Source organism: Ornithorhynchus anatinus, chromosome 8 (genome assembly GCF_004115215.2).
Source record: "Ornithorhynchus anatinus isolate Pmale09 chromosome 8, mOrnAna1.pri.v4, whole genome shotgun sequence".
Classification (NCBI taxonomy): domain Eukaryota; kingdom Metazoa; phylum Chordata; class Mammalia; order Monotremata; family Ornithorhynchidae; genus Ornithorhynchus; species Ornithorhynchus anatinus.
Window position 1 is genome coordinate 70,025,449 of NC_041735.1, and position 277,756 is coordinate 70,303,204.

The following is a 277,756-nucleotide window of genomic DNA, read 5'->3' on the forward strand; positions in this document are numbered from 1 at the left end:
CCTGATTCTCCTCCAGTGACCCAACAAGGATCATCCAACACCCCCGACTCTCCCCTCTCCCCCACTGACCCGGCATGGTCCATCCAACACCCAGTTCTCCCCTCTCCATCCCTGACTCTCCCCCAGTAACCCAGCACGCTCCATCTGACACCCCTGCCTCTCCCCTCTGCATCCGTGACTCTCCCCCAGCGACCCAGCAAGGACCATCTCTCCTTGATTTTGTCTTTCTAGTGATCCAAAGCAGGCGCTCACCCACGTACCTACCCAATCCCCTCTGGCCTTGCAGAGAGTCTTACTTGTCCCATCTAAGCAGAGGTTCAAGATTCTGGGCCCAAGGCGGGAGTTGGAAGAGTCCATTGGCCCAACCCTCTGTCCTTCCCGGGGCAGAAGCCCACCCACCGACAGCCCGCCTGTCCTCCCTCCTTCTGTCCCGTCTCTCGGACACCATCAAGGTCACGCTCCCCGATTGTTCTTCGTCTCCTCCCTCCCCCACAGCTAATCGAAATCCTGCCTGCATCTTTCCCACGCCGCTTCCTACGACGGGCCCCTCCGGGGAGACGGGGCCAAGGCCCCCATTCTGCAAAGGGAACGTCCTGTTCGCCGCCGCTGACTCCCCAGCAGCCCACCGGGCCGCACCGGGGCCGCGTCCTTCCCACCGGCCCCCCGAGGGGGAATTCTGGGACGGAGAGTGTGGGAACGGTGGTGGGAGAGCCCTCCCAGCCTCCCCTGGGTCAGTCTCCCCGGGTGTGTGGAGAAGCCGCATTAGGCTAAGCGCTTCAGATGGAGGAAATCCCTGGGGTGAAGAGGCAGAGCTACCTAGGAGGAAGTCGGGGGTCACAGACTCCGGGGCACAGCTCAGAGTGACCCTTGACCCTCAGTCCAGTCGGTGGAGAGTGGATTTCCAAGCTTGCCCTTGCTCCCCTCGGATCAGCCCCCGGGAACACTGAGTCTTTTTCAACGTTCGGTCTAGGATTGACATTCCAGAGAGGGGGGGGGGAGGGTGGGCAGGCAGGAAGACGGGTTCTACTCATCCAGGCCAGCGGGCCCCTGAGGAAACTGGAAGGTCACGGATTCCTGAGTCCCTTTCCCAGCTGCGTTATCAACCTCAGTCAATCAATCAATCAGTCACGGGAATCCACTGAGCCACTACTCTGTGTGTGTCGGAACTGGAGTTAAAAATAATAATAATAATAAACAATTATGGTACTTGTTAAGCGCTTACTATTTGCCAAGCACTGTTCTAAGTGCTGGGGTAGATACAAGTTAATCGGGTTGGACACAATCCCCGTCCCACATGGGGCTCAAACTCTCAATTCTAATTCTTCAGATGAGGTAACTGAGGTATAGAGAAGCCAAGTGACTTGCCCGAGGTCACCCAGCAGATAGGTGGCCGAGGCGGAATTAGAACCCAGGAACTTCTGACTCCCAGGCCCGTGTTCTATCCACTTCGACACGCTGTGGAGTTCATCTTCACACCCTTCCAGTATTCCCACACACAACCAAACATCCAAACACCCACATATTTACACACACCCACACACCACACACTTAAACACATCCACAGACACACGGCACCATCCTCATCTTCCACAGGCGCAGACACAAACACACACACGCGCACACACACACATACAAACACATAGACACATCCGTTCTCTTCCTCCACCACTCAGGGGCAGCAGTACGAGCCCTGGAGGAGGAAGAAAAAGAGAAGGAGGAGGAGGAGGTGAAAGAAGAGGAAAAGGAGAAGGAAGAAGGGGAGAAAAAGGAGGCCGGAGAGGGGGAGAAAAAGGAAGAGGGGGAGAAAGAGGAGGAGGAGGAGGAAGAGGGCCCCTAGCATTCTGCGGACAGTGGCCGGGAGAGATTGGGCCCTGGGTCACTGGCTGGTGACACCCTCTCTGGAATGGTTTCCCAGCTTCCCGTTTTGCCCACTGCAGTGTCTCTGGGAGGGAGCGGCTGGCTTCCGCTCTTTCGTGGGAGGAATCCAATGACCTCACCAGCACGATGACATATTGAATTATGGATTAGTGACACGCTGAAGGAGGGAGATGCTCTTTGCTTCCAAAATTTTCCTTGTCCCCTCCTTCCTTCCAGGGCCCAAGGCTGAGCCGTCAAAAACGGAGCAGATCCCATACGCTGGTCAGGCCAGCTCCAGCCATATACTCTGGTCTGGCTGGCTACAGCAGCAAACCCCGCTGTGGCCTAGCTGGCTATGGCCATATGCGCTGGCCCAGGTGGATATGGCCGGGCTGGTTATGGGCACATACACTGACCTCCTGGCTAGCTACAGCTGCACCTGAGTGCAGCTCGTTACGGCCCAGCCGGCTATAGTCTCACCTGCCGGTCTGGCCGTTTATGGCCATATAGACTGGCCCAGCTGGCTATAACCCAGCTGGCTGCGGCCACATAGACTGGCCTGGATGGTTATGGCCACATACGCTGGCCCGGCCGGTTATGGCCACACGCACTGGTCTGGCTGGTTATGGCCAAATATGCTGGCCCAGTTGGCTATGGCCCGGTTGTCTATGGCTGCACCCGCTGGACCATTCATTCATTCATTTATTCAATCCTATTTATTGAGTGCTTAGTGTGTGCACGGCACTGTACTAAGCACTTGGGAGAGTACAGTACAACAATAAACAGTCACGTTCCGTGCCCACAACAGACTTGCAGTCTAAAGGAGGGAAGACAGACATCGACAAATAAATAAAATGACAGATGTGTGTTGGGAGGTTGGGAGGGGGGAAGAGCAAAGGGAGCAAGTCAGGGTGACGCAGAAGGGAGTGGGAGATGAGGAAAAGTGGGCCAGATCACTAGAGTTCATTTACACTGGCCCAGCCGGTTATGGCCCGGCTGGCTAGCGTCACTTACATCTACCTGGCTATTTATGGCCACATACACACATACACTGGGACTCGACTCTCAGCTCTCGGCACTCGGCTCTCTTCCGGGTCGCTGATGGAGCTGGAGACCCTCTGGTATGCTTCCTTCCCAACTCTCTTCCCCCCCACTTCCCTGCCCTGACACTCGTGATCGCCCCCAAAGAAGAAAGCGGTGTGGCCCAGTGGAAAGAGCACGGGCCTGGGAGTCAGAGAACCTGGGTTTTAATCCCAGTTTCACCACTTGTCTGTTGCGGGACCCAGGGCAAGTCGATTAACTTCTTGGTGCTCAAATTACCTCATCTGTAAAATGGGGAGTAAGAGCGTGAGCCCCAGTGGCTTGAATTACCCCAGTGCATAGTACAGTGGCTGGCACATAGTAAACACTTAACAAATACCATTTAGAAAGAAGAAAAAAAACTGGGACCAGTTGGCTATGGCCCAGCCGGCTATGGGCATATTCATTGGTCCAGCTGGTTATAGCCCAGCTGGCTACGGCCGCACCTGCTGACCTGTCTGGGTGTAGCTCTGGACGCTGGCTCGGCTGGCTAGGGGCTGACTGGATACAGCCACACACGGCCAGGCTGGCTACCTCTGCATTCACTGATCCGGCTGACTACAACCCGGCTGCCCCACATGAAGGGGTAGGGAGTTCTAGGCCAGAGGCAAGACTCATTCATTCATTCAGTCATATTTATTGAGGGCTTACTGTGTGAAGAGCACTGCACTAAGGGCTAGGGTGAGTACTAAATAACAATAAACAGACACATTCCCTCCCCGCAGTGAGCTCACGGTGTAGTGGGGGAGAGATATGGCTGAGGACTTCGCGGTGAGATAGATGGGATAGAGGGATGGTGAGCAGGTTATTGATAATAATAATAGTAATAATAATGTTGGTATTTGTTAAGCGCTTACTATGTGCAGAGCACTGTTCTAAGCCTGGGGTAGACACAAGGGAATCAGGTTGTCCCACGTGGGGCTCACAGTCTTCATCCCCATTTTACAGATGAGGTAACCGAGGCACAGAGAAGTTAAGTGACTCGCCCACAGTCACACAGCTGACAAGCGGCAGAGCCGGGATTCGAACTCATGATCTCTGACTCCAAAGCCCATGTTCTTTCCACTGAGCCACGCTGCTTCTCACAAGGTTGACACCGGAGAAGCGCAGTTGTGGACTGGGTCGTAGTAGATAACCAGGGAGGTAAGTTAGGAGGGAGCAAGGTGATTGAAGGCTTTAAAGCCAACGGTGAGGAATTTCTGATTGGTGTGGAGATGGATGGACAACCACTGGAGGTGAGGAGTGCAGAGACATGGACTGTATGGTTTTTCTGCAAAAAAAAAGTGTGGAGAGACATATGGACTGGAGTGGGGAGAGACAGGAGGCAGGGAAGTCAGCAAGGAGGCTAATGCAGAAACCCAAGTGGAATAGGATAAGTGCTTGGATCGGCATCGTAGCTCTTTGGTTGGAAAGGAAAGAGCAGACTTAGTGATGTTGTGAAGGTTGAAGTGACAGGATTTGGTGACAGATTCAGTATGTGGTCTGTGAGAGAGCTGAGTCGAAGATAATGACAAGGTTGCAGATTTGTGAGATAGGGAGGACGGTGGTTCTGTCTACGAGATGGGAAAGTCAAGGGGAGGATAGGGTTTAGGTGAGAAAATGAGGCGTTCTCTTCTGGACATATTTAGTTTGAGATGATGGCAGGACATCCAAGTAGAGAAGGCAGTAGGAAATGCAAGACTGCAGAGAATGAGAGAGATCGGAACTGGAGAGGTAGATTTGGAAATCATCCACAAAGAGATGGTAGTTGAAGCCATGGGAGTGAATGAGTTCTCCAAGGGAGTGGGTGTAGATGGAGAATAGAAAGAGACTTATAACTGAGCCCCGAGGGGCTCCCACAGTTAGGAGGTGGGAGGCAGAGGAAGAGCCCGTGAAAGAGACTGAGAATGAGTGAACAGAGAGATAGAAGGAGAACCAGCAGAGGACAGTGTCAGTGAATCAGTCTACTATGTGCAGAACACTGTACTGAGTGCTTGGGAGAGCACAACAGAGTTAGTAGACATAATCCGTGCTCTCAAGGAGTTTACATTTATTGAGTGCGAAGCACTTTACTGAGCACTTGGGAGAGTACCACAGAGTTAGTAGACATGAGACCTGCTCTCACAAGGAGCTTCAGTCTACTATGTGCAGAACACTATACTGAATGCTTGGTAGGGTACAATAGGATTAGTAGGCCTAAAGAAATATTCTTTCTGAGTCGTCTCCCTCGTCTGTGTCTCGTCACCAATGTGTCTACTACGTCCCTCACTAATAATAATAATAATAATGTTGGTATTTGTTAAGCGCTTACTATGTGCAGAGCACTGTTCTAAGCGCTGGGGGAGATACAGGATAATCTGATTGTCCCACGTGAGGCTCACAGTCTTCATCCCCATTTTACAGATGAGGTGACTGAGGCACAGAGAAGTGAAGTGACTTGTCCACAGTCACACAGCTGACAACTGGCAGAGCCGGGAGTCAAACTCATGATCTCTGACTCCAAAGCCCAGGCTCTTTCCACTGAGCCACGCTGCTTCTACTAGCTCTCCCCCAGTAGACTATGAGCTCTCTGCAGGCATGAATCATGTCTGTTACTCCTATATAATAATGTTGGTATTTGTTAAGCGCTTACTATGTGCAGAGCACTGTTCTAAGCGCTGGGGTAGCTACAAGGGTAATCAGGTTGTCCCACGTGAGGCTCACAGTTAATCCCCATTTTACAGATGAGGTAACTGAGGCCCAGAGAAGTGAAGTGACTTGCCCAGAGTCACACAGCCGACAAGCGGCAGAGCCGGGAGTCGAACCCATGACCTCTGACTCCGAAGCCCAGGCTCTTTCCACTGAGCCACGCTGCTACTCCTATATGTCTCCAAGCACCAAAATACCATTCTAGGACTGTGTCCAATCCGTCTTGTTTATATCCACCGAGAACTTGTAAAGTACTTAGCAACTACAGCAATTAGTTTACGAGCTAATCAGGTTGGCCCCTCTCAGGGTCTCACCTGGAGAGTTTCCAGTCCTCTACCAGTCTCGACTATGGGAGGGAGGGTCAAGCAGAGGCTTACCCATTCCATCCCTAGTTTGGCCAGTGGCTAGAGAGTGGAAGGCCATCTGGTACAAGTCAAAACCCACCCGGGCTTGGGCAGCAGTGGTATGGGAGAGAGTCGAGGGTGGAGACTCAGGTTTACGGCGCAGGAGGAAATGGTAACCCCCTCCTGTATTTTACCAAGAAAACTGTATGAATACACTACCGAAACCATTGCAGATGGAGGTGGGGTGTTCTGGGAGACATACGTCCATGACGTCACTATGGGTTGAAGAAGCAGCATGGTTCAGTGGAAAGAGCCCGGGTTTGGGAGTCGGAGGTCATGGGTTCGAATCCAAGCTCTGCCATTTGTCAGCTGTGTGGCTGTGGGCAAGTCACTTAACTTCTCTGTGCCTCAGTTACCTCATCTGTAAAATGGGGATTAACTGTGAGCCTCACGTGGGACAACCTGATTACCCTCTATCTACCCCAGTGCTTAGAACAGTGCTCTGCACATAGTAAGCGCTTAACAAATCCCAACATTATTATTATGATTATTATTATTGAAGATGACAGCATAAGACAAGACAATCAGGTTGGACACAGTTCACTCACCACATGAGGTTCACAGTCTTAAACCCCATTTTACAGATAAGGGTACTGAAGCTCAGAGAAGTGAAGTGACTTGCCCAAAGTCACTTAGCAGGCAAGCGGCGGATCCAGGATTAGAATCCGGGTCCTTCTGACTTCCAGGCCCATGCTGCTTCCCTGGGTTGTTGCTTTATTTGGTTTCCACGGCGATGGGGAAATGGATGTCAGTCTTACTTCCCCAGGCAACCACCAACCCCCTTCTGCCTCCATGGTTTGTGTTCTGGAAACCAACACCAGCACCGAGAAGGTGCTGCAGAAAACAGAAATGGGAGCTTCACGCACATGCCCTGTCCTCCGTCAGCTCCTGAGCACGAGGATGTCAGCCCCTGAGCAGCGCCATCCCCGCAATACTCGCCTCAGCCCCCGGCCTGTCCCACTTCGGGACTGCACCTCGTCGCTCCAGCCCTCTTCCGGGACACCCCTCTTCCCGGACAGGGATGGAGGAAGCAGGTGAGTTGAGGGAAGAGGAGGAGGATGAGGCGGGAAGGAGGGAGATAGAGAGCAGGACACCGATGATGACGTGCGACTTCTGTAGAGGGAAACGTTCACTGTCAGTTCAGGGACTAGGATTTGAATTTCTTAAATGCCTGAATCGTTGGATGGGGTGAGAGAGTGATTGATGGGGAGAGAGAGAGAGGAAGAGAGAGCACATATGGATGCTTAGCATGTGTGCAGCTACATGCTTGGGCGTATGTTTCCGTGAGTATATGCGTGGGTGCACATGTCTGTGTGTGTGCCTGGGTAGTGTGTGCCTGGGTACAGGCACATGTCACTGAGCAGAACTGGGAGGGTAAATCACCCGTGCCATCAGGGTGAGAGAGGCTGGGCTACCACAGCCATCAGCACCCCCAGAAGGAACAATAGCAGCAGCGGGGAAACTCTCGAGGGGATGTGAGTAGAGGCTCCCTCAGTGACTCTGGGGCTTTCAGAGGGTGTGCAGAAAGAGGACAGCCAGGAGGAGAAGAAAGAAGAAGGGAAAGGGGAGAAGAAGGAGGATACTAATAATAGTAATAATAACAATAATAATCGTGGTAATAATAATAACGTTGGTATTAAGCGCTTACTATGTGCAGAGCACTGTTCTAAGCGCTGGGGGAGATACAGGATAATCAGGTTGTCCCACGTGAGGCTCACAGTTAATCCCCATTTTACAGATGAGGTAACTGAGGCCCAGAGAAGTGAAGTGACTTGCCCACGGTCACACAGCTGACAAGTGGCAGAGCCGGGAGTCGAACCCATGACCTCTGACTCCGAAGCCCAAGCTCTTTCCTATCTGCCAAGCAGTGCTCTAAGCACTGGAGTAGATAAAAGATAATCCAAGTTGATGCAGTCCCTGTCCCTCATGGGGCTCACAGTCCAAGGGAGAGAGGAAGAAGAGGAAGAGGAGGAAGAGAGAGGGGGAAGAGACAGAAGAGAATGAGAAAGAAAAGGAGGAGAAGAGGAGGAAGAGGAAGAGGAGGAGGAGGGTCGGTTATCCAGGGACCATGTTGGAAGAGGGTTGGAGCTGCACATGGAGATAATAATGATGGCATTTAATAATACTAATAATACTAATAATAATAATGTTGGTATTTGTTAAGCGCTTACTATGTGCAGAGCACTGTTCTAAGTTCTGGAGGAGATAGAGGGTAATCAGGTTGTCCCACATGAGGCTCACAGTCTTAATCCCCATTTTACAGATGAGGTAACCGAGGCACAGAGAAGTTAAGTGACTCGCCCACAGTCACACAGCTGACAAGTGGCAGAGCCGGGAGTCAAAACCATGACCTCTGACTCCCAAGCCCGGGCTCTTTCCACTGAGCCACGTTGCTCCTCTAATGTTGGTATTTATTAAGCGCTTACTATGTGCCAAGCACTGTTCTAAGCTCCGGGGGGATACAAGGTGATGAGGTTGTCCCACGTGGGGCTCACAGTCTTAATCCCCATTTTACAGATGAGGTCACTGAGGCACAGAGAAGTTAAGCGCCTTGCCCAAAGGCACACAGCCGACAAACGGCGGAGCTGGGATTAGAACCCATGACCTTTGACTCCTAAGCCGGTGCTCTTTCCACTGAGCCACGCTGGTGCTACACGCACACACACACATACCCATGTGCATGCATGTGACCCACAAGGCTGAGCAAACCAAGCTGCACTATCCCCCTCACCGTGATTTATCGCCCTCCTTCCCCAAATGCCAGATAGCAATGGCAAGCACCGGCCCAGCCCTTCCGGGTGGGCCAGGAGGGGAGCGGCCAGCAGGCAGAGTCTGAACCCTAGGCAGGCGGGCCGGGGTCCAGGGACCCTCCAGACTGGCGATGAGAAGCCTGGGACCAGCTGGTCGGCCTCGTGGGGGGTCACCCCGCCCGGCCAGCGGGACAGGGAGTGCGGGCCTCCGGCCGGGCTCATCGCCACCCCGAAAGGGCCACCGGCAGAGATCACGTGATGGCCGACCCCAGCTGGAGGGAAACCCTGACAGCGAGCGGCCTCGGGCGACGGAGACGGGGTGAGGGGGGTGAGGGGCGGCCGGGTGGGCCCTGCAACCTCACACAGCTACTCCCCCGACTACTCCCGACATCTGGGCAGAGGCCCACGGAGCCCGCCGGCCTCGTGAATCTTTTCCCTAGATAAGAGGGGCGCGTCTGAGAATGGGAACCCATCAACCCTGCAGCCTTGGTTCCCGGAGGAAGGAAACAGGACGCGTGCTCGCGGCCTGGGGTGAGGAAGGGCGTGGGGGCGGCCCGGGGCGAAGAGGGGCAGGGAAGGAAGGGAGCAGTGAGGCCGGGGGGGGCAGGTCCTCTAGGGCAAGTCCCTAGATTGAGACTAGGTCCTCTGCCCATCATTCAATTATTCAGTGCCTCCTATGAGCAGAGCGCTGTACCATATACGCGCAGTGTGCAGAAGCAGGGTGGCTTAATGGACAGAGCACGGGCCTGGGAGTCAGAAGGACCTGGGTTCTAACCCCGGCTCCGCCGCACGTCTGCTGTGTGATCTTGGGTAAGTCACTTCACTTCTCTGTCCCTCAGTTTCCTCATCTGTTAAATGGGGATAAGAGCGTGAGCCCCACGTGGGAAAGGCACCGGGTCCAACCTGATGAACTCGTATCTACCGCAGCGCTTAGAACAGTTCTCGGCATATAGTAAGCACTTGACAAGTGTGATCATTATTACTGATCATTATTATTATGCAGAGAGAGCACTGAACTCTCCTCTGCAGCAGAAAGGATACCTACCTACTGTCGCCTACTGGGTGCCGAGCACTGTCGTGGTGCCCACTGTTCCTAGAGTAGGGGTGGCTACTGGGTGACCTCCCGTCCGGCCAGTCCCGGCCGGGGCCGGCGGTGGGCTCAGACGGGGGTGCTGGGATGCGTGCAGGGTGAACTTTTGTAAAAAATGGTCTCCCCACCCCTGCCCCTCTGGCTTCCAAACCCTCGGCTCTGGGGTTGCCAGTCCGAGCTCCGGGGGGCACACCCAGCAGCAGGGGGACGACTGTTGTGCTTCTGCCGCTGCCCCGGCCAGTGGTTTCAACCACCCATTGGCCAGCCCTCTTTATTGCTGTTTGTCTTCTTAGGTCAGGCCCCCGTCATTTATTAATCCTCAAGGCTTATTTGTTCTGTTATCGCTCTTGAGAAACCTCCCCTTTGAAGTCCTCCTCCATGCCGCCTCCACTTCTGCCGCCCCTGCTGTTGCTGCTGTTGCTCACTCACTCAATAGTATTTATTGAGCGCTTACTATAATAATGGTGGTATTTGTTAGGCGCTTACTAGGGGCAAAGCACTGTTCTAAGCGCTGGGGGGATACAAGGTCATCAGGTTGTCCCACATGGGGCTCACAGTTTTAATCCCCATTTGACAGATGAGGGAACTGAGGCACAGAGAAGTGAAGTGATCTGCCCAAAGTCACACAGCTGGCAAGCGGCAGAGCCGGGATTCGAACCTATGGCCTCTGACTCCCAAGCCCGGGCTCTTTACACTGAGCCACGCTGCTTCTCTACTACGTGCAGAGCACTGTACTAAGCGTTTGGAATGTACAATTCAGCGACAGATAGAGACAGTCCCTGCCCAATGGCGGGCTCACAGTCTAATCGGGAGAGACAGATGGCAGAGCAGAACAGAACGAAACAAAAAACAAGACAACGTTATCACGATAAATAGAATCAAGGGGATGGACGCCGTTGCTGTGAGATGGGGTCCCCGTGCCAGCCTCCTCGGTGGCTGGGGTGTCTGCCTGATTGACAGGTGCCCCCCGCTTGTGGGCCCCGGCGGGGAGGCAGCAGTGGAGGTTGAGAGGGGTCAAGGGGAGATTACCACTCCATCGGGAGTCGGGGTCTCGGGGGCCCGGAGGCGTGTAACGACCCCCGGGGCGGAATTGCCTAAATCGGCACCGAATTCCTCGACCACCGTCCCGCAACTTTAGCCCTGGCCAAACGGGGATTTTCCAGCAAAATCTCACCCCCCACAAGACCCGTGGGCCACGTGCGGATATGGCCTCAACCCAGGGAGGGAGTTAGAGGCTAAGGTCCGTTTGTCTGGTTGGAGCCCGGAGACCTTCTGCGTCTAGTTGGCACCAGCTGGCAGTTGGGGCTGGGGAGGAGGGGGTGTCACGCCGGGCAGTGGGGGTTGCCGGCTGGCAGAGAGCTCAGACGATTAGACTGTAAGCCCGTCAAAGGGCAGGAACTGTCTCTGTCTGTTACCGATTTGTCCATTCCAAGCACTTAGTACAGTGCTCTGCACATAATAAGCGCTCAATAAATACTATTGAATGAATGAACCTGAAAGTCAGAGGTTCTCCACTGGAGGCACGAGGCAAGTTTTGGAGCAATGTGCCCTAGTGGAAAGAGCACAGTCTGGGAGTCAGGGGACCTAGGTTCAATTTCCCACTCCACCACTTGGATGACCTTGGACAAATCATTTAACTTCTCTGCACTCATAGGTGAACATCACCATCAGTGGCGTGTTCTTCGAACTTGAAGGACGAGTGTGTGCGTGTGCGTGTGTGTGTGTGTGTGTGTTACTCTAGCCCTCTGTCATATTATGGTATTTGTTAATATTTGTCAATAATAATAATGTTGGTATTTGTTAAGCGCTTACTATGTGCAGAGCACTGTTCTAAGTGCTGGGGTAGACACAGGGGAATCAGGTTGTCCCACGTGGGGCTCACAGTCTTAATCCCCATTTTACAGATGAGGGAACTGAGGCACAGAGAAGTGAAGTGACTCGCCCACAGTCACCCAGCTGACAAGTGGCAGATCCGGAATTCGAACCCATGACCTCTGACTCCAAAGCCCGGGCTCTTTTCACTGAGCCACGCTGTTTCTCTGTCAAGCACTGTTCTAAGCACTGGAGTAGATACAAGATAGGTCAGACACAGTCCCTGTCCCATATGGGGCCCACAGTCTAAATAGGAGGGAGAACGAGGATTTAATCCTCATTTCACAGATGAGGAAACTGAAGCTAAGAGAAGTTAAATGACTTGCCCAAGGTCACACGGCAGGCAAGTGACAGAGCTGGAATTAGAACCCAGGTCCCGTGACTCCCCAGGCCTGGGGTCTTTCCACTAGACCACCCTGCTTCTCTAGGTATGTGACATGGTCTACCTAATCCTGGTCGTATACCGTGTTCTAGCCCTCCGCTGTATTCTGGACATGTGTCACATTTTAGACTTGCCCCGTAGCCTAGATATGTGGTCCTGTGTATTCTGGCCCTGTGTGCCATTCTCGATAACTGCTGTTATTCTGGACACGTGCCATATTCCAGGCCCCGAAAGGTCGGGTGGGGCGGGTGTGGGAGGAGAGGAAGTAGCACCTGTTGTTTAGCACCTAACGGTGAAGGCAGGTGTAAAGGCCTCGCTATCACCTCTCCTTTATGGCATCAATCTCCTGCCAGCCGGCCTGGCCCGGCCCGGCCCGGCCCGGCCTGGCAGCCGGCGGCCGGTGGCTTTTGATCTGGGTCCTTGGGCGGCCCCCAGCACGGCGGGGTGTAAACAGATTTAGACTTTGAGCACAGCCGTGACTGCCGCCTGAGCCCGGGCTTTATGGGACTCAAATCCTCGAAGGCAGAAGCCGGTTGTCTCCAGCGTGGCTCTGTGGCCTCCCGGGGCCGGAGCCGGCCTGCCCGACCCGACACCTGGTTCCCTCGAGGGGAAGCGGGGGGACGGACGGACAATCGGACCACTCACTGTCTCGGCCAGGTACGCTCGGCCCGGCCCCGGCAGCTGGGAGCGCGAGGCCGGTGGGAGGCAGGCAGCCAAGGAGGTGGATGCTGGCTGGGCCACAGTTTGACTTGCCCAGTCGACCTGTGGAAGGTACTTGGCAAACGAACTCCTGAGTGTGAAGCACTGTACTACGGCCCCTGTATTCATTCATTCATTTAATCGTATCTATTGAGCACTTACTGCGTGCAGAGCACCATACTAGACACTTGGGAGAGTACAACAGAACAATAAACAGACACATTCTCTGCCCACAATTAGTTTACAGTCTAGAGGGAGGAGACAGACAAAAATAAATAAATAAATTACGGATATGGACATAAGTGCTTTGGGGTCGGGAGGGGGGATGAATAAGGGAGCAAGTCAAGGCTATGCAGAAGGGAGTGGGAGAAGAGGAAAGGCGGGCTAAGTTAGGGAAGACCTCTTGGAGGAGATGGGCCTTCAATAAGACTTTGAAGTGGGAGAGAGTCACTGCCTGCTGGCTTTGAGGAAGGAAGGTGTTCCAGGCCAGAGGGAGGATGTGGGCGAATGGTGGAAGCTTCTTGTGGGCAAGGATCGTGGCTACCAACTCTGTTGTACTGGATGTTCCCAAGGGCTCAGTACCGGGCTCTGCACAAATAATCTGTCAGCTGTGTGACTGTGGGCAAGTCACCCAACTTCTCTGTGCCTCAGTTACCTCATCTGATAAATGGGGATTAAGACTGTGAGCCCCACGTGGGACAACCTGATTCCCCTGTGTCTATCCCAGCGCTTAGAACAGTGCTCTGCACATAGTAAGCGCTTAACAAATACCAACATTATTATTATTATAATCTCTCAATAAATAGCATCGACTGATCGATAAGCATTTGGGAAAGGAGTAGGTGTAGAGCATTCAGAGTGCCTTTTTGGTGTGCTGCACTATGCTAGATGCTGGGGAAGTATAGAATAAAAAAGTGACAGGTTCCTGGCCCACAAGGGGAGAACAACAGAAGGAAGAAACACAGTCCTGCCCGTGGGGAGATGAAAAACAGACAGACAGATAAGGGCTGGTCTGGCTATAACAACAATTCCACAGATTGCTCTAGACTGAGGGTTAGTTCCTCTGAACGACGGGGAGTCAATGTCTGTTCTCCTTCCTTCTTAGACTGTGAACCCCATGTGGACGGGGACCGTGTCCGACCTGACGATCTTGAACCTACCCCAGCGCTTGGAATAGCGCTTGCCGCATAGTAAGCGCTTAACAAATACCGTCGTTATTATTATTATTATTATTGGGCACAGGCCCCGGCATCTGAGCCTGGGCCATCGATTGCATACAGACCTCGGGCTGCTGGACCTGAAACTGAGGGTAGATGGGCACGGTGCGGTCAGCATGGTTGGCACAGTTGGCACAGTCGGCACGGTCAGCACGGTCGGCACACTTGGCATGGCCAGTGCAGTCAGTTCAATTGGCACAGTCGGCATAATCATTGTGTTCAGCACAGTTGGCACAGTCAGTGCAGTCGGCGCAGTTGGCACAGTTGGCACGGTCAGTGCAGTCGGCACAGTCGGCACAGTTGGCATGGTCATTGCGGCTGGCACAGTCGGCACAGTTGGCACGGTCAGTGCAGTCGGTACGGTCAGTGCCGTCAACTTGAGCAGCACAGTTGGCACGGTCGGTACAGTCGGCGCGGTCAGTGCCGTCAGCATGGGCAGCACAGTTGGCATGGTCAGTGCAATTGGCACAGTTAGCAAAGTTAGTGTGGTCAGCACGGTTGGAACAGAGGATCCTGGTTGACCATTCTAGCCACACACGTGGTACCATTTTGAAATCAGAAGAGCGGTGAGGTGTCTGCAAGCCATCTACCTTGGGGAAGACACACCCTATACCCCTAGAGGGGATCAGCTTTCTCCAGTCCCAGCATCCCTTCCAGCCTCATTCGGTTCAGGGAGCAGGGGACTGCTGGTCGGGAGCTGTTCTAGGGGCAGAATGTGGACCAGAGATGGATCTGACCCTCTCCCCCAGCTCCACACACACTCATACACCCACACTCCCTCTCCACGCTGCGCTAAATGGAAAATAAATGCCATGATTGCACTCAAAACTCAAGAGGAATTGTTGAAGGAAGCTCACCTGCAGGCCTGAGATGTTCTGAGACCATGGGCTCCTCCAATCCCGATGACCAGGGTGGTAGCGTGTTTCTCTTCATGGTTTAGGGACTTCCCTAAGCTGTTAACCTAGGAAGGGCGGATTGGTCCTTCAATGGAATGAAGACATTTCCCCTTGACCGAGGCCCTTCCCTATCACACAGATACCTCTCAACTCCCCAAGGGCTAGTGCAAAACATCCGTGTTCGGTAAATTGCCAAAGAAATTGCCAAATTTGCTCAGACCCCAATATGGGGAAATCCCCAGAGCCCAAGTGAGAGTGAACGCAGGCGGGAAAACATTTCCTAATCTTTCCGCAGGGAAGCTGGCTTAGTGGAGAGAGCCCGGGCCCGGGAGTCTGAAGGACCTGGGTTGTAATCCCGTCTCTGCAACTTGTCTGCTGTGTGACCATGGATATGTCACTTCACTTCTCTGTGCCTCCGTTCCCTCATCTGTAAAATGGGCCCCATGTGGGCCAGGGACTGTGTCCAACCCGATTTGTTTATATCAAGAAAATCAAAGGCAGCTGAGAGGTTGCGGAGGCTTAGGATGAAGTAGAGGCCATCGGATTTGGCAAGAAGGAGATCACTGGTGACCTTTGAGAGGGGACTTTCTGTGGAGTGAAGGGGACAGAGGGTAAAAATAATAATAATGTTGGTATTTGTTAAGCGCTTACTATGTGCAAAGCACTGTTCTAAGCACTGGGGTAGATACAGGGAAATCAGGTTGTCCCACGTGAGGCTCACAGTCTTAATCCCCATTTTACAGATGAGGTAACTGAGGCACAGAGAAGTGAAGTGACTTGCCCAGAGTCACACAGCTAAGTCGGAGTCAGGATTCGAACCCATGACCTACAACTCCCAAGCCTGTGCTCTTTCCACTGAGCCACGCTGCTTCTCTGAGGGTAGTTTGGAGAGGGTCAAGGAGAGAAATGGAGAAAAGAAACTGGAGACAGCAGGTGTAGACAACCCGCTCAAGGAGTTTTGGAGAGGAACGGTAGAAGGGAGATGGGGCAATAACTGAAGGGAGCCGAGAGGCCAAGGGAGGATAGGGGAGCCATGGGCATGTTTGAAAGCAGTAGGGAAGAAGCCATTGGAGAGTGAACAGTTGATGATGGCTGTCAGAGAGGGAAGAAGGGAGGGGAAAAGTGTTTTGATAAGGTGATAAGGAATGGGGTCAGATGCACAGGTGGAGGGGATGGTTTAGAGAAAAGACAGGAGATCTCCTCTAGAGATACTGCTGGGAAAGATAGGAGAGTTGAAGAAGAGGCAGGAGTCGGGGGTAGGGACTGGGGAAGGGCAGGGGCGATTTTATGGAGCTCACACCTGATAGTGTCAGTTTTCTTAATAAAGTAGGTGGCTGACTCACTGGGGGCAAGAGATGAGGGAGGTGGGGGGACAGGGGGTTTGAGGAGGGAGTTAAATGAATGGAATAACTGGTAAGGGCAATGGGCATGTGTGTCAATAAGGGTGGAGAAATAGTTTTGCCGGGTAGAGGAGAGGGCGGAATTAAATCACACAAGGATACACTTAAAAGTGGACCGAGTCGGCCTGATATCTAGATTTCTGCCAGCAGCGCTCTGTGGCTCGTGCACAAGAGTGAAGGAGGTGGACTGTACAGATGATCCAGGACTGTGGGTTAGTGATACGAGATTGACAAAGGGATAGGGGAGTGAATGCATTGAGTTCAGTAGAGAGAGTGGTGTTGAGAGCATCAATTTGGTCATCAAGGGAAGGCAGTTGTGGTACTGAGGCTAAGTGGGGCGTGATGAGTTGAGAAAATTGGATGGGGTCAAAAAATCAGAGGTCTCTGTGGGGGAAGAGTACAGATTGATGGGGAGGAAGTGTGTGGGAGAGAAGGCAGGTGAGGAGGTTGTGGTCAGATAAAGGGATTTCAGAGTTGGTGAGGGTAGAGATTGTGCAGTGGCTAGAGATGATGAGATCTAATGTATGTCCAAGTTGGTGAGTGGGTGAGGTGGGGTGGAGCAGGAGATCAGTGGAGTTGAGGAGTGATAGAAGGCGGGTAGCGGAAGGGTCGTCAGGAACATCTATGTGGATATTGAAGGATCAGTGTAGTCATGGAGAAAGAGAGAAGGAATATGAGAAAGGGATCAAAATGGTTAGAGAAGTTGGAAGTGGGACCTAGGGGGGCAGTAGGTGACAGTTTCTAGAATAATAATAATAATAGTAATAATGATAATATTTGTTAAGCGCTTACTATGTGCCAAGCACTGTTCTAAGCACAGGGGTAGATACAAGGTTATCAGGTTGTCCCACAAGAGGCTCACAGTCTTAATCCCCATTTTAATAATAATAATGATATTTATTAAGCGCTTACTATGTGCAAAGCACTATCCTAAGCGCTGAGGGGGATACAAGGTGATCAGGTTGTCCCATGTGGGGCTCACAGACTTAATCCCCATTTTACAGATGAGGTAACTGAGGCATAGAGAAGTGAAGTGACTTGCCCAAAGTCACACAGCTGACAAGTGGCAGAGCCGGGATTAGAATCCACGACCGACCTCTGACTCCCAAAACCATGGAGTGTGTGGTAGAGGCAGATGATATGGGCTTCAGAGGAAGAAAAAGAAAGAGTTGGGGGAGTTGGAATAGTGTGAAAGTGGCACTGGGATGTGAGAAGGAAGTCAACACCATCTCCTTTCCCATTGAGTCTAGGGGAATGGGCAAAGATGAGTCCCCCTTTGGAGAGAGCAGCTGGGGAGACCATGACATCTGGGGAAAGCCAGGTTTCAATGATGATGAGGAAGAGTAGCGATTGGGTCAGGAACAGGACAAAAATGAAGGGACGCTTCCCCGTGATGGAGCGGGGGTTCCACTGGCCACACTTGGTTGGGGCTGTTGGAGCCGTTCAGTGGGACGGTGCCAGGGATGGGGAGGGGTTGTAGGGGCATGAAGGGCTGGGTGGAGACAGGAATGCAGGGATGGGGCAGGGAGTGGGGGTGGAGACAGCACTAGAAGTGGGAAGGGGTGGGGAAGGTGTGATGGGAGGGGAGGACTGGAATGGGCTGGCTGGACAGGGGGATTGAAGGGTCACCATGGTGGGGTGGATGAAGTTTAAGCTTTGTAGTTGAGGTAAAAAACAGCAATAGCTACTTAATCTGGTGATATGCTGAGGAGGTGGTTGAATCATCTTTGGGTCCTTGAGGGTTAAGAGGCCAGTGTTTAGGAGAACCCTGAAGAGATGGTTGAATTTCCTTCAGCCCTTGGGAGTGAAGAGACCAGTGATTAGGAGAAAACAGGGGCTGGGATGGTGTGAAGCCAAGCAGCTCTTGATATGTAAAAATGTATAAATCTGGGCCTTTGTCACCTTTCATTCATTCAATAGTATTTACTGAGCGCTTACTATGTGCAGAGCACTGTACTAAGCGCTTGGGATGAACAAGTCGGCAACAGATAGAGACGGTCCCTGCCGTTTGACGGGCTTACGGTCTAATCGGGGGAGATGGACAGACAAGAATGATGGCAATAAATAGAGTCAAGGGGAAGAACATCTCGTAAAAACAATGGCGACTAAATAGAATCGAGGCGATATACAATTCATTAACAAAATAAATAGGGTAATGGAAATATATACAGTTGAGCGGACGAGTACAGTGCTGTGGGGATGGGAAGGGAGAGGTGGAGGAGCAGAGGGAAAAGGGGAAAAAGAGGGGGTTAGGCAGCCACACCCAATCTGTGTTTTCCCCTGAGGAAACAGGCCCGACTGCAAGGAAAAGGGGGAAGATGAAGAAATGGCTGCTTCTTGGCCACAGCAGATTGGGAACAAAATGTCAGAGTCTTGGTGGGCTGGCAGATGGGAGGCAGTGATTCCGATGGTTGATGACCTGGTCAGGCTAAGGTGGCTCAGTGGAAAGATCTTGGTGTCCTCTGGCAGTTCTCTGTCCGGGGGGTGGCCGATGGTTCATTCATTCAATAGTATTTATTAAGTGCTTACTATGTGCGGGGCACTGTACTAAGCGTTTGGAATGTACAGTTCGGCAACAGAAAACAGATGGTCCACTCTGAGTATAGCTATCAGCACATGGGATTACTATTATTCTTCTTCTTTTGTGCTGTCCAGTCATTTCCAATTCATAGCAACTCCATGGATATATAGGAGAAGCAGTGTGTCTTAGTGGAAGGAGGCCGGGTTTGGAATTCAGAGGTCGTGGGTTCTATCCCGGCTCTGCAATGATCAGCTGTGTGACTTTGGGCAAGTCACTTAAATTCTCTATGTCTCAGGTCCCTCATCTGTAGAAGGGAGATTAAGACTGTGAGCCCCACCTGGGGCAACCTGATTACTTTGTATCTACCCCAGTGCTTGGCACATAGTAAGCGCTTAACATACCATCATCATTATTATTATTATACTTTCTCCTGAACATCCTGTCCACTGCCATGATCCGCAACCTTTCTAATGGTTCTTCTGTTATGGTTGTTATGGTCTATCCATCTAGCTGCTGGTCTGCCTCTTCCTCATTTTCCCTGGACTATTCCTAGCATTAGTGTCTTCTCCAGAGAATTAGTCCTCCTGATTATGTGTCCAAAATATGCTAATTTAAGTCGAGTCATTTGGTCTTTCAAAGACCACTTTGATTAATTTGTTCCAAAATCCATTTGTTTGTTTTTCGGGCAGTGAATTAGTCCTCCTGATTATGTGTCCAAAATATGCTAATTTAAGTCGAGTCATTTGGTCTTTCAAAGACCACTTTGGTTTAATTTGTTCCAAAATCCATTTGTTTGTTTTTCGGGCAGTCCATGGTATCTGCATAAGCCTTCTCCAACACCACATTGCAAAAGAATCGATGTTCTTTCTATCCTGTTTTTTCACCCTCCAACTTTCAGATCCATAAATTCTCATCGGAAACACCATAGAGCTGATAATGTGTATTTTTCTGGCAATTGTTACATCAACACATTTCATGCCTTTTTCCAGGCTCTTCATAGCAAGTCTTCCTAACATTAATCTTCAGTGTATTTCTTGACTACTAGTTCCTTTGTTTTTGATTATGGATCCCAGGAGAGAAAAACGGTCAACTATTTCAATCTCTCCGACCACTGAAGCGCTCAATAAATGTCAATTGAATGACTGCATGCAGAGTTCTTTACTCTGTGCTTGGGAGAGTACTGTGGGCAAGTCACTTAACTTCTCTGTGCCTTAGTTACCTCATCTGTAAAATGGGGATTAACTGTGAGCCTCACGTGGGACAACCCGATCACCCTGTATCTACCCCAGCGTTTAGAACAGTGCTCTGCACATAGTAAGCGCTAAACAGATACCAACAGTATTATTATTATTACAATAGAGTTAATAGTCACGATCCCTACCCTTAAGAAGCTTACCTTCTACTGAGCGCAGAGCACTGTACCGACTGCTTCGGAAAGAACAATGGAGCTAGAAGACATGATCTCTGACCTTAAGGCTCTTACGGTCTGGTGGGGGAGACAGGCACTGAAATAAACTACAGGTGAGGGAAAAGATGAGACTTGAAAGTGCCAAGGGGGCCTTGTGTAAAGCTTGTGGTGGCTGGGGAGGATATGATCTGATAGGGAAAATAAATCAGGGAAAACTTCGCGGAGGAGGCATCATCCGGTTCCTTTTTGCATGCTGTGCCCTGCAGAATGGCCATGGGGCTGTCCCAGAAGGAATTTATTGCATGTTTGTGGGTAGCCGTGGCCACATTCACCCTGCTCAGAAGACAGGTGGGAAAGTCACTAGTGGGCTGGAGTCCACCCTCGCAGCTCGAGAGGCATTTTGCAAATTTTGCTAACAAGTAATTTTCTTTCTGTGTTTCTTCAAACTTGCATAGTGTTCTGTGGTTTCAGGTGGCCGGGGAGAAAGTCAGCGAGGATTTAGCTCGTGGGTTTGAGTTTACTGTCAGAAGAATGGAAAGAGCAGAGCTTTCGCTTTCTGTTTATGGCTGTGGCTCTGGGTGCAGAAAAGAGCCCCCGATTGGGAATGAGGGTGATGGGATGGATTGGCTGCAGTTCCACGCCATAGGGGATGCAGTGGAGGGGCCGGGGCCACCAGGAATGAGTCTCTGGACCCCTGGTATAAGGGGCCTTACTAGGCTACAGTGGGGGTAGCGGGACCAGTAAGAATGCTCTGGGCTTGGGGGGTAAGGGAACCTACTGATGATGATGATGGTATTTGTTAAGCGCTTACTAGAGAAGCTTACTTAGAGAAGCAGCGTGGCTCAGTGGAAAGAGCACGGGCTTTGGAGTCAGGGCTCATGAGTTCGAATCCCAGCTCTGCCACTTGGCTGTGTGACTGTGGGCAAGTCACTTAACTTCTCTGTGCCTCAGTTCCCTCATCTGTAAAATGGGGATTAAGACTGTGAGCCCCATGTGGGACAACCTGATTCCCCTATGTCTACCCCAGCGCTTAGAACAGTGCTCGGCACACAGTAAGTGCTTAACAAATACCAACATTATTATTATTACTATGTGCCAAGCACTGAACTAAACGCTGGGGTAGATACAAGGTAATCGGGTTGTCCCATGTGGGGCTCACGGTCTTAATCCCCATTTTACAGATGAGGTAACTGAGGCACAAAGAAGTTATTTGCCCAAAATCACACAGCTGACAAGTGGCGGAGCCGGAATTAGAACCCATGACCTCTGACTCCCAAGCTCGTGCTCTTTCTACTAAGCCACACTGCTTCTCACTAAGCCCACTGCTACTGGGCTGCGGTGGGGGCACCAGGGCCAGCAGGAATGAGTCTCTGGGCCTGAAGTGTTGGGGCCTAACAGGCTGCATTGGGGGTACTACGGCCAGTAAGAATGAGTCTCTGGGCCTGCGGAATAAGAGGATCTACTGGGCTGCAGTGGGGACACCAGGGCCAGCAAGAACAAGTTTCTGGGCCCACAGCATGGGGGAAACCTTCTAGCCCGCAGCCCATATAGCTCGCACATAGCCGGGGCACATAGCCTCGGGCACACGGCCCCAGGCCCACAGCCCCAGGCCCACAGCTCTGGCACATGGCTCTGGATACACAGCTCCAAGCACACAATCAATCAATCAATCCAGCATCAAGCAATTATATTTTCTGAGTGCTTCCTGGGTGCAGAGCACAGTACTAAGCGTATGAGAGAGTACAATATAAGAGTTGGTACAACATTCCCTGAGTTTACAGTCTAGAGGAGGAGACAGATGTGAATTGAAATAAATGAATTACGGGTATGGACGTAAGGGTTGTAGAGCTGAGGGAGGGGTGAATAAAGGGTCTAGTGCAAGGGCGATGCCGAAGGGAGTGGCAGAAGAGGAAATGAGGGCTTGGCCGGGGAAGACCTCTTGGAGAAGAAGGGCTTTTAACAAGATTTTGAAGGTGGGGAGAGTGATCATCTTTCACATATGAAAGGGGAGGGCGTTCCAGGTCAGAGGTGGGACATGGGCGAGGGGTTGGTGGTGAGATAGATGAGCATACGGTCCCGGGCACATATCCCTGGGCACCCAGTAGACAACCCATGACCTTCTCCTTGCCAAATCCAACAGCCTCTACTCCATCCTCAACCCTTCAGCTGCCTTCAACAGTGGTCAACACCATGGACCACCCACTTCTCCTGGACACACTGTCTAACCTTGACTTCACTGGCACTGTCCTCTCCTGGTTCTCCTCCTACTTCTCTGGCCACTCATTCTCAGTCTCTTTCCCAGACTCCTTCTCTACCTCCCTCCCTCCAACAGTGGGGCTTCCTCAAGACTCAGTTCTGGATCCCCTTTCAATTCTCCATCTACACCCACTCCCTTGGAGGACTCATTCACTCCAAGGGTTTCAACTTCCATCTCTAGGCAGATGTTTCCCAAATCTATTTCCAAATTAAATCTACCAACCCTTATCTTTCTCTTTCCATGCAGTCTCCTGCCTTCAGGACATTTCTATTTGGGTGCCCTGCTAACACCTCAAACTAAATATGGCCAAAAGAGAAATCCTCATCTTCCCCGCCAAAATCCTGTCTTCCCATCTACCCCATCCTTGTAAACACCACTATCTTCCCTAACTCTCAAGCTCACAGCGCTTAGAACAGTCCTTTGCACATAGTGTTTAACGAATGTCATGATTATTATTATTACCTTGGCATTATTCTCAACTCATTTCTCTCATTCAACCCACATATTCAGACTGTCACTAAATCCTGTTGGTTCTACCTTTACCTTCACACCATCGATCAATAAATCAGTCATATTTACTGAGTGCTTACTGTGTGCAGAGCTCTATATACTCAGCCCTTAGGACAATATAGTATAATAGAGTGGGTAGACACGTTCCCGCCCACACTGAGTTTACAATCCAGGGGGGAGCCGTCACTAAAATCCATTCATCCATTCAATAGTATTTATTGAGCGCTTACTATGTGCAGAGCACTGTACTAAGCACTTGGAATGGACAAATCGGTAACAGATAGAGACAGTCCCTGCCCTCTGACGGGCTTACAGTCTAATCGGGGGAGACGGGCAGACAAGAACAATAGCAATAAATAGAAATCCATCCTTTACTCTCCATCTAAAGTGTAACCACGTGATTCCCCCCCTAGATTATTGCATGTCTCCTGCCTGACCTCTCTGCCTCCTGTTTCTCCCCACTCCAGTCCCAACTTCATCCTGCTGCCTAGATCACTTTTCTTAAAGTTCAGTCCACATCTCTCCCCTCCTATCTTATCTTTTGATTTCCTATTATAAACCAGTCCTCACACTTCATTCCTCCACCACCAGGTTACTCACTGTACCTTGATCTCTATCTGGCCGCCCAAGTGTTCCCTCTGGCTTGGAATTCCCTGCCCCTTCATATTTGACAGACCACCACTCTCCCCACCTTCAAAGCCTTATTCAAATTACTTCTCCTCCAAGAGGCCTTCCACAGTTAATCTCTCTTTTCCCTACTTCTCCCGTTTTGGCATTTGGCTCTGTTCCCTTTAAACACCCCACCCCCAACCCCACAGGACTCCTGTACATATCCACGGTTGATTGATTTATTTTAATATTTGTCTCCCTCTTTATACTGTAAGCTCCTTGTGAACAGGTAATGTATCTAACAACTTTAATAATAATGTTGGTATTTATTAAGCGCTTACTATGTGCCGAGCACTGTTCTAAGCGCTGGAGTGTATCACAGTCTCCCAAATGCTTAGTAAAATAATGTTGGTATTTGTTAAGCGCTTACTATGTGCCGAGCACTGTTCTAAGCGCTGGGGTAGACATAGGGGAATCAGGTTGTCCCACGTGGGGCTCACAGTCTTAATCCCCATTTTACAGATGAGGGAACTGAGGCACAGAGAAGTTAAGTGACTTGCCCACAGTCACACAGCCGACAAGTGGCAGAGCTGGGATTCGAACTCATGAGCCCTGACTCCAAAGCCCTTGCTCTTTCCACTGAGCCACGCTGCTTCTCTCTGCACACAGTAAAGCGCTCAATAAATTCCATTGATCGATTGAACGAGAGAGCGTGAGTGAATAAGGAAGCAGCACTTAACTTGGCCATGCCTCGGTTAGCTCATAAGAAAAATGAAGATTACGACCGTGAGCCCCACGTAGAACATGGACCGTGTCTTGTTTCTACACTAGAGCTTAATACAGTGCCTGGCACTAGTAAGCACTTTAAAAATGCCATTAAAAATTAAATTTAAAAAAGTGCATAGATGATGCAGAAAGGAGTCAGGGAAAAAAGGGCTTAATTGGGGAAGACCTCTTGTAGGAGATGTGACCTTGATAAGGCTCTGAAAGTGGAGAGAGTGGTGGTCTGGTAGATATGGAAGGGAAATAGGAGAAGCTCAGTGAAAAGAGCCCAGGTTTGGGAGTCAGGAGTCATGGGTTTTAATCCGGATCCACCACTTGTCAGCTGTGTGACCATGGGCAAGTCACTTAACTTCTCTGGGCCTCAGTTACCTCATCTGTCAAATGGGGATGAAGACTGTGGAGCCCCACATGGGACAATCTGATCACCTTGTATCACCCCAGCGCTTAGAACAGTGCTTGGCACATAGTAAGTGCTTAAATGCCATTTAAAAAAAAGTATTTAATAGGTGCCCATTGTGTGCAAAGCACTGAACTAAGCACTGGGAAGAAATGCCAGGGGAGAATTTAGATCCGGTCTGGAGTACAAGCAGAAAACCTTCCCCGAATAACTCCCAACGTCCCAGGATGTACCTGTCCAACAGCTCTAGCACATTTGTATCTATTCACAGTCTATCCTCAGCACTTCAGTTTATAAGGATATTCCATGGTACATTCAATTATTTTTGGTTTGTTCTGATATTTCATCCTAGCCTATGCATTCAACTCCCTACCTGATATCTGTCCTTCCTGATAGCAGTAGTAATAGTATAGTGCCAGTAGTAATATTTATTGAGCGTCCACTTGGTGCAGCATGCTGCTGCTTGAGAAGGAAACAATACATTAGGGAAAGAGCGTGGCTAGCGGGAAGAGCACAGGGCTAGGGAGTCAGAGGACCTGGGTTCTGATTTTGGTTCCGCCACTTTCCTGCTGTGTGTCCTTGGACAAGTCACTTAACTTCTCCGGGCCTCATTTCCTCATCAGTAAAATGAGATTTCAGTACCTGCTCTCCCTCCCACTTAGTGTCTTATGGGACAGGGATGGTGTCCAATCTGATTATAATAATAATAATAATGTTGGTATTTGTTAAGCGCTTACTATGTGCAGAGCACTGTTCTAAGCGCTGGGGTAGGTACAGGGTAATCAGGTTGTCCCACTTAAGGCTCACAGTTAATCCCCATTTTACAGACGAGGTAACTGAGTCACAGAGAAGTGAAGTCACTCGCCCACAGTCACACAGCTGACAAGTGGCAGAGCCGGGAGTCGAACCCATGACCCCTGACTCCGAAGCCAGGCTCTTTCCACTGAGCCATGCTGCTTCCCCCAAGCATTATCCTATATCCCCCAGGATTATCCTGTAGCTTCCCCAGCAGATGGCACATAGTAAGAACTTAACAAATACCATTACTATGATAATTAAAGAAGTGACATGTCCCCAACCCACAAGAAATTTGGGGAATCACGTCTCCTCCTAGAGGCCTTCCCCAAGGAATTTATACTCGCCCCAGTTTATCGTCTACGCAACTGCCGCTTCAGCACTTCTGCACGCCCGGAGTTCTTACAAACTTTGCCCATGACACTTCTGTACATGTCTATCCCACACCCCCTATTACTCAAGCACTAACTTGTGTATGCACTCCCTTTTATTATTGATAATAAAAAAAAAATAATAATGTTGGTATTTGTTAAGCGCTTACTATATGCCGAGCACTGTTCTAAGCGCTGGGGTAGATACAGGGTAATCAGGTTGTCCCAGGTGAGGCTCACAGTCTTAATCCCCATTTTATAGATGAGGTAACTGAGGCACAGAGAAGTGAAGTGACTTGCCCACAGTCACCCAGCTGAACCCATGACCTCATTGAGAAGCAGTGTGGCTTAGTGGAAAGAGCCTGGGCTTGGGAGACAGAGGTCGTGGACTCTAAACCCGGCTCTGCCACTTGTCAGCTGTGTGACTTTGGGCAAGTCACTTAACTTCTCTGTGCCTCAGTTCCCTCATCTATAAAATGAGAATTAAGACTGTGAGCCCCACATGGGACAACTTGCTAACCTTGTATCTCCCCCAGCGCTTAGAATGGTGCTCAGCCAGCACACATGGGAAGCAGCGTGGCTTAGTGGAAAGAGCCCGGGCTTGGGAGTCAGAGGTCATGAGTTCAAATCCCAGCTCTGCCACTTGTCAGCTGTGTGTCTGTGGGCAAGTCACTTCACTTCTCTGTGCCTCGGTTACCTCATCTGTAAAATGGGGATGAAGACTGTGAGCCTCACATGGGACAATCTGATTCCCCTGTATCTGCCCCAGCGCTTAGAACAGTGCTCTGCACGTAGTAAGCACTTAAATACCAACATTATTATTATTATTAGTAAGTGTTTAACAAATACTCTCATTATTATTATTATTCTTCCTCCCGGCTGTAAATTTTTTGAGTGATCGCCTTGTTCACTGAAATGTAGGCTCCCTGAGGGCAGGGACCAAGACTGTAAGCTAGTCCTCTAGACTAGAAGCTCATTGTGGGCAGGGAATGTGTCTGTTATGTTGTTATATTGTACTCTCCCAAATGCTTAAAACAGCGTTCTGCACACAGTAAGTGCTCAGTTAACACGATCGACTGGCTGACCGACTGCGCATCCCCTTCAACTCTCTGGAGCATTTAGCATCATGCTGTACAGACAGTAGGTCCTCAAAGGTATTTACTACCACTAGCTCAGGGAGGCAGCAGGACCGTCAATCTGAGGAGCAGGAAGGGCAAAATCAGTGAGGAATGGTTTCTCCTCACAATTCCCAGTGTGCCTTGGGAGGACGATAGCCAACGCGCGATTTTCCTCTCCGAGCCTCTCGTTGCTCCAACGCCGTTCCCCAAGCGGCAGCGGAGCATGAGACCAGGCACGTGTGCAGGAAGGGAACAGTCCGTGGACAGTCCGGATGCAGGCGGGCTTGGCTGGGGCCCGTCTTCTCTCTTGGCTCCGTTGGAGGGAAAGAAGCAGCACATGTCACGTCAAGGAGAAACAGGATTGCCCAGCCGTCTTTCCGGGACCACCACTTCCTGTCGGAGACAATGGAAGGTTTATATTTACAACACATAAAATTAGCAGTTTGGAAAAGTGGGGATGCCTCATTAGAAAGTTAATGATTTAAACAGAATCACGCCCCCATCACTCTTTAAATCACAGTACTCTGAAAAGGATACAGTTCCCCAAGCAATCACAATACTTAACCTCCATGCTGAGAACGCATGCTATTATTTTGGGGGGGGGGGCGAGGGGGTTCAAAAACTCCCAGTGCCCCATATCTGCTTAGTTTAAGAATCTTTTCGATGCGCAGTCTCAAACGAGGTTATGATTAGTGAAAAAAAAATGTTTTCCGTCGGTATTGCTCAAAACACGTTTTAAATGTTTTCAGGAGCTGTCTGTGGGCATAAAACGCACACTTCGCATTGCCTTTTGGAAGTTCTCACAGCCACTTGGCAAGTCTATTTCTCCGCCTTCAGTAAATCTTCTTCTGCATTTTCCATTAGTGAGGCATGAAATTTGTGACGGAAAGGTCGTGTTTTTAAACGATAGAAACCCAGTTACAAAAGGGAAGCAGGCTGACATTTTAAAAGCACCACATATTTTGTTATGACAATCGGACTGTTATCCCAAAGGATGTTATCCATAAACAAAAACATTCTGTTTACTAATAATGCCCAGTGCCTTCTCTAGAACTCTCCCGCACTCGAGCTAACATGGCTCGGTTTGAAACGGACTCGTATCCTCGGCGTTCAACCAAGCACATGATTAAGGCAAAACCAGCATAAAAGATAAGCCGAAGTGAGTGGAACGTAGACCATACAAAATCTCTGATCCCCTCAAGGTCTGCATTAAAATATGTGACAGCTGTTTAAATTTCCCCAGCATGGGCTGTAACAGCCACTCTGAAATCCCAGCTTTGGCCCTTGACTAAATCAGAGATAATACAGAAAGCAACTCTGTGCAATGGGAACCTTTCTTTGGACAAAACTTAGAACTTTTCTCAACTCCTTTGTGGCAATGCAAAACTGAACTGTGCCAAGTTAAATTACTCCAACGGCTACACTTTATGCTGGTCTTTAAGACTTCTAGAACCAGAGGGACTCTTGGGCCTTATCCCCATGCCAAGCTCTTAGCAGTAAGAAATCACCAAATAGCATATGCCATTCTCTGGTTCAGGTTTCAGGGTGTAATTAGATCGAACTGGCAATCAGACGATTTAATGTTCAAAATTTTCTTTTCTAAAAGCATGAATCCAAACTGAAGACGGCGCCCGAGCCGGGAAATCTGTTCAAAACTTGTTTTGGTTTCAAAGATTTCAAATGGTAAAAGATTTCCAGTCGCTCAACTATTTACCACCCCATGTGACCATATTTTTGATCTAGTTCTGGAGCGTTTTTTTTGATCTTTTAATTCTATTGTACTCCTCCGAGTGCTTAGTACAGTATTCTCAGAGCAGTAGGCGCCCAATAAATGAAATCCATTGCTTTTTGGATCCGGGTCAGGGGAGGCGGCAATACTGAGGTGAAACCCGGATTCCCGGCTGTGGGCGAGGCCTGCTGGTGCTGGGAAAGGGTGGGGGGAGGGAGTTTTTCTGGTATTTCTTAAGCGCTTGCTATGCGGCAGGCACTGTACTAAGCGCTGGGGTATGTACAAGCTAATCTGGTTGGACACAGTCCCTGTCCCACATAGGGTCATAATCCCCATTTTACGGATGAGGTCACGGAGGCACAGGGAAGTGAAATTCATTCAATCGTATTTATTGAGCGCTTACTGTGTGCAAAGCACTGTACTAAGCCTTGCCCAACGTCACCCAGCAGACAAGGGGCAGAGTCGGGATTAAAACCCAGGTCCTTCTGACTCCCGGGCCCGGTGTCTATCCGCTAGGCCATTATGAGGGCAGGGGGGTGGGAGGGCCAGCAAGGAAAGGGACCCTCCTGCCTGGCCCAAAGTTTGCTGTGTTTGCACTTTGGCCCTGAACCCGAGCCATTTCCAGGGGTAACCAGGGCCTCCTCCTCCTCTTCTTCCTCCTCTTCCTCCTCCTTCCATGCCCCATCACCTTCTCCCCACAAACCCACCTGATGCCCGACTCCCTCTCCTCTGCCCCAGGGCACGGGGGGGGGGGGCGGGGGTGAAGGGGTGAAGGGGCTGTGAATCCCCAGCCCCAGTCAGTCTGGAGTTTGGAGACTCTAGACTCTTAGCTCCTTATGGGCAAGGAAAGGGTCTGCAAATTCTGTTGTAGTGTACTCTCCCAAGCGCTCAGTACAATGCTTTGCACACAGTAGGTGCTCAATAAATGACTGACTGACTGAATGATTAGTAAGCTCTCAATAAATACCACTGACTGGAGCTTCCTCCTCCATGCAGGGAGCTTCCCTTCTGGCAGTCCCCTGCCCCCCCAGTCCTTACTGCCTCTGCTGGCCCACTGTCCCCCCTAACTGGGATCTGGGGTGGAGGACATTGGAGGACAATGTCCCCCCAATCAATCAGGATGAAATTTAATAAATAAATTTAGAAATCTGAAAAATTTTAAACTTCATAAATCAAATGCTTCTGATCTCTCTGTCACACCCACAGAGGTTTCCCTGCCCCCCATCCTTTCCAGCAGGGCTCATCCGCAACCGGGACGTCTCCAAATTCTCCACCAGGGATGGGGAGACGTTTCAGGCGACAGTACTCTGCACACAGTAAGTGCTCAATGAATACGATTGAATGAATACACTGGGCCCCAGTAACCCGGCACCTCGCCGACTTCCGGATCCTATGAGTTGTACAGCATGTGCTTCCAGGGCCTTTCTAGAGGCCCCTGGCTGGATGCAGAGAGGAAGGAAAACAGCGGAGTGTGTGTGCCTGTGTCTGTGTGTACACGAATTCCTATGGCCACACGCATTTTTGTGTACTGTTTGCATATTTGCAATAATGTCCCTGCATGGGCGTCCACAAGGGAGCCTGGGACAACGTGTGTTTCCAATCAAAGTGTGCACAGATGTGCTTGCAATAGTCCTGCCACCAACAATGCGCCTGCAACCCAGTCTGGCCGAGCCTCCTCGAGGGTGTCTGCAACAGTGTGCGTACCTGCAATGTGTGAACGCTTTATTCTGCGCTCCTCTGCAATGTGTGTACGTGTGCCTCCGGGACTGGGCCCCAGCAAGTGTGTAGAGGTTTGTGTGCAAGGACGTGTGCGAGGATGTGTGCGAGGGGGTTGAATGCCCGCAGCCCAGTGGGTGCCAGGGTGTGCAAGAGGATATATCCCTTTCCAGGGGTGCACCCCTCTTGGGGGGGGCCAAGCCGGGGCCGACCCTAGCGGAATCCGGCTGCCCTGGGCCGAGGCACAAGAAGGATTTCATTGAGTGTGAAGACAGAGAGCAGAGACAGAAAGCAGAAGGAGGCGACGGCAGCCTTTGTAGTCGCGGAGGAATGCGGAAATGTTGAAGCACTATGGCAAACTTTTTTGAAACGGGGTCAACTCACATTCAGCCAGCGTGGGAAAGCACAACCAGCAAAAAAAAAAAAAAAAAGTAGGGGAGAGGGGAGAAAAAAAATCCTCTTCGACAGAGGCACCGCCGAGAGGGTGGAGAGAGAGAAGGAGCTGGGGATAAAGAGAGGAAGAGGGAGGGGGAGAGGGGTGGGCTGGGGAGGGGGCGGGGAGAGGAGGGGGAGGGGGCTGCTTGCAGAAGTGCACCCGGGACTTTCAGGCCAGCTTCTCCTGGGGGAGGGGGGAACTCCCAAGTCGTTTTTTGTGTGTGTGTGCGTGTTTTTTTTTTTACCCCGGAGATTTGCAGGAGCCCTGCTAAGAAAGCTCAATCCGGATGCAGAGGGAGGAGGAGGAGGAGATGGAGGAGAGGGGGAGGGGAAGCCAGACCCAGGAGAGCCCCCCTCCCCGGGCAGCTACCTGTGTGGCCCCCTTTGCAACCCAGACTCGCAGTGGGCAACGCCGCCGACAGATTTATCACGTTTCCAATGGTTTGGGCCTCACCATTTAAGGGAAAGTTTGGAAGGGCTTTTTTTTTCTTTTTTATGAGAGGGTTTTAAAGGCCCCCAGGCCTTCCCTCCTCCACGAAGCCCGCCCGGATGCTTGGTCTGAGTTGATCGATTAGGTAGATTGGGTGCCGGGCTTGTTTTTTTTGGGGGGGGGCTAAGAGGGAGGGTGTGTATTAATGATCACGTGGGGGAAGGCGGTCCCCTCCTGGGCCCCATCAGGAGGGTGGGCGTCCAAACAGTCTCCTGCCTGCACGGTGAGGGGGTCCCCCGAACGACCCCCGATGGTGACCCCGGAGGAAGGCCGTGTCGGTTGAAACTTCCAAGTCCGGCCTGGGGGAAGGGGAGACGATGAGCTCCCTTTAGCCCCCCCCAAATCCGTTACCTCTGCACCCCTGCCCCAGGCCTAATCCTGTCACCCTCCTACCCTCACCCCTGCCATCCCAGGACTGACCCTGACCCTCACTCCTGCCCCTCCCGACCCTGACACCCCCCGACCCTCTGACCCCCCAGGTCTGACCATGACACCTCCTGACCTTCACCCCTGCTCCCCCATGCCTGACCCTGGCACCCCGACCCTCTGTCCCCCAAAGTCTGACCCTGACACCCCCTAACCTCTGCCCCCCAGGCCTGATACTGACATCCTACATCCTCTGACCCTCTGTCCCCCCAAAGCCCGACCCTGGCACCCCCTGACCCTCGAGGTCTGACCCTGACATCCCCTAACCTTCACAACTGCCTCAAGTCTGACCCTGACACCCCCTGACCCTGTGTCCCCCGGGGCCCTGACCCTGACACCCTCTGACCCTCTGACTCGGGCCTGATCCAGGCTACCCTCCTCTTCTCCCTGTCTCTACCTGCCACCCCCTTCCCCAAATGCCCCCTCAGCCCATCCCCCCGACCTCGCCTTCTTCCCCCAGGGCAGCGGAGGACTGCCCCCACCCCACCCCCTGTCTGCTCCCCGGCTTTCCCTGGGGTGGACACTGGGGTGGGGGGTCCATCGCTGCTGGTTTTGGGGGTTTGGAGGGTGGGATCTGAGTCCTCTTATCTCGTCCGGAGTGGGGGCAGCGATGGACCCCCCCACCCCAGTGTCCACCCCAGGGAAAGCCGGGGAGCAGACAGGGGGTGGGGTGGGGGCAGTCCTCCGCTGCCCCCACTCCGGACGAGATAAGACGACTCAGATCCCACCCTCTGAACCCCCAAAACCAGCTGGGCTTCACTTCTCTATTACCCGGGGTCCAGCCGTAGCCCCCCCGCACCCCGACCCCAGCCCCATCCCTGGGAACCCCAGCGAACTACATATCCCGGGGCGAGCAGAAGGCCCCCCTAATTCTGAACCTAAAGCCCCAGGGGCTGAGGGGCTGTGGAAGCCTGGACTGTGAGCCCGGTGCCTCTCTTACTGAATTGTCCTTTCCAAGCGCTTAATACGGTGCTCTGCACACAGTTAGCACTCAATAAATGCGATTAAATTGAATGAATGGGTGGGCCCAGGAGGGCCAGGGCGGGAACCGTCATGCCGGCAGTGAGGGGTGGGGGAAAACTATGTATATATTTGTATACATCTATAATTTATTTCTATTAATGTCTGTCTTCCCCTCTGGACTGTGAGCAGGGAATGTCTGATGTCATATTGTCCTCTCCCAAGCACTTTGTCCAGTGTTTTGCACACAGTAACCGTTCAATAAATACGATCACCATTAATAACTCCGGGGTTCCACGAGGTGGGGGGGGGGGGGGCCGGCAGGGAGGTGTGAAGTCTCTGGTTTGGGGTGAGGAGACGCAGGATTATAGGGGGAAGGGCAGGATTATAGGAGGAGGGTCAGAATGAGCCCCTTGTTGGGTAGGGATGGAGGGATGGTCTCTATCTGCTGCCGAATTGTACTTTTCAAGCGCTCAGTCCGGTGCTCTGCCCGCAGTAAGCGCTCAATAAATACAATGGAATGACTGATTATAGGGGGAGGGTCAGGATTACTCTCTCTGCTCTACCCCCTCCCCCTTCCCTTGTATAGTTGTATATATTATTTATTACTCTATTCATTTTATTAAATAATAATTTAACAATAATCATATACAATAATAATGTTTTGTTTTGTTGTCTGTCTCCCCGTTTTAGACTGTGAGCCAGTTGTTGGGCAGGGATGGTCTCTTTCTTTTGCTCAATTGTCCATTCCAAGTGCTTGGTACAGCGCTCTGCACACAGTAAGTGCTCAATAAATACGAGTGAATGAATGATGTGTATCTATCTGTAATTCTATTCATCTGGGTGGTATTGATGCCTGACTACTTGTTTTGTTGTCTGTCTCCCCCTTTTAGATTGGGAGCCCGTTGTTGGGCAGGGATGGTCTCTGTTGCCAAGTTGTATATTCCAAGCGCTTAGTCCGGTGCTCTGCATGCAGGAAGCACTTAATAAATTCATTCAATAGTATTTATTGAGCAGTTACTATGTGCAGAGCACTGGACTAAGCGCTTGGAATGTACAAATCGGCAACAGATAGAGACAGCCCCTGCCCAATGATGGGTTTACAGTCTAATCGGGGGAGACAGACAAAAACAGTGGCAATAAATAGAATCAAGGGGATGAACATCTCATTAAAACAACAGCAATAAATAGAATCAAGGGGATGTACATCTCATTAACAGAATAAATAGGGTAATAAAAATATATACAGTTGAGCGGTGGAGCACACTGCTGAGGGGAGAGGGAGAGGGGGGAGGAGCAGGGGGAAAGAGGACTTAGCTGAGGGGAGGTGAAGGGGGTTAGAGAGGGAGCAGAGGGAGCAGAGGGAAAAGGGAAGCTCAGTCTGGGAAGGCCTCTTGGAGGAGGTGAGCTCTAATAAATACAACAGAATGACTGATTATAGGGGGACGGTCAGGATTACTCTCTCTGCTCTACCCCCTTCCCCTCCCCACAGCCCTTATAGATATCTGTATATATTATTACTCCATTTTATTAACGGTGTCTATATCTATGATTCTATTTACCTATTTTTGATGCTATTGATGCCTCTCTCCTTGTTCTGTTCTGCTGTCTGTCTCCCCCTTCTAGACTGCGAGCCCGTCGTTGGGCAGGGATGGTCTCCTTTGCCGAGTTGTCCCTTCCAAGAGCTTCGTCCAGTGCTCTGCACCCAGGAAGCGCTCAATAAATATGATGGAATGACTGATTATAGGAGGAAGGTCAGGATTGGGCAGAGATGGTCTCTAACGGTTGTCAAATTGCACATTCCAAGTGCTTCTTCCAGTGCTCTACACCCAGGAAACGCTCAATAAATACGACGGAATGACTGATTTTAGGAGGAGGGTCAGGATTGGGCAGGGATCGTCTCTGTTGCCGAATTGGACATTCCAAGCGCTTAGTCCAATGTTCTGCACCTAGTCAGCGCTCAATCAATACGAAGGAATGACTGATTAGAGGGCGAGGGTCAGGATTCGAGGGGGAGAGTCAGGACTCCTCTCTCAGCTCTACCCCCTTCCCCTCCCCACAGCCCTTGTGTATATTTGTATATATTATTTTTCTATTCATTTAAAACAACAATTTAATAATAATGATATTAAATAATAATATTAAATAATAACACTAATAATGTTTTGTCTTGTTGTCTGTCTCCTCCTTCTAGACGGTCTCTATCCGTTGCCGAATTGCACGTTCCAAGCCCTCCGTCCAGCGCTCTGCACCCCGTCGGCGCTCAATCCATACGATGGAATGAAATACTGAATGCACAGTCTCAAGCCCTCCGTCCAGTGCTCTGCACCCAGTTGGCCCTCAATCAATACGATGGAATGAAATAGAGAAGCAGCGTGGCTCAGTGGAAAGAGCCCGGGCTTGGGAGTCAGAGGTCATGGGTTTGAATCCCGGCTCGGCCACTTGTCAGCTGGGTGACTGTGGGCAAGTCGCTTCACTTCTCTGGGCCTCAGTTACCTCATCTGTCAAATGGGGATTAACTGTGAGCCTCACGTGGAACAACCTGATTACCCTGTATCTACCCCAGCGCTCAGAACAGTGCTCTGCACATAGTAAGCGCTTAACAAATACCAACCTTAAATACTATCGAATGTGCCATCCCAAGCCCTCTATCTAGCGCTCTGCACCCAGGAAGCCCTCAATCCATATGATGGAATGAAATACGACTGAATGCACCATCCTAAACCCTCCGTCCAGCGTTCTGCACCCAGGCGGCCCTCAATCCATATGATGGAATGGAATACTATTGAATGCACCATCCCAAGCCCTCCGTCCAACGCTCTGCACCCAGGAGGCCCTCAATCCATACACTGGAATGAAATACTGAATGCACCGCCCTAAGCCCTCCGTCCAGCGCTCTGCACCCAGGAGGCCCTCAATCCATGACGGAATGGAATGAAATACTATTGAATGCACCGTCCTAAACTCTCCGTCTAGCGCTCTGCACCCAGGAGGCCCTCAATCCATATGACGGAATGGAATACTATTGAATGCACCATCCCAAACCCTCCGTCCTACGCTCTGCACCCAGGAGGCCCTCAATCCATACGACGGAATGAAATATGACCGAATGCACCGTCCTAAGCCCTCCGTCCAGCGTTGTGCACCCAGGAGGTCCTCTTATCCATACGATGGAATGAAATACTATTGAATGCACCGCCCTAAGCCCTCCGTCCAGCGCTCTGCACCCAGGAGGCCCTCAATCCATACGACGGAATGAAATATGACCGAATGCACCGTCCTAAGCCCTCCGTCCAGCGCTCTGCACCCAGGAGGCCCTCTAACCCATACGATGGAATGAAATACTATTGAATGCACCGTCCTAAACTCTCCGTCTAGCGCTCTGCACCCAGGAGGCCCTCAATCCATACGACGGAATGGAATACTATTGAATGCACCATCCCAAACCCTCCGTCCAGCACTCTGCACCCAGGCGACCCTCAATCCATATGATGGAATGGAATACTATTGAATGCACCATCCCAAACCCTCCGTCCTACGCTCTGCACCCAGGAGGCCCTCAATCCATACGACGGAATGAAATACGACCGAATGCACCGTCCTAAACCCTCCGTCCAGCGCTCTGCACCCAGGCGGCCCTCAAGCCATACGATGGAATGCAATACTATTGAATGCACCGTCCTCGGCCCTCCGCCCATACGACGGAATGAAATACGACCGAACGCCCGGTCCCGAGCTCCCCCGCCCAGCGCCGCGCACCGCGGAGGCGCTCCCCGCAGCCGGCGGAGCGAATGAGCGAGGAGCGGGGGGGAGGGCCGAGAGGTGTGTGCGGGGCGGGGGGCGGGGCCTGGAGGGGGAGGAGGCGGGGGAGGTCCCCCAGCTCCTCGGGCTGCAGCGGCGCGGGCGGCAGTCGCGCCGGGGCTCCGGAGGAGGAGCGGGAGGAGCGGGAGCGGCGGGAGCAGCGGCAGCAGCAGCCGGGCCCGGCCATGGAGCAGGACGGGGCGGGCGCGGGGGCGCGGGCGGAGCAGCAGTACGAGTGCGTGGCGGAGATCGGCGAGGGCGCCTACGGCAAGGTCTTCAAGGCCCGCGACCTGAAGAACGGCGGCCGCTTCGTGGCGCTGAAGCGCGTGCGGGTGCAGACGGGCGAGGAGGGCATGCCGCTCTCCACCATCCGCGAGGTGGCGGTGTTGCGACACCTGGAGACCTTCGAGCACCCCAACGTCGTCAGGTGACCGCTCGGCCGCCCCGCCGACCCGGAGCCGGAGCCCGCTAAGGAGCCGGACTCTCCGCGGGGACGGGCGGGACGCGCCGCCAGGGGGCGCCGCCGGGAGGGTCGCTCATGCTGGGTTCACGCTGGGGCCCGGTTCATGCTGGTGGTGGGTTCATTCATTCATTCATTCCGTAGTATTTATGGAGCGCTTACTGTGTGCGGAGCACTGGGCCGAGCGCTTGGGATGAACAAGTCGGCAACAGAGAGAGACGGTCCCTGCCGTTTGACGGGCGCGCGGTCTAATCGGGGGAGATGGACAGACAAGAACAATGGCAATTGGGGCAATTGGGGCAATTGGGGCAGCGCTTACTACGTGCAGAGCACTGTTCTGAGCGCTGGGGAGATACAGGGTCATCAGGTGGTAATGCTGGGATTGGCTCAGCGCTTACTACGTGCAGAGCACTGTTCTGAGCGCTGGGGAGATACAGGGTCATCAGGTGGTAATGCTGGGATTGGCTCAGCGCTTACTACGTGCCGAGCACTGTTCTGAGCGCTGGGGGAGACACAGGGGAATCAGGTTGTCCCACCTGGGGCTCACAGTCCCCATTTTCCAGATGAGGGAACTGAGACCCAGAGAAGTGACTTGCCCCCAGTCACCCGGCTGACGAGGGGCAGAGCTGGGATTCGAACCCATGACCTCTGACTCCAAAGCCCGGGCTCCTTCCACTGAGCCACGCCTGGTTAGTGGGCGCGGGGCCTTAAGCTCAACGCTGGGGTGAGCTCGGCGGGGACGGGCCCTGCCCCCCGCCCCGGGCTGTGAGTCGGGAAGGGGGGTCCGGTGTAGGAGCCTGGGGGGTCATGGGGTGAGGGGAGGGATGTGCGATGCAGGGGGGATTGAGGGATCCAGGGGGGATTGCAGAATCTAGGGAGGGATGTGGGATCCAGGGGGGATTGAGGGATCCAGGGGGGACTGCAAGATCTAGGGAGGGCTGTGGGATCCAGGGGTGGTTGCGGAATCCAGGGGGGATTGCAAGATCTAGGGAGGGCTGTGGGATCCGGGGGTGAATGCGGGATCCAGGGGGGATTGAAGGATCCAGGGGGGACTGCAAGATCAAGGGAGGGCTGTGGGATCCAGGGGGAACTGCGGGGTCCAGGGAGGGCTATAGGATCCAGGGGCGACTGTGGGATCCAAGGGTGACTGCAGGGTCCGGGGGTGATTGAAGGATCCAGGGGGGACTGCAAGATCCAGGGAGGGCTGTGGAATCCAGGAAGGCCTGTGGGATCCAGGGGGGACTGAAGGATCTGGGGGGCAACTGCAGGAATCAGGGGGCCATTTTTTTTTGCAGGCCGATGGTCCTCAGAGTCCCCAAGGCCTCTGGTGGTAGCCCCACTGACCAGTAGGCCGGCCCACAGACAGGCCACCTGGTGGACCCACGGCCTCGCTACCGAGCTACTGAATGACCAGCAGATGGACAGAGTGGCGGGACCGTCCGCTTTCAGGAGGATAATAATGTCGCTATTTGTTAAGCGCTTACTAGGTGCAGAGCACTGTTCTAAGCGCTGGGGTAGATACGGGGTAATCAGGTGGTCCCACGTGGGGCTCACAGTCTTCATCCCCATTTTACAGATGAGGTAACTGAAGCACAGAGAAGTGAAGTGACTTGCCCACAGTCACACAGCTGTCCTGACCGCCCCCGCTCTCCCCGGACAGTGACCGACGAGTGTGCCAGAGGGCCGGGGCCCGACCCCCGGCAACTTGACTGACTGACTGCCGGGCAGACTGACAGGCCTGGATCCCAGAGGGGCTTGGCCCAACCTCTTCCCCCTCCCCATCGCTCCCCCTTGGGTCCTGCCCCCTTGGTGCGCTGGTAGAACTGGGGGCTGCCCCCAGGGACCCCCGCCATCGACTGCCACTCCAACTTCTGAGACCCTAAAGGGTGGTTTGAGGGGGGTCCCCTCCTCCCCAACTCAGGCTGGCACTGCCCACCACAAAGGGTTTCCCACCGGCCCCCCCGTGACAACACAGAATGCAGTCCCCCCATCCGGATCAGTGCATGGTGGAGGCCCAGTGGGCCGTAGGTCTCTGTGGCCTGTTCGGGGATTCCCCCGCCCCCCTCTTTTACACTTTTAGAGGAGGAGAGCAGCTGGGGGTGAGAGACATTTAAAATGATCATCGAGAGGTCTCCCAACTCCCACCCGCTCCCGTCTTCCCCAGACATTTTTGCCAGCCCCCCAAATATCCGTGCACCACATCTGTGCCCGCGAGTTCAAGCGGGAAGGTGGCGGTGCCCCAGGATGGGAGGGTCGGGGGAGTCAGGTCAGGCAGGGTCATCACGTTCCATCGCTGACCGGCCAGCGGCCGCCCTCCCCGACCGTTCTCGGTGGCCTCTCTCTAGGGTGAGAGATCAACCTGGGATTTAGAATTTCTGCAGGGGTGTGTGTGTGTGTGTGTGTGTGTGTGGGTGGGTGGGAGGGAGAGGGGAGGAATCAGGTCTTCTCTGGCGACCAGTTGCCTTTCAGTGTGTGGTTTAGATTAACGGTGATCCCGGAAATACTGGAATTTCCCCATTTTTATGAGCAGTATGTGTGGGTACTTATATTGTGCGCCGTCATCGTTTTCTACAAAGATCCGTGGTTCAGGCGAGCAACGGGCACAGAAAGTTTGGGAAACTGTGAGGTGGCATTTCCTTCTCCGGTCTGTCGGGTTCTGCAAACTGCTCGCTGATTGTCCGCTCTGTGCCTTTGGAAAGAGCGGCTCTCTGTGCCTACCCTTCTCGAGAGGAGTTGATCCAGGGCTCCGGAACTCTTTAATGAGCTCATCTGAATATTTTTTGGGGAGTTCAAACCATCTGACATTGACCCTCACAATGGAGTCTCAAATATCTCCAAAGTCTCATCCCCAGAAGGGCAAGTTGAAATTTGTCATCCAACACCCCAACCACGGTGATTTACACAGTGGTTTGTTTCCACAGCAGAACAAAGGACCTGCATGTCCAGGCTAGAGAGAGGAAAAAAAGACCCCGGTAAAAATAAATATTAATAAAGGTGTAAATAAAACAAGTGGAAAAAAAGAGCTTAAGATAAAACCTGTTACCTCTCCCGAACAAGCAATAGAAAGGTAGGCCTTTTGGCAGGGCTGAAGGAGGGAGGATTGAATTTGGAGGAGATAGGGTTGGGAGGAACTAGGAATGCAAGTTTGCTGTAATTTATTCTAATGTCTTTCTCCTGGTGGGAGCTCAAGAGTCAATGTTCCGAAAAGCGCTTTGCACCTAGTAAGCACTTAAGTACCACAGTCAATATTATTATCATTATTATTACTATTGTTTGAGCGGGACTTTTTTTTTCCTTCCTCCAAAATCCTCCATTGCGTGCTCTTCACCAATCCTTGCTTTGAACTTCATTGTGGAAGTGAATGCTTACTCTGTGCAAAGAAGTGGGTAAATACAAGATAATCGGGTTAGACACAGTCCCTGTCTCATGTGGGAGGAACTAGTATTGAATCCCCATTTTACATGTAAGGCCCAGGGAAGGTTGTTGGGTTTTTTTCATGGTATTTGTTAAGCACTTACTCTGTGCCAGGCACTGTATTAAGCACTGGGCAGATACAAGCCGGTCAGGTTGGACACAGTTTGTGTCCCACAAGGGCATCGCAGTCTTAATCCTCATTTTAAAATGAGGTAACTGAGGCACGGAGCAGTTAAGTGACTTGCCCAGGATCACTCAGCAGGCAACTGGCAGAACGGGGATTAGAACCCTGGTCCTCCGACTCCCAGGCCCGGGCTCTATCCACTACGCCACCCTGCTTCTCAACCTGCCCAAGTCCCCACTACGCCACCCTGCTTCTCAACCTGCCCAAGTCCCCCAGCAGGCACGTGGCTGAGCCAGGATTGGATCCCAGGTTCACTGCTTCCTAGAACTGGACACATTCCACGAGGCCGCACTGCTCGTCGTGATAGCTCGTCTTGGCGATCCTCTTTGGTCCAAGTTATCTCTCTTCAAGAAGAACATAAGCAGGATCAATCCCCAGGTGACTCCGGTCCAGGGCCCACCCATCGAGCTCACCCAGAGTAGCTTTCATGAGGAATTGAAATTAGGAATGCCCACTCTAAACTAACTGTAAGGTCCTTGTGGGCCAGGGAACATGCCTAACCAACTCGGTTATCTCGTACTCTTCCAAGCGCTTAGTACAATGCTCTGCACACAGTAAGTGCTCGATAAATACCACTGATCGATTGAATTGAAAAGATACGAGCTGCAGTGGACAGCCTATCTGCCTAAACCACCAGACCAGGTTACCTTCTGTATGGGGAAATTCCACCAAGGCCAGAAACACCTAGGTGGATCAATCAATCATATTTCTTGAGCGCTTACTCTGTGTAGAGCAATGTAGTAAGCGCTTGGAAAAGTACCCCAGAACAGAGTTGGTAGACACGGTCATTACTTCATTACCCCACATCGCAAGACATTGGTTATTCATTCGTTCGGTCGTATTTATTGAGCACTTACTGTGTGCCGAGCACTGTACTAAGAGCTTGGGAGAGAACAATACAACGGTAAAGAGACACATTCACTGCCCACACTGAACCCACAGTTTCTCCTGGATAGGTACGTCTGGGCCTCTAGCAGTGTTAGAAATACCTCTGCTTTGGTGCACTTTTGGTCGGGCGGTCCTCTGCCGGAGCGATAAAGGTCGGAGGCTCCTATTCCTGGCACTGTCAGCCCTAGGTGTGGTGGTGCCAGCGTGCCCGTCTTGCTTAGGGTGTGATGGACGTTTGAGGGCCAAACCCCACGGGCCGAACCTTCCAAGTGTGAGTTCTGAACTTTGGAGCCCCTAGGACTTCAAAGAAGCAGGCCTGTTTGAAACTGGTCATTCAGTTGTTTGACTAATCACTAATAATGATTACACTGTATAATCATTCGATTGATCATGCGATTGACTGATTCATTCAACCAATTAGTCCATCGATGAATGGTATTTATTGATCACTTACCGTGTACAGAGCCCCCTGCAAGGTGTTTGGGAGAGTATAGAGTACAACAGAGTTGGTAGACACATTCCCTGCCCATCGTGAGCTTTCAGTCTAGAGGGGGAGACAGACATATCAATAAATAATTTACACTATATAATTTGTAGATCTATATTTTACTTTATATTATATTTATATTTATAAGTGCTGTGGGGCTGATGCCCTTCAACTTCTGGAAACCCATCGGAGCCAGCACGGGCTGGGTTCTGTCGCCTGAAGAGGCCAACTGGGGCAGGAGTGCCCCCCTGGGTGGGTGGCATTTTGCTCTGTCGTGACACGAGATCAGAGGATTATTTTACAGGCTTATCAGGAGGTCCTAAAATTCCCTTCTGACCTCATAAGAAATCTTTAGCGGGCCCCCAGGTCATGAGTAATTGGTCCAAATTATAGGCTCTGCCTCTACTCAGGAGTAGGTCAGCCTTTCAGTGTGTTATGGGGTAATTTAAGAGAAGCGACCCGGCCCAGAGGAAGGAGCATGGGCCTGGAAGACAGAGGACCTGGGTTCTAATTCTGACTCTGTCTGCCGCCTGGCCTTGGGCAAGTCACTTCGCTTCTCTGGACCCTAGTTTCCCTATTAGGAAAATGGGATTGAAATTCCTGTTCTCCCTCCTCCTTAGGACTGTGAGCCCCACGTGGGACAGCCTAAGTACCTGTATCTACCCCAGTGCTTAGAGCACTGCTCGGCCCATGGTCAGCGCTTAACAAGTACCATCATTATTATTATTATTATTATGATTGTTATTACTTAGACCAGGAGCCCCATGTGGGACAGGGATCCGACCTGATGAACTTCCATCTGCCCCAGCGCTTAATACGGCGCTCAGTACCTACACCACAATTGATTAATGAATGTACCTCACTCTGCAGCATTCAAATTTTAACATTTGCCATTTCAGCCCTGCAGGCAGATTTTAGGGAAGGGGACAGGGGAAGAGAGGCAAAAAGCCTTTTAGTGCAAAAAGTCGAGTTGGCCCGCAAAACTTTCACCAGCGGCGCCCGGCGGTGATGATCTTCCTAATATCAGTGAAGATCATCATTTGGCTAAGTACTCTAGAGCGGATCATATTTTCCACTCTTTCCTCATCATCTGACTTCTTGTAGCCTCTGGACCAACGCTAATCTCCGTGACTGCAGTAAATTCATCTTGACTTTGCATTCTGTGAACTTAATGCAGTGGTTTTGTTTTTTTTAACACCACCTAGATCAGCCTGAACTCGTCTGCTCTGCACCAGTGTCTGGTAGGAGGAAGGGAACGGCTAATAAAGTCAGAACAGAGAAACAACACCTGCAGGCATGTGACAGAATTTAATAGTCAAGGCTCCCTTTAAGTCACAACGGCTCCCTCCCCTTCCCTTCTCTTTCCCCCTCCCCCAGGCTAATGTTTTCTCTCCTGCTTCTTTAGTGAGGCAAGCCTGATCTAGAGGAAAGAGCATGGAGTCAGAAGACCTGGGTTCTAATCCCGGCTCTGCCATTGGCTTGCCGTTGGAAATAGGGTGTGTCACTTCTCTTTTCCTCAGTTTCTTCATCTATAAAATAGGGATTCAATACCCGTTCTCCCTTCTGTTTAGATGGTGAGCCCCATGTGGGGTCTGATTATTTTGTCTCTACCCCAGTGCTTAGTACAGTACCTGGCACGTAGAATGTGCTGAATAAATACCACCTGTATTGTGGTTGTTATGAAACAGTGGGGGAAGACTAAAGAAGCATAATCAATCAAAGGAATTTTTTTGAACACCTACACTGTGTATGGAGTGCACCGTACTAGGGATTCAGCTATCAAGATGGGTGTGGGGATCATTGACTTGGATGAAGTAGGTCAAGCGGTGGGAGTAGATGAGCTCCTCGAGGGAGCGAGGGTAGATTGAGGACCGAGGAGAGATCCTTGAAGAACCCACGCAGTCAGGGGTCGGGAGGCAGAAGAGGAGCCATCGAAAGAGGCTGAGAAGGAGCCTGAGAAGGAATTTGGCGAACCAGGAGAGGATCAGAGGAGGCTGAGAAGGAGTTAGGCGAACCAGGAGAGGACATGGTCAGCGAAGCCCAGTTTGGAGAACGTTTCCAGAAGAAGGGGATGTCAAAAGAGAGCTGAGAGGTCAAGGAGGATGAGGTTGGAGTAGGGGCCATTAGGTTTGGCCAGAAGGAGGTCACTGGCGACCTGGGAGAGCATCTCGTTGGAGCAAAGGGAGCAAAAACCAGATTGTAATAGGCTGAGAAGAGATTTGGAGGAGAGGAATTGGAGGCAGGGGATGATTAGACCCTATCAGGGTTCTCATTATCATCATCACCGTCATTTATTGAGCGCTTAACTACGTGCAATGCTCTGTACTAAGCCCTTGGGAGATTACACCACAACAGAGTTGGTAGACTAGTTCCCCGCGCACATCGAGCTTACGTTCTAGCCGGGGAGACGGACATTAACATCAATGAATAATTTGTAATATGGACATTAAAGAAAGGTTCTATACTGGAATGGAAGCAGGGAGATGAGACAATACGTGGATGGAGCCATGGGGTCCAGAGAAGAGATTTTTAAGACAGGGAAAATGTACTGCCTAAAAGCAGTCTGAGCAGGAGTCCAAATCCCCTTTCTGCTGCCCGAGTCGGAACCTAAATTTTGGGAAACCCTTCTTTCTCCCGAAACAAGAGAAACCAGAAAAAAACCAAGCACTACAAGTTCCAACAGCAGTTTTCTTCCTTGGCTCCTGTTTAAGCATTCCTTTTTTGTACCGCCTCATTGATGCTATTTTTTCTGTGAATTACCCTAGAGAATCCAGGACCCAGGATAAGGTTGATCTTCATGAAAACTGATTGCATGAATGGGAAGGGCACACCTTCTGTAGAGCCAAAAATGAAGCCATTGAAAACTTTTTATACATGTTGATAAGGCGTAAGATAGGGCGTTGACTTTTTATTGTCAATATTCTCGGTAAGTGCATTTATTCAAATTCAGCTACTAATTCCCGAAACTGCAACTTGATTTCTTTTAGTGAATTCATTCGTGATATTTAAGGTGACTAAATAGTGGATAAATATGACTATTCAATTCCTTTCTGAAAAATTACGAGAAAAGTCCTCACTGATTATTTCAGAGAGGGACTTTCCCCATGCTCTTTCAAAAAGTTGTCAGCACCCTGTCACCTACTGATAGGAAAAAGGGTAAAACCGTGCATCCCTCTGAGAAGTCAGTCATCACTGAGGATGAAAAAACTGGCCCTAGGTTATTTCATTCATTCATTCAATCAGTCGTATTTATTGAGAGCTTACTGTGTGCAGAGCACTGTACTAGGCACTTGGAAAGTACAGTTCAGCAACAAAGAGAGACAATCCGTGCCCACAACGGACTCACAGTCTAGGAGGGGGGAGACAGGCTTCAAAACAAGTAAACAGGCATCAATAGCATCAATAGCATCAATATCAATAAATAGGATTATAAATATATACACAACAGTTGATTTTCTGAGCCACAATTGTTGAACACTCTCCTGGATTAAAAACTTCTGAGAGAGTTTGACGGCTTTTGCCCGGTGACCCCACAGTGCATGGACCAGGCTTAGGGTCAACCCAGGCCATAGTTTTTGTGCTTGATTGGAAACTGAAGCTGTGCTAGAGCATTCATTCAATTATTCAATCGTATTTATTGATTGCTTATTGTGTGCAAAGCACTGTAGTAAGCCTTGGGAGTATACAGTATACCAGTAAACCTAGACATTCCCTGCCCACAATGGGCTTAGTATGTTTGGGTGTTTCAGGCATTAATTTAATGAATAAATTACAGGTAAGAAATATTAGAGCATTTTTCTTCCCATTTCCTTGAGATTTTCTCTTGAATTTTCCAATTTTCATGGCTAACTAGCAAATAAATCTATGTTCCAAGCAGCAAAATGGAAAATGTTGACTGTTGGATAGGGCAGTCACATCCTTGGCAATTTAGTTCTAGTATCAGAAGCAGAGAATTACGGGAATTTCTCTGAAGACCTAAGGAGAAAGTGTTCTTTAAGTGGGAAGCTCTCTGTGAACAGGAAAATCTAAGAATGCCCCATTAAGTGAAAAATAGGTGTTAGGACTAAAATATGGTGCTTTTAAAATCATTAGATTACGTTTTCTATTCCCAGGGTCCTATGGGGTGGTGATTCTGTTTGCTGCTATAGGCTTGAATTTGGGAGTACTATGCAGTGTTTTCCATGCCAAACTGAAATTAATATAGTCTATTGTGAAGGAGTGTGTGCTGTCCTGGTTTGGGGGAAAATGAAACTTTTGTAGGCAAAAGACAGAGTTTGCCAGACTAGATGACAAAACGTAGGAGACGCCTTTGTATGAAATCTCTCAAAATGGATTTGTAAAATTATTTTTACAGGGCTCCCATTGAATTCGTCTCAATATTGGCTTCTTCCTATTCTCTTAATGATTTTTGTTTTGCTTTGCTTTTTACCACAAGGCGTACATTGCACTTGTGAACAGTTGGTTAAAAGAGAGAAGGTGTAGAATTCTAGTGCTGGAGATTTTGTATCTCCAGCCTGCTAGACTGTAAGCTTGTTGCGGGCAGGGAATATCACTTTGTTGTTGTACTGTACTTTCCCAAGTGTTTAGTGCAGTCCTCTGGACACAGTAAGCGCTCATAAATACAGTGGAATGAATGAATGTATCATTTTTGTATCACGTGGGGCAACCACAGAGAGTTTCCCCAAATTAGATGCCCACGTTTTGGATCACCCTGCTGTCACCCCTAATCCTGCCATCTTACTTCAGTGAGAAGACACCCAGTGAAGGCCAGGCTTATTCCTTTTAATGCTAGGCTCAGCAAATATTGCACAATGACCACCATCATCCCCATTCACAAAGAAACCCACAAGAACGGGGAACTGAATCCTAACTTGCTGCTTCTCCAGTTCCCGCCACACTTCCTAGTGTCCCCCTCAGGCTGCAGGAAGCAGCAAGGACCCAAGCTGTGCTTCACCCACTTAGCAGTAATAGTAATAGTCTATATTAAGCTTTTACTTTGTACAGAGCACTGTACTAAGCACTGGGAAAGAAATACATGGTAAAGACATACTCCCTGACCTCCAACGGGCTTCCAGTCTGTGAAGGACCTGTTCAGAAGGAGCTGGCAGGGTTGGTAAAGCGAAGAAGAAGTGAATAACTGGTATGCTTTTATTGCGTCTACCGATTATGTTCTATTGAGAGGCAGCGTGGCTTAATGGTTAGAGCACGGGCCTGGGAGTCAGAATGATCTAGGTTCTCATGTCGACTCCGCCACACGTCAACTTTGTGACTTGGGGCAAGTCACTTAAATTCTCTGGTCCTCAGATCCCTTGTCTGTAAAATGGGGATTAAGAGTGTGAGCCCCATGTCGGTCAGGGTCGGTGTCCAACCTGATTAACTTATATCTACCCCGTGCTTAAAGCAATGCTGGGCACACAGTAAGTGCTGAACAAGTACCACTATTATTCTTATTGTACTCTCCCAAAAGCTTAGCACAGTGCTCTGCACCCAGTAAGCGTTCAATAAGTACATACCATTGATTGACTGGTCATCTATTCTATCCAGTTTTCGGCCCCCCCCCCAGCATTCCTGGAGAGCAGGGGGCCTTGGCACCGGGTCCTGGACCGCCCACCCTCGTAGAACATTTGCTCCCAGCCACTCCTGGGGCCCGAAACCTGCCCTCAAGTTCTCCATGGGGCCAGGAGCAAGGGCAGCAGTCAATCAATAAATCAGTGATATTGAGGGCCTTCTTACCATGAGCAGAATGTACTTGGGAAAGTATGGTAGAGTTAAGTAAGGACGATTCCTGCCTTCAAGGTTCTTACGATCATCTAGCAGGGGAGGCTGATGCCAAAATAAATTCCAAGTTGAGGAAGCAGAGAAGTGTGAGGATCTGTACATAACTGCTGTAGGGGGTGGGGCGGGGGAATCAAAGTGCTTAGGGGGTGTGACTCAAGTGCATTGGTCACACAGTGAGGGGGAAATAGTGAGAAGATGAACGATTAGTTGGGAAGGCTTCCCGGAGGAGACAGGATTGGTTGAAGGTGGGGGGAAGGATGGTCCGTCGGGTATGAAGTGGGAGGGAGTTGCAAGCAGGAGAAAGGGTGTGGACGAGGGGTCGAAGGTGAGAGACAAGAGCAAGCGGGGTACAGTGAGTAGGTCGGCGCTAGAGGAGCAAAGTGTATGAGTGGGGTTGGAGTGGGGAGAGTGAGTTTCTGTTGGATGCAGAGCTGGATGGGCAATCGCTGGAAGTTTTGGAGAAGTGGGGAGACGTGCAAAACATTTTTTTCGAAAGTGATCCACGCAGCAGAATGAAATATAACTGAAGTGGGGAGAAACTGCAGGCAGGTAGGTCAGCCAGGAGGTCGATACGGTAGTCGAGGCGGGGTAAAATGTTATTATATCCGTAATTTAGTTATATTAATGTCTGTCTCCCCCTCTAATAATAACAATGGTACTTATTAAGCACTTACTATGTGCCAAGCCTTGTTCCAAGCACTGGGGTAGGTCCGAGTTGATCAGGTTGGACACAGTCCCTGTCCCACATTGGGTTCATACTCTTAATCCCCATTTTACAGATGAGATAACTGAGGCCCAGAGAAGTGAAGTGACTTGCCCAAGCAGCAGACATGGGTCAGAGCCAGGACTAGACCTCTGACTTCCAGGCCTGTGCTATATCCACCAAGCTACGCTGCTTCTAGACTGTAAGCTCATTGTGAGTAGGGAGTGTGTCTGTTTACTGTTGTACTCTCCCAAGTGCTTAGTACAGTGCTCCATACACAGTAAGCACTCAATAAATACGTTTGAGTGAATGAATGATTTGTGACGATGGATCATGAGGCGAAATACAGTGTCCAGGAGCCTGCCTGACAGGGGAGATTTTAGGGTGTATTAATTATGGTGATTGGGTTTGCCTTCTTTATGGTTTTTAGCCTGCGGTTTATAGATTTTAAAACCAAACCCTGGGAATTCTCTTTCACCTGAATCCCTCTTGCTCAGCTCCGTGTTCCAAGCTTAGGGACACCAAATCCATAGAAAGGAGAAGGAAACATGCTGCGGTTTTGGTAGTTAGTCAGTCAGTCGGTTGTCTTTATTGAGCTCTTACTCTGTGCGGAGCACCACGCTAAGCGGTTAGGAGAGTATAATATGACAACATAACAGACACATTCCCTGCCCACAGTGGTGTATTGCCAGCCACCGGCCTAAAGGGTCACCGGTCCATGTAGCCAATCCATAGCCAGTCTTTTATAGGATGCGATTTCAAAAATGGAAGAGAAAGTTCTTGCATTGATTGAGCTGGGCTCAGTACACCTACCCAAGACCACAGAATCCAGTGGAGTCAGAGCATCTGAGCGTGTGCACGTATTTGATGGTGGGCAGGAGGCGGGGAGGGGCACGTGGAGCAGAGGGAGCATGGGAGGGGACAAAGGTCAAGAAGGCTATTTGGGTCCATTGCATGGCCTCACCAGAGTCTGGGCAAATTGAGCCAAGGGCAAAAAGCAGTGGGGCAAAAAGGCAAAGGGGGCTGCTGAAGATGCAGAGGAGGTGCCGTCCGATAGGCAGAAATGAGAGAAAACCAAGCCCACAGTCTTCATAGGCTAGTGAGACTTCAGCTGTTTTATTTATTTTTAATTATTATTGTTATTATTATTAGTTAATTTTTAGTTTAATCTTTACATCCCAAAAGCTTTGGTTCTTCCAAACCTCGAAGGGTAAGAAGGTTGAAGACAGTGGGATCGTGGGCTGGAGGCTTCATAAATCAAAGCGTGGGGATAGTAGTAATAGGCAATACTTATTGAGCACCCACTTGGTTCAGTTCCCTGTATTAGATGCTTGGGAAATACACTATCAAAAAGTGACCCTGTTTCCTGCCCACAAGAAGCTCACACTCTAAAGAGGGAGGCAAACACAAACTACTGTGCTTGGCACATAGTAAACGTTTAACAAATACCGTGATGATAATGATGATTATTATTACTATTGACAACTCGCATGGTCAAAAATAAAGTGGACATATATACATTCGTTCATTCATTCAGTCGTATTTATTGAGTGTTTACTGAGTGCAGACGCTGTACTAAGCGCTTGGAATGTACAATTCGGCAACAGATAGAGACAGTCCCTGCCCAACAACAGGCTCACAGTCTAAAAGGGGGAGACAGCAAAACAAGTAGACAGGCATCAATACCATCAAAATAGATAAATAGAATACAGATAAATATACATCATTAATAAAATAGAGTAATAAACAATATATACAAATATACACAAGCGCTGTGGGGAAGGGAAGGGGGTAGAGCAGAGGGAGGGAGTAGGGGGAATGGGGAGGGAAGGAGGGACGGAGGGAAAGGGAAGGCTCAATCTGGGAAGACCTCATAGAGGAGGTGAGCTCTCAGTAGGGCTTTGAAGAGGGGAAGAGAGTTTGGGGGATGTGAGGAGGGAGGGCATTCCAGTCAGTGGTGGGACGTGGCCCAGGGGTCGACGGTGGGTTGGGCGAGAACAAGGCCCAGTGAGGAGGTTAGCGGCAGAGGAGCAGAGTGAAAGGGGTGGGCTGTAGAAGGAGAGAAGGGGTGATTGGGTACATGACAAGGGTGCAAACCCAATAAACTAGAACCGCTGAGCTTCTTAAGCTTCAGGCTTACTCTGATCAGATTCCATCAGTTTAAAGGGCTTTACTGCCCACCCATGGACCACTTTTTCTGATTGGTTTCCACAGGCAGGATCTGATGGGTGGGCCAGCCTCCTTTTGAGGTACTCCCTGCTCCCGATTTGCTCCTGCAGGATGGCATCTCAATCAATCATTGTCATTTATTGAGCGCTCACTGTTTGCAGAGCTTCGTAATAAGTCCTCAGGAGAGTACTGTAGTACAAAGTCGGTAGACGTGTTCCCTGCCAACAACGAGCTCCTCAAATCCGACAGACATTGACTCTCCCTCCCTTCAAAGCCTTATTGAAGGCACTCCTCCTCCAAGAGGCTTTCCCTGACTAAGCCCCCCTTTCCACTTCTCCCACTCCCTTCTGTGTCACTTGACTTGCTCCCTTTATTCATTCCCCTCTTCCAGCCCCACAGCACTTTGTTCATATCTGCAGTTTATTCATTTATTTATTTATATTAATGTTTTTCTCCCCCTCTAGACTGTAAAGTCATTGTGGGCAGGGAATATGTCTGTTGTTATATTGTGCTCTCCCAAGTACTTAGTATACTGCTGTGCGCACAGTAAGCTCTTGATGAATACGATTGAATGAATGAATGAATGAATGAGCTCACAGTCTAGAATTCCTGAAGAGCTCTGCTCTTCGTCTGCCTCTCAGTCAGCTAGTGTTTATTGGTTACCTGAGGAGTGTGTACCTCATAATCCTAGAGGAAAGGGATTCCACAAGTGAGGAATGAGGGGGTGATTGGAGATTCCTCCAAAGTTATGTAAAGTAAAGGGGGTGTGTTGGGGGAGGGGCATGATCTCTTATCTCTTCCACCAGACCGTAACATCCTTGAGGGCAGAAATCATTTTTCTGTACTCCCCCATGCACTCAGTACAGTGCTCTGCACTTAGTAAGAGCCCAGTAATACCACTGATTGGTTACCAGGGGTCTCTCCAGAAACACCATCTTTGGTGGTCTTCTGATGACTTTAGTGGGCTGTGGGATTGGTGGGCTTTTTTATGGTAATTGTTAATAATATAATTATTGTGGTACTTGCTAAGCGCTTACTATGTGCCAAGCACTGAACTAAGCTCTGGGGTGGATACAGGCAAATCCAGCTGGATGTAGTGCATGTCCCATATGGGGCTCACAGGCTTAAACCCCATTTCATAGATGAGGTCTCACACAGAGAAGGTAAGTGACACGTCCAAGGCATCGCAGCAGATAAGTGGTGGAGCTGGGATTAGAGCCTAGGTCCTTTGTCTCCCGGCTCCACCATCTGTCTGCTATGAGACCTTGGGCAATTCACTTCAGTGGGCCTCAGTTATTTCATCTGTAAAATGGAGACTGAGACTGAGGTCAACATGGGAAAGGGACTGCATCCAACTCGATTGGCTCTCATCCACCCCAGTGCTTAGTACAGTGCCTGGCACATAGTAAACAGCGCTTAGAGTAGTTCTCTGCACATAGTAAGCGCTTAACAAATACCAACATTATTATTATTAAACGCTTTATCAATACCATCATTATCATTATTATTATTATGCCCAGGCCCGTGCTCTATCCATCAGGCCACACTGCTTCTCAATGCAGGTTCCAGTGATGCCCCACACCAGCAACAGCTGTATCAACTGTAACAGCTCAAACCCAGTGGCTCCCCCCGCCTCTCCCAAGAGCTAGCTGCCCGACCTTGGCTGCAGGCTACAGAGCCAAAGAAGAACATGTGCGAGGCTTTGGGAAATGAAGAGAAGGCCGGACTCCCTTCCCTTAGGCCCTTGTGGGCTGGGGATGTGGGGTCAAGCTTCGGCCCAGTTGGCTCTCTGGAGATTCTTCAAGGGGCGGACACGGCGGGGCTACGCTGCGGGGGAGATCCTAACATATCATTTTGTCATTCACTGTTTAAGTAACTGAAAGAGGAAGTGAACTCAGGGCCCTTCGGGAAGGAAAACAAAACATCCACGTACAGTATAAATATCCATTGTCATTTGCAACAAACAACAATTGACAATTTTGTCTTCCGTTTTCAGGTGCACTTTAACTTCTGCAAATGAGCTCAGAGGGCTTTAGGCTGAGGTCACGAAGAAGATCTGTCCACAGAAGTGAAACAGTTCTATTTTAAGGGGCAGTAGCCTCCAGCGAATTCTGTTTCCTCTCTTGCTTCCTTTCACTGGCGTGCTCATGTTATAACTTAGTGTATCACAGTTCTCCTTGTGCTCAGCAGCTCTTTTCCTCCAAGACTTACGAAATGTATAAATAGTTTTAAGACCACATCTTTCCATCCCTATGCTCGGCAGTTTGATGATGATGGAGGCTCCCAGCCAGAAACGAGGAGTGAGCCCCGGCCCCAAGATATCATTCATTCATTCATTCATTCAATTGCATTTAGAGAGCGCTTACTGTGTGCGGAGCACTGTACTAAGCGCTAGAATCAACGTGGCCCAGAGCACGGGCCTGAGAGTCAAAAGTACCTGGGTTCTAGTCCAGTCTCCGCCACTTTCCTGCTTTGTGACCTTGAGTAAGTCACTTTGCTTCTCTGAGCCTCGGTTACCTCATCTGTAAAATGGGGATGAAGTCTGTGATCCCCATATGGGACAGGGACTGTGTCCAACCTGATGAGTTTGTTTCTATCCCAGTGCTTAATAATGATGGTATTTGTTAAGCGCTTTCTATGTGCAAAGCACTGTTCTAAATGCTGGGGGGCTAGTTAAGTGACTTGCCCACAGTCAGCTGTGTGACTGTGGGCAAGTCACTTAACTTCTCTGTGCCTCAGTTACCTCATCTGCAAAATGGGGATTAAGACTGTGAGCCCCACGTGGGACAACCTGATTCCCCTGTGTCTACCCCAGCGCTTAGAACAGTGCTCTGCACATAGTAAGCGCTTAACAAATACCAACATTATTATTATTATTACAAGGTGATCAGGTTGTCCCATGTGGGGCTCCCAGTCTTAACCCCCATTTTACAGATGAGGTAACTGAGGCCCAAAGAAGTGAAGTGACTTGCCCAAAGTCACCCAGCTGACAAGTGGCGGAGCCGGGATTCGAACCCATGACTTCTGACTCCCAAGCCTGGGCTCTTGCCACTGAGCCACGCTGCTTCTCTAGAAGCTGCTTCCCTAGAAGCACTTCTCCACGCTGCTTAGAACAGCGCTTGACAAGTAACAACAAATACCGCAATATTGTTATTATTACCATATAACAGTGAAGAGGGATTTCCCCTGCCCACAGTGAGCTTACAGTCCAGAAGTCAAGACCGAGGCCCTGCACGGAGAAATTGATGGTAGCGCCAGGGTTGAATGCAGTGCTCCTCCTCCTCCCTTGTCCCTGTCCCCCCAACCCTGCAGGAGTGCAGAACGCCACCAGTGAGGAGACAGGGGCACAGCCCATTGCTCAGTGCATTTGCGGTCTTCTCCCGTATTAGCCAGCTCCAGGTAGAGCTGGGATGAGAGCTCAAGTTTCCCGATGTTTTATTTATTGATTTTTTGGGGGTATTTGTTAAGCACTTATTATGTGCCAGGTACTGAATGAAGTGCTGGGTAGAGACAAGCTAATCGGGTTGGATGCAGTCGCCGCCCCACATGGGGCTCACAGTCTTTATCCCCGTTTTACAGATTCATTCATTCATTCAGTCGTATTTATTGAACGCTTACTGTGTGCAGAGCACTGTACTAATTGCTTGGAAAGTACATTTTGGCAACAGATAGAGGCAATCCCTACCCAACAACGGGCTCACAGTCTAGAAGGGGGAGACAGACAACATAACAAAACAAGTAGACAGGCATCAGTAGCATCAAAATAGAGAAATAAAATCATAGCTATATACACATCATTAATAAAATAGAATAATAATTATGTACAAATATACACAAGTGCTGTGGGGAGGGGAAGGGAGTAGAGCAGAGGGTGGGAGTAGGGGTGATGGGGAGGGGAGGAGGAGCAGAGGAAAAAGGGGGGGAGGGAACTGAGGCCCAGAGAAGTGAAGTGACTTGCCCAAGGTCACACAGCAGACAGGTGGCAGAGCTGGGATTAGAACCCAGGTCCTCCTGACTCCCAAGCTCATGCTCTAGCAACTAGACTATGCTGCTTCTCCCGATTCCCAGAGTTGCACTCTGTCCACTGGATTCATAGCAGGGCTGTGATTAAACACATAGTATTTACTTGAATGCTGTTGAGGGGAAGGAGGTTGGTGATGATGATGATGTTGTTGAAGGGAGCTCTGTATAGGTAGGACAGAACAAAAGCTGGGGAAACCCTTCCCAATTTGGGAGAGACCAAGGTTGGGAATAATAATAATAATAGTACTGGGATTTATTAAGTATTTACTATGTGCCCCGCTCTGTACAGGGGTAGATACGAGATAATCCACTCCGACCCAATGCTGGTCTCACAAGAAGATCACAGTCTAAGTAGGAGGGAGAAAAGTTATTGAATTCCTATTTTATAGGTGAGGGAACTGAAGCAGAGAGAAGCAGCGTGGTCTAGTGTATAGAGCACGGGCCTGGGAGTCAGAAGGACCTGGATTCTAATTCTGGCTCTGCTACTTGTCTGCTGGGTGACCTTGGGTGAGTCACTTCACTTCTCTGGACCTCAGTTACCTCATCTGTAAAATGAGGATTGGTGGTGATCTCCACGTCCAACATAATTAACCTTTATGTACTCCAGTGCTTAGTACAGTGCCTGGCACAGAGTAAGCGCTTAACAGATACCATTTAAAAAACTGTGATGAATATGGATTAGAACCCAGGACCTCTGACTCTTAGACCTGTGCTCTTTCCACTGAGCCACATTGCTTCTAATGGAAAAGTCCATTAGACTGTCCATTTTTTGTAGGGCTGGGACCGTAGCGGTGCTCTGCAATCAGCCAGTCATTAGTTTTCTTGAACACTTACTGTGTGCAGAGCGCGTACTAAGCATTTGGGAGAGTACAATAGAGTCCAAAGTCATGATTCCCACCCTCGAGGAGCTGGCAGTCTAGCAAACAAAGTAGATGCTCAGTCGATGTTACTGTTGATGATGATGATGATGATGTTGATGAATCCCGTCAACAAGTTTAATGAGGGCACTGATGAGGGAATAAATCAGTGAGAGGTTAGAACATGTTCCTGGAAGCTTAGAGAAACCGACCAGGTGATTTGGAGTCGGAGCTTGACACGAGGTGAAGAACCGTGGGGCTGGAAAGTCCCTTGAGGCCTGTTGGGGCCTCTTCTCCTCTCGGCCTGGCCAAGAATGTAGGCTCCACAGTCTTCCTTGTTTGTCGGCTCAATGATTTAATCACCTTTCCATCCAGTAAGCGCTTCCTCAGGTCTCTTAGGAACTAGCTGTTTGCTGTGCAAGCCCTCTTCGCCATGCTCTGTTCTCTAGAGAGCTCACTGTTGTACCGTATGGGTGAAGGCGGGGATCTCATAAAATCCCGGCTCCTCCACGTGTCTGCTGGGTGACTTTGAAGTCACTTCACTTCTCTGGGCTTCAGTTACCTCATCTGAAAAATGGGGACTGAGATTGTGAGCCCCATGTGGGACGAGGCCTGTGTCCAACCCGATTTGCTTGTATCCACACCAGCGCTTAGTACGGTGTTTGGCACATAGTAAACACTTAACAAATACCACTGTTATTATTCAATTTTAAAGCCGTGATTCTCCATTTCCTTGCTTCTCTCCTATTATTTTCCAGCTCACCTGTTTCGCTCCTCTAATGTCATCCTACTCACTATACCTCAAACTCGTCTCTCTCATCAACAAGCTCTTGCTCCCGCTCTCCCTCCTGTCTGGGACTCTTTCCTCCTTCACATCCTGTGGAGTGTTGCTCTCACCATCCTCAAAGCCTTTCTTAATAAAATAAAATAAAGCCCATCTTCTCCAGGAGGCTTCCCCTGATTCATCTCTCATCTCATAAGAAGCTTCATGGTGTAGTGAATAGAACATGGGCCTGGGAGTCAGTAGGCCATGAGTTCTAATCCTGGCTCTGCCACATGTCTGCTGTGTGACCTTGGGGAAGTCCACTTCTCTGGGCCTCAGTTCCCTCATCTGTTAAATGGAGATTGAGACTGTGAACCCCACGTGGGACTGGGACTCTGTCCAACCCAATTGTATCCATCCCAGCGTTTAGTACAGTGCCTGGCATATAGTAAACACTTAACAAATGCCATTATTATTATCATCATCATCTCTTTCCCCGTGCTTTGGTCCCCCCAAATTCACTCTTCACCTCTTAATTGCCCTTGGATACTTCTTAACCTTATTTCACTTATTCTCATACCTTTAAACTCTATTTCTTCCTTCTACCTATAATTTACCTTAGTGTCCGTCTCCCATGCCAGATTGTAAATGAGGAATCGTGTCTACTAATTTTATTTTTTGTACTCTTCCAAGCTCTCAGTACAGTATCCAGCTCTCTACACAGTAGGTGCCCAACGTACATCATTGATTGTATGGAGCTGTGCACACATTTACGTTATCCTGTGCTGTATATTCAAAGATTTCTCTTAGTATAGTGCTCTGCATGCAGTAGTTGCTCAGTAAACACCAAAAGTCAGTCAGTGGTATTTGTTCAGTGCTTATTGTGTGCAGAGCACTGTACTAAGCACTTAGGAATGTATAACAGAGTTGGGGGACCCGTTGCCTGTGCACTACAAGCTTCCAGTCTAGGCAGTGATCTTACGTTCGACTGATTGCTGTCACTGCTGAATTAGGCACCTGGGAAGTACAGCATAACAAAGTGACATCTCTTTCCTTGCCCACAGGGTGGCTGGGTTGGTGCCAGGGATGGGTTTGTTTCCCAAAATACTAATTTAGAGAAGCAGCGTGGCTCAGTGGAAAGAGCACGGGCTTGGGAGTCAGAGGTCATGAGTTCGAATTCTGGCTCTGCCACTTGTCAGCTGTGTGACTGTGGGCAAGTCACTTCACTTCCTCTGTGCCTCAGTTACCTCCTCTGTAAAATGGGGATTAACTGTGAGCCTCACGTGGAACAACCTGATTACCCTGTATCTACCCCAGCACTTAGAACAGTGCTCGGCACATAGTAAGCGCTTAACAAATACCAACATTATTATTTTTAAAACAACTCTCGAGATTATTAAGAACTTTTAGTTTTCCTCTTTCTCCGTTGCTGTCCCGGTTTCATCCTGTCTCTCCTTCCAAACCCTATCGAAAAGCCACCTCCTCCTCAAGCCATCCCCCACTTTTCTGACAGCCAGCCGCATCCAGACTGACGCCCCCGTCCTGCCAGGAACCAGGCCCTGTGGCATTAGGAGCGGCCTGAGATTAGATGGACGGGATTGTGGACGGCCGACATGGCCGACATGGCGGGTCAGTGGGCTTATTTCTGCCTCCGTCACTCCTTGGAGGCTGCTGACGGGAGCGGGGAGGAAGGGAGGGAAGGAAGGAGGGAGAGAGAGACAGAGCTGTGGAGGTAGTTTCAGCTGCCCTCCATTGGGTAGGCTCTGGAGCCAAACAGCAGAGCCCGCTGGGCATAACGATGTAATTTCAGGGGAAAAATTAACCATTTACCCAATTATATCGGTGGTATTTGTTAAGCGCTTACTATGTGCCAAGCACTGAGGGAGTTTCAAGGTAATCAAGTCAGACACAGACCCTCTCCTAGTGTTGCTCACAGTCTAAGGGGGAGGGAGAACTGGCATTGGATCCCCATTGGATGTGGAAACTGAGACCCAATTGGATTCCCATGTTACTGATGAGGAAACTGAGATCCAGTTAAGCGTCTCATCTAAGGTCACTCAGCAGGCAGGTGGTGGAGCTGGGTTTAGAACCCAGGCACTGTGGCTCGCAGGCCCAGGCCCTTTCCACTAGACCACCCTGCTTCTCTCCAGCTCACTTTAACCTTTTTGAACCTTATCATTCCAAACTGTGACAAAAAGGATCAGCAGCAAATCCCCCAGTGTGTCCTGGGTATTGAATCAGACGCTAAGGTTATTTGTTTTTGTTGGGCTTTTTATTTAATTGTATTTATGTGCTTACTGTGTACCGCACACTACTAAGCGCCAGGTTAGATGCAAGCTAATCAGGTTGGATTCAGTCCATGTCCCACAGGGAGCTCACAGTCTTAATCCCCATTTTGCAGATGAGGTACCTGTCGCCCAGAAAAATGAAATGATTTGCCCAAGATCGCACAACAGACAAGTGGCGGAGCTGGGATTAAAACCCAGGTCCCCTGACCCCTGGGGCAGAGCATGTACTAAGTGCTTGGGAAAGTGCAGTTCAACAGATTTAACAGACATGTTCCCTGCCCACTTGTGCGCTACTTCCTGGTCAGGTTCTCCATCAGCCATTGTGAATTCTTTCATTAGTGATTTTATTTATTTGCTTGGCTATTATGTATATCTATTTTCTCCCCCTCAGTTAGGGTATTTCCTTCAGCTTACCCCCAGGTTCTGTCCTATTAGATCTGGAATTCTTTGAGGGGAGAGACTGAATGTTTTCTCTCTTTATGTTTCCCAAGCACCTAGTGCTCAACTGTGTACACTGTGTGTGCTCTTGCTTAGTGCCTTTTTTTGTTTGTTTTTTAGGGTATTCAGTGAGTTCTTACTATGTGCCAGGAACTTTAGTAAGCATTGGGCTCAAGTTAATCAGGTTGGACACCGTCCATGTACCACATAGAGCTCACAGTCTTACTCCCCATTTTACAGATGAGATAACTGATGCCCAGAGAATGAAGTGACTTGCCCAGGGTCACACATAGCAGACAAGTGGTGGATCTGGCATTAGAACCCAGGTATTCTGACTCCTAGGTCCATGCTCTACCCATTAGGCCACACTGTGTCTCTGCTATGTGGATATAATGTGGCATTTTGGACTTTCTTAAAAAGAAAAATATTTCTGGTCTCAAATTCTTGACACACACCTGCTGGTGCTACTCTCTGAAGAAGATGTTAACCCAAGGACTGGTGTAGGACTTGAGTGCAGTCATAAATTATGACAGACTTGGTTTAGGAGTTTGTGAAGAATTTAGCGTGTGGTTTCCAATTCTGTAGTTAAAGGACCTTATAAAGGCGCCAGAGAGGGAGAAGTGAAAGACGGAGATCTTTGTGGACTTAGTTGGCTTGTTCTAGGTCAACTAGAGTGGTAGAGCAAAAACAGTGCAATTCTTTTCATACTGATATATTGCACCAGTTCTCCCATTTGCAGAAGCTGTACAGATAGCTGAATGTGGCCAGAAGTTTGGTGGGTTTTTTTCTGTTCATCCCCTCCTCTGAGCTCTATTGTGCTGGCCTTGAAAGGAGGCATTTTACCATTGGTATTGGAAATGCTTTTATTTCAAGAAACTGTAGGTCTCACATGTAATAAGAGCCAAGACACTGTATTTTGCTGTTTTATATTATATTTAATAAGTGCCTATAGGCACAAGATTATCACTTTGGACACAGTCCTTGTCCCATATGGGACTCAGATTTTTGGTTTTTTAAAGGTGTTTGTTCAGCGCTTACTGTGTGCTACGCACTGTACTGAGTGCTGAGGTAGATACAAGCTAATCATGTTGGACACAGCCTTTGTCCAAGTCCCACTTAGGGCTCACAGTCTTAATCCCCATTTTACAGATGAGGTCACTGAGGCACAGAGAAGTGAAGAGACTTGCCCTTGGTCACACAGCAGACAAGTGTTGGAGCCAGGGTTGGAACCCAGAACCTCTGACTCCCAGGCCCTTGCTCTTCCCATTAAGCCAAACTGCTTCGCTATCTTAGGCCCGTTTTCCAGGTGAGGTAACAAGCCTGGACAAGTTTTGTGACATAGCAGGCCAGAGACCGAGCTGACCTCTAGTCTCAAGTTCTTTCCAGTGGGTGTCATTTGTCTTCCTTTAAATAAATGAAGTAAAACTAAAAAATAAAAAACAAGCTCACTGGGAACTCATTCTTTTTAGGAATTTCCCATGTCTGATCATTTAAAAGAACAAGTTCTACATGCAAATGAATCATTGCAAATTTAATTGAAACTCGCTGTGCACTCGAGATTACTTAGTGTGGTGGGTTGGAAGTGTTTTGACAGAGACAGGAAGTGAAAAAGAGCAAAGTCTGTGATTTTTTTCTCATTTTCTGTCAAGTTCAAGCCCGCTTTTTAACATGTAGGAGGGAGGCTTTGGTAGCAAAGGTAAATGATTCAAGGTGTCTTTTGCCTTTGAGCACCTTTTAAGGGTAATTTCCTCCTGAAAGTGAATTGTTATTGGATGTTTTGCCCATTGTTCAGTGTGTTAAGTCGGTCCATTTCTCTCTCTCTGTCTCTCTCTCTCTCTCTCTTTCTCTCTTTTTCTCTCTCCTCTCTGGAGCAGCCAGCCCTCTACTGGAAGGACACAATCCAATCGCTCTTTTTCTTCACATTTGATGTGGCGGTTTGCATACAGCTGCAGAGTAGACAGTTACCTTTGAAAGGAACATTTGGCTGCTTTAATTTGATTAGAGAAAACCGCCTCAATCATTTCTAGACTAAAGAACGTTTTCATTTTAACTTGGCAGTGGTGCTGGGCATGTGTGGCCTGCAGTGGGGAGACGGGGCGGCCAGCCGCAGATATGCACCAAAGCACGCGTCCAGTTGAAGTCCTTTTCCCACCCCCAAATTTCCCGACTGATTTTTCATGCATTTTGATTCTCCCCACCACGCAGATATGTAAAAATTGAGTTCTAATTTCCTGGCTTTTGGGGAAATCCTACCCATCAGAAGATGGCGTTGGGGGAGGGGGATGGTGCGGGGAAGTCTGGGTTTGGGAGCAAAGGAGAAACCTTTGGGAAGCAGCAAGGCCTAATGGCTAAAGTCTGGGCCTGGGAGTCAGAGGACCTAATCCTGGCTCTTCCATTTGTCTGCTGGGTGAACTTGGGCAAGTCACCTCACTTCTCTGCGCCTCAGGTTCTCAATTGCAAAATGAAGATTCAGTACGTTGTCTTGCTTTCATTCATTCATTCATTCATTCATTCATTCATTCAATCATATTTATTGAGCGCTTACTGTGTGCAGAGCACTGTACTTAGTGCTTAGAAAGTACAATTCAGCAATAAAGACAATCCCTACCCACACCAGGCTTGCAGTCTAGAGGGGGGAGAGACAGACGTCAAAACAACTAAGCAGGCATCAGTATAAATAAATAGAATTATAGATATGTAAATATATACGCAAGTGCTGTGGCTGTGGGGAGAGGAGCTAGATAAAAGGGAGAGAGTTGGGACCATGCAGAGGAGAGGGGGAGCTGAGGAAAAGGGGGACTTAGTCTGGGAAGGCCTTTTGGAGGAGATGAGCCTTCAGTAGGGCTTTAAAGGAGGGAAGTGTGATTGTTTGACAGATTTGAGGAGGGAGAGTGTTCCAGGCCAGAGGTAGGGGGGGTCAATGGTGGGACAGGTGAGAACAAGGCAAAGTGAGAAGGTTAGCACTAGAGTAGCGGAATGTGCAGGTTGGGATGTAGATGGAGAGAAGGGAGGTGAGGTAAGAGGGGTCAAGGTGATGGAAAGCTTTGAAGCCAATAGTGAGGAGTTTTTGCTTGATACGGAGGTTTGTAGGCAACCACCAGAGATTTTGAGGAGTGGGGTGGCATGCCCAAAAAGTTTCTGTGGAAAGATAATCGGGCAACAGAATGAACTATGGACTGAAGTGGGGAGAGACAGGAGGTTGGGAAGTCAGAAAGGAGGCTGATGCAGTCAGGATAGGATGAGAGATTATACTAACGGTAGCGGTTTGGATGGAGTGGAAAGGGTGGATCTTGGCGATGTTGTGAAGGTGAAACCGACAGGCTTTGGTGATGGATTGGATATATGGGGTGAATGAGGAAGCGGAGTCAAGGATGACCCCAACCTTGCAGGCTTGTGAGACGGAAAGGATGGTAGTGCCGTCCAGTGATGGGAAAGTCAGGGAGAGGACAGGGACAGTGATGGGAGGGAAGATAAGGAGCTCTGTCTTGGACATGTAGTGTTTGAGGTGGCAAGAGAACATCCAAGTAGAAATGCCCTGAAGGCAGGAGGAGATGTGAGCCTGGAGGGAGGGAGAGAGAACAGGGAGGAGATAAAGATTTGGATGTCATCTGCATAGAGTTGATAGTTGAAGCCCTGGGAGCGAATGAGTTCACCAAGGGAGTGAGTGTAGATGGAGAATAGAAGGGGACCAAGAACTGATCCTTGAGGGACCCCTACAGTTAGGGGATGAGAGGGGGAGGAGGAGCCCATGAAGGAAACTGATTGTGAATAGCAAGAAAAGGAAGAGGAGAACCAGGAGAGGATGGAATCAGTGAAACTAAGGTTGGATAACATGTTGAGGAGAAGGGGATCGTCCACATTGTCAAAGGCAGCTGAAATGTCGAGGAAGATTAGGATGGAGTAGGAGCCATTAGATTTGGCAAGAAGGAGGTCAGTGGTGACCTTTGAGAGGGTGGTTTCAGTAGAGTGGAGTGGGCGGAAGCCACATTGGGTCCAGGAGAGAGTTGGAGGAGAGGAATTTGAGGCAGCAAGTATAGAGGGCTCACTCCAGGAGTTTGGAAAGGAAGGGTAGGAGGGAGATGGAGGGAGGGTAACTGGAGGGGGCTGTGGGGTCAAGAGAGGGTGTTTTTAGGATGGGGGAGATGTGGGCATGTTTAAAGGCAGAGGGAAAGAAGCCATACCCTGTGAGCCCCCTTTGGGGCAGGAACTGCATCTGATAGGGTTCACTTATATCTGCCCCAGTGCTTAGAACAGTGCTTGACACATAGTAAGTGCTTAATTAGTATCCTTTAAAAGCAGAAATGCATCTTGTGCTTTGAGGGATATATTTATCCTTAAGTTCACCCAGTGGCTGTTTAAGTCCCTCAAAACCAAGCTATCTAGCACATCAAAATATAGGGGAGGTGAAAATTGCTAACAATGCAGAAGCTTTTATACAATTTAATATATCTGGTAGTCTGTAACCTCCTTGAGGGCTGGGATCATGTGTACTAAATGTTATGTACTCTCCAAAGCAGTTCTCTGCCCAAAGTAAGCACTTGGTAAATACCACTGATCGACTGATTGATTATCTGAAGGGTTTGTCTGTGCCAAGTAGTCACATCTCCCAGTGAATTGTGGGCAGGGAATGTGCCTACCAGCTCTGTTATAGTATGCTCTCCCAAGCGCTTGTTACAGTGCTCTGCACACAGTAAGCGGCTCAGTAAATATGATCGATGGATTGGTTGCAGATACTAAAATTGGAATACCAGCGGTTTCCCCTATGTCTACCCCAGCGCTTAGAACAGTGCTCTGCACATAGTAAGCGCTTAACAAATACCAACATTATTATCCACGACGATTGATCGACTCCCGGGAGGAGGTGGTGGTGACGGCAGGGATGTTCTCTTTCTCCTTCTGCCACCTGGCCTAGAAGCCCCCCTTTCATTCTCCCTGAGCTGGGAAAGGCTGCACTGGCCTAGACTTCCGGGATGGATCAGCTTGGATTAGGAAGTGTTTCCCAGCAACGTGTCGGTTTCAGAGGAAATGCTGAGGTGGTTCTGATGCTCACCTGCTCATTGCGCTTCATTTTCCTCTCTCCCTCTGCCCCCACCCTCTTACTCACATCCTCCCCATGACTCCAGTTCCCTCATCTTCATATCTATCAATCAGAACCCTGGTCTCCCCAGATCTTTGAAGCCCTACTGATATCATGGTTCCTCCACGAAGCCTTTCCTGATTCAGCTCTCAACCCTTGCCCCCAATATCCACCCCAAGTCTTTTTATTGTCTAATAATAATAATAATGATGATGGTATTTGTTAAGTGCTTACTCTGTGCCAAGCACTGTACTAAGCGCTGGGGTGGATACAAGCAAATCCAGTTGGACACAGTCCCTGACCCATGTGGGCTCACAGTCTCAATCCCCATTTTACAGATGAGGGAGATGAGGCACAGAGAAGTAAAGTGACTTGCCCGAAATCACAGAGCAGACAAGTGGCTGAGCTGGGATTAGAACCCTTGACCTTTCAAATCCAGGCCCATGCTCTCTCCACTGTGCCATGCTGCTACTTTTCTGCTTCCTCCTATCTGTGATTTACATTAGTGTCAGTCTCCCCGGCTACATTGTAAACTCCTTGAGGGCAGGGGTCATGAAGTCTAATTCTTTTGTCCTTATACCCATACAGTTCTTTGCACAGAGTTCATCCTCAGTAAATACTTCGGATTGACTGACTGCCCCGAGTGTTGGGGGAGGAATTGATAGTTCAAACAAGTGGCCCTGAGGCAGAAATGAACGTAGAGGTTTCAGTCTGCTTAGAAGTTCAGTGTGCTGCTCACTGAGGGACTTGAGGAATCAGTCAAACAGTCAGTCAATGGTAATTATTGAATATTTACTGCTTGAGAAGCATTGTGGCTTAGTGGAAAGAGCTTGGGCTTGGGAGTCAGAGGATGTGGGCTCTAATCCCAGCTCTGCCACTTGTCTGCTGTGTGACCTTGAGCAATCCACTTAACTTCTTTGTGCCTCAGTTACCTCATCTGGAAAATGGGGATTAAGACTGTGAGCCCCACTTGGGACAACCTGATTACCTACCTTGTATCTACCCCAGCTCTTAGAACAGTGTTTGGCAAATGGTAAGCACTTAACAAATACCATAATTATTATTATTATCACTGTACTGAGTGCTAGGGAGAGTACAATATAACAGAGTTATAAATATAAGAGAATTACTTCCCCTAAATTCCTAATCGCAGAAATTGCCTGTGAAGATCAAAGAGGGGGAAATCATGTCTCTTCTTCCTTTCTCTGTCTCCCTCTCTCTCCCTCTCTTTCTCCTTCCCCTCTTCTTTCTTCCTCTTTGTCTCCCTTTGTCTCCCTCTTTACTCCCTTCTTCCTTCCTCTCTCTTTTTCTCAATCCCCCCCCACTACTTTTATCAGATAAATGGCTCTTCCAGTGTACCCAAACCATACTTTCCAACCATAGATTGTTTTGTATAAAGAGCAATATACAGGTGGTTCTTTAAAGACTATTTGTAAAACTGGTTTTCCAAGGGAAGCGTGGAAAGGCTGTGTTGAGATAGAAAGTAGGCACTATATTTTCTGTTGGTTAGAAAGCTTTGCTTTAGGGTGACTGGGCTGGGGGCAGGTTCCATATAATTAAAACTCTATCTGATGGTCTGGCTAGCAAATCCAGAAGGACCTCTTTGACCATAAGCTTGCTGTGGGCAGGGAATCTGTCATTTCTGCTTTATTCTCCCAAGTGCTTAGTACAGTGCCCTGCACATAGTAAGTGTTCAATAAATAGCATTGATGATGATCCTGAACGGCTTAAGCATCAGGAAGTGCCAGTGGACGTAGGCTAGTATGGGCATCATCATCTCCCCGTTCTCAGAATTTCCTGGGCTAGACCTAATCAGCTCCTCCTTTATCCCTCCCCATACATGGTGTGGGGGTACATAGTGGGACCAAGCTGCCCACCTAGGGATGCCGCCCCCCTGCCCCCGGCCCCTCAGGCAGTGATTTTCTGGTGCCCATTTGTCCTGCGTTAAGAACTTGAACAGTACATCAGTTCATGGGCTGGATACCACAGAGACTCCATAAAAATAATAATAATAATGTACTGAGTGCCAAGCACCGTACTAAGTGCTGGGGAAGGTACAAGATCATCAGGATGGACACAGTCACCATCCCACATGGGATTCACAGCCTAAGAAGGAAGGAGAATAGGGATTTCATTCCCATTTTACAGATGAGAAAACTGAGGCCCAGAGAAATGAAGTCATTTGCCCGGGACTTCAGAGGTGACTTTTCCTGACCCAGTCACTGTCCATCTAGACTGTAATTGTGGGCAGGGAATGTGTGTTATATTGTTCTATTGTACTCTCCCAAGCGCTTAGTACAGTGCTCTGCACACAGTAAACGCTCAATTAATACAATTGACTGACTGACTTAATTCAACCCTTCTCCCCATCTTCTTACCTCCTGGTAAAACCATCCCAGAGGCCTAAATAACTGTACAAAAGTCTTAACAATAATTTGTGGCATTTATTAAGCACTTACTGTGCTCCAAGTACAGTATTAAACATTAGGGTAGGTAAAATACAATCAGATCAGATACCATCTCTGTCTCCCACAGTGTTTTGGGGAGGGAGAAGTATCAGTTATTTTACAGATGAGAAAACCGAGCCCCAGAGAAGTTGAGTGACTTTTCCAAGGTCACACAACAGACAAATGGCAGAACTGGGGTGGGGACCCATGTCTCTGACTTCTGGCCAGTAGTTTCCCTGACCGGAATCTTCCCAGGCGATTTAAGGGTCTTTCCACATCAGCTGCGATGGAAATCAGCACAGTTGACCTCCTCAGTCCCTTCCTCACATCGAGCCCCCACCTCAGGCTCCCACTCCACAGAGGTGAGTGGATGAGGACCCCCCACAGTGGGACAAATGGCCGACCTCATGGCCGGGCTCGAGACTGGCCTCGCAGTCTCGCTCAGTCTGGCTCTTTGGAGGCACCTGTGAGGGTGGCTGTTGGTACAGAATTGGGCTGGAAAGACCCCAAATGGCGGCTTTCTCACTTAAGCGACTCGTTGAAGCCTACCCCCTTCCCAGTCCTCAGCACCTCCCCCATCCCTCCTCCGAAAAATCCCCACCTCTTTTGCGCCTCCGAGCTCTAAAGAAAAGTAGGCACCTCTGGCCTCATCCTTTCAGTAATTGTTTATGGGCTTGAAGATTATCAATGAGTCATCCTGGCCTTCCCTTCCCTAATAATAGTAGTAATAATGATGATGGTACTTATTTAAGCACTTACTTTGTGCCAAGCTCTAGGGTAATAATAAGAATAATTGAGATATTTGGTAAACACTTATCATGTGCAAAGCTCTGTGATAGGTGCCGGGAAAGATAGACTTCACTTCTCTGTGCCTTAGTTACCTCATCTGTAAAATGGGGGTTCACCATTTGGTACAGGGACTGCATCCAACCTGATTCACTTGTGTTCATTCCACTGCTTAGTATGGTGCCTGACACATAGGAATCGCTTAACAAAAAACCACAATTATTATTGAAGCAGCATGGTTTAGTGGCTAGATTACGGGGCTGGGAGTCAGAAGGTCATGGGTTCTAATCCTGGCTCTGCCACTATCTTCTTTGTGACCTGGGGCAAGTCACATAACTTCTCTGTGCCTCAGTTACCTCATTTGTAAATGGGGATTGAGCCTGTGAGCCCCATGTGGGAGAGGGACTGTGCCCAACCCAATTTGCTTGTATCTACCCCAGTACTTAGTATAGTGCCCGGCACAAGGTAAGCGTTTAACAGCTACCATAATTATTATTATTATACAGAATGATCAGGTCGGACTCAATCCTTGTCCCCTTGGGGTTCTCAATGTAAGGGGGAGGGAGAACATTTTACAAATGAAGAAACTGAGGCACTGAGAAGTTCAGTGACTTCCCCAAGGTTGCACAACAGGCAAGTGGTAGAACCAAGATTAGAACCTTGACTCCCTGGTCCAGAACTCTTTCCACTAGGTCTCATTGCTTTTCTGGGAATTATCCCTATTTTACAGATGAAGAAACCGAGGCCCAGACTGGTGATTTGCTCAGTGTCACATAGCAGGCCAGGGCCAGAGTTGGGTCAGTAATAATAATAACAATTGTAGTATTTGTTAAGCGCTTACTATGTGCCCAGCATGGTACTGAGTTCTGGAGAAGATACAAAATAGTCAGGTTCCACCTGAGGCCTAGAGTCTAAGAAGAAGGGAGAACAGATATTGAATCCCCATTTTACAGTTGAGGTAACCAAGGCACCGAGAAGTCAAGTGACTTGCCCAATTCACACAGCAGGTAAGTGATAGAGCTGAGATTAGACCCCAAGTCCTCTGACTCCCAGGCCCAGGCTCCTTCCACTAGGCCACACTGCTTCTTAACTTGTCAAAAACCATATCTCCTGCTTCCCTATCCCAAGCTCTTTCCATTGGACCACACTACCTTCCTGCACTGAAGGATTCCAATTATTTTAACATTTCCTCCCAGATTCTAAAAACGACCTTTGGTTACAGAGATTTTCATCAGTCTTTGCCCACCCCTCCTCTCTCTAGCCATGTTGCCCAATAACAATGAGTCACCTAAAGACTAACAAGACAAAGGGGGTGAGTTTTATTTTCCATGTTTAGTAAAATTCTGACTTTCAGGTGTTCATCTATATTTCTTTTATCACTTGGGTTATTTTCCTCCGCTCTGCTTTGAAGTTTTCCAAACCCATAGTTCTTTCTCCCCAGGGATCTGAGGCTTATACATTTTGGGACTCCTCTTTTGGGCCTTCCTAATGGCTTCCTCCAGAAGGTTAGAGACATATGTCAGTGTGTTCTGTTCCCTTGCATTCCTGTCCTCAATTTCCGTCAGCTGTGAGGAGTAATTAGCGGTATGTTGTAAACTCTCCTCTAATTCATAATTTGTTACAGAGCAAAATGAAACTCGAGTTACCGAGAGACCCTTCCAGATAGAGTCTTTATCTTTAATTTGTCAACCATCTTAAGCTCTGGAAAGACATGCAGGGATGAGGTATAGACAAAGTCCCTGGTCCCCAAGGGACTGGCAGACTACGAATAAAGAGGGGAGCGAACACTAATGCTGCTAAGGAAATGTAGAATCTTTTCATTTAAAAAAAATTGTGTAGTATATACTGTAATTATATAGTATTGTATACTGTAATTGTATAGTATTGTACAGTAGTATATAGTATATAAATATACATGTATATATATTTTATATTTATAGTACAGCATCTTCTCTGTGCCAAACACTGTATTAAGTGCTAGGATATATTATTAATTATTATATCTGTTAAGCACTTACTATGTGTCAAGCACTTTTCTAAGTGCTGGGGTAGATACAAGTTGAGCAGACTGGACATGGGGCTTAGAGTCTAAGTAGGGAGAACAGGTATTGAATCGTCATTTTATAGTCGAGGAAACTAAAGTTAAGTAACTTGACTAAGGTCACCCAGCTGACAAGGGACAGAGTTGGGATTAGAACCCAGGTCCTCTGACTACCAGGCCCACGCCCTTTCCACTAGGCCATGCTGCTTCAAGCTAATCATATAATAATAGTAATGCTCATATTGGTTAAGTGGTTATTATGTGTCAAGCACTGTTCTAAGTTTTGGGGTAAATACAAGGTAATCAAGTTGGACGTAGTCCGTGTCTCACATGGGGCTCACAGTCTGAATCCCCATTTTTCAGATGAGGTAATTGAGGCCCAGAGAAGGAAGTGACTTGCCTGAGGTCACCCAGCAGATGCATGGTGGAGCCGGGATTAGAACCCAGAATTCCTGTGCTTTTTCCAGTAGGCCATGCTGCTTCTCTAAAAACTCTGCCATCAGTTTGGCATGGTGCAGATCCGGGTTCTTACCGAAGCTTCCTGTGGGCAGAAAACATCTCATGTATTCTGTTGGACTTTCCCAAGCGCTCAGCCAGGGCAGGGCAGCCAGTAGGTGCTCAGTAAATACCATTAAGACTGGAGGGTCCTGTAGCTCCTGCTGCTGTTCCATTATTGCTTTTAGGTGGAGCGATAGTAGTTGTTCTGTGCCTATACTGTGCAAAGCACCATACTAAGTGCTGGGAAAAACCACACAGATGACAATTATTTATTACTCTATTTTATTAATGATGTATATATATCTGTGATTCTATTTATCTGTTTTGATGGTACTGATGCCTGACTACTTGTTTTGTTTTGCTGTCTGTCTCCCTCTTTTAGACTGTGAGCCCGTTGTTGGGCAGGGATTGTCTCTATCAGTTGCCGAATTGTACATTCCAAGCACTTAGTACAGTGCTCTGCACACAGTAAGCGCTCAATAAATATGAATGAATGAGACCTAGAGACTTACCCCCGGCTCGCAGATTTAGTGGCTGGTGATAGGCACCCTAAGAAAGACAAAACAAAACAATAAAAACACAAAAGCGATATGGGTGACGAGGGCAATCGAGGCCAAAGCAGCAGGGTTCTGGCTCCTTTGGCTCAGGCCAGCAGCCCCAGCCTTCCCAGTGATCTCAAGGTTGACCCATCAGTCAATCAGTGGTGCTTATTGTGTTTTGAGCACTTGGAAGGTACAATACTGTCCTTGCCCACTTGGAGCTTATAGTCTACAGGGAGAAACGGACAGAAGCTGCATGGCGTAGTGGATAGAGCACGGGCCTGGGAGTCAGAAGGTCATGGGTTCTAATTCTGCCTCTGCCACTTGTCTGCTGTGTGACCTTGGGCAAGTTACTTCACTTCTCTGGGCCTCAGTTACCTCATCTGTAAAATGGGGATTGAGACTGGGAGCCTCACATGGGACAGGGCCAGCGTCCAACCCATTTAGCTTGTATCTACTCCAGCACTTACTCGAGGAAGTGCTGGCACATAGTAAGTGCTTAACAAATACCATTTTTATTATTATTACATTAACTTATATTAGCAATTAGGGAAATAATAAAATAAAAGTTTAATTACATAAGTATTATGGGGTTGGTGAGAGTATCAAAAAGCTTAAGGGGTACATGGTCAGTAGACTAAGCTCGTGGGCAGGGAACTTTCTTCCAACTCTATTCTATTGTAATCTTCCAAGCACTTAGTACAGTGCTCTGTGCATAAGAAGCACTCAATAAGTACCACTGATGATAGCCAAGTGCATAGTCCCCAAAGAAGGGAGGGCGGAAAGGGGAATTAGAGAGCTTAATCTGGGAAGATCTTTTGGAGGAGATGTGTTTTTAGGAGGATTTTGCAGGTGGGGAGAATGGTGGACTGTCAGATATGAAGGGGGAGGGAGTTCCAGGCCAGAGGAGGACGAGGGGAAAGTGTTGGTGGCGGGATAGAAGAGACCAAGGTACAGTGAGTAGGTTGGTATTAGAGGAGCAGAATGTGTGGGCTGACTTGTAGTAGGAGATCAGCAAGGTAAGGCAGAAGGGAAAGAGCTTTGAGTAGGTTGGTATTAGAGGAGCAGAATGTGTGGGCTGGGTTGTAGAATGAGATCAGCGAGGTAAGGTAGAAGGGAAAGAGCTTTAAAGCAGATGGTAAGGAGTTTCCGTTCGATGCAGGCGGCAGGCACTGGCTGTGGCAGCGGACCCTGGGGCTGACGGGCCTGAGCCATGTGGCAGTAGGTCCCAGCTGTGGAGGCGAGCCTCAGCAGAGGCAGGTCCCAAGGGAGGCAGGCCCCACTTATGGTCGTCCCTGGTCAGAGCGGGCCCCAGTGGTGGCAGGGCTCAGCTGTGATGGTCATGGTGGCAGGCACTGACCGTGGTGGTAGGCCCTGGTAGTGGCCGGGCCCTGCTGTGGCAGCAGGTCCCGGTTATGATGGCAGGCGCCACTGGCAGCAAGCCCCAGCTGGGATAGCGGGACCCAGTGGCGGCAGGCTCAGTTGTGGTAACTGACCCGGGTAGCAACAGGCCCGGGTCGTGGCCATGATCGGGGCTCCGGCATGGGCTTAGATTGGAGGAGACCCACCATCGGCCTTCTCTCAGAGGGGAACGAAACATTCACTGTGTACAGATTTTTGACAGGAGAATGTTTTTTCTCCAACCTAAATATTTTACTTGGAACCTATCGCTTCTCCATCTAGAAATGGGAAACTAGGGAAGGTCTGGGAAAGGGCAAAAATCACCAAGTGATATCTTGAGCTGGTGGATCAGTGGTCAGGATTTGAGAGGGAGAGAGAGACTTTCTCTCTCTGTTTGTTTATTATTAAGTACTTACATGTACCAGATCCTCTGCTAAGCTGTGGGGTGGAATTCAATACAATCAGATCAGACATAGTCCCTGTCCCACTTGGGGCTGGGTTCCAGTAGAAGTAGGTGGGAAAACAGGTATTGGATCCTCATTTTGGCAGAGGAGGAAACTGAGCCCCAGAGAAGTTAAATGACTTGTCCAAGGTCACCCAGCAGGTAGTTCCACTAGGCCCTGCTGCTTCTCTCCCTCAAAGGCCCCTAAAGGACAGGGGAAGGAGGGTGCAGGGGATGGGAGGGGAGGCTAAGTAGGATCCATCGAGGACAGGCTCAATTGTGAGGAGGTAGAGCAGACTCTGGGCAGTGCCCCATGGCTGTGTTCTTCATTGCCTTTTCTTCCCAGGATGCTTTGGCCCACGTCTCCTGCCATTTTACCATCCAAGACCGCCTCTCCTGTTGGGGCCACCTGCCATTTGAGAAGCCTCTCATCTCCCCTTGGCAGCATTTTGTCATTCTCAGGACATCAGTAAAATGAAACCAAATGGGTTTGTGCCCTAAGGTCAAGAGGCCCGGATCTCCCACCCCAGGGTTCGTTGCGGCCCTGGCCTTATAGCGAGGGGTTGGGCACCCGGGGAGGTGGAGGGCTGGCTCGTTCCTGCAAGGGCCTTGGTTGGACTCCAACTGGCTAAAACGATCAATTAGTGGTATTTATTGAGCGCTTACTGTGTGCAGAGCACTGTATTAATCACTTAGGGTACAATACAACATGTTCCCCACCTACAAAGAACTTACAGTCAATCCAGTCAGAGTGTTCCAGCACTTTCAGAAACAGGTTCTCAGGCCAGACATCCCGGACACTTTAAGAAGTCCTGGGCCCAGACCCTGAGTGAACCTGGTCTTCAGGACTGTCCTAAGCAATCCAGGCCCCCGGATCGCCCCATTAATAGCCACAATGCTATCTGTTGAGTGCCTGTCGAGTGCCATGCACTGTGCCAAACACTTGGGAAAATACAGAAGTAGCCCAGGAGTAGCTTCCTGCCCACAAGGAGCTTCTGCCCTAGAAGACCTGCTGTGCGCCCCAAGGGCTCTGGCTTGTGGGGATTCATTGTGTCCGTTATGTTATACTCTCCCAAGTGCTTAGTACAGTGCTTTGCACATAGTAAGCACTCAGTAAATACGATTGAATTGAATTCAGCATCTCACTGCCGTTTCACATCTACCGAGAAAAGTTGCAGTCGTCATTCTTCAAGCGAATGCGTTTTTTGAAGTATAAAGAGTGCTCAGAACCTCCAGATAGTCACCTAATCTAGGAACAGGAAATTCCTTATTGCCTGGGCCCCGTTCCATTCCCTTTTTGCAGGTTCCCATTTTGCAGCTGTTCTAAAGTGGCCCGGTCCCAGCACTAGATGGATTTATTGTGAGAAGCTCCTGGCCTGGTGGATAGAGCATGGGCCCGGGAGTCAGAAGGTCATGGGTGCTAATCCCAGCTCCGGAGCTTGTCTGCTGTGTGACCTTGGGCAAATCACTTTACTTCTCTGGGCCTCAGTTACCTCATCTGTAAAATGGGGATTAAGACATCATATCAGAGAAAGATCCTGCCATTCTTTGGAGGGGAACCATGGTGGAGGCTGCCAGAGACTGGGTGAGAGAGGTAGAGCCCCTAGAAATGTACTTGTGAGGAGGAGAGGAGAGGCAGGGGGAGAGAAGACAGAACCCCTGGGTTCTTTCATTTGGGAATAAGGAAGTTATAAACATAGAGGGCTTCTTCCCCCAGGCCCTCTGCTGTGCACATAGAGGGCTTCTTCCCCCAGGCCCTCTGCTGTGCCTGCCAACGACCCCCACTTATTCTCTTCATGAAATAAAGACGTGGGCTGTTTGTGATTTTCTTCTGGTTGCCTTCACAGGGAGGTGAGGTTGGAGTTCTCTCTCTTCCCTTTAGACTTTGTTTGAAATGTGTAGATTGTGTTTATTCAGTCATATTTATTGAGCTCGTACGTTTGCAGAACACTGTACTGAGCTTGGGAGAGTACAGGATAACTATTTTTATTCTGCTTCAGTGTCTCTGGCCTGCCTAAAAATGGTGGTGAAATAAAAACAGAGTTGATGGTATGAAGGAAACTGGGAGTCAGGTGCTGAGGACAGACCTACATGGTGCACTGCCCTCAAGAAGGGAGTAGAAAGAGAGACGAGACAAGAGACGACAGTGCCAGGCGCTGCGAACATAAAGTACAACAAGGGACAACCTATCTGCGTGCCCAATGTGACCAGGATGGGATCCTGCTTTGGCCTTTTTAGTAACAATAATAATAATTGTGGTATTAAGCACTTACTATGTGCCAGGCACTGTACTAAGCGCTGGGGTGGATACAAAGCTTCCCCCCTTCACCTCCCCTCAGCTAAGCCCCTTTTCCCTCTGCTCCTCCCCCTCTCCCTTCCCCTCCCCTCAGCACTGTGCTCATTTGTATATATTTTTATTACCCTATTTATTTTAATGAGATATCCTTCCCCTTGATTCTATTTATCGTGATTATGTTGTCTTGTTTTTGTCCATCTGTCTCCCCCGATTAGACTGTAAGCCCGTCATTGGGCAGGGATTGTCTCTATCTGTTGCCGAATTGTACATTCCAAGCACTTAATACAGTGCTCTGCACATAGTAAACGCTTAATAAATACTGTTGAATGAATGACCGAATGAACAAAGCAAATCAGGTTGGACACAGTCCCTGTCTAATGCAGTCTTGATCCCCATAGTACAGATGAGGTAAGCCATACATTTAGCCATACACACAGGTGACCTGCCCCATCAGCAGCGGTGTCTTCTTTGCACACAAAGGGCGATAAGTTTTGGTGGCTGAGTCATTGTTACTCTACAATGTGATGGTGTTTCAGATGTTATTACTAGCAATGTGCTGGTTGGGGATTAACCTTTACCTTGGATGAGGGATGGCGCAAATGCCTAGGGTATTTCCTCAGACCTCATGCCGCCTTTTTTAAATTTTTTTAAAAAGTATTGTTAAGCACATAGGATGTATAATAATAATAATGGTATTTGCTAAGCACTTACTATGTGCCGATCACTGTTCTAACCGCTGGGGTAGATACAAGGTCGTCAGGTTGTCCCACGTGGGGCTCAAAGTCTTAATCCCCATTTTACGGATGAGGTAACTGAGGCCCAGAGAAGTTAAGTGGCTTGCCCAAGGTCACATGGCAGACAAGTGGCAGAGTCGGGGTTAGAACCCACATTCTCTGACTCCCAAGCCCGGGCTCTTGCCACTGAGCCACGTTGCTTCTGTATGTTTCAAGCACCATTCTCTAATTTCTGGGATAGGTACAAGTCAATCAGGTCAGACACAGTCCCTGTCCCTTCTGGGGCTCACAGACTAAGTAGAAGGGAGAACAGTCATTGAATCCCCATTTTACAGTTGAGGAAACCGAGACACAGAGAAGTGAAGTGACTTACCCAAGGTCGGACAGCAGGCAGATGACAGAGCTGGGATTAGAACTCAGGTCCTCAGACCCCAGGCCCATGCTGTTCCCACCAGGTCACACCGCTTCCCTTTCTCTTGAGCCTTGTGGAATGGTGGGGAGTGAGAGGGAGGGTGTTGGCTGGGGGGTGGGAGAGGAATACACCTTAGCTCCTCTTCTAATGCAGATTTCTGATCATCTTTGATCTGGGCACTCAGGGTGTGGGCATTGTTGGCGGGGGGAAGGGGTTTCCCCATGCAGATGTGAAACCTCTGGTGTACTCATTCTTGCTGGGCGTGGAAGCCCCATACGCTCCCGGGGCCAAGTTGGGTGTCGTCTGAAACTGACATCTGGCCAGTCGCGCGGTCGTCCAGATGAACAGAGAGCGGCAGGTGCAGTCGAGCATTCGTACCCATAGTTCCATTTACCTCTTGGTCCCGAAGAGGAGGCCGCTCCGGAGTTCAGCAAGTGAGGTAAACGCATCCGCGTCAGTCGGGATGTGCACCCAGTCCCATCCAGCTGCGCTCTGCTGGGTCATGGAGCTCCGGTGTTCTGTCCTGCTCATGGCGGGCGCCCCTGACCCCGTGGGACAGCACGTCATTGACCATCCCAGCTGCCTGGCATGTGCGCGGAACTGCCCCCCTCGCGTCCCTGACGTGTCTGATGCTGGCGACGCCTGGCCCAGTTGGCATTTTTGCCTCTTGGCCTTGAAGCTCTGTGGGAGCCTTGGCTTGAGAAGAGCTGCTCCTTCCCGATCCGTCTGCTGCACCGCCTCCCGTCGCTTCGCTGTCCAAGGCTCCGCTGTCCGAGGCCACCCCCTCACAGTGCACTCGCAGCCCATCCTCCTCCAGCCCTTCTGCTTTTGGTCGTCTCTTGCTGGCTGCCCACTCAGCAGCTGCCGCGTCGCCCTTTCTTCTCCCTCACCCTAAGAGCAATAATTGTCAGATTTGTTGAGCGCTTAATATGTGCCAAGCATTCTGCCAAACGCCGAGGTAGATACTCTCCAGTCAGATCAGCCACAGACCCTGTTCCACTCAGGGATTCATAGCCTAAGGGGGAAGGAGAACAGGTATTTCATCCCCATTTTACAGATGAGGAAAATGAGGCCCATAAAAGTTAAAAATAATAATCATAATAACTGTGGTATTTGTTAAGCACTTACTACGTGCCAGGCAATGTTCTAAGCACTGAGGTGGATGCAAGCAAATTGGGTTGGACACAGCCCCTGTCCCATGTGGGGCTCACTATTTCAACCCCCATTTTGCAGATGAGGTAACTGAGGCACAGAGAAGTGAAGTGACTTGCCCAAAGTCACATAGCTGGCCGAGCCGGGATTAGAACCCATGACCTCTGACTCCTAAGCCCGTCCTCTTTCCACTGAGCCCCGCTGCTTCTGTCCGTTTGGCTTATCCATTCCGTGTGGTCCGATGATTTCTCCCCCTGTTTGGGCATCGCTACTAACCCTAGCGTTGAAATCTCCCATTGTAAGCATCTTGTTGGGCGCTGTGCTCCCGTAAGGAGTCTCCGTGAGTCTTGGCTGTAGTTTTCTGTGGGCCTGATGAGGGTGGTGGCAAAGTGCTGTGGTTTCTGGTGCAGAGATAACATCACCAGCTGGTCACTCGCAGCTTTACGGGACCAGGGGTTGCCAGGTGGCAGCCCCGACGCCTGATAATAACGATAACGGTATTTGCTAAGCACTCCCTATGCTGTGCTCCCTCTACTAGCCACTGCTGAAGCTAACAGGGCCCACCGTTCAGTGTCGTGGCAACACGGCCATAACCGGCCAGTTCACGCGTAGCAAACGCCCTCTGTCTCTCTGGATCTGGACTGTTCCCGTCGGCCCTGTGTGAGGTGATGAGTGTCCCTGTGTCCCCCTGAGAGGTCTCCAGTGTCCCTCAGCATCTCCCATATTGGGAGAAGAATAGCCTTTTGGGAGTAGAACTTCCAGGAGGGCGTTGAGGTTGAGTCATACTAAAACCAAGAATCATCACTCCAAATAAAAGTCACAGCCACACAAGGTGGATCTCTATGGGCAATAGCCCAACGGCGACTGCTAGTCAAGTGTTGGCCTTTTCAGGCCCACCTACGCCCATAAATTGCCAGCTCCCTCAGAAAATCACCCTGGTATCTGTTAAACTATGTGCCAAGCACTGTACTAAGCACTGGGGGAGATACAAGATAATCAGGTTGGACACTGGGGACTCCCAGTCTGGGAGTCCAATGGGGAGGGAATTCAGATACTGAATCCCCATTTTACAGTCGCAGAAACTGAGGTCCAGAGAAGGTGACATGCCCAAGGTCACCCAGACTGAACTCAAGGGATCTCTGATATCTTATGGTGAGCCATCCCAGGATGCTTTTGTTCCCTTTGGCTGTAATATATAGTGGTGTCACATTTAGCCCTCATTTCCTCTTCTCCCATTCCCTCTGCATCGCCCTAGTACTTGGATTTGCACCCTTTACTCACCCGCCCTCAGCCCCACAGCTCTTATGTATGTACCCATAAATAATAATAATAATAATGTTGGTATTTGTTAAGCGCTTAGGGGAATCAGGTTGTCCCACGTGGGGCTCACCGTCTTAATCCCCATTTTACAGATGAGGGAACTGAGGCACAGAGAAGTTAAGTGACTTGCCCACAGTCACACAGCCGACAAGTGGCAGAGCTGGGATTCGAACTCATGAGCCCTGACTCCAAAGCCCGTGCTCTTTCCACTGAGCCACGCTGCTTCTCCAATGTATTGTAGATGTTAATGTCAGTCTCCCCCGCTCAACTGTAAGCTTGTTGTGGTCAGGGAATGTGACTAACAACTCTGTTATGTCGTACTTGCCCAGGTGCTCAGTACAGGGCTCAGCAGATAGTAAGCACTCAGTAAATATGATTGATGGATTGATTGATTTAGTGGGCAGAATCAGAGAGAGACAGGAAGAGTATTGAGCTCAGCCAGGTGATGGACCTGAGAACGTATGGAATGAGAAATTATGAGAAGCATATGGTCTAGTGGAAAGAGCACGGGCTTGGGAGTCAGCAGGACCTGGGTTCTAATCCCGGCTCTGCCACATATCTGTTGCGTGATCTTGGGCAAGTCACTTAACTTCTCTGTGTGTCAGTTACCTCATCTGTAAAAATGGGGATTAAGACTGTGAGCCCTATGTGGGACAGGCACTGTGTCCAACCTGATTACCTCAGTGGTTAGTATAGTGTCTGGCACATAGTAAGCGCTTAACAAGACCTCTATTATTATTATTATTATTATTATTATTGTTAACTGGCTATGGTCACCTCACCTGGGACCATCTGCCTTTCATTCATTCAATAGTATTTATTGAGTGCTTACTATGTGCAGATCACTGTACTAAGCACTTGGAATGTACAATTCATCTCCCCATCAATCCTCTCCCGTCCCTTACTCTTTCATCGACTCATTTTTAGTCAGCACCGCCTTTCCTCTACCAGGGTTCCTTCCAGTCCTATGAGTCTGACATCCTCCTTAGGGAGAATTCTGTCTCTGGGCCCTACTACTTTCCGCTCTGCTGGTCCTTCAGTTTGGAGAAGTAAAATCTATGAATCAAAATTTGTATGTGGTATTTTCAGGAGCCAGGGTAGATTTTAATCAGAAGTTGAAGCGGGGGCAGCCAACCTTATCGTGAAAGCCGCAGTGCATTCTGTGATGGTTCCAGAATGGCTGGTGGGTGTCCATTGGTCCTGGGCTAAGGGCCTATTAAAAAAGCCACCCAGAGTCAAAAAAAGCCTTTCCAACTCTTGCTCTTGTATTCACAGCTCAATTTTTTATGTTGTACAAACAGGAATGGTGTGGGGCAGGCCCAAATGCTTCAAAGGCACTTGAAAAATTATTGAAGAGCATCTGGGCTACCGAGTGAGTTGGCTGATAAATTCCCAACTGGAGGCCAAGAGATATACAATTCACATTTCCCCCATCCATGCTGTCACTGGTAACCAGGTTGGGAATTTGGTTGGTGTTCTGCCCCTAGGGCCTGTTCAGTCAAATCTATTGCCTGACTGGGTGAGGAATGACGGACTTTTCATCAACCAATCAGTCAGTGGCATTTATTGAATGTGCTTACTATGTGCAGAGCACTGTGCTCAGCGCTTGAGAGAGTTCATTGGAATTAGAAGATACAAGCCCTGCCCTCCAGGAGTTTACCAACTGCTGCATGCAGAGCACTGTACTGAGTGCTCGGGAGAGTAAAATAAGAGTTTGTAGACCACGATCCCTATCCTCAAGGAGCGTACAGACAACAGTGTGTAGAGTGCTGTACTGAGCACTTGGGACAGTACAGTGGAATGAGTAGAAAGAATTATTAGTCCTCCCTAACTCCATCTTCCTTCTGTGTTGTCTATGCTTGGATCTATACTCTTAGGGCATTTGGCATTCACCCCATCCTCAGCTCTATAGCATTTATGTACATCTTTGTAAATTATTTATATTAATAAATTATATTATTAATAATAATGTTGGTATTTGTTAAGCACTTACTATGTGCAGAGCACTGTTCTAAGCGCTGGAGTAGATACAGGGTAATCAGGTTGTCCCACATGAGGCTCACAGTTAATCCCCATTTTACAGATGAGGTAACTGAGGCACAGAGAAGTGAAGTGACTTGCCCACAGTCACACAGCTGACAAGTGGCAGAGCCGGGATTCAAACCCATGACCTCTGACTCTGATGCCTGGGCTCTTTCCGCTGAGCCACGCTGCTTCTCTCCCCCTCTAGACTGTAAGCTCGTTGTGGGCAGGGAGTGTGTCTTCCAGCTCCGTTGAATTGTCCCCTCCCAAGGGCTTAGTAGAGTGCTCTGTACATAGTAAGTGCTCAATAAATAAGACATTGATTGACAGAGCACAATAGAGGTGAGACCTGTTCCCCACCCTCAAGGTGTACCAGTATAAATTAAAGAACTAGAGCAAAGACCCAGTCACACAGACCCCCAGGATGGATATTGGGAAAATATAGAATTATGGACCAAGAGAACATTTTGTGCTTACTCCATCAAGGATGAGCTTGATAAGCATTTCTAATTCCCCAGAACAGCTGTAGTCCAAAGGCAAATACACTTGTCTTTGAGTATTGATTGATCGATCAATCAATCATATTTATTGAGTGCTTATTGAACTCCTTGAAGGCAGAGATCATGTCTACTAACTATTGTATTCATTCAGTCGTGTTTATTGAGTGTTTACTGTGTGCAGACCACTGTACTAAGCACTTGGAGAGTACAATTCGGTAACAGAGACAATCCCTACCCAACAGTGGACTCACAGGCTAGAAGGGGGAGACAGACAACAAAACACAACTCTCCCAAGTACTTAATTCAGTGCTCTGCGCACAGTAAGTGACCAGTAAATACCACCAATTGACATGAATGCCGAGGGTGGATGAGGGAGAGGTTTTTAGTGGGTTCGAATCCCAGCCACTTGTCAGCTGTGTGACTGTGGGTGAGTCTCTTCACTTCTGTGCCTCAGTTCCCTCATCTGTAAAATGGGGATGAAGACTGTGAGCCTCATGTGGGACAACCTGATGACCTTGTATCCCCCAGCGCTTAGAACAGTGCTTTGCACATAGTAATCGCTTAGTAAATGCCAACATTGTTGTTATTATTTTAGAGGAGCGGGAGTCTATGCGGGTGACATTTTAATGTCTGTCATCCCCCCTAGACTGTAAACTCACTGTGCTCAGGGAATGTGTCTGTTTATTGTTATATTGTACTCTCCCAAGTGCTTAGTATAGTGCTCTACAAACAGTAAGTGCTCAATAAATACGATTGAATGAATGAATGGGTCTTTGAGGGGACAGGCTTCAAAATGCCAACAGGCTAGGAAACCACCATTTGAGAGTCTTTTCATCCCAGTTTGGTAATTCCTGTCCTGGAGGAGTCCTGGAGGAGTTCGGTTGTGTTGGGAGGGTGGGGTGGGCAGGGCTGGGGGGGGACGGGAGAAGGGGGTCAGCCCACCCTGCTATGGGGAGGCTGTCCCCCCCCCCCCGCACACACACAGGGGGACACCTTCAAATCTAAACATACTGCAAAGATGACTCTAAAAAAAACCTTATTGAACTTCCTGCAAAGGGTCAGACTTCAAACCTAAATAATGTCAATTTCCTTTTTGACAAATTCAGTAAGAGAGCAGAGCTTCTGTGTGCAAAGCAGTTTTGTAGAAGACTTTTGTGTGAACTGTAATCTCTGGAAAGTTTTAGTTCACCTAAGTTTTGGGTCACAATCTCCCTCCATAAATGGAGCCATCCCTTGTGTCAGCCTGGCCAAGAAACCCCCTGCAAATTTGTGGAGATCAGGCACAGGAAACAGGGGGTTAGAATCACTTTGGGAGGGCTGCCCACTTCATTCATGCTATCGGAGGAACCAGATACACCCAGGGGTGAGTTTCCAGCAGCCAGCGTAAGGGATGGATTGTTCGATATTTCCACCCCCACGGGCATCTGAGAAGCAGGAGGCCAAGCTACAAACTCCCTGTCCTGTGCTCGGAACGTGATAATCGTCCCTAAGGGGTCCTGGCGTTTGCTTTAGCGCATAGGTAAGGAATTATCTGATCTATTAGCTAGAGGATAGCGAGCTTCATTCTCATTAGGGTTTGTGGAGAAATCGGGCCCTAGGCAGCCCAGCCTTCGGCTTTTCAGTTGTCAGCCAGTGTGCATTTATGGGTATGAATTAAGTGATCCTAAAAATAAGCAGACAACACTAGGTGGACATTTTCTTTTCCCCGGGCAGCACTGTGGGCAGGGAACATGTCTCCTGATGCTGTTATAATGTACTCTCCCAAGCGCTCAGTACAGTGATCTGCATATAATAAGCACTCAAATCAATAAAGCATTTAGGAGAGTACTCCACAGCAGTTGGTGGACATGTTCCCTGCCCATGGGAGCTTGCGGTCTAGAGGGGAAAGAAAGGATTTTCATCAGTCCTTCGTATCGTGCATCCGAGCGTATCGTTCATCCGAGCTCGCCTCATTTGGTTCACTTGGCTCACCTCTTATTTTGGGTTGATGCGACAGCAGAGTTGCCAAAGTGGAGGAGAGATTTTTCCTTGGGGAAACCGGACATTTCTTTTCGTTTAGGGACATTTTGAAGGACCAAAATGTTAAGGATAAAAGCAGGCTAAAAGAAAATCATTTAAATCTTTTGCCATAAAGGAGTCCAAGTGGCTCTGTGAAATCCTTGGGAAATCTACTCGGGGCTTGGAAAGTAGGATGGCTTAATGGAAAGAGTCTGGGCCTAGAAGCCAGAGGACCAAGGTTCTAATGCCGGCTTTGCCACTTTCCTGCTGGGAGACCTTGGGAAGTTACTAAACGTCTCTGAGTCTCATTTTCATTTGTAAAATGGGGATTCAATCCCTGTTCTCCCTCCTACTTAGACTGAGAGCCCCATATGGGACAGGAACTGTGTCCTACTAGATTAACTTATGTGTACCTCAGCGCTTAGAACAGTGCTTGACACATAGGAAGCACTTAGCAAATATTATTACTATTATCATTATTATTCTTCCTAATCCAGATTTGTGATGCAGATGCAATGCCAGGTATCCTGAGCCACTCAGATGCCTTTCCCAGTATTCTTACTGAATCCCATTGCCCTGATCACCGTGGAATGCAGAAATGTAAACTAATTAGTGAGAGGTTTAGCATTATCTCCAGGAAATTTTTAACACCGATTTTTTTAAATCGGTGGCCAGGGCCAGGATCGAGTCTACCAACTCTATTTTATTTTCCCAAGCACCATAGTACAGTGTTCTGCGTACAGTATGTGTTCAGTAGATCCTACTGATCGAGTGATTGTGCATAGATTCTGGTGTGTAGCCTCACATTCCATGGGAAATTTTCACTGATGAATCGTGCAGAAAGAAACCATTATCTTGGGGTGGGGGGGTGGAGGGAAATGAGGGGAGCGATGGGGTGGGGGGAGGAAGCAAATCCCTATGCGAGGAGAAGCATTTGACTGGTCCATCAGCATTCTTTTTGGCCAAGTGCAAGTTAAAGAAGTGACCATTTCCTCAGTGTGCTGTTCCTTTTTTAGATTTAAAATGGTTTCCATCAGCAGCACTGCTGGTGTTCTTAACCCTGTGAAGAATGAGCTGGGACCCTCCAGGTCTGGACCACCCAGCTCTGAATGCAGAAAACCAACGTGGTCTAGAGGATACAGCCTGGACCGGGAATCAGATCACCTGGGTTCTAATCCTGGCTCTGCCACTTACTTGCTGAGTGACCTTGGGCAAGTCACTTCATTTTTGGGCTTCAGTAACCTCATCTGCAAAATGGGGATTAAGAGTGCAAGCTCCAAGTGGGACAGGGACTGTGTCCAATCCAATTTGCTTGATTCCACCCTGGTGCTTAGTGAAGTGGTTGGCACATAGTGAGTGCTTAACAAGTACCACAGTTAGTTAATTCATTAATTAATGCTTATCATACCTCTCCTTCCCAGTAAGCACTCAATAAATCCCACTGATTGATTTTGACAGATGAGGTAACTGAGGCACGGAGAAGTGAAGTGACCTACCCAAGGGAGTCCCAGGGAACAGCCCCCGTGCTCCAAGGGCCAATTCCCATCTCCTGTGGCCTAAACCTGTTCCGTGTTAGGGGGTCAGATACTTTGGGAGCGGCACCAGTTCTTGGATTCCCTATTGACAGTTCAGGGCCTGCTTGCCGGGACTGGGGGGTGGGCAGGGGAGGGCATTGCTGTAGTTCCGGACGCGGTTCCCCGGACCCTGTGACTGTCTCCATTTTTCCCACTGGGCCAGCCTTTCTGCCGTGGGGCAACTTGAGATGGGGGAGTAGTGGCGTCATGGCTTCTATTAGGTCCCAGAATCCTCAGCGCCCACAAAGGAGCATTTTTTGGAAAGGGCTTGCTTTATTCCGTTTTATCCCTGTAGGCTATATATTCTTTATGAACAGGGATCGCATCTCTCAGCTCTGTTTTATTGTACTTTCCCAAGTGCTTAGAAGAGTGCTCTGGACACGGTACGCACTGAATAAATACCACTGAACCATTGATGGATCTAATGTATTTGAGGGATGGCTGGAAGAAATAATAATAATAATGGTATTTAAGTGCTTGCTATGTGGCAAGCACTGTTCTAAGCACTGGGTAGATACAAGCTAATCAGGTTGGATACAGTCCCTGTCCCACATGAGGCTCACAGTCTTAATCTTCATTTTACAGATGAGGGAACTGAGGGCCAGAGGAAGTGAAATGACTTGCCCAAGGTCACGCAGCAGACTAGTGGCAAAGCCAGGATTAGAACCCAGGTCCTTCCGACTCCCACGGCCTAGTAGAAAGAGCATGGGTTTGGAAGTCAAAGGACATGGGTTCTAATCCAGGCTCCATCACGTGTCTGCTTTAAAATCTTGGGCAAGTCACTTAACTTCGCTAGACCTCATTTCCCTCATCTGTAAAATGGGGATTAAGATGGTGAGCCCCATGTGGGGCAACCTAATTACCTTGTATCTACCCCAGCGCTTGGAACAGTGCTTGGCACATAGTAAGCGCTTAACAAATACCATTATTATTATTATTATTCAAATGGGGATTAAGACTGTGACTGTGACTGAAAAGAGTTTCCTGCAGAAACGCTCTGAGCATGTCACTCCCCTTCTTAAAAACCTCCAGTGGTTGCCTATCAACCTCTGCGTGGAACAGAAACTTCTCACTCTAGGTTTCAAGGCTCTCCATCACCATGCCCCCTCCTACCTCTCCTCCCTTCTCTCTTTCCACTGCCCACCCTGCACACTCCGCTCCTCTGCCTCCCATCTCCTCACCATCCAGCGTTCTCGCCTATCCCACTGTCAACCCCTGGGCCATGCCCTCCCGCGGTTCTGGAATGCCCTCTCTCCTCACCTCCGCCAAACTCATTCTCTTCCCCTCTTCAAAATCCTACTTACAGCTCACCTCCTCCAAGAGGCCTTCCCTGACTGAGCTCCCCTTCTCCCTCTACTCCCTCTACCGCCCCCCTTCACCTCTCTGCAGCTAAACCCTCTTTTCCCCCATTTCCCTCTGCTCCTCCCCCCTCCCTTCCCATCCCCTCAGCACTGTACTCGTCTGCTCAACTGTATATATTTTCATTGCCCTATTTATTTTTTAATGAAATGTACATCGCCTTGATTCTATTTATTTGCTATTGTTTTAATGAGATGTTCATCTCCTTGATTCTGTTTATTGCTATTGTTCTTGTCTGTCCGTCTCCCCCGATTAGACTGTAAGCCCATCAAAGGCCAGGGACTGTCTCTATCTGTTACCTATTTGTACATTCCAAGCGCTTAGTACAGTGTTCTGCACATAGTAAGCGCTCACTAAATGCTATTGAATGAATGAATGAATGACCACCATGAGGGACAGGGACTGTGTCCAACCTGCTTACCTTGTATCTCCCCCAGCACTTAGAACAGTGCTTGGCACATAGTAAGCACTTAACGAATACCACATTGATAATAATAATAATTATTATTAGGCCATGCTGCTTTCTGCAGCCTGCAGAAATGCAACTGACGTACTCTACTCAGTTCTACCCACTTAATCTCACCTTCCTTTTCCTCTCAGGCTGTTTGACGTATGCACCGTCTCGCGCACAGACAGAGAAACCAAGCTAACACTAGTGTTTGAACACGTGGATCAAGATTTGACGACCTATTTGGACAAGGTGCCAGAGCCCGGAGTGCCCAATGAAACCATCAAGGTACGGACACACCATTTCCTTCCTGGCAGCACTCCATCAACAATCCTGCCGTCTCTCGACGGAAATGCAGAGAGCTGCCCCAGAGCTAGGCTTCTGCCCCAGTTCTTTCTATTCCTGGGCCTGGCCGTTCTCGGCTTACCGCGTGGGTCCTTCTCCCGGGGTGATATTGGAAATTGTGGGGGTTATGGACTTGAAGGTGGGTGTGGGATGGCCCCTCTGCCTAAAGAGCAGAAAACGACTCATTCAAGCCGGAGTTGGGTCATGAGAATGAAGGATCTATTTAGAACTTAGGTATTCCATCTGATTTTGCCCTCCATTGGAATTAGAAACATCCTTTTCTTAGAAAAATACTTACATTGCTAGTGTCCGCCCATTTTCATCTGAAGGAGCTTATGGCAGAGTCCCTTTCTTTGCCCTGAGGGTCCATGCCGAGAAAACTGGCTGTGAGCCTCTGTAAGGGAGGAGAGGGACAAAGTGTTCACCGTCTAGGCGCCCTCCCAAAGGTGAAGGTAGAACTCTGTGTGAAGGGACCTTGGATGAAGCATACTGAACTGGGCACTGGTCACTGGGTGCAGGGTGCAGAGTAACTTTGGATATCTGGGTGAAGACTTTTTCCGGAGAGCACTTATCCAAAGCCTGGGAGAGTGCCTCGGGTGGAGTGACTGACATTCCACTCTCTCACATAGTACAGTGCACTGCATTCAGTAAGTGCTGAATAAATAATAATACGATATTTGTTAAACATTTTCTATTTGCCAGTCACTGTACTAAGTGCTGGAGTGGATCCCAGCAAATAAGGTTGGGCACAGTTCATGTCCCATATGGGGCTCATAGTTTCAATCCCCATTTTACAGATGGTGTCACTGAGGCACAGAAAAGTGAAGTGACTTGCACAAGGTCACACGGCACACAGGCGGCAGAGCCAGGATTAGAATCTATTGATGACGACAATGATGATGATGATGGTGTCTGCTCCACGGGAGGGTGGGAGATGGGCCGGGGTGGCAGGGTGGTAATGATGGCCAGGCCACCTAGGCCTAAGGGCAGGTGCCAGGTTTCCTGACGGGGGGAAACATCAGTTTTTTCGCATCTCCTCTTTAGTGGAGAAATCGTAAAATCACAGACATTGGTACTTAGAGCCTTTGAAGTGCCATAATTGATAATTGGCAGCCTTTCTCTTCAGAGATTCATTTTTCCCTCCCAAGTCTGTCTGCAAGCAGCCTGGAAATCTGGATCTTATTACTCAAGGAAAATGGTGTCCAATCAGATTATCTGTAGCTATCCCAATGCTTAGCACAGTGCTTTGGCATGGGTAGGAAATGCTTAATAAATACCATCATTGTTCCTGCTCAAAACTCCCTCATAGCAGACTAGCTTTGAGCAAACTTGCTCTGAGTGGAAACTTACATAGTGCATTGAATTGTGGCATAGTAGCATCAATCAAACAATCTTATTTATTGAGCACTTACTGTATGCAGAGCACTGTAGTAAGCACTTGAAAGAGTACAGTATAGCAGAGTTGATAGACATGTTTCCTGCCCACAGCAAGCTTACGGTCTAGTAGTAGTGGCATTTATTGAGCACCCATTTGGTACTGTGGTGCCCTGTACTGAGCGGTTGAGAAGTACAGAATAACTGGTGAGACTGTGCGTGCCCTCAAGGAGCGTCCCCTCTAATAGGGGAGTTAAACATGAAATTATTTTCAGCACTGTCAAATAGGTCAAGTGAGCGGACGTATTTGCGTGCTCAATGTGACAGGATCCCGCATTGGCCTTTTCAGCCACAGACACTCTCAGAGGCAATCTTCTCCGTCAGTAGTGCCTCAGCTTGTAAAGGCTATAAGCTCTTTGTGGGCAGGGACCATCTGTCAACTCTGTTGTAGCATACTTTCACAAGCGCTCAGTACAGTGCTCTGGACTCAGTACACGCTGAGTAAATACCATTGAATGATTGATCTAATGCAACTGAAGGATGTCTAGAAGAAATAATAATAAAGACAGTACTTGTACTGTGGTACTTGATGCTAGGTGTCAAGCACTTTTCTTTGCACTAGAGTAGTTACAAGCAAAGTCCCTGGTCCCATGTGAGGCTCACAGTCTTAATCCTCATTTTGCAGATGAGGGAACTGAGGCCCAGAGAAGTGAAGTGATTTGCCCAAGGTCACTCAGCAGACAAGTAGCAGAGCCGGGATTAGAACCCAGGTCCTTCTGACTCCCAGGCCAGGGCTCTGTCCACTAGGCCATGCTGCTTCTCAAAATTGTGTCGCCTGACATGGGGCTTAAACCCACGACCCTGAGATTTAGAGTCTCACGCTGTAGTGATTGAGCTAACCGGACTGTATGCGTGAACATCAGTCACACAGGTGCTCAGAGGTGAACTTCACCATCATTGGTGTCTCCGCATGCAAGGGACAACTGTAATAATGAGCGTCGCCATCACACCTTCCCTCTAAAATCCACTGTTTCCACTGTTGTCCCCGGAATCTTGGGCTGGATTGCCCATTGGCATGACCCAATCATAATGTGTCTTATATTCTGGGAAAGTCAGTCAGTTAGTTGTATTTATTGAATGCTTTTTGTGTACACATTAGGGTGAGCACATTAGGGTGAGCACAATTTAACATTATTTATTATTGTATGTTCACGCATATTGTAAACAGACACATTTCTTGCCCACAACAAGCAATCTAAAGGATTTCTGTCATGGCTCCCCGTGACACTCCTCTGGGCTCAGTCTCCTTGTCAGTGGTGCTTCTAGGGAAGGTGTTCTACGAGAGGCAGCAACGTGTCCGAAAGGAAAGAGCCCGGGCCTGGGAGTTAGAGGACCTGGATTCTAATCCTGCTCCTGCCAATTGCTTGATGTGTGACCTCGGGCAAGTCACTTGCCCAAGTCACATCCCAGGTCACCTGGGAAGCAGCATGGCCTAGTGGCAAGAGCCTGGTCTTGGAAGTCAGAGGATGTGGGTTTTAATCCCGGCTCTGCCACTTGTCTGATGTGTGACCTGGGGTAAGTCATTTCAGTTCTCTGTGTGTCATTTGCCTCATCTGTAAAATGGAGATTAAGACTGTGAGCCACACATGGGACAGGGACTGTGTCCAACCTGATGAATTTGTATCTACCCCAGTGCTTAGAACAGTGCTCTGCACACAGTAAACGCTCAATAAATACAATTGAATGAATGAACAAATACCAGAATTATTATAATTCATTATTACCACTTAACTTCTCTGGGCCTCAGTTATCCCATCTTTAAAATGAGGATTAGATCCTCCTATCTCCAGTTTAGACTATGAGCCCCATTTGGGACAGGGACTGTGTCTAAACCTGATAAACTCGTATCTACCTAAGCGCTCAGAAAAGTCCCTGAGACATAGTGAGCACTTAACAAGTATCATTAAAAAAGAGGCTGGGGACGGGGAGCCGTGTCGGCTCATTGGCCACTGTTCATCAGAGCAGGGCCAGGTCATGCTGGGGACAGAGTAGGGGGCCCCAAGGAGAGTCACTCATGGTTTTCTGGCATCCCCCTGGCAGAACCCACAAGGAGGTGAATCACAATGCCATCATGAGCTCAGTGGGAGCGGCGAGGAGGGAGGAAGAGTGGGCAAATGTGGGCCCCCCCCTCCAGTGTGCTTGGGGGGACATCAGGTTGGATGACAAAGGCAGGGTGACCATCATGCGTTCCCGCCAAGCATTCTTTGGCGTCGCTGTCAGGATTTGGGCACTGGGGTGCATCGGCAGCGGTGCGGCTACTTTGGCATTCTTATATGTTTTTACCAAGTCGATTGCCACCCCATGTTCTTTGCAGTTTCCTGATTCAGGCATTGGTCCCCAGCCTGGAGGGGAGCAATTGTTGTTCTGTCAGCTGGAGTATTTGAATGGAGTCAGTCAGGGTTCAATTTCACCAGGAAGATGAAGTCTGTTTCACAGATCAACACCTGTTATTTTAATCCATTAATAGTACTGAGTACTTACTATGTGCAGTACACTGTACTAAGTACTTATTTGACTGTAAGCTACCTGCAGACCATAAGCTTGCTGTGGTCAAGGTATGTGTCTGTTCATTGATGTACTCTCCCAAGCGTTTAATACGGTGCTCTGCACATGGTAAGTGGTCAACAAATATGATCGACTGTCTGACTGACTACAGTGCTGCTTGGCAGGGTCCCTGCCCTCAAGGAACATACAGTGTAAACTAATTTAAACTAATTACATTAAACTAATTTACCCCTCCCCCTGCCCACAGCCCCAGCCAAATGTGGCCTGTGGAACTCCTGCTCCATCATAGGGGAGCTTCCTTTCATCCTCGACCTGTCCTTGACCTAGGCACTGCCCTTCCTCACCATCGCCGAAACCTGGCTCTCTCCAGACGACACTGTCTCCCATGCCGCTCACTCCTGATGGGGACACATCTTTTCCTGCTTCCCAAGGTTCACCGGGAAAGGGGGAGGAGTCAGCATTCTTATCGTGCCACCCCCTACCAAAATGCTGCTTCCGGACTATCCCACCCCAGGATCCCTTTCTTTCTCCTTCGTTGAAGCCCACACCATCCACCTCTCCCACCCTCTCCAATTACTGTTCGTTGTCATCCTCAGGCCCAATCTCCAACTTTCTGAACCATTTCGATCCCTTTCTCACTTTCCTTCTCTTTCTCCATCCCCACACCAATCCTTGGTGACTTGACATCGACGTGGATGTTCCCGTCGACCTTTTCCCTTTCCTCCTTCTCTCACTCCTCAATACACCCCCTCCCCTCTGGTCTGTTCTGATCTCCTCCCCCCACCAAGACCTCTGACCTCTCCACCCCATCCATTTCCCCAGGGCCATCCTACCCCACTGAGGTAGAATGCACAAACCCACACCCTCAACTCTGTCCTCTTCACTGCATTTAATTCCCTTGCTCCCCTGTCCTTCTGCCAATCTCATATCATCAACCCATAGTCCTAGATCACTTCCAGAGTATAAGCTTCCTCCTTTCCTCTGCTGGAGCTGCAAGAGCGCTCCTGGCAGAAATCCTGACACCAGGCCGGCCATGTCCAACTCAACCTCTCATCCTCACCTACTCTAATTCTGCCCTCTCCTCCTCCTGGCAACAGTACTTCTCCATCCTTATTGGCTCTCATGCGTCCCCGCCAGCTGTGTCGGGCCTTTAACTCCCCCATCAAGCTCCCTGTACCCGCATCTCCCCCATCTTCTGCCCCTAATGACCTGGCCACCTACTTTACCGATCAAATTAGAACCATAGGGTGTGTTCTCCCTAAAAATCTCCCTGTACTTCTCCACTCCCACCCTGTTCCTGCCCCCTTTTCCACTCTCTCACCCTTCCTAACAGTGCCTCAAGAGGAGATCCCAACTTCCCCGTCTCACATGCCTACAACCTTGGCATTATCCTTGACCCAGCTCTCAAGTCAACCCTTCTCCTTTCAAAATCAAGTCCCCTTCCCTTGCGCCTCCGACCCCCTCCCCCACACCTTATCAAAACAACTTGCCCCCTTCCTTTCTGTCCTGTTTGTGCTTCAAAGCTCATCCCACAGTCCCCATACCCACTCTCTGCCCCAAATCCTCATCCCTCTTTTTGCTCCTGCCCTCCAACCTAGTGGATAGAGCACGGGCCTGAGAGTCAGAAAGTCAGAAGGTTCTGGGTTCTAGTTCTAGCTCTGCCACTTGTCTGCTGTGTGACCTTGGACAAGTCATTTAACTTCCCTGTCCCTTGTTACCTCATCTGTAAAATGGGGATTAAGACTGTGAGCCCCATGTGGGACATGGACTGTGCCCAAGCTGATTACGATGTATTTACCCCTGCCCTTAGAATAGTGACTAGTGCATAGCATTTAACAAATACACAATTATTATTATTTTAAAATGAGCAGGCGCCCAGCCTGATCCTGGACCCCAAATAGTGTGATCTCAGCCAGAGGAGGAGTGTTTCTTCCCTCCCGCCCACCCTCCCCCCTTTTTTTTTCTGGACTGCTCTCTCTTCCAAGTCTACAGTCTCACGGGCGCCTTGGGGAAGCGGAGGCTGGACCAGAGCAGGATGACCGCCTGGGCTTTACACAGAGGAAATTGGAGGCGCTGAGGCGGCAAGGGCAGCCAGTAGGAAAACTGGGAACGGGACAAGGCTTTGTCTGTCTCATTCCCGCTCACGTAGCGTGGCAGCCTCGGGCCTGAAACCCTTCTTTCCCCAGGTCTCTCTGAGCGTCTGCTGGAGGAAGCCAGAGCTTTAAAGAAACCATTTTCTTTCGGATGGGGACATTTCCTTCAAATTGATCTCAGAACTATGCTTTTAGGTATTGCTGCTGTTTGGCTAATTTTAAATGAAAGGACAAAAGTGCACAATTGGGAGACCCCTCAGACAGGCCCCAGGATTACCTCTCCTCCTGCTGGAGCTTGTTGTGGGCAGGGAATGTGTCTGTCTCTTGTACTCTACTTTCCCAAGCACTTAGTACAGTGCTTTGCACGCAGTAAGTGCTCAATAAATATGATTGAATGAATGAAAGAAGGAAGACAGATGATGATGAAGACCTTATTCTCTAGTGCTTTCAGCTCTGCGGAAGCCACTGCTTCCGCATCTCTGCAGCCCAGGTGGGTGGAATCCCTTTCCCTCATTGACGTGATGGAAAGCGATGACGGGCTCTCGCCGAACTTCAGATAAAACCCTTCCTTGCCGGCCCATCCTCCAGCCACCGACTCCCTGGTGGACACCTGGGGGTGCTTTCCCCCTGGCCCGGGGTCAGAGCAGGTGATGCATCTCAACTCGGGGGGAGCCAGAGTGGGCGGCCGGGAACACGAAGCTTCTCGGAAAACGAGGCGGCAGGAGGGTGAACACGAGCTGCTGTGGCGGGCGCCATCTGCCACGGACACACACGCTCTGTTTATCGCACTGGGAACGCGGAGCAGATGTTGCCTAATTAAGGTGAAACCAAAAACAAGGCCGGAAAGTCCAAGAACAGATCCATCACCAGAGCGATCTCCTGGAGGGAAGAGAAAAGAAATCTGAAATAGTCACAGCCACCCCCTGGAACCAAAGATTTTTTAAAAATCATCGCTTTGGCCATGAGGTGAACGGAACGTGTCAGGGCAGCCCTGTAGATTTCACCGTAAAGCTCCTGGAAAAGGAAGTGAAACGTGCATCCCCTAGAAGAACGTGTTTGAAGACTAGTCAATGAGAGAGGCCTGTAATTTTATCCAGTTAGTTTTAACGAGGAGGTGAAATCCAGGTGGATGTTTCATCTCTGAGGGTTTCGAAAGCCTGGTTCCCTCCCTGTCATCCGGGCTCATAAAGATTGAACATGCGCGGGGCTCCTCAGCGAGCCCACATCAGGGGGATGTGAAAATACTGGTGGAAAATGTTCCCCGTGTAGAACACAGCCCGTATGCTTCTCTACCTGAGGAAGCCAAGCTTCCCCAACCCCTTCAAGTCGGGACCCCCTGGCAATTGTTAATCCCCAGAAGGGAAGCTGGTTAGCCTGCCCGGGGAAGGAGGAGGAGGTGTCCTAGGACAGAGGGAGGGGGAGATGTGATCTACGCCTACTTCTTTGGGCAGGAAGTAGGCTGAGGTAACCAGAATCAAATAGTTGGTCAATCAGGGATATTTACTGAGTGCTGGCTGGGTGCAGAGCATAGCAGTAAGCACTTGGGGGAGTAGAAATTTGTTCATTTTAGGTGGGAGAGGTGGGGCAGAAAGAGGAAAGGGGAATAGTGAGTAATGATAATAATAATAATAATGTATTTGTTAAGTGCTTACTATGTGCCAAGCACTGTTCTAAGAACTGGAGTAGATACAAGGCAATCAGGTTGGACACAACCCCCGTCTGTCCCATATAGGCTTACACTGTTAATCCCCATTTTACGGATGGATAACTGAGCCAGATAGAAGTGAAGTGATTTGCCTAAGGTGACGTAGCAGACAAGTGGTGGAGCAGAGATTAGAATCCAGGTCCTTCTGACTCCCAGGTCCTTGCTCTATCCAAAGGGTCATGCTGCTTCCCCAAGTTATTCATTCATTCAGTGATATTTATTGAGTGCTTACTGTGTGCAGAGCACTGTACTAAGCGCTTGGAAGAGTACCATATAACAGTAAACAGACACATTCCCTACCCACAATGAGTTTACAGTCGAGAGGGGGAGAAGACATTAAAATAAATAAATTACATATAAGGACATGAATGCTGTGGGGCTGGGAGCGGGGAGTAAGTAAGTAAGGGGAGGTTGCTGGGAGAGATAGAAGGATGGGGCTTGCCATAGCCAGAGGTAGTCTAAATGCCCAGGGCAGGGCTTTGCCCCCCAACCAGTGGCCAAGGGGGTTGCTCCAGAATTGGCTGGGAAGCGGTCATTCCACTGCAAAAAGGGGTGGTCCACCCCAGGGCCGCATCCAGGCCCATTTGATCAGCCCGTGGCTCCGGGGCCAGTTACTACTCACACAGGTTGGCCTCACTCTGTTCCATTTTCCAAAGAGGTGGTGTTCACTCGTTTCTCCCTCAGAGCCAGGGCTGGGTTCTTGGAAGAAGCTACTTTAGGCACTTATGCTATCCCGCCTCAACTTCTGCATCAGCCTTCTTCTTGACCTACCTACTTACTATTTCTCCCCACTCCAGATCTTCCCTTACTCTGCTGCATGGATTATTTTTCTGAAAAACCAATCAGTCCACATATTCCCGCTCCTCAAAAACCTCCAGTGAATGTCCAGCCATCTCTGCATCAAATAGAACTCCTTACTCCTTAAGGCTCTCAATCAGCTCTCCCCCTTCTACCTTGCTTCTGTGATATAACCCAACCCACACACTTCACTCCAACTTTCCGTACCTTGATCCCATTTACCTCGCCAATGACTCCTTGTCCACGACCTCCCTCTGGCCCAAAATCCCTTTCCGTGCCGTATATGCCAGACCCCCACTCTCCCCACCTTCCAAACCTTAATTAACATCACATCTCCAAGAGGTCTTCCCTGACTCTTCCCTCATTTGCCTACCAATGCTCTTATGTCTGTACCCTTTAAGCACTTAATAATTCACCCCACCCAGCCCCACAGCACTTACAAATCCTTATGCTCTGCCATTCCTGTATCTTGTAAGGAGAAGCAGCATGGCTTAATGGAAAGAGCACGGGGTTGGGAGCAGGTCGTGGATTCTAATCCCGGCTCCACCACTCGTGTGCTGGGTGACCTTGGGCAAGTCACAGCTTCTCTGTGCCTCACTTCCCTCACCTGTAAAATGGGGATGAAGACTGTAAGTCCCACGTGGGACAACTTGATGGCTTTGTATCGACCCCAGTGTTTAGAACAGTGCTTGGCACCTGGTAAGCGCTTAACAAATGCCATTATTCTTATTATTAATCATCTATTTTAATGTCTGTCTCCCCTTCTAAATTGTAAAGTCCTTGTGGACAAGGATCGTGTCTACCAACTATATTGCACTGGACTCTCCCAAGCATTAAGTAATAATACCATGCTTGGCAGTCATTAAGCGGCGTTAAATCAATCAGTAGTATTTATTGAGTGCTTACTATATGCAGAGCACTGTAATAAGTGTTTGGGAGAGTTCAGTACAACAGTTGGCGTTAATTGATTCCCCAACAGCGTTTTAGCCAAAATGCGTGTCAGAAACCTGCTTCATGGCAGAACCGAGTTATACAATTTAAAGTTAAGGTTCCTTACATCCAAAATAAACACAAATCAAATAATGAAGTTCATTTTTTTCAGCAACTTCAGGGTTTTACAATAATATAGAATTGTGACTATGGCATTTAGAAACCCTTACTATGTGCTAAACCCTGAGGTAGATACGTTATCAAGTTCCCTGCCCACACTGGGCTCACAAGCTGTCTTACCCCATTGTACGGATGAGGAAACTGAGGCCCAGGGAGGTTAAGTGACTTGCCCAGTGTCACACAGCAAGCCAGGGCCAGAGCTGGGACTTGAACTCAACCTAGTCTCCTGGCTCCCAATCCAGGGTTCTTTCCACTTGACCACGAGAAATCTTCTAATGGGAAATGTGCATTTATATTTGTTAAACTTGAAACAAAGAATCCCTTTAAAACCATTCTTTGCTGCTCCTATGTGAAGTTCTACTTGCTTCCAAGTGGAGAAGTTCATAAAAACATGACGAGGGCCAATGGATCAAATCCCGGGAGCTCTGGAGTGATTTCAGGCATTGGAGTCTTTTGTATTTTTTGTGAAGGCTTCATTCTGTCAGGCAGCACTCTGAAGTCGTGATTGAAGACAGTGAACTAATTTACAATTGACTGGGCTAATTCACAAATTTGCGAATTCCAGGCATTGTGAGGGCGTTCCATCGACCCAGCTCCTTTAGTTCTGAGGGAAGCAGAGAGGCCTAGTTGAAAGAGCTTGAGCCAAGGAGCCAGAGGACCCGGGTTCTAATCTTGGTCCTACCACTTGGCTGCTGTATGACCTCACCTGTAAAATAACAACAACAACAATAATAATAATAACTGTGGTATTTGTTAAGTGCTTACTATGGGCCAAATACTGTTCTAAGCACTGGGGTAGATACAAGATGGGTTAGGTCCCACATGGGCCCCACAGTCTAAGGAGGAGGGAGAACAGGTCTCGAATCCCCGTTTTGCAGATGAGGGAGCTGTGAGGGCCAGGGAACCGAAGTGACAAGGTCACAGAGCAGGCATGTGGCAGAGCCAGGATTAGAATCCAGGTCCTCTGACTCCTAGGCCTGTGCTGTTTTGACTAGGCCATGCTGCTTTAAATGGGCTCTACATCCCTGTTCTATCGCCCCCTTAGACTCTGAACCCCATGTTGGAGAGGGATCAAATCCAGTCTGCTTCAGAACACCAATAATGTGTGATATGAATAGCTTCAGCCTAAAGTAACTATAATGTAAATTTCGACACGTGACAGTGAGGGGCACCCCCAAAGCCGGGCTGTGAGCGGGCATGTTGCCCTCCAAGGGGTGACCTGAAGCGGTCGGCCCTGAGGGCCTGTGTCCTGCCTGATGGTCGGATTGACGGCAGAATTGACTTATCCAGAATCGATTAATCCGATCTGCAGTTGAGCCCCCAGTGTTCCCCAGATCCACAAATTTCCCGTGCCAATCAGGAGCAGGAAAGGGACAAAGGCAAGGGGTAAACATATCCCCCAGACCAAAATGGGAAGTGGCTGGTGAGGCACCCCGGATCCTGCAGGAAGAGCTGTTTAAGTCCTGGAGGGTTACCGACGTGTTACAGAAATGGTGAGAAGCTCCCGGTTCCACCACTTGTCTTCTGGATAGCCTTGGGCAAGTGGCTTTCCTCACCTATAAAATGGGGAGTCAGTATCTGTTCTTCTTTCTGCTTAGACTTTGAACCCCCGTGTCCAAGCTGAATATCTTGTATTGCCTTAGCTCTTAGTACAGTATCTAGCACAGAGCGCTTAATAAATACTATTTATTATTATTAATAGAAGGTCAGTTGCGTTGCTGCAAAATGAGGATGCAGTTGTTGCATTTTAAAATTATCTTTAGCCCCAGCAGATGAAAAGTCACCTAAATCATTACTGAAACACTGCAAGGAGCAGCAGGCCTCTTTCAGTCCGTGTCCCACTGAATCCATTCCCCGTCTCGGGGGCCTCTGCAGACTCCATGGCTATGGGCTTGCCCTTCTTTCCCACCTCCTCACCCCCGACTCAGAGATGAAATTCTGAGTCCCAGAGAGGGCGGAACACCAGCAGTCAAAGAAAACCAGAAAACGTCTCTCTCTCCCATAGGGGCCCAGGCAGACTGTGGCGGCAAGAGTGACAGGCTCACAGAGGAAACAAAGAACCCCCTTTCCTTGTCTCTCGCCCCTCTGACCCTCCCTTCCCTTAGTAAAGAAAAGATTTCTGATGGAAATGCTATTATGGTGGAAGAGGGAGAAGGAAACGTTTCTCCCTAGCCTTCTGGGCCCGGGAGGAGAAATTCAGAGACCAAGAGAATCTAAACTTTGCTCCCTAAGTTAAAATTTTGAAGGCTCTTCATCCGTCCAGGAGGTGAGGGGGGTGCTTGGACCCAGGGTATGTGGTGACACCGGGGTGCTTTGACACCAGCTTATCCTGCAGGAACCAAGTTGTAACCCCCTTTTTATGGATTTTTGAAGCTCTTATCATGTACCAAGCATTATACTAAGCACTGGGGTAGATACAAGTATATCAGGTTGGACCCCATCTGTGACCCACATGGGGCTCACAGTCTTAATCCCCAGTATACAGATAAAGTAACTGAAGCACAGAGAAGTACAGTGACTTGCCCAAAGTCACACAACAGACAAGTGGCGGAGCTGGGATTGGAACCCAGGTCCTTCTGACTCCCAGACCCATGCCCTATCCACTAGGCCACCCTGCTTCCTTGCTGTCAAGCACCGGGGATGATGTGGGAGGGGGCAGGCAGGTGTCGATATGGAGAGAATCATGCCCCTTTCGGTCCTTACATTCCAACAGGGATGAGCAGGGATTGGGAGGGTCCAAAAAAGAGCAACAAAAATGATGAATGGGTTGGCAAAAAACCAAGAAGAAAATGAGTAATGCAGTTGGAAGTCAGGCCTGTGCGGAAAGGCTAAGTGAGGCCGGGAGGACCGGAAGGCAGCGGGGCTCCCGGATGCTGGTCTTTCAGGGCCCGGAGGCTCATTCTAAGGAGTGTCCGCTGAGCCCGCTTCCGTCACCCCAGGGGACAGAGCAAGGAAATGGCTTGAAGGTCGAGAGGAAAACACATTGAGCAGCAGTTTGCCCACACTGGAGAGCCCAACCCCTCGACTGGTTCCCGGGTGAAGGCTCCTCCACACCCAGTATTGTCTGGGGGCAGAGGGGGCCGGACTAATGGAACCCCAGGGTCCGGCCAAGCTGCTGGCCAGCTTCGGGGGGTGGGGCACGCACGCACAGGCCACACAGGCCGCACAGGCCGTTTGGCCGGAGGCACACCCAGTTGGAGTGGGTGTGCCTGCAGGCGGAGGAGCCAGATAAGCGGCTGGCACCCTGCTCTCCAAGCTTCATTTATTTGCCTCCCCAGGCCTTTCTTGGAGCCAGCTCCCCTCCCACCCCCTAACCCCCTCTGCTCCTGTACTTCCCCTCCCAGATGGACAACCATCAGCTGTGCCCCAGATACATTCATTCAGTCGTATTTATTGAGCCGCTTACTGTGTCCAGAGCACTGTACTAAGCACTTGGAAAGTACAATTTGGCAACAAATAGAGACAATCCCTGCCCAACAACGGGCTCACAGTCTAGAGGTTCGCGAGCGCGGACCTTTTTGGTTCTCACATCAGCTTTAGATGAGTCTCATAAAGAGACTGTGGCAGCCCCATTGTACAATGAAACTGGACATGCCTGTAATTTTCCCACAGGGGGTCTTGAGGCCAGAGGCCCTCATTGCCAAACCTTTGTTGTTACCCTTCCTCTGCTGGAGGAAGGCTCCTCTCGTTGACAGTGGAAAACTGACTCGGCGGGGGGAGGGAGGGGTAAGCAGCCACAGAGCATTTGGCGTTTAGTGGACAGTCAGTGCCCTTGGAGTTGTCACCCCATCCCGGGAAGGGTGAGAGTGACAATCCCTGGAGACCGCTGCCTGGAAGCCTGCCTGGTCAGGGTTTCCCAACACCTGGCCAGACTGGCCTCGAGAAGGTTTGGAAAAAAAAAAAGGGAAAGGGAGATCTTTCCACTTGGCTCCAGTGATTTTGTGCAAAACACTCTTATTACACAGATGTTTCTCCATGTTCTAATTGAAAACTTCCTGTGGAAAACTCGAGAACATGTGGCCAAAGGACATGTGAAATGGGCTCCAGCCAGGTACCTGCCACCCATGGTCTTCAGAATAGTAATAATAGGGTATTTGATGATGATGGTATTTGTTAAGCGCTTACTATGTGTCAAGCACTGTTCTAAACGCTGGGGTAGATACAACATAATCAGGTTGTCCCACATGGAGCTCACAGTCTTAACCCTCATTTTTACAGATGAGTTAACTGAAGCACAGACAAGTTAAATGGCTTGCCCGAAGTCATACAGCAGACAAGTGGCGGAGCCGGAGTTAGAGCCCACGTCCTCTGACTCCCAAGCCCGTGCTCTTTCCACTAAGCCACACTTCTTCTTAAGTGCTTAATGTGATGAGCATTGGTGGAGACAACATAATCAGGATAAACACAGTCCCTGTCTCACATGGGGATCACGGTCAGAGGGGTCAGGGGAGACAGGTATTTTACTCCCATTTAACAGAGGAGGAAACTGAGGCACAGAGCAATTAAGTGACTTACTTAAGGTCACGCAGCAGGCAAATGGCCAGCTGGGTTGCCTGGACTCTACAGTGTTCTCTCAGTGGGTTGGGTATGGTCTTAGTAAGCAAGTGGGACTGGACCTAGGCTGGGGCAATCAGTCAATCAAGTGGTGCTTGTTGAATGCTTACTGTGTGCAGGGCACTGTATTAAGCACTTGGGAGTATTGTACAGTAGACTTGATAGACACGTTCCCAGCCCACAACGAGGTTACAGTCCAGAAGATGAGTTTACAGTTTTGAGGGAATTCTTTTGCTGCATTCTCTTTGTCAGGTTTGATCTTAACAAGAACAATGCTTTGGCTTCCTTAAGCCTCTGTCTTCCATAGCTCTCTGCGGCCTTCAATCAGTTCACTCGCCTCAGTGATAGCCTTTCCCTGGAGATTGATCAAAATGACTCTCTTTCAGTCGCAAACAAGCAGGAACACAGAAAGTAATGAACCCTCCAATTCTTGAGTTGTCAAGCTGTTGTAAAGTCCATAGTACTCAGGTCAGGCTTGCTGGGCTCCCCTGTCCAGAGATGTATATCTGAGAAACAGCGTGGGGTAATAAATAGACCACAGGCCTGGGAGTCAGAAGGTCATGGGTTATAATCCCAGGTCTGCCACTTGTCTGCTGGGTGGCCTTGGACAAGTGACTTCACTTATCTGTGCCTCAGTTACCTCATTTGTAAAATGGAGATTAAGACTGTGAGCCTTGTCTGAAACAGGGACTGTGTCCAACCCGATTTGCTTGTATCCACCCCAGTGCTTAGTACAGTGCCTGACATATAGTAGGTGCTTAATAAATGCCACAATTATTATTATTATTATTGAGATTGAGCTACAGGGCAGAGACTCATTGTATTTTAGGGCTGTGGTGGTGCCTTGGGGGCCGGTGGATAGAGGCTGTGGGTTCTGACTTCGATGGTCATTTTGGGAGCAGAGTTTGCCGGCTAGGTATTTGGGATTCTGGGTGGGATTTGGGCTTTTGGGGCGGGGCCAGAGCCCAGGAGAAGTTTTTAGCTCAGGAAGCCCCTGGCCATCGTCACTTCTATCCAGTATGATGATGCACTTGGTTTTTGTTTCTAATAATAATAATGTTGGTATTTGGTAAGCGCTTACTATGTGCAAGCGCTGGGGGAGTTACAGGGTAATCAGGTTGTCCCACGTGGGGCTCACATTTTTTAATCCCCATTTTACAGATGAGGGAACTGAGGCACAGAGAAGGGAAGTGACTTGTCCACAGTCACACAGCTGACAAGTGGCAGAGCTGGGATTCGAACCTATGACCTCTGACTCCCAAGCCCAGGCTCTTTCCACCGAGCCATGCTGCTTCTCTAGACTGTGAGCACGTTGTTGCGTAGGCATTGTTTCTATCTGATGCCAAATGGTACTTTCCAAGCACCTAGTACAGTTCTCTGCACACAGTAAGTGCTCAATAAATACAATTGAATGAATGAATGAATGAATGTTATTATTATTATTGCAGTAGTATTTATTAAGCATTTACTATGCGTCAAGCACTGTATTAGGTAATTGCTCAGTGAATGCCACTGATTGCGGGCCGGGTTGATTGGCTGGCTGCTTTGGCTTCCCAGCAATTCTTGGATCTGGGCTGTCATAAGATTTTTGCTCCATTGTTCCTATCAGATGTTTCTTCTGCCTCCTGCTTGAGGTCTTCCCTCAGCCATGGGAGAGACTTGAATATTATATTATGAATATTATGAATTATGAATATTACAGAGTGGTTTCTTCTCATTTTAGAATCAGCCCATGGGAAGTGTATTGGCTGAACATTGTTTGGACATGTAATAATAATAATAATAATAATGTTGGTATTTGTTAAGCGCTTACTATGTGCAGAGCATTGTTCTAAGCGCTGGGGTAGATACAGGGGAATCAGGTTGTCCCACGTGGGGCTCACAGTCCTAATCCCCATTTTACAGATGAGGTAACTGAGGCACAGAGAAGTGAAGTGACTTGTCCACAGTCACACAGCTGACAAGTGGCAGAGCTGGGATTCGAACTCATGACCTCTGACTTCAAAGCCCTTGCTCTTTCCACTGAGCCACGCTGCTTTTCATGTGCTTGCATACCCACACATGCTCTTGCCCACACACACTCATCCCTGCACTCTGTGTCTATCCTTGTACCTTATTCATTTAAATTCTGGTATTAGGATGACAGAGAAGGCACATGCCAGTCACAATAGGTTCCTGGTCCAGACAACCTGTTGCCCGGCAGTGCCATCAAGCGCACCTCCACTAGCCCTGAGGAGGAGCGGAGGTGGCTTAGCCCCTTCAAAGGTTGGGTGCCCAATTGAACCCATCCTTGTTGGCAAATTAGATTTCCCCCACCCCTGCCAAGTTTGGGGCTAGATAAATGATGGATCCATTGGAGAACAAAGTGTAGCTTGGGAATTTCCAGATGTTTTTGGTGTGGCTATGGCCTCCTTCCAAGCTCAGAGTGCCTGGGCCCTGTAAGGGAGACATAACTGAAAGAGTTGGGGCTACCTTTGCCTCTGAAAACATGGGGCCATGGGAAAATGAGGACAAGGTGGAGGAGGAGAGGGAGAGAGAGAGAAAAGTAGGAAGAGGAGCCTAAGTGGCTGAGCTCCGAGTGGTTATTAGATGGTGTCGTCTCCCCCTCCCCCCCACGACTACACTACTGGGCTCTCTTTCTCCTAGCCCCCTATCTTTCTCCACTGGACCCGTGTTTTATCACCTTGCCCCCCTGTTATCACCCCCTCCCTTGCCTGCCCCTCCCTGTAGGCCTCTCCTCTAGTGGAAACAAAAGAAAAGTTTGACTAGAGTTAAACGTCTTTAGAGCAAAGTCCTCTGTTGCACAGGTGGCATTGGTGCTAGGATTCCAACCGTATCATTTTAACACACTCTTACTCTTGAAAGCCTTTCCAGGTATGGATCATTTGGCTCCTTCCTTTCTCAACTGCAAGAGAATCCTACTTCTTCTGGTTTTTGAGAGGAGGAGGTGGTGGAAGGGAACCTTGAGGTGTCTGTTGCCTCTCTGAGGATGGGAGAGTTGGAGAACCGCTGGTCCGCTTGTATACGGTGGGCAGATTTTCCCCATGAGAGCCCTGCTTTTTCTTGACCAGTGGCCAGGCACCGGCCAGCTGGGGGAGGAATGAGGGCTAATTGTTGCCCAGAGTCCAGCCTGGAGGTGACAGCCAATGTCAGTTCATTGATTTACTGAGCACTTCCTCTACCGAGCACTATACTAAGCACTTGGGAGAGTACAACTGTGTGCAGTGCACTGTACCAACCAACGCCTGGGAGAAAACATAGAGTTAATAGACGTGATTCCTGTCCTCCAGTAGCTCACAGTCTGCTCGGTGCAGAACACTGTACTGAGTGCTCAGAAGAGTAGAGTGGAGGCGTTACACTTGCTCCCTGCCTTTGAGGAGCTTACAGTCTCCTGGGTGCAGAACATTATACTGAGTGCCCAGAAGAGTAGAGAAGAGGTGGTACACTTGATCCCTGCCTTCGAGGAGCTTACAGTCTGCTGGGTGCTGAGCATTGTACTAAGCACTTGGGAGAGTACGATAGAGTTAGTAGATATGGTCCCTGTCGTCAAGCAGCTTCCACTGGGGTCCACCACCATTAGGCCTCCGGCCCCTCCCCGTTGACCACCTCAACTTACTAGCTGGTGGTCCAGCTGAGGTAACTGCCAGGAAGAAGTTTGGGAAACTTCTCTTTTTGGAGGAAAGCAGGAAAGGAGGGAGCGGGAGCAGAGGGAGGGGCTGGCTGGAAGGGATGAAAGCCAACGAGAAGCAGCAACGGGGGAGCCCTGAGCAGAAGGGTTCGAGGGACAAGGTTGGTGGCCAGAGGGGCTGCATTGGCAGGATTGGGTTTCTGCCACCCTTCATGCAACTTTAAGGCCTAGTGGGAAGATCATGGGCCTGGTAGTCACAGGACCCCATTCCACTCAGGCTTCATCACTTGTCTGCTGCGTGACCTTAGGCAAGTCACTTCACTTCTCTGTGACTCAGCTTCCTCTTCTGGAAAATAAGAATTCAATAGTTATTCTCCCTCCTACATAGATAATCGTGAGCCCCATACGGAATGGGGACTGTGTCCGATGTGATTAACTTTAATATACCCCAGCGCTTAGTACAGTGCTTGGCATTAGTAAGCACTTATCAAACACCCCCACCATTATTTTTAATTATTATTAGTAGTATTAATAAATTTCAGCAATACCCAGCGTAAAAGTACAAACTACCTCTCCGCTCCCACTCAGCACTGCAATACTTATTCTCACTGTGGGCAGGGAATGTGTCTATTTATTGTTCTCTTGTACTCACCCAAATGCTTAGTACAGTGTTCTGCACCAAGAAAGCACTCAGGAAATACAAGTGAATGAATAAATGAACTGCCTCCGTTCCTGTACAAAACCTCTGCTAGCCACTCTTCATATAAAAGAGAAGTGTTTGGGGTCTTTGGAGATTAGTCTTCTAAATCCTCATCTCTTCTCCCGTTCCGTTCTGTGTCGCCCTTGCACTTGTATTTTCCCACTTCACTCACTCCACCTTCACCCCCACAACGCTTATATACATATCCATAATTTATTTATTCATATTAATGTCTGTCTCCCCCTCTAGACTGTAACATTGTTGTGGGCAGGGAACCCATCTGCCATCTCTCTTATGTTTTCTTCCAAGGGTTTAGTATAGTGCTGTGTGCACAGTAAGCACCCAATAAATCTGATTGATTGATTTCCCCTACTCCCTCTGTGTTGCCCTTGCAACTTGCATTTGTACCCTTTTAAGATAGCTATCCCACCCTCAGCCCTCCAGGACTTATGGACATATCTATAATTTATTTTGATACTTGTCTTCCTCTCTAGACTGTCAGTTCCTGGTGGGCAGGGAATGTGTCTACCAACTCTGTTGTATTGTACCCTCCCAAGCATTTAGTACAGTGCTCTGCACACAATGCTCAATAAATGATTGATTAATAATATAATAATTATGGCACTTGTAAAGCACTTACTATGTGCCAGGCACTGTTCTAAGCACTGGGGTGGATACAAGCAAATCGGGTTGGGCACAGGCCCTGTTCCACCTGGGGCTCACCATCTTAATCCCCATTTTACAGATGAGGTAACCGAGGCACAGAGAAGTAAAGTGACTTGCCCAAGGACACACAGCAGACAAGTGGTGGAGCTGGGATTAGATCCCAGGTCCTTCTGACCCCCAAGCCTGTGCTTTTATCCAGTAGGCCATGCTGCTTCTCTCGATTGATCGATCAGCTGAAAACTAACCAGAAGCCTCTCAGTTAATGCTGAATTTTCCATTCCACCCCTTGAGGAAGGTTCAGAGGGAGTAGATGAGAGGTGTCAGCTGCCTGGCACCATTTCAGCCTGGAGACGGACCCCAGAAGAGTGTACCACCTCTATGAAAAATATGGTCTTGGGCAGTGTGGGGACACACAGTCCTCTGTCACTGGGGAAAGGTTCATTTGGAAGAGGCCCCTGCCTGCTTCCCACATGGAGAAGGCCAGGAAAATGTCGGTTCCCACGTCAGGATCTCAGTGCTTCCACCACTCGAGCTTCAGGGCTCCTCGGGGTCACCCCACTCTTCGCAGTCACCCCCGCCACCACGTTCCCTGCCCTTATCCGCACAGCTCCCTCCAGGATCGCCAGGTTGGCGCTTTCACGGACAGTCCGTGTTCCTGCCGTCTCAGGTTTCAAAGTCAAACAAATTGAGCGTTCTTCCACTTTCAGAATATGCCGTTTTTTTAAAGGCACTCCAAACAAAGACACACATTATTTGCTAGTTAGAGAGCAGCTGCCAGAAGACAGAAAAGGAGGCATGGAGTCATGGGAGATCCTGTTCCAAGGTAACCCTTTGTGCGTCAGGAATATGGCCACAGAAAATGTATTTTATCCATTCTGGTGAGAGCCGATCGAGTTTTGTAGTAATGATGGCCGGGGGTTGAGGGGCGAGGGACCCCACTTCCCTTCATGGACGCGACAGCCTACGGCTTGGTCGCACCCAAGATCCAAGGAATCCTTCGGGTTGTTGTTGTAGTAGTGACAGTATTTAATGAGTGTGTACTGTGTGCAGAGCACTGTACAAAGCGCTGGGAAAGGATACGCAGGTGGAAATTAGTCACGGTCCCTGCCCCTCAAGGGACTGGCAATCTGATCTTGTTTACAGACCTTCGGGCTGGGAACCCCAAGCCTGCCTTCCATTTGGTGGATTTAAAGACGGACCAAAAGCTTGTAATAAGCAATGGCTGAATCTTCGAAGACTTTCTCTGCTATAGGAGGTCGGGTACCCAAAGGTGGAGTTTTAGCCTAAAAATCAACAAACTTCCCAGATAAAGATTCTACGCTTCCATCGGGAAGGCGGAACTCGACATTCAAATGAGAAGGGCTCGTTTTAGTCGACATTTATTTTGTTCCCCATTTTTTCATTTTTTCTTTCCGGATCTTTCTTGCATTAGTTATTTCATTATATGTGAGCTCTCTGGGTGGTCGGCAGAGTGGGAATCCTGTGCTCTGGAGAGATTTATCCTGTCTGTATGCATACCTCGTTCGGCAGCGTTCGTGCCCATAGACGTCACCATTAACGGGGTAATCTATCCGTGGGTGCAAGAGTGACAGAAAAAGCCAGTGCATTTTGTGCGCACACAGATCAGACTGTCCTTTCTTGTGCTGACGTGTGGGATGTTTGCAGCCCGGATCATCTTTCTATAAAACTGTTCAGTCCACATCTCCCCATTTCTCAAAAATCCCCAATGGCTGCCCATCCACCTCCACATCAAACAAAGCTCCTTACATCGGTTTTAAAGCACTCAATCATCTCACCCCCTCCTACCGTACCTCATTGACCTCCCTACTACAGCCCACCCACACACTTTGCTCCTCTAATACCAACCTAGTCACTGCACCTCAGTTTCATGTTGCCAGCATTCTCCCTGTCATCCAAAACTTCCTCCTCTTTCATATACACAGTCTTTAAGACTGTGAGCCCACCATTGGGCAGGGATTGTCTCTATCTGTTGCCGAATTATATGTTCCAAGCACTTAGTACAGTGCTCTGCACATAGTAAGTGCTCAGTAAATACTACTGAATGAATGTACGGCAGACTACCACTCTCACCACCTTCAACGCCTTACCAAAATCATGTCTCCTCCAAGAGGCCTTCCCTGACTAAGCCGTCTTTTTCCCATCCCTTTTCACCCTCCTTGCTGTGTCACCTATGTTCCTTTGTCTTATCCACTCCCATTTCCCTAAGCCCCACTGTACTTATGGATGTGTCACTGCCATTTCCCTTATCTCTAATTTATTTTAGGATGTGTCCCCCCGTCTCAACTTTTTTTCAAATGGTATTTGTTAAGCACTTAGTATGTGTCAAGCACTGTTCTAAGCGCTGGTTAGAAACAGTTAGGCACTGTTCTTTCAACTCCTTGTGGGTAGGGATCATGTCCACCAACTCTTTTATAGTCTACTCTCCCAAGTGCTTAGTACAGTGTTCTACCCATAGTCCGCACTCAATAAATGCAATTGATTACAGCACCCGATGTTGTTTTCACTTTGGCCTCCTGATCTCTTGTGCCTTACAAAGCTTCTACTCTCCCAGGATTGCTCCTTTATAGACCACAGTAGACCAGGCTGGTCTATCTGCAGAAAAAAAAAATATATGACTCCCAGTTTTTGTCTGAGTTGACATTGTTGTATAGTTTTGCTGTCTCCTTTAATTTTTTTAAAAATGGTATTTGTTAAGTGCTTACTATGTGCCAGGCATTCTACTAAGCTCTGAGGTAGATACAAGATAATCAGGTTGGACAGAATCCATGTCCCTCATGGGGCTCCCGGTCTTAATCCCCATTTTACAGATGAGGTAACTGAGGCACAGAGACGTGAAGTGTCTTGCCCGAGGTCATACGGCAGGCAAGTGGCAGAGCTGGGATTAGAACCCAGGTCCTTCTGACTCCCAGACCCGGGCTTTAGCCACGAGGCCATGTTTTCTACACTGAACTTCTTGGTTGCAGCTCAGCCTAGGGCAGATCCTGGGATACCTGAGGGTCTAATCTCCTGATAAGTCCCACCCAGCCAACCTCATCCTAGCAACACTGGTGCCCTGCCGGGAGTCTAGCCTCGATGCCAGAAGACTGGCTTTGTCCTAGAACGAACAGCGAACATCGCGATGTTTCTAACAGCAGCGATAAGAGGCGTAAATAGAGTCAACATTTTCCTAGTTCACCAGGCACCAATAATACAACGTAGACTTGCATACCGCTTTTATTGTTCACCACTTCACATCGGTGATCTCATTTTACCCTCACACCACTGCTGCGAGATAGGGAGACGCGGGAAAATCAAGCGAGGCATCTGTTTTATTGTCTCCTTGAAATGGGCCTTGATGTCATCTGAATTCTTAATCCGTGGCGCCCCGGGCCTGCTGTGCACCTGGCAGCAGTTTGCAAGCAGCTCTCTGGATTGATTCTGGATGGGCAGTGTCGGGGGGTGGAATCACCCAGGCCCCTCTTATATTATGTCCAACCCGATTAGCTCATATCTACCCCGGTGCTCGGAACAGTGCTGGACATAGAGTAAGCATGTAACAAATACTGTCAGTATTATATTGTATTCTCTCAAATGCTCAGTACAGGGCTCTGCACACAGTAAGCGCTCAGTAAATACCACTGATTGATCGACTGCCATGAAGAGAAGAAGACGACCATAGAACGGGCTTACTGAAATTGCCTTGCATAAATAAATGAGTGCCCATTTTCATTTCTCTTCATTTCATCCTGTAGTTTCTTTTCGAGGGCATTTCCACGCTCTTCGACAGAGAACCCTGTGTCCAATGATGCCATTCATTTTCAAATCCTAAATAGCTCATTTTCTATGTATGTCTACTTTTCTCTGTTGACGTGAGTTTCCTTTATATGTGTAAAGTAAATTTAATTCAGTGCCTTGAATCAGCGCGAGCTGTTCTGGTGAGTAGGAAGCATTTTGGCAGTACAAATTAGTATGCCTATGTCTGAATACCCTTGTTCTTCCCTATAATCAAAAGTTTGGCTAAGTGAACGAAACAGAGCGGAGAGGAAGGGAGCCCCCTTCCCTGCCCTCTCCTGCTTGGGGGACAGGCCCTGGGGCATGTGGTTAGCGGAGTCTGAGGGCCTTTCAACTCCCACAAGTAACTCAAACCACATCGAGTAACAAACACTGGCTTATCATGGCCAAGCGTAATGTTTTGGGCTTTATAATTAGACAGCGATGACATAGAACCAGCTGCTGATATTCCTTCCTATTTGTGGTTGTGGCGTGTTACAATTAAGCATCGTAATAGCAATTGGGAGTGTCCAGGAGTTTCCAATAAGTTCTGGGGGGGGGAGGGGGGCGGGGAGAGAGAGAGAAAGAGAGAGTGTGAAAGTCCCTCAAACAGTGATATTAAGCATTTTCTGTGTGCAGAACAGTGTACTGAATGTTTGGGAAAGTACAGTACAACTGTTAGGGTAGAACTGATCCCTGCCTATAATGAACTTCAAGTCTGCAGTTCTTCCCCTGTATTCCTCATAGCTAACTTTAAGATTCAGTGTACACATTCTTCCATTTGAAATGAACTTGAACCATTCCTGTTCTAACAAGTTCAACAATCAAAGCACATATTTCAGTGCAGGCTTTTCTTTTTTAAGGGAGGGAATTTGGACAGTACTCTCCCCTGTCCTCCATGACAGGAAATAAATTCTTTTTGTACAAAGCCAGGCTCAGTATTTTGGGGGAAATGGCTCAGAAGGAACAAGGGCTGGACTGTTTTTTAAGAAAAATGTCCCATCTGAGACTTCGGTGTCATCAGTGGTCCTGTTTTGTTTTTTTATGGTATTTATTAAGCCCTTACTATGTGCCAGGCACTGTACGAAGTGCTAGGGTAGATGTAAGCTAATAAGGTTGGACACAGTCCATGCACCACGTGGGGCTCACAGTCTTAATGCCCATTTTACAGGTGAGTGAACTAAGGGACAGAGAAGTGAAGTGACTTACCCAAGGTCACAAAGCAGACAAGTGGCAGGGCCAGGATAAGAACCCAGGTCCTTCTGACTCCCAGGCTCTCTATCCACTAGACCATACTGCTTCTCAGGAGGCCACACTGCATCTCTGGTGCAGCTGACTATAGGTTTATTCCTTGGTTGCCCTCCAGCCCAAAACGGCTTAGCCTTCCACAGCGAAAGAGGGTAAGACTTGTCTTGAGATAGCCGTGGGAAAGGGAACCAAGATGGTGGATGGATTTGACTGTTCAGCCCAGGCAGTTTTTACAGTCTACATTGATGGGCACCCTCTAGTTCTGAACCTGAAAGTGGGTCAGGCTCCTCGGAAGGAAATTCCCGCGGCTCTGGGAGGGTCAGAGCAAGAATTTCCCAGCAGCTCAGACAGAGCTCTCTGACCCCGCGCAGGGAGGGGGTGGGCAGTGGGCCAGCCCTAAGTGTTCTTGAACCTCACTGGGCACAGGGCCTCGGAGAAACCCTGACGGCGGGGAATCCCCACCCCAGTCTACGTCAGGGAAGGAAGGACGGTGAGGGCAACCCTGAGATGCGTCATTAAAGCCTTATGTCCCGGGGGCCGAAGGCTCGGGACAGGCTCCAGGGAGACCCGCTCACTTTTGTGCCACAGGGAGGGTCAGGAACGTGGCGGGAGTGAAACGGGTCGGGAAGTCGGCATCTTGCCTTCTCCTTTGCTGTGAAAAGCCAGAACAGAGAGGTCTCTTTTCTTCTGTCCCCTAACAAGGTACCCAGTGAAGCAGAAGGCCTGGCTATCCAGCCAGGAACTGGGTACCCCCCGGCTCCAGGCCCTACAACAGCATCAGGAGTGAGTTCATTTACAGAGAGAAGGCGGCAGTGTGGCCCGTGATGGGGGTGGGGGGCAGTGTGTGTGTGCTGGGGGGTTGCCTTCCTTTGTGGTCTTGTACCACATTTTTACGTTGATTGATGGTTATCTCCATAAGTAGTTTAGGTGAGGTTTCTCATAACTAGTATTTCATCATTTACCAGAGCAAGGAGACTCAGTTATTTAGCCTTTTGGGCTTTTTTTAAAATCGAATTTGTCAAGTGCTTACTTTGTGCCCAGCACTGTACTAAGCACCGGGGTCGATTTTATCCTCTAAAGCCTCTTGTGAAAGTTTTGAGCTTGGAAGTCCTCCCATCACCCAGTCTGATCCCCAAACACGGTTCCTTTAAGAGGTCTGGGAGTATTAGGAGGGCCCGGTGCCTTGTGCAATGCATTTTGGGCATGTATTTACTTTAGAGATTAGCTTCCTCCCTGAGCCACCTCTCTCATTTTAAATTTGTGATATTTCAAACATTGCCTGACAGCCTCTCAGGTGTTTGCCCGACCTGCATTGTCGTCGTGGGTTAGGGAATGTAAAAACCATGCTAACGTGTCTGCCAATTCTGTTATACTGTACTCTCTTGAGTGCTTAGTCCAGTGCTCTCCACAGAGTAAGTGCTCATTAAGTGCCATCAATGGAATGATTGAGTGATTTAACAAACAGATCTTTCAGAACGTTTCAGTTATGAGGCACCCCAAAAAGTCACTCCTGGAGCCCTTCCACAGCCAGGGGTGGGGGGGCTGGAAAACACAAATCCTCATTCCCCTCTTCTCTCCTCCTAGTCTTGCCAGTGTCCACGGCATGAAGGACCGGAGAGATGATAATAATAATAATGATAATGATATTAGTTGTGGTTTTTTCTAAGTGCTTACTATGTGCCAGATACTGAACAAAGCCCTGGAGTAGATACAGGCAAATCAGGTTGGACACAGTCCCTGTCCCACTTGGGTCTCACAGCCTTAATCCACATATTACAGAGGAGGTAACTGAGGCCAAGGGAAGTGAAGTGACTTGCCCAGGGTCACAGAGCAGATAAATGGCAGAGCCAGTATTAGAACCCAGATCTCTCTTACTCCCGGGCCCAGGCTCTATCCAGTAGGCCACGCTGCTTCTCTCCAATTCTCCAGAGGCACCCGTGGAGAAAAAGGGAGGGCTATTGCAGTTTCCAGTCTCCTTGGCATTGGAGAACAGGCCCCTAGCTGATTTCCTGGTCGCTGGAGCTCAAACTCATCTCGGCGGCTGGAGAGGTGATAGCTGTGTGCGATATTGGCTGGGCACGGTTCCTCTATGGGAAAACTGCCTCTTGTATCCCCCAGTCCGTGGGCCACTTGGCAGATTCGGGAGCAGCTCTAATCCTAGCCCCACCACTTGGTCTGCTATGTGACCTTCGGCAAGTCACTTGACTTCTCTGGGCCTCCGTTACCTCATCTGTAAAATGGGGATCGAGACCATGAGCCCCATGTGGGCCAGGGACTGTGTCCAACCCCATTTGCTTGTATCCACCCCAGCGCTTAGTACGGTGCCTGGCGAAGAGTAAGCGCTTAACAAATACCACTATTATTATTTTTATGATTGTTAATATCAATGTCCCGCAGAGGCCACCCCCTCAGTCCCCCCACACCCAACCTCTCACTGGTGGGCCCCGTTGGAGCTCTGAGGCAACAGCTACCAGATGAGGCCAAAGTGGGCTCAGGACTTGTTTCCGGAGGCACTGCTGGGTCCAGGGGCTCCCTCATGGGCTACTGAGAGTTGGGATGCAGCAGCCCAGGAAAACCGGGCAGGCTCGTGGCAGCCTCGCGGCACCCGCCCCCGCATATCACGGACCCTTCGGTCCGCCTGCACCCAGATCCCCCAGGTACTCCCCAGATTTTGGGATCTTGGAATGGAACAGTATGTGGAGGCAATTATGAGTATCCTCTCTCACCCCCAGGGCAGCGATATTTCTTCCTGTGGGCATGGTTGGCAGCCCACCTACGGAGAGCACGTAAAGAGGCAGTCACCACCAGCCAGCACCTGATTGAGCTGCTGATCTCTGCCTTTCTTGGCGTGCCTTTACCTCATCACTTTCCCCCATCACTTCTGTGCCCCTGCTCCCCAGTCTACCTGAGCACAGGTTTCACCTCCAGAGCATTCATTCATTCATTCAATTGTATTTACTGAGCACTTGCTGTGTGCAGAGCACCATATCAATGTTTGAAAAGTACAGTTCAGCAATAGGACAATCCCTACCCATACCGGTCTTACAGTGTAGAAGGCGGGAGACAGACATCCAAGCAAGTAAATGGGTTTTCACCGCCAGAACATGGAACATGGACTTTCTCCGCCAGCTTGGGATTTTCACCTCCAGATCACGGGCTTTTTCCACCAAAGTGCAGGTTTTCACTGCCAGAGCATGAGTTTTCACTACCAGAGCACAGGTTTTCACTACTAGAGTGTAGGTTTTCACTGCCAGAATATGAGTTTTCATCACTGGCGTGTGAGTTTTCACCAACAGAGCATGGGTTTTCACCACCAGAGTGTGGGTTTTCACAGTCATTGGGTTTTTACCATCAGAACACAGACTTTCTCCAGCAGAGCCTGAGTTTTCAGTGCTAGAGTTTTTTTCACCAGTGGAATGGGAGTTTTCACTGCCAAATTGCAGGATTTTACCAGAGAATGGGCTTTCTGTGCCAGAGCACAGGCTTTCACCACCGGAGCATAGGTTTTCACTGCCAAAGCACATGTTTTCACCACTAGAGCACAGGTTTTCACCACCAGAGCGTAGGTTTTCACTGCCAGAGCACAGGTTTTCACTGCTTGAGCTTGGGTTTTCTCCAACAAAACATGGGTTTTCTCCACCAGAGCACAGGTTTTTACCATGAGAGCATGGGTTTTCACTGCCAAAGCGTGGGTTTTCACCGCCAGAGCACAGGTTTTCACCTCCAGAGAGTGTGTTCGCTCTACGCATTCTGGAGTGAAGGAATGTTAATCTGAAAGCACGAGCCTTTTGGGTCAAGCGTGCCACTGTCAGAGAAAACAGTTGTGCAAATGTGAGAAGTAGTGTGGCCTAGTAGAAAGCAGTGGGCCTGGGAGCTAGAGGACGTGGGTTTTTAATCCCAACTCCGCCACATGTCTTATCTGTGATCCTGGGCAAGACACTTTACTTTGGGCCTCAGTTACCTCATCTGTAAAATGGGTATCAAGACTGTGAGCCCCATGTGGGACAGGGACTTGTCCGACCTGATTACCTTGTATCTCTTCCAGTACTTAGAACAGTGCTTGGCACATGGTAAGCGCTTATCAAATATGATTATTACTATTATTGCTATTATGTAGATGGGGTTTGCACCCAAGGTGGGTTTTCTGTTGCGGGCGCTGGGCAAAGCCCCCTCTCCAGAGTGCTAAGAAAACCGGGTGAGGATAGCTAGGCCATATTCCCCGTCAGCAGCTCCATTTCCACCATTTCCCCCATCCCTCCATACTTTCTCCTGGCCGGGTCACTCTTCTTGCAGAGCAAGGAGGTGCCAGGAGCACCCAGTAGGGCAGTCTTCCCTGCCTTCTCTGGCTCTTTTGAGCCTGGCAAGATCCCATGGGCCCAGGTGCCCAAGGCTGGTTTGCAGCCAACATGGCTACATTCAGGGAGAGAGGGCAATGTGTCCTTGATTGAACTCGGAAGACAGAGCTTGGTATCATCCATCACAGATAGTGGGGCATGGACTTAGCTTGATCTTGGCGGTGTGTGTTTGTGTGTGTGTATATGTATCTCTGTGGTTCTGTACCTTTTAAGCAGTTGATATTCACCCCACCCTCAGCCCCGCAGCACTTACTACGTGCCTGTAATTTATTTATATTGTCTGCCTCCCTGTGTAGACAGTAAGCTCCTTGTGGGCAGGGAGTGCATCTAACATCTCTCTTGTGTTGCACTCTCCCACACTTATTACAGTGCTCTACACCCAGTAAGCACTCAGAAAATACCACTGCTCAATTATATGTCCGTGGTGTGTGTATCTGTGTGGGTGGATGTAGACGTGTATATTTGTGAGCGGTGTGTACGGGTGTCTGTGTGTAAATAGGTAGGTAAGTGAGACTGACAGCAAGCCCTCTGCACAGGACAATGAAGTAGGGTTAGCTAAGGGCAGCTACGTCCTGGTGGTCCTGCAGAAAGGCACCTGCTGGAGGAGCCCCTCCAAAATGCATCCTTCAGGGTTGCACCCCTCAGACCTGATCCTGCATCAGACTGACCAGAGTTGATCAGTCAGTCAGCAGTGTTTATTGAGCTCCTGTACATGCAAGACACTGTACAAAGCAGAGGCGACAGAGGGCTTAGCAGCAGGGTTGGCTGGGCAAATGGGATGGAATCGATTCCAAGCCCCTGTTGCCGCGAGCTCGGAGACACTCGGTCTGGTCCTTCCTGGTCCGTGGGCCCCGCGGGCCCAGCTTTTCCCATCGGCGAGCGACCGGCCGGCTGGTTGGCGAGGGGAACGGTGGGCCCGGGCCCCCGGCCACGGTTCCCGGGAGGTCTTGGCTGGGTGGCCCAGAGGGCAGGCCGCAGCCAGGGTCAGCGAGCGGTTCAGAGGGACCGGCTCAGCGGGGTCCTCATTCATTCTGGCCAGTCACCTGCTGGTGGGCGGGTTTCAGTGGCGAGGAAATGACCGTTAAAAAAAAAAAGAGGTGCGGGCTGCGTCTGCCTTCCCCGGCCCCCCTCCAGACTTTCCTCGGGATTAAACAAGTGCAGGCAATTAGCCGCTCTCCTCCAACAGCTGCCGGGGAAGGGAAAGTGAGAGCTGGGCCCCAGCCCCAGCCCCAGTCCCAGCCCCACAGGGCCCATGGGCTCTTCCTGTTCCCGAGAAGCAGCAGCCATATTTTAACCCTACAGAGAACCCAGGCCAATTGAGGGGAGCCATTAGCCCACACTTTGTTGATCATTATCAACCTCTCTGCCTCAGGGGGACCATTTCAAGGCTGATGTGGCCAAAAGAGTTTTTCTTTTTCTGGGAGAAGGAGGCAGTGAGGCCTAGGGGAAAGGGATCGGGTATGGGAGCTGAGGACCTTGGTTTCTAGTCCCATCTCTGTTCCTGGACTATTGGGGTGACTTTGGGCAAGTCCCTTAACATCTCTGGGCCTCCTCAATTTCTTCACCTGGAAAATGGGGATGAGAGAGATCATGAGCCTCGTGAGGACTAGGATCTGTGGCTGACCTAACCAGTCTTGTTTCTGCCTCAGCGCTTAGTACATAGTAAATGCTTAGTAAATGTCTTAAATAAAATGAAACAGAGGCAGGCAGTCTAGGGGACCTTGAACTTTGGTGCTGGAGATCCAGACCGGGGAGAGAGAAGGCAGCAGGTACTGCTCAGAGGCCCACACCGGACCCTGGGGAACCCCGGCTCCGCCACAGATCTGCTGTGTGATTTTGGGCAAGTCAATGAACTTCTCTGGGCCTCAGTGACCTCATCAGTAAAATGGGGATTAAGAGAATGAGCCCCATGTGGGACAGGGACTGTGTCCAACCTGATTAACTTGTATCTACCTCAGTGCTTAGAACAGTGTTTGGGGCAGGAATGGGAACATATGTCCCTACTCCTCAAAAGACTCCAGTGATTGCCCATCCACCTCCGCATCAAACAAAAACGTCTCACCATTGGCTTTAAAGCACTCCACCATCTTGCCCCCTCCTATCTCACCTTGCTGATCTCCTACTACAACCCAGCCCACATACTTCACTGCCCTAATGCCAACCTTCTCACTCTGCCTTCCCCTCGTCTATCTCACTGCTGAACCCTCACCCACATGCTGCCTCTGGCCTGGAACGCCCTCCCTCCTCAATTCCGACAGACAACTACTCTTCCCACCCTTCAGAGCCTTATTGAGGGCACATCTTCTCCAGGAGGCTTTCCCTGATTAAGCCCCCTTGTCCTCTTCTCCCACTCCCTTCCACATCCCCTGACTTCCACTGTTCAGTCCTTCTCCCAGCCCCACTCCACTTATGTACACATCTCTAATTGATTTATTTATATTAATGTCTGTCTCTCCCCACTCTAGATTGTAAACCTGTTGTGGGCAGAGAATGTGAATATGCCTATTGTTGTATTGTACTCTCCCAAGCACTTAATATGGTGCTCTGCACACAGTAAGTGGTCAATATTTAGGATTGAATGAATGAATGAATGCTTGGCCCATAGTAAGCACTTAAAAAATATTATTATTATTGTTATTACTATTATTCAAAAGCATCCGGGTTGGGCCTTGCCAACTGAGAGCAGGTCTGTCAGCCTCCCTCCCGACAGGTGAACTCATCCCTATTGAGGCTTTAATCAAAGAGCTTGATTGGGGAAGCCAGACTCATTTTGGTGGGGAAAAGAGGTCCAAGGGGAGAACAGAAACACTGAAATAAGTATCGGTTTTCCAAAATGAGTATTGGTTTTCCAAATTCTCCTTTTGAAAAAAAAAGATTGAAATGATTAAACTGCCATAAGCCGAACAGAAATCCCAACAAATCTTTCTAAGTACACTGTGTGTTCTGGGACGATTAACTTCACGAGACTCCGCTTGCCATCACAGAAGAACCTTCTGAACTCCCATCTCCTCTAACAGGCCTTTCCTGATGAATTCCCAGTACTCAGGATTGTGTTCACCCAGTAGCCTACTAATCAAGCAATCAATAGATTATTGGGCATCTGTGAAAGACAGAGCACGGTCCTGAGGGCCCCCCCCCCCGCCTCTTTTTATGGTATTTGTAAAACGCTTGCTATGTGCCAGGCACTGTACTAAGCACTAGGATAAATACAAGCTGATCAGATTAGATGCAGTAGATGTCCAAGTCCCATTTGGGGTTCACAGTCTTAATCCCCATTTTACAGGTGTGGTGATTGAGGCACAGAGAAGTTAACTGATGTGCCCAAGGTCACACAAATGGCAGAGACAAGATTAGAACCCAGGCCCTCTGACTCCCAGGCCCGTGCTCTTTACACTGGAGCACGCTGCTTCCCTATCCACAGGGAGCTTACAGTTTCAGAGGGAAGCTGATCTAAAAATAATGTACAGAAGAGAGGGAGGAGTACTTCAGTCGTAGAAAATGTAAAACGCTGTGTACAAAAGTGCAACAGGAAATTATAAATGCAAAAGATGATGGCTGAAGCCTGGAATAGGACCTCAAGCCTGCACATATTTATCAATCAATCAATGGAATTTATTGAGCACTTACTTCAGCACTCAATATGTTGGGGGGGGGCATGCACAAGCATGCATGGGTATGTGCATGATGGGGAGGGGATCTAAATGAATTTTTTATTCTGGTTACTGTACATTTGTAAATAGTTTTATGTCTGTTTCCTCCATTAGACTGTGGGCTTCTTGTGAGCAGGAAACTTGTGTCTCTTGCTTCTGTTTTCTTTTCAATTGGTTTATTTATTGAGTGCTTAGTTTGTGCAGAGAATTGTACTAAGTGCTGGGGAGAGTACAATACAGCAGAGTTGGAAGACACATTCTCTGCCCCCAGAGCTTACAGTCTAGAGGGGGGAGGCAGATAATATTAATAAATAAATTATGGATATTATGTAAATGCTGTGGGGCTGAAAGAGGGGTGAATAAAGAGAGCAAGTCAGGGTGATGCAGAAGGGAATGGGAAAGGAGGGAGTGAGGGCTTCTTCAGGGAAGGCCTCTTGGAGAAGATGTGCCTTCAGTAAGGTGGGGAGAGTCACTGTCTGTCAGATATGTAGAGGGCAGGCATTCCAGGCCAGAGCAGCATGTGGGCAAGAGGTTGGTGGCCAGAAAGGAGAGATTGAGGCACAGTGAGAAGGTTGCTATTCCTAAGGGCTTTGCATTGTCCCAGTGGGTACTGAGTAAGTACCATCCATGACTCTGAGATGGTCTCCTACATGAAGTTCTTGCTGTTAAGATCATCTTTGGCAGAATGATTCATAAAGGACTTTTTAGGAACATCTATTTTTTCCCGGTATTGTGATTTGAACAGAGATCAAGTAAATATTTATGCCTTGCCTCCTTAGTACCCTTGCTGGTCTGTCTCTTTCTGACTCTTTCAATCTGAATGGGAAAGAACAGAGAATGTTCTCATCTAACCCCTCCCCCCCCCCCACTATTCCCTGCTGTCCTGCACAGTTAAATGAAACTTTGGTCAGCATAGGAAGTGAGGTCTAGTGGAAAGAGTCTGGGCCTGGATTCTTATGCCGGCACTACAAGTTGCCTGCTGGGTGATCTGGGGCGATTCACTTAACTTTTCTGGGCCTCAGTTTCCTCATCTCTAAAATGCAGAGACAATACCTGTTCTCCCTCCTATAAGACTGTGAGCCCCATCCATCAGGGACAGGGACCTTGACCGACATGATAATCTTATATCTTAGAGAAGCAGCGTGGCTCAATGGAAAGAGCAGGGGCTTGGGAGTCAGAGGTCGTGCGTTCTAATCCCGGCTCCGCCACTTGTCGGCTGTGTGACTTTGGGCAAGTCATTTAATTTCTCTGTGCCTCAGCTGCTTCATCTGTAAAATGGGGATTAAGACTGTGAGCCCTGGGACAACCTGATTACTCAGCACTTAGAACAGTGCTTGGCACATAGTAAGCACTTAACAAATACTATCATTATTATTATTATCTTATATCTACCCCAGTGTACTAAGCACCTAGTAAGTGCTTGGCAAATTATGATTGTTACTCAGAAACCCAGTTCTAGTCCCAGCTCTGCCACGGTCTGCTGTGTGACCTGCGGTAAGTCACTTAACCTTTCTGGGCCTCAGTATTCTTATCTTAAAAGGGGCATGAGATAGATCGTGAGTCATCTTTTTTTTTAAAAAAAAAAAAAAACTTGTTATGCACTTATGTGCAAGCACTGTACTAAGCACTGGGGTAGTTATAATAATAATAATAATAATGTTGGTATTTGTTAAGCGCTTACTATGTGCCGAGCACTGTTCTAAGCGCTGGGGTAGACATAGGGGAATCAGGTTGTCCCACATGGGGCTCACAGTCTTAATCCCCATTTTACAGATGAGGGAACTGAGGCACAGAGAAGTTAAGTGACTTGCCCACAGTCACACAGCCGACAAGTGGCAGAGCTGGGATTTGAACTCATGAGCCCTGACTCCAAAGCCCGTGCTCTTTCCACTGAGCCACGCATAAAATAATCAGGTTGGGGCTTACAGTCTAAGTTGGAGGGAGGAGGATTTAAACTTCATTTTCAAGTGAGTTAACTGAAGAATGGAGAAGTTACAGAGACCTCATAGGACAAGAACTGTGTCCTGTCTGATAATCCATATCTGCTGTTTACCACAGAGTTTAGCATATAATAGACACCAAATAGATACCATAATTAACAAAGAGCTGTCATCCTCTTGAGGGTCCGATGGAAGGTAAGGCCGGGCTATGGACGGGGCAGAGGCCAAAGTGCTGTACTGTGTGTTGCCTGGTAGAAGGAGCCTGGGCATGGGAGTCAGAGAACCTGGGTTCTAATTCTGGTTCCTCCACTTGTTTGCCATGGGGCTTTGGGTAAATCACTTCTCTTTGCCTCAGTTTTCTCTTCTGTAAAATGGGGATTCAATCCTACTCCCTTCCTACTTAGATCGAGCCCCATTTGGACGGGGACTGTGCCCAACATGAGTATCTTGTATCTACCCCAGTGCTTAGAACAGTGCTTTTTTATGGTATTTGTTAAGCGCTTACTCTGTGCCAGGCACTGGATTAAGCGCTTGGGTAGGTACAAGATCAACAGGTTGGACCCAGTTTCTGTCCCACATGAGGCTCACAATCTTAATCCCCATTTTACCGATGAAGTAACTGAGGCACAGAGAAGTTAAGTGACTTGTTTGAAGTCACCCAGCAGACAAGTGGTGGAGCTGGAATTAGATCCCAGGTCCTTCTGGACCTCAGGCGTGTGCTCTATCCACTAGGCAACACTTTGCACGCATTAAGTGCACCATTATTATTTTGATGGAAAAATTATCTTGAAAATATACGCATGCCCCCTAGAACAATGAAGACAGTCTCTAGACTGTAAGCTCATTGTGGATAGAGAATGTGTCTATTTATTGTTCTGTTGTACTCTCCCAAGCGCTTACTACACTGCCCTGCACACAGTAAGGGCTCAATAAATATGATTGAATGAATGAATGAAGAGCACTGATGAGTAAGGAAAACAGACCGTGAATATAACCCAGCATAATGCAATGTAATTTTTTAAAGCATGCAGTTTTTGAGTGTTCAAAGAGCAAAAATTGATGTCCAGTAAGTGTGTTTAAGAATGGTTGTATTCAGTCCCTAACATTTAGCTGTTTGGATTTAATTATTTGTTCAGTCAATCCATGGTATTTATTGAACACTTACTGTGTGCAAGGTGCTGTACTGAGTGCTTGCGGGTGTCCAGTGGTATTAAAAGACGTGGTCGCTCTTCCCAAGCAGCTTACATGGTGTAGTGGATAGAACACGGGCCTGGGAGTCAGAAGGTCATGGATTCTAGTCCTGGCTCCGCCACTTGTCTGCTCTGTGACTTTGGGCAAATCACTTCACTTTTCTGGGCCTCAGTTCCCTCATCTGTAAAATGGGCATTAAGACTGTGAGTCCTACACGGGACAGGGACCTCATCCAACCTGATAACCTTGTATCTACCCCAGTGCTTAGAACAGTACTTGGCACATTGTAAGCGCTTCGCAAATACTGTCTTTATTATTATGATCATTGATAATAGTGATAATATTTTTAAAAATTCTGTAAAGGGCCAGATCACCGGGAACAGCCATATCTGAGGGAACATCAATTCAGTCAATAACGATGGGGCCGTTAAGCGAAAAAAAGTTGTGCTGAACTTCAGAGGAAGTCACGAGGTCATTACTAACTCTTTTGGTATTTAGTATAATAACATCAATCATGATGGACTCCTTTGGTATTCATGAGCCTATAATATGTAATTCCATAAGAATTCTCTTGGTTTTGGCATTAATTGGTGGTGATTATCATAAAATGCCGTATTAAATTAGAAGCAATTCACTTTAAGTATGCCTCAGCTGAAGAATGCGAAAACCTTTTCCAGCTTTTATTCAAGAGTTCAATGGCCTCGCCTGCTCTGATGTTCTGGAAACTCCAGCATTTCAGTGTAACCTGATATAACAACTTGTTTCATGCCGTGCCCTAATGACTCACTGCATGTCCCCACACCCCGACTTGTCCACCAGTGGGCCCCGAGTTTCCCCACGATACACCCGGGCCCGGGAGTCAGTAACAATCGCGGTACTAATTAAGGGCTTACGGAGTGATCCATACACCAAACGAAGCTCTGGGGTGGATTCAGCGTAAGCTGGTCAGACAAGGTCCCTGTCCTACCTGGGGCTCACAGTCAGAGGAGGTATCATCCTCATTTCTACAGTTGGAGAAACTGAGGCACCAAGAAGTGACCTGCCAAAGGTCACACAGTCAGCCCGAGAGTCCCCACAGACCTTGGGGTAATTAGAGGGTTCCGTTTCTGAAAAGTCAGATGCCTTTGTGGGTGTGCAAGCGTGGGTGGAACTCGCACTTAGAGGGGGAGAAAATTTGGCTTGCAGTATACGATAACGAAACCTAAAAGTCCTTCGTGAACCCTTACTCCCTCCCTTCCCCTTGTTTTTTTAATGGTATTTCTTACGTGCTAACTATGTGCCAGGCACTGCTGTCCACTGGGGTAATTTCAAGCTAATCAGGTTGGACATAATCCATGTCCCACACGGGGCTCACAGTCGATCTCCATTTTACAGGTGAGTTAACCAAGGCACAGAGAACTGAAGTGACTTTCCCAAGGTCATACAGCTGACAGTGGCAGAGCTGCAATTAGAACACAGGTCTTTCTGACTCCCAGGCCTATGCTCTATCTACTAAGTCATGCTCATATTACCTTTGAAGCATCCATTAGCACTAAGTGTCCCCCCTTGAATAAGGCAGTGACTCGGGCTATGAGTCGGGGGCTCAGAGTAGCAATGCCTCGGGCTAACAATCAGGCAGCACTTCTAGGGTGGTGTTGGGGAGAGGCTGACACCTCTGACGCTGGCGATTCAATCCATTTGGTGGCCCCAGGGCCGCCTCTGTTGGACAGTCTCCCAAAGGATGAGTTGGCCTTCTCAAATCAGTTTTCCACTTCCTTGTGTAATGTGTCATTGCCGATCACGATGCTGCAGAGGTAGCAGAATTCTGTACCGGTGTCAAGCCTGTGGTGTCTACATAGACTTTTGGTAGTAAGGTGTTACCTTGTGATCCCAAGTGGGCAGAATGGAACGGGTTTACTGTTCACTAAAACTAGGCAGCCACCAATAAAAGGGTGGAAAATACGAAGCAGATGAAATAGAAAGTGGGAAAATGATCAAACCCAAAGAAGTAATTCCTGGGTTGTAATTTGGGTGTCGTTATTTATGCCTAAAGTCGCCTAGACTGGAATCTCATCTTTAGACTGTAAGAAAGCTCGTTGTGGGCAGAGAATGTGTCCATTTATTGTTATATTGTACTCTTGCAAGCACTTAGTACAGTGCTCTGCACACAGAAAGCACTCAATAAATGTGATTGAGGGAATATGCTACTCCAAAGTTTCTGGACACATTCTTAACCCACAAGGATGACATTTTTTAAAATCATCATTCTAAAAAATAATTTATCCTACTTTTCAAGTGTTCCTTTGCAAACCTGTAAATAGTGACCACATTTTATGCAGCTATTTTGTGTAGTAAGTTGCTCCTCTAATGAAAGAGATCTTAGAGAAATGTGAGAAATTAAATGAAACAAGAAAGATGTTGACAAAATAGGAGCACAGTCAGTTCTCTGCAGCTGGGTAGCCGCGGGGATCACGTTCTTGAAGAACCCTGCCTCCAGGGGTTCACTTACGGCACACAACCGGTTCCTGCAACCCGCTATGGGCTGGATCCACAGGAATGCATGTTATCACTAATACTGGGATCGCCTTCTATCTAGTGCCGGCCGAGATCACACGGGCTCCAGGAGAATCAGTCAATCGAATTTATTGAGGGCTTACTGTGTGCAGAGCACTGTACTAGGTGCCTGGGAGAGTGCATATAAGAGAGTTGATAGACACGCTCCCTGCCCTCGGTGATCTTACAGACTGGAAGAGGAGGCAAACATTAATATAAATAAATAAATTGCAGATGTATACTACATAAGCGTTATGAGGCTGAGAGAGGGGTGAGTAAAGGGTGCAAATCCAAGGCAAGGGAGATACAGAAGGGAGTGGAAGAAGAGGAAATGAGGGCCTAGTCAGGGAAGGCCTCCTGGAGGAGATTTGCCGAACCTCATGGAGAGTAACGTCTTCCAAGGTGGAATGTTAGTACCTGGCTGAATTGTAAATCGGCAATCTTAGTTGAAGCAGCGTGGCCTAGTGATTAGAGCACTGGCCTGGGAGTCGGAAGGACCTGGGTTCTAATCCTGGCTCCGTCACTTGTCTACTTTGTAACCTTAGGCAATTCACTTCACTTCTGTGCTTCAGTTCCCTCATCTGTAAAATGGGGATTAAGATTGTGAGCCCCATATGGGACAAGAACTGTGTCCAAGATGATGAGCTTGTATCTACCCCAGTTCCTGGCACAAAGTAAGCACTTAGCAAATACCCTCCCTCTCCACCCCCTGAAAAAAGGACAGGAGGTCAAGATATAGATTCAAACAGCTGCAGGAGCCTTCAGTGGCAAACAGTCTTCATACTTGCGCAGAATCTATCTTGACTTGTCTTCCCAAAACCCAGAGCTTTTTATGTAGGCTGTACTGTTCTGGTTTTGTCCTTGACTCTATCCTTTGAAGATGGGAGGAAAAAACTGACAACGGCCTTCTAGCTTTTGGAAGTCATTCCTCAGTGTACTTCCAAGTAATTCAGAGGCAACTGCTGAGATCCTTTGGTTTATTTAGTGCTTTGTAGGTCTTTGAAGCAGCTTGTTACTTTGGCAAAAAGTTGAAGGCCCTCTTCCTCTTCCTCCTCCTCCTTCTTCTCCTTTTCTTTTTCTCTCCACCAGATTTTTCATTTGCATCCAAAGTTCTTCTCTGCTGTGGAATGGTCTCACGTTTGGTTAACAGATAATCCACCTTCAATCTGAAAGACTTTGCCATGGTTTTCGTCAGCTATTGCCAAATCTTTCATTAAGTATCATTAAATCCTTTTCTTTGCATTTATGCCAGGCAAAATACATCTTTTGTATCCTGAGAGTGGGATTAAGCCAAAGCAGTGCTTGTAAAAACCAATTAGAGGACACTTGAAATGACTAGGGTGTTAGCCTCACTGCAATGGAGCGTTTGTTGGCTTCTGTGTTACCTTTCTAATTTTCCTGGGAGGCCCCCCCAAAGGATGACGGGGCTGTGGGCAGGAACCTCCCACTTCCATTCCAGGGCCAAGATGCTCCTCTCTCTCTTTCACAAGCGCCGGGGTTTGTTGATGGACCGACGTCCTCCTGTGCCGACCACATCCAACTTCAGGTCGGACTTGAAATCCTTGACATCTGTCAGTCAGTCAATCAGTGGTATTTATGCACCACTTACTATGTGTAGAGCACTGTGTTAAGCACTTGGGAGAGCACAATGCAACAGAATTAGCAGACATGTTCCCTGCCTGTACGAGTTTACAGTTTAGAGGGAGAGACAGACATTAATGTGAAGAAGTAATTTATAATATATTATTTAAAGGTATGTACATAAGTGCTGGGGGTTGGGGTGGAGTGAATTTGATCATGGGCTACTGTAGTCCTGAGAAAGGACGGTCTAGCAGTTCTTTAGGGTCTGTTTTTCAGACCCTTTTGGTCCAAGGCTGTGTGGTAGTTGCTATTTGCCCGTATGTGTGACGACTTAAATCGAGCGTGGGTTGGGGACAGTGTCTCGAACTCTGATCCCAGAGACCTGGGAGGCTATGGAAGATTAGTGGGATGGAGACCCTCTTTACTTTTTTTTTCCAAATTGATTTAGCATTTGTTTTATGCCAAGAGGAGTCTTGGTAGTGCAAAGGGTGTAGGAAAAACCACCAAAATTGGACATGGTTTTGCTGGTGTCAGATGATATGATAGCAAATTTGAGGAGATTGTAGATTTCAGATAGACGAGGTCAGGAAAGCAGTTATTTTCCAATTGCATTACTGTTTTTGTGAGTAAAATGCATTTTCTCACATTTGATTTATAGAAATCGATTCAGAATATTTAAACCCAAAAAAATTAAAAATAAATGGTGGTATTTGTTAAGCGCTTACTAGGTGCAAAGCACTGTTCTAAGCGCTGGGGGATAAAGGTAATCAGGTTGTCCCACGTGGGGTCACAGTTTTAATCCCCATTTTACAGATAAGGTAACTGAGGCACAGAGAAGTTAAGTGACTTGCACAGAGTCACACAACTGGCAAGTCACACAGCAGGGCAGTTTTCTTCAATTGTATTTTTCTGTGGTATTTGTTAAGCGCTAACTATATGTCGAACACTGTTCTAAGGGCTGGTGTAGGTACCAGTTAATTAGATCAGACACAGTCCCTGTCCCACATGAGGCTCACAGCATATTGCTATTGTTCTTGTCTGTCCGTCTGCCCCGATTAGACTGTAAGCCCGTCAAAGGGCAGGGACTGTATCTGTTACCGATTTGTACATTCCAAGTGCTTAGTACAGTGCTGTGCACATAGTAAGCGCTCAATAAATACTATTGAATGAATGAATGAATGAGAGTAGTTATTTAATCCCCAAGGTCACACAGCAAGCAGTTGGCAGAGCTGGCATTAGAACCCAGGTCCTCTGTCTCCCAGGCCCAGACTCTTCCCTCTAGTGTACCCTCCAAATGCATACACTATTACCCCAAATTGGTCACCAACAAGGTCGTCTATGTGGTTTGCTGGGGAGTGGAAATCTGACATGATAGTGGAAACAGGTAATAGGCCTCGGCGGATAATTGGAAAAAAAAAGTTCCCTAGGTATGAAACTCCCCGAGGATAGGAAAAGAGTTTAGCGGCTCTGACAGGAGGAGAGAGACTGTACCTTGCTAAGCACAGCACCTCAAAGACTTTGTTTGATATCTAATCGGGGTTCAGTAGCTTTCCAGGTGAATCGCCCAGGATGTAAATAGAGATAAAATCACCCCAGGCCACCTCCAGCCCACGAGAACGTTTTGTTTGGACATGCCTGCTAAGTTGCACCCCGGGGGTATTTTCACCGAGAAGATGAGCAGGGTTCTGTGTGCTGGAGAACTTTTGTGGAATTTGTATGTGTCGGTGCTGTTGCACCCTGAATCTCGTCAAGCTTAAGGAGGAACAGTTGCTACAGTGACTAAATATGATTGACTGGCTGATTGACTGAAAATATAACCTTCCTCATAGTCTGACCAAGTAGGTGGGAACCAAGAGCCTGAGTTCTCATCAGTCAATCTATCCATGGTATTTATTGAGGTCTTACAGATAGCAGAGCACTGTCCTAAGCGCTTGGGAGAATACAACATAACAGAGTTGGTAGGTACATTCCCTGCCCATCACCGACTGACAGTCTAGTCTAGAGTCCTAGGACTTGAAAGGAAGACCAATTCATCCTACAGCATAAGTGCTCTGCACATAGTAAGTGCTTAACAAATACCAACTTTTTTTTATAACAATCTCCCTGGTGCTAAGGCAATCAACCAAATGTATTTACTGCGCACTTACTGTGTGCAGAGCACTATACTAAGCACCCGGGAGAATACAGTATAACAGAGTAGGCTGCTTGGTTGTGTTATGGCCGGATTCTTTCACTCTGCAGTTTCCCCTACCTAATTTATTTAATTTATTTTAATGTCTCCTTCCCCACTAGACTGTAAACTCCATAAGGGCGATTATTGTGTCTACCAACTTTATCGTTCTTTCTCAACTGCTTAGTCCAGTGCTCTGCACGCAGTAGACTCTAAGTCCTCCAGGGCAGGGATCGTATCTTTGATCGTACTATCCCAGCTTCCTCACTGTGCCTCCTTCTTGCCTGTTTCACTGCCTACCCCTGGCCCACGTCCTATCTCTGGCCTGGAATTCCCTCCCTCCTCTATTCCGATAGACAGTTACTCTGCTCGCCTTCAAAGCCTTACCAAAGGTCCATCTCCTCCAAGAGGTATTCCCAGACTAAGCCCCACTTTTCCTCATCTCCCACTCCCTTCTGTGTTACCCTGACTTGCTCCCTTTGCTCTTCCCCCTTCTCCCCACCCCACAGCACTTATGAATATATCTGTAATTTTATTTATTTAAATTTGTTTATTTGTATTGATGTCTGTCTCCCTGCTTCTAGACTGTGAGCTCATTGTGGGCAGGGATTATCTCCCTTTATTTCTGTATTGTACTTTCCCAAGTGCTTAGTAAAAGTGATCTGCACACAGTAAGCGCTCAATAAATACAACTGAATGAATGAATGAATATTACAGACAGCCTGCAGTAGAGTGGAGCACAGGACTTGGCCAAAGAATCCTTAGTCCTTCTGACACCAAACACTTCCAGTGCTCATAAGAATATGTTTGGTCCCTTGTCTTCCCAACATCAGACCAGAAATAAGTCGAGTTGCTGGATTAGGTGTCCTGAAAGACTGAATTCTAGATGATGAGGAGAAATGGATTTTGAGAGCTGTTCCTGAACTTAAATTTTCCCTTCAACTTTGATTGTAAAGTCTACTTTCCCTTCATTAATAATACTTGTTGTATTTGTTAAACTCTTGCTGTGGTGCTGGGCACATAAGTACTAAGCACTGGAGAAGATACAGGATAATCAGGTTAGTCACAAGTAGGAGGGAGAATAGATATTGAAATCCTGTTTTACAGATTCATTCAATAGTATTTATTGAGTGCTTACTATGTGCAAAGCACTGTACTAAGCAATTGGAATGTACAATTCGGCAACAGATAGAGGCAATCCCTGCCTAGTAACGGGCTCACAGTCTAAATGGGGGAGACAGGCAGTAAAGCAGAACAGAACAACAAAACCAGACAACATCATCAAGATAAAAGGAATCATGGAGATATACACCTCATTAACAAAATAAATAGGGTAATATTCAATAGTATTTATTTATTGAGTGCTTACTATGTGCAGAGCACTGTACTAAGCGCTTGGGATGAACAAGTCGGCAACAGATAGAGACAGTCCCTGCCGTTTGACGGGCTTACAGTCTAAATAATATATACAAATAAGCACAGTGCTGAGGGGAGGGGAAGAGCAGAAGGCAGAGGGGAAGAGGAGGAGAGGAGGAGCAGAGGGAAAGGAGGGGCTCAGTCAGGGAAGGCCTCCTGGAGGAAGTGAGCTCTCAGTAGGGCTTTGAAGAGAGGAAGGGAGTTAGTTTGGCAGAGGAGGAGTTTGTTTGTGAGGAGGGAGGGCGTTCCAGGTCAGCAGTAGGACATGAGCCAGGGGTCGGCGGTGGGACAGGCAAGAACGAGGCCCAGTGAGGAAGTTGGCGGCAGAGGAGCGGAGTGTACGGGGTGGGCAGTAGAAAGAGAGAAGGGAGGTGAGGTAGGAGGGGGCAAGGTGATGGAGAGCTTTGAAGCCAAGAGTGAGGAGTTTTTGTTTCGAGCGAAGGTTGATAGGCAACCACTGGAGGTTTTTGAGTAAGGGAGTGACATGCCCGGAGCGTTTCTGTAGGAAGATGATCCGGGCAGCGGAATGAAGAAGAGACTGGAGTGGGGAGAGACAGGAGGAAGGGAGATCAGAGAGTCGGCTGACACATTAATCCAGTCGGGCTATTATGAGAGCTTTACAGATGAGGAAACAGAGCCCTAGAAGAGTGAAGTGACTTGCCTAAGGTCACACAGCTGGCAATCCAGGCAGAGCCAGGGTTAAAATCCAGGTCTCCTGACTCCTAGGCCTGAACTCTTACTATTAGGCCATGCTGTTACTCATGTTCTTGATCTAATGTGGAGAGGCAGTACTCTTTGTTTTGGTAGTTGAAAAGAACGAACAAAGCTCAGTGATCGTGAGTCAGCCAGCTACTTAATTACTACTAATAATAGTAGTAATAATAATAATAATAACAATACTTGTTAAGCCATTCCAAATGTAACACTCATCCCAAGTTCCAGGATCTGCAAAGAAAACGGTTTTGCCACGGCCAAGTTGGAAGACTGGTTTTTATTAACATTATGAAAATTACCCTTCTGCTTATTCACTGCAGTTTGCTTGATTAAAAGTAGACCTCTAGCCTCAAAATGTCATCTCTGGTCAGTAATGTGCTTTTTCTTTGTACAGAGTTCAGTAGTAATGGTGTTTACTGAGTGCAGTTTAGTGCGTTGTACTAAGCACCTGGGAGAGTATCAATCAATGAATAAATTGCATTTATTGAGCACTTCTTGTGTGCAGAACAGTGTACTAGTAATAATTATGGTAATGATTCTGTTTTTTAAGTGCTTACTATGTGCCAGCCACTGTACTTAGCAATGGGTTGGATACCAATTGGGTTGGACACAACCCTATTCCACATGGGACTCACAGTCTTAGTCCCCATTTTACAGGCAAGGTAACTGAGGCCCAGAGAAGTTAAATGACTTGCCCAAGGCCACACAGCAGACAAATGGAGGAGCTGAGATTAGAACCCAGGTTCTCTGACTCCCAGGCCCATGCTGTATCCATTAGGCCACACTCCTCAGAAAAATAATCTGGGCAGCTGAGCCAAGGAAAGACTGGAGTGGGGAGGTCACCTAGGAGGCAGATGTAGTTTTCAAGGTGGGAAAAGATGAGAGCTTGGTTGAGCGAGGTAGCAGTTTGGATGGAGAGGAAAGGACAGATTCTAGAGATGTTGTGAAGGTAAAACTGACAGGATTTGGTGACAGTTGCAATGTGTGGGTTGAATGAGAGAGAGGAGTTGAAGATAATGGCCAAGGTTGTGGGCTTGTGAGACAGGAAGGATGGTGGTGCTGTCTGTAGTGATGAGAAAGTCATGGGGAGGACAGGGTTTCGGTGGGAAGATAATGAGTTCTGTTCTGGAAACATTTAGTTTGAGGTTTCGGTGGGACATGAAAGCAAGAAGAAATGTGAAACTGCAAAGGAGAGAGGTCAGGGCTGGAAAGAGATTTGGGAATCATCTGTGTCCAGGTGATAGTTGCAGTTGCGGTAGCGAATGAGTTCTGTAAGGGAATGGGTATAAATGAAAAATTGAAGGGGACCCAGAACGGAGCCTTGAGGGACCTCCTACAGACAGGGTTGAATGCAGAGTAGGAGCCGGAAAAGAGACCAAGAAAAAAACAGGAACAAGACTTAATATGTTACCTGCCCTTAAGAACTTCATAATCCAGTTGGAGAGGGAGACCAACAATAGTACTGGTGGCAGGAGGAGTAAGGATCAGATAGGGACCGGGATGAATATGCCAGGATGAAATATCAGTATAAATAACTAAATTTCAGCTGAATGTGCATATACACATAAGTGCTGGAGTTGCGTATCAGTGTGTTGTGCCAGTCATGGCTATCGTGTTGTTCAGTATTAACCAGGGAAAGTTTCCCAGAAGTGTGTCGGTGGGAATTATCTTTTTATCTATTGCCCCATCCCTGCCGGTTTCTTTGGATCCTTTCAAAAGGCTTTCCAGAGCCGTTACCACCTTATTAGCCAGGTTTCACCTTTGCCCACTTTATTGGTCCTTTGTGGCTCTGCCAGGGCCCTGCTGTGCGACCTAGGGTAAGTCACTTGACCTCCCTGTGCCTCAGATTCCTTAGCTGTAAAATGAGAATAAAATACTGTTCTTCTCTTTGGGTTTATAAGCCCCCGTGTGAAACAAGGACTGTATCTGATCTGATTCTCATGCATCTATCCCAGCACTTATTGCAGTCCTTAAGTAAGCTCTTAATAAATGATGATGATGATGATGATGATAATGATATTTGTTAAGCATTTACTATGTGCCAGGCATTCTTCTATGCGCTGGGGTAGTTACAAGCTAATAAGGTTAGATACCGTCTATGTCCCACGTGGTGCTCACAGCATTAATCCCCATTTTACAGCTGAAGTAACTAAGACACAGAGAAGTGAAGTGACCCGCCCAAGGTCACAGAGCCAACAAGTGATGGAGTCAGAAGTAAAACCCATGTCCTTCTGACTCCCTGGCCCAAACTCTATCCACCAGGCCATGCTTCCTCTCACGCTGCCTCTTATTTGATAAACGCCATCATCAGTAATAGTATTACTGTCATTATTATTGCAGCCTCGTAAATAAGGATCCAAATTTACCAGGCTGCACCAACTGTATCCAGTGTGACATCTCCCCCGGAAGGTGACAGTAGGAGGGAAATTGATGCCGTCAACACTCCTTTCTGTTCCCCCAGCAGAAATTTTCATCCCTCGTCATTCACCTCCCCACCCCCCCAGTCCTTCCCAGGATCCGGGACGGCACCAAATCATCCCGGGTGGCAAGCTGATGCTTGGACACAGGCTAGGGCACCGGAGTGGTGGGAAGGCACTGTCCCAGAGTCGGGTTCTTCAGGTCCGGTCGGCAGCCGGCGGGGCCGGCGGCCGGCCTGCAGCGAGCGGCGGAGGGGAAGCAGAGTGACACTGGCTCCGGGGACCACCGTGGAACTCGGGGTGGTGTGGCCTGCTCCCAGAGATGGATCCCGCTCCCACTTGAGTGCCTTTGCCCTCCATCTGCCTGTCCGTCTGGCCGTCCGTCCGTCTAGCATTCGGTAACTCTCGATCGTTCTTTTAGGACATGATGTTTCAACTGCTCCGAGGGCTGGATTTCCTTCATTCACACCGAGTGGTGCACCGGGATCTGAAACCACAAAACATCCTCGTGACCAGCAGTGGGCAGATCAAACTGGCTGACTTTGGCCTCGCAAGAATCTACAGTTTCCAGATGGCTCTCACCTCAGTGGTAAGTCACCACCCCTCTCCCCTCCTCCTTCTCTGGACCAGGCAGGTGGCTGGGATGGGGCACAAAGGTCAATCCCATCTTCTTTCATTTTACTATCCTCTAGACTGGGAGCTTGCTGTGGGCAGGGATCATGTCTCCCAACTCTGTTGTATTGTACTCTCCCAAGTGCTTAGTACAGTGCTCTGCAAACAGTAAGTGCTCAGTAATACCATTGACGTTGATGATGATGATATTGGAGTGTGGAGGGTAGGGGCTGGTGGAGGGAAGCTTTCCATTTGGGACCAGGGGAAAATTCTGGAAAAATCCAGGAAGGTTTTGAGAGCAGTTCCTCAGATAAATTGACTGTGTCGCCCGGGGGTGAGAGCAAGGGTCCACTTGGTGGTGGGGTTCGGCATTTGCGGTCAGACAGGGAGCCGGTGGCAGAACTCCCTCCCCCTCCTTGGGGTCAACCCTGTCGTCTTCCTTGGCCGTTTCAGTCTCCCTCCAGACCGCTGGTAATACACAGAAGTGGGCCCTGACAAACGCAGAGTGCTCTAAACCTGAGAGCCAGCTGTCTCTTCCTGACCACAAACCCCACCCCCTGCCTGACTGGGCAGCAGACCTAAAGCAGCTGTGGCAGTGGCCGGATGGAGGAGTGCCCACCCGTGGGCATCGGCCATCTCGCCAGCCGAGTCGGGTGGGCACGGTTGCATTCCACACTTTCCCCGAGAAATCCCCCAGGAGGCCTGGAAGAGTGTGGAGAGGAGGGGAGAAGAGGAGGCGAGGTCCGACAGGGAGAAGAGCTGACCAATCCAGGGGATGTCCCTTGCACCACTGCGCTGGGGTGGCGGCTGGGGAGCCGTGTAAGTCCTCCCTGGGTGGCGGCCCGAAAGCGAGCCCAGGAGCCTTTGCAGGTGGTCCCCAGGGCCTGCTGCCGGCATTTAAGCATCGGCCCAGCGGGCGTGACTCTCCTCCCTCGGCACCCGCCCATCTGCAGCGTCGAAACTTCCTGAACCGGTTAAGGTCTGAGGGGAAGCGAGGGCCTCCCGGCACAGCCGAGGCCCTTGACCGCCTCCAGAAAGCACCATCGGGGGCTGGATGTGGACGTGACGTCCCGTGGGGCGGGGGGCGGCAGGAGGCAGGCGGCCCCCAGGCTCCCTGGGATGTGGCCTTGGCTGTCTGGTCTCTTTCCTGGCCCGGATCTCTGAGATAAGGGAGGTACAGTGAGCGGGCTAGGAGGGGATACTGTTCTGGGGTAATGTAACTTCAGAGAGGAGTGGATGATTTCTGCAGCTTTTTGTCTCGTTCTCGGGGTCACAGCATCCCCAAGGACTCACAGCTTTCCTTCCCAACCCCTCGTCACTGTCTCCTCGGGGGTGGGGGAGGAGTGGGGGGGGGTCACTTTGGGATGGTGGTGAGGGGCGACAGCTGTCTATGCGGGGGATCAATAGGCCCGCTCCAGCGTATGCAGGATCAGTTAACATTCCCGTCTTGTGAAATCCATAGGCTGTGTGAGGAAAATGTCCACAAATGATTTCACAGCTGGAGAAAGGCAAGCGAAATACCTGTTTTTTCACAGTTTCTTGTTTGTATTGCCTGGGTCGGAACTTTCAAGCGGTGACCTAATTTCCCAAAAATGAAGTTAACGCTAGCGAGCCCATACTATTGGAAGGAAATTAATAGTAACTTTGGGGAAAAATATGTCTGATCTAAATTGGACTGCAGTTCTGGAGTCTTTTGGTTTGGGGCTGTTTGAGCTAATTGTTTAGCTCCATTTTCTTCCACAACTGGGGAAGAAAAATGGAAAGGAAAAATTCTAAATTTTAGTCATGGGTTAATTTGTTTATTCACGGATCAGTCAGGGAAAGAGATTTCCTATTCTGAGCTCTTTCAGAAAAAATGGCTCTCATGTCCAATTATACCAAAACTTGGATTCTTTATTTTGTGGAATAGAAACGGAATCCAGAAGGAAAGCCCAGTTGATATTATATTTTGAAGACCTCCCTTGCCCTGAAGTGTAGGGTCTTCGTCTCTCGGTTAGAAGCCGGCCGATCCAACGGAGTGAAACCCTAGGAGCGATTTCCATTCCCAACATGCTTTGGGCACCATTTTCCAGGCCAGGGAATGGAATTAGACAATATAGCTTAGTGTCCAGGACCCAGCTTAAAGCTGACTCTCCTGAAACGTCTCATTGTGACTTTACAGGGAGCCTGATTTCAGCCGAATTTAAATCTCGCCGCCCCTTGACCCCAACTCTTGGTTGGGGTCATGGCTCCCCTTCCAAAACCCTCTTGTGGCAGGGAAATGCCCTAGGCCACCATCCTCCTGTACTGTAAGCCACTCCACTGGACTGAGGAGGAGAGTGAAGAGGTTCCACTACTTCCAAATTTTTGTGCTTAGAGGTTATTTAGGAATGCGACATTGTTGATATCAGACAGCTTGTTTAAAGACAGAAAATATTTTGTGCTCAGTCTGGGGTGTTTTCACTCAGGGGTATGGAGCCAAGCTATCAGTGATATTTATTGGGTGAAGAACAGTGTACTACATGCTTGGAAGAGGACAATCAAACTGTTCTCTCAGGACCACAGATTCATTCGGCAACTGCGACTGAAAGGTTGATGCAGCTCCATGGTTTGGCTTAGAGAGAGAGATAGAGAAATACCTACACACGCAACCTGGAAAAATGTCTTTCTAATCAAATTCTTTGGGAAAGAAATCTCCAGATAGCCAAGTTTTCCCTTGGCCCTGGCAACCTCCCACATAATGGAATATATATTTAAGGTCTTCTGAGCTAGGAATTCTCATAAGTGTTCCATCAGTGGTCCTTTTAGTTTGACCAAAAATGAATTTCCTGAATATGTGAGTAGGCATTTCAAGCACACGACAGTTTTATAAAATTGGAAATACAGACTGTTGAAGACCTTCTACATTAATTACTTTTTACTTAATAGGCTCCATACTACTCCTACTAATAATAATAAGGCAAACCTGCCTCTAGGTGGATAGAGACCATAACAACAATAATGGAAGATCCATTAGGAAGGTTGCAGATTATGGCAAAGGACAGAATGTTCTGGAGAAGGTATATCCATGGAGTCTCTATGAATTGGAAACAACTCGACGGCACTTAATAATAATAATAATAATGTATTTTTTAAGCACTAACTGTGCCAGATATATGTGTGTGTGTATATATATACATATACATGTATGTATACCATATTGATAAGCGCTGGGGTAGATCCAAAATAATCAGGTTGGATCCAATCCCTGTTCCTCATGGGGCTCACAGTCGAAGTGGGATACTGAATCCCCAGTTTACAGATGAGATACCTGAGGCAAAGAGAAGTGAAGTGACCTACCCAAAGTCATACAGTGGGGATTAGAACCCAGGTTCCGTGATTCCCAGTCCTGTTCTCTTTCTGTAGGCCACACTGATTACTTACCTCCAGGCTGTGCCTGTCCCAAGCACTGGTAATAGTCGTAATGGAAATAATAATTATATTGGACACTTATCATGTGTCAAGAACTATTCTAAACACTGGACTAGATACAAGTTAGGTTGGACACCATCCCTTACCCACATGAGGTTCATAGTCTAAGTAAAAAGGAGAGCAGGTATTGAACCCCCATTTTACAGTTGGGGAAACTGAGTCACAGAGAAGTGAACTCCCCTCAGTCACACCACAGGTAAATGGCAAAGCTAGATTGGAACCCAGTTCTTCAGACTCCCAGGCCTGTGGTCTTACCACTAGGCCACGCTCTTCCTCTCCTAGTACCCTTGAGTGGCACCAGCCTCTGCCCAGTTAGGGAAACAAGCACAGTAACTGGCTAAGGGGGGTGGTGGGGTGTGTGTGTATGTGCGCATATATGTATTCATGCATACACGTTACAGTAGGTGGTTGATGTGAGCTTTCCAGAACATCTTGTGGGTTCTGACTTTAAGCCCTGAGCAGAGAGCCACCCTGAATCTCCCCCATAATAATTGTAATATTAATTATGGTATTCGTTAAGTGCTTACTTTGTGCCAGTCACTGTACTAAGATCTGGGGTATATACAAGCAAATCGGGGTGGACACAGTCCCTGTCCCATGTCCCATTGTATAGATGTAGTAACTGAGTCACAGGGAAATGAAGTGACCTGCCCAAGGTCTCACAGCAGACAAGCGGCAGAGCCGGGATTAGAACCCATGGCCTTCTGACTCCCAGGCCCGTGAACTATCCACTATACTATCAAGCAAAGCAACATAGCGGTTGTTGTTGTCTTATGCTGTCGAGCCGTGTCCGACCCATAGCGACACCATAGATGCATCTCTCCCAGAACGCCCCACTTCCATCTGCATTCGTTGTGGTTGTGGATCCATAGTTTTCTTGGTGACAATACAGAAGTGGTTTACCATCGCCTCCTTCTGTGCAGTAAGAGAGTCTCTGCCCTCCACTCTCTCCCATGCCGCTGCTGCCCAGCACAGGTAAGTTTTGATTTGTGGCCGATGGCCTGCCTCTCACTAGCCACTGCCCAAGCTAGGAATGGAATGAGTAGACCTCTGCTTGACTCTCCCTCCTGTAAACGTGACTGGTAGAGGACTGGAAACTCTCCAGGTGCGAACCTGAGAGGAGCATAGCGGTAGCACCAGCTAATGGCACGGCAGAGCAGTCCGCTACATCAGAAGCTCCCTTTTAGGGCAGGGATCGGGTCTTCTTATTCTGTTATTCATTCATTCAATAGTATTTATTAAGCGCTTACTATGTGCAGAGCACTGTACTAAGCGCTTGGAATGTACAAATGGGTAACAGATACAGTCCCTGCCCTTTGACGGGCTTACAGTCTAAGCGGGGGAGACGGACAGACAAGAACAATAGCAATAAATAGAATCAAGGGGATGAACATCTCATTAAAACAATAGCAAATAAATAGAATCAAGGCGATGTACATTTCAGTCACAAAATAAATAGGGTAATGAAAATATATACAGTTGAGCAGAACGTATACAGTTGAGAAGCAGCGTGGCTCAGTGGAAAGAGCACGGGCTTGGGAGTCAGAGGTCATGAGTTCAAATCCCAGCTATGCCACTTGTCAGCTGTGTGACTGTGGGCGAGTCACTTCACTTCTCTGGGCCTCACTTACCTCATCTGTCAAATGGGGATTAACTGTGAGCCTCACTTGGGACAACCTGATGACCCTGTATCTCCCCCAGCGCTTACAACAGTGCTCTGCACACAGTAAGCAATTAACAAATACCAACATTATTATTATTATACGTTCCCAGGTGCTTAATAGAGTGCTCTGCGCACAGTAAGCACTCAGTAAATACCACTGATCGATTGATTTACAGGAGCAAAAGCAGGATTTCTAGCTCATTCATTCATTCATTCAATAGTATTTATTGAGCGCTTACTATGTGCAGAGCACTGTACTAAGCGCTTGGAATGTACAAATTGGTAACAGATAGAGACATCTGTGTATTTGTTTATGGCTGCGAGTCAGTCAGTCACTCAATCACTGAAGACCCCCACCCGCCCACCCCCGTAGCACTTAAGTGTTTTTCAATCGATTACTCCCCTTCCTCCTTGAGGACAGGGTTTGTGGCTCCTAATTCTGTGGTGCTCTCCCAAGCCCTTAGTATAGTGCTCAACACTCAGAAGGCGATAGTAAATACTATTGGGTGATTGCCCTCTGCCTTTGGCCATATGTTGTCCGTGATTCATTCATTCATTCAATAGTATTTATTGAGCGCTTACTATGTGCAGAGCACTGTACTAAGCGCTTGGGATGAGCAAGTCGGCAACAGATAGAGACGGTCCCTGCCGTTTGACGGGCTTACGGTCTAATCGGGGGAGACGGACAGACAAGAACAATGGCACTAAACAGCGTCAAGGGGAAGAACATCTCGTAAAAACAATGGCAACTAAATAGAATCGAGGCGATGTACAATTCATTAACAAAATAAATAGGGTAATGAAAATATATACAGTTGAGCGGACGAGTACAGTGCCGTGGGGATGGGGAGGGAGACGGGGAGGAGCAGAGGGAAAAGGGGAAAAAGAGGGTTTAGCTGCGTAGAGGTAAAGCGGGGGTGGCAGAGGGAGTAGAGGGAGAAGAGGAGCTCAGTCTGGGAAGGCCTCTTGGAGGAGGTGAGTTTTAAGTAGGGTTTTGAAGAGGGAAAGAGAATCAGTTTGGCGGAGGTGAGGAGGGAGGGCGTTCCGGGACCGCGGGAGGACGTGACCCGGGGGTCGACGGCGGGATAGTCGAGACCGAGGGATGGTGACGAGGTGGGCGGCGGAGGAGCGGAGCGTGCGGGGTGGGCGGTAGAAAGAGAGAAGGGAGGAGAGGTAGGAAGGGGCAAGGTGATGGAGAGCCTCGAAGCCTAGAGTGAGGAGTTTTTGTTTGGAGTGGAGGTTGATAGGCAACCACTGGAGTTGTTTAAGAAGGGGAGTGACACGCCCAGATCGTTTCTGCGGGAAGATGAGCCGGGCAGCGGAGTGAAGAACAGACCGGAGCGGGGCGAGAGAGGAGGAAGGGAGGTCAGAGAGAAGGCTGACACAGTAGTCTAGCTGGGATATAACGAGAGCCCGTAACAGTAAGGTAGCCATTTGGGTGGAGAGGAAAGGGCGGATCTTGGCGTTATTGTAGAGGTGAAACCGGCAGGTCTCGGTAACGGATAGGATGTGTGGGGTGAACGAGAGAGACGAATCAAGGATGACACCGAGATTGCGGGCCTGAGAGACGGGAAGGATGGTCGTGCCTTGTACATGTACAGTGCTCTGCACATAGTAAGCGCTCAATAAACACTATTGAATGAATGAATGTGGGTGGTATGATTAGTATATCGTATTTTATTTAAACCAAGCGCTGCAGATCTACAGCAGTCAAAGATAGTCCTGCCAGGAAAGGAGTCATTTTCCTCATCCCTCCATCATAATGATAATTATGGTATTTGTTAAGCGCTTACTTCTGTGCCAATCACTGTACTAAGCACTGCTGTATACATAAGCAAATCGGGTTGGACACAGTCCCCGTTTCACATGGGGCTCACAGTCTCAATCCCCATTCTACAGATGTGGTAACTGAGGCACAGAGAAGTAAAGTGACTTGCCCAAGGTCACACAGCAGACAAGCGGTGGAGCCGGGATTAGAACCCGTGGCCCAAGCGTCATTTGTTGCCTCCGCCCAAAGCAGCTGTGTGCGATAACATTTCACGTTGTAATCCAGTTTAGTCCCAGATATCGGAATACTTGTTCAGCCTAATGTATTTCACACGGCGTGGCTGGCTCCCATCTGACAGAGCAAAACGCGAAGCGGATTTATTTTCTACGTAAGCGGATTCTGGAGTGCGCCTTCCTCAGCCTGTGGCCAGAAGGCTCTCAACGTGGCTCATAATGACTTGTATTCAAAGCCTTCGAGACCAAAATTTTTGGAGGGTTACACAACACGTTCCACAGATCACTCCAAATGCGCGGAACGGGTAAGCCAAAACCATCCGAGGGGGACATTCCAGATGGGAAGCAGCATGGTGTAGTGGATAGAGCATGGACCTTGGGAGTCAGTGGGTCTTGGGTTCCAATCCCGGCTCCACCACTTGTTTGCTGTGTGACTTTAAGCAGGCCACTTCACTTCTCTGGGCCTCGGTTACCTCATCTGTAAAATGGGGGTTAAGACTGTGAGCCCTATGCGGGACGGAAACTCTGTCCAACCCAATTTGCTTTTATCCATCCTAGAGCCTAGTACGGTGCCTGGTACGTAGTAAGCGCTTAACAAATACCATAATTACTGTTATTATTATTGTGGCACCTATCGATTGGACCACTGAACTGAGAAACTTTCTGTGGGGGGCAGGTTCTCATTGTGCTGGCAGACGGGGATTCCTTCTGACATTTTAAGCACTTAGTACGGTGCTCCTCATCGTGTCAGGCATATGGGGAGTCCTTCTGGCATTTTAAGCACTTAGTACAGTTCTCTGCACACAGTAAGCACTCCATCCAATCTGCTGCCGCATTAAATCCAAACACTTATCCTATCCCATCTTGATTACTGCCTTAGTCCCCTCACGACCTCCCTGCCTCCTGTCTCTTCTCATTCGGTTGCCTCGATTATTTCTCTGCAAACGGATGGGTCCGTATTTCCCTACTCCTCAAGAACCTCCAGTGGTTGTCCATCCATCAGACAGAAACTTCTTACCATAGACTTTACAGCACTCAACCAGTTCTCCCCCTCTTACTTTATCTCACCGCTTTCCAACTGCAACCCATCCACGCACATTTCACTCCTCTAATGCCAACCCACTCGCTTTACCTCGATCTCATTCATCTCGCCACCGACCTCTTGCCCATGTCCTGCCTCCGGCCCGAAACGCCCTCTCTCTTCATATCCGGCCTGAAACGCCCTCTCTCTTCATATCCAACAGACGGTTACTCTCCGCACCTTCAAAGCTTTATTAAAATCACATTTCCTCCGAGAGGCCTTCCCCAACTAAGCCCTTATTTCCTCCTCTCCCACTCCCTTCTGCATCGCACTTGAACTAGGATTTGCTACTTTTATTCATCCCTCCCACAGCACCATAGCACTTATTTACATCTCTTATTTACATGAGAAACAGCATGGCTTAGTGGAGAAGAGCATGGGCTTGGGAGTCAGAGGACATGTGTTCTAATTCCGGCTCCACCACTTGTCTGCTGGGTGACTTTGGGCAAATCACTTAGCTTCTCTGTGCCTCAGTTACCTCGTCTGTAAAATGGGGATTAAGACTTTGAGCCCCAAATGGGACAACCTGATTACCCTGCATCTGCCTTAGCGCTTAGTATAGTGTCTGGCACATGGTAAGTGCTTAACAAGTACCATAATTATTATTATAATTATTATCTCCATCATTTAATTAACTTTTTATATTAATGTCTGTCTTCCCCTCTAGATTATAAACTCGTTGTGGGCAGGGAATGTGTCTACCAACTCTGTTACATTGTACTCTCCCTAGTGCTTAGTACAGTGCTCTGCACTCAGGAAGCACTCAATCAATATGATTGACCGACTGACTGACTGACTGCCAGTTAGTAGCGAGCACCAGCATATCCAACGAGCCCACCTGGGATAATAATTAGCCAAATATTCCCAGCCCTCCAGAGCCAGGCTTGCTGGAGAATGCCCCTGGCTCACGATGATGGCTGCCTTAATCAAGCAATGGCATTTATTGAGTGCTTACTCTGTGTAGAGCATCGTACTAAGCACTTGGGAGAGTATACTATACCAGTAAGCAGAGATGTTCCCTGCCCTCAAGTAGCTTACAATCTAGAGAGAGAGGCAGAGAATAAAATAAATAAATTATGGATATCTACCTAAATGCTGTAGATCTGAGGTTGAGGTGAATATTACATGCTTAAAGGGTACAGATTCAAGGATGACCCAGAATGGGGGAGTAGCCTGCACAGTCAAGTTGCGGCAGCAGCCCCTTGGGGTACCAAATGCGAGGTCCCCTTCTGCCCCCCAACTTCCATCCTCACCCCCACTTGGGTGTTGGATCTCTAGCCGACAGAAGCCACTCTCTGGGAGTCTCTCATGATCCCTCCCAATGCGTGCATTAACCAAACTCTCCTCTGCCGCTCCAAAGCCAGAAGCAGCATGGACTAATGAAAAGAGCACAGGCCTGGGAATCAGAAGACTTGGATTCTAATACCGGCTCTGCCCCTTGTGTCCTATCTTGTATCTACCCCAGTGCTTATTACAGCGCTTGATACATAGTAAGTGCTTAATGAATACTATTTTTAAAAAAACAACAACAAAAGAAACCATCTGCCCACTCATCCTCCCCAGAGGCTTTCATTTCCTTTTCAGTCAACTGTAAGCTCCCAGAGGGCAGGGACCAGGTCTCTTGCTTCTTTCATATCGTCAGTGGCATTTATTGAGCACTTACTATGTGCAGAGCACTGACTAAGCACTTGGGAGAGTACAATCCAACAGAGTTGGTAGAAGCATTGCCTGCCCACAACAAGTTTACAGTCTAGTGAGGAGACAGACATTAATATCAGTAATTTATAATATATGTTATAAATACGTACATAAATGCTGTTGGGTTCAGGGTAGAGCAAATATCAGATGCCCAAAAGTCACATGTCCAAGGACATAGACGATGCAGAAGGGAGAGGGAGTTGGGGAAGAGAAACCTTAATCAGGGAAATCCTCTTGGAGATGTGACCTTATTAAGGCTATGAAGAAAGGGAGAGTAATAATAATAATAACGATGGTGGCATTTTAAGTGCTTACTAGTTGCGAAGCACTTTTCTAAGTGCTGGGGGGACACAAGGTGATCAGGTTGTCCCACGTAGGGCGCATAGTCTTAATCCCCATTTTACAGATGAGGTAACTGAGGCACAGAGAAGTGAAGTGATTTGCCCAAAGTCACACAACTGACAAGTGGCAGAGCCGGGATTAGAACCCATGACCTCTGACTCTCAAGCCCGTGCTCTTTCCACTGAGCCACGCTGCTTCTCAGTAGTGGTCTGGCATATATGCAGGGGGAGAGAATTCTCCCAAGGTCATAATAAGGTGCTCAGTCACAGTAAGCTGCCAGGACAGTGCTCTGTCCAGAATTCCTCACTGCCTAATGTAAAATTGTGTTACCTCTCATTTGGTATCGTGGAGGGCTAGTCCTGTTTGTTACCTCCTGATGACCAGGTTTAATTCCCTCCCCAAATGCCCTGCTCCTCATCTAGGGATCCCTCCCTCCCTCCACGGAAACATCGCATTCCGAGTTGCTTCGTGAAACATTCCCCTCCATCCCAGGGGACTCCAGAGAGGAAATTGGGTAGGCTTCGTACAGTGCAAAAAGCGGCGTCATCATCATCAACAGCATTTCCCCAGGTCTCTCCAGGGTGCAGAGCCAGCCAGTCAGTCAGTCCACCATATTTAGTGAGCGCTTACTCTGTGCAGACCACTGTCTTGACCTCTGGGAGAGTGCAATACGACAATAAAGAGACATGCTCCCTGCCCACAGTGAGCCTACATTCTAGAGCCAGTGTGCTCTGCCCCGCTGGGCACAGAGCTTTGCTCCTGAAGCGGGGATGTCAGAGAAGCAGTCCTCGTCTTTGAGGAGGTGACGGTTCAGCGGAGAAGATGAGGGCATTGGATTGGCGTGGATCTACCCCGGCGCCTATGATGATACTTGGCGTAGAGTAAGTGCGAAACAATTACTGCACCGTGGCATAGAGTAAGCACGGAACAACTACCGTGCCCTCTGGGGATGGGTTAGGCCGTGGCATGTCTCTAACGTACCATATGAATCGGCGCCTTTCAGATGGATCGAGGCGAAGGCGAGCCGGGATAGAGGAGCGGTCTGGCCCGAGACCCTCCCATTCCTCCACAAGCCACTTGGCCGGGGTAGCGGGCGCCATGACGGAGCCACCGGTGTGGTCAGTCGGGGCTGGTCAGTGACCCCCGAGGAGAATGCCGAGTCTCCGTGGAACCAGCGAGTGATGGAGTGAGGCGAAGCCAGTGACCGACCCAACAGTGTCATCATTGACGAGAAAACGTGACTCGTTTGTGCTCGTCCCTGTCTCCCTGGGGGGAATATTTACAGTGGAAACCCGGCGAGAGCCGGATGGCTTCGGGAGCTCCCTGGACCACAGAGCGGCCCCCACAGAAGCCGCTCGGAGCTGCCAGTGCAAGCTAGATCAATCAAACCAGTGAAATTCAACCATTGGAATGGAAAAAGCCACGAGGCCCAGCCCGGGTCCTCCCCCCGTCCCCTTCCCACCCTTCCCGGGGGGCAGGTTTGGCAGGAAGGGTCCCGGGAGGCAGGAAGGTTCCCCAGCACTTAGTAACTCCGGGGTCTGCCACCCCCAGGTGGGTTATGTTAGCGTTGGCGGTTGCCAATGCCCGTTTCATAACAATGAGGCGTCTGTGTCGGTTTCGTTTTCGCTTTTGCCAGGGAGGGAAGTGGAGCCCAAGGCGGCAGGGCCCAGAACTGGGAACAGGGCACGTTTTCATTGGGATTCCCAGGGCCGGGCACCTCCTGGAAAATGCCAGACGTAGAGGCAGCCCAGCACCACAGATGGACATTTTCAGAAGTGAGAAAAGGCATCTCGACTTAGTCCGGTTCTGTGAACTGTGCTGGCAGGCTACACATAATAATGATGATGATGGTATCGATAATAATGATGATAAGGGTGATATTTGTTAAAAAAATCTTTCTGCATGCCAAGCACTGTACTGAGTGCTGGGGCAAATACGAGCCAATCAGGTCAGATATCATCCCAGTCTTCATTTTACAGGTGAGGAAATAGAGGCTCAAAAAAAGAAAGGAAAGAAGGGAGGGAAGGGAAAGAAGGGAAATGTCTTGTCCAAGGCCACACAGGAGACAAATCTGTGCCCCCCTCCCCCCCCACCCCCCCCACGCACACAGCAGGCAGGCAAGAAGCATCGCGGCCTGATGGATAGAGCAGGGGCCCGGGAGCCAGAAGAAGCTGCATTCTAATCCTGGCTTCACCCCTTGTCTGCTTGGGCAAATCACTTTTCTGTGCCTCAGTTTCCTCATCTGCAAAATGTGGATTAAGACTGTGAGCTTCACATGGGACGTGGACTGTGTTCAACTTGATTAACTTGTATCTACCCCACCCTGTGCCTGACACACAGTAAGTGCTTAACAAATTCCATAAGGAGAAAAAGTGGCAGGATCGAGATTAGAGCCCAGGGCCCCAAACTCTTTCACTCGGTCATGCCTCTTTATCATCATCAGTGATCAGTGGTATTTATTGAGTGTTGACTGGGTGCAGAGTACTGTACTAAACCCTTGGGAGAGTGTGGTACAACAGAGTTGGTGGTAATAATCATAATAATTATAGTATTGTTAAACACATTCCCGGTACACAACAAGTTTACAGTCTAGAGGGGGAGACAGACGTTAATATAAATAAATAATTTACACTATATAATTTATGGATAGGTACATAAGGGCTGTGGGGCCGAGGATGGGGCGAATATCAAATGTCCAAAGGTCACAGATCCAAGTGCATAGAGGACGCGGAGGGGAGATGGAGCCGGGGATTTTGATGGAGCGAGATAAGAAACAGCTTATTCCCTCCGTGCACGCGGATGTGTGCGTGTGTCTTTGCATGCGGACTTCACCGTGCTGCATGAATTATTGAAGTTAATCAAATGTGTGCCTGCCATGCTGTTGAAAGTAGTCATTCATTTAGCTCGCTTAATTCTAACCCTTGCATAAGCAGTTACCGTTGCAAATTAGTCCATAGGCTAAACAGCTTAACTTTAATCCCCCTGCCTAGAGGATGTTTTAGCCTGGGAGAAAACAGGATGTCCTTTCTGTCCGTGCAGCTGTTCGGGCAGCGTGTCTCCGCAGGCTATGTTTTGCAGGGCCCCGGGGGTCACGTGGCCGAACCCCGCCAGAGGGAGTCTCCCCTCCCCACCCCTCACACCCGGGAGAGAACTACCGGCCAGGGAGCGAGCAGGGAGACAGGACGATGCTAAGGTTGAGAGGGCTAGAGAGAGACGTTGTTTGGTGCTAGAAACAGAGGGATCCGGCGGGTACCGCCACCGGCATCGGCACTGACTGAGTGCCTGCGCTGTGCTGGGCGCTGTGCTGGACTCTGGGGAGCATCCACTGAAAGTAGAAGTTACAGTTCCTGCCTTGGAGGAGTTTCCACTCCGACGCTGCTGTGTGTTCCCATATTTATCATCATTCCAAGATATACCCCTGTAGGCAATAGGCCAGGTGCACCCCACTTTGGGGGGATTGGCTTTGGCTTTGGTGCTCTAGGTATTTGAGAAGCAATAATAATTGTGGTATTTGTTAAGCGCTTCCTTATGTGCCAAGTACTGTACTAAGCACTGGGATGGATACAAACAAATCAAATTGGACATATTCAGTAGTAATTAATTGAGTGCTTACTGTGTTCAGAGCACTGTACTAAGCGCTGAAGGGACAGTCCATGTCCTATATGGGGCTCACAGTCTTAATCCCCATTTTGCTGATGAGGTAACTGGGGCACAGAGAAGTCAGTCATATTTATTGAGCGCTTACTGTGTGCAGAGCACAAGTGAAGTGACTTGCCCAGCATCACACAGCAGACAAGTGGCAGGGTCAGTATTAGAACACAGGTCCTTCTGACTCCCAAGCATATGCTCTATCTACTAGGCACCACTGTGGTTCTGACTGACCCAGACAATTTCCTTGCCCTCAAGTAACTTGCAATCTGACGGGGCGAAAACAGTGCCCATCCTCCTGTGTGTTTTGCTGTGTGAACCTGGTGATTGTCCAGGAAGCATAGTGATGTCCAGAAAATTCGTTGTGGGCAGGGAACATGTCTGCTAACTCAGTTGTATTGTCATCTCCCAAGCACTTAGTACAGTGCTCTGCACATAGTAAATAAGTGCTCAGTAAATACCATTGATAGATACCAACTCTTTTGCGTTGCACCCTCCTGAGCACTTAGTACAGTGCTCGGTACAAAGTAAGCGTTCAGTAAATACCATCGATTCACTGAGGAAGAAGCAGGAGAAGGATGGGTGGCCCTCAGTGCTCCAAACTGTAATCCTTCATCCTACCAGTCAATCGTATTTATTTGTCAGGCAGTCGATTGTATTTATTGAGCACTTACGGCGTGTATTATGCTCTTGGGAGAGTACAATAGAAAATAAACAGACACATTCCCTACCCATAGTAAGGTTACAGTATAGAAGGGGAGACAGACTTGAATATAAATAAATGGCAGATACGTACTTAAGTGCTGTGGGGCCAGGAGGAATAAAAAAAGAGCAAGTCAGGGCGACGCAGAAGGGAGTTGAAGAAAAGGAAAAGAGGGCTTAGTCAGGGAAAGTCTCTTGGAGGAGATCGTATTTATTGAGCACTTCCTGTGTACAGAGCACTGCACTAAGTCCTTGAGATAGTACATTATAATTGAGTTGATAGACGTGTTCCCTGCCCACAACGAGCTTACTGTCTGGTGGGGGGACAGACATGAATATAAATAAATTATGGATATGAACATAAGTGTTGAGGGGCTGAGGGGTGAATAAAAGAGTCAAATCCAAATGCAAGGGTGATGCAAAAGTGAGTAGGAGTAGAGGAAATGAGGACTTAGATGGGGAAGACCGATTGCCAACCCATTGCTTGCCTTGTCTCTCTGACTCTTTTTGGGTAATTCCGTCTTCTGGTGGTGTATTGAGACTTACTCCGTAGACTTGATTTCCTTTGGCCTAACACTCCCCAATGCTGAGAGCTAACAGGTTGTCAGTTGAGCGGGTCTTGGGGGATTCAGAAGCGCTTAGTACAGTGCACTGCACCCAGTGGGGGCTCAGTACATAACATTGCCTCTAGACTGTAAGCTTGTAGGCAGGGAACAAGTCTACCAACTCCTTTATATTGTATTCTTCCAAGCTCTTAGTACAGTGCTCTGCACACAGTAAGCGCTTAATAAATACGATTGATTGATTACATTGAAGCTCAGAAAAAAATCAAAAATGAGTTTGCAAAATGCAACTGCTAGGATATGGGCAGTGTGATCTTGTGAACTAGGAGTTGGGAGACCTGGGTTCTCACCCCAGTGCTGCCATTTGCCTACGTGTCCTTGGGCAGGTCACTTCACATATCTATGCTTCAGTTTCCCCTTCTTCAAAAGGGAATCACCTTTCTCCTTCTGCCTTAGACTACACGCCCCAAGTGGGACAGGGACTATATCAGTTGTACCTCTCACAAATCTGTCCCAGCCCTTAGTGCAGTGCTTGGAACGTAGAGTGTAAGCTCGTTATGGGCAGGGAACGCAGCTGCTAATTCTGTTGTATTGTACTCTCCTGAGCACCTAGTACAGTGCTCTGCATATATTAGGTGCTCAGTAAATACCATTGATTGATAGTAAGCACTTGAAGTGCTTAGTACAGTGCTCTGCACAGAGTAAGTGCTTAGTACAGTGCTCTGCGCAGAGTAAGTGCTTAGTACAGTGCTCTGCGCAGAGTAAGCGCTCAATAAATACGATTGAATGAAATAGCGTGGTTACTGCTAATCATTACAGAAACTGGTAAAAAGGGGAAGGAGCAGGGTGCTTGCTCTGTGCTTCCTTTCTCAGTTGGCAGTGTTACCTGAGTTTTCAGTATTGCTGGAACCCTCAAGTCTTCATTTTCTTTTCCTCTGTCATTATCTACACTTAGAAATAGATCTTTTGTTGCTGTTTTTTGGTATTCATTAAATGCTTACTGTATGTCAAACACTGTTCTAAACGCTGAGATAAGTACAGTTTACTTAGGTCGGGCACAGTCCCTGTCCCACATTGGACTCACCGTCTCAGTAGGAGGGATATTTAATCCCTATTTTACAGCTGAGGAAATTGAGGCACAGAGCAGTTCAGTGGCTTGCCCAAGGTCACACGGCCAGCAGTTGATGATGATGAAGGCATTTTGTTAAGTGCTTACTATGTGCCAAGCACTATTGACAGAGCTGGGATTAGAACCCGGATCTTTTGCCTCCCAGACTTGTGCTTTTTCCCTTAGTCCATGCTGGTTCTATTATTCTTTCTCAGTCTGCCTCTTCTCACCCCTATTTTCTTGTTCAAATCCTGGCTCTGCCATTTGTCAGCTGTGTGACTTTGGGCAAGTCACTTAACTTCTCTGTGCCTCAGTTACCTCATCTGTAAAATGGGGATTAACTGTGAGCCTCATGTGGGACAACCTGATTACCCTGTATCTACCCCAGCGCTTAGAACAGTGCTGTGCACATAGTAAGCACTGAACAAATACCAACATTATTATTATTATTGTTATTCATTCATTCATTCATTCAATCGTATTTAGTGAGCGCTTACTATTTGCAGAGCACTGTACTAAGCACCTGGAATGTACAATTGTCCCTCTGCCGTTCCCTTTGTTCCTTTTTTTCAATAGTATTTGTAAAGCCCCTACTATGTGCCAGGCACCGAACTAGTCACTGGGGTAGATACAGGCTAATCAGGTTGGACACAATCCATGTCCAGGGGGCTGACAGCTTTAATCCCCATTTTCCAGATATGGTAACTGAGGCCCAGAGGAAGTAAAGTGACTTGCCCAAGGTCACACAAAAGACCAGTGGCAGAGATGGGATCAGAACTCAGGTCTTGCAACTCCCACTTTCCACTAGGCCACGCTGCTTCCTTCCGTGCATTTCTCCGTTAGCCTCCCTGGAGACCCCGTGGCTTCACCCGGAGTCCAAATGTCTACGAGTGGGTGTGTTTCAGGTGAATGTGACGTGAACCCTCCTGGCCCAGGGTGACAACGAAGACGATCGGGGCCTTACGTAACCCCGCGGGGGGTTCGGCGAGGTGGGGCCTGTGGTTGCTATCAGTTCTTGTGGGAAAATATGCTTCAGTGACTCACTGGCACCGGGCTTGGAATGTGGCATTTAGAAGTACCTTTTTACAGTGGGAAAGAATTCTGGCAAGGATAAACAGTCTGACCGTGTTAAATGGACCAAAGTCTGTACATAGCCTAATTCCAGAAAACTCATTTTTATTAGTCTGAAAAAAAAAAGCCAGTTTGAAATAAATGCAATGAGACTTTCCGAAAGAGCAAAAGAATCACCCTGCAGAAGATAAAAACCAAAAATTCCCAGTAAAACCAACCAAAGGCTCTATAGAAGTTCAATGAAAACTAGTTATGTGGTATAAAAGTCATTTCTGCTGGAGTTTATGAGAATGTCAAGACCATTTTTTGCCCTAGTGGGAGGAGCACAGGACTCGGAATCAGGACACCTGGGTTCTAATCCCAGCCTTGCCATTTGGCTGCTTTGGGACTCTGGGCAAGTCACGTCTCTGAGCTTCAGTTTCCTCATTCGTAAAATGGGGATTTGATTCCTGCTTTCCCTCCCCTTTAGACTGTAGGCTATCCCAGCCCTCAGCACAATGCTTGGCACAAAGTGAGTTCTTAAGAAGAAGCACATCTGCCGTCAGTATCATCATTATCATTATTAGTATTGTCGTTAAGATTATCGTTAAGACCTGGGCCACAAGGAGATTGAAGGAAGTTTAACCCAGACTTATTGGAGGGTGGAGATTTCTGATCATTGAGCTTCTAAAACTGGGTTTACTGGCCTGAATTTAGCTTCCACATTTAACTTGGCAAAATTCATCGTCGTGGCATTTCCTTCTATATGCGCTTGCTTGACTTCACTGTCTCAGTTTAAGACATATTCACTGTGCCCGCCCAGATAATTTATGGACCTATAAGACAAATATTTTCTAGCAAAGCCGTTGTTCTCCAATCTTGGTGCATTTGAGAATCTGGTGCTGCTCTGTTTTCAGCAGTAGCAGCCAGATCCCTCCGCCATTTGTCCCTGAGGGGAAAGTGGTTGGCAGGAGAGCAAGCAGCGTGGCCTAGTGGATAGAGCACGGGCCTGGGAGTCAGGAGGACCTGGGTTCTAATCTTCGCCCCACCACTTGTCTGCTGTGTGACTTGAGGCAAGTCAGTTCACTTCTCTGGGCCTCAGTTACCTCATCTGGCAAATGGGGATTAAGACTGTGAGCTCCATGTGGGATATGGATTGGGTCCAACTTGATTATCTGTATGTTTCCCGGTGCTTAGAACAGCGCCCGGTGCATAGTAAGAGCTTAACAAATACCATTAAAAAAAGAGGGAAGAAGGGGTGAATAAAAAAATGACGCTAGCTGCCAGAAGTATTTCTCCTTCCCCCCAGAGCTGTAATGAAAAATCAAACTTCAAGGAAGCTTCTCATGTAACTCTGCTACATTGTACTCTCCCAAGCACTTAGTACAGTCCTCTGCACAAATGAAGCTTTCCCAGGTGCTTCCAACAGTGCTCGACACTCAATCGATACCATTAGTACTAGCAGGGTGGGATTTTTGCATTTTTTTCCTTTTAAGCCTGCACACGTGATATGTTCTCTGCACCCAGTAAGCGCTTAATAAATATGATTGGATGAATAAATGAATGAATGTTCTGGTTCACCTTCTGGCCCCCTAGATAGATCAAGCGCAAAGATGGTGTCACCCACAGGGCTGAGAAATAGGAGGCTTCCCGATAAAATTCATGCATTGAATTTTGTCCTTTGGAGTTAGCCTCAGATTGATTGAGAAGCAGTGTGGCCTAATGGATAGAACAGGAGCCTGGGAGTCAGAGGACCTGGGTTCTAATCTCTTCTCTGCAAATTGTCTGCGACTTGGGCAAGTCACTTAACTTCTGTGTGCCTCAATTTCCTCATCTGTAAAACGGGGATTAAAAAAACTGTTGTATTTGTTAAGTACTTACTGTGTACTAGGCACTGTACTAAGCTCTGGAGTAGTTACAAGATAATTGAGTTGGACACAGTCCCTGTCCTACATGGGCTCACAGTCTTAATCGCCATTTTACAGATGAGGTAATTGAGGCACAGGGAAGTTAAGCGACCAGACCAGAGTCACACAGCAGACAAGTGGCAGAGCCAGGGTTAGAACCCAGGTCCTTCTGACTCCCAGACCATGCTGCTACTCAGATTAAGTCCAAGCACCATGTGGGACATGGGCTCTCTCCGTAGTGATTTAATAATAATAATAATAATAGTGGTATTTGTTAAGCACTTACTATGTGCAAAGCACTGTTCTAAGTGCTGGGGGGATAGAGGGTGATCAGATTGTCCCACGTAGGGCTCACAGTTTTAATCCCCATTTTACAGATGAGGTATCTGAGGCCCAGAGAAGTTAAGTGACTTGCCCAAAGTCACACAGCTGACAAGTGGCAGAGCCAAGAGTCGAACCCATGACCTCTGACTCCGAAGCCCAAGGCTCTTTCCACTGAGCCACGCTGATTTGCTTGTATCTACCCCAGCGCAAAGTACAGTGCCTGGCAAATAATAAGCACTTAAAAAATGCCATTATGCCATTAAGTGAAAAAAAATTGACATGTCAATGTTCGGGCTAAGAGGCCTTGAAGTGACACTTCAGTCAGTCAGTCAACCGTATTTATTGAGCACTTACTCTGTGCAGAGCACTGTACTAAACACTTGGGAACGTACAGTGTAACAGTATAACAGACACATTTCCTGCCCACAAGGAGTTTACAGTCTAGAGGGGAACTACATCCGGAAGGACTTGGAGTCATCTGTCCCTTGGCAGTCTATCTTTACCGAAGCGGGGAGGAATTGGGGCATCTCATAAAATGTTTGCCCTTTGGGGGTGTCCTGTGGTTGAAGGCTTGGGTGGGGTGTGCGGGGAGCGGTCGGTCATTCTTTCCCCTCCGGGCTAGAGCTTTCCTGGCTCTTCTCCAAGCATCCCCCAGAGCCTGGACGCTAAGAACCCGCTGTGGAATTTCCTCGCAGCTATTTGGGAACGGGTAGTTCGCCCGACAAGCCAGTGCCATTGGCCTGGTGTCTCGAGCCCTCTTCTGGCCAGTCTTGGCCTCCGGTGGTCCATGCCCTCTCCCCTCTGCTCTCCCCCCCCCCCGAAGACCCTGGAAATGAGAGCTCAGTACAGTGGTCTGCAGCGCAGGAAGTGTTCCAGGAATTCCACTGATGGAGGTGAGTCCTTGAATGCTGTCCATGAACAATCGCTCTAGGATATGCCTAAGCATGAGGGCTGCAGGAACAAAAAGATGAGTTGGAGCAAGACAGGCCTGTGACAGGTAAGTACAGGTTAAAACACGGTGCGTTTACTTATGGACCCGGCGGGTTTCGATCCGAAATCCCTATGGCACCAGGAAGGGAGGAGAACGCCTCTGTAATTGTGCGCCTGTGGGAAGGTTTTTCCGCTGCCTGGCCCATCTGCCCCTGAGCTTCCAGGTGTTCTTGCTTTTCTTTCTAGGAGACCCACCAACCCAACTTCTGTCCTGTAAGGGTTTCTTCAGTCTCTTATTGGTACTGAAAGCTCCCCCAGTGCTATTTTAATATGACTCTTAGCGAGCGCGTTATAAATCGTCCGAAACGGCTCACGCATCCTTTCCCCCTGCAGCGGCAATTTGACTTGCCATATTTATGTGCAGCATTTTGCTTCTGCTGTTCTCTCCTGAGTGCTTAGAACAGGCCTGCTTCACATTCATTAGGTATCCAGTCAGTCTCATCAGTGCACTGACCGGTAAGAGAACTGAAGCAGGGATGTGAAATTCAGCAGCTGCTCAAGACGTAGGAAGCACGAGCGAGCTTCCTTTCGAGGTCCTGCTCGCTGGGTCTGCCCTCCCACGATGGAACCTCTGCCCCCCTGACCCTTGGAGTCCAGTGGTCAAACGACCTTTCCCTTTGTGCCCAGAATTGACCGATCCTGCGGGTCACTCTCTCCTCGGGGCCGAAGGGGCTTATTTTTCAACACCCAGAAGAGCTTCGTTTCTTCCCTCTGTCAGAGTACCCTCTTGCGAATAAGTGACTCATTGCGCTAAGGATTAAGGATTAAAGTCGCAAATGGCGTGCATTCCTGTGGAAAACTTCCAGCTTAATGCAACTTTAAAAGCAAAAATTAGTTGAAAGAGATTCCTTAAGCTTCCAGAGCCCATCCCAGGTTTGGTCCTCCATTCATAACTTGAAGGACGTTTAAGCTACTAAAACTCAGTAAGGGCTGAAACATCCACTTGGGCCCTATGTGCGCATAAGCGTATAGGGGCCCGTGCATGTGTGTGTATGTATGTGTATGTCTAGAGTGGAAATTTATCACGGGCAGGAAACGTCTCTACCAGCTCTGTTACGTTGCACTCTCCCAAGTGCTTAGTCCAGTGCTGTGCACACAGAAAGCACCCAGTAAATATGACTGATTGATTCGTTTGCTCTCTGGTTTGGTGAGAGTGGATGTTTTATTCCTCTAGCAATTGAGAAGCAGTGTGGTCTATTGGGTAGAGCCTGGGCCTGAGAATCAGAAGGACTTGGGTTCTAATCCCAGCTCTGCCACTAGTGTGCTATGTGACCGTGGGCAAGTCACTTTACTTTTCTGGGCCTCAGTTACCTTGTCTGCGAAATGGGGATTAAGATTGTGAGTCCTGTATGGGGCGTGGACTGCATCCGACCTGATTAGCTTGTATCTAACCCCAGCGCTTAGTACAGTGCCTGGCACATAGTAAGCCCTTAACAAATACCATTGGAAAAAAAATAGCAACCCCCAATGTTCAGTTCTTCTCTTGTTGTCCACCTCATGTAGGTGCCGAATGCACCCCAGCGACCATTGTTTTTTTCGAAGGGTTTAAATGCTGGATGGCGCGGAGTTGCGGGGAGGCGAGGGGCAGCCTCACCCTCCTGGCGTTGGAAGTCGGAAGTTAAAATCACACTCTCCTGAGAATTGTGATACTAAGTGGTCTGAGATTGCACCCTCTCCTCTTCCCCTACCTGGGCACAGTCCAGTCTGCCGTCCACCCCCTGGGGGCTTTGGAGAGTTAGTTATTATTGTTTGTTTGTTAAGTAATTTGGAAACCAAGGTGAATATGGGCACATCCTTTGGAGGGACCACTCACCTATTTGGGGATCAGGCAACCTCTTCCTCATGACCTCCATTGCCAGTTCTCTTCCTATTGTGAGGGCTTAATTAGCCCTCAGGTTTTGGCAGTCGCCCCATAGAGCCTGGCTGGCATGGTACTTTGTGCTCATTTAGATAGAAAGAGTTTTTCATCTTATCATCGGGTACGTTCTCCCAAACTTGACCCCTGAAATGTCAGATGAGCTCACTGGCTCTCTCCCCTGCCCGGAGCCACCCTGAGGTCCCGAAAGGACATCTAGAAGTGCTCTAGATCTGCTCTAGAGTTGACTCGCCTCGGAGACCCCTACCACTATTTTCTAAGTTTTTTGCTCGCCAAGATCCAGAGAGAGGTGCAGTTTGACCTCCCCGTGCCTCAGTTTCCTCATCCGAATATGGACCCGATGCCTCCCTGCCTCCAAGACACCGAGAAGGGAGGTATGAGTTCTGGGGGAAATGAAAGTGTGGAGCTCTTTGGGGCTTGATGTTTGCTGCATCTACTCGCAGGCCCGATTCCTGACCCCCACAGCCCCCTTGGGCAAAACCCCATTCCTTGTCTGGCCCCAACCTTTCTCCTGCGCTTAACTGTCTTCTGCCAACAGATCGGTTGGCTTTTTGAAGTGCCTCCCCTAGTCGGAGAGGCAGCAGCAGTGGTGTTCGTTGAGCAACCACTGGGCGCGGTGCACTGCTCGAAGTGCTTAGCGAAGCCTGCGTCACCTGCTCTTCCCCCTTCCACATTTATGTACATATGTGTAATTTTATTTATTTGTATTGATGTCAGTCTCCCCCCGCTCTAGACTATAAGCTTATTGTGGGTAGGGGTATGTACACACAATACAGTAGAGGTGGCATAATTATAGTAATAAGCTAGACTATAAGCTTATTGTGGGTAGGGAATGTCACTGTTTATTATTGTATTGTACTCTCCCAAACACAGTACAGTGCTTTGCACACGGTAAGTACTCACTAAATATGATCGAATGAATGATAAATGAATACACGTTGCGACCCGCCCATTCATCGACATGGCTGGCCTGGTTTGCCAAAAGGATGGAAGCGCCAGTGTTCCCCTTAGCCAATCCGGAAGGGCAGGCCCGGGTCCTGGGATGGGATGCCCCAGACATCTGGCCCAAAGCAATTCCAGAGCCACCTCAGATGTGCCCGGATAATTGACGTTGGCCTTGCAGGCAGGCCCGTGCTGGCCCGTTCCACCACCCAGCCTCTCCAGGGGGCCTGCTCCTGCTGGTCCATTTTCCCCAACAGGAGGGGAATGTGCATACCCTGCTACATGGACACTAAGAGGTGACATGGCTTAGTGGATAGAGCCTGGGCTTGGGCGACAGAAGGACATGGGTTCTAATCCTGGGTCCGCCATATGTCTGCTCTGCAGCAGGTCACTTAACTTCTCTGGGCCTCGGATCCCTCATCTGTAAAATGAGGATTAAGAGTGTGAGCCACCTGCGGAACAGGAACTGTGTCCAGCGTGCCTAACTTGTCATAACAATTGTGGTATTTGTTAAACACTTAGTATATGCCAAGCACTGTACTAAGCGCTGGGGTGGATACAAGCAAGTTAACTCGAATTGGAACCCATGATCTTCTGACTCCAGGCCCGTGCCCTATTCACTTCACCATTCTGGTTACATCTACCCCAGGCCTAAGAACAGCGCTTGGCACATAGTAAGTGCTTAACTTCTGTAACATCACCTTTAGCCACAAGATGTTTAGTTAAAAGAGTTTTTTTTTAATTAAAAAAGAGAAGCTTCTTTAATTAAGTACTTTAAAGAAGTGGCGTGGCATCGTGGATAGAGCATGGGCCTGGGACTCAGAAGGTCATGGGTTCTAATGCCGGCTCCACCACTAGTCTGCTATGTGGCCTTGGGCAAGTCACTTCACTTCCCTGAGCCTCAGTTCCCTCATCTGTAAAATGGGAATTGAGACCGTGTACCCCATGCGCGACAGGGACTCTGTATAGCCTGATTTGGTTGTATTCACCCCAGCGCTTAGTACAGCTGAGCACCGGCCCAAACGCCCCAGCGGGTCCTTCGAGCGGGCAAGGCCGCGAAGCGACTAGGTCCCGCGGTGGAGAGAGGTGGGGCGGCGGGGGCAGGGGTGGTGGTGGTGGTGGTGGGGAAGCCGGCTCGCGCTGGGACGAACGGGTCACAGGCCCACACGCACACACACACACACACCCGCCTACCCCGCACACACCCCCCGGCCACTCTCCGCCCCGGCGGGGACCTCCGACACCCTAGGCCATCAGGAAGCGGGTCGGCCGACAGCGTCCAGGCAGAGGAGGGTCTAGAGCTCTGGGCAGCCCGGGCTGCCAGGCGGGGGTAGGACCCGCTCCTCGCTGCTCCCGGCTCACGGAGGACACCCTCAGAGAGGTCGCGCCAGAGACTAAGTCCCACCAAAAAACGCGTCGCCGAAAATCTCCGCACACATTTCTGACCCTTGGTGTGAAAAAACTGCCACCCGCCTCGGCAGCGGGGACACACGACAGGTGGAGGTTTGTTGTTACTATTATTAAAAGGGAAGGGTGTCAGAGGGCTGCGGCCCAACTGCTGCCTGCGGGCGTTCACCGGGCCACAGGTCCATGCAAGTGATCGCGTGGGGCGGAGTATGGAAACGACATGCTGGGCATCCCCCGATTGATGGGATCATCTAGGAGAAGCCCGCTCCCGAGAATTCGGCCCTCAGTGGGGCGGCCCACCGGCAGTCTGAAAAAGTGAAACAATACATAATCGCGTTTCCATTTGGTATTTCCTGTGCGACTGTGCTGGTTGCCAGGGAGGGGGACTGTATTTTTCTTCTGCTGTATGAATTGCTGGTCCCAGCTGGCAAAGCCCCAAACAGGGACAGATAAGGAATGGGAAGGGAGGGTATGAAGTGGGGCGGGGGACATGGAGTCTGGACATTAAAGCCCCAAATGTCCTGGAAAAAAAAACCCTCCCCCAGCCTCCCCACCAATGACCGCATGTATCTGGAATTTTCCGAATAACGATGCGCGGATGTGGTAGCGCGGAGGGGACGGGAGCCAAACTGAGCTCGCTTTGTTCGCTGCGAGAGGCCCAGCGCAGCAGCGTCCTGGAGAGCTGAGCGCGTTCAGCGTTTGGCATCCGCCGCCCAGCCCGCGCTCTGTCCCGGCCCTGGAGTCTCTTGGCCGGTGCCCCCGCGAGGCTCCCGGTTTGCTCTGAGGCGGGGGAGTGAGGATGTTTAGAAACTGGTGTGAGCAAAGTCCCCAGACCAAAAACTTTCCAGAAGCACTGTGCTATTAGTAGAGGAAAAGACAGCAGGGGCTCTTTTCTAGGGAGTCGATTTCAGGACGCAGTCCCCCTCCCCCACCCCCAGTACCACCAAGAAAACAGATTCCTTTTTATCCAGAAACCAGCTGTTGGTACGACTTCATGATGCCGAATTTATGAGTAAATCTTTTCTAATCCAGACTCTGTGCCAACTAGGGGAAGTGTTAGTCAATCAGTGATATTTATTGGGAGCACTGAGTGTTTGGAGAGCACTGTACTGAGTACAATAGAGTGGGGAGACATGATCCCTGCCCTCAAGAATCCATCGTATTTATTGAGCCCTTACTGTGTGCAGAGCATCTGTACTAAGCACTTGGGAGAGTGCAGTATAACAGAATCGGTAGTCACGTTCCCTGCCCACGAGAAGCATACAGTCTAGGGGGGAGACAGGCATGAATAGAAATAAATAAATTACGGATATGATGGATATGGATTTGCTGAGGGACGAGTAAGTGCAAAGAGTTAATAGCAGGGGAAACTAACGTTAAAATTCATTATCGTTAGAGAAAACAACCAGATGTAAAAGTGTGTACATAAATGCTGGGGTGGGGAGATGGGATGAGTACCTCAGTGTTTGAGGGTATGGATTCAAATGCAAAAGTGACACAGAAGGGGGAAAAAGTAGGGTGGGGAGGTGAGAGGTCAGTCAGGGAAGGCTTCCTGGAGGAGAACTGATTTTACTAGGGCTTTGAAGATGGGAAGAGCTGTGCTCTATCAGACGTGAAAAAGAAGGGAGGCCCAGTTAGGAGGGAGGACACGAGCAAGGGGCCGTCAGTGATAGGGATGAGACGTGGCTATTTCCTATTATTTATCTTATGAAAACTAATGATGATGATGTTGGTATTTGTTAAGCACTTACTACATGCCAAGCACTGTTCTAACCTCTGGGATAGATGCAAGGTCATCAGGTTGTCCCACGTAGGGCTCACAGCCTTCATCCCCATTTTACAGACAAGGGAACTGAGGCCCAGAGAAGTGAAGTGACTTGCCCAAGGTCACACAGCTGACTAGCAGCAGAGCGGGGATTAGAACCCACGACCTCTGACTCCCAAGCCTGGGCTCTTTCCACTGGGCCACGCTGCTTCTTAACAACAACAACAACTAACTTAACAACTAACAAATATAGGGGCAAGAAGCAGTTGCATCATAGCAGCAGCTGCGGTAGGCCAATGAGAGACCTCTCCATGGCCCACTGCAAACCAACCTGTGACCCTACAGTAGAGGTGGCATCATTATAGTAATAATTATAGTATTTGTTAAGCGTTGATTATGTGCTAAATGCTGAGATACTCTTTTATCAGAGCAGGCACAGTCCTTGTCCCACATAGGATTCGCAGTCTAAGGAGGAGAGAAAACAGGAATTTTTGTATGGTATTCTTAATGTGAAGCACTGTTCTAAGCCCTGGGGTAGATACAAGTTCATCAGGTGGGACACGGTCCCTGTCCCACATGGAGCTCACAGCCTAAGTAGGAGAGTAGGATTTAATCCCCATTTTCAGTTGAGGAAACTGAGGCACACAGAAGTTAGGTGCCTTGCCCAAGGCCACACAGCAAGCATTTGGCAGAGCTAGGATTAAAACTCAGGTTTTCTGATACCCAGGCAGGTTCTCTTTCCACTAGGCTATTCTTTTGTATGACCCTGGGCAAGTCATGTAACTTGTCTAGGCTTCACTTTCCTCATCTGTTAAATAGGGATTAAATACCTGTCCCTCCTGTTCTGCAGACTGTGAACTTCTTGTGGGAGAGGGACAGTGTCCATCTTGACTATCTTGTATCTACCCCTGTGCTGGGCAGCAGCAGCATGGGAGAGAGTCAAGGGTGGAGACTCAGGTTTGCTGCGCGGAAGGAGGCAATGATAAACTGCTTCCAGATTTTTTACCAAGAAAACTCTCCGGATCCACTTCTAGAACGATTGCAGATGGAGGTGGGAGAGATGTGTCCATGGCGTCGCTATGGGTCAGATATGACTCGACGGCATAGAAAAACAACAACCCCAGTGCTTAGCATTGTCCTTCAAACATAGGAAGCACTTAAACAATACCACAATTTTATGTTATTATTATTATTACTACTATTATTTAAATGGTATTTGTTAAGCGTTTACTGTGTGCCTGGCACTGTACAAGCTAGTCAGGTTGGACACAAATCCTTGCCCCACTTAATGCTCACGATCTTCACCCCCATTTTACAGATGAGGTAACTGAGTCTCAGAGAAGGATGATGATTATGATGATGGTACTTGTTATGCACTTGCTATGTGCCGAACACTGTACTAAGCGCTGGAGTAGATACGAGGTTGTCAGGTTGAATGCAGTCCCTGTACCACATGGGACTCAGAGTATTAATCCTCATTTTACAGGTGAAGTAAATGAGGCCGGAGAAGTGAGGTGTCTTGCTCAAGGTCACGCAGCAGATCAGTGGCAGAGCCGGGATTATAACCCAGGTCCTTCTGACCCCCAGCCACATACTCAGTCCACAGGGCCACACTGCTTCTTGTGTTATTATTCTTATTAGCTACTCTGGCTTTCATTATAAGCATCTCGTCATAATGCCTGTCGTGAGGACTGTCTCTAATTTGCTAGCCTAAATCGGAGGCTTCCCTTCCTGTCGTTTCCCCGTCCCTGAGCCCCAGTCCACCTCCCACAGTGGCCACATTCCCCAGGGAGGACCCAATGCCCATCCAGGCTCAGGGGCTCCATCCTCTTCTCAGGTTGGACACCAGGGCCTGCCTGCCGGGGTGGTCAGTTCTTCAGAGAAAGGTGCCTCCTCTTGGCCTTGGTGCCACACGGGTTAAACGGAGCACTCCTTGGGAGACGGAGGCAGGTCATCCCGCGGCAACAGCAAAGCCTTTTGAAACCGACCGTTCCTGAGCGGGGAATCGTCAGCGTTGGCTCCCCGCCACCGGGCCCGCAGGACAGAACCCCTCTGTCCTCTCAGCCCGCGCGTGGCGACGCTCCCTGTTTATGGAAACTGCAGCACACAGCAAGTTGCTGCTGCGTGACCAGAGAGGGTGTTTCTGGGCAATGAGGGAAACCATCTTCCCTCAGACTGGAACTCGAGAGGCCCGAGACCGCGGCCCGTTCAGTGGTTGGCCCTGCCCACGGAGCCTGGCTGCCGTGCTGGGCGCCGGGCTCACCGAGTCCAAGGAATGTGGGGAATGCTGTCACTTAATCAGGACCCAGAAGGGTCCGTTAATGGGGCGTTTGTTAATAACCAACCACGTTGTCTTCCTTATCTCTTTGTCCTCTAGCCCAGTTCCCTGCCCTGCCCTAGAGCATGAGAAGCCTGACCGTCTTGGGCACTGAGTTTCTTTGGGTTTCTTCGCAAACGCAGACTTTCTGGGTAGACAAGCAGTTTTATTTTCTTCCGGTAAAATTCAGAGATTAATCAGTGGAAGTAATAAGAAGAAGAATAAAAATAATAATAATAATGGTACTTGTTAAGCACCTAATATCTGCCAGGCACTGTACTGAGCAATGTATTCTTTCATTCATTCAGTGGTATTTATTGAACGCTTACTGTTTCCAGAGCACTGTACTAAATGCTTGGAAAGTACAATTCAGCAATAAAGAGAGACAATCCCTGCCCACACCAGGCTTACTGTCTAGAACAGGAGAGACTGACATCAAAACAAGGAAACAGGCATCAATATAAATAAATAGAATTATAGAAATGTACATATATACAAAAGTGCTGTGGGGGAGGGGGAGGGCGGTAGAGCAAAGGGAGCGAGCCAGGGTGACGGGAGGGGGGAGCTAAGGAAAAAGGAAAACATTCCCTTCCCACAAGGAGATTTGCCATTTGCACAGTCTGTCATCCAGGGGGATTAATGAGCGCTTCCTATGTGCAGAGCACTGCAGTAAGCACTTGGGAAAATGCAATAAAGTTAGGAGACCTGGTCCTCCGCCTACAATCTAGAAGAAAGCTAGCAGGGTCTCTGACCCACGGTCACTTTGTCCTTGGTTCGTCAATACACTCTTCATCACCTGCGAATTCAACCAAGTTTGTTGGTAAAGTTTCCTATGGACCCATTTTCCTAAAACCAGTCCAGAACTCTGGAGAACTATTTTATTTTAATTCATGGAGCGCTTACTGTGTGCAGAGCACTGTACTAAGCTTGGAAAGTACAATTCAGCAGTAAAGAGAGACAATCCCTGCCCACACCGGGCTTGCAGTCTAGAAGGGGGAAAATAGATATCAAAACAAGTAAAACAGGCATCAATATAAATAAATAGAATTATAGATGCGTACATATATACACAAGTGCTGTGGAGGTAGGAGGAAGGAAGGTGATTGCTTTAAAGCCAAGGGCAAGGAGTTTCTGATTATGGAGGCACAGAGGTGGATGGGCAATCACTGGAGGTTCTTGAGGAGTAGGGAAACATGGCCTGAAAGTTTTTGGAGAAAAACGATCTGGGCTGCAAAGTGAAGTATGGACTAGAGTGGGCAGAGACTGGAGGCTGGGAGGTCAACAAAGAGGCTGATGCAGTAATTAAGGTGGGATAGGGTAAGTGCTTGGATTAACATGGTAGCAGTTTGGGTGGAAGGGAAAAGACGAATTTTAGTGATGTCATGAAGGTCGGACCGAGATGATTTAGTGATAGATGGAATGTGTGGGTTAAATGAGAGAGCAGAGTCAAAGATAATGTCAAGGTTACGGGCTTGTGAGTCAAACAGTAAGTTCTCAATAAATACTGTTGACTGACTGACAGGAAGGATAGCGGTGCCTTCCACAGTGATGGGAAAATCAGGGAGAGGACAGGGTTTGGGCGGGAAGATAAAGAGTTCTGTTTGTTGACGTGTTAAGTTTGAGCTGACAGCGGGACATCCAATAGAGATGTCTCGAAGGCAGGAGAAAATGTAAGACAGAGAGGGAGAGAGATCGGGGCTGGAGAGGGAGATTTGAGAATCATCTGAATAAAGGTGGTACTTGAAGCCATGAGAATGAATGAGTTCTCCAAGGGAGAGGGGGTAGATGGAGTATAGAAGGAGACCCAGAACTGAACCTGAGGGACCCGCACAGTTAAGGGGTGGGAGGCAGAGGAGGAGCCCATAAAAGAGACTGAGAATGATGAGCCAGAGTAATGAAGAGAACTGGAGAGGTAGTGTCAGTGAAGCAGAAGTTGGAAAGTGTCTCCAGGAGAAGGGGTTGGTCGACCATGTCGAAGGCAACCAAAATGTTGAGAAGGATTAGGATGGAGTAAAGGCCATTGGATTTGGCAAGAGGAGATCGTTTGTCACCTTTGAGAGGATGATTTCTGTGGAGTGTAGGGGACGGAAGCCAAATTGGAGGGGATCAAGGAGAGAATTGGAGGAGAGGAACTTGAGACAGTGGGTGTAGACAGTACGCTCGAGAAGTTTGGAGAGGAATGATAGATAGGAGGGAGATGGGGCGATAACTGGAGGGAGTTGTGGGGCCAAAGGAGGTTTTTCTTTAGAATAGGGGAGAAAGGGACATTTTTGAAAGCAGTGGGAATGAATAATAATAATGTTGGTACTTGTTAAGCACTTACTATGTGCAGAACACTGTTCTTAGCGCTGGGGAAGATACAGGGTAATCAAGTTGTCTCACATGAGGCTCACAGTATTCATCCCCATTTTACAAATGAGGGAACTGAGGCACAGAGAAGTAAAGTGACTTGCCCACAGTCACACAGCTGACAGGTGGCAGAGCTGGGATTCAAACCTATGACCTCTGACTCCCAAGCCCGGGCTCTTTCCACTGAGCCACACTAGTAAACAGTTCAAGTTAGCAGTTTAGGAGGGAAGAATGGAGGGGGCACGTGTTTTGTTAAGGTGTAAAGGGATGGGCTCAGATGCACAGGTGGAGGGGATGATTTTGAGAGAAGGCAGGAGATCTCCTCTTTAGATACTCCTGGGAAACATGGGAGAGATGAAGGAGGGGCAGGGAAGATTGTAGGGAGGTCAAGCCTGATAGGTTTGATTTTCTCAATGAAGTAGGTAGTCAGGTCATTAGGAGCAAGAGATGGGGAAAGTGGGGGAACAGGGAACTTGAGGATGGAGTTAAACGTCTAAAACAACCGGTGGGGGCAATGGGCCTGGTGTTAAGAGTGGAGACATAATTTTGCCGGGCAGAGAGAGGGCAGAGTTAAAGCACGTAAAGATAAATTTGAAGTGGATGAGTTCTGCCTGATTTCTAGATTAAATGGGGGTTAAGACTGTGACCCCGGTATGGGATATGGACTGTGTCCAACCTGATTAGCTTGTATCCACCCCAGAGCTTAATACAATGCCTGGGACATAGTAAGCACTTAACAGATACCATAAGATATACGTATGTATTAGTTATTATGCACTTACCGAATGCCAAGCACTGTACTGGGATAGATACAAGTTAATCAGGTTGGACACATTTCCTGTCCCACTAGGCCATGCTGCTTCTCTTGCAGATACCACTCTACGGTGATATTCACCTCTGAGTGCTTGTGTGACCTAAAAGACCGACATGGGATACACATTCCCAGCTAGTTAACACACAAAAAGCCTTCCCCCAAGACCCAGCCAGAACATGCCAAGCAAGGAAAGAAGCATGAGCAGAACTGCGCAAACCACCTGCGTGGTTTTGTTTTTGTTTTTCTAGGTAGTATTTGTTCAGTGCTTACTATGTGCCAAGGCACTGTACTAAGCACTGGGGTAGATACAGGGCTGTCAGGTCGAACATAGCCTCACATGAGGCTCACAATAAATCCCCATTTTGCAGATGAGGTAATTGAGGCACAGAGAAGTGAAGTGATTTGCCTGAGGTCACACAGCATACAGGGGGCAGGACTGGGATTGGAACTCATGTCTGTCTGATTCTCAGGCCCAGGCTGTATCCACTAGGCCACCTTGCTTCCTGCGTTGTCAGCTCTCACCCTGAAGCATCGGCCCTGAGCCTCATCTTTGGATCCCAATGGGAGACCCCCGCCAACCTTAGTCCTTCAGCGGGGTTTCCCTCTGCAGATCTACTCTTCGTGGGTTTGGATCTCTGGGAGTTCTCGGAGCTGCGAAGAAGCCACCCAGCCCTTGGCTTGGTGACAGAGCTCCCTTCTCTGGATCTCTTTGGCACTTATCCTGCACGCTATCAACGTTGGCTCCTCGAGCCATCTTCTTCTTTCTGTGATCCAAAGGGGAAGCAAGGGATTGACTGACATATACGATCATTATTCACTTAACTACAGCCTCGGCACCGTGGATACAAATAGAATTGTGTGCAGTCGATCAATAGTATTTATTGAGTGCTAACTGTATGCAGAGCCCTGTACTAAACACTTGGGAGAGTACAGTACAAGAGTTGGTAGACACTCTCCTTGCATAGAATTCTTGTTTGCCCTTAGCAGTGTGCAGCACCCCTGCCTGCCGCTTCATCGTTTCACCCACTGACCCGGCGGGGTACACAGTCAACGGGGTTGAGGGCTCGAGAGTGGCACTGGGCAGACCATCAGCGATGTCATCGATTCCTTCAGACAAGTTGGCGGTCCTGAAGCCTTCGCGGCTCATCCATCGTTTACAAAGCCTTCTTCCATCGTGACTTTGCTCCAGGCTCCTTGTGTTGTCTAGGTGATTTGGATGCCACTTTGCCTCTCCATTAGTCCAATCCTCTATTGCAGTAGCGGAGCACACAACCATCAGTCTATCGCTTGGCATCACATGGCAGCGACAAACCCAGCATCCCTAGGGCTCCACCGCTGCAAGGTTGTGTGGACAGAGATGCCACGGTTTGGATCTCGGCTATCTCCATGATCTCTTACTCTTGCTCGATAGATGGAAGACGGGGTCGGTGAATACGAGCTGTTGCTTGGCTGGCGGAGACCATTGCTGTTCAGGTCTCCAATCCTTTGATGATTAATCTCCACCGTAAGCCACTCTGGGAAACGCTTGGACTTCTGTTCTGAATAGAATGGCATCTAGGGTTTCTCTGGGGATTATCAACCTCCATGGATATCGGAGGGTTGGCCGTTGGTGTTTCTGGCGTTCGCACTTGCCCCGCTTTGGGAACGACCTGGATAAAGCTCCAGAGAGAAAGGTTTCCATTAGCCAGTCACAAAATTCTCAACTTTATTCAGGCAGAAGGGGAGAAGCCCACAGTTCACCCGGCTTCATTGTTCAAACCTCACCTGCTCAGTGCCCTTTCCACTGAGCGGAGAGTGGATGAGGGATTTTCTGATCTGATTACCTTGACCCCGCCCGGTGCTTACTAAACTGTTTGCCACATAGTAAGCCCTTAATAATAATAACAATAATAATTGTGCTATTTGTAAAGTGCTCTACTATGTGCCAGGTGCTGTACTAAGCAAATCGGGTTGGATACAATCGCTGTCCCATATGGGGCTCACAGTCTCAATCCCCATTTTACAGATGAAGTCACTGAGGCACAGAGAAGTGAAATGACTTGCCTTAGATCACACAGCAGACAAGTGGCAGAGCTGGAATTAGAATCCATGACCTGACTCCCAGGTCCATGGTCTATCTATTACACCAAGCTGCTTCCCTTCATAAATACCAGAACTTTTTTTATGATTGTTATCATCATCCTCATCATTCCCACCCTTTGCTTATGCCAGTGGGAAGATCAGTGTATTTGATTGTTCCTGGATTGAAGACCATCTCTAGCAAGGCATAATGGAAAGACCACAGGCCTGGGATTCAGGGGACCTGGGTTCTAGTCCCCGCTCTGCCACTTATCTACTAGGTGACTTGTCAAATCATTTAATTCTTCTGGGCCTCAGTTTCCTTACCTGTAAAATAAAGATGAAATACCTGTTTCCCTTAGACTGCAATCCCATGTGGAATAGGGACTCTGTCTGATCTCATTATATTGTATCTACCCCAATGCTTAGTAAAGTGCTTGGCCCAGAGTAAGTGCTTAATAAATACTTCAGTTATTATTAATGAAATTTGATATTTCAAAATAGAAGAGGAATTTCTCATTTCATTTACCTTTCCCCTGTTCCTAGTCTTCAGGCTCTATAAGACACTCCACTAGTAACCCCTTTTTTGCTGTTACATTTTTTTCTTTAGCTGACTGTATAGGCCTTTCTTTAAAAAAAAAAAACCACCTTTGTATCATGAGTCAGAACGGTAGGTGGGTACAGGGTCAGAGAGTCGGCCTCAGGAAGTAAGTCTTTCAGAGATGTACAGACTCAAACGTGGACGGGGAGAGAGACCGAGAGAATGGTCAAAATGAGAGTTTAAACTTTGCACTTTCTTTGCATTTCATTCGCTGCTCCTTCTCGCTTCTGCCACTTGTCAAAGAGAGTGGGAGGGGAGAATAAAGTGTCCTTAGCAACTACCATTTTGGAAGTCAGTTTAAAATGAGCTTGGTCTTCCCCGTGCTAAAAATGGCAAGCTTTTGGTCTTGGAGGCTAATTAATGGTAGTTTTGTTCTTTGGATGTGGGCTTTGGTGCGGTGGGGTGCTCAAAGTGGGGGCTTCCAATCTCTAGTGGCAAGGAGGTGGGGTCCCTGGGACTTGGTGATTCACTCTTGACCCGTAAATGTGGGCAGTGTCAGACTTAACTCGGTCATCATGATTTATGCTTGGTGGTGTTTGAACACCGTCCCTATAGGAGCCACAAAAGCTTGGCTATTCTGCATCGCAGCCAGATTTCTACTTAGGCTTCAAAGGCAGGGCTGGGTGTGAGGCTTGGGCCCCCACTGGCTCAAGAGAGAGAGCAAGTGTTACCACTCGAGCCACCGATGCCAGGATCGTTGTCCCCCCACGGGGTCTCCATCGTGCGGTCTCGGCCGAGGCTTGTCCAGGGTTACCGAGCAGGGGTGCCTTCTGGACTTTAATGTCAGGACCGAGCTGCGCCATCCCTGGTTAATAGTGTGGGGAGGAGACGGTGTTGATTTGCCCTGAACCTAATGACCAGACGGTGGCCAAGTGAGAAAGCGGCCAGAGGACTTTGGACCAGGGATTTTCCATTGACCAGTCAGCTCAAGGAGGGCTACACCGGTTCTGGACACAGTTGCTGCTCTCCCAATTCCTGGCCCGACTTCCTATAAAACTCCCTGTCCCGTGGCCTCTGAGGCAGAGAGGGGCAGGAGGAGGCAAGAAGAACGAAGCTGCTACCGGGGGAGGAAAGTGGCTGTAGGGGCCTGGTAGGGAGCCTGCTGACTGTGCGTAGAGCACTGTACTAAGCGTTTGGGAGGGCATAACAATAACCAGACACATTCCCTGTTCTCGACTCGACTCTGCTCTTGACTCCAGCCTGTTGCTGTGACCTCTGGCCACCCTGGTCCACCTTCACATACATGAGGGAACTTCTTTTGGCATCAGTCCTGAGATCGATTCAGGCCACTGGGTTGCCGGGCTGCCTGTTCCTGCCCTAGGGAGGCCTCAGGTGGTCAGTCAGGTGCCGGTTTGCCAGAGCTGCTCTAAGATGCCCAGGCCCTGACATCCTAGGGGCCGTAGACCAACGATGGGCTCCAGACAGCCCTCCCCCCATCCCTCCCCCAGGGCATCCGGAGCCTTTACTGGGGATTGGGTGGGGTTAGGAGCCTGAGCCCCTCTGAGGGTAGCCCAGGGCTGGTCTCTTGACTAGCATGGTTGCCCACCATCGTAATACAATTCCTTAAGAGTGTTGACTGAGTACCCGTTTCTTGCAGAGCACTGTAGTGAGCATGGCCAAGTACCTTTGGCCCCAGCCTGCAGCGGAGCACCATGTTCAATCAGTCAGTGTGTTTTTCTGAGCGCTTACTGTGTGCAGTACACTGAACTAAGCATTTGGGAGAATACAGTGGCCATGGTAGATATGATCCCTGCCTTCAGGGAGCTTACCATCCAGGGGGAGAGACAGACATTAAAGTCACTTACAGATAGGGGAGAAGGGGCAGAATGCAAGAATGGGAACATTAGAGCTGAGGAGCTCTGGGTTGTCAGGGGCGTACGCTTGGACTATAAGATTATTGTGGCCAGGAAACATGTCTGCCAACTCTGTTCTATTGCATTCTCCCAAGTGCTTCGCACAGTGCTGTCTCTAGACTTTAAGCTCGTTCTGGGCAGGGAATGTGTCTGTTGTGTTGTTATATTGTACTTTCTCAAGTGCTTAGTTCAGTGCTCTGCACACAGTAATTGTTTAATAAATACAGTTGATTGATTGGTTGATTGATACACACACACAGTAAGTGCTCAAAAAATGCCTTTGATGATGATGACCAGTTGCAGCTCATCATCATCCTGCTCCAAGCAGTTCTTACTTTTCTTGCTGCTTTTGGGGTTCATGAAGCTCACTGCTCCTTTTGGAGGATTTTTGGAAGAGTTGACTCAGGTAGATGGACATCATTTCCCTTTGAAAATTGCTCAATTTGCTTCCATTTGGGAAATTTTGGTTCAAAGCCCTGTAAGTTTGAAGTTGGTACTCTCCCAAGGACCTATTACAATGCTGTGTACATAGTGCTCACAAAATTTCATTGATTGAAAAATAAAGCAGTTGTGACTATGGGACATTTCTCTCTCCCTCTCTCTCTGTCTGTCTCTCAGTCCCTAAGTGTTCTTTCCTTTGGGGTCTATCTAGCCAAGACTTTTTCAAGTTCCCATTGGTCTGCAAAACAAAAAGAAATGCCATGTTTTATCTTGTTGGAAGCAGCAAGATTCTCTGAAAAGCTTTTAAATGGAAAATTCATATTTCCTTGAACTATCTGAGTTGAAACATGAAAAGAATTTCAAGTTCACACCCTCACTAGTTGGAAGCCAAATCCGTACCCTAGCTCAGAGGGCGACTTTTCCTTCCAAGCAGCTTTTGCAACCAGTAACCATAATGCACTGAAACTTGTGAAGTGCAAGCCACTCGGTCTAGGTACATGGCTTTCCGTTGGTTTTGTATACACGCGTATCTATCTTGATAACGGATGTACCTAGAAATATTCTGCAACATCCTCAATACTGTGGTTCTTCCTAGAAATATAGACCATTATAATTAGTTTTGTGTGAAGTGTTACATTCACCATCAAACACAATTGGATTTTTCTATTCCTTGATTAGTAGTCTCAGGTATGAGCACCTTCTCCCCCTGGGTTTCCAAGCACCAACATATGGGACTAAAAAAAATGCCTTTAAAAAATACAAAAAACCCAACTGCACTGCAGCTCATATTCATGGTCACCCAGTGTGATGGAAAGAAATGAATCAACCAGTGGACAGCTGGGACATGAGGTCATTCAGAATCAAATCCAATCCTTTCTCCTGTCATTTGGGTGATAATAATAATGATGATGTTGGTATTTGTTAAGCGCTTACTATGTACCCCGCAATGTACTAAGCCCTGGGATGGTTAAAAGCAAATCAAGTTGGAAATAGTCCCTGTCCCACTTGGGGCTCACAGTCTAAGTTGGAGAGTGAACAGGTACTGAATCCCCATTTTACAGATGAAGAAACTGAAACCTACAGAAGTGAAGTGTCTTGCCCAAAGTCACACAGCAGTCAGGTGGTGAAACTGAGATTAGAATCCAGGTTCTCTGATTTCCAAGTCCATGATCTCATGGTTTTTCTACTAGGCAGTGCTGCTTCTGTGTCTTAAAATGGTGCCCATTGTCTTTACATTTTGAACATGGTGCCTTCCTTGTCTTTACATTTTGAGCATGGTGCCTTCCTAGAGTACAAAGATCAACTGTATCTGGATACCTGTTTAATGAGAATGTCAGGTTCTGTGGGAATGTTGGTAGAGTTAACTTCAATGCAAGCAAAATCACTTCTTCATCAGGCAGATGGTAAGCTGGTGGACTTGGTTCCCAATGGACATTTGCAGGCCGAAAGTATCCGTTGGTTCCCGGAGGCAGGTTTAGATAAATCCATGGGTGCTAGGTCCATATTGGGTTCTTAGAGGGGAAAGCAGAGCTGTTAGACAGTCAGCTCCTAATGGTGAGGGCAAGTGTCCCGGGGACAGTAATAATAACTGTGGTATTTATTAAGTGCTTACTATGCTCCAGGCTCCAGGGTGGGTAAGAGGTAATCAGGTCAGACACTGTCCATGTCCCATGTGGGGCTTACAGTCTGTAGTAGAAGAGAGATCAGATATGGGATCCCAGTTTTACAGACGAGGAAACTGAGGCCCAGAGAAGGGAAGCCATTTGCCCAAGGTCACACGGCAGGCAAAATCCGGAGCTGGGATTAGAACAAAACCCGGAGCAGGGATTAGAACCAAGTCCTGGTGGTCTTTCCACTAAGTCAGGCTGCTTACCTACCGTGACCGTCGTCCTCCCAGGACCTCAGTCCCTCTGGAAGGATCCCTGATCTGTTGTGTATTCCCTGGCCAGCTACAACTTGGATTTCCATCCCATGGTCTGGAAAGAACACATGTTGAAGGATAAACACCCCCCATATTTATGATTGCTTCGAGGACAGGCCTAGACATCTTTTCAATTTGGCATTGTGTTTGTGCAGAATGACCTGAGGCTTTTGGGCCTTGAGAGATCCTCCAGAACACCCAGATAAGGAAAAAATCCAGCCCGTCCTCAAGCCCTTCAAAGAAAGAGATTTCTTGACCTTCCTCTGAAGCCTGTTCTCATGCCAATCTGCCCCAAAATTCTTCCTCACCTTTAACCTATATCCCTCATCCAACAGTTTAATCCCGGTAGAATGTAAGATCCGTGTGGGCAGAGGATATGTCTTGGGCTTCTGTTGTGCGTCCCAAGCTCTTAGTGCAGTATACTCAGTCGATCTGTCAGTCGTCGATATTTATTGAGCGCTTACTGTGGGCAGGGCGCTATACTAAGTGCTTGGAAGGGTTTGATACAATAGAGTAGGCAGACATGATTCCCTTCCCACAAGGAGCTTACAGTCTAGAGGAATTCCGTAGGCTCTCAACAGGCATCTGTACTCCTACTCTTTGGATTTTCCGGTCCTTATCGTAGATTGAGAGCACAGGCCACCTTGCAAGTGCCAGGAAAGTTACAGCCCAGAGAGCAAACCACGTCACAGGAAGTGCCCCCACCAGACTGAGCCGGATTTAGAACCCAGAACCCATATCCGAGCCACAGGCAGCAACCACTAGCCATCGCTTGCCAGGATCTGCCCCGTCCGTGCAAGATGATTAGGGTCGTGTGGGGAAGGGACTGGTGTCTCTCTGACAGGATCCAAACTCGCCTCCCTCTGACACCCCCAAGCTGCGGCGAGGCAGTCCTAGGCACAGAAACTTGTGCAGAAGTTCAGACGGCCCCATAGAGGAAGTGATGAGCTGGTTATTCAGTTCACCATATCCTGTGTTCAGTATAATTTTCATTTCTACTTATCTGTAAAGGTTAAAGGAATGTCTACAAATATTTGCTTGGTTTCTATGGTGAGGGAGGAGCAAGATCAAGTGTGTGATTGTTTCGTGTCAAAATCACCACTGCACTCCCACTGCACTTCTAAAAAGAGGATCTGTATAAACTGATTAAGGCTGTGACTCGGGTTTGGGATCCATCAGGCATTTGGAAAGCACAGCCATTTTGAGATTTGCATGTGTAAATACCGGGCCGGGCAAGGCGGCAAGAACAGAATGTAGGCATTTTCGGGACTGGACTTGGCCGATCTCTGGGTGGCAGCGAGGACCGACGGACCCCGACCCTTGGGCATTGCTAAGAAATGGCTTTGCCTTTTAAGGACCAACAGCAACGCTTTGCCTTTCGGAAAAGAAGTGACAAATAGCTCCTTGAAGTCTCCAGATGTTCCTGTTTCTCCAAGCATTCCGGCAGGGGCAGCAGCGCTGCTCCCAATAATTATGGTACTGGTTAAGCGCTTACTGTGTGCCGAGCACTGTTCGAAAGACTGGGCAAAGATACGAAGTGATCGGTTTTGACACGGTCCCCGTCCCTTATGCCGTTTGCAGTCTAAGTAGGAGAGAGTAGGATTTAATCCCCATTTTACATATGAGGTGACTGAGGCACAGAGAAGTTAAGTAGTCATAATAATAATAATTGTGGTACTTGTTAAGCACTTACTATGTGCCAAGTACTGTTGTAAACAGTGGGGTAGATACAAGGTAATCAGGTTGAACACAGTCCCAGTCCCACGTGGGGCTCACAATTATCCCCATTTTACAAATGAGGTAACTGAGGCACAGAGAAGTGAAGGGACTTGCCCAAGATTACGCAGCAGGCATGTAGCGGAGCTGGGATTAGAACCCAGGTCCTTTTGACTCCCAGGCCTATGCTCTAGTCTCTAGAGCCCCCATGCCTCCTACCAGGAAATGCACTGCCATAGCCTGGGTGTTGCTTGGGGCAATCGGTGGGGGCTGTTTCTGCTTCACTCACTAATCAATCGGTCAATCACTTGATCAACCAATGGAATATATTTAATGTGGGTATTTCTCTGTATCTGTCTCTATCTCTCTCTGGCAAATAATAATAATATTTGATAAGCGCTTACTATGTACCAAGCACTGTTCTATGCACTGGAATAGAGACAAGATAATCAGCTTGTCCCATGTGAGGCTTACAGTTTTAATCCCCATTTTCCAGATGAGGTAACTGAGGCACAGAGAAGTGAAGTGACTTGCCCAAGGTCACACCAGCAGACCAGTGGCAGAGCCAGGATTAGAACCCACGTCCTCTGACTCCCAAGTCCATGCTCTTTCCAATTAAGCCACACTGCTTCCCAATCCCAATTTGCTGCTTCCCACAATTGTCAATCCTCAACGGCCACCATCCCCCTGCTTGGGAGAACGGATGAGTAATCAACTCTCCCTGGTTTCCTTGTCCAGGCAGAGGTTGGGCCAGAAAATTGAGGGGACAGGAATGAGGAAGTGGATTTGGTGATTCAAGCTGTCTACACAAGTGCAGGCTGCATTGTAAACTCCTCCACTGTGGTTGTAGGCTCCTTCAGGGCAGGGATCATGTCTAAATAATAATAATAATAATGATAAAGGTATCAGTTACTATGTGTCAAGCACTGTAAAGAGCAGTTGGTTGGTTACAAGATAATCAGATCGCACATGGGGCTCACATTCTAAGTAGGAGTAAGAACAGGTATTGAATCCCCATTTTCAGATGAGGGAACTGAGGCACAGAGAAGTGAAATGACTTGCCCAAGTTCATGCAGCAGGTAAATGGCAGAGCCAGGACTAGAACCCAGGTTCTCTGACTCCCAGATCCTAACTCATTCCCCTGCCCTGCTGCTTCTGCTTTGCTACTGCTGCTTACTCTGTTATACTCTCCCAAGTGTTTAGTACAGTACTCTGCACACAGGACTCAACAAGTTTGTCTGCTTGACTGATTGATCGAAAGATTCTTAGCACAGGAAATCAACTGGGATAGTATTAGTGGTATTTAACTAGCGCCTTCTGGGTGCAATGGTGCCATCCCAACTGCTTGGGAAAGTTCAACAGAACCCCGAGACACACCCAAGCGCTTAGTACAGTGCTCCGCACATAGTAAGCGCTCAATAAATACTACTGAATGAAGGAGCTTCCACTCATGGACTGTGGAAAGGTTTTGACATGTTGCCTGTCTCTAAGGAACACCCAACCCCAAGAATGGATCTTTAACCTGCTGTCACAGAGAGGTGGGGCTTAGAGAAGACCTCCTGGAGGAGGCGTATTTCTCGAAAGCTTGGAAGATTGGGAGGGATGCCGTTTGGCAAATAGGGTGGTGGGAAGCAGTGGAGGGGGAAGGTTTCCATGCATGGGGGCGGATGTGTGCAGGGCATTGGGCAGGTGGAGTCATAAGGTCCCTATTAGACTGCAAGCCCGCATTGGGCAGGGATTGTTGCTATCTGTTGCTGAATTGTACATTCCAAGCACTTAGTGCAGTGCTGTGCACATAGTAAGCGCTCAATAAATACTATTGAATGAACGAATAAGGTCACTTGAGGGGAGCGAAGAGTGCAGGCTGGGATACAGTGGGAGAAGACTTTAGTCTTCTAGAGTAGGGTAGGGAGGAGAAGCGGTGGACAGGGAACATGATTGCTGGATCTGTATTGGACTCTCCCAAATGCATAGTACAATGTTCTGCACATAGTAAGCGCTCAGTAAATGCCACTGACGAGTCCAGTGGCCAGGAAGCTGTTGGGGACAAAGAGGGGTACAGCTACTGAAAACTTTGGGAAAGGGAGATGTGTGTTCTGATGAAGTGGAAGACTGAGAGCATGCTGGTTTTCCTTTTTGGCCAGAAAGTTCTAATCCTGAGGCTGATGCCCCTCCACAGTTCTTCTTTGCCGTGTTCATTAACCTTTGTCAGCTTTTAACTCTTTTTAAAGTCTTGTCATTTCCCTTAACTGAGCTTGCCAAGGAAGACCTTGCCTGACAGGAAAAGAATTCTGATGGCTTACTAGTATAGTCTTCCGTGGAATGTTAAAGGAGCTTTTGACCCAGCAGCTTTAAAAGTACTTTGTACACATTAAGTGCAGTGAGTCCTGATCCCGATTTTCAGTTTACAAAATCTATTAGAGTACTGGACCAGACTTGCATTCATCCTGGAGAGTCACAGACTCTTCGTTGATGTGGGCAAAAGAAACCCCTCCCTGCTTTGGCTGAGGTAGTCATTCTCCACAAACACCCTTAGATGACGGGGTCAGTGTTTTATTGATCAATCACTAGCATTGAGTGAGCACCTACCATGTGCTGGGCGCTGTACTGATTCCTGAGAGAGAACTTGTTCCCTGCCCTCATGGTGCTTGCCCTCTGTTCCCCCTCCCGCTCTCCCAATGTGACTCTGAGGCTGAATCGTCAGCAGCTAATTCTCATCCTGGATCTGCTACTTGTCTGCTATGTGATCTTGGGCAACTCACTTCACTTCTCTGTGCCTCAGTTCCCTCATCTGTAAAATGGAGATTAAGACTGTGAGCCCTATGTGGGACCGGGACTCCGTCCAACTTGATTTAGCTTGAAACTACCCAGCGCTGAGAAAGAGTGCCTGGAACATAAAATGTTGGTATTTGTTAAGCGCTTACTATGTGCCGAGCACTGTTCTAAGCGCTGGGGTAGACATAGAGGAATCAGGTTGTCCCACGTGGGGCTCACAGTCTTAATCCCCATTTTACAGATGAGGGAACTAAGGCACAGAGAAGTTAAGTGACTTGCCCACAGTCACACAGCCAACAAGTGGCAGAGCTGGGATTCGAACTCATGAGCCCTGACTCCAAAGTCCATGCTCTTTCCACTGAGCCACGGTGCTTCTCTAGTAAGTAAGTGCTTAACAAATGCCATAAGAAAAGCAGCTGTGGCCCCGAGCCACCCCCCCGACATCCACGAGGAGAGGTGTCCTGTTCACGAGAAGCAGCGTGGCTCAGTGGAAATAGCATGGGCTTGGGAGTCAGAGGTCATGAGTTCAAATCCCGGCTCTGCCACCTTTAGCTGTGTGACTGTGGGCGAGTCACTTAACTTCTCTGTGCCTCAGTTACCTCATCTGGAAAATGGGGATTAACTGTGAGCCTCACGTGGGACAACCTGATTAGATACAACCTGTACCTACCCCAGCACTTAGAACAGTGCTCTGCACATAGTAAGTGCTTAACAAATACCAACATTATTCACAGATCCTGTAGGGGGTGGAGGGGGCAGACCCTGAGGCCGAGGAAGCATCTGGTCCCAGTGGCCCCAAAAGACCCACCGCAGAGTTGCTTTGCCTTCGAAAAGGCTCTCAGAAAATACAGAGATGGGTTGGGGAGAGGCCAAGAACATAGAGAAGCCTGGAGGCTTAGCGGAAAGAGCACAGGCCTGGGAGTCAGAGGACCTGGGTTCTAATCCTGGTTCTGCTGTAACTTGCTGGCTATAACCTTGGACAGGCCACTTCTGTGCCTCAGTTTCTTCATCAATAAAATGGGGGTTCCATATGTGTTCTTCCTCTTACTTAGACTGTGAGCCCCACGTGGGATAGGGACTATGTCTGAACCATTTGACAGTACTTGACAAATAGCAAGCACTTAATCAAATACCCTATAAATGAGTGCCTCAATAATAATAATAATAATAATAGCTGAAATCCTAGAAGCTTAGAAAGAGAATCTTAGAAGAGGCCCAGGGGCAAAGGATACGGAAACTTGCATGGCCAAAGGGCCATCTCAAAGAGTACCACAAGGAAGCCGCCAGCCTTTCACAACAACAACAACAACAACAATAATAATTAATAATAATGACATTGATTAAGCAGTACTATGTGCCCAGCACTGTGGTAGTATCTTTTAATGTTATTTGTTAAGCACTTACTGTATGCCAAGCACTGTACTAAACACTGAGGTAAATACAAGATAATCAGGTTAGTCACAGTCCCTTGTCCCACATGGGGCTCACTATCTTAATCCCCATTTTACAGATGAGGTAACTGAGGCACAGAAAAATTGAGTGACTTGCCCCAAGTCACACAGCAGAAAAGTGGTGGACCTGGACTTAGAACCCAGATCCTTGCAAAATAAGCAGGTCCCTCTCTACTTACAGTGCACAGTCTAGTGAGGAAGGAGAACAGGTATTTTACCTCCATTTTCCAGATGAGGAAACTTAGGTACACGGAAGATAAGTGACATGCCCAAGATCACACAGGAGGCAAGTAGTGGAGCCAGGCCTAAAACCCGGGCTCCCTGAATCCCAATCACCAGGCTGTGCTGCCTGACAGATCATATGAAAAACAGGGAGGGAGATGAGCCAGAGAGTTTTGAAGACACCTCCTGGACAAGGACCCAAAAATTCAATCAGTTAATCCGTCAGAGGTATTCATTGAACTCATGCTGTGGACAGAGCACTGACCTAACCACTTGGGAGAGCACAATAGACTAAATAGACACGTGATCCCTGCCTTCCAGGATCTTATAATCTATCAGAGACAAACCCTAATATAAATTACCAATAAAGGAGACAACCGGTTATCTTTCTGTGCCTGAATGTGTTTCCTGATGTGTGAACTGGGGTAAAATGTTCTTACCTGCTGCCTCCCTCCAAAGATTGCTGCACCTGACATCAACTCTGAGGGTTTGTCAGACAGGACCCTGCCGTAATAATCGTGGAGGTGGGTCAAGCACTGTACTAAGCGATGTGAGTAGTTGCAATTTAAGTTGTTCAGGCACAGCCCCTCTCCCACATGGAGCTCTCAGTCTAAGAGGGAAAGAGAAACAGATATTTTCAGCTCCACTTTACAGGTGAGGACACTAAGACTCAGAGAAGTTTAAGTGACTTATCCTTGCTCCCAAAGCAGTCAAGTGACAGAGCCATGATTAAAACCCAGATCCCCTGATTCAGTTCCTCGTCTGTAAAAGGAGGGCAAGCTAAATTGTGAGCCCCTTAGCACACAGGAAGTGTTTAATAAATAATGTTATAAAAGGACATAGAAGCTTGAGGTCAGTCAGGCCAAGCATTGAAAAAGGCTACATGGAAACAGTGCCAACCCCATTCCCTTATAAACTCTTTGAGGACAGAAACCGTGACTTACTTTTATGGTACTCTCCCGAGTACATAGTACAGTGCTCTCTCAGGGCCCAGTAAGTGCTTGGGAAATAAGAATGAGTGAGAGTCGGCCCTCCAGGAAGCTTCCGGTGGACCCCAGCATGGACTCTGTGCTGTCTCCGAGGAAGGCTGCCATGCCCGTGGTCCCAGTCCAGGCAGGAAAGACTCCAAGCTGCACTGTGACGGGAAATTCCAGGGAAATAATAATAATAATTATTATGTTATTCGTTAAGTGCTTACTATGTGCCGAGCACAGTTCTCTGCTCTGGGGGGGATACAAGATAATCATGTTGTCCCTCATGGGGCTCACAGTCTTAATCCCCATTTTACAGATGAGGTAACAAAGATAGAGTCCTCTGCCGAGACCAAATTCTGGAGTGTAGCCAGTGAATTTGGGGGGTGGGGAGGGGGCGAACCTCTTGCTTCTGGGGTCCCTTCCCAAGCATTTAGTATATTACAGAGCACCTCGTGAGTACTCAGAAAATCCCAGGTCTCCTCCTACTACATCATTTTCCTGGTATGTATAGAAATACTGCATATCAATCAGTGGTATTTTATGAGTGCTTTCTGTGTGCAGAGCATACTAAGGACTCGGGAGAGTACAGTATACCAGAGTTAGTAGACACATTTCCTGCCCACAGTGAGCTTAAAGCCTAGAGGGGAAGACAGACATTAATGTAAATAAAGAATTTATAACATATAATTTAAAGATACGTACACAAGTGCTGCGGAGTTGTATGTATATAAGTGCCATCCCAAGCTCTTAGAAAAGTTCAGCAGAACTCCCGAGACGGAATCCTGGTCCACAGCTTCCACTCCTGGACTCTGGAAAGGTTTGAACACGTTGCCTGTCTCCGAGGAACACCTGAACCCGAGAACGGATGTTGAACCCGCTGCCGTGGAGAGGTAGGGGTTAGTCAGAGAAGGCCTTTTGGAGGTGGCGTATTTCTCGGAGGCTTGGAAGGTCGAGAGGTTTCAACTAGAGGGATACAGTTATAGATCTGAATCTTCAGCCTGAATGACAGACAGGATTTTGTGATTTTTTATTTGAAGGAAATTTTTCACACCCTGGTCAGCAACAAGTAAAAAAATGAATTGTCAACTTTCTCTTCTGTTTGTTGAATTGTGTTTCCCCCCATATCTGGTAAGTCAATCAATCACTGTGTGCGGGGCTCTACACTAAGTGCTTAGGAAACTACAAAAGAGTTGGTAGACACACTCCTTGCCCACAAGAAGCTTTCAGTTTATAGGGGAAGACAGATATGGAAACGGATTCAGGAGAGGGAAGGCAGTAGAAAATATCCTCTGATGTGAGTGTGTGTTTTTGTCTCTCAGGTGGTCACGCTGTGGTACAGAGCCCCGGAAGTGCTGCTTCAGTCCAGCTACGCAACCCCGGTGGACCTCTGGAGTGTCGGCTGCATATTTGCCGAAATGTTCCGTCGAAAGTAAGTGATGCTCATTCGATGGGGGCCTCGACTGGAGCGGGTGTTTGATGAGCATGTGTGGGGCCGGTTGGCGGGGAGGTGGTGGGGGTCACTTGGACGTCGGTGCCGGGGAGCATACCCAGCCATCCACAGGAGGTGCCTTTGAGCTCCGGCCTCCTGGCCCATGGCTCGGCCCAGCTCTTTCCGAAGCAGATACCCCCGGGGGAAGCGGCGGGTGGAAGGAGGTGACTGCGATCGCCCGGCAGACCGGTTGACCCAGGGACGGCGGGTTGGCACCGAAATCTATTCAGGATGCTGGAGTTGTAGCTGGCATCTTTCTGAGGGCCCACCGTTGGATGTCTCTGGTAGTGAGCTCTAGGGAAGGGCTTGAGTCCTGTTTCAGTGGGCTGGAGGCCTAGAGGTGTGTGGATATGGATGCGTGTGGGTTCCTTTATTTACGGCCCCGGATGTTATAGGTTCATTGCTCCTGTTCACCATTTTGCCCATCATAACGTTTTCCTTGTAAATAACCTTCGACCCATGGGGACAGACCAGTGAGCACTCAGGAGCCTTTGGAAGGCTTCATTTACTAGGTCTCTCATTCCAGTTCCCCGGAGGAGTGTCCTCACAGGATGTGTTTGGGTGGGGTATTGCTAGGGTTGGGCAGGGAGGGGCTAAAGAGGTGATCGCCAGTTTGGGGGCAGTTGGATAGCACTGAGTGATTAGGTGGTCCAGGTGAATTCTTGGTCCATTCCTGGTCCTGTTGGTCCATTCTTAGGTTGGCCCATACCCCGAGGCCTAGACTGACCCCCCCCAGTTAGGGGATGGGGACATTGGGCAGTTTGTGGGGGGAACCTGGACTGAAACTAAGCGTGGAGGGGACAGGAGGGAAGACTGGAGAAACCATTCATGTCTGCAGTAGCACAGTGCATAGACTTAGGCTAAAAAAGGCGAGATATCCTAGGGGGCGGGCAAGTGGTGGGCAGCTGCTGAGCTGTGAACCACATCAGGCCCAGACCAGCTAGGATTTTTGCCCTAGCCCAGGAAAAGTGGAAGGCTGAAACACAGGAGATCACAGCAGAAAACAAGCAGTCTCCAACATTTCATCAGCTCTACTGCAGGAGAGATATCAGGAAAATCCAAATAACATCTGAAACTAACATAGCTTAGTGGGTAGTGCACGAGCTTGTGAGTCAGAAGGACCTGGGTTCTAATCCCAGATCTGCCACATGTCTGCTGTGTGACCTTGGGAAAGTCACTTCACTTCTCTGTGCCTCAGTTACCTCATCTGTAAAATGGAGATTAAGACTGTGAGCCCCACGTGGGACAACCTGATTACCTTGTATCTTCTACGGCGTTTAGAACAGTGCTTGACACATAGTAAGCGCTTAACAAATACCAACATTATTATTATTATTATTAGGGGGATTGAGACTGTGAGACCCATATGGGACAGGGACTGTGTCCAACCCGATTTGCTTGTTTCCACCCCAGTGCTTGGCACAGTAGTAAGCGCTTAACAAATACCCTCATTATTATTGTTGATCCCGGCTCCGCCATATATCTGCTATGTGACTTTGGGCAAGTCACTCCACTTCTTTGGGCCTCAGTTACCTCATCTGTAAAATGGGGATTAAGACTGTGAGCCCCATTTGGGACATGGACTGTTTCCAAGCTCAGTGACTTGTGTCTACCCAAGTGCTTAGAACAATGCTTGGCAACTGTCTCTATCTGTTGCCGACTTGTTCATTCCAAGCGCTTAGTACAGTGCTCTGCACATAGTAAGCGCTCAATAAATACTATTGAATGAATGAATGAATGAATATAGTAAGTGCTCAACAAGCACCATAATTATCTGTAAAATGGGGATTAAGACTATGAGCCCCATGTGGAACATGGACTGTGTCCAACCCGATTAGCTGGTATCTACCCTAGAGCCAAGTACAGTATCTGGCACATAGTAAATGCTAAACAAATACCATAAAAGGAAAGCCATTGCTCCTAGTGGCCACCATAAACCAGGATTAACGTGTGTACCATTTGGAACAAAATATGTCACATGCAGGTCTTTGCACTTGCACCCACAGCCCCAGGGAACAAATGTGGTCGAATGCAGAGAATGGCCAAAGACCTCTTTCCATGCAAGGAACTTTGGCACCTCCAGTCAGGAATCAATCAGTCAGTCAGCAATATTTATTGAGTGCTCACTGTGTTCAAAGCACTTGGGAAAGTACCATCCAACACATTCCCTGCCCACAAGGAGCGTACAGTCGAGGAGGAACTTACAGTCTAGAGAACTCATACATGAGTGCTAGGCATGCACTACGTAAGCCCTACAGATGGCCAGGGGGTTTATGTGATTTGGAAAGCTGTGAATTAACCTGGGAAGGCTTGTTGGAAGAGGTGGAATTTGAGGAGAGATTTGAATGTGAAGAGACCAATGGTCTGTCAGATTTCATGAAAGAGAGAGTTCCAAATCAGGGGAACAGCGTGAGCAAAAGGGTGGAGGAGGCTGTGTCGAGCGTAATACAGCTAGAAGGTTGGCTTGGGAGGAGCGTAGACAGTGGAGACCCCCTAAAGTCGGTCGTGAGGAGTTTCTGCTTGGTGCAGAGAGACGTGGGCAGAGGCTGGGAGGAGGCAGGTGGAGGATTTTGACGGGAGGAGAGACGTAGGCAGAGCAGTGCCTGAGGAAGATGATCCAGGCAACAGCAGCAGCCTGGAGTTCAGATGGCACAGAGGATAGGCTGTAATTTATTTGTTATAGCTCTAATTTACTTATCATTTTTGTAATTTATTATATTGTCTGTCTCCCCCTCTAGACTGTAAGCCCACTGTGGGCAGGGATTGTTTCTGTTTATTGTTGTATTGTACTCTCCCCAGCACTTAGTACAGTTCCTTGCACACAGTAAATGCTCAATAAATTTGATTGACTGACTGAGAGGCTGAAGGCCGGGAAACCGGTGAGGAGGCTGGAAACAACCACCATAGCAGCCAAGACAACCATCTGGTCCTTGGCTCCTAACCTCTGTTCCTGCAGGGTGGCCACAATCTTCTGAGAAGAAATAGGAGGGCAGATGGGGAGAGTTGCCCTTGGCCTCTCTCGCTTCTTTCAGTCAAGAACTTGAAGAGGGAGTTTAAATCCACCTCCCCCCAGACTTCTCTAAAACTTAGGAGCGAGTATTTCACTGAGCCTGTTTCTGTCCACTGTTTTTCCCCTAAGTAGGTCTTCACATGTGCCTTCCTTCGAGAAGCAGCGTGGCGCAGTGGAAAGAGCCTGGACTTGGGAGTCAGGGGTCATGGGTTCGAATCCCAGCTCCACCGCTTGTCAGCTGTGTGACTGTGGGCAAGTCACTTAACTTCTCTGTGCCTCATTGACCTCATCTGTAAAATGGGGATTAAGACTGTGAGCCTCACATGGCACAACTTGAGTACCCTGTATCTACCCCAGTGCTTAGAACAGTGCTCTGCACATAATAAGCGCTTAACAAATACCAACATTATTATTAAGTCTGGCCCTCTCCCATGGTCCTGTGGATCTAGTATCTGATAAAGACTACGTAGGCAGGCGTTTCTGGTAAGGCCAGGGCCCATATCTTGAAATTACAGTACCCCCCAGGGACAGGGGCCACGTCTTCTAATTCTAAATCACTTTGTACAGTGGTCTGCACACAGTGAACGCTCAGTAAAAACCGCTGATGGATTGACTGCCCCTCTAGACGGTAAGCTCATTGTGGGCAAGGAACATATCTGCCAACTCTGTTTTATTGACCTCTCCCAAGCACTCAGTACAGTGCTGTGCACATAGTAAGTGCTCAGTAAATACCATTAATTGAAAGAATGAAACTGCCCTAAACACTTCTAGGAATTGTGTTTATGGCAGCAAGTTGAGCACCTGGCCTCATGGGTCACACAACAGCTAATGGCTGTCTCCCCCTCTAGATTCTAAGCTCACTGTGGGCAGGGAATGTATCTATTTGTTGTCATATTATACTCTCCCAAGCACTTAGTACAGCGCTCTATGCGCAGTAAGTGCTCCATAAATGCAATTGAATGTATAAATGAATGACAGATATAGAAAACTCTATTTCTAGGGATGTTTCTAGATAATGTGTCTTTAGGAGTTCTAGGCATAGTATGCTTTTCACGGATTCACTTCTCCTTATGTTGTTCCGATGGTGCAGATAAAACTGCATGTGTGGGGGTGCAGGGACGTGTTTGTGTGTGTGTGTGTGTGTATGTAAGAAAAGTAGATGTGATTGTACAAGTTCATTGGCAGTGTTTTAATCAAGGAACACTTGATGCAAGGTCCTGGCTGGGCTGGATGCCTGACATTTGGGGGCTCTCATTATGTAGGGGATTTATCTCGAGCGGGTATGTGATATAGTCAGCTGAGTTTTATGAGATGGGCCAAATACGGAAAGGGATGGAAATACAAGGCCAAGTGAACTGAGGGGAGATGGTTCATTGCTGGAGTCTCTTTATCTTTCCATCGTCTGAGTTCTACATTCTTTCTTCTTCCTTGGCTGTGGGATGTAGGGAGGACCGTTTGGCTTCCATGGTGGAAAGGGATTTGTCCTCGTTGGCCAACAGGTATCTGGGCCCTGTCTGAACATGGCGCCAGCTTTCACACTGGCCCCGAGGCTGGATCCAGCAAGCCCGCATGTCTGACCCACTGATCTCCCAGTCAACCTGGAGGCCACAGCGACCACCCGACTAGTCATCTGAGAAGTAGCGTGGCCTAGTGGAAAGAGCCTGGGCCTGGGAATCAGAAGGCCCTGGGTTCTAATCCCAGTTCTGCTACTTGCAACCTTGGGCAAGTCATTTAGCTTATCTGGACCTCAGTTTCCTCATCTGTAAAGTGGGGATTCAAAAATCTGTTCATTTATTCAATCGTATTTATTGGGTGCTTACTGTATGCAGAGCACTGTACTAAGCATTTGGGAGAGTACAATACAACAATAAAGAGACACATTCCCTGTCCCCAATGATCTTACATCCTAGAGGCGGAGACCGACATTAATATAAATAAATAAATTACAGGAATATACATAAGTGGTGTGGGGCTGGGAGGGGGTGATGAATAAAGGGAGCAAGTCAGGTTGACACAGAAAGGAGTGGGAGAAGAGGAAAGGGGGCTTAGGGAAGACATTGGAGGACATGTACCCCCAATAGGCTTTGAAAGAGGAGAGAGTAGTTGCCTTTGGATTTGAGCAGGGAGGGTGTTCCAGTCCCGTGGGAGGACATGGAGGAAGGGTCGGCGGCGAGGTAGACGAGATTGAAGTCCTCTGAGGAGGTTGGCATTAGAATAGCGAAGTTCATGGGCTGAGTTGTAATAGGAGAGTAGAGAGGTGAGGTAGGAGGGGGCAAGGTGATTGAGTGCTTTAAAGCCAATGGTGAGGAGTTTTTGTTTGATGCAGAGGTGGATAGGCAACCACTGGAGTTTTTTGAGGGGTGGGGAAACATCCTGAATGTTTTCATCCTGAAAAAAATTATCTCCATCCTGCTTAGAGTCCCATATCCAGCAGAGATTGGGTCTGACCTGATTATCTTGTATCTTCCCCAGGACTTACTACCGTGCTTGGCATATAGGAAGCCCTTAACAAGAAATGCTAGTAATAGTAGTTTTAGAGTAGTAATAATATTCCAGCTATAGCTCGGATTGGTGAGCACAGAGCCTTCCAGGCAAAGGAAGGAAAGACATTCTCCTCAGTTATTGTTGTTCTTGTGTGATAAGCCTGGGGCGGTGACCAAGTGTAAGTGGCTTCCACACACTGGGTTCAAGGAAGTGAGCGCAGGCAGCCAGCTCTGGTCCGCTCCGGGATCTCTGCGTGGGATAAAGCTGCCCTGATAACGGGGGTGGATCCAAGGCCCCGAGAACCAGGAATGGGGCCTCCCGATGCTGGCCGGCCAACTCTTCCTGCTCGGCAGGCCGTTCTGATTTCCCAAGCAGTGGGCCCAGCGAGACCAGTCGGGCCCTGAAGGTCAGTGTCCGGGGGTGAGAGTAAACATTTTCCGATTGAAAGAGGAGCATTTCAAGTTACTACACAGAGGCACCAACTGTCGCCAGGGAGATTAAACCCTTTGAACACAGGGATGGTGTTCTCCAAAGTGTGACCCTCCCCACTGCCTAACCCAGATCCTGCCACCCATGAGGCCCGGGGCTCTCCACCTTTTGCTCCCCAGCCTCCTGGCTCCACCAGTTTGGAACTTGGTGACATCACCTCTCAAGGAAGCATTCATTCATTGATTCGCTCATTCATTTGTATTTATTGAGTTCTTACTGCGTGTGGAGCACTGTACTGGGTGCTTGGGAGAGTACCATATAACAATAGACACATTCCCTGCCCACAACTAGCTACAGCCTAGAGTCTAGAAAGCGAGTGGTGCCTGCTGTGAGCTGGGAAGCATCCTTTATCACGTGACCGGTAGAGACCCAGCGTGCTGGCACGTGATCTCCCCTTGCTGTCTTAAGCTCCGAGACCACCATCCATTGTAATAATAATTGTAATGGTGTTTGGTGAGCACTTATTATGTGCCAGGCACTGTACTAAGCTCTGGAGTGGGTACAAGCAAATTGGGTTGGACCCAGTCCCTGTCCCATGTGAGGACAGATGAGGGAACTGAGGCACAGAGAAGTGAAGTGACTTGCCCAAGGTCACACAGCAGACAAGTGGTGGAGTAGGAACTAGAGCCCACGACCTTCTGACTCCCAGACCCGGGCTCTAGATGACCGGCGAATTAGGGAATAGCACCCCAACGTCCTCGGTGCATCGCTAGATCCCTCAGTACTGAAGTGGGCAGAGCCCACTTTCAGAAGCCCAGAGAACTCGACAAAGCAGAGAGTTCCCCTTAGTCCCCACCCCGCACCATCCCTCCTTAATGTCAGAGGGCTCTCTGATCCTTAGGGAGCAACACAGGTCAAAGGTTAAAGACCTGGCTCCCCCAGGCGGACCGATGTCTAGTGGATGGAGGTGGCCCCGCTGGGAATGTGCTCTAAGTCTGATTTGATTATCATGGTCCTACCCAGTGCTTGGCCCCTAAATCAATATAAAGTCTGCCCAAGTGTACCTAGCCCAGCTTCATGGATGCAGCTTTTTGTCCTCTCTTGGAAGTCAGGGAACTAATCACATGCTTTGCAGCCCCCTGACCGCAGAGGATGGCCACATCAGGCAGGTTGGCCGCCGAGGGAAGCTCTGGCCGAAGGGTGATGGAGGAGAGAGGGAGAGGGCTCTGGGGCAGCACGTATCTGCCACCCACGTCCTGCATGGCAGGTCCCACACAGCAGCTCTGTTTCAGCTCTGAGGGTTTATCCGGATCCAGTGGGGAGGGAACATGTCTGCCACATCTCTACCTTTGCCCCACCTGGGCCAGGTACACACACGGTGGTTCCTGTCATCGGCAAGGCCCAGCGCTCTACCTGGTAGGGGGAAGGGCATCCACAGCAGCTCCCACCCTCCTTCCTTCATCATTTCCACCCTCCCTCTCTTCCCTGCCCCCATCCCCAGCCCAGACCAAGGGAGAGCCAGGCCCCTTCAGGGGATCTAAAAAAGATCAGGGTTGAAAATGATAATACGGAGTCTGATGACAATGGACAGGAGATGAGACACTCCCTCCCCCCAGACCTCATCTCGTCCCCTCCCTTCCCTCCACCCTCACCCCCACGAAGGTTTTGCTCACATTTTCCCCTTGGCCTGGGCCCGTTGGTATTTTCTCAAGTGTCGACAGTTGAGCTGATTGAGAGCCGTTAGTCAAATCCAGTAACAGCATTAATCTGTGGTTGGAGATGACTGTTAAAGCAGGGGCCAGGATCATTCAGTTGTGGTTTGGCTTCCAACTTCCAATCATGCCAGACTTCCAGCCAGAGGAATAGAGGCTGTGGTAAAGGAAACGGTTGATAAACCAAAGAAACCAAAAACTGTCACTCCCCATAATCAAAAAAAAAGAAAAAAAATTTCAGGGAGGGGGAAGCAAGAAACCGAAGCAACTGCAGTCGACAGACAGATGGGTGGACAGTTCTGTGAGCCTCCCCAGTTTGATGTGTTCATTCTATGTGAGGCTTACAGCCTCCCCCAGTGATTTCAGTTTTCCAGAAAGAAAGGAGAGAAGGTATAGACCAAGTCCCAAGGGTCCTGCTGGGGATTCCCTAAGCCAAAGGGCTTTTCTTGAAGACAAGCAGTAGATGATGGAGGTTGAATCGAGGCCGGGTTTTGCCAGCTTCCTGGCCCGCTCCTCAGACCACAATTTATCTAAAGAAACTAGTGTCTGGACTCTGAATTGGGCCCAGAGAATTCTCCTTCTGACCTTCTCTCCTGGATTTTCCAGAACCCATTTTCAGTGATCTTAATTTCACTCATTCTAGAGACACCTACCTTGTTCCTAACCTGTCCCCATTTCCTTGGTTGGATTTCTAGAGCTTTGGACTGGCAGTTCTGCAGGCGTGTTCACCAGACAGATGTTTTGTTTTGTGTGTTTTTTCCATAAAGACCATTTGCAAAACACCTTTTTTTCAGTGAACTAGGAAACCAGTTGGATCCTGACAGAAAGCAAAATCTGCAGGAGCAGTGTGGCCTAGTGGAAATAACTCAGGCCTGGTAGTCAGGAGACCCACAGTCCAATTGGAACGAAGGATGCAGGAATTCACCGGCCATGGCATCTCGCTGGGTCCTGGGAAATGTTCTCAGGAGATTTTGTTCCATCCTCTCTCCTACCATATCCATCTCTCCCCTGTCCCTTGGCTCTGTAATAAAATGGTGATATCTGTAAAGGGTGTATAATGTGCCGAGCACTATTCTAAGCACTGGGGTGGGTACAGAATAATCAGATGAGAAACAGCCCCTTCTTTATGTGGGGTTTAAGCGGGAGGGAATACAGGTATTTAATTTCCATTTTACAGATGAGACAACTGGGGTGCAGAGAAGTTGTGACTTGTTCAAGGTCACCCAGCAGACTTGTTCAGGGTCACCCAGCACCAAGGCCAGAATTTGCAAGGCAGACAGAAAGTATGTGTCTTACTTATATAGCTGTTTTCCCTCAGCCATCGACTAATCATGAGATAAAGTTCATCATTCTGAAGGGAAGAAGGTCTTGGAAAAGCAGCTCACTCACTGTTGATGCCATCAGTGTGATTTTAAATATCCCGGCACTGAGACTTTTTTTAGGGTATTTATGCACTTACTACGTACCCGGCACTGTACTAAGCACAGGGGTAGATACAGGATAATCAGGTTGAACACCATCCATGTCGCACGTAGGTCTCACAGCCTTAATGCCCATTTTACTGATGAGGTGACTGAAGCACAGAGAAGTTGAATGACTCATTCATTCAGTGGTACTTATTGAGCACTTACGTATGTGGAGCACTGTATTAAGCACTTGGAAAGTACAGTTCGGCAACAAATAGAGACAGTCCCTACTCACAATGGGCTCACAATCTAGAAGGGGGGAGACAGACAACAAAACAAAACAAGTAGACTCACCCAAGGTCACTCAGCAGGCAAATGGCGGAGCTGGGATTAGACCCCATGTCCTTTCTAACTCCCAGGCCTGTGCTCAGTCTACTAGGCCATACGGCTTCCCTTCATACAACTGTGGCTATTTGGATGATGAAGCATTTAAAGAGTAGAGTGTGTAAATCTATATAGACAGAAGTGCTAAGAGTGAATACGAGTGCTGAAGTGTGGAGGTGAAACAAAACTGTTCCATTGGTACTTGGCAGAATGTGACATGGTGAGAAGAAAAATGAATTGGAACAAGCCTCCTGGAAGAGGTGGGATTTCAAAAGGGCTTTGAAGATGGGAAGAGCTGAGGACTGATGGATTGAAGCGGGGCAGAGTTTCCAGGCTGAAGGAAGGGCACAAGTTGGGAGTTGGAGGCAGGAGAGATGAGAATGTGAGTGAGTTAGCTGGTCAAGAGGTAAGAGAGTGAGCTGGGATGTAGTTCACCATCCCTTGCTCTAAAAAGGAAAATCATTAAAACCCTGTGCTTAGTCAGAGGGAGAGAGCTGCTAGAATGTCTTAAAGCCATTGAAGTTCCCACATAGTAAGTGCTCAATAAATATGATTGATTGATTGATTGAATCAGGAGTTTTGACTTAATGCTTGTGAGAAGCAACGTGGCCTAGCGGAAAGACCCCGGGACTAGGAGTCGAAGGGACCTGGGTTCTAATCCCGGTTCCTCCACTTGCCTGCTACCTAGGGGAAGTCACTTAATTATCTGTGCCTCAGCAAAATAGGGATTAAGACTATGAGCCCCATGTGGAGCAGGGACTGTGTCCAACCTCTCTAGTATCTGCTCCAGTGCCTAGTACAGTGCCTAGTACATAGTAAGTACTTAAAAAATACTATTTAAAAGAAATATAGAGTGGAATTGGCAGCTGTTGGAGGTTTTGAGGAGTGGGGAGACGGGTTCAGAACAATTTTGTAGGAAAATGATCTGGGCAACAGAGTCAAGAATGGCCTGAAGAGGGGAGAGGTTGGAGCGAGGGAGGTCAGCCAGAAGGCTGAGGCAGTATGTAACAAGTGGCCTAAGTGGTGGCCATTTGGATAATAATAATAATAATGGTATTTGTTAAGCGCTTACTATGTGCCAAGCACTGTTCTAAGTGCTGGAATAAAGATGGTATTTGTTAAATGCTTACCATGTGCCAAGCACTCTTCTAAGCACTGGAGTAGATATAAGGTAATCAGGTTGTCCCACGTGGGGCTCGCAGTCTTAATCCCCATTTCCAGCTGAGGGAACAGAGACCCAGAGAAGTGAAGCGACTTGCCCAAGGTCACCCAGCAGACACGTGGCAAAACCGGGATTAGAACCCATGACCTTCTGATTCCCAGGTTGAAGAGGAAGGGGTAGATGCAGGAAAAACTGACAGGCTCCAGCCTCGGTTAGAATGGGAGCTCGGGGAGAGAGAAGAGTCAAGGATTAATGCCCAGGTGGCAAACATCAAGAGACGAGGGAGGGTGGCGGTGCGGTCAATCTCGATGGGAAAATTTCGGCAGGCCAGAGGATTTGGGAGGGAAGAGGCTTTATCTTTAGAAATAGTGAGTTTGAGGTGTCGGTGTGGGGTGACGGGCCTGGAGACAAGAGGTGGGAGGCGGCAGGCAGAGAGGAAAAAGAATCCAACTGCCCAGAGGTGGTAGGTGAAGCGTGGGAGTGGATCAGCTGGTACCCGCTGGCACTTGGGGATCTGCCCCCTGCTGCTCAGCTGCAAGTCTGCTTGTCCGGGGCCGGAACCTGCGAAGGCAGATTTGTGGACGTCCTAGCAACAAGCTGCGCAGGCTCCTGATTGGAGGATAGATCGTCTCTCTGCAGTCAGGGACCACTAGCACTGGGTAGTGTCCCCGTGGGTCCAAATTGACCGGGATAATAATAATAATGTTGGTATTTGTTAAGCGTTTACTATGTGCAGAACACTGTTCTAAGCGCTGCGTAGATACGGTAATCAGGTTGTCCCACGTGAGGCTCACAGTTAATCCCCATTTTGCAGATGAGGTAACTGAGGCCCAGAGAAGTGAAGTGACTTGCCCACAGTCACCCAGCTGACAAGGGGCAGAGCCGGGATTCGAACCCATGACCTCTGACTCCCAAGCCCGGGCTCTTTCCACTGAGCCACGGACTTTGGGAGCAGGGAGGGAGGGGTTTGGTGGACCAGATGGGAACTGTCATTGGTAGCAGGGAGGAGGTGTCTGTCGTATAGACGCTCACCTTTAAGTGGCATTTTTTCAATGGTATTTGTGAAGCATTTCTTATGTGCACACGGTGGGATGGCTACAGGATAATTGGGTGGGACACAGTCCCTGTCCCACGTTGGGCTTGCAGTTTTAATTCCCATTTTACAGATGAAGTAACTGAGGCCCAGAGAAGTAGTGAGAAGCAGCTTGGCTTAGTGGAAAGAGCCCGGGCTTAGGAGTCATTCAATAGTATTTATTGAGCGCTTACTATGTGCAGAGCACTGTACTAAGCGCTTGGAATGAACAAGTCAGGTCAGAGTCAGAGGTCGTGGGTTCTAATCCCAGCTCTGGCACTTGTCAGCTGGGTGACTTTGGGCAAGTCACTTCACTTCTCTCTGCCTCAGTTACCTCATCTGGAAAATGGGGATTAAGACTGTGAGCCCCACATGGGACAACTTGATTATCCTGTATCTACCCCAGTGCTTATTATTGTTCAAGATCACACAGCAGATGTGTAGTGGAGCTGGGATTAGAACCCAAGTCATCTGACTCCCAGGCCCATGCTCTTTCCCCTAGACTGCATTGTGTCTCTCTGTGTTAAGCACTGGGGTAGATACAAGATAATCAGGTCTCACGAGGGGCTCACAGCCTGTATAGTAAAGAGACCTGGAATTGACTCCCCATTTTGAAGATGAGAGAACTGAGGCACAGAGACTTGCTGAGTTACACAGCAGGCAGGTGGCGGAGCCGGGATTAAAACCCAGGCCCTGGCTCGGGTGAGAGCGAGCTGCTTCTGTCTGGCCATCTCATCCGCTGGGCTGGAGGGGTGCTCAGGGTACAGGCCACAGTGACCAGTAACATACAGAATATGAAGACTGGATTGTGCCCACAGGGCAGACTGCCCCAAGGTGCCAGGAGCTGCCACTGTGTAGGGATGGATTGTTTATAAATTGTTGCAGCCTTTGACTCCTCTAGCACGGCAGCAGCACAGCTGTTATTTTCTAGCTGTGTCACTTAGCAGTTAAACCCCCACAAGCTGAAGGTTGATAAGATGAGCAGAAACTGTGAGATATATTTTGGAGCTGACCGGTGTTCCCTCTCAGTTACCTTTCCGAGATGGCTCCCGGGCTAGTGACCAGGAAAACCCCTGACGGGTTTTGGTGGTGGCCTCCTACTCAGGACCTGCGCTCCCGCTTCTCCCAAGTAAGTTAGGGATCAAGCTGGCAAGAAACCTCTTCCTCTCTCTCATGTGGCCGCTCCAGAAGAGGAGGTGGTGGCCCGAGATGGATCGTTGCATTTAAGCCCTGCTTTATCTCAGTCAGCCAATCAATTAATGGTATATATTGAGCGCTTACTGTGTACTAACCTCTTGGGAGAGTATAGTGCAGTAGAGTTGGTAGACGCGATTCCTGTCCCACCGACCTCTCGCCAACATCCTGCCTCTGGCCAGGAACGTCCTCCCTCTCATATCTGACAGATGATTACTCCCCCAACCTTCAAAAGCCTTCAATACATCTCCTCCAAGAGGCCTTCCCTGACTGAGCCCTCATTTCTTCTCCCACTCCCTCTACGTCTCCCTGATTTGCATCCTTTATTCAGCTCTCCCTCAGCCCCACAGCCTTATGTACATATCTGTAATTTATTTATATTAACATCTGTCTCCCCTTCTAGTCTGTAACCTCATTGTGTCAGGGATTGTGTCTATCAACTCTTGTTATATTGTTATGTCATACTCTCCCAAGCGCTTAGTGTACAGTGCTCTGCACACAGTAAGTGCTCAATAAATGTGATTGGTTGATTAAGGAGCCATTTCTGAAAACTTTAGTGAAACTATTGAGCTGCTGAAGATGGACAGGCTTTCTTCTGAAAGTGCAAGTTGAGATTCCACGCTTTTTGATCCTCTTGTCCAGAATTGCATCCCTGGCTGAATTCTTATCCCGCATCCGCTCTCCTCCACACCAGAAAGATTCATTTCTCCAGCAGTTGAGCCGCCGACCCCTCAGTGAGCCCCTGGCAAATTCCCTTTGACATGGAGAGCTGAAACTGAGCCTGCCCAGTGTGGAGCCTGGAAGGCTCCCCTACCTGGCAGTCTGGGCTCCGGGATCCTGTCTACCCTGGGCCTGCGGTTTAGCGGGCAGCAGGGGGACTAACTTCTTCCAGTAGGCCATCCCTGGATCCCTCTGGCCACTGGTCACCAACACGGTAAAAAAAAATGCCCAGACACGGTAAAAAAAATGCCCGGGGGATGGGGAGGGATCTTCCATTCCGAGGAGTCTATACTCTGGGGAAGGGAGGCCTGAGCCACTCACACATTAGGTGATGTGCGGTTGGCCCTTCAAAAGCTAATTCAGTTTGCATCTCAGAACTTGATTGGATAGCCAGAGATGATGATAATAATAATAATAATAGTGATAATAACTTTGGTATTTGTTAAGGGCTAGTGTGGCTTAGTGGATAGAGCACGGGCTTGGGAGTCAGAGGTCATGGGTTCTGATACTAGCTCCACCACTTGTCAGCAGTGTGACTTTGGGCATGTCACCTCTCTTCTCTGTGCCTCAGTGACCTTATCTGTAAAATGGGGATTAAGACTATGAGCCTCACATCGGACAACTGATTACCTTGTATCTACCCCAGCGCTTAGAACAGTGCTTGGCACATAGTAAGCGCTTAACAAATACCATCATTGTTAACATTAGCTAGATGATGTGCAGTTGCCCCTTCAAAAGCTAATTCACTTTTCATCTCAGAACTTGATTGGATGGCCAGAGATGATGATGATAGTAGTAATAATAATAACAGTGATAATAACTTTGGCATTTGTTAAGAGCATTCTGTGTGCCAAGTTCTTCGTGATACAAGAAAATCATGTCAGACAAAGTCCCTATCCTCAGTGGAGCTCACAGTCTAAAAAAGAGGGAAATCAGGTAGTTAATTACAGATGAGGAAACTGAGGCACAGAGTAATAAAATGGCTTGCCCTTAGTCACACAGCAGGCAAGTGGCAGAGGCGGGAATAAGACCGAGGTGGCCTGAATCCCAGACCAGAGCTCTTTTCACTAGGCCTCGCTGCCTCCCCAGAGAGAATGGCTTTGAAGGTTGGGCGAGAACCTTCAAAAGCCAACTGAGCCATGGAGTGAAATAATGCCGCTGTGTCCTGAGGGCTGCCCGACCCTGTGTTTTCTCTGTGTACCTGGCTGGCCAGGGTAGTTTCCTGCAGTAGACTGGGAGCTCCTTTTGGGCAGGGATTGCATCTACTACCAACTCTGATGTATTGTTTCACTGATTGATTGGTTCTCAGAGAAGCAAGCCATCACAGTGGTCCAGCAGCCCAAAAGCTTATCTGGACTTAGTGTTCCACAGGGGCCAAAGCAATGGCTGAGGGCAGAACGGCGGAAGCAGTAAACGCGCTGTATCATGGGGTTCTGGGGGAACACCACCCCCAGGGCCAGAAAAACCAGCAGTGCCGTTTTCAGAAAAGCTAAAGCCCGCTCAAGTCACTCAGGAGTTCCTCTCAAAGTGGGCATCTCTTGGGAAAGCCCCTGGAAATGTGGAAGGGATGATGTGCCCGCTGGCCGGAGCCAGGTCCCAAGTCCACACCTCAGGGACCTTCCTTGGCGTTCCCTCTCGTCGGTTCTAAGCTGCCTTGGGCCTTCCTACCCTTCTGGCATTAGATGACCAGAAAAATGATGCCGAGTGTGCTCTGTGACTCCCCCTAAGACACATTACCATTGGTGCCGCTTTATCCAGTCCTGCCTCCTCCTCATTCAGTAGGTACTACTCACTGAGCACTTGCTCTATGCAGAGCACTCTCCTGAGCCCCTGGGATAGTATAAACTAGCAGACACAGTCCCTGCCCTCAGGAGCTTAGAATCTACTGTGGGCAGGACACTGTTCTGAGCGCTGGGGAGAGTGCAGTAGAGTTGATTGACATGATCCCTGCCGTGGAGGAGCTTAGGGTCCTGCCAGTAATTTTCCGACCAGACTTGCTCCAGCCCTGAAGCACTCTCCCAACTCTCAGCTCCCCAAGTGCCCACTGTTATTGATCCAGGCCTGAGGGCACAATGAGGAAGAGGTCCTGGGGCCCCCAGGAGGCCCACCTCCCTCCGAAAGGAACAGTGGACGCTGCCTGCCTGCAGTTGCTGGAGCTGGGAAAGAAGGAGGCCCCAGGGCCTGGGAAAGGTCGCGAGAGGTGGAGCCAGGAGCCAGGAAGGGCAGCCCAGGCCAGAGGGGTGAGAGGGCAGAGCGAAGCTGGCTGAGCCAGAGGCCAACGGGGGTGAGAGGGCCTGAGTGTGAGAAGCATTGTGGCCTAGTGGGTAGAGCACGGGCTTGGGAGTCTGAAGGACCTTGGTTCTAACTCCGGCTCTGCCACTTGTCTGCTGCGTGACCTTCAGCAATTCACTTCACTTCTGTGCCTCAGTTACCTCATCTGTAAAATGACGTTGAAGACTGTGACCCCCGTATGGGACATGAACTGTATCCAACCTGATTAGCATTTATCTACCCCAGCACTTAATACAGAGCCTAGTACATAGTTAGAGCTTAATAAATACCATAAAAAGGCATGTGTGTGTCATCAGGCAATATGACCCTCCTTACTTCCTTTCATTTCCACTTCCCCAACCCCCAGCCGCTCTCCACCTCACTAATGCACAAATGTGACAATTCAGCGCTACTCCTCTAGGAAAACAAATGTCAGGAGGAATGATGGCAGGATGCTTGGTTTAGTTGGGTCCTGGGTCAACATTAGCTTGACTAATATTAGCTCTCTCCACCTCCACCCCGCATCGCCAAGTTCAGCCCCCTGCACCCGCCTCCTGTCCAGCTCTCCAAAGGACAGAGACCCACCGAAGCTGGTGCCGGAGCATTGGCTCCCGACTTCCTTCCTCTTGGACCCATGTGATTTGTTTCCCAGTGTGTCTTTCCCGGTGGTCTCAAATCTGCCAGCTCCCTCTTCCTGGGTCTGCCCCCCCTAATAACAGTAATGTCTGTGGTATCTATTAAGTGCTTCCTATGTGCCAAGCACTGCATTAAGCATTGGGGTAGGTGCAAGATAATCAGGTCAGACATAGTCCCTGTCCCATGTCAGGGAGGAAGAGTGGACAAAGAATCCCCATCTGACAGATGAGTAAACTGAGGCTTAGAGCAGGGAAATTTTTTTTATAGTATTTGTTATGTGCTTACTGTGTAATAATTATGGTACTTGTTAAGCACTTACTATGTACCAAGCACTGTTCTAAGCACTGGGGGCAAGGTAATCAGGTTGGACACAGTCCCTGTCCCACATGGGGCTCACAGTCTTAATCCTCATTTTACAGGTGAGGGGACTTAGGCATAGAGAAGTTAACTGACTTGCCCAAGGTCACCCAGCAGACAGGTGGCTTAGCCGGAATTAATTAATGTTGGTATTTGTTAAGCGCTTACTTTGTGCCGAGCACTGTTCTAAGCACTGGGGTAGACACAGGGGAATCAGGTTGTCCCACGTGGGGCTCACGGTTTTAATCCCCATTTTACAGATGAGGTAACTGAGGCACAGAGAAGTTAAGTGACTCGCCCACAGTCACCCAGCTGACAAGTGGCAGAGTCGACTCCCGGGAGTCGAACTCATGACCTCTGACTCCGAAGCCCAGGTTCTTTCCACTGAGCCACGGAACCCAGGTCCTTCTGACCCCCAGGTCCGTGCCCGGTGTGGCCTGCATAGCCAGCTGCCTCCCACAGTCAGAGATAAGTGGATATTGGCACTTCAACCACTTCTCCCAGGAGGTTAACAGGTAGTCCTCTCTCTGGGTGACAGGCTACTATAAGGGAGTGTCTGCAGTCTGCCAGCCCCTGGGGTGATTTGTGCCATGCTTAAAGTGGAGGGTTGTGATTGTAGCGCCAGCCCTATAGGCCTGGTGGCCCTGGGCAGCAGCGGCTCCTGGGATGCCCTCCCAGGAAGCCTGGGCCAGCACTTTGCCTCAGTTTGACCCCGGCTTTGCAGAGGGGTCAAGTGGTTGGCACTATCCTGGTGCCCCTGGGTCTCCATCTCCATTCAGAGATGTCTTTATCCTGGCAACTTGGGAAAGGCAGAAGCTGAAAATCAGGCTATAAATAGCTCTAGGCGGTTCGTCCACGTGAACACTTCTGTTTCCTAACATGAGACGCTCTAAACCTTGTCCCCGTCTCTGCAATCTCACTCCCCACCCCTGAACACTCCTGTTTTGTTGTTATTTCAATGGCCATAGACATCCACGTACAGCAGTAAGTACTTCCACGGGTGGTAAATACTTCCACCGACGAGTGGTTCACAAGATGGTCAGCACCGGCCTGCTTTCGCTCATTCAATGTAACGGAACCGAAGCCGGGGGAGTTACAGTGCAAGACCCCACCCTCCTGACTCTAAAGACCCCACCCTCCTGACTCTAAATGACACCGGGCCAAAATTCACCTGTTTGGTGAGGCAGCAGAGGGAGGGAGTCCTGAACGTTTGTTTTCTCCAGATGTCCTTGAAAATCCACCTCTGTGGATTTCCCGGGACATTGTAATGAGCATGGCTGACTCCGCAGTTACTTGCACTGAACGGTCACAAGTTGGGCGCTGCGTTCCTGGAGAACATCAAACGGGGGTGGCGATGTAACAGGCGCCCGTCGGGATGACAGTTCCCTAATTCCACAGTGGCTTTCCATCCCAAATGCATAACGTCAACCCTCTCTCTGGCAGAACTGCCCAGTAGGAATCTTTGGGATGAACCATCGTGTTCATGAGGCTTCTCCCCAGAAGCTGTTGCATTTTGAACATTTTGATCTCGTCAGTGGAGGGATTCTGTTAATGTAAAATACACATGTAGTTATCGTGCAAGGCAAAGTCACATTGCCTTTTGTAGTGTTTGTATTTGTGCCAGGTGCTGTTCTAAGCGCTGGGGTAGATACAAGGTAATCAGGTTAGACACAGTCCCTATCCCACTTGGGGGTCACAGACTTAATCCCCATTTTACAGATAAGGGAACTGAGGCACAAAGAAGTGAAGTGACTTGCCCGGAGTCACACAGCTGACAAGCGCCTGAGCCAGGATGAGAACCCATGACCTCTGGCTCCCAAGCCCGTGCTCTTTTCCTGAGCCACGCTGCTTCTCTAAGAGATGAGATGACCTGCCATCATAATATTTCCCTTGGTTCTCACCCCACTGGCATCCATCCACACTGTCATTTGCCCTTCCTGGGTTGAGGTGTCAGGGGAGATGGGTACCCGGAGGGGGGTCTGCAGGGCGGCATGGGACTGGAGTCACCAGAGAAGTTCCTCAAAGCTGGATTGACACAAGCAGAAAGGGGACTCACCATGTTAAGGAGAGAGGCGGAATCCACTGCATGATGGTCTAGATAAGTAGAACACGAGAAGGTGCTCCGTAGGTGTTCGTAATGATGGTAGTGGTGAGAAGCTGAGGCTTTGGGATCAGACTAAATAACTATTTATTTCTATTAATGTCTGTCTCTCCCTGTAGACTGTAGGCTCACAGTGGGCAGGGAATGTGTCTACCAACTCTGCTGTATCGTAGTCTCTCAAGCGCTTAGTGTATTGTTCCGCACACTGTAAGCCTTCAGTAAGTGCAATTGTTTGATTGCCCTGCACCCAGAAAGCCCTCAATAAATACGATTGGTACATGAAGTTTCAGGCTAGGAGCCTGTAGAATCCTGAATTCAGAGAGTATTCTCCCTCAGGTAACGATCAAGTTTCTGGCCCTCCAGAAGTTTCTAGCCTGTGGCAGAGGGTGGCTCTTTCAGGGGTCTGGCATTCTGGCTCAGGGGAGGCCAACCTCTGTAGCTCTGACTGAGAAACTCCAGCGCTGAGCGTTGTGTTTCCAGAAACTGTCCAAATAAGGACAAGTAGCCCTGGTGCTGGCGGGCGGACACCTGGCCCTCCATGAGAGGGGGAGTCACCGTCGTCAGCAAAGGCACTGCTAGCCCTTGACCCTGACAGACACAAAACCAGAGACCCCGGGGGCTTCGAGAACTTGGTGTGTTCTAGTGGGAAGCATTGTGGCCCAATGGAAAGAGCACGGGCCTGGGAGTCAGAGGACCTGGGTTCTAATCCCGGCTCCCCCACTTCTCTGCTGTGTGACCTTGGGTAAGTCACTTCACTTCTCTGTGCCTCAATTCCCTCATCTGCAAAATTCAATCAATTTATTGATCTCTTACTCTGTGCACTGATTATCATGATGACGATAATCATGATGGCATTTGTTAAGCGCTTACTATGTGTCAAGCACTGTACTAAGCACTGGGATAGACACAGAATAATTGGGTCGGACACAGTCTCTGTCCCACATGGGGCACTGTACTCAGCGCTTGGGAGAGTACAAAACGACAAAGTTCGTAGAAAGGTACCCTGCACACAACAAGCTTACATTCTAGATGGGGAGGCAGACATTAATATAAATAAATAAATTATGGGTAGGTACATGTCTGTGAGGCTGAGAGAGGGGTGAATTAAGGACGTGAATCCAAGTGCAAAGGTAACTCAGAAGGGAGGGGGAGAAGAAGAAGTGAGGACTTAGTCTGGAAAGGCCTCTTGGAGGAGATGTGCCTTCAGTAAAACTTTGAAGGTGGAGAGAATAATCATCTATCAGTTATGAAGAGAGAGGGTGTTCCAGACCAGAGGTGAGACATGTGCGGGAGGTCAGGGGCGAGATAGATGAGAATGAGGTACATTGAGTAGGTTGGCATTAGAGGAAATCAAGATGGGGATTAAATTAAATGTGGTTTCAATCCCTGTTTTCTGTCCTTCTTAGACTGTGAGCCCCATGAGGGACCTGATTATCATGTATCTACCCCAGCACTTAATACAGTGCTTGGCACATAGCGCTGAACAAATGCCGCAATATTATTGCTTTTAAGAATCACATGATGACTACCCTCCCAAACATCCAGGCCCTTAACGATAATAATGGTGGTATTTGTTGAACGCATAGCATGTGCCACAGACTGTACTAAGGTCTAAGTCCCCATCACACCTCATCTCCCTTCTCTCCTTCTACAGCCTGCCCCGTACACTCCGCTCCTCTGCTGCTAACCTCCTCACTGGGCCTCGTTCTCGCCCGTCCCACCTCCGACCCCGGCCCACGTCCTACCGCTGTCCTGGAATGCCCTCCCTCCTCACACCCGCCAAACTAACTCTCTTCCCCTCTTCAAAGCCCTACTGATAGCTCACCTCCTCCAGGAGGCCTTCCCAAACTGAGCCCTCCCTTTACCTCTGCCCTCCTCCCCTCCCCATTCCCCCTACTCCCTCCCTCTGCTCTTCCCCCTTCCCCTCCCCACAGCACTTGTGCCTATTTGTATATATTATTACTCTATTTATTTTCTTAATGATATGTACATATCTGTGCTTCTATTTATCTTGATGGTATTGCCACATGACTACTGGTTTTGTTTTGTTGTGTGTCTCCCCCGTTTAAACTGTGAGCCTGTCGTTGGGCAGGGATTGTCTCTATCTGTTGCCGAATTGTACATTCCAAGTGCTTAGTACAGTGCTTTGCACATAGTAAGCGCTCAGTAAATATGATTGAATGAATGAATGAATGAATGAACATGGAGCTCAGCCTAAGAAGGAGGGGGTAAAGGTATTGAATCCCCATTTCACAGATGAGGAAACTGAAGCCCAGAAAAGTGAAGTGACTCCCCCAAGATCACACAACAGGACAAGTCCTCCAACTCCCAGGCCTCATACTCTTTCCACTAGACTGCACTACTTCTAAACCATGATTAGCCAAGCACCTTCTCACATCACTCTCTTGGCCCTCTGGTACTCTCTGGGCTCATCAGTGGAGTTTCATACTCCATTTGAACCTATGGATATATGAGTTCCACACCCTCAGCCCCCGCCATGAGAACAAGTTTTAACTTGGGCAGGTTTGGAATCTACCGGGTTCAAGCATCAGCGAGGAGTTGGAAGCACCGGTTCTCATTTCCCTCTGCCCACACCTACCCCTACCTCAGACACTTCACTAAGACTCCTCGGCCTTCGCTTTTCCAGGCGGAAGACTCCTTACCTAGTCGTCACAGCCCTAAGGGGAATGAGGCCTCCCAGTAAAGACCAACTCACAGCAAAAAGTGCCAAAAATCCTTTCGTCTAGACGTGTCTTCCCTCCTTCGAGCTGAGGCCAACCAGCCATCCCTTGGTGTACCCAGGGGCATTCTGAGTTTATCTAAACGGGCGGTAGAGGCCACTCCACTGGCTCCCAGTGGCCCACTTCTGTGGCACCTCGTTTGGGAGCCTACCTGGATACAGTAATAATAATAATAATAGTAATGTTGGAAATTGTTAAAGCGCTTACTGTGTGCAGAGCACTGTTCTAAGCGCTGAGGCAGATACAGGGTAATCAGTTTGTCCCACGTGAGGCTCACAGATAATCCCCATTTTACAGATGAGGTAACTGAGGCACAGAGAAGTTAAGTGACTTGCCCACAGTCACACAGCTGACAAGTGGCAGAGCCGGGAGCCGAACCCATGACCTCTGATTCCGAAGCCCACGCTCTTTTCACTGAGCCACACTGCTTCTCCAGATCTGGGCCGAACCCAGGTTGCGTCAGAGCAGGATCTCCGCCCTTCCAAGAGGCCCATCCTCCCTGGATGGACCCAGAACCGACTTTAGAATTCCCAGCCTCTGCAGGCCTGTCAAAGGCTCCCTGTGTCATCAGGAAGCCCCATCGTAGAAGCAGTCCAGTTTCAGACAGGCTGATGCACAAGGAGGGGAGGGCAGAGCCGGACGGAGGCCCCCGAAACAAGATGAGCGGGGATTCTTTATTTCAGTTTGTTTCTCATTTCTCAGCTGAAGTCCATCAGCAGCCTGAATTTCCACAGTCAGGTCTCAGAGACGTTTTCTGTCCAGGCAAGATGTAAAAGGGTTGTAAGGAACAGGCCCAGGTTTTCTCTGGTGGCCAAATTTTAGCCTGTACCCTGGCAGTCTGCTATGTCCCGGTCCTCGTGTCTGTACCCAGTCTGTCTGTACAGACTGTACAGACACGAGGACTTGGAGGGAAAGGGCGGTGGGGTGGACAGAGCCCCCTGAGGGGACCAGGGACTTTGAGAAATGTCTTAACTTCCCACTCTCCCCAATCCCATATCCCTGCCTCCCCTCCCATTTACATCCAACTCTCGAGTCCCGCTGGCCTGGGTGGTCAGAAGGCCAGATTGCTCCTATGAGGGTCAGGGTTCACTGGGGGCTGCAGTCCCCAGAACTTGAAAACATAGTGGTTGGTTAGTCTCAAAGCCAGCGGGGCAGTGGCAGGGTGGAGTTGGGGATTGGAAAGTCCAACTTCCCCCATTCAGGGGGAGAACCCCTCTTGGTTCAGAGTATTCACATATGAAATGAGAGAAGCTTCTTCATGAAACAAGATTAGATGGGTTTCCTCCATCCTGAGGCGTTCAGATAAGCCTGAGCCTAGCTAGATTTGAAGCAAAAGTGGCCAGCTCCTCTGAGGTTGCTGATGGCCCCTGGTATCAATCAGTCAATCGTATTTATTGAGGGCTTACTGTGTGCAGAGCACTGTACTAAGGGATTGAGACAGTGCAATGCAACAGAATTAGCAGACTTGTTCCCTGCCCTTAACGAGCTTGTATTAATATGTAATGGAGTCAGACATTAATATGAATAAAAGACATTTACATGCATAATTAACGGTGTCTTGAGGGTCCTCCCACCTTCCCCTGGGCTTTGGCCTCAGGCCTCAGTCTCCCCTCCAAGACTTCAACAGCTGTGTCTTTCTCTTCCTCTTCGGGCAAGATTCATCTGTGAGGAGCCTAGGCTCAGATGGGTTCCGCAGGCCCAAATAGGCCCAAATGGAGCTGGTATTGACCCCGGATTGACCCCAGCTGAGGAAGCCCAGTGAAGCCCAGGCCAGGGTGAGCCCCGGGCCAGGTTGAACCAAAGTGGGTGGCTGAGAGCAGGGATTCAAGTCGAGGAAGGAGCGTGGGAGGGGAAGGCGGCTCCCAGCCTGAGCCTGTTGAGTCCTAAAAAATCAGGGGCGTCTATAAGGTGTTTCAGAGGTCCCGGCCCAGCGCCAGCTCAGATACAACTCGGGGAGGCCCAGTGGAAACAGGAGGCAGCAGCAGGTAAACACAAATCTAAATGGCTTCCTTTGTTGAGACTCCTCCTCCCATTGAGAGAAATCCAAAACAAAGGAAGAACCTCTAATTCTGCACTTTACCCCTTCCTCCCTCTCCTCCTCCTGTGTCTGTTTATTATTGTATTGTACTCTCCCAAGTACTTAGTACAGTGCTCCGCACTATAAATACGATCAAATGAATGAAGGAGGCCTAGAACAGAGTGGGAGGGGAGAGTCTAGGCCTCAACCCCTAGCCCGGGCCTCCAGGCCAAGCAGGAGGCCCCAAGGGCCCACCCAAACCCTTGCCTGGTGAGTGGCCATTAGATGGTGTTCCTCTCAAGAGCAGCACTGTGCCATTTTCCTCCATCTCACCTGAGCAGAGCAAACCATGGGGTGGGGGGTTACCCACCGGGGAGCCACTGGAGACGCTCCCAAGCCCTCCGGATGAACCAGGGCCTTCCAGCGGCTTTGCCCCACAGTGCAGAGGCCTGTGGGAGCAGGCCAGAGCTTCCCCGCTCTGGCCTCTCGCCCCCGAAGCTCAAGTGGTCAGCTGTGCGTGCCAGACCCAGGCTCCTCCAGTTCAAACCCCTAAAAACCCATGTTGAGGGGCGATCCTGGATGGAAGGTGGTCCAAAGGACACTAGACTAAGTGCTGGGATTCAGAGGACTTGGGTTCTAGTCCCGGCTCCTCCCGTTGTCTTCCGGGTGACCTTGGACCTGTCATTTAACTTCTCTGGGCCTCAGTTTCCTCATCTGTCAAATGGGGATTCAATGCCTGTTTTCCCTCGTACTTAGACTGTGAACCTCGTGTGAGACAAAGACTGTGTCCGACCTGATTAATTCGTACCTACCCCAGTGCTTAGAACAATACTTGACACAAATTAAGTTCTTAATAAATACCATACTACTAATAACAACTTTACAATCAGTTACAGTTAGGAGGAAGCAATAGAGTGTAGTCTATGGACATGTGTTTTGGGGGGGGTAGGCGATGGGACAAGGGAAGCCAAGGGCTAGGTGACATGAAAGGCTCAAAGTGATAGTTGGGGGGAAATAAGGCGGGGAGATGAGAGGTTAATCCAGGAAGGCCTCCCAGAGGAGGTGGGCTTTCAGAAGGGCTTTGAAGCTAGAGTCGCAATCTGCCGGATGTGATGGGGGAGTTCCAGGCAGGAAGGAGGGTGCGAGCAGGAGGTCACTGGAGAGAGAGGCACCGAGAGGAGGGTGGCTCGGGGGTTCCTGGCATCACCCACATGGGGCCAAGCAGGGCCCGGAAGTGTCCTCTCTTCCACTCGCCGTTGGGATTGGCTCCGATCCCAGCAGCCTCCTGGAGCCAGGTAGGTGAGTGGTTTCCGGGCTCGGAGCCAGTCCCAGCTGCTCCGGGGAAGTGGGAGAGAGAAAACCTCTGCTCCTCCAACCCCTCCTTCAGCTCCCCTATTCCCCTATCCCCGCTTGCTCTAGCTTTTAACTTTCCCTTCCCTCCCTCCCCCCCACCCCGCCCAGACTAGCCCTGCTTCAACCCACAGTTCCCTGGATCCAGCCCTGATGAGAAGCCAGGCCTGTTGTGTGGTGAAAATTCCCCAAGGCCATAGGTTGCATCCCTGCACATTCCTGAAATTCTGGGCCCACCCTCATCCTGGCCTTGCCCAGCCCTGCCCCGCTCTGTCTGGCCCTGCCCTGCCCAAGCAGAGCCCCGACAGACCGTGGTACCTCTAGGCAACCCTGGCGGCCCCAGAAGTTAACACGAGTTCGCCTCCCGGCAGCCCGGGCTTCATTCCCGAGGATGCTGCTGACGTTTAGGGGGTGGGGGGGAGTGCGGCGGAGCCTTCGACCAGAGAGGCCCGAATCGGGGGCCTGCAAGGAGGGTTCGGCGAAGGCCACCCAGGTACCGCCAGGGATGTGGGAGCACGAAGCGAGAGCAGGAGGTCCCCGAGAGCGCACGCGCTTCCAAGGCCTGGGTCCGAGGGCCTCTCGAGGCTGGAAAGTTGGCTCTCGGTGTGGGCGGCGCTTCCGGCGGTAGCCCGGGCCATAGTCAGAAACAGAAAACACACAGCAGGCGGGGAAGAGCTGGGCGTTTGATGAGGGATCAACTGATAACGGCCAAGTCAGAGCGTGACAGGGTGACAGACCTCCCGGTGGGAATGAGGCCAAACGGCAGAAGGTCAGGACTGGGCCTCAGGGCAACTCGCTGCCTGGACGGAGCTGGACCTCGGGCCTTCCCGGCATCTCCTTTCTGCCCTCTGCCCGCTGGGGATGAGTGCCGTCGCCACGTTCGGCAGCGTGGGCGTGTGAAGCGGGCATTGCTCACCCAGCTCGGTAGGCTGGGAGGGTTGGCCCTGATGTCATCGGCTGCGGAGACTCGAAGTGTTTCAAGGTCGCCAAGTGCCGACTTAAGCTCACTTTCATTCAGTTCTTAATTTTGAAGTGAAAAAGTCATTTCTCTAGGGAAAGTTCCTCATGGTACAGTAAAAATGAGCTCTCTATGGAGAAGTAAATTTTTCACATCTGGTAAAATGAAGAAAATAAATTCTTTTTAAAGTCTCAGAACCCAAGCTTCCCTCCACTGGACAGACAGGCCAGAGGTCTTTGACCTTTGCTTGTTTCCTTGGAGCTCCTTGCGTCCTCCCCTCCCCTGCTCTTCTCCTCTGTCCCCCTTCCCTGCCCCTTCCTTCCCCAAGGCATGCTTCCCTCTAGCAGGACCTTGAGCTATCTCTCTCCCGATCTTGGGGTGACCCTCATTGTCCTGGAGCATTTCTCAGCCGTGTGGTCAGCTTTGGCTGGCTCATTTTATTAGGGTCCCCAACTTTGCCCTCTTCCCTGAGCTTTCTGCTAGACTGGAATAATAATAATTGTGGTATTTATTCATTTGATCGAATTTATTCGTTTGATTGTATTTATTGAGCGCTTACTGTGTGCAGAGTACTAAGCGCTTGGAAAGTACAATTCAGCAATAAAGAGGGACAATCCCTGCCCATACCGGGTTTACAGTCTAGAATGGGGGAGACAGGTATCAAAACAAGTAAACGGACATCAATATAAATAAATACTATGTGCCAGACTCTGTACTCATGTGGGGCTCACAGTCTCAATCCCCATTTTACAGATGAGGTAACTGAGGCAAAGAGAAGTTAAATGACTTGCCCAAGGTCACAGAGCAGACAAGCTGTGGAAAATGGTTTAGAACCCATGACCTTCTGACTCCCAGGCCCCTGCTGTATTTACTAGGCCCACCCCTCTAGGGCAAGCAGATTGGCTGAGTGGAAGGAGCATGGGCCTGGGAGTCAGAGGACATGGGTTCTAATCCCAGATCCTCCACTTGTCTGCTGTGTGACCTTGAGCAAGCCATTTTACTTCTCTGTGCCTCAGTTACCTCATCTATAAAATGGGGGTGAAGTCTGTGAGCCCCACCTGGGACAACCTGCTAACCTTGTATATACCCCAGTGCTTAGAACAGTGCTTGGCAGATAGTAAGCGCTTAACAAATACCATAATTAGTATTATTATTAAATGATGTCCTCCATCTCTGTTGTACTCCCCCAAGCACTTGGCAAAGTGTTCTGCCCACCGTAGGCACTGAGTCAGCGCCGTTGATTGTTTCTGCTTTCCTCTCTCTTCCAGCCTCCCAGCTCCAAGGACCTCCCTCAACGCTAGCTCCCTTCCCCTTCCCCACTCCCTGCTCAGACTCTGTCCCGCCGTCCTCCCACCCTGCTCCCACCCAGTGGGCCGGCGGCCTTGAGGCAAAGCCAAGGGCAGAGGGGTGGTCTGCAGGGCTGACAGTCATCCTGTCTGAGATGCCGTCGGGCCGTCGGTGCTGCGGTCTGGGATGCTGATGGTGTTCCAGTCTGGGGCACTAATGGTGCTCTGGTCTGGGGTGCTGACAGTGCTCTATCTCTGGCCCTATTAGTGCTCCGGGCTAGGACTGTGGTAATCTGGGGCACTGACATTGCTCCAGGATCCTTCCAGGCAGGTACTGGCATGATCATCCCTGCACTGTGTCATCTAGGAGAACCTCTGAGCTCTGTTTTTTCAGTGCACAGAATGTCTCAAGCCCTTTGTGCCTACAGATAGATTAATTCTCTCTCTCTCTCTCTCTCTCTCTCTCTCTCTCTCTCTCTCTCTCTCTCACACACACACACACACACACACACACACACGCCCCTACCCCCTTTCTGCCCTTTAGAAACAGCACCAGAATCCAGATAGCATCTCCAGAAATGCTTCTCCAGCCTCTCACTGCGTGGTTCCTAGGCAGCCTCTGGGGCAGTTAGGGCATCTGGACACTAACAGAGTTGTTAGAAATGGAACATCGCTCTACTTTTTCCCTGTTGAATTTGACTTCCCATTTGCAGTTCTGTAGGTAGAGGCCTGCCCACCAGCCCGTTACCAGGCCAACCAGTCCTGCGCTACAGCGAACACGGGGCGGTCAGATGGGACACAGTCCTTGCTCCAGGTGGACAGATACACAGGAAAGAGGAAAGCGCCACGGGAGCAGGAACATTTATAAAAGGTGCAAGATTGAGGGCGAGGATGGGGGAGACCAAAGGCGCACTCATTTTCTTGTTCCTGCCCATCCCGTTAACATGTTCCCCGCCGTGGCAGGCAGCCAGACCTCAAGGAGTGTGGCGAGACCCCTGCCCTGTAGCTCAGGGTGTTGGGGAGAGGCCCTCGGGGCGTGGATGACCACTGTCAGATCTCAGCGCCGCCATGGTTCACGAGAGGTTAGGGCATGGGCAGCGATGGCACGTCCCGCAAACTGTGGATTCCCGGGCTCCAGCGGCGGGGAGAAACGTTCAGAATTGAACCCCTCGTGGGTCCCGGGGTCCACAGGTCTTTCCGCCTCCCCTGCAGTCCAGTTTGACAGTAAACATGGAATCCAGGCAGGCCTCTACTCTGTGCACTGACTCTCATCTGTCCGTGTATGTGTGTGCGCGTGTGTGGGCACGCACATGTAGGTGATCGACTGTTGCAAAGTGTCACAGCCCCAAAAGGTATTCATTCATTCAAATGTATTTATCGAGCGCTTCCTGTATGCAGAGCATCGTAGTAAGTGCTTACTTGGGTTTGTTATAGTTCACATTAATTAGTTCATTTCAAACCCTCACAACACCCTCGTGAGGTAGGGAGACAAGGCAGATATTATTACCCCCTTTTTACTGATGGAGAAGCTGAGGTACAGAGAAGTTAAGTGCCCACGGTCACACGGCAGGCTAACGGAACAAGTCGGATTCGAACCCAGTTTCTCCGGCCTCTAGACCCGGTGCCCTACCGCTTGAGGAGTAGCCAGGGCCCCAGAATGAGCACTAAATGATAGTCCTCGCCCCGGCCCCTGGTGATGTCTTTCTGCCAGGATTTTCATTGTTAAGAATTCCTTTGTACCTGAACACGCTTCCGGCATTTAAGGAGTGGCAGGAGTCTCTGGCCTGGAGCCAGGGGCTGGTTGCAAGGAAGTTCTGCAATAGCCCCTAGGATCCCTCTTGCCTCTAGCCCCAGGATGCTGCCTTATATCCTTCCCTGCAGCACGTTTCGGTGAGGGGTGAGGGATGAGGGTTGCGGGGAGAGTACCTGGATCCTGTGGCTGAGAGAGAAGTGTTAGGGTTTACCGAGCACCTGGACAGTCAGTTGTATTTACTGAGCACTTACTGTGGACAGAGCACTCTACTAAGCACTTGGGAGAGTATAGTATTACGGACGCATTCCCTGCCCCCAATGAGCTTAAAGTCTAGAGCCGGGACAGACAATAGTATTTTTTAAAAATAACAGCTGTGTACATAAGTGCTGTGGGGCTGGGAAGGGGGATGAATAAAGGGAGAAAGGGTGATGCAGAAGGGCTTGCAAGAAAAGGAAAGGAGGACTTGGTCAGGGAAGCCCTCTTGGAGGAGTTGTGCCTTCAGTCGAAGGAGGGGAGAGTCATTGTCCATTGGATACGAGGAGGGAGGGCGTTCCAGGCCAGAGGCAGGACATGGGCAAGAGGTCCCATTGACTGCCTTGCACTGGCCTATGCCCTTGAGGAGTACAAAACAAAATGACAGGTTCGCTGCCCAAGAGGAACTTCCACCTTATGGCTTCATTTCAGGGTGACCCTTTCCCAGACTTTTCAGGTTTGATCAGAACCTTTAATGGAGGCGTTCAGAGAGGCTGAGTCCTTCTTTGGGAAGAGCAGCTGAGGTTTAGGGGACCGTCTGACCCTCCTGTAGTTCAATCCCCGCTGTTAGGTCCATGCGATGAGTCAATCAATCAGGGTTATTTGTTGAGCATTTACTGTGGGCAGAGCGCTGTACTAAGTGCCTGGGAGAGTACAGTAAATAGACAGGATCCCTGTTACTAGTCTTCTACCTCCGGGCAGCTGCAGACTAAGTGACCTGCCCGGGGCTCCTCCCCAGAATCCCCTGGGCCAGGGCTGCCCCGGCTTAGGGCTTCCAGGTCCTCGGTGCCCACAAAGCCCACCCTCCCCACCCCCAATGCCCAGCAGCTCCGGAGATAATAACTGGTATTTGTTAAGCGCTTACTATGTTCCAGGCACAGTACTAAGCACTGGGGCGGATGCAGCCAGTTCAGGCTGCCTCCCCCCAGTCCCATCTCCTCCGGCTGTTTGATCGCATCCGTGACCGACCTCTGATGGGCAGCCGCGGGTGCCAACTGGTAATTCAGGTTGCAGCCGGCACCGGGAGCCGTGCCCTCCCTCTCTCCATTGTGCCCCCGTCCTTCCAGGGGCCCGCGGGCTGGCATTGTCGGTCACACTGCCAGCCGGTCGTTCGTCAGTCTGCCCTCCGCCCTGCGTGCCTCAGCCACAGAGGCTCCGTGGGGCGAGGCCAAGAATGCACGGTTGACTATGCACCGATCCGGCAGGTCCCGGCCCCAAAGCCCGGTTCTTCCCCAGGCCTAGGAGAGGGCAAAGCCCACGCTGGAATGCCTCCTTGTGCAGTGATAATAATAATGATGGCATTTGTTAAGCACTTACTGTGTGCCAAGCACTGTTCTCAACATGGGGTAGGTACAAGGTAATCAGGTGGGACACAGTCCCTGTCCCTCTTGGAGCTCACAGTCTTAATCCCCATTTTACAGATGAGGAACCTGAGGCACAGAGAAGTCAAGTGACTTGCCCAAGGTCACACAGCAGATAAGTGGCCGAGCCGGGATTAGAGCCCATGTCTTCTGACTCCCAAGCTCGTGCTCTTGCCACTAGGCCACACTGCTTCTCGGTGACAGAACCTCCCCCGCACAACACATACACACACTCCCCTCACCCTTCCACTTCCCTGATAATAATGATAGCAATAATAATAATAATGATAATTGTTAAGCACTTACTATGTGCCAAGCACCTCTCTAAGCTTTGGGATAGATACAAGTTAATGGAGGGTGGACACAGTCCCTGTCCTACATAGGGCTCACATTCTTTTTCCCATTTTACAGATGAGGTAACTGAGGCACAGAGAAGTGAAGTGACTTGCCTAATGTTACACAGCAGACATTTGACGGAGCAGGGATTAGAGTCCAGGTCCTGTTGTCTCCCAGGCCCGTCCTCTATCCACTAAGCTGACGCTGCTTCTCAACTCCTTTACTGGCTGTTTCATTTCCTTTCCTTCTCCGATGACTCTCAATCCCTCACCACCACTCTCCCCATCTTCAAAGCCCCACTGAGATCACATGTCCAGGAAGCCTTCCCTGATTAACCTCTCATCTCCCTGCCTTCTTTTCCTCCTTTTGGCATCACCTATGCCACTTGAGTCCTTATCCCCTAAGCCTTTACATCCGTACCTATATATTACCCAAAATGTAGCTTGAAGAGAGTCCAACTGGCTAACCGTGGAGCGTTGGGCCCCCCTCACCCATTTGAAGTGGGCATATCAGGTCGTCCTCTCACCAAAACATTTGAAGACAATTCTGCTTTCCAGGAGCTTCTAGTCCAGGGTGAGAGACAGACAGCTGAGTAAATTACAGAAAGGGGATTTAGAATTCCCACATAAACTGAAAATGCCAGATTGCTACATTTCTTCACGTCGTCATTCTTGCCCTGGTGGCTTTATCCTATTGCCGGCCTAATAAACTCCCATGATTTTAGTCTGTATGCATAAAACACTGGAAATCTTCTCAAATGAGCCTCTTCTTTGGTACCTTTGAGTAAGGTGGAAAAACTTCTCCCGTACCACTTGAGCTCAAGCCCAAGGCAAACCATCTATAAGACAGGTCAGTATTGTCATATGCCCGACTGTAAAGTTTGCCATGATTTAAAATAAAATTCAGCAATACAGTCAGCACCAGCAGATACCGTTGCACTCATTTTTCTGTTTTGGCTCTTCAGTCCTCTTATGAGTCAGACGTCTTAACTATCTCATCATCGTTGGGAGACATGGTTTCATTCGTTCCCTTTTTGGCATAGAATCACCCAATCCATCTTGAGATTCTGACTGTCGTCTTGGTTCCCACCAGACCGCCCTCATTCATTAGGTCTTGGAGGTTTCTGTAAGCGCAGGCAGGGGATTCAGAATTTAAAAGATCGAGTTTCTCATTCCAGAGTGACTATCCTTCCTCCTTTTAGGGCAGAGTGGCCCTGTCTTAGGCATTTAGGGGGTCACCCAGTTGTCTGCTGTGTGACCTTGGGCAAGTCGCTTCACTTCTCTGTGACTCAGTTATCTCTTCTGTAAAATGGGGATTGAGACTGTGGGCCCCACTGAGCCCCCCTTTTCCTCTTCTCTTCCTCCCCTCCCCATCGCTTCTACTCCCTCCCCTCTGCTCTACCCCAATCCCCACCCCACAGCATTTGTATATATTTGTACATATTAATTACAAATGTAATTATAATGATGTATATAATGATGTATTTATAATTCTATTTATTTTGATGCTATTGATTCCTGTCTACTTGTTTTGTTTTGTTGTCTGACTCCCCTTCTAGACTGTGAGCCCATTGTTGGGTAGGAAGTGTCTCCATCTGTTGCCGAATTATACTTTCCAAGTACTTAGTACAGTGCTCTGCACACAGTAAGCTCTCAATAAATGTGAATGAATGAATGACAGGGGTTGCATTCAACCCAGTTTGCCTGTATCCACCTCATTGCTTAGTACAGTGACTGGCATGTAGTAAGCGCTTAACAAATGCCATGATTATTATCTTGGAGCTTGGAGCGCAGGGGGGTTGGAGAGAGGGATTTCCTGCCGCACTCACCTGACGTAGTCTGATAAGGTGGATGGAAAACGGGCACGTGTGTATGTGAACATGGATGGAAAACGGGCACGTGTGTATGTGAACACCGATTGCAAAGGAGTGGCAAGGAGCCAGGAATTGTACTGTGGATGGGGAGGATGTGGGGGACAGTAGGGATAGTGGTGGGGGTGAAGAGACGCTTTCAGGCATTTTAACTTCTGCCAACAGGTAGCTTCAAACAAGCAGATTGCTAGTATTATTGATATTACTATTATCATCGTTATTATTATCATTATTAGTGTTATTTGCTAAACCCCTCACTATTTGCCAAACATCATGCTAAGCACTGGGATAAATACCATGTAACAGGGTTAGGCACCATCCCTGTCCTACACGGGGCTCGCAGTCTGAGGAGAAGGGAGAACAGGTATTGAATCCCCATTTTTCAGGTGAGGAAACTGAGACCCCAGGGAAGAAGCATGGCCTAGTAGAAAGTGACAGAGGAGACAAGAGGACCTGGGTTCTAATCCCAGCCCCACCACTTATCTGCTGTGTGACCTCAGACATTTCATTTCTATGGCTCAGTTCCCTCTTGTGCAAAATGGGGTGAGCCAATACCTGTTCTCCTTCCTACTTACTCTGTGAGCCCCTAGTGAGACCTATCTACCCCAGCGCTTAGCACAGTGCTTGGCATATAGTAAGTGCTTAACGAATATTATTGTTATTATTACTGAGAGACTTGTCCAAACTCACTCCGCTAGGCTAAACAGCCATGCCACGTCTCGGTGTTCTCCCTTCATTGGCAGGCTCGGGTTTATTGCTGGAACCAGGGCCCTCCGGTGGGAGAATGAACTTGTTACCTTCCAGGCATCTTGGGCACTACGCCCTTCTGAGTCAAATCCCCCCAGTCATCCATCTGCACCTTCTGTCTGTCCACCTCCTCTTCCTTATGCCCCCCAGCCGACTGCTACACCCATTCACTCTCTATCCTGCTGCCCTTTGGCCTCCTTCCCTCCCCCCACCTGCTTCTTTCTCCAGGCCCAAGTTCCCTCCATCTTCCGCTTACTCCAGGTCGGGGCCTCAGCATACCCAGGATCAACACCGACTGGGGATGGGAGGACCGGAGTAAGCTCGCTGTGGGCAGGGAACATGTCTAACTGACTCGGTTATATTGTACTCTCCCAAGTGCTTAGTACAGTGTTCTGCATACGTTAAGTGTGCAGTAACTACCATCGATTGATCGACTGATTGAGCAGAGGGTCAGGATCTCTTCGGGAACAGGGGATCCTAGAAAAACTTCAGGGACTGCTTCCGCCTCACGGCAAGAGCAAACAAGCCTGGTGCTGGTGCCAGGTGCTGGTGCCAGTTGCTGGAGCTGAGTGCTGGGTGGTGAGGACGGAATTTCTCTCTTAAAGAAACAGATGGCAGCTGAAAAGAAGCTGTCCTTCCCAGGCCATATGATTGCCCCATTTCTCCCACCTCAAAAATTTGCAATTCCTCTTAGCCACATCACTCCGCTCTTTGACCTTCCTCCCCAGCCCAGCCTCATCCGCCTTTGCCCCTTGGAACCGAAACAGATCCATCTCTGCCTGAGCTTTATCCATTTGCTGTGGTCGCCCCAAACCTGGCAGGTCTGAAGAGGGCCTGGAGCCAGATGGCAGTGTGCTCCACTCCTCGCTGGGAGCGGGGTGCCCTGGGCCTCCACCACGGGGGGTTGATGATGATGATGATGACAACTCGGGGCCACTGGCTTCGGCCAGGCTCGTTGCCTGGCGCGGACCCCAGAACGCAGCCCCATGGCCCCGGTCAGTGGCCCCGTCCCGCAGTCGTGTCTTAGGCGCACTGGGCCTAGGTTGTGGCGACTGAAGAGTAAGAGCAGAATTGGGACCGGCTTTACACTTCCATTGGGAGTTTTTCCTGTTGCTGCCCCATTTCTCTCGGTGCCCACCTGCTTGCTATCAGCTTCGGGCCACAAGGCACTGAGCGTGGTAGGAAGTTCATTCTCAAGCAACAGGGTTTCCAGAGTCATGTCCGACACCCAAGAAGACCCAATCCCTCCCCTCAGGAAGCCTACAGTATACTCCTGGAAGCAGACCAATCAGTCGATCGTATTCATTGAGTGCGTATTGTGTGCGGAGCACTGTACTAAGCGCTTGGGAGGGTGCAGTGCAAGAGAGTTGGAAGATGCATTCCCTGACCACAACAAGCTAACAGTCTAAGGAGATCCAGTGAACGGGAGGATGGGTGGGTGGCTGTGAGCCCCAAGAGGGAGAGAGATGCATTTAGTACAGTGCTGGGCACATAGGAAACACTTAACAAATAGTCCCAATATTATTGTTGTTATCATTCTTAAGGGCGTAAAGAGGAGTGTGGGTGATTTGATGTATGCCGGCATGCTCCGATTCCCACCCCGGTCCATTCCGTTCTCTTCAGGAGCAGCGGGCTGGTGTGCACAGCATTTTATTCCGTCTACCATTGGCCCCTGTTACTGGCCCAGTCTCATTGGCTCCTTCACCTTGATTTGCTCATTGATTCATTTGATTCATTCATTGATGCAATTGTATTTATTGAGGAACTCTGTGTGCAGAGCACTTTATTAAGCGCTTGAGGGAGTACAACATAACGGTGAAAAGACACATTACCTGCTCACAGTCTAGAAGGTAGCTGACAGGCCTCAATACAAATAAATAAAATTACATATATATATATATATATGCGCTCTGGGGCTGGGAGAGGGAAAGAGGAAAGGGATAAATAAAATGACAAATATGCTCATAAGTGCTTTGGGGCTGGGAGTGGGGGAGAGCAAAAGAGCAAGTCAGGGAGATGCAAAAGGAAGTGGGAGATGAGGAAAAGTGGGGCTTGGTCTGGGAAGACCTCTTGGAGGAGATGTGCCTTCAATAAGGCTTTGAAGCAGGGAAGAGTGGTTGTCTATCGGATTAGAGGAGGGAGGGCATTCCAGGACAGAGGCAGGACATGGGCCAGGGTTGGGTGGTGAGACGGGTGAGATAGAGGCACAGTGAGATGGTTAGTACTAGAGGAGCGAAGTGTGCGGGCTGGGTTATAGAAGGAGAGAAGCGAGGTGAGGTAGGAGGCCGCAAAGTGATGGAGAGCTTTAAAGCCAATGGAGAGCAGTTTTTGTTTGATGTGGAGGTGGTTGGGATGAGAAGCCACCGAAGACTTCTGAGGTGAGGAAGTGGTGGGTTCTGAGCAGGGAAGAAACGGTGACCTGGTCTGAGCAGTGGAGATCCCCTAGCCGGGAAGGGAGCAGTTGGAGGCTGCTGTTGGGGGAGGAGAGAATGGTGGGACCCAGTAGCACTTCGGGCCTGAGTTGGTGACCCAGTGACGACTGTGGGGAAAGAGGCCCCAGCCCCATTTAAGGGTCCAGAAGGATGGGAACAGTCTTGGGACTGAAAATGGGGGGGTCAAAGCCCAAGGCCAACTTAAGAGACAACCTACCTTCCAGATTTAAGGTGGTCCAATTTTGGCTGGGCCGGGGTCAGCTTTGTGCCCACAGAAACCATTTAATAAATACCAATGATGGATGGATTGATCGGTGACAGAAGATCGGATGTGGTTCCACTTGGCTGTAAAGCGCTCACACGTCAGAGATCTCCAAAGTAGCATGATGTAGCCTGGCCCTGACAGAAGGTCATGGGTTCTAATCCTGGTTCTTCCACATGTCTGCTGTGTGACCTTGGTCCAGCCACTTCCCTTTTCCGTGTCTCAGTTTCCTCATCTGTAAAATGGGAGTTGAGACTGTGAGCCCCATGTGGGACAGGGACTGTGTCCAACCCAACTAGCTCGTATCGACTCCAGCACTTAGTACAGTGCCTGGCACAGAGTAAGTGCTTAACAAAAACCATAATTATTATTATTAAAGGAGACGGTCTATCCTGGCAGAAAGGACCCAGGATCAACAGTCACAAGACCTGCGTTTTAGTTTCAGCTCTGCCTCTGGCCTGCTGTGTAACCCTAAACAAGTCACCTAACCTCTCTGGACCTCGGGTTCGTCTCCATAAAATGGGGCAAGGATCATCCTCTCCCTCCCTCTTCGACTGAGTGCCGCATGTGGGGCTGGAACTAGGTCCGATCTGATTATCTTGTAGCCTCCCCTGCACTTAGCACTGGGCTGGCTACATCGTGAGTGCTCAGTAAATGTCATCATTATTGATTAGAAGGTGATAACTAACCAATGAGAAGTTCATGTACTTACATCCTCTTCATTTTTTTCAGGCCTCTGTTTCGTGGAAGTTCAGATGTGGACCAACTAGGAAAAATCTTAGAGTGAGTAATATCCGTAGCGCTGTGTCGATAACTCTCTAAGTACTGAAAACACTCTTCCTCTGCTGGATCGCGGCAAGGTGTCATTCGTGTCTTCCCTATTGGGACATGCCCCTACCCAACCATGTCCAAGGGGAACGGCCGGACCTCGGGTGATTTGCGGACCCCACATGCAGTGGATGCCTATCATCTGCCTTTTCACTTCACATTCTCTGCCGACCCACTGCTGTCTGTGGTATGGCTACTGTGACGCTGTGTCTCCCCACCTTCATCTCTCCCCAGTTCCTCCCCTCCCCTTACCATCCTCTGCACAGCCCGGTGCCTGTTCCCAGTGGTCAGGGTCTCCGGCGCTTTGTTGACATTGGCCCTGGGCCTGCGTTCCCTCAGCCTGTAAGGCTACTTGGCTACTCTGTGGCCAGCGTTCTCCCTGCGAGTCCAGCCCGGCAGCAGGGGCAGGCAGTCAGCCGGGGCGGGCCAGGTGTGCTCCCAGATTAGGGTCTTGCCATCCGGCATGAGCCCCGGAGTCTGAGTGAGGGAGTAGGGGGCCCGCCCCAAGCCCTCCCAGGGGCACAGCGGCCACTGGCCCGGGGCCGGCAGAGCAAAATGACGGCCGCCCGTGACTTTGCCTCGCTGATGAGGACTCTAGCTGGTCCCCATGGCACAGAGTTCCTGGCACGATCACTTGGACGGAGACTGCTTCTCGGAAGCCTCTCCCACCCCCAGTCGGGACCTCATTCATTCATTCAGTCATATTTATCGAGCGCTTACCGTGTGCAGAGCATTGTACTAAGCGCTTGGAAAGTACACAGGAAGAGTGATCCGTCCATCCACCCATCGGTGGAGCAGTTGCTGAGGGCTAGGCACCGTCCTGTGCTCTGGAAAGAGTCCAGCGGTAGCGAGACACCCGTTCTCTGCCAAGGTGGAGCTGACAATCACATGGGGGAGACAGACAGATGGAAATGATTTGCAGATCATGAAAACGGAGGAAGAACAAGGACAGAGCTGGAAGTAGCATAAACACACCAGGACAAAGCAGCTGAACTAGTCATTCCCCTCTTCTTCCTCTCCTCTCCTACTTCCGAAACCATAGATGAGTATGTTTCTTCTCCTTTCTTTACACATCACAGTTACCCAAAGACCTCAGTTTGGCCAACTGGGGATGGAACCAGGGTGGAGAAATTCTAAGACCAACGGCGGTGCTCTCATCCTCTTGGAGCAGGGCGACCCCCGGGGTCCAGCGGGGAATGGGTGGGCTGGTGAGAGAAAAACCCAAGCCCGTCCATCTCTTCTGCCATCCTTATGAAACAGTGGATGATATTCTGTTTTCATGTTGAACCCCAACAACTGTTTCCATTCACCCACGCAGCAATTTGAGAAAGTGGCTAACTGGGTGTCGTGAAGCCAGCGTGTTTCTCTAAGGCTCCAAATGATGCTTCCTGTTCAGTGGTCCCATTTGGGAAATGCTTTGCAAGAAGAGATTCACAAACTTCTCCCTTATCCTACGGGACTGCTGGTCAGGGGCCCTGATAGGAGTGTCTTTTCTCTGGGCCCAGAAAGTCTGAGCTGCTCTTCCAGATCTGCCTAATTCCAAGCAAAACTGCATCTCAGTTCACTTGCGATCCCCTTCCTTCAGTGAATAACTTGCTAATAAATGCAGTCTGTTTGTGGAAAAACCGAAAATTGATTTAAAAAACTCTGAAAGATTTAGGGGCCAGTTGCACTTTTAAGCCATTTCCTGAGAAACAAATTTCTTTTGCATGCAGAAGTAGCTGAAGCTTGAAAAAGTTTCCTTTCCCCTTGCTGACTAACTGGCTGGTTGGGTGGTTGGCTAGCTGGTTGGGTGGTTGGCTGGCTGGCTGTCAGGCTGACTGGCTGGCTGGGTGGTTGGCTGGCTCTCTGGGTGGTTGGCTGGCTGGCTGGCTGGTTGGGTGGGTGGGTGGTTGGCTAGTTGGGTGGCTGGCTGGCCGGCTGGGTGGGAATAGAGTTTTAAAACAGAAGTAGGTCTTCAGGTGCCAATTATCTAGAATGGAGCTGGGTAAACGGAACCTAAAACTCCTGCCCAGATGGCAGAGGTAGGGGACCTTCCAGGAAGGCAGAAGCAGAGGATCCTTAAGGAACACAGAATGGTGGGATAGCCATAAGTAGAAGCCTCCCAGAAGATCATTTAGGAACATAAGCCACTTGGGTTTTTTCTCTACAACAAACTCCCATGGCTTTGATAAAGGTCTCTCCATCACATGGATGAGGAGAGATCAGCAAAGAGAGGTTGGCAGACATGCACGGAGACCTACGAACAGACACACAGGCGTGCACGCAAGTGGACTTGTAGACACAAATACGCACATGGGCAGATCTGCAGACAGACATAGAGGCATGCAACCAGGAAGACACACAGGCATGCACGCAGAGAGACAGACAATGGGCAGATCCACAGACAGACACGTAAGCGCGCACCCAGGAGGACACAGACACACGGACAGGCAGACTTGCCCAATTGCAGGCACTGTTGCAGACAGGGAACAGGCTACAAGCAGAAGAGCTGTCCGACAAACTGATCAAAATTGCCATCAGGTGGAGGAGAGGACTTGCGGAGCACAGTTTAATGGAATTAGCCGTAACCATCAGCGTATGCTTCTTTTCCTGGCGGGTGGTTGTTACCTACCTAAGAAAAAGAATCAATTGCTAGACTGAGGAAAATGTTTAGCATGAACTGGATCCATCCGGAGAAGGGAACTGGGCCTTCCCATTGTAGGAACTCTGTTCTGGCCCTATCCCCGGATCTCAATGGATCAGACCCATCAGGGAGCCCCAGAACCCTAACCCGGAGCCAGGAACCTCACCCTAATCCAGGACTGGAGCAATCTGGTTCTGAGCAGAGGATTTGGTGTGGAGGGGGAGCAGGCCAGCCAGGAGAGGAAGCAAGACAGGCCTATCAGTCAACCTGCCCTTCCTTGCAGGCAGTTTCCTAACTCCCACCTGTGGAACCTCGTCTCACCTCAGCTTTTTCGCACGGCTCTTCTTGGCATCCGGAGTGATTCTGTGCCAACGTTCTCAGACGAGGCCACCTCAGAGAGGCGTGCTCCAGGCGAGGCAGTATGGAGGAAGCATGGGCCGGGATTAATAGGACCAGTCCCCATCCATTCCTTATTCGCGGCTCCAGTCGGACACGGGGTCTAATCAATCTAACGATGGGTGGTATTGGGTGAGTGAACATCTGTTGTGTGCAGAACATTGAACTAAGCGTTTGGGAGAGACCAGCCACGGAGGGGGAGAGACAGACCTGAAAATTGGAGAAGCAGCATGGCTTAGTGGAAAGAGCACGGGCTTGGGAGTCAGAGGATATGGGTTCTATTCCCAGTTCCACTACTTATCGCCTGTGTGACGTTGGACAAGTCACTTAACTTCTCTGTGCCTCAGTTACTTCATCGGTAAAATGGGGATTAAGACTGTGAGCCCCACGTGGGACAATCCGATTACCGTGTATCTACCTCAGTGCTTAGAACAGTGCTTGGCACATAGGAAGCGCTTAACAAATACCATCATTATTTATATGAGAAATATAGTATTAGGTGCCCAAAACGTGCCCCAGACTGGGCACCGGCAGAGACCAGAGAGAACGTCCGAACTTACTCCAGTAGTCGAGGATCCGAGGCTGGCTTTGGCCCTGAACCGGCGTCTTCTAAATGCTACTGCTGCTCTTCGGCCCGCGGCCAGCCGGGTACCAGGGGGCAGAGTGACTTGCCTTCTCCCGAGGCCGTGGAGCCTCGTCAGCGTCAGCACCGACCGAGAAAGGACGGCCGAAATCGGCATCGTTTTCACCAGAGCCGTGTCCCATTTCGGCCAAGGCCGGTCAGCGTCGAGGTCAGGGTGCTGGACCGGTGGGTGGCCGCAGTCGTTCTGCAAACTGCTCTGCGAACCGGCCTTGACTTCATTCTTCAAGAACGCGTGAAGGAGCCCCAAGCTCTGCCTTTTTTCCTCCTGAAGTCTCAAAAGGAGGCCACAGTTAGAAGGGGCAATGCTGCCCCCTAGGGGCAGCTCTGGTGTGCCCCCCCCCCCTTCCGTGGGAGTCCAGTCGGCCTCCTCTGCCTCAAACGTGGTGCTGTGTCTCCACCTTGTGCTGTGCACGGAGCACCGTCGACCCATCGGGGAACGTGGCGCTCTTCTCACCCCTCGCCCGTCGGGATACCCGGGGTCGGGAGAGAGCCGTAGCGATAGCCGGGCTGTGTGCTCCGCTGTGCCAGTGTGTTCCAGATGGCGGCCATGTGACCCGCCCCCGCACGTCGAGGGAGAGCCGAGTGTTTTGGGGAGAAATCCCCCCCGGCCGCCACTGCTGGACCTGCTCGGGGTCCCTTCTCCCCTGGGGAGCGAGGGATTCAGAGGCGTGAAGAAGGGCGTGCCGGGCCCCCATAAGGAAAGCCCGTGTCTGGCGTGGCCGCCCAAGTGGCTGTCAGAGAGCTCTAAGTCTGGGGCTCCGTGTCTGGCTGGCCAGACTGCGCCTCCTGAGAGACCTTGGTCTCTCTGAGCCCGGGCCAGTGGAGCGAGCCCCTCCGCGTGGCTTCCGGGGGCTGGGCCGTTGGCAGCTCAGCCCAAGCCGTGAGCGCCGATTCAGGAAAGGTTCGTGAGAGCCGACCTTCCCTTCCAAGACCCGGGCCCTCGGACAGGAGAGCACCCAGTCCCGGGAGCGGCCGCAAGAAAGACGCCGCTTCATTAAACGGACAAAATCCAACTCTGAACGGCGTTGGCCTCCGCTGGCGTGAAGCACGTGGCGCCTGCTCGGGGCAGGGCAGGCACTGAAGCCTTGCAGTCCTACACAGGACAGCGTGGCTTAGTGGAAAGAGCCCAGGCTTGGGAGTCAAAGGTCATGGGTTCTAATCCCGGCTCCACCACGTGTCAGCTGTGTTACCTTGGGCAAGTCACTTAACTTCTCTGGGCCTCGGTGACCTCATCTGTAAAATGGGGATGAAGACTGTGAGCCCCACGTGGGACGACTTAATTCCCTTGTATCTACTCCAGTGCTTAGAACAGTGCTTGGCACATAGTAAGCGCTTAACAACTACCAACATCATCATTATAGAGAAGCAGCGTGGCTCAGTGAAAGAGCCCAGGCTTGGGAGTCAAAGGTCATGGGTTCTAATTGTGACTCCGCCGCTTGCCAGCTGTGTGACTTCAGGCAAGACACTTCAATTCTCGGTGCCTCAGTTACCTCATCTGTAAAATGGGGATGAAAACTGTGAGCCCCACGTGGGACAACCTGATCACCTTGTATCCCCCCGGCGCTTAGAACAGTTCTTTGCACATAGTAAGCGCTTAACAAATACCACCATTATTATTATTATTAGCCCCTGCTGGACTGCGATTCCCAGGATCGGGCAGGCTTGGAATAGGGCCCGGAGGGAAAGGATCACGGGGATGGGCCCGAGTTACAAACTTGCAACTGGGCACACCTAGTGTCATCTTTGGTGCGAGCCTCCACGTGGCACAGCCTCCGGACACATGCTGCGACTGCAGGGATTGCACCTGACTGATGCCCAGGGTGGGGGCTGTGTAGGCCTCAGGTCAGACCAAGGAGCATGGATGTCACCCCACCTCCACCCTCGCCGACCCCTGCTCCGGCTGTTTTTTCCAGCTCCATGGGGAATGAAGGTTACCTTCAGGCTCTTCTCAAGAAGGTGAAGACATTTCAGAAAGTGGGTCTTGGGGTGTGGGAGAGTGCACAGGCCGGGAAAAAGCCTAGGCACTAGCTAGCCAACACTCTCTGGGGCTGTTGTGCCACTTCCAGCCGAATTCTGAATCCTCAGACTACACATTCACTCAAGGCTGGGTCACAGCTGAGACCTTGAGAAAATTGTATTCATCACCCCGGTCGGATAGGCAGGGGTGATATCTTCTCACCCTCTCCCTTGCTTTCCTCCTGTATTCTGTCTCACTCCCCCTCACTGCTGTTCTGTCTGTCCGTCCGTCTGATGACTTGGGCGGGTCCGGAGGGTGGGGAGGGCAGGGGATGCATCTGGTAGCGTAAGGATGTTTTGTGTCCCTGAATGTCCCCTTCTCTTTTTTAAGCTGCGGTCTTTGAGTTTTTGTGTGTGTGTATGACCTTCAGTATTGTGGGTGTGTATGTGTGTCTTTGGGATGGGGGGAGCAGGGATCAGAGGGGTTTGGGTGGTTGGATCCCCTACCCCTTCCCCCAAAAGGGTGGGTATGGGATAGGAGAACAGGGATCCAAGATTGAGCCCTGGGGCCAGAGGAGAAAACCAACTTCCACCTCCTCCTGTGCCCCCCCACCCCTCTCCTTTAGGCCTCCCTAGGGGGTTCTGGTGGATTGTTCAAAGGCAGAGTGGAAGGGCAGTCCTTTCTAAAGCATAGACCACCCTCCCCCGACCCACCGATATCAACAGAAGACCCAAGCCACAGGTCCCTTCTTTGTCCGGGGTCTTAGGACTGTGGGAAGAGGCATTCCAGTCAGGCTGTCCTGAGGGGCCTTCAGGGTCCGGATGGGCCTCGAGTCCTCGGGCCCAGGCGACCAGACCGCTTGCCCCCACCTGGTTCGTCAGCCTGCAGCAGGCCAGGCCTCTGGCATGTGGGCCCCCAAGGGGTGCTAGAAGCTCAGCCATGTGGACGCTTGTCCTCAGGTCACTGATCCAGTCTGCCCCTGAGCTGGGGATTTGGAGCTGTGACCGTCCAGGGCAGAGGGCAGCAGCCCACAGAGCAACAGGGGGCAGAGTGGGCTGCCGGGCCCAGTCAAATCAGGGATCAGTATTTGGGAAAACAGCAAACAGCAGGTCTGAAGGGGTCGTGTCAAACCAGATGCTGGGGGAGTCAGCTCCCTCTTGTAGACCCTTTGGGATTACAAGCTGCAGCCCCGCTCGGGCACTTGCCCCAAGTTCAGAGCAAGGAAGAGCCTGAGCTGCCTGCCGATCCAGATCCTCCAGCTCTAACCTCCGGGATGCGGGCTTCTCCTTTCGCGGGCTCGCTTTCCAAGATGTAGCTAGAAGATTCCAGCTCGGGTGGGCAATTTCAGCACAAGTCTTGCTTTCCCACTGACTTCAAAGGGAGCTTTGGGGGTGGGGAGGCCTATGGGGAGGTCAGCATAGGTGTATATCTGGCCATTGGTCAACAACACTCACTCACACAGAGCCACACGTGTGACCCCCCCGGCCCTTGAGGAGGTCAGGCCACTGTCCACCTCTGCCCAGGACATCCAGTTAATAGATTGAAGGAGGGGAGGGGAGGGATTTTTGATCCATTTTCTTCCCCGCCGACACACTCTCCCTCTCCTCATGGCCTCACCCCCTGTTTGCAGGGTGATTGGCCTCCCGGGGGATGAAGATTGGCCAAGCGACGTCGCCCTGCCCCGGCAGGCTTTCCACGCCAAGCCCCCTCAGCCCATCGAGAAGTTCGTCACAGACATAGACGAGCTGGGCAAGGATTTACTCCTGGTAAGTCATCGCTCGCCAACACACACACGCCCCACCCACCCATCCACCCACCCCAGGTTGTTCTCCCACCCGGACCGTGGGTAGGACTGCTGCTATGTGAGTGTTCGGAGGGGTGGGGCAGAACTGGATTTCTGAGCCAGACTGTCCATTTAGTAGATGTAAATTTTAGATCTAGTCTAGATTTTCTGCTCATTGTGAGCAGGGAACCTGTCTACCAACTCTGTTGTATTGTACTCCCCCAACCGCTTAGTACAGTGCTTGGCACCCATTAAGCACTCAATAAATACGATTGATTGGTTGAGCTCTGGACATGCTGAAAATCCTGGAAAATCTTGGAAATTCACAAAGGGAAAGAAGGCAAGCTCTGATCCTATCACAGGCTTCCCCTCCAACCCTCCAGTGGGTGGTATTTGTTAAGCACCTCCTACATGCCAACTGCTGAGATAGATACAAAAATACCATTGTTATTACTGTTATTAACATCATAGAAGGACAGTGTCCCATATGGAGGTCCCTATGTAAGGGGGAGGGAGAACAGGTATCCATCGAATGCCCTTTGTACAGATGAGGAAACTGAAGTGAGTTGCCCAAGGTCACACAGCAGGCAAATGGCCGACTCAGGATTCGAATTCAGGTCTCCGGACTTCCATTCCCATGCTGTATCCACTAGGGCTGCACCTCTTTTGCCCCTGCTGCGCTGAGGACTTTCTCCACCACCATGGGGACTGTCTTCCCCTTTGCCCCTCCCCCTTTACTCCCTCCTCACCCCCAGTCACCGTGGGGTGACCCAACCTCAGGGTGTCCTCAAACCCTCTATTTGTGTCTCCCGCTGCAGAAGTGCTTGGCTTTCAACCCAGCCAAAAGAATCTCTGCCTACAGTGCCCTGTCTCACCCCTATTTCCACGACCTGGAGAAAGGCAAGGAGACCCTGGACTCTCGTATCTGCCCGGGCCAGACCACCGCGGAGGTCAACAGCGCCTGAGCCCGCAGAGGCCGCCGGAAGCTGGACTTGGAAATGAACCACAGGTGTTGCTGACAGACCGCTCTGCTGGGAGCGGGCCCCGGAGTTGCGGCCCGCTTCTTCCGGGAAGCCCCCGCTTGGCGGACTGTCGGGAAGTCAATGCAAACCCCCCAACCCCCAGCCCCCCAGTGCCGTGGCCCTTCATTCTGTTCTCGTTGGTGTGTCTGTTTGTTGGGGTGCACGTTCGTGAGCTCATGTGTTCGTGCGCTGGAGATACCTGGAGGAACTCCAGTCAAAGAGAAGCTGCTGACCAGTTTTGCTGCCATTTCATTCTTCTAACCTTGAATGCTGCCCGGGTGAAGTCGGATCAGCCAGTCACTGCCGAAATACGATGCAATCTCTATAGCTGCTGAAGCCTGATCTGGTACTCTATGGGCGCACGCGTGTGCACACGTATGTGAGAGTGAGTGGGTGTGGGTGTGTGTGTGTGAGTGCGTGGAAGTGGGTGCCTATGTGTGGATGGGTAGGGGTGATTCTGTAATCTCTCAAAGTATTATTTTAAAAAGAAAACAGAAACAACTACATAGAATTGACTCTAGAGGCTGAAGGTGGCCGACAAGCCACAGGGCTCTTTACTAAAGGCAGGGCAGCGGGTTGCCGTCCCAGACTGGAAACGGTCGGTGGTTCCCACCCCTGCCCCTGGATCTGCTGTTTAGCGTATGAAAGTGACTCCGTAGGTGAGATGGCTTTATGCATGCTGCACACTGTCATTCTAAAAGTCTTTGTATGAGACCTGTTTTCAGAAGCACAATGTTCTCTTTTCAATACTGGATTATTCAGTGTCAATCACGTCTTAACTCGTAGGACTTTATCCTTCTGTCTCCCCAATACCCGGTTGGTTTTTCTTACCAGCTCCAAGTTTTGGGGGTGCCCCCGAGTGGGTAAAGAAGTGAGCTCCAACCACCAGTTCTGCCTTGTTTCTCGTTTTCCTAAAGGAACCAGCAAAAAAAAAAAAAAAAAAAAAAGCTTTTATTTGTTTGGCTCGCACCCGGGCTGCCAGCTATGCCCACCGCTCTGTCTGCCTTGCTTGTGGTGTGGGCATGTGGGCAAGGCCCCCATGTGCCTGGGGGGAGGAGGGAGCCTCTGCAGCCCCTCTTACCCCCCCAATTCCTCCTGCCAGAGGTCTCCAGGGTCCAGCCTCTCCCTGTGCCACACCCCAGATCCCCACCGGGAGCTCACCATCCTCCTCGCCATCCTCCTCTAGCAGAAAACCCCCCAAGTGCTTTCATTACCAAACCCGAGGCCTTAGAGATGATGGGTAAACTGTTACTTCGTATTTTTTACCTGGTGAAGTCTATTTTCAGTATTTGAAAAGCTATTTTTTTAGAACTGCTTTACAGAGATCTCTTTCGTCTCCAAAAGAGGGCTTTCCCCTCCAGCCGAAGTGGGGCTCCCCAGTTGTTCCCCTCCTTCCCGTCACCGAGAGCTCACCAAACCCACTGTGAGGCCACACTGCATCGTCAGCCAGCCGTGCCCATCCTTCGCTCCGGCTACCGCCCCGACTCCATCCCAACTGGGTGTCTCCTTGGTGACGGAGCCTTCAGCCACTGCCTTTCACAGGGCACGGCAGGCAGTCGTCGGAACTCTTTCCGGGTCAGTCCTCCCTGTGGGGACGTCTCACTGGGCTGCTTGCCCTGAGGGAGCATCTCAATGCCCTCCAGGGTTCCGTGGAAGCCTCTGCAGAAGCGTGAAAATCAAGTTTACCGGCTGCTCGAGGTGAAAAGCGCTGTGACTTTCAAAACTCCAGCTGCCTTCCGTGCTAATCCCAAGGTGCTTTGCAGTTTCTGAATTTTGGTGGTGCCAATTTCCTGGGCCTTCGTTTCTCCCATAAGAGGCCAAAACTAAGAACCCCGCTCGGTTCCCATCTCCTGCCACGACCTGAGTTTCCTTCAGAAAGACTCTCTCGATCCTGCCGCTCGTTGAGTCGTGTTTTTAACACAGGCGTCAGTCGGAACCCAGTGGAGTTCAGGTTTCCGGAGAAGGAACTGCTTGTCCCCCGCCCGCTGGAAGAATCTGCTCGGTCAGATTGATGCCCCAGAAGCCCTTGTTACAGGCTCCCAGCCCAGGCAACCCCTCACAGCCTGGTCACGGACGTGACTGGCTGGAGTTTGAGAACTCAGGAGACTTGTCTCCCAAAACTTGATAGGTCAGGGACACTTTCATAAATCTATTTTCTTCCCTCACGTGTAGCTCTTCACTCTCCTTCTGATGTGATCCCATAGCAAACCAGGAAGTTTTTCCCCAGCTGAGATCGAAAATGGGAGAGTGCCCCCATCGGGAGGTTATTTCACCGTTGGCCGAGCTTCTCCTGAGGCTGGAGATCACGGGCGGATCGGTGGGGGTGACCTGCGCATCGTCCCCCCCGGCCTCCAGGATGGCACTCAGCTTTGCAGATGACCTCAGACAAGCTTGTCTGCCGGTTCACTGTGCCCCCAAAAAGGCCCTTCCCCCTCGGAGCCCCCCAGGGCCTCTGGTGTGGCTTCGTCGCATGGAGGCATCCCATCCTTGTGTGAACCAGCTGTTCCCTGTTCAGTAAAGTGAGTAGGCCCAAGCTTAAGCCAGCACAGCTGTGCTAAGCTGGAACTCTTGGCTGTTCTTCAGTTGTTGTTTTTCATGGACAGAGCAGGCCTAACTCACTCTGCTGACACCTGTGTGCTGTTCGTTTCATTTTTTGATGAATACATTAAAAGAGGTCTGAGGGCATCGTGCCCTTTAGCATCCAGAGAGAAATTTACCCCTGTGAAAGAATCTGAGTTGAACAAGATTTTTCCCAAGGCTCTCTTCCCAGCCCAAAGCCTGGCAGATTACCGATCCGTGCCCAGAGCAATCCCTCCTAGCCACTGGTCTGCATCCCCAATTGAGGCCGGGCCCACTGTGTTACTACATGGTCAGAGATCGTTGAGTTTTTCCAACTCCTTGGTGGCTACCTTAGCCCCACTTTCCGCTCAAGGCCATCAGCATTAGATAGCCAGGAGATGGGAAAGGACTCAATGTCCCGAGATGAGAGTTTAAAGCCAAAGGTGGCCAGGGAAAGCCATCGGAGAGTCGAAGTCAGGTTTGAATCTCTTGGAAAGTCCCAGGGAGGAAGGGATTGCCAAGGAGCCCTCGAAGACTCCCGGCCGGACCATCGCCAGAGGCCGTGTTTGGGGAGCGCTTTTCTGGAAGAAGGATCAACAGACCACTGGACCACTGTCTCGTTCTACCTCACGGTGGGGGTCTGTGTGAGGTCTGACTGTGACCTGACTTCAAGCCAGATGCCCTGAGAAGGTTATCCCACTCACCGTGTCTGGTGGACCCGAGCGATTCCCCCAAATTCTTGTGGTGCCGTTGGATCCGAGAGCAGGCTTTACATCTCCCATAACGACAGGGACTTGGAGTTCTTATTGCCAAAAAAACTCATGGATGGTTGCTTCATTCTAAGAGCCCAACACTGTTTCCCAGGCCCACCTCATGCCCCAAGCTTCAAGATTGGTTGGGACTGGACCCCTGTGGTCCATCTGGCTCAGACTTATTCCCATTGACCCAGGAAGCCAGCTCGGGGCTACCCTGCTGTCAACTGCCAAGCAAGAGAATCCACTTTACAACTGAAGAACCCTCCATTCTTCATTTACCTCAGAGTGGAGAAAGTGGCATCATCTAGCTGACGGAATGCCTCCCAATGTTCTTTGACAGCAAAAATCATGGTTATTGTTTTGTTCTTATGTTTCACTAATTGGGTTTGCTCCCTGCAGAAAACACAGAGCTCAGGCACAGAATGGGAACGGAATCCTCAGAACTTCCTAACATCCAGTGCAAATGAAAGTGTTTCCTACCAAAGACATCTGTGCCATAGCCCCCAGCCTGCCCTGGGTCATGCTGGAGACATTCTTCCAGGAGCAGCAAAAACACCCCCTGCAGCTCCTGCCACCCGCTTGAGCCCAGAGGACCACCTGGTTAGGAACCTCCTTTCCCACCAGCAGCTGTTCCTTGCTGGACTGTAGAGGCTTCACAAAGAAGTTTGACCTGGGAGGGGGTAGATGGTGGGAACAGAGCTACTAGGTCTGAGTGAATTGAGGGAGAGTGTTGATTTTGGTTGGCGATAGGCAGAATGTAGTCGTTTAAAGAAAACTGTGTAAAAGCTCTCTCTGAGCAAGGATTGACAACTAGTTGATGGAATTTGTCAGGAAAGCGAAGGTGCCCAGGAGGAAAGAGGTTGAAGAGTCTGGTTGGCGTTGGAGAGTGCCAGGTAATAAACCCATCCTCTGTTATCAGTATGGCCAGTGGTAGTTGGAGAATTGTCTCCGCTGCCATTCGGAACTGTCAGCTTATCCCGGGGGAAGTTTGATGGAGAAACCGACCCTCGTGATACAGGCAGCCCGGGTCATCCGCGGCGAAAGCCATTTTGAAGATGGGTCACTGATAACCACCAGTTCGGGTCAATTCAAGGTCCAGGAAGAAGGCAGCAGGAAGGGTTCCTGACGACACGGAGTCCCCCGAGGCATCTCCAGAGAGGTCCCGGAATTTCTGTCCCAAGGAAAAAAGTCCTCTGAAGGTTCAGCAGTCTTCCCCAAGACCCACAGCAGCAGCACTGCAGAGATGCATTACAAGTTCTGATTGGCAAAGTGTTTATCGGGTGGATGACCCTCAAATAAAACAGCTGTTCCATGTTCTGAATTCACTGAGTTTTTAGGAATAAAAAACAGCATTGCTTCAGATTCCTAGAGTAACTGTTTCCTCTGTAAAGGCAGGAGGGACCATCCTCCATCTCCTCTCCTTCCTCCTCCTCAGGAACTCTTAGTGGCTGCCACATGGAGTGTCTGGGCTGTACTGTGTTCTGAGGAGCTTTGGGTGGCAGCTCTCTGCCCTGACCTCCTCGCTTCCCACCAGAGGCCTCCGGAAGGAATGCTCCAGAGGGAACATCTCCAAGCAGCTTGTAAAGTTCCATTTTCCTGTGGCCTCTGGGTTGCTGCTTTCTTTCTGTCTCTCTTTCTGTCTCTTTCTGTCTCTCTCTCTCTCTCTTCCCCTTCCCCTCCCACCGCCCCAAGCATCGCCCCTCAGCCCTCTGTGAGGGGAAATAGTATGGAGAGCAGAATCCACTACCATTGGCTCTGGCCACCTACTGGCTTCCCTAAGACTGGTGCAGAGATGGGGCCTGAGCCATTGAAGAGGGATAAAGGGACCCCATGGAGGGAGGTCTTTACTAGAGACTCCGCGGAGTGACCCTCCTGATGCTAATGGGCCTGGGGACCCAAGGGTCCGCTTGCTGAGGCATCCACTGAAAAACACAGTCTGGAGGCGGGTGAGTGATAACCTGGGGTGGCTGGGGTTTGGGCCAGGTTTGTGGGACCCGGACTCTGCTGTCAGCTGCCCGTTTCCCTCGGGCTTGGGTCTGGTTGCTCAGGACCAGTAATCTTCATCATAGCTCCCCCCCGGCGGGACCGCCGGGTTCAGGACAAGGACAATTTTAGCCCGCGGGTGGAAATGCAAGCCTCCTGGGAGAGGTGCCCCAGAGTCTGCTATTGTCGGGTGCTCATATGGCTGCAGCCCCTCGGGTGGGCTCTCGGAGGGACCCCGACCTGAAGCGGTACTGTGGTCACTACTGACCAGAGCACACCCTGCGCCCTTTCCTGTCTCGAGACAACGATGCCCACACTGTGCCTTCCTCCTGTGGCTCACCGCTGAGGTCGCTGCATATGGATGCGAAGGCACACTCTGTTCACAGGGCACAATTGGGAGCAGAGCAAGAAACCACTGGTTCATCAGGCCACTGTACCGCACCGCTGGGTCTAAAGCCCCACGCTGCCAGGAGCACTCTCAGCCCGGGCAGTGGTGCCAGGGGAAGTCTGTGCTTCTGCCAGAGAGAATGCCAGCGGCCCCTCCAGCCGCCTCCCAAGATGGAACTTGGAGCCTCTCGGTGCTTGTCTGTACAACCGTCAGACCCTGCCCATGCACGTGAAGATGTGATTTCAGCAATGGCAGGCTTGGAACAGGCCCGAGAGTGGCCGTGGACGGACAGGCCGTAGCAAATCCCAAATTTGATGTCCTCCGGGAACTACCTTCAAGAGGAAGGGTGGCCGGACCGGCCCACCCAGAGACGGGGACCCGGGTCCGTCTACTCCAAGAAACACTCCCAACCCGGAGGACTTGAACCTGCCACTGGCCCTCGGGACCCTCAGAAGCTACAGATCCCACCCATAGAGTTGAAGGGTCGCTAAAGAACTTGGCCAGGTCATCTAATCGACCCCCCTGCCTCACTGAGAGCCCCCCAGGCAGCCTGAGCCCCAGCAGAAGGTCCCAGTGAAAGCCCTGCTTCACCGATGGTGGGTGTCACAAGCCTCTGGGTCCCATTGGAGTTGGGTGTGTTGAAAGTGTGGAGTAACTGTGGGAGCAGATGGCAGTCAAGGGCCCTCACTGACTGCCCTGTTGGCCCCGCTCCCTCCGGGTCAGCCCCTGGACTGACCTTGCACCCCAGGGGGGCCTGCAGGAACGTGAGAGCTCTCGGCCTCATCGCCCCCTTCGACAACAGCCTCTATGGAAGCCGAGTTTCCATGGGCACGTAGGGTGTCCAGTTGGCCCAGGAATCACAGCGTTCGGGCGGGCAGCCAACCAGTTGGGAGACGATCCTGCCCTGTACCTGAGTCTGCCGGGCAGCGGGGCACCTTTCCCGAGAACAACGAGCTATGAAGCCGTTTTCTAGCCCTCTGTTTTGAGACATACGTGCACGTGGCCGGGAGGGAGTATGAGTTTGGCTGCCCCAGGCAGAGCCCTGGAACACATACGAGCAAATGTGACATTCGGGGGATTCATCCGAACCCAGCCACCACTTCCCCGTAAACTCCTCGGAGGGAATCCTGAGGGTCCCGGTGTCCGCCTTGGCCTTTTGTTGGAAAATTTGGGCTGATCCAGGGCTGACGATGTTTTCGTGAACCTTTACTGGGCTAACCAACAATTGGGTTTTGGAAGATGTTCGGTTGCTTTAACCTTCAGGCCCGGACCCTCTGGGCAGCCCCTCACCAGCCCTGTCCACCCTGGGGTTGGCCATAATTAGCATACGATTGTGCAAACCGAGTCGGAGGCGGGGCGGGGGACCGCAGGATGGTGCCAGCCGCTGTTAATCCTTTCAAAACAAAAAGTCAGCACTTAGCATAGAGGTGGAGGGGTGGGGGCGCTTTAGTTCTATGTATCCGCAATGAACATAAATTATTTCTATTAGAAGTCTTGTATATTATTTATTTCTAAAGCACTCTAGTCAAGTCCTGTGAAAGTGCAGCCCGGGAACGAGAAGCATTGGGGCTTCCTGTTTGATTGCTCACCCCCGTTTAGTTAATCCTCATTATAACTGTCACGGTGTCCCTTGCCAACGACGGAAACGGTAGCACAACTGCTTCAATAAAGCTGCATGCGTTTGAATCTGACCAGCACAATCGATGTTTGTTTGGTTGTCGTGACTCGGCTGTGTAGGTTTTTTGTCTGTTTTCATATGGAAAGGAATTGAAGTAAAAGGACTTTGAAATCTTAGTGTTGTTCGATTTCCCTACGGGGTAATGTGCAAGTACTAATGAGAACAGGTTTGCAGGAGCTGCTGCTTTGATGCTGGGGTTTGGCGGGGTGGGGGGATGCTAGCCGGCTGGGGGTCCGGTCAGCGGCAAGCACCCAAAGTCCAGCAGCAGGCCGGCTGTCTCTGGAGTAAGCTTTTAGCGGGGTTAGTGCCCTGGCAGGTTTGAGTGTATTTAATGGAGGCAGGCAAACCTGTAGAAGAAAACCCTTTCCTCCCTCCTCCCCACCGTGTTCCCCACCTCCTCCTGTCTCCTTTCCTCATCTGTCTACCCCCACGGAGCCCTGGTCTGGACTGTCTTGGAGAAAGCTGGCTCTCTGAGCACTTTGGGGCCAAGGCCACGTCAGTTTGGACCACAGAGCAGAGATGGGGTGAGCTCTTTAGGGCAGGCTCTTCCCCGCCTGCCCCAGGTTCATGCCATCTGTTATTTCCTTGTCCCAGGGAGCCACCGTCTCCATCTGGCTCCCTCCTGGACTCGGTTTCCAGAAGGTTTCCAATTTCCAGGTGATTGTCCTTCCCTGGGGGGCTTGGAGCTCTCTGGGGGCTGGGAGGAAGAGGGGATCGCATAAAAGGGAGTATGTCACCTCGGACTCAGTCGGCTGTGATGTGCCCCATTCTCAGATTTTGCATTTCTGACCTAAGATTTGAAAACTTGCTTCTAATCTAGAGATACAGTATGTGAGAAGAAAAGCCCAGTGTTGGAATAGCTCCCCAAAGACCAACATGAGATTTTGGTGGGATATTTCTTCTGAGATGGACACAGATACCTGATTCTTGGATGATGGATGATTGGCTCAATTCCAACCTGTTTCTTCAGGGTTTCTTTGGGATTTCTTTTCGACGTAACGCCGGCGACATAAAGACTGGAGAGTCTGTCCTGGTCCTCCCGAAGTCATTGACATCTGCGGGTGGGGGCGTCTCCGATGAGTCCGTCGGAGATTAGCCCACTAGGCTCCAGGGACTTTTACCCCATGTGACTGTTAAACCCCGACCTTTGCTTTGCAGTAAGGTACAGATTGATCCAGCCTGCCCCGGCTAGGCCGCTGTTCTCCCAAGTCACAGATCGTACCTACCCAGTTTGTCTTCGTCCTCGAAACCCAATCTTTTAGCTGCCCATCAGGCCACGAACCTAAAAGGGTTGCATGCATTACTGCTCCACTGAAATGGCGTTGCAGTTGTCTTTCACTGCTAGGCGAGGTGCCGCACTGGTGCTCGGGCCCAGCCGGTGCAGAGGGACCGCTGAGAGGGGAGTCTTCATGGACATGAATTGACCCTCTCACATCCTGATTCTACCCCATTCTTCCTGCATTCAGGAGACCAGCCTGGCATCAGAGCAAGCAAAGAGGGAGACTAGTATCCCCCAGGGTGCTCTGAGGCCAGCGGAGGGAATTGGGGCAGATACTGTGAGGGACAGACTGTGGTTTCCAAATCTGCCCTGCTCCCGCCTTGCTCCGAGGGGGCAGGGTGTTGCTGGGGGTCCTGGGTTTCTCCCTCCTGTGGCTGCCTGCACGGGGAGTGCGGCGGGGAAGGTGTGGGCCCAAGGGGTGGGGAGTGAATGCGCCCCATCTGCTGTCCCCCCTTCTACCCCCTCCCCTCTGGGCCCACAAGGAAAGGACAGGCTGACCTCTCTTTAGTCCAGGTGTGACCTCTCAGGATCAAATTCTGGTCTGTCATTCCCTGGTCTCTGATTAGTCAGAAATCTCTCTGCTGAGAGCAAGCCAAGGGTAAACCAGACTGCCCTGGTTTCACTGGACTCACCGTCCAACACACCCTTGCTAGCGGGGACCTTCTCGGACCACCCGCGACTGGGTGGGGCCCAGGAGGGAAAGCAGTGGGAAAGTGGAGGGCTGGGGACAGGGAGCCGGCTGGGGGTCTGGACCCCGGGTGCTGACTGAGGTCCGGCTGTCTGTTCTACAGAGGCGACGGGAATGCGCTTTTTGTCCGATAAAGAAGGTTGCGAATGTTTGAAGATCAACGCAAAGTGTCACTGTCAAATTACTGTTTTCAGTTTGCGTGCCAGCTCATTTGAAGTAGAGAGAGAAAGGGAGAGAGAGAGAAATGTGTGTATTTATCATCCCTCATTTCTTACAATAAATATACTGATAGCAAATAGATCACTGCAATATTTTTTACAGAGCTCTCTCAGAGATTGTCACTTTACTCTCTTAGCTATACTTTTCTTTTATCTTAATGTAAGAGGAATACAACTGCAGTAAGTTGTATACAATTAAATACAGAATTTTGGCAAGATGTGTTGACTGATTTTCTGTCCGGTGCGGAAACAGGTGCCCTTGGGGAGGGGATGGATGTGTCCTGGGCCCAGTCTATCCTCACGACTCAGTGTCCGGCCGAGGGCTGAGCCTGTCCACTGTCCTCAGGTTCACCCCCTGTATACGTTCCGACCGACAGCGACCCTCGACCCACAAGCCCGTGTGGACGGGTAAGATTCTGAGCTTTGTCCAGGGGCTGTGAGGATGATGAAGACGGCAGGGACAGAGACTGTTTGAGAGCACAGAAATCAGGCCTGGGCCCGGGGCCTCCTGACGGCCACCGACCGTCTGGATGGGAGCAGACCAGCCCTTCCCCAGCCTCCGACCTGGAGCCCAAGTGTTTCTCTCCATGGGAGAGGATGGGAGGACTGGCGGGGGGCGGGGGAGGGTGTTGCTGTTGATGGTCCAGTTTGTCTCCCCGTGTCCCGTCCCCGTTCCCCGATACGCCTCTCCTCAACTTGGGTTTTGTGGACAGAAACCTGTTTAAGCCGAATGGGAGTGTGATTCTTTCCAGTTGTCGCCCTGGCCCGACTCTGCTCCGTCAGGGTAGTTCTGCCCCGCGCCGTTAGAGTCCCCTGGGGCCCATCTCCGGGGCTGAGCCTGGGCAGATCCCTCATGCACCACCCCCACGACTCCGGGCTGGGAGGTCACGCCTGTAGCCGAGGCTCCCAGCTAGACTGTAAGCTCCCTAAGGGTAGAGATCACGTCTACCTACTCTATTGTCGTATTCTCCCCAGTGTTTAGTACAGTGCTCTGCACACAGTAAGAGCTCAAGAAGTGCCACTGATTGAGGAATGGCTTGCTTAGAAGCAAGAACAGAAGACTGACTGCCCATGCCTAGGGCTTGTTCCCCTTGTTCCCATCTATCTCTACCCCCTCGAATAATCAGCGGGCGCAGGGGATGGCCCATACCAGTGCAACTTCAGGGGCTCGGGAGGCCCGTGACCAACATAATAATAATAATTATGATATTTGTTAAGTGCTTACAATGTGCCAGTCACTGCACTAAGTGCAGGGGTGGATATAAGAAAAATCAGTCTCTGTCCCACACGGGGCTCACACATAGTAAGTCTTAATCCCCATTTTACATATACTGGAAATGAGGCCCAAAGAAGTGAAGCGACTTACCCAAGGTCACACGGCAGACGAGTGGCCAACAGTGATCGACAGTTGTTGGCTCAGGACCGTGGGAGGATGGGCTCTTTTTCCTCACTAAAACTCGCCCCCCAACCCCATCCAGTCATTGCTCTGATCTGCACTCTGTGGTCCCGTCATCTGCCTTCTCCATATTTCCTTAACCCTCTTCAGGCCCAGGTCCAGGCCCTGATGCTCTGGCTCTTCAAAGGAAAGGAGTCCCCAGAAAAGTCAGCCCCACCTAGACTCGGGTGCCCCTGAGCTCACCCTTCTCTGCCTTGTGGGTAGGCCACCTTGCCCAGGGCCACTGAGTCGGTCTCTTAGCACACAAGGCAGTGGGTGTCCCTCACACTGAGAGGAAGCAGAGGACATGCTGCCCTTCTCCTGAAAGGCCACAAAGTTCCCCCAAGGGAAGGGTCTAATCAAATGCGAGGAATTTCTCCCCTCTCTCTTCCAAACCCCCTTACCTCCACCCCACCCCGCTGCTAGTGGGACTTCCCCCTTTAAGCCTAAAGCACCTGAAATGCAAAACAGACATCTTTAGCAAGAGAAGCAGCGTGGCTCAGTGGAAAGAGCACGGGCTTTGGAGTCAGGGCTCATGAGTTCAAATCCCAGCTCTGCCACTTGTCGGCTGTGTGACTGTGGGCAAGTCACTTAACTTCTCTGTGCCTCAGTTCCCTCATCTGTAAAATGGGGATTAAGACTGTGAGCCCCATGTGGGACAACCTGATCCCCCTATGTCTACCCCAGCGCTTAGAACAGTGCTCGGCACATAGTAAGCGCTTAACAAATACCAACATTAGAAGGCAATCCACCTCCCACGTCGTCCGTTGTTCCTTCCTCACCCAAACGCCTAGCCCGAAATGCAGCAGGGGGAAGCGGTCTCCCCGCTGGCCGCGGTCCCTGGTCTGCCACCGTCGATAAGGCCCATCCCGGCAAGCTAGTGCCTCTGGCACCCGCCTGAACGTGTGCAGTCTTCCCCTTGTCTCGGTGGCCCCCTTGGGTGGAGCTGAGGCCATTAGCCATCACACTGGGCACTGGATGAAGCCAATGAGCGCTCTGGGCTCCCCGTGACCCTGGTTTCCAGCGGGACAAAACAAACAACTTGTGCTGGGTAGGTTGAGGAGCAGCATGGTCTAGCGGTATGAGCAATGGCCTGATAATCAAAGGACCTGGGTTCTAATTCCAGCTCCACCTTGTGCCTGCTGGGCTGTGGGACCTTGGGCAGATCACTGAACTTTTCTGTGCCACAGTTTCCTCATCTGTGAAATGGGGATTCGATACCCATTCTCCCTCCTATTTGGCCTCTGAACCCCATGTGGGGCAGGGCCTGGATCTATCCTGATTATCTTGTCTCTACCCCAGCATTCAGGTCAGTACTCGGCACATTGTAAGAACTTAATACTGTAATTATTCAGGGCGGCCCAGTCCATGATAAGAGTAATGATGATGGTATACTTCCTGCATTTTCTCTGTGCCAAGCCCTGTGCTCAGCACTGAGGCAGAAACGGGATCATCAGATCCGCCACGGTCCCTGACCCCCACGGTCTCGGTGTCTGAGAGAGAGGGAGAATGGGGATCTTATCCCCTTTTTACAAAGAAGGAAACCGAGGCCAAGAGAGATGAAGAGACTGGCGCAAGATGACACCGCAGGCCAAGAGCAGAGGCGGAATTAGAACCCGGTTCTCCTGACTCCCAGCTCCTTACACTTTCCGCCAGGCCACTCTGCCTCCCTTTCTGGTTTCCTTCCTCCTCGAAGCCTCTCTTCCCCGCTCTCAAAGATGAAACCAGCACGAGATGGAGTGGCCAGAGTTGCCTCATCCAGACTACCCGCTAGCAGGCTCCGTGCCGCCACCCAGAGAGGAAGGGAACATCCCGTCCCTGCTTGCAGAGACCCAATATTTCAGACCACAGGGAACTGGTTTTTCTCGGGTAACCGATGAATACCCCTCAACTTAACTACATCCTGTAACAGAATCCGGAGCGAGTCATGCCTGTCAACTAAACAAACTGCTCAGGGCCCGGGGCTTGTACAGTCAGCATTTATCATCTAAGTATTGGGTTCAATCGGATAGATATAAATCAATCACAGAAAATCACAAGTTGAGAAGTTTGCTGAGGGGGCTGGTGGGCGTGGCTGGTGTTGAAAGGGGTGGAGTAATAATAACAATAATGACAATATTAATAATAGTGGGGTTCGTTAGTGTTTACTATATGCCAGGCGCTGAACTAAGCACTGAGGTAGATGGAAGGTTGGAAACTGTCCCTGTTCCACTTGGGACTCAAGATCTCAATCCCCATTTTACAGATGAGGTAAGTGAGGCACATAGAAGTGAAGTGACTTGCCCAAGGTCATCCAGCCCTAGATCCCAACCCTGAGGCTATACCTCACCACCTCCCCAACCCTTTTCATTCATTCATTCATTCAATGGTATTTATTGAGCACTTACTCTGTGTACAGCACTGTACTAAGCGCTTGGAATGTACAATTTGGCAACAGATAGAGACAATCCCTGCCTAACAACGGGCTGACAGTCTAAACGGGGGAGACAGACAACAAAACAAAACAAAACAAGTAGTCTGTCCAGGTCAGACCCATAAGGTGGGACCAAATTAGGCCAAAAGAGAGGAGGAGCGAGTGTGGAGTTACTGAAGCAGCGCGGCTTAACGGAAATAATAATCATACTTGATAAGCACTTGGGAGTCAGAAGCCTGGGTTAAAAATAATAATAATAATGTTGGTATTTGTTAAGCACTTACTATGTGCCGAGCACTGTTCTAAGCGCTGGGGTTGACATAGGGGAATCAGGTTGTCCCACGTGGGGCTCACAGTCTTAATCCCCATTTTACAGATGAGGGAACTGAGGCACAGAGAAGTTAAGTGACTTGCCCACAGTCACACAGCCGACAAGTGGCAGAGCTGGGATTCGAACTCGTGAGCCCTGACTCCAAAGCCCGTGCTCTTTCCACTGAGCCACGGACTTGCCTGCCGTGTGACCTTGGGCAAGTCATTTAACTTCTCTGGGCTTCAGTTACCACATCTGTAAAATGGCGATTAAGACTGTGAGCCCCTGATGGGACGGGGACTGTGTCCAACCTGATTAGCTTCTATCGGCCTTAGTCCTTAGAAGAGTGCTTGACACATCGTGAGCGCTTAACAAATACTATCACCAAGCGCTTACTATGTCAGTCAGTCAATCGTATTTATTGAGCACTTACTATGTGCGGGGCACTGAACTAAGCAATTGGGAGAGTACAGTACAATAATATAACAGGGATATTCCCTGCCCACAGTGAGCTTACAGTCTAGAGGGGGAGACAAACATTTATATAAATAAATAAATGACAGCTATGTATATTAGTGCTGTGGGGCTGGGAGGGGGGATGAATAAAGGGAGGAAGTCAGGGCAACACCGAAGGGAGTGGGAAAAGAGGAAAGGGGGATTTAATCAGGGAAGGCCTCTTGAGGGACCTGTGTCTTCAATAAGGCTTTGAAATGGGGGGACATCGTTGTCCGTCAGATACGAAGAGGGAGGGCATTCCGGGCCAGTGGCAGGATGTGGGCGAGAGGTCGGCAGCAAGATAGACAAGATGGAGGTACAGTGACACACTGTACTACTCGCTGGGATAGATGCAAGCTAATCAGGTTGGACACGGTCCCGGTCCCACGTGGGGCTCACAGTATTAATCCCCATCATCTGTATTAATCCTCTGACAATGGGGGTTCAGTACTGGGTCTCCTTCTAGTCTCCAGCTACACCCACTCCCCTGGAGAACTCATTCACTCCCATGGCTTCAATTATTAATAATAATAATAATAATAATGGTATTTGTTAAGCGCTTAACTATGTGCCAGGCACTGTACTAAGTGCTGGGGTGGATACAAGAAGATCGGGTTGGACCCAGTCCCTGTCCCACATGGGGCTCACAGTCTCAATCCCCATTTTACAGATGAGGTAACTGAGGCCCAGAGAAGTGAAGTGAGTGGCCCAAAGTCACACAGCTGACAAGTGGCGGAGCCGGGATTAGAACCCATGACCTTTGACTCCCAAGCCCGTGCTATTTCCACTAGGTCACGCTGCTTACCTCTACCATCTCTATGCCAATGATTCCCAAATCTACATCTCCAGCCCTGACCTCTCTTTTTCCCTGCCATCTCGCCTTTAATAATAATAATAATAATAATAATAATAATAATGAAGGTATTTGTTAAGCTCTTACTATGTGCAAAGCACTGTTCTAAGCACTGGGGTAGATACAAGGTAACCAGCTTGTCCCACATAGGGTTCACAGACTTAATCCCCATTTTAAAGATGAGGTAACTGAGGCACAAAGAAGTGAAGTGACTTGCCCAAAGTCACACAGCTGATAAGTGGCAGGGTCGGAATTAGAACCCATGACCTCTGACACCCAAGCCTATGCTCTTTCCACTAAGCTATGCCTGGCCTCCTGCCTCTGCCCACTCCAGTCCATACTGCATGCTGCTGCACGGATCATTTATCAACAAAAACATTCAGTCCAGTCCACTTGCCCACTCCTCAAGAACCTCCAATAGCTGCCCATCCAACTCAGCATCAAACAGAAACTCCTTACCATTGGCTTTAAAGCACTCAGTCAGCTCTCCCCATCCTACCTCACCTCGCTGATCTCCGAAGCAGTGTGGCTCAATGGAAAGAGCACGGGCTTGGGAGTCAGAGGTCATGGGTTCTAATTCCAGCTCTGCCCCTTGTCAGCTGGGTGACTGTGGGTAAGTCACTTAACTTCTCTGTGCCTCGGTGACCTCATCTAATAATAATAATAATGTTGGTATTTGTTAAGCGCTTACTATGTGCAGAGCACTGTTCTAAGCGCTGGGGTAGATACAGGGTAATCAGGTTGTCCCACATGAGGCTCACAGTTAATTCCCATTTTCCAGATGAGGGAACTGAGGCCCAGAGAAGTTAAGTGACTTGCCCACAGTCACACAGCTGACAAGTGGCAGAGCTGGGATTCAAACCCATGACTTCTGACTCCGAAGCCCAAGCTCTTTGCACTGAGCCATGCTGCTTCTCATCTGTAAAGTGGGGATTAACTGTGAGCCTCACGTGGGACAACCTGCTTACCGTGTATCTCCCCCAGCTCTTAGAACAGTGCTCTGCACGTAGTAAGCGCTTAACAAATACCAACATTATTATTATTATTACTACAGCCCAGCCCGCACACTCCGCTCCTCTAGCGCCAGCTTACTCACTGTGTCCCATTCTCTTCTCTCACCACGGACCTCTTTCCCCCATCTTCCCTTTAGCCTGGAACTCCCACCCCCTCCAGATACCCCAGACCACCACTCTCTCCACTTTCAAAGCATTATTAAGGTCACATCTCCCCCAAGAGGCCTTCCCCGACTAAACCCTCTTTTCCCTGGCTCACTTTTCCTCCTGTGTGGCCTACGTGCTTGGATCTGTGACCTTTGGACATTTGAAATTCTTCCCACCCACAACCCCACACCACTTATGTACCTATATTTATATATTATAAACTTAGTCATATTAATTCCAGCCTCCCCCTCTAGACTGTAAGATCATTATGGGCAGGAAATGTGTCTGCAAATTCTCTTCTATTGTGCTCTCCCAATTGCTTAGAACAGTGCTCTGCACATGGTAAGTGTTCAATAAATACCATTGATTGATCGATTGATTGATAAGACTGTAAGTTCATTATGGACAGGAAACATGTTTGCTAATTCTATTGTATTGTATTCTCCCAAGTGCTTAATATCCTGCACAGTGGGCCTAGGAGTCATTCATTTATTCAGTCCTATGTATTGAGCGCTTACTGTGTGCAGAGCACTGTACTAAGCGCTTGGAAAGTGCAGTACAGCAATAAAGAGAGACAATCCCTGCCTACAATGACCTTACAGTCTAGAGTCAGAGGACCTGAATTCTAATCCCGGCTCTGCCGATTGCAAGGCCAATTACTTGCTGTGCGACCTTGGGCAAGTCACCTAACTTATCTGGGCCTCCATTTCCTCAACTGTAAAATAGAGATTCAACACCTGTTCTCCCTCCTACTTAAGACCGTGAACCCCATGCAGGACAGGGACTGTGTCTGACCTCATTAGCTTGTATCTACTCCAAAGCTTAGAGCAGTGTTTGACATATAGTGAGCATTTTTAAAAAAGTAATAATAATGTTAACATTGTTGGTATTTGTTAAGCGCTTACTGTGTGCAGAGCACTGTTCTAAGCGCTGGGGTAGACACAGGGCAATCAGGTTGTCCCACGTGGGGCTCACGGTCTTAATCCCCATTTTACAGATGAGGTAACTGAGGCCCAGAGAAGTGAAGTGACTTGCCCACAGTCACACAGCCGACAAGTGGCAGATCCGGGATGCGAACCCATGACCTCTGACTCCAAAGCCCATGCTCTTTCCACTGAGCCACGCTGCTTCTCCCCATAAAACAAATGATTTATTGATTGATTTTATAGATGAAATAATTGAGGCACCGAGAAACTAAATGACTTGCCCAAAGTCACGCAGCGGAGAAGTGGCAGAGCCGAGGTCATTGGATGGTCTGTGCCGGGTCACAGGGGGAGACTCAAGGATGGTCTGTGCTGGGTTTCTTGGGGACCCCGGGATGGACAGGGGAGAGTCGGGGGGTTGGGTGGTCTGTGCTGGGTCTGTGGGGGTGAGTCTCGGATTCATTCATTCATTCATTGTATTTATTGTGCACTTACTGTGTGCAGAGCATTGTACTAAGCACTTGCGAGACTACAATACAACAATAAACAGGCAGGTTCCTCGCTCACAACGAGCTTACAGTCTAGTGGTGGGAAGGCAGACAGCAATACAAATAAATGACAGATAGGTATATAAGAATAATAATAGGTGCTGTGGGTCTGGGAGAGGAAAGAGCAAAGGGAGCAAGTCAGGGTGACACAGAAAGGAATTGGAGAAGAGGAAAGGAGGCTGGGAAGGCCTCTTGGAGGAGATGTGCCTTCGGTAAGGCTTTGAATTGGTGAAGTCATTGAAGGGATGGTGAGGGGAGAGTCAGGGGTGTTGGACGGTCCGCGTTGGGTCACTGGGGAAGAGTCAGGGGTGGAGGGGGAGAAAGAGGGCTGTCGTATAGTTGGCCGGAAACCATGAGGCTGGTGACCAGCAGGGCGCCCCGTGCCTAATAACCTTCGCATGAAACAAAAACTCCTCACTCTTGGCTTCAAAGCTGTCCATCACCTCGCCCCCTCCTACCTCACCTCCCTTCTCTCTTTCTACTGCCCATCCCGTACGCTCCGCTCCTCTGTCGCTCACCTCCTCACCGTCCCCCCTTCTCACCTATCCCGCCGTGGACCCCTGGCCCACGTCCTCCCGCTGTCCTGGCATGCCCTCCCTCCTCCCCTCCGCCAAACTAATTCTCTTCCCCTCTTCAAAGCCCTACTGAAAGCTCACCTCCTCCAGGAGGCCTTCCCAGACTGAGCCCCCCTTTCCCTCTGCTCCTCCTCCCCTCCCCTGTCTGTTCTTCCCCATTCCCCTCCCCTCACCACTGTGCTCATTTGTATATATTGTTTATTAACCTATTTATTTTGCTAATGAGGTGTACATCCCCTTGATTCTATTTATCTTGATGATGTTGTCTTCTTTTTGTCTTGTTCTGTCCCGGCTCTGCCACTTGTCAGCTGGGTGATTGTGGGCAAGTCACTTCACTTCTCTATGCCTCAGTTACCTCATCTGTAAAATGGGGATGAAGACTGTGAGCCCCACCTGGGACAACCTGATTCCCCTGTGTCTCCCTCAGCGCTTAGAACAGTGCTCTGCACATAGTAAGCGCTTAACAAATGCCAACATTATTATTATTATTAAAAAGGGGATTAACTGGGAGCCTCCCATGGGACACCCTGATAACCCTGTATCTCCCCCAGCGCTTAGAACAGTGCTCTGCGCATAGGAAGCGCTTAACAAATACCAACATTATTGCGATTAGACCGTAAGCCCGTCAAACGGCAGGGACCGTCTCTATCTGTTGCCGACTTGTTCATTCCAAGCGCTTAGTCCAGTGCTCTGCACATAGTAAGCGCTCAATAAATACTATTGAATGAATTATTATCACTATTGCATGCATGAATGAATAAATACGATTGAATGAATGAAAGCGTGCACCGGGCTTCCACCGGGCCCCGTGGTGGTGTCGCTGAGGGCCGGAGGGAGGAGTGGCGGACTCCTCCGGACCGACAGGGGGCGCTGCGGGCGGCTGGAGGGGGGGGCGACGCGGCTGGGTTCCTCCGGGCCGGCAGGGGGCGCTGCGGGCGCCGGGAGGGGGAGCGACGCGGTTGGGTTCCTCCCGGCCGGCAGGGGGCGCTGCGGGCGGCGGGAGGGGGAAGCGACGCGGTTGGGTTCCTCCCGGCCGGCAGGGGGCGCTGCGGGAGGCGGGAGAGGGAGCGACGCGGCTGGGTTCCTCCCGGCCGGCAGGGGGCGCTGCGGGCGGCGGGAGGGGGGAGCGACGCGGTTGGGTTCCTCCCGGCCGGCAGGGGGCGCTGCGAGCGGCGGGAGGGGGAGCGACGCGGTTGGGTTCCTCCCGGCCGGCAGGGGGCGCTGTGGGAGGCGGCAGGAGGGAGCCCCTCCCCCCCCCCCAGGAGCAGGACCAGCCGGAGCAGGAGGAGGAGGAAGAAGAGGAGGAGGAGGAGGAGGAAAAAGAAGAGAGCTGGTCCCGAGCTGCGAGCGGAGCAGGAGCCGCCGCCCAGCACCATGGGGAAGAGGGACAACAGGGTGGTGAGTCCTCTGGGGGCGGCCTGGGCCCGGGCCTGAGCTCGGGCCTGGGGGGGCGGGGAGGCCCCTCCCCCGAACTCCCGCCTCCCCATCCCCCTCTCGGACCCCAGACCCCCCCCATCCACCCCTCCCCGGACCCCAGATAATAATAGTAACGTTGGGATTCGTTAAGCGCTCACTCTGTGCAGAGCACTGTTCTAATAATAATAGTGTTGGCATTTGTTAAGCGCTTCCTCTGTGCAGAGCACTGCTCTAAGCGCTGGGGGAGAGACAGGGTCGTCAGGGGGTCCCAGGTGAGGCTCACAGTTAATTTTAATAATGTTGGTATATGTGAAGCGCTTATTATGTGCCGAGCACTGCTCTAAGCGCTGGGGGAGACACAGGGTCGTCAGGGGGTCCCACGGCAGGCTCACAATGTTAATAATGTTGGTATTCGTTAAGCGCTTATTATGTGCAGGGCGCTGTTCTAAGCGCTGGGGGAGAGACAGGGTCATCGGGGGTCCCAGGTGAGGCTCACAGTTAATTTTAATAGTGTTGGTGTTTGTTAAGCGCTTATTATGTGCCAAGCACTGTTCTAAGCGCTGGGGGAGAGACAGGGTCATCAGGGGGTCCCAGGTGAGGCTCACAGTTAATTTTAATAATGTTGGTGTTTGTTAAGCGCTTATTATGTGCCGAGCGCTGTTCTAAGCGCTGGGGGAGATACAGGGTCGTCAGGTTGTCCCACGGGAGGCTCACAATCTTCATCCCCATTTTAATAGTGTTGGTATTTGTTAAGCGCTTACTCTGTGCAGAGCGCTGTTCTAAGCGCAGGGGGAGATATAGGGTCGTCAGGTTGTCCCACGTGAGGCTCACAGTCTTCACCCCCATTTTACAGATGAGGGAACTGAGGCCCAGAGAAGTGAAGTGACTTGCCCACAGTCACACAGCTGACAAGTGGCAGATCCGGGATTCGAACCCATGACCTCTGACTCCCAAGCCCGGGCACTTTCCACTGAGCCACAATGCTAGATTTCCCGGCCTCATCCATCCCCTGGACCCCAGACCCCGTCATCCACCACTCGCTGGCCTCCAGAACCCCGGCCTCATCCACCCCCTCTCCCCCAGACCCCCGTCCTCATCCACCACCCCCCGGCCTTCAGACCCCTGGCCATCAGACTCCCGTCCTCATCCCCCCCTCACCCCCAGACCCCTATCCTCATCCACCCCCTGGACCCCCAGCCCGATGTAGCCCCAGACACGCAGGCAGCTGAGCCTGCAGAAAGCTGGTGGCGAAGGGGAGAGCGAGCCCCGCTCCTGCCCCTCTGGGGACCCCCGACCCCTTTCCTCCTCGAGCCCCTTCCCCAGGAGCCCCTTCCCCAGGAGCCCGCCTGCTCCTACATTGGATGGGTGCGGGGCCCTGCCCCACCCCAGGGGTTGGGCTGGGATCCTGGATTCTGATCCCCGCTCTGCCGCTGGCCTGCTGAGTGACCTCAGGCAATCCACTCAACCTCTCTGTGCCTCAGTTTCCTTGTCTGTAAAATGGGGAGATGATTCATTCATTCAATAGTATTTATTGAGCGCTTACTATATGCAGAGCACTGTACTAAGCGCTTGGAATGTACAAATCGGTAACAGAGACAGTCCCTGCCTTTTGACGGGCTTACGGTCTAATCGGGATGATCCTGGCTTCCCCCCTCGGCTCCCCCATAGACTGTGAGGCAGGGACTGTGCCCTCTCTGGTGATTCCCTATCCACCTCAGCGCTTAGCACAGCAGTGGGCATAGAATGAGGGCTTAGCATCCTAGCGCCTAGAACAGTGCTTGGCACATAGTAAGCACTTAACAAATACCATCATTATCATTATCATCCTAACTAAGATTGGTAGCTGCAGCCCCTGCCCCGGGCCACCCTCTTTCAGAGGGAGGGGTCTCCAGCCCATAATGGCACATGTGGGTCTACTCTCCAGCATCCCCAGGAGAGGCTTTCAGCCCATCATCATCTTCATCATCGTCGATTCATTCGTTCATTCAGTCGTATTTATTGAGCGCCTACTGTGTGCAGAGCGCAGTACTAAGCGCAGAGCACCCGATTGAGCGCTTGGGAGAGTACGCTACAGCCGGAGATGCTCGGGGTCCGTGTTCCGTGAGCTGCATCCAGCCTGAAACCTCCTCCTCCCCACCCCGCCTAACCTGAGGTTGTCTTGGGCAGACCGGCACAGCAGTTGTGTCCCCGGGGAGCCTGTCTGCCAGGGGAGGGGCCGGGGGGTGGGTGGGAGCGCTTAGCGTTGGGAATGTCCCGCCGGTCCTCCTCTTGACTTGGATTCCAGAGCCCTGACCCTCCCTGGCTTCCTTCGCCCCGGGCAGCTCCCCCAGTTAAGGATTCTCATCCAAGTCAGTCAGGTTTTCATTGAGCACTTATTCTGGGCAGAGCACTGTATTGAGCGCTTGGGAGAGGACCGGGAGAGGTCGTCAACACAATCCCTGCCTTTGAGGAGCTCACGGTCTTGCAGAGGAGATAGACCCTAAAATAAATGACAGGTGGGGGGAGCGACCCAGAGAAGCAGCATGGCCTAGCGGGGGAGCCCGCAGGCCTGGGAGTCGGAAGGACCTGGGTTCTACTCCCGGCTCTGTCGCTTGTCTGCTCTGTGTGACCTTGGGTAAGTCACTTCACTTCTCTAGGCTTCAGTTACCTCATCTGTAAAATGGGGATTGGGACTGTGAGCCCCATGTGGGACGTGGACTCTGTCCAACCTGATTAACTCGTATCTACCCCGGTGCTTAGAGCAGTGTCTGGCACATAGTAAGTGCGTAACAGATACCGTTAAAAAAATGGCCACAGCGTGTCGGGAGGGTGTTTGGAGATAGGCGTATGGGAGAGAGAAAATAGATGGAGGGTAGCTTCTATTCCTAATCTTTGTCCCGACTGGCTTCAGCCCATCCTTTTCCGGAGGTGAATCGAGCCAGACTATCATACCGATAACCTGTTTCCGTAGTTTTTGTCTTAAAAGGTCTTCCTGGGTGCTGTCCTGTGGTATCCCCATGGGAGGAGGAGGAGGAGGAATGGGGACAGATTGTCTTTCAGTGGTGGTCAATGAACATCGCCATCCGAAGCCCCAATAGAGCGTCAGACGGGGCAGGAGGTGTTTAGAGTCAGATCGATTTTGTCACGGGGCCGTGGGACACCTCACCGTCCTGTGGGATTCCGTTCGGCTGCCGAGCAGCCTCGAAGCCTGCTGGGATGCGGGTCGGGACCCCGCCCAGGATGTCTCACCCCGGAGCTCGTCCAGACGAGGCCCAGACCACCGGTCCCGAAGGGCCGTGGCGGGCCGGAGCCGAGCCGAGCCACGGGCTCCGGGCTCAGGGCTGGGAGGCGAGGCGGGCAGGCGTGCTCCCCTTCCCCCGGTACCAGGGCCCCACAGCCAGGGAGACAAGGAAGGCCGATGGGCCTTACGGACAGATGAAATATTGCTCTTTTGCTTTAGCTTTGCCTCTCTCGGGGAGAGAAAAATCAATCAATCGATCCCTGTCCCACATAGGGCCACAGTCTTCATTCCCATTTTACGGATAAGGTAACTGAGGCATAGACTTCCCCAAGGTCACACAGCAGACAGACAGCAGAGCCGGGATTAGAACCCAGGCCCTTCTGACTCGGGGGCTCAGGCTCTATCCACTAGGACATGGTGCTTGTATTTTGCAGAGGAAGTCGACTGACATTTTCCCTTACGGCGTAAGTTTTGAGGCAGAGAGCAAATGCGTTTCAGAATCCAGTGGGCCAGGCTGGAATTTTTACATCACGTCAAGCTGCCCCAACTCCAAGTCACAAGTAGAATAAAGCTGGTATTTCAATAAGTACCAAGTGTTCCCTCTTTGGGAGCTCATTTGATGTGTGTTGATGTTTACCCGCGGAAAATACAGATTTAGATTTCCCTGGCCCGGGTGGGTTTGGATCAGTGACCGTGTAGAGACAGAAGGTGGTGAATTTGTTTGGTCTTGTTGGCAGATGGGTCTTTTAGAGTCAAAGCCACTTTTCTGGAGTTTTTAATAGAATCCTCTAGTGAAGATGACTGAGTGAAGAAGTCCGGTTGGATGCTTCTCTCTGCCTCAGGTAGCAGCGACGGCGCTTGCTGAGCATGTGCGCTGTGCAGAGCCCCGACCTCTGCCTGGGGTGAAGCGCCAGGCTGTTGGCATTGCCCGTCCTCGGGCAGGAGTGGGCTCGCAGCCTGGAGGCAGAGGAGGGCAGCCGTCCCCCGGGGAAAGAACAACAAAACCATTACACAAAAACCGTGCCAGTGTGGTGGGGGGAGAGTAGGGGGCAGAACGAGGCACTGGGCATCAGCTCCCACCCAGAGCCTGGGCTCCTTCCATGCCTCTTTCCCTGTGGGTGGTGGGGGTCGGGGGCCGGATCCCCTGAAACCGAAAGGCACCTTAAGTTCATGACTATAGACCCTTTATCACATGGTTAAACCTGTCTGGAAATGTCAGTCCCCTAGACCATAAGCTCCTCGTGGGCAGAGAACGTGTCTACCAACTCTGTTGCGCTGTACTCTCCAAGTGCTCCCTACAGTGCTCTGCACACGGTAAGCGCTCCGCCTATCAATTGATGGATTGGTTGGTGCAGGGTGAGGACCGGTCTGCCGAGGTGACCGGGCCAGGGCCATCCGGAGGGGAGACGTTCTCGGCTCGGGGGCGCCCCGAGGGACAGAAAGGGTGGCGGCCCTCGCAGAGGAATCCAGAAGTTGGGGTTTGCGTGGCTCCGGACCCTTAGCCGGTGGGGTCCCCTCCGACTTCGTGGCATCGGGCTGATATGGGCAAGCGGACTGTTAGGCCGCGAGCCCCAGAGGGGACAGGCACGGGGTCCACGGGGGCAGGCACCGGGTCCGATCTGATCCTATCGTATCTACTCCAGGGCTCGGCACTCTGTAGGCGCTTAACAGATACCTCTGTTATTAATAACAGTACTTTATTCTGTGGGCTGCTATCTATTGTTTAAATGTTGACCGATTTTCCTTAGAATGGCTTTAATGGAAACAGCCACTCCATACGATCGGGACCATGTCGATTCTATTCCTTGATGTAGTCGTGTCGGCCTCCCGCCTGTGTGTCAGGTCTTCCCTTTTCAGTCAGTTGAACATATGCGCGGGGGACACGGTGGCCGCCATCTTTTCCCGGAGGCCTAGGCTGGGTGACGTCACCCAGGTGGCGAGGGGCCAGCAGAATGAACCCGCAGTAAAACGGAGGAAAGTGACCCTGAGGTTAAGCACCCCGACTGCTCCGATTACGATATCTGTTAAGCACTGACTAATTGCTGGATGCCGGGGTTGGAGCATCAGATGCGACACAGTCCCCATCGCACCCGGGGCTCACCGTTGGAGAGGGAGGGCGAGCAGCAGTCTTCTTTCTCCCCAGGGGGCCCAGAGAGGTTAAGTGACTCCAGTGGGGTCACAGAGCTGGAATGCAAACCCAACCTCCGGCCCCGGGCTCTGTCCGTTCGACCACAGTGCCTCAACTGCTGAGTCGATTTGGTTGGTTTCTTTTTTCCTGCCTGAAAGAGTGTCTTAGCTTTGACTCGGTGGACGGGAAGAGCAAATGAAGTGGACCTGAACTTGTTTCTCTCTCTCTTTTCCCTCCTCGAGGCTTACATGAATCCGATCGCCATGGCCAGGTCCCGGGGCCCCGCCCAGTCAGCGGGGCCCACCATACAGGACTACCTGAATCGGCCGCGGCCCACGTGGTAATTGTGAAAATGGACACTTGCTGTGTAGAACCGTTCTCTGGGGCAGAGGGGAGGTTTCACGATTCCCCACAGCCTACAGACCCCCGTCACGTGTGTCTGCTTGTGTGCCTGTCTGTGTGCCTGCGTGGACGTGGGTCTTTGTGCCCAAGGGAGCCAGGGCAGGCTGGGTGGGAGGTGCTGGACGGTAACCTCCCCTAATCAACACGTTTGGGGCAATTTGTTTTAAATGGGGAAATTCTTTTTGAAAGTCCACCAGCCACACAGTCCTACGTCGTGAAGGCTAACGTTTCCAGGTGGTTCCACGGCTTGCAATTTGCCCGAGACCGGGACTTCCCTTATGCCCTCAAATAGCCGTGGACGAGGTATTTATTGGGTGCCCCCTGGGTGAGGGACACACTGTACTGAGCACTTGGGAAGTACAGCATGCTCCTGCCCACACAGAGCTTCCGCTCTAATGGGGGAGACAGATCTAGAAGTCTCTGAAAACAGAGTTTTGGCTAACGTGAAAGGCGGAGAGAGAAAACATTTGGGGGAAGTTCTAAGAGTAAAACGTTGGTTTTCAGGGAAATTATTCCACTGATCCGGAAAACTCTGCCTTTGTAGCGTGCTAACGTGCCTGTTGTATGTGGGGAGAAATTGACTGTCATCTTGACAATCTGTGCTTGGGAATATCTTTTTTTAAAACCTCTATCATGACTTCAGACCGGTAGAATTTTTTGGATCTGAATCTACACTCTGTTTTTGAAGGGAAGAAGTGAAAGAGCAACTAGAAAAGAAGAAAAAAGGTTCCAAAGCATTAGCTGAATTTGAAGAAAAGATGAATGAGGTTTGTACGTGGTGTTTCTCGCTGCCCCGCCCTGGCCTTGGCCCTCATTTTAAAGCTTGATGGTTCTTGTCAGAGGGGCCCCGTTTGGCCCCAGCCTGCATTTTCTCTCTCTCTTTTTTTAAATTTTTATCAAATCTTCTTGGCATTCGCTCATCATGTTCAGCCCTGACGGCCCTCAGTGCCTAAGAAGCTGGGAGGCCCACCCAAATCCCTGTTTGGGACTCGCATCTCCTTCCAACAGTGTGGGAGCTGAAATTTTCCAATTGTCATTAATGTTCCCTCGGGAAGTTGGGCCTCGACCCTCTTTAATTCTTCTCCGCTTTAAACCGAAAACTCTGCCTGCAGCAGATGTTCGCCAACGGAGCGGTCCCTCGGGTAACAACCAGCTCCCTCCTGTGGACCTTTTGATGCTGGGTTACGAAGGAGTTTGGTCAACTGCTGGCTGTCTACTGTTATAATAACTGTAGTGATGATGGTATTTGCTAAGTGCTTACTGTATGCCAGGTACTGTTCTAAGCACTGGGGTAGATACAAGGTAATAGGGATGGACTGAGTACCTGTCCCACAAAAGACTCACAATCTTAAACAGCGTGGCTTAGTGGATTGAGCCCGGGCTTAGGAGTCAGAAGGTCCTGGGTCCTAATTCAAGCTCTTTTCTCTGAGGCATAGAGAAGTGACTTGCCCAAGGTCACACAGCAGACAGGAGGCAGAGCCAGGATTAGAACCGGCCTTTCTGACTCCTAGGCCCAGGCTCTTTGAGCCTGCCTGTCACATGCCTGTTTTGTGACCTGAGGCAAGTCAGTTAACTTTTCTGGGCCTCAGTTACCTCATCTGTAAAATGGGGATTAAGAGTATGAGCCCCATGTGGGACAGAGACTGTGCCCAATGTAATTAGTTTGAATCTACCCCAACGCTTAGAACAGGGCTTGGCACATAGCGCTTAACAAGTACCATAATTTTTTTTATTTAATCCCCATTTTCTACTGAGTCCCAGGGAAGTGAAGCGGCTTGCCCAAGGTCACACAGCAGACATGTGACAGATCCTGGTTTGGAACCCAGGACCTTCTGACTCCCAGGCCCATGCTTTATGACATCATCACCATCAGTGATTCTTTGGGGGTGCCTACTTTGTGCAGAGCACTGGGCTAAGCTCTTGGGACAGTACCAAAGAGTGAGCAGACATGGCCACCGCCCTCAAGGGGACTCCAGTCTCGTGTGGGCCGAGCCCTGTGCTAAACGTTTGGGAGAGTACCACAGAGCGACAGTGAATCGACTCGATTCCTGCCCTCAAGGAGCTTCCGACCTACTATGTGAGAGCACTATACTAGACATTAGGAGAGTAACATAGAGTGAGTAGACATGATTCCCGCCTTCAAGGAGTTTACCATCTACAGTGTGCAGAAAGTGCATAGAAGAGTACAGTGGAGTGAATAGCTGTGAGCTCTGCCCTCAGGGTTCCAGGAAAGGATTTTGATATCTTAAGGAGGTGATTTTTTTATATTCACATCTTACAATGCCCATCCAAGAAGTCACAGCCCCCAAAATGAAAAGCTTGAGTATTTTCTTCTTACAGTTAATTTCTGTAACCATCACATATACAGTGTTTTTCATTCAGAGGAGCCTACATGTAGCCCTTTGTAATTGGAAGAGTGTGAGAGAAGGGATCCCATCTTCTCACTGCACTTAGGCCAGTGCTCAGCACCCAGAACGTGCTTGATATGTAGCATTGATTGATTGATTTGATGTTAAAAAGGAAGCCAGTAATAAGTCTTCCTTTTTAGAACTGGAAGAAAGAGCTGGAAAAGCACAGAGAGAAGTTACTGGGGGGAAGTGAGAGCTCCTCCAAAAAGAAAGAGGTGAGTTTCTCGGCTTTGGGGAGGTGTTTGGGGGAGGCCAGGGGGTGGGGGCCGGTGTGGACGGGGGCGGATTTCAGGGCCCAAAGTCCCAACGGCTAGCCTAGGGTGACCGCCCCAGAGTTTTGCTCTGACCTCTGAAATCACCAAAGGGGGAGCGTCGAAAGAAACACACTGAAAACTTTCGTCTCTCTTTCCCTCCAGAGAAAGAAAAAGGAAAAGAAGAAGTCCGGTAGGGTGAGCAAAGTTTCCTTTTTTTTCTAAGTACAGTCGGATCAGGGCCTAGGACAAAGTAAGAACCATCTCATTTCTCACTAAAAATGGGATACAATCCTTGGCCGCGAGCGAATGAGCCTGGTGGTTGGGAGCAGCGGTACGGTTATAAGGAAAAAGGGGATCGAAAAACACCGAACAGGGATCACCTGAACCGGCAGCAGCCGGCAGGCCCGATGTGCTCGCTTTAGAGCTTCAAGTGACAAATGTCCTCTTTCCCCCGCCCACCCAGGGTGGGGCAAAAGTCAGAGAAACCTTCTCAGCCCTGGAAGGTGGGGGCAGTGGTTGGGGAACCAGGCCTGCGTTTCCACGGGGCGATCACATCACTGGGGGCTTTAAGGCTCTGACGAGGGGCTCGGGAAAAGGAAATGGAAATGCTGCGTCTCACAAGCTTTAACTTCTTTGTGTTTGGTCAAGTCTTCGTCGTCTTCTTCACCGAGCTCTGATTCTTCCAGCAGCTCAATGGATTCTGATGAGGAGGTAGGTTCTCCCAGACAGAGCTGGAAAAATTGGCCTTTCTGGGAAAGGCAAAGCGTTCCGGAGGGAGAGGGAGTACATGGAGAGGGATTTGTGGGCCCTCTTTGTCCCTTAAGCAGGTCTGGTGCTCTTGTCTTGGTCGGAAAATCAGACCCGGTAGTTGTCCAAGAACCCAGAAGAAGCAGGACGTCATCACTAGGGCGTTACTTTAATAAACCCAGCCCAGAGCCAGCTACCCTTTTAAAGCCTGGTATAGCAGCTTCTGGTTGAAGAAAATGGTGACATATATAAGAGCTGGTCCCCACTTTTTTTTTCCTAATGGTATTTGTTGAAATGGTTATTATATGTCAAGCACTGTTCTAAGGGCTGCAGAAGATACAAGTTAAACAGGTTGAACACAGTCCCCGTCCCACAGAGGGCTCACAGTCATCGACCGAGATGGAAACTTAAAAATGAGATGGAAAGTGCAGTTTGGGTCCCGGAACGTACAGGTGTGTTTCTCTGACTGCTTTTGCACAGGATAAGAAACAAGGTAAGAAGAAAAGAAAAAAGAAGTACCGGCCGCACAAGTCTTCGGAGGGCTCGGGCTCTGAGTCCGAATCCGACGGCAAGGTAAACTGGAGGAAGCTCCTACAGCTCGGGCTGCTGCTCTCGTGTCCCCGCACAGGCGGCTCGCTTCGGTGCTTTCCTTTTCGATTGTCCTCTCTGGCCACCCGGAATTGACGGCAGGTTCACCAGTGTGGACTTGCTGTTCCCGTGGAACTGAGACATCCAGGTACGGTCTGGGATTCGAGAGAGACGCGGTCCGGAAGTGGCCGTGGCAGGACATTTTGGAGAGCGGACATCCTTCCCGCCGGCCCTGAAGTAATACTAATAATGATAGCGATAACGGTAATGGTGGTGTTTGTTCATTCATTCAGTAGCATTTATTGAGCGCTTACTATGTGCAGAGCACTGTACTAAGCACTTGGAATGTACAAATCGGTAACAGATAGAGACAGTCCCTGCCCTTTGACGGGTTTACAGTCTAATCGGGGGAGACGGACAGCCAAAAACAATAGCAGTTCAGCACTTATAATCTGTGCCAAGCACTGTTCCGAGCACCGGGGTGAAGACAAGATGAGTAGATAAGACAGTGCCTGAACAACACGGTTTGTATCTGAGAAACAGCATGGAGGATTGGAAGGACCCCAAGGCCTGGGAGTCAGAAGGACCTGGGTTCTTATCATGGCTCTGCCGCTTTTCTGCTGTGTGACCTTGAGCAAGTCACTTAGCTTCTCTGTGCCTCCATTCCCTCATCTGGAAAATGGGGATTGACTGTGACCCCCATGAGGGACAGGAACTGGTTATCTTGTATCTTCCCTAGTATTAAGTACAGTTCCTGGCACATGGTGCTTAAGTAATTCATTTTTAAAAAATTAAAAGCAAGTAGGAGGGAGAACAGGTCTCTGATCTCCATTTTTATAGTTGAGGACACTGAGGCCCAGAAAAGGAAGTGACTTGCCCAGGGTCACACAGCAGGCGAGAGGCAGAGGTGAGACCTCAGGTCCCTGGCTGGTGTTCTTTCCACTGAGCCTTAGCCCTTCTCCAAATAACCTGGCAGCAGTGGGATTCGAATCCCTGCCCCCTGAAGAGTCTGGAGCCTTTTCCAGCGCCTCGGGCCGTTCGGCCACACGACCACGCCTTCCTCAGAGTGTGCCTGGTCCTCCCCAGATCTGGGCTCTGTTCTAACTGATTTCATCTCCACCAGACGACCTTTCTGTCCATCGCTGTCTCACAGTTACCAACCTTGAGCACTAGGCCATACGGCCATGGCCGGCCAGAGCAGCTTCCCCTCTTGTGGGCCCCTGGAACTAGGTTCTCCCACTGTGGGTTGGGCTCTGGGCACATAGCCCTCCCAGCTGTCTGAGCCAGACTCCCACACTTGCTCTTCACGGATCTCTGCCAAGACGTGGGAGCTGAGAGACCCAAAATGACGGCCCTCTGGCCTGCTCACTCTTTGAAGTCAATCTCTCCCTCCCTCCTAAGTCCTTGGCTGCTCCGGACCCCCCCAGTTCTCACGATGCTGGTTACGGGCCCTGCCGAGAGGATCTCAGAGCTCTGGTGGTCTTCCCAGGCTAACAGCGAGCCGATGACCAGGGGAAACGAAGGTGCCACCTTCTGGGATCCCTGATGGTCCGGCTCCACGCTCTGCCCGTGGCTTTTGGTCCAGCACTTAGCCCGCCGAGGACCCTCTCTCGGCTCCCCCAGGTTCCCGTCTCCCACCGGCTCAGGCTGCCGGCGGCCCTTTCCCCCGCTCCTTAGTTCAGTGCCTCCCAGCCGTCCAGCGCTTGTCACGGGCTGGGGCGGGACACTGGGTAGCCCTAGCGGAAGTCAAGAAAGTCTCCTGTGGAACAGTTCTTTATTTGGGAGTTGGCCGAAAGGGTTCGATCCCACCCGTCCACCCGTCCGTCCTTCCCTAACTGCTTCCTGGAGTGGCTAACGCTTTTCCTTTGGTGACATTGACGTTTCTACTGCTCTTCCTGTCAGCGGTCCCTCTAGTGATGTTGGTAGCGTCCACAGGGTAAGCATCGTGATCTCAATGGGAGGGGAGGCGTTTTCCCTTGGGTCTTCTCGGAGTCACGACATTGGTGGCGTTTCTCCTCCGAACTCACTGACCATGCCGGCCCTTGGGCCTACCCGTTGGACCGAGCTCCCCGGAGTTCGGGGCAGTTATCTGAGGATCGGCTCTGTGGCAGCCCTCTTGGGTCTGGCCAGAACCAATGCCTCCCAGGCGTCTTCACCGTCTCCCTCTGCCAAACGATTTCCGGGGGTCGGTCTCCGGGACTGAGCCCTTTTTAGATAGGTTAATCAGCTGTCTGTATCAAGAGCCTGCTGGGTGCGGAGCACTGGACTAAGCTCTTGCAGAGGGGATAGACCCGATCCCTGCCCTCAGGGAACTTCCAGGCTCGAGGACACGCTGGATTGAGGGTGTTCCTCTTCCTCGCCCTGAGTCTCGGGGCCTCCTGCTGCCCCTTCGGATCGGGTCAGGTTGTTGTCTTTGGCGGGCGTTTGGACCACAGCTCGGCAAACGCGTCCCTGGGTTCGGATGAGGAAGAGGATCATTTGGGGAATGACCGTTCAGCTTATTTTCTTGCATCGTCTTTTGGCAGCTCTTTTGGGAAAGACCAAGATGGGGATTCGTTGCTTTTTGTCCTGTGCTGGATGGGCTTGGTTCTGAGAGTTGAGGAATGGTGGGGTCGGGGCGGGCAGGCGGTTGGTGGGCTGGCGTGAGGCAGGCGTCCTTCGAGAGAAGTTGAGTGGGAGCCGTGGGATGGCGTGGCCAGGTTTATTGCAGGCGGGGCAGGAGAGCCAGGGTCATTGTGGTCAGGGCAGGCGGCCTGGGTCACTGCGGACAGGGCAGGTGAGCCTGGGTCATTACGGGCAGGACAGGCGGTCAGGAGTCATCGAAGGTAGGGCAGGCATCCTTGAAGAACAGTTTAACAAGAGCCGTGGGCATTTGGACATTGGTGAGAACTGTGAGGACCTCACCCTGGCCAGGGGGCTTCTCCCACGGAGGCTCAGCCCTGGATGTTCCCACTGCTTACGGCCTATGCTTCCGTTGATCTAGGACAGCTTGAAAAAGAAGAAGAAGTCCAAAGATGAGCATGAGAAAGAAAAGGTAAAACACACCAACTACTCAGGATGAAATGTCCCATGAAAGTCAGCACTGCATTCTTTTGTGAAGGCAACATGGTCTCTGAGGAGGCTCAGTCGGTTCTCTTGGAACTAGAGGCTTGGACTCTCGAATATCCTTACGTTCTCAAGTTGGGTTGTGGGGCTAGCAGCTTGACTCACCCCCTGTGCATGCTAACAACCTGTTTTGGCTGATCCCCTCGCACGCCTGTGACCCGATTTGACCCACACCCGGCACGTGCCCTCAACCTGACTTGACTAACACCCGGCACACGCCCACCACCTGATTCGATCCATGCCTAGCGCTGGCCCACCACCTGATATGACCGACAGCCAGCTCGTGCCCGCAACAGGTTCAACCAGCACCGGGTCGTGTCCCATCCAGGGAAGCGGCATGGCCTAGTGGATAGAGCACGGTTCTGGGATTCATAAGGACCCGGGTCCTAATCCCAGCTCCGCCACTTGTCCACTGTGTGACCTTGGCAGTTCACTTCACAGTGCCTCAGTACCCTCCCTGTAAAATGGGGATGAAGACTGTGAGCCCCATGTGGGATGTGGACTGTGTGCAACCTGATTAATTTGTAACCACCCCAGCGCTTAGAATAGTGAGTGCCTGGCACATAGTAAGCACTTAATAAGTACCATCATTATTATTATTTATTATCCAAATGGACACACAGGGTTGGACCACTGTTCCCTAAATCCCCCACCCGGTTCTGCTCCCATTGCGGGGTGAGAGCCTGCGCTGGACAGAGTTAGTAGCATCCACCTTCGGTGGCCTGCAGAACCTCACTCCGAAAGGAAAACTGCAGGGCCGTTCTCCCCCTTTTCCCGACCCCTGTCCCCGCTGAACCTTGTTCCAGCAGTTGCACTGCGTGGAGTTTTCAGTAAAGCATGTAAGGAAAGGGTTCCTTTGTCCATTCACTTTGGTTTTAGCTATGTGTTGAACTCGGGCCTGGGAGCCAGAAGGACCTGGGTTCTAATCCCAGCTCCACCACTTGGCTGCCGTGTGACTGGGCAACTCACTTCACTTCTCTGTGCCTCAGTTACCTCATCTGTAAAGTGGGGATTAAGACTGTGAGCCTCATATGGGACAGGGACTGTGTCCAACCTGATTAGCTTGTATCTACCCAAGCGCTTAGAGCAGTGCTTGACACACTTAGCAGATACCATCATTATTAACAAATACCATAAAAAAAAACTTGCTGGGGGAGGAGCATTCTCATTCAGTCGTATTTCTTGAGTGCTTACTGTGTGCAGAGCACTGTACTAAGCACTTGGAAAATACAGTTCAACTTAATGTGAGTGCATTTGAATAATTCAAATCAAAAGTCAAGGGTCTTGCTTTTCAAATCTCTTTTCTGTGGTGGAAGTATTTACAGGTGTTTGCGATTCTATTCACAAGGGACCTCATTAAAGAGCAGTGAACTGCACCAAGCCCCTTCGGACCAGATTCCTTTTGGCAGGGGTAGGAAATAACCGACCAGGCCTCTCAAGTCCTGTGAATTCTCATCCAGGAAAACATATTTAGCTCATCTCCCCTCCTATCCCCGACCCCAACATTCATTTACCTTTTTTTTTTCCCCGAGAGAAATACATTCCTGGGAGTCGATTTATCGGATTGCCCCATCCGTCAGTCAGTGGTAGTCTGGCCTGGGTTCGGAGCCCTGCACATCTAGCTGTGGGAGGGAGGTGGGAAAAAAGACCACGTCCCAGGTCCGCTCTAACGAGCCCTTTCGATCCTCATTTCTCTCACCGTGCACAGGACGTCAAAAGCCTCAGCAAGAAGAGGAAGAAGGTTGATCATGGAGATAAGCCAGCGTCATCTGAGTCATTCTCGGAGTCAGATCCTGCAGAAGAGGTCAGTGTGTTCTTTTGAGTTTTAAATGCAGAAGACTCTCAAGGCTCTCGGGCTCTCAAGAGTAAACCAAGCTTCCGAGCAGGTGGATATTCAGTGTAGCAGAGCGTAATCTATCTGGCAGTCCTTGATTCCTGTTGTGACTAGACCATAAGCTAGACTCTAGACTGAAACCCCTCTCTCGACCATCACCTCTTTCTGGGCAGGGAATGTTGTTGTATTGTACTCTCCCAAGCACTTAGCACAGTGCTCTGCACCCAGTAAGCAGTCTTGGTATTTGTTAAGGGCTTATTATGTGCCGGGCACCATATGTAGCCCTAGGGTACTCAGTCATATTTATTGAGTGCTTAGTGTGTGCAGAGCATTGTACTGAGCACTTGGGAGAGTACAATGTAACAGGCACATCCCCTGCTCACAATAAGCTTACAGTCTGGGGGGTTGACGGACATTAATATAAACAAGTGAACTATAGATAAAATAAATTACAAATATGGGAGGTGCCAGCTAATCAGGTTTACAGATGAGGGAACGGAAGGAAAGTGACTCGCTCAAGGACACACAGCAGACAAGTGGCAGAGCTGTTAGTAGATCCCAAGACCTTCTGACTCCAGGCCCATACTCTATCCAACGAGGCCACGCCACTCAATAAATACCACTGATTGATTGTATTGGATGTGTAGAGGGAGGACGTACCAGACGTACCAGAAAGTGGGTGAGAGGTAAGTGGCAAGATGGACGAGATGGAGGTACAGTGAGAAGTTTGGCATTAGAGGAGCAGAGTGTGCGGGTTGGGATGTAGTAGAGAGTAGCAAGGTGAGGTAGGAGGGGGCAAGGGGATTGAGTGCTTTAAAGCCAATGGTGAGGAGTTTCTTTTTGAAGCAGAGGTGGATGGGCAACCACCAGAGGCCTTGAGGGTTGGGAAAACGTGGACTGAACGTTTTTGTAGAAAAATGATCTGGGAGCAGAGTACGGACTGGAGTAGGGAAAGACAGGAGGCAGGGAGGTCAGCAAGAAGACACTGATGGATTGATTGGTTGGACAGGGGAAATCCCCACGGTACTCAGGACTCTGCTGTTCAGCACAATTCAGAAACTGAATGGAATGGAATCTCCATAATTGGAAAAACATTCTTCAGCCCCTGAGATCCAAGAGATAAACTGTGGAAAGTCAGGGCCGCCACCCACCCCCCGGGCCCCTTGCCAGCCCTGAGGGAGACAGAACAGAGAGATACAGTTGGGGGAGGCCTGTACCCGGCGGCCGTTTGGGCTCCTGTGGGGATGGACCCTCTTCTCCTGGGCACATCGGGTGGTTTCCACCCGCCCCTCTCCTGCTCTGTTCTAGATGCTCACTTGGGCTCATCTGGGGAGCTGCTTGGCTCTCGGGCCGGGAACTGCATTTCCTTGCTTTCCTCCCTGCTTTAATGAAGAGGAGGAGAAGAAGAAAGAAATACATTATTTGTTAAGCATTTACTTTATGTTAAACACTTACTTTGTGCCAAGCACCATACTAATCGCTGGGTTAGATGCAGTGCAGTCAGATGAGACAGAGTTCCCTGTCACCCTCAGGGTCTCACAGACTAAAATGGAGGGAAAACAGGTATTTAATCCCCATTTTAGAGATGAGCCTCAGAGAAGTAAAGCAACTTGCCCCAGGTAACACAGCAGGCAAGTGGCAGAACTGGGATTAAAACCCAGTTCCCCTGCCAGGCCTGTGCTCTTTCATTAGGCCACACTCCCTGCTCTAGATTGTACCCTTGCTTCTGCTTGACTCAAAGGGCACACATTTCCCTTGGCCATGGCTGGACCCTCCCCCCAGACCCTTTTCCTCCCACAATCTCCTCAATGCCCCCTGCCCCCTCTCTCCTGGCCCGGCATCCCCCGTTTTTGCAGCACTGTGAATTGTTCATTGATACTTTAGTGGCAAATTCACTCCTTTTATTAACAAATGGCGATGATCATTAAAAGCCTGCCTGTTAATGTTTCCAGGTACAAGCCAAAAAGAAGAAAAGCGGGGAAGAAAGAGACAAAGCAACAGCAAGTATCATTTCCATTCTTAGTGAGCTGATAAAAGTGGAACTCCAGCATATCTCTGTTGTGTGCTAAACCTCTGCAAGCCTACATGCTGAAGGGATTATTTCTGGGGAGAAACTTTTGTCCGCCGACGAGCTACATTAAATCCAGCCTCAGCACCCAGGGGAACCCGGGCCAATCACTCTGCTTACTATATGCAGAGCACTGAACTAAGCGCTTGGGTAAACACAAGATGATAAAATGGGTAGACACAGTCCCTGCCTATAAGGAGCTTACAATCTACAGAACTAGACAGGCATTAAAATAAGTTACCAGAGGGGAAAGTGGCAGAATGTAAGGATATGAACATAAGCGCTGAAGGGTTGAGGCTGGAGTGAATCTCAAGTGCTTAAGGGGTACAGAGCCAAGTTTGAGGGCAACACAGAAATGAAGGCAGGTGGAGGAAATGAGGATTTAGGCAGGGAAGGCTATTGGGAGGAGATGCGATTTTAGGAGGGTAATGAGGGTGGGGAGACAATTGTTTGACTAGAGGATAATAATTATGGTACTTGTTAGAAGACCTTAATGTTGTGCCAAGCACTGTACTAGGGGCTGGGGTAAGTACAAATTAGGTTGGACACAGATTTAATCCCCATTTTACGGAAAAGGCACAGAGAAGTGAAGTGAGATGCCCAAGTCACCCAGCAGACAGGTGGCAGATCCGGGGTTAGAATCCTGGTCCTCTGACTCCCAGGCCCGTGCTCTTTCCACCAGGTCACACTGCTTCTCTGAAAGAGCACTGAGGTGCGTGCTGGAGATATCTTGCCATTCAAATGGGATTTTCTGGGAAAATCCCAGTCAGTTTTCTCCTGGGTTGGATGGGCTTGCTGATTTAGCATCTTCCGTCACTATGCAAAACTCTTCTGTTTTTGTGGCCTGCCATAAGGGCCTTGGTTTGATAGGCACAGATGCTCTCCAAACCTTAGTCATACGGGTGTCTCTCCGTGGTGGAGTTAGGTGTTGACTTTACTGACATCCACTCTGTGACTGTCCCTAAGGAGAAAACCAAGAAGAAGAAGAAGCCCAAGAAGCACGGCAAGAAGAAGAAAAAGAAGGCTGTCGGTTCGGGGCCGGAGTCTGCATAACGCCGAGAAAACCATCAGGATTTCCCTTTGAAGAAAGTGCAATGTTTAGAGGAAACTTCAACTGTGAAAATTAGGGCCCATCTCACCAAAATGCATGAATTTCCCCAAGTTTTTAGAATTTTTCCTGGACTCTGGGTCGCCAGCCAGGCCCCGCTGGGCCAGGAGAGGCCAGAGCCGTGGCCTGCCGCTTCCTCCGCGGGGCTCGGCCTTGCCTTCCTCAGCCCTCTTCTGGGGGGGCCGCTCTCCCCTCTCACCCCCCCGAAGACCACCCGCCGTAGCCCAGCTGGTCTTGAAATCTTTGGAAATAAAGGCAAATCTTTTAGCTATTGGAAGTGGCATTTTTGGCGAGAAGCGTCTAATTTTCTGCCAGTTGAAATGGAAGGCCGCCCACATCTTTAGGAGGTGTTCACTGGGCCGAAGCAGAGGAGCCCCGGCGACGACAGTTGGCATTTTGGAAGCGCGGACCTGCTGTCGGCTTCCTCCACGATTGGTTCTTTTTTGTAGATAAGTGCGTTTTCATATAATTTTTTTCTTTTAATATGATTTTGGGGACCCGGGCGGAGGGGAGGGGGAAGGGGCCGGGAGGGGGGCCTCGCGATCAGCCTAGCCAGCCGGATGGCGTGTGTGTGCCTTTGGTCCGAACGAATCCCATCCGTCTCTACCCCTTCCCCACGGACCCGGTCTGCCGCCGGCCTGCCGGCCTTCCCGGCCCGGACCTCGGTTGTGTCTGGAACCGCGGCCGGCTCCGCGGGAAGGGACAGCGATCCCGGGGGGTCGGCTTCCACCCCGCTTCCCGTCGCTGCCCTCATTTGGACTCTTTTCTAGGAGTACCTTGGGTTCTGTCATTTGGATCAGAGTCCCGGGTCCAGGCGGGGAAGGGAAATCATTTTAAATACACTGGTATTTTTGGCATCGAGAAAGTCTGCTGAATTTTGTTTGCATGTTTTCTACTGGTCTGAATGGGAACGGAATCGCCGGGAGAAGTTCAGGAGGGGTCTGGGGTGGGGGGGACCCTCTATCTTTTGTATAAATTGTGTTCGGGCTGTTGCTCTCCCGGCAGCCCCCTCTCCTTGCTCTGTGTTCAGCTCCCGCCTGAGTGTTCGCGCACTCGGCTGATGATATTTAGCATGTACAAGGGCAGGTTTTTTGATATTCCACAGCTTCATATTGAAGCTGACTTTACTAGAAGCAAATTCAGCGGCAGCCAGATATGCTCTGTGTCTTGTTTCACGAAACTACTGCCAGAATCTCAGTAAACACACCATTTCAAAAGTTTGTTGTCTTTATATATTGATATTGAATGAAGGCACGGGTTAAATTAAAGTGAGAATGACCTGACCGAGTTCTGTGGCCTCTCTTTTACTAAGATTCTGGGGACCTGGGGTGATGGGGGCTTCGCCGATCATACTCTAATGGGGTGTTCATAAATGTCTTTCAATCCCGCACCGATCCGTTCTCAGAGCAAAGCTCGACTGTGACATCTCGGTTCGTAGAGGCAGTTATATCAGGTTTGTCAACATACACACGAAGTCTTTGGGCTGAGAAGAGGCAGAAGAAGTGCCCGTTAAATCAATAGATGGTGTTTATCAAGCACTTACTGTGTGCAGAGCACTGTACTGAGCACTTGGGGGAGTACAGTATAACAGAATGAGCAGTCACATTCTCTGCTCATAATGAGCCTGTAGTCTAGAGTACAGTTCTGTTTCAGTAAGTGCCCAGGTTTATTTCAGCGTCGTTGGAGGGGCAAGGAACAGGGTGAAACCAGAAAAAGACATGAATTATCTGCTTCACACACACACACACAAACACACTTTTTTTAGAAAAAATACTTAGTAGCATTTATTGAACACCCAATCAGTGGTATTTGTTGAGCGGTTATGTGCCAAGCACTGTACTAAATGCTAGGGAAAGTACAGTGCCACAAAACATACAGTCTAAGGGGGGGGGGGGGAACCGGCCTTAATATAAATGAATAAATCTCAAAGATACGAATGTAAGTGGGGCGGAGGGTGGAGTGGATATCAAGTGCTCAAATAGTACAAGATAAGCAACGTGGCTCAGTGGAAAGAGCCCGGGCTTGGGAGTCAGAGGTCATGGGTTCTAATCCCGGCTCAGCCACTTGTCAGCCGTGTGACCTTGGGCAAGTGACTTAATTTCTCTGGGCCTCAGTTACCCATCTGTAAAATGGGGATTAAGACTGCGAGCCCCACATGGGACAGCCTGATCACCTTGTATCCTCCCTAGCGCTTAGAACAGTGCTTTGCACATAGTAAGCGCTTAACAAATGCCATCATTATTATTATAGGCAACACAGAAGGGAGAGGGAGTTGGGGTAAAGAGGGCTTAATTGGGGAAGGCCTCTTGGAGGAGATGCGACGATGCAGTGAGCTGTAGCAGGTGCTTGGGAAATACAAAGTCGAAAAGTGGCCCATTCCCTGCCCCCAAGGAGCTTCCTCACTGACAGGGGAGACCAATGTAAAGAGGTTCCCACCTCCAGAGGTGAAACATTAATGAGACAGACACCTCTGTCCCTTGGACTCTGAGCGCAGGATGGGAAGGGAGCGTGGCTACCAACTCTGTTGTATCCTACTCTCCCAGGTGCTTAGTACAGTGTTCTGCATACAGTAAGTGCTCAGTAAATACCACTAGTTGATTGATTCATGAGTGCTGAGGAAGGAGGAAGTAAATTCTTAAGCTCTAGAGCTGTCTGAAGAGATGCACTGCAAAATAAATTGGGAAAGCTTGTTGGGAGAGGTGAAACTACTTAACTTAGCAGGAGGCAGAGCTTATGTCTTTTACTTCCATTGCGCTCTCCCAGGTGCTTAGCACAGAGCTGGGAATGTAGTAGGCATTCAATAAGTACTATTGATGGATTGGTTGAGTGATTGAAACAGACTGGCCTAGTTGAAAGAGCACAGGCCTGGGAGCCAGAGGGCCTGAGTTCTAATCCTGCCCCTGCCACTTGCCTGCTGTCTGACCTTGGACAAGTCACTTCACTTCTCTGGGCCTCAGTTCACTTAAATATATTATGGAGATTCAATACCTGTTCTCTCTCCTATTTATACTGTGAGTTCAATGTGGGATGTTCTTGTATCTTCGCCAGGGTTTAATACCATACTTGGCAAATACCACGATTATTTAAAAAATGGATTAATTGGCTCAACTAGGTGTTCAAGCTCTTATTCATTCATTCATTCAATAGTATTTATTGAGCGCTTACTATGTGCAGAGCACTGTACTAAGCGCTTGGGATGAACAAGTTGGCAACAGATAGAGACGGTCCCTGCCATTTGACGGGCTTACGGTCTAATCGGGGGAGACGGACAGACAAGAACAATGGCAATAAACAGCGTCAAGGGGAAGAACATCTCGTAAAAACAATGGCAACTAAATAGAATCAAGGTGATGTACAATTCATTAACAAAATAAATAGGGTAACGAAAATATATACAGTTGAGCGGACGAGTACGGTGCTGTGGGGATGGGAAGGGAGAGGTGGAGGAGCAGAGGGAAAAGGGGAAAATGAGGCTTTAGCTGCGGAGAGGTAAAGGGGGGATGGCGGAGGGAGTAGAGGGGGAAGAGGAGCTCGGTCTGGGAACGCCTCTTGGAGGAGGTGATTTTTAAGTAGGGTTTTGAAGAGGGAAAGAGAATCAGTTTGGCGGAGGTGAGGAGGGAGGGCGTTCCAGGACCACGGGAGGACGTGACCCGGGGGTCGACGGCGGGATAGGCGAGACCGAGGGACGGTGAGGAGGTGGGCGGCGGAGGAGCGGAGCGTGCGGGGTGGGCGGTAGAAAGAGAGAAGGGAGGAGAGGTAGGAAGGGGCAAGCTCTTACAATGATGCCATCCCTTAGTCTAGGCTCTTTGGACGCCTACAAACGACACGTTGGCTAAGAGATGGATCACCCTATCTGCTCTAGAATATGGGCAGTTTGAATGACAGTTCATAATCCAATTGAGAATGGCCACTGATAATGAAAATTCAGAGCAATAGAATAATAATAATAATAATGTTGGTATTTGTTAAGCGCTTACTAGGTGCCGAGCACTGTTCTAAGCGCTGGGAGAGATACAGGGTAATCAGTTTGTCCCACGTGGGGCTCACACACTTTTAATCCCCATTTTACAGATGAGGGAACGGAGGCACAGAGAAGTTAAGTGACTTGCCCACAGTCACACAGCTGACAAGTGGCAGAGCCGGGAGTCGAACTCACGACCTCTGACTCTGAAGCCCAGTTTCTTTCCACTGAGCCACGCTGCTTCTCTATGAGAATCTATGAGAATATGAGATGGCTTAGGGTAACACACCTCCCTTTTATTATGGTATTTGTTAAGCGCTTACTCTGTGCCAGGCACCATTCTAAGCACTGGGATAGACACAAAAACTAATCCGGTCAGACACGGTCCTTGTCCCAGATGGGGCTAATAGTCTTAATCCCCATTTTACAGATGAGGAAACTGAAAGAGAAGTTTGGTGACCTTGCCCAGGGTCACACAGCGGACAACTGGTGGAGTCAGAATTAGAACCCAGGTCCTCTGACTTCCCAGGCCTGAGCTCTATCCACTAGGCAACATTGCTTCCTTCCCTGCGAGAGGTCAAATGTTCAAATTGTCACTGTAGAGCAATCAATTAATCTATTGTATTTGTTGAACCGCTACTCTGTCAAAGTCCTGGGTGGGCTACCTTATGCGTAGCTGAATACAAAATGTGTGGGAAAGTACAGTAGAGTTAGGAGATATGAACCCTGCCCTCAGGAAACCTACAATCTAGTCGGGGAGACAGATTCTGAAATAGTAATAACAACAATAATAATAAACTGTTAGATTTCCTTTTTTTTAATGGTATTTGTTAAGTGCTTACTTTGTGCCAGGCACAGTACTAAGCACTGGGTAGATACAAGATAATTGTATTTATTTAGTGTTGACTGTGTGCAAATCGCCTACTAAGCACTTGGGAGAGTACAATAGAACAGAGTTGGTAGGCACGATCCCTGCCCACAGTGAGGGAAGAGTTTGTGTTGGGAAATACTTTGGTAAATGCATCGTTTTCTGAAAATGAAAAGGTTTCATATTCTGCCATCTCTCCCCTCTGCAATCATGGCCCGCTGGTGGCTGGATGTGGCCAGGCAGTGGGCCGACAGTTGGTCTCTCCGGCCCGGGGGCTCAAGGGCTGAAAGGAACGGAAGGGGCTGAGCTGCGACAAGCATGGCAACAGAACCCACATCTTAGAGAAGCAGCGTGGCTCAATGGAAAGAGGCCAGGATTGGGAGTCAGAGGTCGTGGGTTCTAATCCCACCTCCGCCACTTGTCAGCTATATGACCTTGGGTAAGTCTCTTCTCTTGTGCCTCAGTAAGCGCTTGAGAAGCAGCGTGGCTCAGTGGAAAGAGCACGGGTTTGGGAGTCAGAGATCATGGGTTCGAAGCCCGGCTCTGCCGCTTGTCAGCTGTGTGACTGTGGGCAAGTCACTTCACTTCTCGGTGCCTCAGTTACCTCATCTGGCAAATGGGGATTAAGACTGTGAGCCTCTCGTGGGACAACCCGATTACCCTGTATCTACCCCAGCGCTTAGAACAGTGCTGTGCACATAGTAAGCGCTTAACAAATACCAACATTATTAAGTTTAAGAAATACCAACATTATTAACAGAGAAGAGAGTGAGAATTTTGTCACCAGCTCCCCCTCGGCTGCTTATGTGGCCTTGCCTGCGCTCCCCTTCTCACAGTGTGACTTTGGGCAAGTCAACTGATGGTATTTTGTCAGTCAGTCAATCCTTTCATTCATTCATTCAATAGTATTTATTGAGCGCTTACTATGTGCAGAGCACTGTACTAAGCGTTTGGAATGTACAAATCGGCAACAGATACAGTCCCTTCCCTTTGACGGGCTTATAGTCTAGTCGGGGGAGACAGGCAGACAAGAACAATGGCAATAAATAGAGTCAAGGGGAAGAACATCTCATTAAAACAATGGCAGATAAATAGAATCAGGGTGATGTACATCTCATCAAACAAAATAAATAGGGTGATGAAGATCTATACAGTCGAGCGGACTAGTACGGTGCCGAGGGGGTGGGACGGGAGAGGGGGAGGAGCGGAGGGAAAGGGGGGAGAAGAGGGTTTAGCTGCGGAGAGGTGAAGGGGGGGGATAGAGGGAGAAGAGGGAAAAAAGGGGGGAGCTCAGTGTGGGAAGGCCTCTCGGAGGAGGTGAGCTTTAAGTAGGGATTTGAAGAGGGGAAGAGAATTAGATTGTCGGAGTTGAGGAGGGAGGGCATTCCAGGACCGCGGAAGGACGTGGCTCAGGGGTCGACGGCGGGATGGGTGAGGCCGAGGGACGGTGAGGAGGTGGGCGGCAGAGGAGCGGAGCGTGTTTATTGAGCGCTTAGTGTGTGCAGTGCACTGTACTAAGTGCTTGGGAGAACACATTATAACAATAGACACACTCACTGCTCACAGTGAGCTTATTGAGCGCTATGTGCAGAACGCTGTACTAAGTGCTTGGGAGAATACAATACAACAGAATTAGCTCACACGTTCCCTGCCTATAATGAGCTGAGCATCAGTTTCCTCATCTGTTAAATGGTCGGGGGCGGCTAGGATTCAACTGCTGTTCTCCCTTTCCCTGTTGTATTGTCCTCTTCCAAGGGCTTAATACACTGTCAGCACTCAATAAATATGATAGATTGATCTCTTAGAACGTGAATCCCATACCGAGATGGTTCCCGATCTAATGAGCAGCATGACCCAGTGGGCCCAATGGACTCCCAAAACATGGGCTTGGGAGTCAGAGGGTGTGGGTTCTAATCCCGGCTCCACCACTTACTTGTCTGCTGTGTGACCTTGGGTAAGCCACTTCACTTCTCTGTGCCTAGTTACCTCATCTGTAACATGGGGATTAAGACTGTGAGCCCCACCTGGGACAACCTGATTGCCTTGTATCTACCCCAGGGCTTAGAACAGTGCTTGGCATAGTGTAAACGCTTAACAAATACCATCATCATTATTATGATTATTGTTTCTACCCTCAGCTTTTAGCACAGTGCAAGGCCCACATTTCACGCTTAAAGAAACACCCCAAATGGCACCATCAAATGAGGCAGAGGGCGTGGCTGAGGTTCGGCTCTACCTACCTGGCGATCCCATTGGTCCAAGGCGGAAGAGCGGTTGGCCCCAGCGTGGGAATTCAGGAACTGGTCAATCAGAGCCCGGGCCTGGGGGGCTGTGGTCAGGGTGTAGTCAAGGGGAAGGGTTTGGCCTGGCAGACCGGACCACAGTGAGTGTGCGAGGCCCGTTGAAGAGCTGGACCGGGCTGGGCCAAAGATGGGGAAAGAGCGCTGATGGAGTCCTGGCCTGGGAGTCCGAAGGTTGTGAGTTCTAATCCCCACTCCGCCACCTGTCCACAAATCACTTTACTTCTCTGGGCCTCAATTCCCTCCTCTGAAAAATGGGCATGATGATGGTGCTAGTTAAGCACTTACTATCTGTCAAGCACTCTTTTAAGCGCCAGGGTAGATACCAGCTGATTGAACCTTGTCCCTGTCCCACGTGGGACACACAGTCTTCACCCCCATTTTCCAGATGAGGTCTCTGAGGCACAGAAAAGTTAAGTGACTTACCCAAGGTCACACAGCAGATCCCAGCTCTGCCACTTGTCAGCTGTGTGACTGTGGGCAAGTCACTTAACTTTTCTGTGCCTCAGTGACCTCAGCCCTCAGACCTCAGCCCGGGCCCACCCACGCTGGAGAATATGGCCAAATTCCAGGAGCCCTTGATCTCCATGTCACAGGTGCAGCGGCGGGCGGACGCCGTGTGCTCCTGCCTCATCGACACCTTCTCCCTCATCGAGCATCTTCAGGGCCTAAGCCAGGCTGTGCCCCACCACAACCTCGACGAGTTTTTCGATCCCCAGCTCCAGAGGAGGCTGCTGCAGGGGGATCATCACCAGCTGGTACGCTTCACCATCAAGCCTGTGCACAGCAACTTCATTACCAACGCCAAGCGGCAACAGTGCCGCCTGAAGTTGCGATGCAGCAAGTGGCCCCCGCTTTCTCTGTGGGCCGACTGTATCCTCAATCCTTCCATTTTCTAAAACTTCATCATCTGCTTCATCATTCTCAACACCATCGTGCTCATGGCGGAGACAGAGTTGACGGACATGGATGACCCTAACCTGGAGACCGTAATGCTGACTTTGGAGGTGTTGGCCTGGTACAGCCTGCTTATTTTTCTCCTGGAGTTTGCTTTCATGTGGATGTCCAACTTCTACGCCTTCTGGATGAACGCCTGGAACATCTTCGATTTTGTAGTCACCATGCTGGTGAGAACTGAGAGGAGCCCGGGGAGGGAACTGGGAAGTGTGTGGGGTGGTGTTCAGCTGCTTGCCCCTCTCTTCCTGCACTTAGGCTCCCGAGGCTGGAGCGGGGAGATAAATGGTCAGTGAATAGGGTCAGTATAGCCTGAGAAGCACATCCCAAGCGCCTAGTACAGTGCTCTGCACATTTATTACCCTATTTATTTTGTTAACGAGGTGTACATCCACTTGATGCTATTTATCGTCTGGGCTAATGTTTTGTTTTTGTCCGTCTGTCTCCCCCGATTAGACTGTGAACCCGTCATTGGGCAGGGATTGTCTCTATCTGTTGCCGAATTGTATATTCCCAGTGCTTAGTACAGTGCTCTGCACATAGTAAGCGCTCAATAAATACTATTGAATGAATGGAATGGAATGACCTCATCTGTAAAATGGGGAATAAGACTGTGAGCCTCACGTAGGACAACCTGATGGCCCTGTGTCTCCCCCAGCGCTTAGAACAGTGCTCTGCACATAGTAAGTGCTTAACAAATGCCAACATTATTATTATCAGCAGCAGTGCCGGGTTTGAGACTGTGAGTCCCACATGGGACGAGGACTGTGTCCAATCCATCTCAGTGCTTAATACAGTGCCTAGCACATAATAAGCGCTTAAATGCCACAGTTATTATCATTATCATTATTATTATCAACAAGGTGGGCAGGAACAATGAGGCAGCATTTAGACAGACTGCAAGAGGATAGAGATCAGGTGGGGTCTGGACCTGGGGGGTAGGGCCTGCTGGTCCTCTAAACTGTAACTCTGTTATGGGCAGGGAACGTGTCTGCTAATTAATAATAATAATAATCATTATTATTACTCTGGTATTTAAGTGCTTCCTATGTGCCAGGCACTGTACTAAGCACTGGGGTAGATACAAGCAGATCGGGATGGACACAGTCCCTGTCCCATGTAGGGCTCACAGTCTCAATCCTCATTTTACAGATGAGATCACTGAGGCCCAGAGAAGTGAAGTGCCTTGCCCAAAGTCACACAGCAAAACAGCGTGGCTTAGTGGAAAGAGCCCAGGCTTGGGAGTCAACTTTGGCTCCGCCACTGGTCTGCTGTATGACCTTGGGCAAGCCATTTAACTTCGCTGAGCCTCAGTTACTATTATTGTGCCGTCGAGTCATTTCCAATTCAGTGACTCCATGGATATATTTTTCCCAGAACATCCTGTCCTCTGCCATAATTCACAACCTTTCTAACAGTTCTTTCGTTATCGTTGTTATGATCTCTATCATCTAGAGATGCTGGTCTGCCTATTTCTCACTTTCCCTGGGCTTTTCCTAGCATTAGTGTCTTCTCCAGAGAATTAGTCCTCCTGATTATGTTTCCAAAATATGCTAATTTAAGTCGAGTCATTTGGCCTTCCGAAGACCACTTTGGCTTAATTTGCTCTAAAATCCATTTATTTGTTTTTCGGGCCTTCCATGGTATTTGCAAAAGCCATCTCCAACATCACATTGCAAAAGAATCAATGTTCTTTCTATCCTGTTTTTTCTCCGTCCAGCTTTCGGATCCCTATATAGTCACTGGAAACCCCATAGAAGTGATGATTTGTATTTTCATGGCAATTGTTACATCAGCACATTTCATGCCTTTTTCCAGCCTCTTCATAGCAAGTCTTCCTAACATTAATTTTTGGCATATTTCTTGACTACTAGTTCCTTTGTTATTGATTATCGAATGAGGAGAGACAAATTTTCAGCTATTTCAGACTTCTCTCCATCCACTACAAATGTGTTAAAAATTCCAATTGTCATGATCTTTGTTTTCTTGACATTTAAATATAGGCCCATCTTTTTGCCCTGCTCCTTAACTTTTAATAATAAGCCCTTCATTATTCTATACCTATTCTCTCATTAGGTATTCAGTGTAAAAGATGAACAGATAAGGCGATTAAGATTCAGCCTGTCTTACACCCTTACTAATGGGTAACCGATCAGTTTCTCTATGTTCTGTTCTTATTGTAGCCTCCTGTTCGTCATGCAGGCTCCATATTAATGCAATTAAATGGTCCGGCATACCCATTTTCCTTAATGTGCCTCACAGTTTCTCTTGATCCACCCAGTCAGAGACCTTACTATAATCAATAAAGCACATGCTGACTTCCTTTTGATCTTCTCTTGTCCTTTCAATTATCCAAAGGACATCGGCAATAACATCTCACGTCCCTTGTCCTTTCCGGAATCCTGCTTGAACATCCGGCAATTCGCGTTCTGTGTAGGTCTCCATTCGACGCTATATAGCTTTTAGGTGTACCTTGGTGGCATTTGAGATCGAGGAATCGGTACGATAATTGTCACATTTAGTTATATCTCCTTTCTTCAGTTTTGGAACGTAAACTGACCTCTTCCGATCAGATGGCCATTGAGTGGTTAGCCATACCTTAATTTGATAAGGACTTTAATCGATTCCTCTCAAGCTGCCTGAAACACCTCAGTAGGAAGCCTATTAAAGCCAGGGGCCTTATTTTTGGCAAGACATTGTAAAGCTGATCTAACTTCACCTTCCATGATGAGTGGCTCTAACTTAAAAGGAACTTCTTCAAATACTTCTTGCATATTGCTATCTTTCTGGTATAGTTCCCGTATGTATTCCTTCCATCTCTGTTTGGCATCATCAGTCCATCTTTGCTTCTGACAAAGCCAATCCGAGGATGAAATGTTCCCTTAATTTCCTTAATCTTCTGAAACAGTGATCTTGTCCACCCACATTTGTTATTGACTTCCATTTCTTTATATATGCGCTTAGAGAAGCAGCGTGGCTCAGTGGAAAGAGCCCGGGCTTGGGAGTCAGAGGTCATGGGTTTGAATTCCGACTCTGCAATTTGTCAGCTGTGTGACTGTGGGCAAGTCACTTAACTTATCTGTGCCTGTAACCTCATCTGTAAAATGGGGATTAACTGTGAGCCTCACGTGGGACAACCTGATTACCCTGTATTTCACCCAGCGCTTAGAACAGTGCTCTGCACTTAGTAAGCGTTTAACAAATACCAACATTGTTATAATATTCCTGTTTGTCCTTCCTGGCAGAGTGCTGGAATTTTTGGTTCAGTTCTTTAACCAAGTTCTTTTGTCCTCTGATTTTTGCTTCCTTCCCTTTTTTGGCTACTTCCAGAGTTACGTTTGGCATCCATTTTGGCTTTTTCTTTTTCCTGTCCTTTTTCAATACAGTGTCATTTTCTTCCTTGGTGACATTTTTAATCTCCATCCACATTTTCCCTAGTTCCTTATCTATGAGATTAAGCGTCTCAAATCTATTTCTTACATGATCAGGGGGGAATAATCGTCAGGTCATATTTGGGCATCCGTAAAGGTGCCTCAGTTACCTCATCTGTAAAATGGGGATTAAGATTGTGAGCCCCACGTGGGACAGCATGATTACCGTGTATCTATCCCAGCGCTTAGAACAGTGCTTAGCACATAGTAAGCACTTAACAAGTTCCATAATTATTCTTTTACTAAGTGGCAGAACCGGGATTAGAACCCAGGTCCTAACTCCCAGACCCATGCTCTCTCCACTATGCCATGCTGCTTCTCTAATTCTATTGTCTCAGACTCTCCCAAGCGCTTAGTACAATGTGCTGCACATCATAAGCGCTCAAGAAATACTACTGACGGAGCGATCGAAGGGGGTCAAGTGGTTTAATGACAAGAGCACAGGCTTGGGATTCAGAGGACGAACGTGCTTGGCACATAGTAAGCACTTAACGAATATGACTGAATGACTGAATAAAATGCCTTAATTTGAGAAGCAAATACGAATACCTCGAGAAGCAGTGTGGCTTAGTGGAAAGAGCACGGGTTTAGGAGTCAGAAGATGTGGTTCTAATCCCGGCTCCGCGACTTGTCTGCCCTGTGACCGTGGGCAAGCCGCTTCACTTCTCTGGGCCTCAATTCCCTCATCTATAAAATGGGGATTAAAAGTGTGAGCCCCACCTGGGACACCCTGATTACCCTGTATCTATCCCAGCGCTTAGAGAAGTACTTAGAACCGCATAGTAAGCGCTTAACACTCCTAAGGATTATCTAGCTGGTAGAGAGGAATGGAAACAGCCAAGCAGTCCTTCTAGATTGTGAGCCCATAGTTGGGTAGGGATTGTCTCTATCTGTTGCCGAATTGCACTTTCCAAGCGCTTAGTATGGTGCTCTGCACCCAGTAAGTGCTCAATAAATCTGATCAAATGAATGAATCAGGCAGAACCAGCTCCTTGGGGGCAGGGAATGTGTCTGTTTATTGTCATATTGTATTCCCCCAGCGCTTAGTATACAGTAAATTCTGCACACAGTAAGAGCTCAATCCTGCCACCGACCCCTGGCCCATGTCCTACCACTGACCTGGAATGCCCTCCCTCCTCACATCCGTCAAACTAACTCTCTTCCCCTCTTCAAAGCCCTACTGAGAGCTCCCCTCCTCCAGGAGGCCTTCCCAGACTGAGCCCTCCCCATCACCCCTACTCCCTCCCTCTGCTCCCTCCCGACAGCATTTGTGTACATCTGTACATATTTATTGCTCCATTTATTTTATCAATGATGTGCATTTATCTATAGTTTATTTATACTGATGCTAGTGATGGCTCACTACTTGTTCTGTTTTGTTGTCTGTCTCCCCCTTAATAATAATAATGGTATTTATTAAGCACTTATTATGTGCAAAGCACTTTTCTAAATGCCGGGTAGATACAAAGTGATCAGGTCGACCCACGTGGGGCTCACAGTCTTAATCCCCATTTTATAGATGAGGTAATTGGGCCACAGAGAAGGTAAGTGACTTACCCAAAGTCACACAGCTGACAAGCGGCTGAGCCAGGATTTGAAACCAAGACCTCTGACTCCCAAGCCCGGGCTCTTGCCACTGAGCCACGCTGCTTCCCTAGACTGTGAACGGGCCCCTGCTAGACGGTGAGCCTGTTGTCGGGCAGGGATGGTCTCTGTTGCCGAACTGTCCATTCCAAGCGCTTAGTCCAGTGCCCTGCACGCAGTAAGCGCTCAATAAATACGACTGAATGAATGGAATACTACTGGATGAATGAATGACCAAATACCATCCTGATTACGATGATGATTATTATAGGGGCAGCAGCGTGGATCAGTGGAAAGAGCCAAGGCTTGGTAGTCCGAGGTCATAGGTTCAAATACCTGCTCAGCCGCTTGTCAGCTGTGTGACTCTGGGCCAGTCACTTCACTTCTATGGGCCTCAGTGACCTCACCTGGAAAATGGGGATGAAGGCTGTGAGCCCCACGTGGGACAACCTGATCACCTTGCTTCTACCCAGTGTCCGGTGGCAAGAGCCCGGGCTTGGGAGTCAGGGGTCATGGGTTCAAATCCCGGCTCAGCTGCTTGTCAGCTGTGTGACTTTGGGCCAGTCACTTCACTTCTCTGGGCCTCCTCTGTAAAATGGGGATGAAGCCTGTGAGCCCCACGTGGGACAACCTGATCCCCTTGTATCCCTCCCAGCGCTTAGAACAGTGCTTGGCACATAGTAAGCGCTTAACAAAGCCATCATTATCCTTACCCCAGCGCTTATAACAGTGCTTGGCACATAGTAAGCGCTTAACAAATGCCATCATTATCCTTACCCCAGCGCTGAGAA

The 277,756-nt window shown here is 49.7% G+C and overlaps 2 protein-coding genes and 1 pseudogene across 2 annotated transcripts; all 3 read left to right on the forward strand.

Annotated features, from left to right (window-relative positions):
- The first annotated feature begins 36,791 nt into the window (after positions 1-36,791).
- On the forward strand, positions 36,792-236,095 carry CDK6 (cyclin dependent kinase 6). Its single transcript, XM_029070593.2, has 7 exons — positions 36,792-37,067; positions 86,291-86,426; positions 133,083-133,250; positions 180,602-180,711; positions 217,807-217,857; positions 225,155-225,290; positions 226,126-236,095. The coding sequence occupies exons 1-7, from the start codon at positions 36,826-36,828 to the stop codon at positions 226,270-226,272; spliced, it is 990 nt and encodes a 329-aa protein (XP_028926426.1). The 5' UTR covers positions 36,792-36,825; the 3' UTR covers positions 226,273-236,095.
- Positions 236,096-245,867: 9,772 nt separating this feature from the next.
- FAM133B (family with sequence similarity 133 member B) lies at positions 245,868-262,915 on the forward strand. Its single transcript, XM_029070594.2, has 10 exons — positions 245,868-245,987; positions 251,596-251,693; positions 252,444-252,522; positions 254,304-254,378; positions 254,580-254,612; positions 255,066-255,128; positions 255,645-255,737; positions 258,736-258,786; positions 260,566-260,661; positions 262,644-262,915. The coding sequence occupies exons 1-10, from the start codon at positions 245,964-245,966 to the stop codon at positions 262,758-262,760; spliced, it is 729 nt and encodes a 242-aa protein (XP_028926427.2). The 5' UTR covers positions 245,868-245,963; the 3' UTR covers positions 262,761-262,915.
- An 8,633-nt stretch (positions 262,916-271,548) lies between these two features.
- On the forward strand, positions 271,549-272,246 carry LOC114813906 (annotated as a pseudogene).
- The last annotated feature ends 5,510 nt before the right edge of the window (positions 272,247-277,756 follow it).

Bases quoted from the DNA above. Each gene is read 5' to 3' on its own strand.
- CDK6 (XM_029070593.2), top strand. From the start codon at position 36,826: ATGGAGCAGGACGGGGCGGGCGCGGGGGCGCGGGCGGAGCAGCAGTAC. The intron at 86,427-133,082 runs GTACGGACACAC...TCGTTCTTTTAG, and splicing joins TGCCCAATGAAACCATCAAG to GACATGATGTTTCAACTGCT. The intron at 217,858-225,154 runs GTGAGTAATATC...CCCTGTTTGCAG, and splicing joins CAACTAGGAAAAATCTTAGA to GGTGATTGGCCTCCCGGGGG.
- FAM133B (XM_029070594.2), top strand. From the start codon at position 245,964: ATGGGGAAGAGGGACAACAGGGTG. The intron at 255,129-255,644 runs GTAGGTTCTCCC...GCTTTTGCACAG, and splicing joins CAATGGATTCTGATGAGGAG to GATAAGAAACAAGGTAAGAA. The intron at 255,738-258,735 runs GTAAACTGGAGG...CCGTTGATCTAG, and splicing joins AGTCCGAATCCGACGGCAAG to GACAGCTTGAAAAAGAAGAA.